Consider the following 269,258-nt stretch of genomic DNA (forward strand, 5'->3'; position numbering starts at 1 on the left):
AGCTCTTCCTTCTCCCCCATTTTGCTGGTGTAACATGATATTTGCATCCAAAACATAAGGTGATGTTGAAATCAGAGAGGAAAATGTGTGATTGTGATTCTGCTTTTCAGTACAATTTTAGATAAACTAAAAATTTTCAGATGTATATATCTGTGTTGAATTGTAGCTATTGACCTAATGTGCATGTGTGGTTTAAGTCAAATGACATTTAAAATATGTCAGTTGATTCAGTGTAAAGCTAATGTTCCCTATGTCTTGTTAATTGAAATAATGTATTCAGCCCAAATAGAACAGTTATAAAATTTTATGTGCTGTTGTGTATCTAACTAAGCATAGATTCATTAAATAAATCAATATGTTATGTAGTCAGAGAATTAAAATACTTAAAAATTTATATGAGGAAGCTGCTAATGCGAGGACTGCAAATTATGCCAATCAATAACTTGCAAATTATATCGTAATTAATTACACATCTCTGCTTGTGGTTAGGAAGCTGTTTCTGTGTATACTAAAGGAACATGTTGAAAACGAGCTCTAAAAAAAAAGAAAACGTGAGACACATTCCACTGACCTATTACATAAATCCCTTCATTCACATTCTGAGTAGAAGTCTACAATTAATAAGCAGCTCTGGCATCTTCTTTGCAAAATGTCATGGTCTAAATGTTACAAAAGAAAGAGCTGTTTAGCTCCTTGAAATATGTAAATCCATTGGCTGATGTTAGTACCTGAGAATTTATATCCTGAAACAAAGTACCACATCTTGAAAATATAAACAGGTTTTTTGCTTTAAAAGATCTGTCCAAATATTGAAAAAATATTATTGCTAACAGCGGAAAGGTCTGGCACCAGGTCCAAATCCTGACAGGAAGGAGGTTGAAAAAAAAAGAAACCACTTGGTTTCTATGGTAACAATGCTAGTAGAAATAGTTGTGTGAGCATACCGAACGTGCATAAAAGCCTTCCCAAGGGAGGTCAGGCGATTTGAAGAAAGAAGGGGGGGGGGGGGGTGGGAAATGGCAGCCACTGCAGAAAGCAACAGACATTTTATGCTGAATAAGTGTTTCACATTTGTGATGTGATCAATAACAAAATGCTGTTGCTAAGAGAATATTAGAAAATGTTTAATATCTATCCATTTGTACTCTGAGCATGCATCTGTGTGTGCTTGTTACTATGTCAGACAGACGACATATGCAAATTTGCTTCTGCACACATGTACGTGGAAATCAGTGTGTGAATAAATAATACATCATCCTACACAATGGAAATATAATCTGAGACTCTAAAAGACTTAAATACATGCATTATCATATATAATGCATCACATATGGACAACTTCACTATATCAGATATATTAAATACATCTGTGCACATTTAAACTATAAAATGTAATGTCTGTCTAAAATATCTGACACAATGATTGCTCTTGAGAAAATTAGCATACAAAGCAACTCATAAGGAGCAGCAAGAAGCACCCAGCATTATTTGGGTCCAGGTATTTAATTTTGGCGATTCAATAATTTTAATAATATTTTGTTTTTTTAGTGATGACCAGGAAGAAGTGCAAACTCTGCCATTGAGCCTGCTTAGAAAACAGGTGAACACAGTACATTGTTTTGAGTTAAAAATGGTCACCAGCCTTTTATTTACATCTGCTTCAAGCTCTCCACTTATTGTTGGTTGCTATAAACTCACTCCATGGGGGATGGATGGGCGCAGAGTGAAAATTTGACAGAAGCTCCCATGCAGAAGATGAGCTGTTGTTGGAAGTGAAATCCTGCATCCATAAAGCCAGGGAAAGGGGGAGAATTCTCAGTTACACTTGAAAGCTTCATTGTTGCAACGACGAAGGAAAATATTTTTGGCAATGACTGATTTGGAAAAATGTGTGTTGTTTCCATGGATTTTTTGGCTTGACACAATGCACCAAAATTTCCAAAGCTTGCTAGGTTACTTTCTGTGGTATGTAAGAGAGGATTTTCACTCAGAAAACATGGCTACTGAAAGCAGGAAGATTTATACCATTCCTGCATGTTTAAAATTCAAGAGCATCAGCACATTTTCTGGGACCAACATTGCAGGTATGGCAGTAGCACATAAGGCTTTTTCTTTTCACTCCCTTCCCATCCCTTCCCTTGTGACTACACCTCACCCCACCAAAACCAGCCACCAAAGGCGTCCCAGCAGCAGAAAGCAGGTTCTCCTGCACCATCCACAAGGCCATCACCATCTTCTTCCCTGCGTGCAGAAACTGCTGCTCTTCTCTGGCAGGGTACAGGGTGTGGCATGGGCACACAGCCAGCAAGGGCCTTGCCCCAGGGACCTCCCCAGCACGCTTGGGAGAATGACAAAAGATTAATTTCAGACACAGGCTGCCAACATGGGCTCAGCCAGACTGATGCTGGGTAGAGGCAAGGCACTGCTCTGTCAGGGAGTGGTGTTTGTAGAAGGTGATTGTGCACTGGAGAAATGTAACACCACCAGCTTTTCAGCTCATTTGGAAAACCACTACACTGGCTGTACTGGCCCTTTTGAAAACCAGAGGCAGCACCACTATCCGTTTCAAAGTAAAAGTACATTTTAAGGAAGGTATTTTTCATCTCCTTTGAATGAGGATTTTGCTGCTCACATTAGAGATACAGAGAAATTTAATCTTACAATGATCATTCTTCACCCAGCTTGCTAAACTTCCCCTGCTAGCCAAAAGCACCTTGTTAGTCATTAATTTTCCTTAATTTAAACTCAGGTTCATATTTCCCTGAAATGTACAATGGCTCTCTGCAGTTCTCAAAGCTGATATTTGTATCTGTCCTTGGAATATCACACCACGCAAGCATCTAGCTAGCAAATTTCATTGTTATTGCCAGAGCTGAGGATGTGGGAACACCAAAAAAAACCACAAACGAACAAAAACCAAAGCCCACAAATCAAACAAACTATAAATATTAGAAAATCAAAGTATGACCCAGTAAAAATGGGGCAGAGCCTTTCAGTGGGTTCAGTGAGGACCTTACTGCTGGGTTCTCCAACGCTGGTGATCTAAAAGTATGAAGCTCTAGTAATTCTCTGAATAATCCAGAAATGTCACAAAATCAGTAGCCCAAAGGGGTTGAACTCAAGGGTGTCTGTGCTCATTTTATTCCTGTTCTCAACTACTAGTCTCCCTGTTTTGAGAACAGACAGGATTAAAATATGTCCCCTGACCTTCTCACACAACCTCCAGTTTTTTACAGAAGTCCTAGAGGGCCTGACTCCATTTGCTACAGTCTTCAGGATTTGGGTATCTTGGTATCTTAATACATGGACCACTTGCCATTTGGACAGTCAAGGTCCAACCATTCTTTTTCTTGTGCCTTGCAATGACTTAGACCTCAGCTGCTTAATCTTATCCCACACTCACAAACACATATCCTGCCCCTCCCTGCACTGCTGAGCAAATTTCTCTTTTGTCTTCTGCTGTATGAGTGCTTTCATGTGCAGAGATCCATGAATCTTTACACGAAAACTCCTGTCCTCATTCTGCATGGCAACTTGTCCTCTTGCTTGAATTTGCTATGCAATATAGCAATAACTCTGCTTTCCTACTCAGAAAGCTCTCTGAGGGACATGCCTCACATCTGGCTGAAGGTATTCAATGGTACAATTGTACCAATTTATTCTACTCATGGTATGTCCCTACCAACATCCCCACTTGTCAGTATTGTTTCATCTCTTCATGATAACCTTAGCAGGAATTCTCAGCTTAGAGGCAGCATGGAGGTAACACTAATGTGCTTTTGTACTGATGAATTGAAATTAATTATTTTAGTATAAATTATGACATGTTAGGACAAGGACTACACAGCAATCAAAGAAGTGACAGCTGTATGAAGTCCAGATATACAAGGAATTCTTAATTCAACTTCTTATCCAGGGTTTATATGGTGGAGGTTGATTTATCCATGGCATATCTAGCTTAAAGCTGGTTCAGAAATTACTACATTGTTCCAGCAAATTCTGTGATTGTGGATTAAACACACCCTAAATCAATGAATAAAGGTTTTTAATGGAGCATGTCTTTCAACATCTGCATAAATTTTAAAGGGGAAACAGCTGTCTGGATTAGTTATATTTGGGTAGGTCGGTGGATGGTTGGTTGGTTGGTTGGTTGGTTGGTTGGTTGGTTGGTTGGTTGGTTGGTTGGTTGGTTGTATCAGCCTTAAAACCATGACTTTAAATTTCATTCAGTGTTGTACAAACTTTCATTAAACAAGTTGTCTTATCAGAATCAGTGAGGCAACATTTGTCTTTGTTAGAAGAAAATGTCAAATTAAGTTTTAAAAACACATAAACACACAAAAGCAGCAGTAGGACATGGTATGACGTGTTTTATATATGTTTTGATATGGAGTTTTATGGGTTTTGGGGGTATGGATTTGCCTTATTTCTCTGAAGATTTGTTTTATTTCTCTGGTGATCTGTTCTTCTTCATCGGCTGCAATTTGCTAGACAGACACTTTTGTCTTTGCTCCCTTGTAGGCGTTCACAAAATTTTCTGTTGTGGTGCCTTTATAGTCTTAAAGGCCCATCCCACCACTTTAGAAAATTTAGCACATTACTGCTGTGCCCCCATACATGTTCACCTGACTGTTCCTCAAGCAAAGCTGGCCACCCACACACTCCACCTGGTGAGCATGCTCTTCATCTCATCAGAGTGGCTGCAGTTATGGGAAAGCTCAAAGGCAGGTGTAAGGAAATAGTGGCTGCGCAAAAAAGAGTTTGATTCAGATGAACTGAAATACTTACAGGTTTAGTACATTAGACAGCGTTTCTTGTCAGACTCAAACATCATCTAAAAACTTGTCCCCAGCTACTGAATAATCATGTTTATAGGTATATGGTATCCTAGGAAGTAAATATACTGGCCAGGTGGATTTTATAGAACCCATACCAAGAGTTTGGTGTCACTTCCTTCCAAAGCTTCCCTGCTCACTGGCAATTCTGCAGCAAGGTAAGCCTGGGATGGGTGACATGAACAGGATAAAAGATACAAAGGGGCTCTTTCACCCAGGGTTTTCCTCAGTTTATTTCTTCATGGCTTCCAGGGGACAAAGAGGAAGTTCCTCAAAGTCTGGGGTCTTTTCTAGGGTCAGAAAAAGGGGAGGAGAAACTTTGGTTTCTTGCCAATAAGATTGCAGAAGGTCAGTCCATAGGTTTTATAGGGGTTACAGGGACATACCATTCTTAAAGCATCTTGGGTATTGGGTTACAACAGTTTGAGTCTATGGCACATGGTCAGAGGAATTACTTATACCAGCTGACTGATTATAGTTGGGACTGATTAGTCTTTTAAACCGGTGTGAAGGAAAATTTTCACTGCATCATCATTATAGTTATTTACATTATAAAGAAGAGTGTGATAGTCAAAATGGGGGGAAAAAATGGTAAAAGATCCAGATCCAAAAACTTACTTTGCTATATGCAATTAATAAGAACATAAAACCATGAGTGTTTCAGATACACTTGGGTCAATCTGTACTTTTATGAGGGTTGAACCTTGGAATAAAAATATTCAAGCCCCTGCAATGGTGCAGCATATTCACACATTAGTTGTTAGCCTGTGTGGTGATGGCAGTGTCAATACTGCATCATTATCTCGGATACTATGGTACAACACTGTCTATCTGGTGTCACAAAAACAATGTCCCAGAGGTTTTCTTGTCCTTTCTTAGTGGTTAGTCTCCTCAAAAAGTCATGCGAAACATGTAAGCATGCATTCCCCTAGAGCTCAGACCACAAGCCAAAAAATGTATAGAAATCATAAGAACTCAATATCTTAATTTCATCCTGAGCAATTCACTGAATAATTACTCATTCAATTATGCCAAACTTCTTCAAAATACTAATGTAAGAAGCATTACATCTTATCTGTGTGAGCTGAAATTGAATAAACTTCCAAACAGCAAGTCAAAATGGAAAATGAAATAAAGTGAATTCACAAAATTGCCATCTAACTTCAGAAAGAGCTTCCCTTTCCTTCTTTCTTCCTTTCTTTCTATCTTTTCTTTTCTTTCTTTCTTTCTTTCTTTCTTTCTTTCTTTCTTTCTTTCTTTCTTTCTTTCTTTCTTTCTTTCTTTCTTTCTTTCTTTCTTTCTTTCTTTCTTTCTTTCTTTCTTTCTTTCTTTCTTTCTTTCTTTCTTTCTTTCTTTCTTTCTTTCTTTCTTTCTTTCTTTCTTTCTTTCTTTCCTACAGCTGACTTCAGAGTTACTGTAGATTATATGAATTCAGGCACAGTATGAGGTTTTTATGGCTTTGCCAAGAAAAAAAGTTGTTTTCTCTGGGACATTTTCTGATACTTTTACTTAGAATAGTAATTTTATTTTCAGGTAAGCAGACTGAATTCAACACACCTGAATAGATGACTTTGCTTCTTGGCATTGGAAATGAGATATTCATTCCCAGAAAACTATATTCATTTCATTTTTATCAGTTTTCAGACTACTGCTTCACCAAAGTCTTAGGAAATCATTCATGAAAATTAAAATGCTCTCTATAGTGATGCATGCAAAGCTTTTGCCTGGCTCAAGCCAAGGGGTCAGGATTCAGTTCTTTGTATAAGCCTAAAGAAAATCACAGTGGCTTTGAAGCAACAAGGTTTCTGTAGTGAAAATTACATGGTGATTTTCTTACATGCCGTCTCCCATGGTGCTTAAGGGAATAAAAGGTTTTCTTTGCCCATGATCATTAGAAATTGTAAATCTTAAATCATAAAAACAATGACTAACAAATACAGTTTTGCACTAGCCGAGGAATGCAGAAAATAGCATCTCATTAGCTGTAAATCTTGGCAGAAAAGGGAAATGGAGCCTAAGAGTCCTAACAACAGCTTCTGTGCAGTGGCCATTAGATCATACTGAAAAGCACAACAGGTCTAAAATTTAGTTGTATGCATGCCCATATAAACATTTTGGTATTATACAGTCATTTCAGCAATCCAAACTCTGTGGTTATAGGCTTATGCCAGCCTTTAAAAGATTAGAGGTGGTATTTTAGACTAATGAATTCCATTTACTTTTATTTTTGAGAACTTTATTAATGTACTTTAAAAGGTGTTATTTTCCTATTCAGCTTTTCACTGCTTCCATGTTTGGCATGTTTTTGGTATGATAGTGCTAAGTAGGCAGAGCAAACATTTTGTTATGTGAGTAAAACCAAGTTTAAGACTGGCCTGTACCTCAGCCTAGACACCTGCAAGTGCACAAAAGCAGCCTTGTCTGAGTCATTAGGTTGACTGACTCCTGCAAAGTGATGTGGCATGGAGGGACCTTGTGCTTTTCCCAGGGCCACATCAAAGAAACATGAGCACAGCAGGCAAACACCTACCCTTCCATGAAACTCACCCCATGTGATGGGAATCATGCAATGCACAGCTCTGATTCAATCTCATGAGCTCCAGAGAGATGCAGGTACCATGATGCTACCATGTTCTGTGCCTCTGGTGAGCACACACATCAATCCTGAGTATTCATCCATCAAGGCTGGATGATTCTTTTCAGGCTGCAAGACATGTGAACATCTGAGCACCTAAAGAAAGCTGTCTGAACCTAGCCCTAAAAGTCAAATCCTCTGGTGAAAAAACTAGGTTTTGTCCTTACTTCTGTGTTTCTTGAAACTGAATATATGAGAAAATTAAAACCAGATAGGCCAAAAATACTAGGGACACTTATTTTAATAAAATGGAGAAAGCTGAAAATAACAAGCATGGAACCCACAGCATGAGGTAGCTACTGTTCGTTTTGTGTAAAAATACTCTGTCGCTTAAAGCTCCAAATAGTTCTCACCAAGAACTTTCCTGTTCTTTGCTTATGTGGCACTGAGATCTCCTTTAGCTGCTGAAGATGTGCTAAATAGCAGTCAGGGTCTTCTTTATTAAGTGATCTGGGCAAGAAAAAGGGGATTTCTTTCCTATGTATAATGAAAATGTAAAGAAGTAGGACTTAGAGAAAACCACCAGAACACAAGATGGTAAGTCCTCTCCAACCCATGTGTTAGAGGTCTGCATTTGCCGTACACCTTCATCTTAACCCATGGAATAACTTCAACTGCTCTCATTTGGGGTGTTAACATTCTGCTTTTTTTCCTGTCTGGTTGCTTTCATGTTTGCCTGTTTGAAAAGACCTGCTGGTAGAATCTACTGGAAAATGAGCAGGCAAATAAGAGGGAACAAAATAAGGAAACAAAGCCATCTGGGTCACATTTCCCAGAGTAAATCTTAGTAAATTCTGACTAAGTCTACCACACCACACAGCTTTACATCAGATTGGAAACTAGCCCAAGTTTTTAAATTTTTGTACAGATTCTTCCTTATATATCTTTCTCACAAAACAGCTCTGAATAATCTTCTAATTCCTTGTTACTGTTACCACATATGCCAGCTTCCCTTCCAAAATGATTAAAGATATTTCCTTTTCTAAGGGATACCAAAGCAGGGTCATGAACCTTAGCATCTATTCATCAAGATCACACAAATATACACGGTATGGCATACAATATAATTGTTAATTATTTCTTTCTGCCAAGAAATTAAAGTAGTCAAGTGTATTTGCTAAAAGAAAAATATAATCTACTCTATAATTAGCTTCTTAAGTAGCATGTTTCAATAAGCATGCCCCAGCAAGATGCTTTGCCATCAACATAAAACAATTTAAAACATTTGGAAAAAAGCATATTGAGAAAGAGAATGCAAGAAAGATAATTAAAACCAATTGTGAATGTGGTAGATGTGATTCTAAAGGGGCAATAACCTAGACAGGAATGGATTCAGTTTAATGAGAAAAATCAAACACATCTGCTGTCTTTAAAACAAATTATTGATAAGAGCAATAACCAAGGTTTGGACTAGGTCATATATTTTATTAAAAACCCGTATGGCATGATGATCCACCATGAAAAATAGTGGTGGTGGTTTATTGCTTTGGTTTGTAGACAGGAAGAATTGCATTTAATTGGACATTTTCCATCGTGTTCAAGACAAGAAAGTGTTTCTAAAAATTTCCTTTTAGACATTATTTTGGCATTATGATATTTGATAAAAGAAAAAGCAACAGCTTAGTAGAGCTGAAGTACTGTAATTTAATAACATGTGCTACTTGTTGTTTGTTTTAGGATAGGCTATTCTTACCACCTGTTAAACATCAGCATACCTCATACTGGACGTTTGGAAAATGTGTCTGATTGTCCAATGTCAGGTCTAAACTCGAAGCAGTATAAGATGTGCTACTGTTCTGGGGCAATGTGGCAGCAAATGCACTGATTAGATTATAAATAAGTCATTTTCTTCTTCTTTCATTGGTACCACTGGGATCTGCTCGAGACAGACAAGAAAATCCACGTTCCCACACTGTGTGATGAGGAATGTGCAAGCTGCATGGGTATTAATGAGCATGCATCTGTCCTTCACAGAGAAACTTCATGGTACTCTGGGGATGAAACCAAGCAAAGTTTACAGATCAGCAACTTGTCAACCCCGACCTCCAGATGAAATTAAATGCAGATAAAACAAATAGAATGTTTTAAGGAAATGGAAATACCAAGTGCTGGAATTTCCTGGCTATACACAGCTGGATTTATTTCAAGCTCTGTGGACATGGAAAAAAGTATGAGCTCATAGTCCCCGTATGGGAAATGTGATGTTGGTAAGGGAAAAAAACGGAGTTATAGTGTCTGTTCTATGGCAACTGCATGATTTCCCATGCCAAAGACAAGGAAATAGTCCCAACAAGAATAGCTGGTCAGTCACAGCTCTGAGGAGAACACGAGCAAGAGTATGAACCAAGTAAGCAATATGGATGAGGCTTTCAGGGACTGCTGAGAGGTAGGGAAGAAATAAAGCTGTGTGGAAGCAAGCTGTGCTATGATCCTTGCCCTGGCTATGTATAGTTTTCTAATAAAGAAGTGGGCTATGTGACTTACTGATTTTAGTGTACAGTGAGGAGTCAGTTTGAATTACAAAAGGATGAAATACTAGGACAGGAAAATATCATGGCTGCAGCAAGGCAATGTCAGAGAAGGGACTGCTCTAAGTGGTAAGTCTGAAGGGACTAAATTCCTGTTATCTCACATTCACACCCAAAATTAGTTAATGCTTTTGCTCTAACCTCTGTGTGTGCGGTTCCTCTATCTGTAAAATAAATTGTCCTCCCACAGGATGTGCCTAACACAGCCTCTTAGATCTGAGCTGCAGTGTGGTTTTGAAGAGGATCTGCCAGTCATTCCCACTTACCATACTTTGGTTTGCATCCCTGCATTCTTCTGCACACTCAGGTCAGTTTTCTTTGGGTGAGATTAAACTGGAAGGTTGCTTTGCTGCCTCTACCTAATGTCCCCCAGCTGCTCACAGGTATTGAAAATATGCTGAAAAGATGTAGCAAATCCCCCACAGTGTGAGTATTAGATCATCAGCTCTCTCTCTGCCACATAGACTCACTAAAACAGACACAGATTTCTACAAAAATGATGCTGCAAAGAAATGAGTTACAGCAGTAGTGAGCAAGAGAAAACTATGGGAGGAAATAAACCATTTTTCCTTCAGAGCAAGGTTTGCGTGGTGCAGAGCAAACGTATCACATGCCAGACATGAGAAGGAAAATAAGTAATGCATATCTGTTCCTTAAATGGGCAACTTACACTCTCTGTGCACTGACTGAGGTGGGTGTCTTGGAGAGAAATCACATGCATTCGTGTAACTAAAGACTATCTGGAGGCATACACTCACGAGGTCAAATTAAAGTTGCACAGACCACCTTAATTCTGGCATTTCTAAGTCTCAAGTGTTTGACTTTACAACCTTAATAATGTTCTTTTAACATAGTTTTTGTATGTGTAATAAATTATATTCCCTTCTCACTTTCAGTGCTCCTCTCACCAGTAATGCTGCTGGACTCTGCTTCTCCATTATGAAAACAAATATTGGAAATTATTGCTGTTGTTATTGAAACCAGATGTACTGCTCTCAATAGCATTTATTTGTATAGTGTCAGTCTCTGGAACTTTCAATTTCAGGGTAGTTATTGAACAAAAATGAGCAATATAACTGCTAGTGAAATGTAAGTGCTTGAAAGGAATAGAAGATGTCTCTTTCCAGGAAAGTTTAGAATTTTCATTTCATACACAAACATTCCCACAAATGACTGTGCAAAAATGACCCAGTCACGTACTTGTATCAGTATAGATTAATGAAAAAGTAAGAGAGAGTCAAGATTAAAGAGTCTGGACCATAATATGTGAAGTATTAAATCTGCCCTGAAGAACATCCTTCTGCCTCATGGCGGGGAAAAAAAGTGATGTTCATGGTAAGCACAAAAGGATAAATGTAAAGCAGAGACCTTATTATTGCTTCAATTTATTTCAGATCTCAGGTGTAAGGCACCTTGAAGGACAGAATTTCTCCCCATCTACTGCCAAGGGATATACAGGCTTCAGATTAAGAGGTCTAATTTTCAAACGTCGAGCGGTAGGTGAGAAATATTCCATCTTGTCTGTTCTATGCTGTCACTGTTCATCCTGATCTCACGAGCAATTGAATACAGTGCTTGGGGGAGGAAAAGGAAAAAAATAGGGAGTAACCGTTAGCAAAGCCTTAAAATAATATTACAGCTTCATATATAAGTAATCAAATGTTAGGAACTTGCACAACTAAACAGAATGGATTCAATTACAGTAATTTCATGATTATTAACCGCACCATTTTGACTAAAGTTTTGGTCCAAACCCGGAAGTGCAGCTTATAATCAGATGTGGCTTATATATGGACAAAGAACGAAAAGTTGCTGTTTTAGTTTGGAGGACAGATGTCTGCTGAGAAAGGCAGGAACTTCTCTTTGAAATGGAGAATGTAAACCCCCTCCCTCCAAATTATTATAATTTTGAAATCAAGGGGCTTTCAGGCAAAGATATGGGAATTAGGAATAACAGTTCTTTACTAGGGAAATGAAAATAGAAATACAGTACTACAAAGAAACAAACTCCAAACCCTGACAAAGTCAGAGTACAACCTGACACCCCATCAGGCAGGGTGTTGGTAGCAGTCCCATTAAATGGTGGCTGCATCCTCCTGCAGTGACAGATGTGGCTCAGTTGGAGCAGTGCTCCTGTAGAAGGTGCAGTTTCCCTCCAGAGGTCCAGTGGTGATGTGAAGAAATCCAGTTTTCCTCTGGAGTCCAGTGGAGAAAGGGGCTTCCTTAGTGTCCCAAAACCTCTGTTTTTATCTTGGTAAGAAATGCTGGGCTCTTCCCCCTGGCTGGAGCAACTTCCGATGGGATGCAGTAATTTTATCAGTCACACAGTGGGACTCAATGGGCCATTAGCAGAAAATGACTCACTGGAGGAAGGATGGGTTGTGAAAAGATAAAGAACAATGCCCTACTTGGTTTCAATGGATGGCCCATTAGCAGAATATCTCCCATGGAGATAAGGATCACTGCCCCCACCCTCAACAGATGGTGATAGAACAGATACCTTTTATCACACTCTGTATTGTAACCCAAGACAGTTGCCAATACCCGGACGTGCAGCTTATAATCAGGTGTGGTTTATAATTGTGAAATTACTGTGATTACTTTTTAAAGGTATTTTAGTATGAACTTCCAGTTCATGATCATCTTTCCTACAGGATTCCTACCCGAGTTAATGGACATAGTGTATCATGTTCTGTGAGTCATCAGGGCTGTGTTGCTAATTAAGCTGTGTTATAAGGTAAATCCACAGCTGTAACTGCAGCCAGGAAATGCCTGTGCCCTGGGTGTGCAACACAAAAATCTAAAAGCTCCGTAAATTAGTCCATGGGCTTCTCAGATTGGATGACTTGTCTTGTAGTGTTTAACTCAGATGATGCATCCACAAGCCTGGATATCAGTATGTTTTTGTCTCAGAGAGCTGTCAAGAAAATCCATACATTAGCAGTTGTCTCCCCCTTATGTACTGTAGTAAGAATGGTGCAGTAAAACCAGTTGAAAGATTAAACACTCACGTAAGACGTGTGGAAAGGTAGATGCAGAGTAACATAATACTGTGCTTTGCATGAAGAAAAAAAAAAAACCTGTTTACTGAGACACTTCCCTTCCCTAGGTTTTTTTCAGTGTAATTCCCTGTACAAGTCTCAGGCTTATGCATCGTACTCATATGCTAAGAATCTGTTGGTTTAAATAAATAATATATAAGGGAAAGCTAAACAAAGCATTATATGTACAGATAAGCATCTTTTCAGTTGGTATATGTCAGCCATTACTACTAAATTAGTCCCAACTTCATTATTCTTGAAACCTTAAATTCCTGAATACCTTCTATTCATTTTTACAGACTCTGCTGTTTCTGGCCAATCAGTCTAATCATCTAATTCTTGCCTTAGTTTATCAGCCTTCCATCTCATTCAGGAGAGCAAGGGCAACCTATTGACTGACTGATTTCATTTCCATCCTCCTGACATTTTGTGAAGCAAAGAACAGACTCCCCCCCTCAGAAACCAATTTGGAATTTAAACAAGACTTCAGAGAGAGACAAGTTCAAAACAGCACGGACTTTTACTGGCAAGTTAATCCCTCAATACTTCTGACAACTGTAGAGAGGAGGCAACGTCTGAGACAGGGAACAGTGACCAGTTATTTTTTGAAGAAAAGTGCAATCCATTTAAAAAGCATTTTACTGTAACCTAAAATGTCCATCTGTGGAAAGGTTTGAAGGTAGATGGGGGAAAAAAAGATTTTTGAGTGCAGCTGTAAGGAAAGTATGGCCTGTTAATTTATAAAGTTTTTTGTTTCATTATGGTTAATCAGGCTTATTCTGCATATATAATGTATGTTCTAAAATCAAAGTATGGGGGAAACTTTTTAATTTAATAAAAGTTATTTTTGTAAATTTTTTTGTTAATATTGTGAAAGGATAGTATTTTTACTGCAATATGCAACCATGCCAATGGAAAATAGTGAGAAGAAAAAATATATTGTCTGGCACTGGTTGCCATAGTAACAAGCTGAAGTTCAAGGAGAAGTGGAGAATCTGAATTCTGTGGCAAGGTAATGAATTTAGCATCTACAGGAGCAGAAATGGATTTTCTGTCACAGCCTGTAAATCAACCATAGGAAACCAACATGCAGGAGAAATTTTGGAATGCTTTCTATCTGCTTCAAATGTATGAAAAGTGTATCAAAATTAATTCTCGGGGCTTTGTCTTCCAGGGCCTTGCCTTTCTTTCTGTTCAGACCAATAGACTTAAAAATAAGCTGATATTTGTTATTAAGGCAAAGGCAAAAGCCTTGCAATTTTCTCAGTAAGCCTCCTGAAGTCAGCAAACACTTTCTCCAAGAGAGCTGCTTTAACACACTCACTTTCCACAATGCACCCAAGTCCCAAAGGCCAACCATGAGTCCAATCATACAAGCCAGTTTTTGAGATACTTTTCAAGATGTTTTATTATACAAATTCATGATGCGGGTGAATAAAGGGAGTGAACATGAAAATACTTGAGATATGCAGCTCATCATCGAGGAACATTGGTCTGCCCTGAAAAACCCAGCAAACAGGAGCTGCCTTGGACATCTGTCACACCATGGAAAGGGAGAGATGGGCTTTGGACTCTGAGCTGGTGTCTCACGACCACTGCCTGCAGAAAGGCTGCACATGGATTCAGGTTGCCTGAAGAAGTCTCAGAAGGGATTTGGGGGAATGATGTCTATGCCTCAGTTAAACGCCTAATCTGTTTTCATGATTTCTCAGCCTCTTTCTAATGGCTTGTTGATCTCCAGGATGACCTTGTCTTTGGCCACAATAATTATGCCTCAGCAATCCAGACAGGATCAGGAAGAAATGCATAGGGAAAAAAGGTCTCACAACAGTGGGACCCAGATAACCTTCTTCATGCTCTCTGTGCCTTTAAAAACATGAAAAATAAATGGCTTCTCTTTCTACCTCCTGTCTTGGTGCAGATGAAACACACCCTGGGGAAAGGGAGGAAAAAATTCTCTTAAGTAAAAAGAATTATAACAACGCACTACAGTTAATTATCCATAATGGGCTCCATTCCCAGTAAATCACACCCATGTAACTCAGATGCAATTCTTCCAAAGTCGATGAAGATAAAGCAGTGTGAAATCACTGTGAGCAGAGAATACAGTTTAAAAAAAAAGAAGAAAAGAAAAGAAAACCCCATTCTATAAAAAATAAAGTAGAGGAAGATATTAGACAAAGGAAAAAGTTATATTTTATTTATATGCCTTCTGCTTAAGACAAAGGAATGCACAGTATAGAGAACCTGTTATTGTAGAGGGTGCATATGGAAGATCAGTTGTCTCTAGATATTCTCTTTGACTACCAGTCATGCAACTGAATCCTAACTAAACATGAAATAACAGCTTAGAAGTTAAAATACTTTACAGAATTTTGTGTAACTTGCTGATTTTGACTATTTCTTGTATAAAAACCTCCTTTGCTTCCACAGAAAAATCAGAACCCTGGGTAGCATGAATTCCCCTGGATGTGCATTTTTAATTTTCTTGGAACAAAATAAAAATTTTAAACGTAATTGAAACTCATAAATTCAAATATCTAATATCAGAACTATTTTAAAGATTGGTTATTAATACTTTTTCCACTTAGTCATCAAATTCCAGAGGATAGGCTCATCTTTGGTCATTTATTAGAAAGCAAACAGTATTTTTTTCTAACTGCCCCATGTTTTGTTCTGTTTCTCCAGATTCCAGTTCCACTACAATTGCAAGAAGTTAAACACTGGTTCAATGTAAGTGGGCCTCCCAAGGCATGTCAAATCAATCAGTGAAAGTCTTGAACTTATGTTTAAATATTGGAGTCATGAGATCAACTGTAAATGGTTTCAAGACTTCTGGTGATCTGTGGCCATTTGGAAAAGAAGAGAGGAAACACAAAAATACACATTTCAAAAGCACTTCTGTGCTGGTTTGGACATCTGTAGAATTAAAGACGTGCTAAATCCCATAGCCACACTTATACTTTTTTGCTCTTCTGGGAGAAATCTCTCAAAAACTTCAGCCCCCTTGTCCTTTTATAAATATATCTGGTTTTAGGCTGTAATGATGTCCCACATTTCTGCAGATTTTTTTTCTGAAATTCTAAGTATGAAGAGAGTAGGAAATCATTATTTCAATTACTATGCCTGCTGTGAGTATTAGGCTCTGACTAACAAATAGTGCATGACTTTCATTCACATAAACTTCTCTTGGAGTAGAAAATAATAAATCAATACACATAGAGGCCCTTTTGATCGTAATTGAAGCAATAAAGTATAAATTACCGATTACATCTGTTCAATCTTTCTTACTGTCTTCTCACCCAGGTGTTCCATGAACCACTGTAATAACCTATTTGTATTAGGGTGAAAAATAATCAGGTCCTTTTTTTCTTTTTCCTGAGTGATTTTTCTGCAAGAGCCATCCTTGATTCCAAGAACGGTGTGACTGTACAGATTGTCATAGATCCACTGCTGGAGCAGCCAAAAGGATGGGAGCATGTGCAATATTGTCAGCAAACCCACTGTCATATCCACTGTCATGTCAAATCACAGCCTCAGGCAAAAGGGTGAAAGATCTGATTGGGGATCCAGCTCTCATCATGGATGAGATTTCCAAGAAGTGTGGAGCACACTACATGACTTCCTCCAGTACCTCTGTGAATAAAACCCACTGTATTCCTTTCATATATGTAATCACAAAAAAAGAAAGTATGATCAGCTATTTCAGGATTTTTCCCCCTCTTTTAAAATTATGTACATTCTGGTCAGTCTTACCAGATGATTTTCTCACTTTTTCTTTTTTTCTTCAGTCATCAAAAATCTTTGTTTATAGTATCAAAAATACATATGAACCCTTCTCTGAAAAATCTCTCTTTGACTATCTCTGTGGCAGTTTCCACAGCTCATTAATTTTTCTGTGGAAATATATTTATGAGAAGAAGCTATTCTCCCTCCTCCTAAGTTCTCATCAGAGAGCAGGGGAGAAGAGACACTGGAAGGACTCATTGCATGAATAATTGGCCTCTATTTATAGTCTGCAGAAATATGACCTGCATGTTTGTGCTGTCCTCATTCACCTGAGAAATCTTCCTTTGTGCTAATAATTCCATTGAAGTAATTACTGTTTGAGGAGCCAAAGTGTGTTATGTAGCCAATTCCCTTCACAAGCCATAATGCACAGCTGCAAAGCTCCAGGAGGCCACTGAAAGGCATCCTGAAACTTCATGGTAGTGGCAGGAGGGAAAGGGAGGACACCTGGCCCTTCTGGCATTCACCTAGAACTGCATGGTTATGTGCAGAGAGTGGGAAAGGAGAGGAGAGACACAGTTACAGTCAGTCTGGTTATTCTTCCATTTAATCTTTAATTGCCTCGAAGGGATTTTTGTGATTTGGTAATTTTTTAGCTGTTGGAGATGACAGGGTAGCCAGGAGTTATTAGTTCTCCGAATTCTGTAATGGACGCTACACTGCAATTCTGCTTACCTTGATCCTTCCCAGAGTTCATTCCTGTCCCTTCCCTTTGAAAGGAGACTTCTCTGCAAAAGGACCCGTTTATCTAACTTTCCATAAAGGCTGTTCTCATTATCCAAACTAGTTCAAAGCAGAGGTAGGTCAGCTGCCCACACTGAGATGTGCTGCAGGAATCAGCATTGCTGAAGACCTGAAAGCTATTTGTGTATCTTCCTGGCATTCCTAGAACTTTATCGCAGTTCTAATCCCTTCTAAAAGAGTCTGTCCACTCCAAGGATTACACAGAGCCAGGATAACCAGAGCAAGATAGCAGAGCAAGCCACACACCTGCAGAGCTCATCACCAGCACTCCCAACACATCACTAGGTAGGACTGCTTTACAGCTGCTCCTTACTCTCTCAAGGACTGTCTGGGAGCATGGCATCCAAGCACAGGCAGGGTCCCTGCTGAAACATCCGCAGGTTCAGTGCTTCCCATACATGCTGATGAAGATGATCCAAGAGCTGTGGTTCAGGTTGTAGAAGACCAGTGATCACGAGGGACAGTCACAGACCTTGCAACTGAAGAGTAAGGGAGGAAAAATCTCTCCAGCAGCACAAAGCTAATCATGCAGCTTCAGTTCTGGCATCCCCTAACATTTAAGTGTGTGACCTTTAAGCATAACCATCCTTTTATCTAGTTCATGAACACTAGAAGAAAATGGTTGCAAATAATACAGCAAAGAGATGTTCAAGCATCTCCTGTCACAGGAGATCTTATCTTACAATAAACTTTATCTTTCTAATTCCTGAAGTATTGACAACCACATGTAATTCAGTAAGGAAACAGATCTCTGATGAGGTTCTGTCTGTAGCACAGACTTTTTGGGGCAAACACTTGTAGAAAGGCCATTTGACACACTATACCCAAGAGTATCAACAAACATCAGTCCAGAGACCTCTGTTAAGAAAGCAGCATTGACAGAGTCTCTTACAAAGCCGGAGGAAGCCATGTAGTGAACAGATTGTTTACATTGAATGATTTAACATTTATCTCACTGGAGAAATGAGACAGTATCCAGGATGCTTCAATCTCTACTTGACATGAAAGGCGAGAGGTATAAGTCTAAATCTACTGGTGTTAATCTGGAGGGCTTTTGCTTGCTTACTGCTTTAGAGACTAATGGAGTACAGCTGTAACTGCATTCTAGGGAGCCCTGGGCAGAGATCAGAGAGCAGCTAAAGTCCCACCAGTACAAATGTTGTGTGCAGTCAGTGGAAATTCAGTCAAATACTTGTAATTGCTAAAGTAATTAAAGCTCATTACTGAAAGTAAACATAACTGCCAAAGTTAGTGCTCCTGAAGGAATAAGTGGCATTCCTCATTTATTCACACTGGAACCAGAGGAGATCATTAGGACACAGATAGACTCTGGGCTGACAGGGGAGGAGTACTTTAATGAGGAAATAGTTAAAACAGATGTTAATACGTTTATATATGTAAATTGTGAAAATTTTAAAAAATAATGGAAGTGGAATGCAAGGAGGGGAGGGGAGGGGAGGGGAGGGGAGGGGAGGGGAGGGGAGGGGAGGGGAGGGGAGGGGAGGGGAGGGGAGAGGAGAGGAGAGGAGAGGAGAGGAGAGGAGAGGAGAGGAGAGGAGAGGAGAGGAGAGGAGAGGAGAGGAGAGGAGAGGAGAGGAGAGGAGAGGAGAGGAGAGGAGAGGAGAGGAGAGGAGAGGAGAGGAGAGGAGAGGTCTGTCTTTCATGGCAGCAGAAATGAATAGATATTGTAAAGAAACATAAACAGCCTCACTGGACTTCCCACTCACGCTACGCATCTAACATACTAACGTGGAGAGCGGGAAAAAAGTTTGATGAATCTATAAGGCACTGAGCAGCAGGGAGCTGGGCTGCCAATTTCAAAAATGTGAATTGATACAATCCAAAATCACAGCTTCCAAAGTTGGAAGCTCAAAGTAGTTAATCTCAAAATCTTTTTGCTGTTAAGCAACAACTTCTAGCTCTTTGGGTATCCCCACAGCTACCAAGTGAGAAAAGGGAGCACTAGATGGGATTCTTTTCTGTGTGCCATTTCATTTGGGAAACTGTGCTTCCATGAAAGCAAAATAAAATAGTTTTTCCAGTTCGGCATCTGCTCTGGATCAAGAAGCAAAATTTAACCAATGTGTTTTACAGGGAAACCAGTACATGTACAGTATATGTACATCTATATATAGCCCCATATAGGTACACATATAAGGTTTGTCTAAATGTATGTGATCAAACTAAATACATAGAAAAGCCTTGGTGGATACACATACACCTCCACCTGTATCTATCTCTACAGTTATACCTATGCATGCTGATATACACATCTACAATTTATGTTACATGCATAGATGCCTGTGTGCGAAGGACTGTGAATAGTCACACATAAAATGTGAGGTACACTTGTAAGTTCCTGTTGTGGTCACTGGAGTTAGGATAGTGCCTGAACACAGCTGTCCACACTGATCTGAGATATCCTCTGCTCTCCAAGGGAGCCACACAGGTCTGGCAGGTGCGACACAGGTCTGGTAGATTCATGGCTTTGTGAATTGATCATTCTGGAGGTCATGGACAATGATTTTGACAAGTTTCAAATTGCATTGCATGCGTATGTTTAGACAGTAAAAGCAGCTCCCAGACAATGCCTTCCAAAGCTGCTCAGCTCACCCAGAATGAGCATCATTTGTTCGCCTAAAGAGCTCTCAAGCCTCCATTGACTGTCCTGACTAAATTCCCATTGACTGGCAAGGAAGCTTAGGCAGCCAGCACACACATTGACACCTGTATGAAAACAGCGACGTTTAGCAGTCCTAACCTCACACAGAACCCCAGCTGTTGCTGCAGATATATGAATTCTCTCATAAATTTAACTTGGAAAAAGTTGTAGTTGTTTACCCAGCTCACGGCATTGAAAGCACATAGTGGAGTGCAGACCATTTCAGCTTTGCATAAACTTCCTGCTGCGGCTGTAAGTGGAAAAAGAATTTTAGGTATTTTTACATGTTTTTCAGTGATTGACCAGTTGTATACCTTGACTGATTTATGTTTACCTATTGCAACATGCAGGCAAAAGGCAATCATCTTGTCACAGCTAAATTTATCCTGCTATTGCCCTGTTCTGGATTACCATTTCTTTCACACCTGAGTACTTCTACTATGCCTCAGAGAAAAGAACCATTTTCATTTCTGTGAGAAAATGAAGTGCTTCTCAACACTTAGTTTATGGCAGTCTATAACATTGTTGACATTTTTGTATTGAATATTTTATTGTATTTAAATTCCTTCTCAGCCTCCGAAAGCTCTCTTTAAAAACAAGGAAAATTCATCTGAAATTGGTCCATTCAGACTATTTATCAAATTTACCCCTTAGGATTGTTTGTGCTTTATGCTTTAACACAGTTCAGAGATGTGCTGTCCCTACATAACCTGGAAATGCAGGGCCCACTTTGGCAGTGGTTCCAGCAGGAAGCAATCCCCAATGCACCAGGGACTGGACTGACCACAGTGGCTGCATAACACACCTCTATTGGGAGGCAGGAATTCCTATTGCTGCAATCTCCCTGTTGTAGCCCTGCAATAGCTCACACTGCCAGGTTCAGGGAATAAGAATTTTAATTTCTGTGCACAGTCATTTTCTCACTTTCATGTAAAAAGATTTCCATCACTACTTTATCCAAAAAACAAACTTCAAAAATCACAAATTCTCCATGTGACTAAGATGAATCTGATTTCATGATTCAGTAATGTACATTTTGCACTTACTAGAAGACTTTGCCAAACATTTTCACAGGCTCAAGTTTACCTGTTAGATATTTCTTTTGCACTGCCCTAAGAACAAAGTGGTTTGTCAGTTCTCATATTGATCCTGCCTTGTATCTGTTGATGCTTTGAAAATACATTTTTAAGGACCTAGACTCAATTAAGAATTAATCATTTTTCAGGGGAAATAAAAGGAGCTCTAACATACTATATTCTGCAAGGTAACATACTGAGGAGAAATGCTTGTTGACAGCTTTGCAAGGCTAATGTCAGCACCAGTCACACATGGAAGCCTGCCCAAATTTTCCACCAGCAGACGAGTCATGATGTCGGTGGCACCTGTGGATCAGCAGCACATGCAGCAACACACAAGCCATTAATTTAGCAAAACAGGATGTTTTTGTTTACAGTTTGTCAGCTCTATAATTTGGCATCACAGAGGTGAGAACTAGGGCTGAGAGAATCTGAGTGAGGAAACTATCTACCCACACCAGCTCTCTAAAATGCCTGCTCTTAGGTGAGAGCGATCTTTCGGAGGGAACGATAACAGGTTAGTAGTCCTTGTTTCCCAGTCACTCTTAGCTGCAGGCTGAATTCCTTTGTATTCTGGTGGCTGCAAACCCAAAGAAATCTTCCACTGTAAAAGCAGACTGGAAACAGAGATCTTGCTTGAAATACTGGATCACCTCAATGGCTGAGCAACAAAGAAAATATTAAATAAGTGCATGAATAATGCATTATCCCTTTCTTGGCTGCTATTTCATCTTTTTTATAATTGCTATATAAAATAAAAACCAAAACACACAAGTTATTGCTCTTCTTTCCTTGGATAAGAGAATCATAGAATCATAGAATGGATTGGGCTGGAAGGAACCATAAAGATGACCTAGTTCCCACCACTCTGCCATGGGCAGGGACATCTTCTGCTAGACCAGGTTGCTCAGAGCCCCATCCAACCTGACCTTGAACACCTTCAAGGATACGGCATCCACAGCTTCTCTGTGAAACCTTTACAAGTGCCTCACAACCCTCAGAACAAAGAATTTTTTTCCTACTATCTAAACTAAACCTACTCATTTTCAAATTGAAGCCATTCCCCCTTGCAAGTGACCACCAAAGCACAAGGGGAAAGTGATTAAAAGCCATTTAATCAGTTCTTTCAGTATTTTTTCTAACTGCACAGTTCCTCAGAAAACCACAATTTTTCAAATGAATCATGCTGAATTTAGATATTCTCCAAGAAGAGCAGCAGATGTGAAGGAGGGTGACATAATCTTGTTTTACTACTCAGCCAAGGCCTCAGTGCAAGTGCTGCAGCCAAGGACTGATTGAAACCCAGGTTAACAAACGGCTTTGGGACTGCAAACTATCTAACACAACATATGCTGTACTCACAAATCCTGTAAAAACACTTCATGTATGAAAACAGTGTCTGCCCCCTGCCTGCCAGTCCAGCTATCTGGTCATTTTTCATTTATAATGAAGGATGGCTTTATGAGCCAGTGCATTCAGGTCATTATTCAGAGCACAGATTTTAAAGCATTCAGGTTTCTACACTCAAGAAACTGGCCTTGTTTTAGGAGGAAAACAAAGGAAAGGGACTGGAAAGGGTCTCACTCTTTATTTGGTCCTTGTCTTTAAGTCTGACAGGACTTGTAAGAACCTCTTTGGTAAGGTGGCAGGTGATGAAGTGAAAGCATGGATGTTGCCCGTGCCAAACCTGGGGTTCTCCTTTTCCTCTGGTGAGTTGCAGAACATCAACTTGCTTCTCTTTCACTGCTTCATTTCTTTTCTCTGCACCCACTGAGAAACTTTAAAATATAAAGATCACACCTAATTATTTTTAAATTATTCTTTCTCTTTCAATCTTTCAAGAAAAAGTTATGAAAGCTATTTTTTAAGGTTTGGATTCTATTTCTAGCAATATAATCATTCTGTGTAAAGATTGTCATACCCAAACTATGAAAGAGTTGTAAAGGATCATATCTCACTGACTTCAGTGGAAGTTCAGATACCAAATAGCTCCAAAGGTTTGGGGCTTTTTCTCTGCACTCCCTTTATATTTATCTGCCTCTGCCATAAAGTTGCTCTGGAAATAGAAAAAACAGCACAAAATCTTGGAGCACTTTCAAGAGGTGGACAGGATAGGCATACAAGAGAATGCACCACATCCTCAAATCACAGAGCCTCAGCCCTGTCCCTGACCCATCTGCACATCCCTCCTTACAATCTTGTTCCCAAGCATCTCCTCTGGGAACCATACTCCTGCTGGCTGACTTAGTTTGCAGCTGCAGAAACTCGGCCCTGGGAAGGGGTTTTGGTGAGTTACCAGCTGCTGGGCTTTCCTGTTGTTAATTCTCAGGGTAGCCAAGAGTCTGTCAACAATGACCTGAGTTGAATAGTCCATAAATGTTATCTGTCCTCCATAGCAATGTTCTTCTCCAACCTGGAATACCCAGGGAAGAGCAGATAGGATGGAGCAGTAGGAAGGCTGCTCAAGGAAACCTAGTGGATGAAATAGAATCAGTTCCAGGGTAGGTTTGTAAAACTTAGATGGTCGAGTTCCATTCCACATTCCGTGCATGTAAGTCTGTGCCTCACACAGAGCGCAATCCTGAGGCTTCCCTCTGGATCAGTACAGTGGATGTGATCCCTGGCCCACTGCACTTTGAACCTGGGGCTCACAGAGCCAGGGGGTCACTGATTTTTAGAGCTACTAAGGATGACCCATCTCACATGTCTCCCCATCAGAGAACATTTTCCACTTTCACCCACTTCCATTCTCATATGCTCCTTCTGTCTCCCAAACCATATCCTGCCAGCGCAGTGAGAGGCACAGGAAAAGGTCTTTGAGTGATCTGCCTGGGAATCAGATTTTTATATATATGTTATTTTTTTCACAGAAGCAGTGTAAAACAAGGATAGAAAGTGCACAGGACTTCTCGTTGCTTGCTGCAACACACTTCAGATATTTTTAGGTGGAACACAGGCCTCAGTCTCCCTGGTTGCTCCATTTGATTAAAAGGTAGAAATAAAAATCTCGTCTGAGAAAAGCAATTTGGCATAAAAATCTCAGAAATCAGAAAGAGAAGAAAATGCACCAGAACACTTGTTTTGTTTTTGTCCATTGACTTTATTGATTACAATACGAGTATCTGATTCTAACACAGAGATTTTTATCCATGAAGTTAAAGCATTTCTATGCTTTAACATCTATGAAAATAGAGCCCTACAGAAGATTTCTCTCTTTTTTTTTTTTTTTTCTTTTTTTTTTGTGATAGATCGCTTAAAACCTAGTTAATTCGATCCTAAGGCCCTGCTCTCTGGGACTCACTCTAACAGAAGTACATTTCACCCCCATGTCCATGAAGTGAAAAGATTGCCTAGCAAATCCGTGCTCATTTCTCTACAAGGCTTGATTCACTCTGCCCCAAGCTGTCAGGCTCTGCAGTTGCCTCTCATCGTCTAACCAGGCAGGATGTGCTCAGTTATGCATTTGGAGCATTTTATCTGAATTTTTCTGCATTGAAAACAGACTTTCTCATGATCTGAGGGGCGGAGTGACCCTGAAAGAGTTGGATGATCTTCTTTATTTATATAGAAATGTAGTAAGCTGCTTACCAGATGGGCTTGTTTGCAAGCTTGCCCACTTCTGACATGAATCAATTCATTTACATGGAGATTTTCTGGAAACCAGCAAGCCCCCAAAAAAGAAAACCAATGTGATACCAGTACTGCCACCTCGTGTAGGCTCTGACCATTGCAGTTGTTTTTTCTACAGAAGCTTTACATTTTAGTAGCACTAAATGAGTGACACAAAAATTATTAATGAAGCAGATCCTTTAAATGGCTGCACATGACACAGAGGATACTATTACCTGTTACCCTTCCAGATCCCATCCTTTCAAGTCAACATCTGCACCAACAAAAGCACTCTTGGATCCAATTTGTAAGTGGAGTTCCATATCATGCAGTGTAACTTGAATGGTTAATCATAATTCCTTGTTGGAAGTGATGAAATAAAAGGAAACACAGTAGTAAATTGGGAAAGACAATGTGCTTGGAATGATTTGTTCCACCTGAGGAGAATGACCGAGGCAAAAGGAGTAAAAAGCTAAAGCAACAGGAAATATCACCAGGCAAATGATTGGCAAGTTAAAAACAACCAAAATATCTTAGAAAAGAGCACTGTCAGCAGGCCTTGCTTCCGTGAGTTCATGGTTATCCCCACCCTGGGTGTAAGTGGGGTGGGCGAAGAGGCAGGGAGAGGGTGGGGATATTTCAGACCCTTACATTGATGTGGAGTGTTTGTCCTTGGTCACACACTGACACAGCCCTCTTGTCTCCCTCGGCAGCTCTCTGGAATGTAATCCTCTGTTTTGGACATATGACACCAAAAATAAAGCAAGAATAACCAATTCAAGAACTAGGGAATATCAGACCATGTGAGTAGGATTGGTGAAAAGAGTAACCAAGGAACAGGAGAGCAGAGAATCACTCTGCCGAAGGATGTTCAAAGTTTACAGGTGCTCAAGGGCAGACTGGACGAATATGGCAAGAGAAATCCCCAGAAGTGACCAGGGTCACATGAAATAAGCAGGGCATATCTAACTGAGCAAAGCAAGTTATTCCACATTCTCCCTGTCACCCAGCCAAAAACCCTGACCCCAGAATTGAATTAAAGAGAGCTCCCAGAAATCCTAGAAGAAACTGGAAAGCAGAATGAAACTAGTAGGTGCTCAAAAAAATTAATATTAATTTAAATTTCATTTGACTTAACAGAGACATGCTTTGTTCATGGGATAACCTTTCCCATGAAAATCAGTATAACCATAGTATTAGAAGGACTGTTCTTTTTCACTGTGCTGACAAATGCTATGTTTGAATAGGAATTGTGATTGACTTTTTTTATTTCTTTTAGAGTGTACAGTTTACCACAATTTCACAGAGCCTGGTTAGGGTCAGGCTTTCTGAAACTTTATGAGAATTGTACCCGGAACCATCTCATTGTCCTTCTGCCCAGGAAAATTCCATGCAGATAACAGCCCTTGTCCACCTTTCCAACCACCAGTCACACCAGAGTGACAGAGTTTGGGCAGAAATTGACTTTGACTGCAGCTACACATGTAATGCAATTCTCCTGCTGGCTATAAGAATGACAACACAGAAAGAAAGAGAGAGGATCCATGACACCTGCAGTCATACCAATGCTCAGACACTCAACAATTACCATTCTGCATGTCCTTGGATAACTGCAAAAAACCTCAGGAAAGCTCTCCCTTATCACAGATTCAGCTTTCAAACCTGCTTTTTATCTTGTCATTGTGGAATGAATTCTTTTTGCTTTCACATAGGGCCTTTTTTTTTTCCCCCTTACTGCATCTAGCACAATAATAATCCCCATCACTTCAGCTTTTATTGACTCATGTTTCTATATCACAGTGAAGAATTTAATTTAAGCAAAGTTGTCACATTTTGTTTGTCAGTGTAGCACATGGGGACGAGGTTAACTGCCCGAAAAACCTTAAAGCAGGTATTTTCAAAAATTTTGGTTTACTATACTTTTCTGTGGAAAGTAGCAGAAATATTATATCAGATAATTTATGGAAAATAGAATCTTGAATAGACATAAAACCAGAGATACTTATAAAATATCATATGGCTTTTATTGCAGTCCTTAATTATGTTTTTCTACCTTATCCATGCCCCTGTCATTTCTCTTTGAGAATAAAAGAAAAAACTCTTCTGGAAAATATGAAAAATCACTCTCCAAGCACAAGCAAGTGTACTTGGCAATACTTGAAAGTACTGTCCAGGAATACACGTTTGAATGACTCTTCAAAATTAGAGAATTACAGAAATTGACATATTTATTGCAAATTCTTGTTTGTTGAGTGCTATTTGACACATAGAATTATAGTTCACATCATTTTGTTCAGCTTCATTAATGTGTCCTGTATACACCTTTGAGCTTTGAGATTCACATAACATGGCTGCATCAGTGGGTAGTGTTTTAAGGAAATGAGATTAGCCTGATTCTAAGTCCCAGAATAAATGACTTCAGCTTCAAGACATCAGATGAGATAACATCTGAGACAAAATGCATCACACTAAAATATTTGGCAAGCTTTTTTACTGTAGGACACAAAGCAGAGGAATATAGTAATGTAATCCAAAAAATCTCTGAACATCTCTTCTTTAAAAATTGAATTAGAGTCTCATTTTCCCATTTATCATTAGGCTGTATCTCTTTCTGATCCTATAAATCAGATGTAGAGTGAGACACATTTTCAGATGTCTCTAGCACAAATATGTTATTCTGTGGAAATTGCAGAAATACTTTTCTCTTTATTACAGTCTCCCTTTAGATATAACCTTACACCATGTGGAGTAACTTTTGTTTAAATTAGATGTGCAGGGAAATAGAAACACTGCAAGCATCCGCAGTGTAGCAACTAAATCTGATTGGACCATTATGATCAAAATGAGAAAGGCATTCTCTACAGATCTCCATAATGTAAATCAAAACGATATTTAGGGGCATGGCTTAAAGTGAGAGCTTCACAAAGCCAGTGCAGACTGAATATAATATATAGGAACACTCTCATGCTTTGTTGTTTCATCCGAAGAGCTAAGGTCACTGAGAGAAGAGGTAAAATTCAATCATTATAGTACCATATTGCATTATTCTTTCATCTCTCTGTCTCCAGTTCTCGGACACCTTTTGTGCCTCCTGATGCAATTTAAAAGCCTGTTAACACAAACAATTGCTGCAGCTTTATCAGGGGGGTGGTGTGTGCCTGTGGACCCGTTGCTGCACCTGTATTATAATCAGCAAGCCAAGGGGCTGTGTCTAAAGCCCGTCCCCTGAGAAAGGAGCCTAAATGTGGCTCCATAGCCCAGATCTTCCAGCAGGAGCAACTGGAGCTCTGTGCCTGTGCAGCCAGGGCTGGAGAACACCCTAAATTCCCTTGCTCCTGCCCAGTGTATGGTGTTCTAAAGGGAGTCATTCAGATTGAAGTTACTTTCCCAGACTTATTTTATAACCAATGGAGAGCAGGCGCCATTAAAGGCTGTCTCACCTCGCCCTAAAGTGGAGGCCTGTAGTAGGTGTCATCAAAAGCTCTTCAGAGGTTGATAATCTGACTACAGGAGAAGATGAAGTCATTGCCTCTAACTTCTAAGAGATGAGGGGATGAGAAAAACTTTCTTTCCCCTGCTTAACTGCCCCCCCAGCACCTGCTTCTTATGAACAGAAAATTATCTACAAAGCAAAATTGTCTGCAAAATAAACTAGCAATAATTACAAACCTGCTAGAACCACAGAGTCATATAGCTTTCATCAAGTTTTACTGATTTTTCTCTAGCTAAGCTTGGTGGTATATGCCTGACTGAGGTAGGGAACTCCATCATTTGCTTAAAAATTATCACAGTATTTATCTGTCAATCTGCCTTTCGGTTCCCTTTGGAACCCTTATGTGCTGTAAAATCCTGTACAATGGATGGAAATAAAAACTCCCAATTCCAATCCTACAAGACGTCCCAGTAGCTGTGATTGGTTCTCAAAGTATTGTAGCCACACCCATGTGGTTCTACACCAAATTGGCTTTCTCCATGGAAAACCAGGGTTTGTTATAAGAGTCATAGTGGTAGTCAGAAACAATGACTTTATATTTTGGATTAAAATAATATATCTTTGTCTTGGGCTGGATGGTTGCACAATTGGTTCATGTTAGGTCTTGTATGAGTATGTTGTGCTTTTGTTATAATATGTAGATTTGTCCATTGAAAGATGTTTCCTTAGGAAAAAACACCACAAATCAGGAATTGAGGCCAAGCATTGTCATATTTAAAGTCTTGCATCTCTATATATACATTCTTCTCTGGGAACACAGACATGAAAATAATGAAATTGTGAAGAAGGGAAGAGAAGAATTTTTGCACCTCATAGGAAACAATTTTAGGGTTCAGTCATCCCACTCTGCTTAAGCATGTGCTTCAGTTTTTAACAGTTATGCAAATGATGCAGAACTAAATGCAAATTAATGGCAGGAGAACCAGATTAATGTTACTACAAGAGGGCAGAGAGGAGAGGACAGGGAAGCAGTGCATGACTGCAGGTTGAAGGCGCTGCTGTGGTAGCCAGCTGCCAAAAGTGGCAGGGGTAAAGCAAAGTGGTGACATGCTGCTTCTGGCCCATCAAACCACCAAGAAAAAGCATGCCTGTGTAACACGAGTGCAAAATCTAATGCTATAGACATGTTGTTAAAGTGTTATTGACTATCATGGCAACTGTTAAATCCACATAATCTGAAAAGGGGAATGAAAACTCTATTTTGTGTCCTATGAAGACAGCTAGTGACAACTACATAACTCTCCTTATTCAGCCCTTTTCCAGGCTGCACTGGATTTGTTGCTGTGACTAAGCAAATGCAGGGCCAGTGGCAAATAAATATAATCAAATGGTGGAGTCTTGAAAAATCAGCATCACAAGCTGACATTTGGAGTTAGATCCTGTGTTTATATGTGACAGCCTTGTGACAGTAATGTCTATAGTTTAACACAAAGGATTCAGCGTAGACCTCCCTAGGCATTTAAGCATCTAAATCCTCCTATCATTCAAAATCCCAGATTCAACCCTCTATTTATCTGCTGTAGCAAACACAACACCATCCTGTATGGACATATTATGGGAGAGCGAAAGCTCAGACTCTCTTTGCATAACATGGAACAGTTTATGAGAACACAGGATTTAAAAAATACTAGAGAAAGGCTTCAAGAGGTTATTTGGCTCACAGAGCAAATCTATTTGGCTTCTGGACGATATATTTCACAGACTTGTCAGTCTGTCCACAAGATTTGAAAACACAGCCGTTGGTTTTGTAAGCTGCTTCTGGCATTTGCACAAATATTGTAGCAGCTTTTCAAAAAGTTAGGCATCACGTAGTCAAAAGAACAGTTTCTAAATGAACTTATCTGCTCTTACTAAATCTGCTTTGCTGAAATAATCATAGTTATTCCAGGAATGGTAGCAACATACTGGTCTACTGAAGCAGGTCTTTCTGTTTGAGACTTAGGTCAGAGATAGCATATGCTGCATTTTCATCCGCAAAAGACTGCCACAAAAATGGCACCATGAAATTGTGGAAGATGTATTAATATTACTACTTGGTATAGGTAAGATAGTAATACAGAGATTGTAAGTCATGATAGTAGGGCATAATCAAACCTTACAGGGTTGCCCAAGGCCTTGGCATACAAGTTTTAAATTCATCATTACATCCCACAGAACATCCTACATGGTGTTGGTGCATCTAACAGATGTTAAGCTATTAAAGAGTTGACATGCTTAGTTACATGGCACAATATTCATAATTATTGCTTGCTCTGTCAGTGAAATACAAGGGAGAGGAAATGACAAATTCAAATTCAAATATCACCAGACATGCATTATACATGTCTGGGAAGGAGATGGAGCGAATTCCCCTTCAGGCAGGGATGCTGCTCAGGTTCTGTTATTCAGATTGTGTTGTCTCTTAATCTTAGCAGCACAATCCTTCTGTGTCAGATTAAAATATTTTTAACTTCTTTTGACTCTTTACCCTCCTCTTCACCTTTGTTTCCATCTGTTATTGAACAAGCATGTCTGACCTACAATTGCCCTGGAGATGACAAGAGGGAGAAACACAGCAGACTGAAGAGACTTTCCTGGTGGGAATGGGGCTGTGCCAGCCTGTAGACCATCACACATGGTTCTGGCACTGGCTCTGACTGACAGGAATTACACAGTCACAGTTACAAAGGTGTTAAAAAGGCACTGTTTTGGTCTCTAAACCCATAGGCTAAAAAAACCCAAAAACTCTTAGCCACCAATATTCCAAAGACAAAGTATACTTGCTCCAGTGCATTTTGAGAAATACTGAGAGAGCTAAGCTTCCAAAAGACAGGTTAGAATCATAAATGATGCAACATATGACAGTGCTGCAGTCACTCCCCACACTAAGAATATGTATTATCTCAAAATTATTTCACAGAGACTGTGAGCAAAATTCAAATTCAGTTCCACACATTGTTTGACTATCTAATGCCAACAAGAATGTGTTGATGGTACAAGATTAGAGACGTAAATAACTTTGCAGATTCAATTTTTGATCTTGTTCTCTAACTTTCCTTTTCCTTTGTACATTTTGATTTAGGATATCATGTATGTATTTCCTCTTGTTTTTTCTTTGGTGCAAGAGAGTGTGTGTGGGTATCCAAATATCTGGAAAATTTTTCTATGCTACTGTTCCTTGTAATAGCTATCTTAGTACATGATTTAGCTGTGGATTCTTCTCTGTCTTCAAGTTTCCTCAGCCACCAGTTTGAAATGCTTTCAAAAATACAAAAAACAGTTTTCCTAGCACAGTCTCATGCCTTCTGAAAGATCAAAGGTTATTTAACATAGTAGATTTGCATCTAAATTACTTACTTTACAAATTCATCTTTATGGCCTTCACAGTATTTTGATCATTGTCTAAATATGACAGATGAAAATTTGCTTTTGTTCTCACTACAGAATCAGAGTGAAAAAATGTCCTTGGAAGAGATAAAATTCCACAAGCACTTAGACTGCTTTCCTAAAATGACTAAAAATGCATGTATGGGCATCCTGTGGTTATAAACTAGCAATAATACATTAGTTACTTTTTGCAGTAAGTCTAAATACACACTATATTTATATCCATGCAATCTAACAAAATGTCTGTTCCTTGTCTGGATATCCATGCTGAAGAAATAATGAAGGGCTTTTACACAGCCTAAAGCATGCTGAATCTAATTACTTTTTTCCTGGAAGGAAAATATCTTGATTTTGCCATGAACAAGTGTCTTCCATACCTGCTCTGAAAAAAGGGCCTATACACTGCACAGTTTAAAAGTAATTTCTCACCTTGAATTGCAGTGACATTTTTAGAAAACTGGTAGAAGTTCATCTTGTGCTTTTCTCCAGAGTTCAGCAGCTCCCTGTTTTTTACCAAGTTCATCTCAGAACCCGCAGTCATTTTTTTACCCCATCTTAGCAGAAGCTGTGGCTCTTAGGTCCTGAACACCTTTCTCTGAACTTCCTGATGAAAGCACATATCTACACAGTTTGGGGCAGAATAATGCCATTGCTTGCATTGTAGAATACAGATATAGAATATAGATTGTTATTGCATGAAGCCATCCTGTCTTCTCAAATGTTTTATTTCTGTTTTTCAGGATGTAGAGAGCTCTCAGTTGTCTTAAAGTGGCAACAGGTAGAATCAGGTACTTCTAGTAGATATTTGTGAAGGAGTATTAGGTTAAGCAGCAGGATGAGAGGGTTCAGAGGATTGCAGGGGATTTCTGTGTGTGCCAGCACACACAAGCAGAAATGGCTCCATGTACATGCAGCAGTTCTCTCTCACTCATCTGTGCACATCAAACTGCAATGCTGTGCAAAGAGGCTGGCACAAGAGAAGACAGAACTCATGAGTATCTTGGCTGAAAGAAAATTAAAATTGCCCTAGACCTCCACAGCTGTGAGTAGGATGGTGATACTTATGCGTGTTTACTTTGTCTGTAAACACTTTTTGAGTTAGAGAGAGTTGATGGCAGCTCAGTCAAGAAATGAAGTACGTACTATTTAAAAAGGAAAATAAATTTGCAAGAAATGTTGAGTTAGTGGATGTTAGTGGTACCCACATAAATTACCTTTTCATAGTGGCAATGGGAATAAGATTGAATGAGTTTTGGATTAATATCTCTGTGTATTAATTGCCAAATGTTTCAGGCTACTAGTTTCCTAGCCAATTTTTTTTTTTTTTGGTTGAGAGAGTACATACTACATTTTTTTTAGTGTAGTATTGATGACTAAGATGGTCTGGAAACATCATTTTTTATATTTATATATATTTGTAAAGTTAAAAAGAAACACTGATGCTTCTTTGATGCTTCTTTTGGCATATTTGTTTCATTTAATGGTTCGAGTACTACTCAGAAATAGTTTAATTATGTGATCTCATATTATGTTTGAATTACCTTCCCTCTGATGATTAATCAAGCTCAATGATGAAAAACAAAGCCCAGTCCTATTCATATCTCTTGTTATCAAGGAAAAAGAGAGAGAATAGTGACAAATGAAATATCAATTATGAGTGAGCGACTTATATTTGTCATCAATAAAGCTGAATGCACGACTCCACATGATCCTGTGAGTTTTTGCCTATGATTCTATCCCCATGAATCTTTATTGCCATTGATGTTAAATAGGAATTCACAACCAGATTCACAGATCCTGATTTAACAGAGACAGTAAATACGTCAGGTAATTGGATAAAGTCTCTCATGTGGTCCATGGCTGGAAAGTAGGGGTTTATATCATATGGTAAGCAGCAAGGCTGAATGTTCAAAATCAGATATTTTCAACAAACAGATAAACTAGTGCCAAAGATTAGAACCCTCCTTCATTTTATACAGGTTTCCATGGCACATGAAATTCAGTACCCTAAATGATAGGAGAGAGTAAGGGTTACTTCACAACTAAATAGTTGCTATAATCCATTTACAAAAAAACACTTAAATGCCAGTGTAATTTTTCAAACACAACTGATTTTCATGCTCTTATTTTCATGTAGCATAAAGAACTAAGATTTTATATAAAACATTTCTCTTTCTTCAAATCCCAAAAAATCTTCAGTGAAAAGAAGCAGTACAAAAAGGGAAATTACTACTCTTTTTCTGGAAACATTCAATCCCACCTTTTGTAGATGCAGGTACAGTACTGTTACAAGATGTTGTCCTCACTTCATTTTGTCTTCTGAAGTCCTATTCCTGAACCTGCTTTCCAAACTTAAAGATGTCACACATTTTAGTAATTTTAAGAGTGGTAATTTCTTAGTAATTTTAAGAGTGGTTGGAGTTAAATGAGGATTATAAAAGGTGCACTGATTTTATAAAAGTATTGTCGTATGTGTTTCTGGATAAATTAAATACTTCAGATTGAAGTTAGATTGAATATTACTGAAATACTAAAAGCATGTGTAAGGTTTATTTTAAGAAATATAAATTAGTAATAGAATAGGCCAAAATTGCAAAGCTTAAAAATGTTAATAAAAGGAAGAGTGGTACCCACACTGGAAGGACTGAAAAGCCACTGAATTCAGATTCTTCCCAGTTCATGAATCATTCAGAGATTGTTTCTAACTGAGGCACATGGACACACTAGGGTTGCTCACTGAGTAGCTTGAGTGGTTGTTTGTCAGACAGCAGCACAGCAGGAGTGGTGGTGCTTATTTGGTCATGGGGAATGCTCTGTGTTCCTCAGCTGGAAAATTGATGTAGTAATGGGAGAGAGGAATGGCAAAGAAACTCATAAATTTTGCCACTGCGCTTCAGTGGATCAAATGGGGACCACCTTTAGGGTTCATTGCTGCTGGACTTGAACATCCATCATTCATCCTGTTCTGATCTCCCTAAATTATCTGACATAGGAAAATTTGAACAGGGAGAAAATAATTTCTCATGCTGGATTCCACAAATGTAATGCACTGCAGCCTAGTAATGAAAAATAGATATAAATGTCACTCACATCCTAGGAAAACTTTGTCAGTAAAATTGGTGGAACATTTTGGCTAATGAGAGAGTTATGACACAGGCTCACAGTAGCTTGAAGGAGAGGTCAGAGGCACACAATGAACTGAGGACCACAGGGTCCTCCCCTGTCCAATGCAAGGGGCTGGATCCGAGTAGTACCTTGATCCTTTCAATCCCATCATCTGTGATTTGCCATTGAAAAGACTTCCTTGCAGAGAGCTGACAGAAGTCCAGCTTTGTATGCAGGGTGAGCTGCAGGGAAGGAATCATTATTGTTCTGTCATTGTCTAAGAAGCCTCTGTGTGCCAGTAGATATTTATAATCTGGTATGCTTTTTAATAAGTGTGTTATCTCCCAGAGAACAGCATGTTTGATATAATTCTAGTGGGCTATACAAAACACAGGTTTCATGTGAATGATGGAGCTTCCAGGGGAGGTACGTGACAAGCTGCATTTGTGAGGCTCTGTCTGCTCAGAACACACTAGAAAAAACAACCAAGCTGCCACCTTGATTGGATCTCTTCCTGCTAACAAACTAAACAAATAAAAATGAGAACATCAAATAAAGATTTCTGGATGCCATGAATTGAGAGAGGACCAGTGTGCCTGTACATGAACATGGGTGTTTGCAGTAGGAAAATCAAGGCAGTTTAGCAAAGGCAGCAAGTCTTGCCTTATACAAATTTAATTTGGTCAGACTCACATAACACATAGAGCTATCACTTTGCAGTAATTTTCTTACAGCAGAAGATTCCTTTTGGCTTTGCACATGCTACATTCTCTTGAGGTGTAAAATACCATACAAAGCACAGGATAAAATTTTCTGAACGTTTCTAACAAAATTGAAGGAATTATAAACCTCATAAAGAGGAAATTCTTCTCATTTTCTTTCTTATCCCTTCCCCCAAATCCCTGGCTTTTCATGGCACAATATACATGTAAGACTTTTGTTTGAAAAACCATATTTATTCTTCCTTCAATAAACAAATATGAGATCATGCTGTGTTGGTGGAAACATGATAATTAGCTTTGCTGTAATATGAGAGCCTAAGGTGATGCAGTGGTAGATTAGGGCACACAAACTACATCCCTAAGCATTTTTCAGCAATCAGATGAGGAAAAGACGAGATTTACAATTTACAATTTACAATTGGAATAGCTACAGAAATAAAATATCTCCTCATAGCTTTCTAGTTGCAACTAGATCTCTGTGTTTTTTACTGTATAGTGATGCTAGATTTCCTTGTTCATCTTGCTGAAACAAGTGGGTCATTGATGCTGCATTTGTAGTGTACTCTTGAAGTGTTTATGTTTCAGTTAAAGCCCATAAGCACTTTCAGATAAAGAGGGATAGACACAGCAATGAGCATCAGCTGAATATTTGAGCTGCATGTCAAAGAAACAGAATTAAATCAGTATCACTTTTCTTGCAGGTCAGCATAAGAACCAAAGACAAATACAGCACTGAATTGAAAGGTATAGTTCAGAATAGCTGGATGATAAAAAATTGAAATACAGAAATCAGCATGATGAGACATTTCTCCATTTAGCTTTGTTGGCAGAATGAAATATCTACCCTGATATACTTTATTGGCTTCTGAAAAGCTGGTTTATAAAAGCACACAAAAGTGAAGAAGTATTGGCTGATATTCTCTTTAAAGGTCTTGTAAGAGTCCCATTAAGATATAATTTAACATCAAAGAGACTTTTCAAAGGGGACATAAAGTCCAATTTTGCCCAACAAAACTAATGGTATCATACTATAATCCAGCCATTGGGACTGTAAATTACATAGGTCTGTGATGATAATTTTGTTATAAAATATCAATATTACCTAGCAATCTTACATGGACATGAACAACATTACCTTGAGTGAATACTAAGCTTCATGATACCTTTCCATCTAGTGCCCAGGTAACAGCAGAGATAACAGTCTGTGCAGCTTTGAAGGAGATGCAGAAACTCTTGGCTAATGCAGAACAGTTAAGTACTTCAGAGCACATTCTCAGGACATATTACTCAGCTTCTAAGAGCAAGTCTTGACTCTTCAGTGGAGCAAAAAGGCTTTGCACAGTGACACTCAAGTAAAATAGGAGCCAGCTGAGATAAAACCAGAGGTATAGTCGCCACTATTCACTGGCTTCCTAAAATGAAATATTTTGCTCGACTTACCCATTCTTCTGTGGAAGCATTTCCTCCTTAAGAATGAATAGCAACAATTTTCTGTTCGCACTATGGAGGTTTCACTGGCTGAGTGTAGGGTGAAAACCAACTAAGCTTGGCCTATTCCTTATTGTCTAAGGAATAGGTATGGTTTTACATCAGTGGTCTTCAAAGTGCTGTTTCTATGCTCTTCAGAACAGTAATATTACAGGTTCATGAAAAGCAAATTAAAAAAAACCAGTCTTGCTCTGAATGGAATCTGTTTGGTCAGCATTTCTGGTAAAAATGATCTTAAAATAAATGCAAATAAAAGAAAAAAAATATTAAATTCATAACTTTGTTTGGTTTTTTATATCGGTTTGCATCATTGCATTGCATTACTATTCCAGAGCTATCTAAAGGCATGCCAATGCACTGGCAATTTCAGCTATGCCTCCCTGTATTTCTTTACAAGATTTGGGCAACAGGACCTGTCTGACCAACCATCCAATAGGAGCCAACTTTCTCAAGTGGGGTATCTCTGCTGTGGCCTGTGGGAGGAGAGGGGTGATGGGGGGCAGCAGGCAGATCTTTTTCCTCTGGGATGGGGATACACATGGTGGAGCACAGAATGAGGAGGAGAGCTCTGAAGCCACCTGCAACCTCTACCATGTCTGCACACTGTGGCAGAAAGGGGCAAGAAATGCACTCCTTCTATTCCCAGCCACCATCACACAGGGTGACAGGGAAACTGGCATCCAGCTCCTATTCCTGCTGACTTCCCCCTGCCAGGAGCTAGAGCACATACACTCATTGAACACATTACCACCATCTGCTCAGGGACGGGAATGTGACATGTTGTTCAAACAATCTCCTTTGATGAGGAAATTTTTGTTTACTTGCTTTCTTCATTTTTAATAGGCTTCTTGCTGGGGAGGACTGGAAGAGATTGGAAATACTCACCATTTCTGATATCACAAACCTGCAGGAACCAAAGTTGGCATTTGAGAAACAGATCAAGAAAACACCAAGACAGTACAACTTTACAAGACAACATCTTTATAGCCCTTTCTCCACATGCACTATTCTCTCCAACCAAATCCTGTTCATTGCTCCCCTAGCAGTTTTTGTCTGAGACATCTCAAGAATGACGTAGAGTTAGAGTTCAGAAAGCCACAACACCCAGAGCTCCAATGACTCTACTGCTACAAAAGGCATGCCAAGGGGAACACAGGACTGCCACATTTTGGGTCTATCCACACCTTTCTGCTTGACACCAGTCTCAGTCCAAGGCTGGACTCCTGCTCCATCTGGGATTATGGTTACGCCTAGGGTTAGGGTTCAGAAAACCTAGACAGCTGGAAGATGTGCTCAAACACTTTTTCCTTCCCTGAACAGAATGTACCCTGGGCATCAGTTTGGAGGGGGAAGGAGCTGACAAATGAGGCAGAAATAGCTCACCTCTTCTTCCATGTCCAACAAAGAAGAAATCTTTCTTCTTGTGCAGCAGAGATCCTTTCCTGATTTGGGTGATTGAAGGACAGCCCGTTTTCCATAAGGAAAGGGGAAAAGGCTGGACACTGTACATCTACACTTGTATAGATTGTGAACTTTGCTAATGCAGTTCCTACTTTGCTGCCAATCTCTGCAGCAATCTATGCGGGCCTGAAGAAGAGATCACAGACACAAAACATATTTTCCAACTTCAATGGTAGAAGGTAAATATATTTACACCCAATAGATGTCTACATATATAAAAAACATCAACAGCAAAACTTTGGCCTGTAGGAAGGAAAGAGCTATAGCACCAGTATAGGAAATGGGTGGCCATGGCTTGTATCCAAACAGCCAGTGTCATTTTCCTCAGCTTGTACTTCAGTTGAACTGTGTTTGGGCTGGGCCTTGTCAGGAGCTGAGGAAAATAGGGACAAAGTTTATCCATTTCAAAACATGAAAAATAAGAGGTGGCTAAAATATGTATTTTGAATTGGTTCAATTCCTATTAAACACCTTTTATATACATAAATCTTGTTTAAAGTCATGTAAACTTGGAAAGAAGCAATTTTGTTATAGAAAATAAGTATAACATAAAAGAGAAGTTTCATCTGCCTTTTCTGTTTCAACTTTTTGCCTAAACCATTTCCTTGTATTCCTCATCTTACATTACTAAAATCTAAACAGGGATGAGAGAGCTAGTGCTAGAGCTTGGAGGACACAAGGGCAAACACAGCCCACTCCACAGAGGTTTACCCAGCCTGGCTGCTCCTGGCCTCAGACCAGGCTCAGCTGTGCAGGGCAGTTAAAGCAACTGTGCCTTCACAGCCTTTGCAGGCTCCATCCTGAGGGACTGGCCCCTCATCTTTACTTGGACAGAAGGCTCACATCTCATTTGTTTCTTTCCCCTATCATAGCTACTCCAGGACAGGACATGTATCCCAGGCAGACCTCTTAACAGAAAAAACACTAAAAGAGCATTTTCCCATCTCTATCGGAAATAGCCCACCTCTCCTCCATCTCCTCCCCACCCCTTCCCCATCCACTCAGTTGCTCCCACCTCCCTCCCATTTAATTTCCAAGTGGAAAAGTGCTGGTCACTGTCTTTTCCAAGGGGGATCACACAACATCCCTTTGGCAATGGCACCGACGAGTGTGAAGCAAAGTCATATTAGGAACAAGGTATATGGAGCCTAAATTCTTCTTAGGTAATTTGGAGCTGGAAATGATGAGGCAAGCCTGTTTGAAGTTTGCTGCCAGCTGAACCAGAAGCCAGTGCTCCCCGGAGCCTTGCTCAGGAACTGGTGTCTGAAGGACAGGAGGTAGAAGGAGAGAGATGGCAAGGGCTTTGGAAAAGATTACAGCATGCACAGGAACTGATTTTCAGCCCAAGAGTAGCCTTAACTGGTGCCAAAGGAAGAAGTAAAGAAAGGGATTTGTACTGACACAAAGAGGAAGTAGATGACAAAATAATATTCTGAGTTCCAACCCCAAGGAAAGCATTTAATGAAAAGAACAAAAATATATGTTGAGAGGCCAAAAGGCCTGGAAGCCAAACTGGGAAAGCTGAATGGATCTATCGTGTCCAAATCCTCAGTAATCCCAGAGACTTTTGTAATCTTACTTACAAAAACAGGAGACACTAGTAACTTACACAAGACCTCTATGAACATAAATGAATAAAACACAATTGGCTCTATACAATGACAAGCACAGAGCAGGAATTCAGATTAGTACAAAATGTTAGGTTAGAAATAGCTATGTGAATACTGCAAAAAAGGTGCATACAGAAAAAGATGGTATCCAGGATTCAGTACCACATAGCACCCTGTATTATCCAGTAAAAATTAAAAAGTTAAGTGAGTCTGGGCTTGGTCACAGAAGGACCCTCAGGTGAAGTAAACTAGGCCTGGAGACTTGACATCAAAAAGGGTGCTATTTTTATGTGCCTTTCCTTTAGGGTACCATCACAGCAGTGTGCAGAGAATGTATTGATCTACAGGAAAAGTATTTTGGTAAATGCTTTCTTCCAGTCTCTGTAGCCAGCAGAAGTCATTGGCACATATTTTCTCAAATGATCTTCAGGAAAAGACTTCTCTTCAATGGCAGTGTATGCCTTTGGTCAATAACTACACTTATTTGTAAAATCAGGTAATTCCCCCTAACAAAATTTTAATATCAGCCAGCTACTGAGAGTTCATAACTGTAAATGCAGCATTACCCACGATGACTGTAGCCATGACAAAAGCGATCACATATACCAGAAAAATCCTTCTGCTGCAAGAAAGGCTAAGGTATGGAGATATTTCCTATGAAACATCACAGCTTTCTGCGATTGATTATCTGTGTTTCATGGCCAAGGCTTCTGCTTCCATTGCGCAGAAACATAAGAGGCAAAACTTTGAAAGAATAGTGGAAATAAATTTGCAGTTGGACTTGATGAGCTTAAAAGTCATTTCCAACTTAAATATTTCTGTGATTCTACAACTGATTCTATGACTAGCTTTTCTTTTTGTTTGTCTTCTGGGAGGCAGAGGAACTGAAAATGTTGATTTCTACTCCTAAACATGCACTCCAGACACATGATGAGGCTAATCTCTGAGGTCTTACTGAGACAGATGAAGTCAGCTTCAAGGTGGCAGATTTTGAACTGGAAAAGCTCAGTCAACTTTACAAGTCCATTAATATTTGGGTTTTCTTCTTTTTTCAGAGTTGGGGAAAACGCTGAGTTTTCCTCTCTGTATGGGATGCTTTCATGGTACATCTATGATCAGTATAAAATGGCTAGTCAAGTTCAGTACAGAAGACAGACCACACTCTCTCACTACCCCAAAAAAGATGTTTGTCCTTTTAAGTCTGTTCAGCTTCTTCATCTTGGCCCCACTTCCATTCATGGACTTTAACACCAGGCTGCTATTGGAGGTCATGCTGCTGTAGGAAACGTGACACTCGGTGATAAAAAATCCAGGAATGCAAGGTGTTTCTTGGTAGAAAGTCCTGCTTCTTTTGTCCCTTTTGCCACTGCTCGAACTGCAGTCCTGAGGCATCTCCTCTAAAAGAGACCAGTGGATGAGTTATAGAAGAAATCTGTGCTAATACATCACCAAAGTTTCTGTGCAACATTTACCTATTTTTTTTTTTTTTTGAGAATTCCAGTATCCTGCTCACAATTTTCTGTAAATGTACTGGTAAGTGGTATTAATCTATATGATCTTCTGAGGCAGGGAATTTAGCATCAGATACGCACTGACACAGTTCAGAAGCCACCTCAAGTGAATAAGGATTTTTTCCTTTTTCAACACCTTTTCACGACCAGTCACAGTTACCTTATATCTCTTTGCCCTTATTCATGCCTAATGCAATACAGTTTCATAAATTCCTTGCAACAGGAACAATTTGACCTTCGTAAGTATTATTGCAAATATAGATTGAAAATTAATTTATTATCCTGAAGTAGTACAAATGTATGATTGGAAGCAGGATGAGCTGTAATATCTTCTGAATAAAATATTGTAACCCTCTGTGTAGTCCATGTTTGTCAATTTACATTTGCTCTGCTGGCACTAGATTTTATTAAGGTAAATTAGCAGCAAGATGGGGATTCATACTTCAGAATTTTGTGCTATTCTCCCATGTGAAATGAGAATATAAGTGTATCATTGAGGTGCTTATTCCCACTACTGCTTTCTGCAGTTTCACTGATTTCCCACCCAGCTGAGAAAACATTTTGCTGTGAGACATCTGGCTATGGAATGCTCAGAGTTCTGAAAAGGCTGGTGCATCCTCTGAAGTAGACAGCTTTGAAGAAATGTAATGTAGTTTGAAACAATTTCAATAGACTGAAAAATATATTAAACAAAAGCTCACCAACATCATGTTGTCATGGGCTTCTCTGGATTTGTTGTCCTGGTACATGCTGACGTAACTGAGACAGTGAATATATTATGGGCATAAAAGTACAACCCCAGCAGAAATGTTGTGAGGGAATGCACACTGGAGCAAAGGAGGATTTGTAAAAATTGAGAGAAGTGGAAAATCAAAAGTAAAGAGAATCTGTTTTTCTCTCATGAATCACTCTCAGGGATGAGACCTACCCAGCTCTACTGCAGTTACCCCTTCCAGCTCTGTGCATAGTTAGTTTGGACAGACTCAAAGAGAATACTCGTATTTCCTTGAATTAAAAATTGTTATTCTGGTTGTTATTCAGAAAAAAATGAAAGTTTTCTACCATCATTCTGACAGAGCTACCATCAATAGAAGGGACCAACCATTGTAGCAACTGATCATGCAGAAGCATTTGTGGGGCAGTGGAATGATGATACAAACAAACCCCAAAGTTAACAAAAAATCCACAAAACTTTCTTGTGAGACCTTATGAAAGAATAGGTAATGAAGAAAAGGGGTTGAAAAGCAGGAGTCTCCTGGAAAAGGGCACCAATATAAATTACACCACTGGGAAAGAAAGATATGAAACATTGCAAGGAATTACCTTTGTTAAATGAGGTTAATGTATCTTAAACATCACAGCAAAGTATGCAGGCAGGGGAAGTCAGATTACTAAGGAGAAGTTTAAAAGTGCAACATGTTGTGCCAAGAGTAGGAGGTAGGGACATAGATAATGTTTCACTAATGGCAGAATTTATAAATATGTTTATAGAAAAGAGACAATGAAAAAATTGATCCACGAGACGACTGAGATGAAAAGTACTGAGATATTGCTCAAAGAAAGTGTGAAAGTCATATCTAAAATCAGAAAGATTTTTTTTCAAATTGACAAGTCTTGACACACTGTCATCATAAATAATTTTAAAGAGTAGCTTTGTTGAATCACCAAGTCATTAGCAGCTATATTTTAAAAGATATGGAAAAAGGTGAAAAGTCTGAAGAGGGCAGATGTGGCATTTACTTTCAAGGAAGGAAAAAAAAAAGGCATAGGGAACCACAGACATCTACTTCATTTCATTTTCAAGAAAATACTGGAACATCTAAATGAGTAAATGATTACAAGCTTATAAATGGAATCAAAGTGATGAGTAATAATACATATGGATTTTTGGGAGCAAATTCTGTCAAGCCAATATCAGTATTTTCTCTGACAGGGCAGCAGATCTGGCAAATAAAGGAGAAACAATAGATATTATGTATCTTGACATTAGATATGATTTTGACTATTTTATACATTATTTCCCTAATCAGACTAGGGAAGTATACCTGAAAAACTACAATCTGACAGTACTTCCATGCATTGAAAACAAAAAAATACATTTAGCAGCATTTCATCTATAAGAGTGGTCAAAGAGAGATCCCTAAAAAAGAATGGTTAACCAAAAAAACCAACCAAACAAACAAACAAACAAAAACAAAATAAAACAAAAAAACCCAATTTTGTTTCAAGGAGTGTCTAGGCAGAGGGTGATCTCTTTATACTTTTCTTTGTGAATTGTTTGGTTGCTTTTCTGAACCAGCACACTTTTTTCTGCCATCCAAAATGTGCTGTGGCAAGAAATACTAGGAACTCTACTTCATGCTACATTACGATGTCTAGTGGTTTTGAATCTGATTTTTGCTATTTAATTTGATTTTCATTAGTTGTTACTCTGGAAAAGAGAAAATAAGTCTGTATTTCCCCTTTCTATTGTACTTGTGATATGACAGACCTCAACTCTATGCCCCTCTTAGATACTTTCATGCTGTCATAGGTTTCCTAATAGGATTAGTTGATTCTCATTGAGAAGCCACTTTAGATCACCTTTGCTCAAACTTTTGCAGTTGCATATTGCAAAAAGTAAGATGTTGCCTGAAAATAATTTGAAATGGACTGTCCACTTATTGATGATGTTAGTGATGAAGTAAAACAAGACAAAATACAAGATTAGGACAAGATTTGGACAAGATTAGGAACTTGCTGAGAATTATTAGGGACTGCACAAGTAAACAACTAAGGAGGCAAAACTAGGAAAACTGGACTTGGTAATACTAATAAGCACAATCCAGGTTAGCTGGAAAGAAATTCCTCCCTTCAAATATTGAACAGAGTAAATTCCTGTGTCTATTTTTGTGGCAGGCAGGACAAGAGGTAATGCCATTGCCTAAGAGCAAGGAGGAGCCCAGGGACACTAAGAAAACCTTGTGGGTTGCAAGGCAGATGAAGCACTGGTGGCTGAAGTGGCTGAGGCACTCCATGGAGAAGGACCATAAAAAGAGCTAGACAGATATCTGTGGGAATGATAACACCTGAACTAGTGATGGAAAAAAATAAGCCTCTACAACTTCCTCCCATCTCTGGATTTTTCTGAATCCCGGAAAAGCAGTGAACTTTGAGAACACCTAGTTCTTGGAAGTTCTTTTATTTAAAACATTGTTAGATTACCTTTACATAAAATTTGTCTGTTTCATTTATTTGTTAAGGGTTTGTTTTTACCCCAGCAAAGATCACTGAAAAATTCGCTGACCTAAATGGACACTTCCTATATTTTGGATAGCAAAGTCAAATATAATCTTTTAAGATAAGTACTATTGCTTAACTTAACATTTTCTTTCTTAAATCTTTAATTATACCTTGCTCAGTACTATTTATGTGACTGTGTGACTTGCAATTTCTACACATGACAATTGGGACTGATCCAACTCCTGACAGCACGACTTGAAAAGACATCAGTCTTTGGGGAGAAGGCTAAAAAGCTCATTCTCAGATTTCCAGCACATATTTCCAGCTCATATCTGCCTCTATTAATGCAAAATTGTTTTTATTGTTTATCTGCCAAAGAGATAAACAGTTTAGAGATGTTTAGTAAATCTGTTCATATTTTTATCTCAACTTCCTCTCCTAAATTTGATTTTCCCTGAGGAAATCTGGTACAGGATATGCTTATGATTGCTTTTCACTTTTCAGACTGCTCAGCAAATGGATGGAGTTTTTTCCTCTTCTACAGGATTTCCCACATGATGTATAATTAACTAACAAAATATTTCAAGAAACTGAAAAGAAATCAAAATTTTTTTACTCTGAAATTCAGCAGTTTCTAAGAACCAAGGATAAAAAACACAACCCAGTTTAACATTTCTTTTTTTAGCACTTACATATCCTTGACTGGAGAAAATTACAGCTTCATCCAGAAAATAAACCATATTCGTGGTTATATAATGTTTTAAACATCCAGAATGAAGTAGTATTAAAAGGAAGAACTGGGGGAGGGCACAAAGGGTTAATGGCCTTTCCTGGGAAAAGCACTGCTTTGGGCTTTTCCCACAGCGTTTGCCAGCAATGACAAATCTGGAAGAAGGGGCCTTGTTGCAGGATGAAAGTGGAGAATGTAGAGCAGAAGGCAGGAGAGGCATCGGAAAGGAGTCAGAGATTTTTCTGGTTTAAGGGGCTGCATGAAAGGCAGTGGGACTGTAAGCAGAGCTGCTGGTGTGTCTCACAGCCTTATCTGGGGTGTGCAGTAACAACAGCACCGAGCAGCAGTGATGTGCCCTGTCACACCTGCCACATTCAACCACTGATAGCAAATCTCTGCTTTTAAGCCCTTTATCTGGTTCAGCATTTGCTTCCAAGGATTTCTAAAACTAGCCACGGTCCCTCTGGGCATATTTTTATCTTCTGAAAAGCTGGTAGTGGGGCAGACATTTAACCTCCCTCTTGGGTTTATCATCCTGACAGGCATGTGTCAGTCAGGCATCTGACTCTGCACCAACCACCACTGCGGCAGCAGCTGCTGCTGCTTCCCTGGATGTGCTCCTTCAAAGGGTTTGCTGTGCCTTCCTCCCCGGGGCCTTGTGCAGCAGGGCACTCGAGGTCAGCACACTGCCTACTGTCCTTTTTTTGTTTGTTTGTTTTATTTCTTTTTGTTTGCTTGTTTTTCAGTTGGGAAGGAATGCCTCCACCTCCCTCTCAGCTGATTTGCCTCTATCGATGCAAACCCTCCCTACACCTGCCCCAAACTGCAGACTGGTCCAGTGTGTGATGTCTGTGCTGATAAATCCTTCACGAGATTTTCCATACCACCATGCCCATTTTGCTTTGTGAGACAGGCTTAGCCTGCTCCGTGCCTAAGGCAGGCTTTTGAGGACGTATATGTGTAGGGCTTTCACCTAGGAGCGAGGAAGATGAAGGAGGAATTATCTGCCTACTATTGAATCACACCACAATATTGTGAAACTCACCCATTGCACAGCATCCATTCAAAGCAGGATCAATTTTCATCAGCTATTCACTGAACTTCATAAATGTTTGAGCAGTCAAACAGTCCTTAAAGGGGGGGATGAAGCCTATAAAACTAATACCCAGACTTTAAAACCAGCTTGCTATAGAGTGTTTTTCCAAGCACTAAAGGAAAAAAGGTCAGTCTCTCTGAACTAGAAGATTATATTTCTGCTTTTCATGGTTAAATTTGAAATTAATAGCTCCAAATAAACATCTGAACTTCATCTGTGTTTGAGCTGAAAAAAAATAATGTGTGTTCATTTAGGCGATAAAGAAGAGTACAGTAATTTCACGAATACAAGCCGCAGCAATTTGACAAAAATTTTGGTGGAAACCCGGAAGTGCGGCTAATAGTCGGGGGCGGCTAATCTGTGAATAATTTTCTGACATTTACAACCCCAGAAGTGCCAGCCAGGGTGCCGAGCCAAGCACCTGCCAGTAAAAGCTGGCATTCCATGATTGTTACAGTGTTACTGTGTTGCCCTGGCTCCCTGCAGGCAGCACGGGGGGCGGGGAGAGAGGCGGGAGAGCTCTCTTCTTCCCTCCTCTGCCGCAACCCAGGGGAGGACGGGTGGGGGGGCGCGCCGCCATTGCCGCGGTCCGGGGAGCTGACGAGAGCCCCGCGCAGCCATTGCCACGGCCCGGGGAGGAGGCGGGGTGCTTTGTCCGCGCCCGCCGCCGGCGCCACAGGCGCGGGAAAGCTCCGTCCCCGCCCGCCGCCGCTGCCGTAGGAGCGGGGGAAGCTCCGTCCCTGCCTGCCACCGCGGGGCAGCGCCGACCCGGGGTGACCGAGCCCAGTGGCAGCGGCGGCCGGCCCCGAGCGGCAGCACCGGGCTGGGCCACCTGGCCCCGTCAGCGGCCCCTAGCGGGCCGAGCCTGCACAGCCTTAGCTCAGCCAGTAAACCCCACCCTCCCGCGGTTCTGTTACTAATTGCACGCGGGTCCTCGCTGCGAACGACAGAGTGGCTTATATTCGGGTGCGGCTTATCTATGGACAAAAACCGAAATATTTGCCAACACCCAGAGATGCGGCTTATACTCAGTGCGGCTTGTATTCGTGAATTTACTGTAAATTGTGCTCTTGCTAAGGGTTACAGGTTTGGATTAATGTCTGAATTTGAAATTATTAGCTTTTGCACTGCAAATAATCTCTTTTGAAAACAATTAAGGGGTCTTTTTCTTTTGATTCTTTCAAATCACTTTAGTTCTGGTGAAAGCTGCTTGATTGACAGCCCTGGAAACCAACACTGAGCTCATAAGCAGTCTGTGCAGAGCAGTGTAACACGCATAGCAACAGCATGAGTTTTCACAAATCCCTGGTGCATCACAAAATGGACCTCAAACATCTGGCTCCATGGGACACAGATGCACTGCCCAGGCAGATGTTGGCTTTTTGGGCCTGAAGAGAGTGATGCCCTTCAAGCAAATCACATTTTGGAGGATTTCTGTGACAAGTCACATGAAAATACTGCTGAGAAATTTGTCCCCACAGGGAACAGAGAGGAAAAAGAAGTAAACACAGTCCTGAAGAATCTTTCACAAGCTCTCCAAATTCCAGTTATTCAAACTAGTGACAACTTTCAGCTCTGTCCACCCACCAGTATTTCCTGTTTGTCAGAAGAGTGGAGGGAAGGGTAAGATAGGCAAAGTTCATTTCCCATTTTCAACACTAGTGAATAAATTATCCTGCAGCTTTTATTATTGTCATATGTGTGTGCTGTATAACTAAAAGGTAGATTAATCTCTTCTGAATAAATTTAATCTACAATGTTGCACTGCATCAACATACTAGTAGGAGTGGGTGGTCAAGAAGTTGCACTAAAAGGTATTATGCATAATTGCCAAACCTTTCTGATGAAATTTACAGTGTCCCAGAGCAGCATTGTGCTGACAAAAACAGAACAGGAAGGAGATTCTTTACACGTCCAAATTTCTATTGCTGTCCCAAAGGTGTAGTCACCTGCACTAGGGCTAATGCCAGTGAATTAATCCGTGGGAACTCTAAGCTGGTCTTTATGTCCACGAGGAGCCTTGCAAGTAATGTCAGCCACTGCTGTAGAAAAGAGCATGTGAAGTAGTCAAAAGGTCTGAAAGTGACCCTCTCTTGCCATGAGAGCAGTCACAACATGCTCACTCTATCAAAAACCCCCTGGTCTATATCAGAAGAGCTTTTTACAGTGAAGTCCAAACTCTTTAAATGTTAGAACTTGAAACACTGCTCAGTGGGCAGGCAAACTCACCCTACCCAACACAACTTTTAAGGTCAGAGGAAAAGCTAGGCCAGAGCCAGGCTCTGTATTTTCTTATCTCCTCCGAATATCCAGAGATGATGTTATGATGTGAACAGCTCTTGTAATGCCCTAAGCCCCTTACTTCAAGCCTATGAGGATGTGATTATAATGGCAATGAAACAAAGTCTATATCTTTCAAGATTTTGTTTGTGTATATATATGTGTGTGCACGTGTGTGTACAGACATGTATATATATATATATGTATATGCAAACGCACAAACACGTATATTTTGTTGCTGGTAAAACTACATATACCATTTTGTTTTCATATTAATTCACGTTTAAAAACAATAAATGGGAAGAAAATTTCAGTATGGGATTATTAGTTTAAAGTGTTTTGTTTGAATCAATCTTTTCAAGTACCTTTTTTATCCAATTTAATCATCAAGTTCATGCCAAAGGGAGATACATTTTGGGAAGCTTGAGTTCCAAGGTTTTCCATTTATGTTTTTTCCATTTATATTAACAAAATATATATTACATTTTTTTCTGGACTACCCTTGATAACCAAAGCACGTTCTTCAAAAAGATCTGTACTCTGGCCCCTGTTATACTAATGCTTATAAGAAATTGCAAGTCAGGAATAGCAAGATTCTTGGGTAAGAAGTGTGGAGACTGATGAAATTCTGACCTAATTAAGTCAGTGCCAATGCTTTCATTAACTTCAACAGAATTAGGATTTCATCCATGACATTTCTCTCATTTCCAATGCATCAGTCCATGCTTTTATTGTTGACTCCCTTCTCATGTCACTCACTGCATTGTTTTTCTGCTTTTTACCTAGACATGGGTTGTGTGCCAACAGTGTTTTTAGAGTCTTGCTTGAATACTGGAGACACCAGAGCAGATGAAATTACAGGATGCGTGTTTGACTTGAAAGCAGTCCACGATAAGAAACCTTTATTTGTTCCTGAACAGCACCCAACATTAAGGTTGTCAGACCTCATCAGGGCTTGGTTACCACATAAGAAATCATTTAGAAAAGTTGGTTTGAATAGATGAGTACAACAACACATAATGCACCTCACTTTCCTACGAGCAGTAGCAATGGGCAGTGCATTTAAAGAGCAGGGACTTAATCAAAGCAAGTTTATACCACATACTTACTGGGAATTCCTCATTCTTGAGGAAAAATTGCAATTCCCCAGTCCAAATCACAAATGCACATGGATGTACAATGCATGATGCATTGAGTTTCATTTTATCCAAATGACCTACAAATTAGACTCTTTGCAGCATAGTATCCAACTTGTTACACAAATGGCCTGAATGTTTTTCAGTTATGTGTCTGACATCACTAGACCTTTCCTCCATTAAAAATTTTCTTTGATGTAATTAGTCAATTTAATAGTCAGAACCAACAAGCAAAAGGAACTAACAGTTCTAGATCAGACAATGCTTAATGCTTTCCTTGCTTCTTCTTGTAACACCTTGCAACTGTCAGTCTTGTTTTTCACTAGGAGACTACTTAATAGATTTGTTTTCTTCTGCAATATTAAGCCTCAGTGTAAAAAAACTTGCCATTACTTATGACTTCCACTCAACACCTCAGCTGGCTGCCAGCACAGCTTGAGTGTCAGGCTGTGGATTCCTGTGGGGACAGATGGGAGAGCAAGAGATCACAAAGTATGATTTCAGACATCATCGCTTGTTCCTTTTAAAGCAAACTAGATCAATAGGGTCAGCCTTCATTTCAGACTCAGCCACCTGAGGCCTGAGGAGTTCTGCAGTAAGGAGGGTATACTTACAGCTCTGCAAGAAGACAGCTTCACATCTGTTGAACTTTGCTGAGGTTCAGTAGAGACAAGCTCAATTAGGAGCAGTATCAGGTCATTCTACTTTGATCAAGAGCAAATCTTAACAGAAATACTTCACTGGTTTCAATGGAAAAACTTGTTCCAGTGAGGTGAAAAGGATTTGGCCCCGGAATTGCAAAACAGACTTAGATTGACGGCCACTCTTGTATTTTCTTTCTGCCTTAATGAAAGCTAAACGATACTTTAATGAGATCACGACACAGCAGGTCCAGGGGGACTGGCATGTAGACAGTCAGCACAGTTTATTCATAAGGTTACTTGCCTTCAGGTATCTAAATAACCACCACACTGTGCAAACAGCAGTGAGTGTTGTATGCATTTCCATACAAGATATTCTCAATTTTCAAAATCCAGGAGGGAAAACAACACTTTGGCCAAAAGCTATCCATCCTATGTCCACTTTGATGCAAAAGGAGTAGTGTAGTAACCTAATCTGAATGTTATTTTTCTGGGGCCAGAGTATAATGGAGTAGGCAAACCTAGGCTATTACATGGGAAGGTCAGGCATTTTTAGTGAAAAACAAAGAAAGCAGAGGTCTCACTGCGGCCAGGGAAGACTGTGAAAACTTGGAGTGACTTGAGCAGAACATAAAAAGCAGCTGGATTCACTACTCATGCACTGATACAGAGCATTTTGCTAAGGATCTCATTTCGAGTGTCACCTAACAGGTAATGTACCTAAAAATCAGAGTGTCAGAAACAACGTCTTTAGAAGCCATCTGCCTCAGCATATTGATAATGCAGTGTAAAAACCTGTGCTACTGCAAATTAACTGTTTCTTACTGAGCTTGTCATTTCTATGTGCTGTTCCTCACATACTGCCATGGAAAAGAGGGTTTTCTATCTCAGTTTCACATACCAGCCTTAAATGTGTCGTGAAAGCAAACCTCCTTCCCTGATGAGCTTCCAGGGTTCACTTTCTCACTCGTACAAGTGAATTGGAAAAGTAAAATCTGTGAATCAGCAGAAAGAACAAGATCTAAAAGATCAGTAACTAACTAGATTTGAAGCCCAAGATCGGTACAGCAAGCTGGTTTGTAGTTAACCACTACAATCTCATTTTCCCTCTATCAATCTATGCCTGTGCAAGTTCTCATGAGTTCTCTCTATCTGAAAAGATAAATATTTTCTATAATGAGAGTGACGAACCTCGGGTCATGGAAATGTCTTTAATTCCCTCTGACATCTACCTTTAAGTATTAATTTCTTTCATCTTTGTGTCTGGGTCACAGAATGGGTCAGGTTGGAAGGGACCACCAGAAGATGATCAGATTTGTTCCAACAGGGTCATCCCAGAGCACAAAACACAGGATTGTGTCCAGGCAAGTCTTGAGTATCTCCAATGAGGAAGACTCCAAACCATTTCTGAACAACCTGTTCCAAAAGTCACCTGCACAATAAAGAAATTCTTCCTTGTATACAGGTGGAACTATTTTCTTTAGGTCTTCCATGACATATCAGTAGTAATGCTGAAAACATCTTCTGTCTTTCCAGCCCTTAAAAAATATCAAGTTCACCACAACAGCTTACTTTCAATACCTCACAAAGAAAGCTCTTTCTCTGCCCACTCATTTTCCCATAATCTACTATTTCCTTTCCACTATGCAACCAGCTTCAAACATGTAATTTACCTCCATACAGTTCTTTTTCCTTTCTGACATGACTGTGTGAAATATTTTGCTTATACCTACAATAATACTTCAATTTCTACTAAACCTTTTTCAGCCCTTCCAGTCTAAAACAGGAATTGCTTTCTCATTTTAGCAGATTTTTTTCATCAAAGAAAAATTTTGGAATTAAAAATGAACTGTTTAAAAACCATTGCAAGACAGTAGGAAAAAAAATCTCATATTCCCTGTGGGAAAAGTGTTTAAAAAGAGAGATAGGGTGAAGCAAGCACTGCTTTTTTTCTTTTCCTTTCTTTTTTGTTTTTATGATGGGAAAAAAATTTTTAAATACCTGTGTCCTCAGAAAAAAGAAATAAATTTTCTGAAACTAGCTTGGATACTCCAATAAAGGTACTCTTTCATTGTGTGGATTTAAAGACTTGATAATAGTTTATATCTTTTTTAATAAAAGCAAAAGAATCTGCCAAACTACAGCCATCCCCAACACTCCATTTATAATTGCTGCGGTGAGCAATAGGGTGACAGTCCCCATATTCTGCAAGTGCTACTTATCTTCTCACAGCCATCAGTGGGAGAGGTCACACAACTGCACACACCTTTCTACTCACCTGTATATTTTGCTTTTCCATCCTCTAGTACCAAAGCTCTTTCTGAGAAGATGGTGCCTATTTCCCATGCATTTGAACAATGTTTAATGCCTCCAATAAATAACAGTTCATTGCATTTCATCAAATGATAGCTTAACATGAAATTTTCTGCCCTATGTATTTGACTCTAACCCAACAAATATTTCTGTCTTTGCAAAGACTAATTTTGTCCAAATCCCATGCCCCGTGAGGCAGGCACAGGCAAATGAGGAACCTTGTCTCACATTTCATCCCTTCTCTCTCCTATTCTTACCACATTGAAATAATGATGCAATTTTCCCTGCTGGATAACCTTTCAAATTTGTAACTCTCTTACAAATGGAGGGCAAAGGTTCAGAGAAAAACCCTCTGTAGCTTTACAGAGTCAGAAATTATACTGGTGGGGTTCAGGAAATGCTGTGCACTCTCACAATGAGTAGAGATGTCTGTGGACCAGCTCAGGGTCACAAACTTAGGTCTTAGTTTCAGTACAGAGTTCACCAACCTCTTGAAACTGAGAACATGGTTTCTGGAAGTACGGGTGCTCTATCAGCCTCACAGTTCCTTTGTCCCACTACCCAAAATTCACAGTTCAATTTCCCCATCTTCTGCGAGGAAAACAGTGACCAAAAAAAAAAAAAGGCGGCTGCTACTTTTTATTGGTTATTGCATCTCATTATTATACTCTGTACCAGCCAACACTCAGGTAAGTTCATGGATTTGCAGAATCATTGGCTAATTTACTAGGTTCAGAGTCTTAAGAAAAAGTAGTAAAATTTCCATTGATTATTCAAACATAGTCTTTCTGAAAAAGGACAAAAATTACTTGCAAGGAATTTCTATCAATAGATGGGGCCAGAAATAGGCTACATACTTCTGATTGTCCTCAGTTCACAATGGAAACCTAGTCCTGGTGAAACCATATCCTTACAAGCCTGCAGTACTGTTTTCAATTGAACAAGTTTTAATACACTGAGTTAGATTATGAGATTGACACATGCTGAATGGTAGAAACATTTTTATATGACCACAGCTACACACAGCTGCAGTGTGGTCAGGGATGGGCAGTGGTTTGCTCTTCTATGCTAATCAGTGCCCACTGAGTATCAGTGGCACGAAGTGAAAATATCTTGGGTTTGGTTATGCACTCACTGTTAGCAGAGATACTGCAAAATTACCCACCTACTCATATTTAAGATTCTGTGTTATGAGCATGATGTACACATAACAAAGTTTAAGTCTTGTTCAAAAATGCCAAACCCTTTTAGCCACCTTATTTCTGTCTGTGTACTTTACTTTGATTACATTTGCTCTGACATATATCAGCTAATCATTGTGCCTGTACCTGAATGAAATATAAAATTAAAATAGCATTCAATGATTTCTACAGGTATCACATTGAAAAATACTGTATATTTGGTTTTAGCTAATATTTCAGAGAATTCTGTATCTATCTAATTTTTTAGCACTGATATCACTGCAATATCAATATATATTAAAAAAAGAGCACTCTAAAATTACAGAGTTTGCAGCCACAATTGACAAGGCATATCTTTCAGAGACAGACTGTATCTCTATTTAAAATATACTCATAACTGTCATGATGTATGCTAGTAAATCAAGTTCACAAAGGTGTGTGCTGAGATTTGAAATGCTTCCATGAATAAATTTATATTGTCTGCCTGCACAGTCTGGCTGCCTTAAAAAAAATGAACAAAAAAAACCACCACCAACTTCAGTGAGCTGAACAAATATGATATATTCTTAGGATTAATTTGCTGAAGAGATAAAGGCTTTGCCCTGTGCCTTGCTGTACTGAAACAAGTGGGTACATCCCACACATTCATGAGCAGTGAATGAATGTGTGGAGCTGCCTACTGAGAAGAAAAGCCTGGAAAGTTTTCTTTACATGTGATGCCATTGTTCCCCAGACCAATCCAGACAGAATGGGAGGTCTGGCAAAAAATAATTCATGGAGATTTCAAGATGTGGACTTCTGCTTTGTTGCCATGTAAAGTCATGTGCAATTGAAGTGTTTAGCCTAGTGTGTAAACTTTCACTAAGGTCAGAAGTTTCTGCACAGCACGTTTTGAGTTTGGCCAGAATATGCTTTTTGTTTCTTTCCATTTAGTTAATTCTCATTAATAAGTTATGAGAGGCAGCTATGACTGCCTCTAGGATCATGTATGTTGAGAGAAATGCTGCTTAGTAGACTATCACTGCAACTGGATCCCAAGTGCAAATTTCCCAATAACATGTGATTTTGCTAAAACCAAAGCTGGAAGGGATTGATTTAGTCATGCAAGCCGAGAAAACGCTCCTCTAAGGACTGAGGCGAGTTAGAGCATGGAGCAGGCTGCCGGGGGCAGTGAAAGAGTGGCTGCTTATTCCTGCCAGTGCCAGAGCCCCAGGGAGCTGGCTTGGTCTGTCCCTGGCCAGTGCTCCTCCACAAGAAATAAAGCAGAGTGAAAAGCAGAAAACCCCTTACTTAGCCTCAGCAGGAGCAGCCTCCCTGCCTCCTCCCCACCGCCTCTCGCCAAGCTTTGAAGAAACCTGGAGCCACGGTTGTGATGTGACAATGGCCATGACAGCAGCTGGGCATTTGGATCCATTAAGGTCCAAGGAAGCCCTAATGCCACAAATAATAAAGCTCTGTAGTCACTCCTGACTGCCACGTCAACTCAGCCCAGCTTTCCTCTGGGAATACATAATCTGCAGCAGTTCTCATCGGCAGGCTGCCAGCCTCCTCCTCAGGAAAAGTCCAGTGTCTTTGAGGTTTTGTATCCTGTCAGGCACTGAGGTTGGTTACTTTTGTAGCAGCAGGGTGACCCCAGTCAGCATGGCTTGGTTAATTAAAGGAGTTTGCAGAAGGACTATCCAGCATCTGACTTTTAACAGAGCTGGGTTTTTTCTGCAACAGTGAGAGAGGTCATTTTCAGTACAGTTCTGTAAATTCGGACAGTAATGCCCTGTCTGCAGCTAAATAGGCTCACTGTAGTCATAAGCAGTGGTATAAGATGTAGGAATTAGTTTTGTATTTTCTTACATTAATTAAACTTCATGAGTTAGGTACTCTGAAGGACAGATGTAGTCCTGGCTGCCACTGCCAGAGCTCTTGGGATTGTATACAGGGATCCACATTTCCAGTATGGGCTTAAACATGAAGCTGCATAACCTCAGTTTCCAGACATGAGCATACACAAGAGGCACTTGAGCTACATGAGAAATACCTCCCTTTGTATTTTTTAGCCAAAACACCCTGAGACACTAGTCACCTAGGGAAATGGCATATCCTGGACCTTCTGGTGGATTGCTGGGCAAATGCCCAAGGAGTGAGGACAGTGTAAACAATTGGCTTAGACAAATAAGCATTAAGGAAAATCTCTTAATGAGGCATTATCATTCACTTTAAACTCCAGAATGGTAAAGCACTTAGAAACTCAGCATCACAGCTCAGCAATGTCCACACTGAATCATGTCTGACAACTTTTATTTCTCTTTTCACATAGCTTTTCCATACAGATCTCCTTTTTTCCACTGTATTTGTTGCCTTGAATGGTTTATTTTGTGCCCAATACCTGACACTATAGAGTAGAAAACTCTGACACTATAGAGTAGAAATCTCTGCTTCATTATCTTGCTGTGCTCTCTAGTTCAAAGCAAAATATATTTATCTCTAGGTTTTTGGAAACATCACATTTAATAAATAAGCTCATTTTCCCAAAGTCACATAAGTCACATTTTCCCTATGATCATAGAAGCATAAAACTTGCTTTCGATGATCATTCATGCTCATAAAATTCAGTCACAAAATGCTTGAAAGCAGCAAATACTAAATGAGTGGAGAAGAAGGCCCTACATACTCTCATTTACTTGCAAACAAATATTGGCAGATATGCTTTGTGTTACAACTTCCATGATGGTAGGAATATAAATTACTAGAATTGAACACATTTTAATTGAATTTCCTTATGACCATAAGTATGCCTTCGATATTATACTTTCATGAACGTGTGAAATGAGAGTTTGTGTGAGCACAAATTTCTTCTGCATGTCTTGCAAAGCTGAAAAAAAGTATTAACAAGTATGGTAATCATAGAATGGATTGGGTTGGAAGGGACCTTAAAGATCACCTAGTTCCAACCCCCTGCTATTGGCAGGGACACTTTCCACTAGACCAGGTTGCTCAGAACCCCATCCAGCCTGGCCTTGAACAGTGGCGGGGGTGGGGCATCCACAGCTTCCCTGGGCAATTTGTTCCAGTGCCTCGCCCACCTCACAATAAATAATTTCTCCCTAATATCCTGCATAAATCTATCCTGTTTCAGTTTAAAGCATCACCCCTTGTCCTATCACCACATGCCCTCACAAAGAATCTCTCTCCAGCTCTCTTGTATGCTCCCTGTAGGTACCAAAAGGCGCTGCAAGAGGCTTCTCTTGTCCAGGTGGAACAGCCCCAGCTCTCCCAGTATGTCTTCATAGGAGAGGTGCTCCAGCCCTCTGAGCATCTTTGTGGCCTCCTCTGGACTCACTGTAGCAGGTCTATGTTCTTCTAAGGTTGAGGACCCCAGATCTGGACACAGCACTCCTGATGTGGTGTCATGAGGGCAGAGCAGAGGGGGAGCACCACGTCCCTCGTGCTGCTGGCCACGCTCCTCTTGATGCAGCCCAGGATATGGTTTGTTTTCTGGGCTGCAAATGCATATTGCAGGGCCACCTCAAGTTTAATGAACTTAAACAAAAATTTTCAGCTTTTACCTTTACTGACCATTTTAACTACTTAGTCTCCTTACGTCTCCTTACTTAACGTCTTAGCTTTCCCAAGACATTAGGCTGTAGTCAAATTCTCATTCATTAAACTGGAAACCTTTAGGCTCCTGAACCTTGGTTTGGGGATTTTAATAGTGCAATACTTGACTGCAAGATACACTGTTAATTCTTAAATGTGTATGTCAGAAATCTACTGCTGCTCTGTACTTGTTAATTCAGTTCCTACTGAGAAAACAAGAACTCTGCCTCTCTGGAAAATCGCTGCAAGGAATAATCAATTACTTTGCTTATAAAATAGTATCACTTAATGATTCCTCTCTGGCTTGGCTTGATCTTATTTCCTTTTCTGTATTCACATCTAACTGCCTTCACACATTAAATATACTTATTAAAAAGAAGGCTACAGATTTCCTTTATCACTCATTTGCATTAACTGCACATTAATAGATAAAGAGGAAAATATCCCCCACTCTGTGTGCATCTGAGGCAACAACCAATTGTGAGCAGCCTCTGGGCTCAGTGACCTAGAAACCAGCAATAAGACTCATAAAAATCAGATGTTGAAGAACAGCATCAGGGACAGCTTCAGAAAGAGAATGATAAAACATTTGACAAGTCCATAAGATGTGTTTCTAAAATAATAATAATAAAATTAGCTTTTAAAAAACCTTAAAAACAAAGAAAACACCTCAAAAATATTTTCCAGCTCTATATTTCTCTCTTTTTTTGTTTCTTTGAACATTCTCAGAGACCTCATCCTGTGCACAACAACACACTGAATGTCCCCATTTTTATTACAGAATTAGGCATTTTTCTTTCCTTAACACAACAGGGAAGGGTGGCTGTTAAGGCACAAAATCCATGAAAAAAATCAAGATTGTGGAACTACACAGAAAACACAGAGTCATTTTGATTTAAGACATCATAAGTGGTTCACAAGGCAGCTTTCAGTCAGTGAGAGACTCAAGTATGGAAATAAGCATACTCCCATTAAAATCCCTGGAAAACAGAGAAAGAAAGTGACTTTAATATGAGCAACTGGATTTTAGCTTTCACATAAAATCCTGCTGCTCTTAACTGGTTTCATCCTCTGAGCCGGGTCGATCAGAGACACGGTGTCCATAGCACATGATCTATAGCAGCCAAACAGTAATGAATGTCAACTAAAGTGAAAGAGAAAAATTATACAGCTTCGGTCCATAATTCAGAATTAGGCATTTCTACAAGTCTGCAGGAGACCTGAAGAGAGTGATTTGGAGTGTGGGATGGTTATAACTCTGACAAAGACTTACTTCTAAGCTTGTGGCATTTTTGCAGGTGGAAGGTGTTCTATGATTCCAAGATTTTACACAATTTTAGGTGACAGGCAAAGAGAGAATGAGGTAAAGGCATTATGTCAATACATAGTATGGGTACTTACTGATAATGGATTATCCCTTTACTTTAAATTGCTTACACCTATTGTGCACAGATCATTGTTACTACTGTCAAAATCTAAAAAATAATAAGTGGTAGACAGGACAGAGAAATGATGTGGTAATGACAACAGCATTACTTACCAAGGAAAAAAGACACACATTATAATGTTTTAGATGTTCCACACGGGATGGTGGTGATGATGTTCATTACCAGAAACCCCAGGCACAACTCAAGATCCTGCTGCACTGAGCGCTGCACAAGCACAGAATATGGTGAATTAAGACATTATCACACAGGAGGTGAAACATAGCAAAGCCAGTTTTGCATCAGATCTTAGGTGTGCGGGTTTCTTTTTACATCTGTGAATGCAAAAAAAAAACCCAAAAAAAAAAAAATTAAAAAGCAGGCAAGAAATATCCAAGGATTTAGTGCTTCCAGTTTTAACAGCTTAACAAGCCAATTAGGTAGGAGCAAACCTCAGGATTCTGGCACTTTCTCAGTGTGATTTGCATTTCTCACCAGCGTGTGCTGCCCTCAGCCTGAAAGAACTGAGTGCACTAGACCATTTTTAAAATGCCTTCTTTCCTGCCTGTTTTCCTGTGTGCTTTGTTTCTCTCCTACCCCAGAACAAGCTCTGCACCACAGGAGGTAAGCAGATAAAGGCTAAGTAAGGCAAGGTACCGGATAAAGGCTCCAGCTGTCCCAGGAGATTTGTTTTCTTCCTGACATACCATCTTCATTTCAAGGAAGGTCTCAAGAACAGAAACACAGCAAGTACATTTCACCATTCTCTGCCATTTTTTATGATTCACACTTTCATCTACTTAATAGTTCAATTTTCTTTTTTTGGAATTTTTTCATGTAGACATTACTGTCTCTCAATAGGATCAAGTAGGAAGGCATCCCACAAGTTGAGCTTATGTCACCTTGCCTTGGCTACCTCAAATTTAAAAAAAATCAATGCAAACAAGAGGAGATAGGTGTCCAGTCAACCTTCTCTTCCTTATTGAAATTTTTGAATAGCACTTTTTCTATGACCTGGCCTGTCTGAGACCAGGTTCCATGCTGGTGGCTGAGAAGGATCATGGAAAAGATCTTGTCTGGCTTTCCTACCCAGACCAGACAAGGAATAGGCCTCTGGAAAGAAACTCAACTCTGCTGATGTCTTGTCTTTGTAACTGGTAGTGACATGGGTGAAAGAGGGGAAAGCAGGAGGGAGAACTGGAATGAAGGGTGTCTTCACTTTTGCAAATCCTGGCTTCTGTAACATCACATACAGAAGTGTGTTGCATTTCATGGGTGGGTTTTTCATGTGTTAGTTCTGTGTTGACCAAAATCAGCAACTTTTCTGTTTTCAGAAGCAGACTGTTTCAGGTTTTTTAGCTTGTTTTGCAGACAAAAGAATCAAAACCATTTGAAAGGAGGTCAATAGGAGTTAAGTACATAATCCGTTTAGGATTTAGCAAATCCTACCCAGACCTTTTTGCATTTCTAGGCACCTAACTACCACTGTAAACTGGACACTGTATAAATTCCTGAATTTTCAATGTCTAAGAGAATGAAACCACTGACTTGTCCAAGTTTGTTTTAACACTCTTGCCACTGCTGATTGGTGGGCCCTTAGGCGGACGAGTCAAGAAGACAGAAAGGTTGAAGAGACCAGGTTGTTTTTAATGAAGAAACTGAAGTACCTGTCTCATTCTGCACATGTGGGATAGCACTGGTGACAGAGCATCAAAACATAAATGAAAGATGGATTTTGTAAGACATATTTGAGAAATAGGATGTTTTTATCAGTTTTACTAATCTCACAGTGTCCTCAAGCAGTTTTTATAAGATATTGGACTTACTTGATATATTTGAAGAAAATGAACATCTGGTCAAAACAACAGCAGTTTGCTACATAAGAATCACTAAGGCACACTGCTCACAGCTGGTAAATACAGATGGCACTTTTGTTATAGCTATGACAGCATAACAATAAGTTCTGACAGTAGCTCAAAGTTATGACAGCACATCCAGACAAGCATTTAATCACATTATAGGACATACAGGATGACAAAATTAGCAATTCCAGGCCAAAAGGAAAACATTTCCACATTTTCTAAAAAATTAAAAGCACTTGTGCCAAGAACTTAGTTATTACAGAGAGATTATTCTTGTGAAACAGCAGCCCTGCCCAAGAGCACTGAGGAAATCACACCCCCTGAACTAACACCATGCTGCTGCAGAGGGCTGTTGGATCTGCTCTTGAAGCCACTGGCAGCTCTTTCATTCGGGTGAAAAAAGGTTGGCTCTGGATAACCATAGCCCAGAATTCAAGGAGTAGGAGGAAAGCACCCATCTCACCATAATCCAGGTGAGTAGGCAGGTGTACATACAGCCCTTTCTTTTCTCTTGTAGATTCATGCATACACTGAGTTGCCCCAAGCTGCTCCAAAATGAGAGAAGGGGCCTTTCCAGTAGGTAGAGGTGAAACAGAGGAGCAAAAGAGCTGTGGTTGCTCCTCTCCTGCCAGTCCTCCTGTTCAAGCTTGACAGATATCTTCAAACCTCCCACAAAGGCTCATGCTTTATCACAGCACAACAAACAAAACCTCTGTAAAGGTTTCTTAGGACGGAGACTGAGCAGAACCACTGGTCCAAGGCTTGGGTGGGTGAGACACAACAGCAAGGTGAAGGCACACCCATCCAAGATCCTAGCCTGACTGCAGCCCTTGTCTCTGAGGAGAAGCTGCAGTTTATAACATACAAGCAAAATGAGTAATTTGGTACTTTTAGATGAAGGTTACAAAATTATTATGTGCAACTCTTTTTCTTGAGTGAGATTAAAATGCGTAGATGTTGCTGGCGCTCCCATGCCCGCACAGTGGAACACCAGCCAGAAGATGAAAATATGGATAAAATTATTATTTCCCCTGTACACTGAAATTACCTTGAAGAGTGATTTCTATTTTATTTCAACATTCCTCCCTCAAAAAAATAAATCAGTGTTGTGTTTTTTTAAACTGCTTTTAACCTTGTATAGTTAATGTACGCATAAAAAATTTGCTCTGCTTGCATACTGATAGAGGCATATAACTCAACATACATGTGACATTTTTGAATGATGAAAGCCCACACAGCTGAGGTGGGTCAGACAGGAATCACAATAAATTGGAGCAGCACCTCCATGGTATTTGACTAACTACTACATTGCTACCTTTAGCAATATATCTTTCTTTGCAATATTGTACCCAGAAAAATAATACCAACTTTTAACTGGTCCCATAATACTTTATAATTTCTCTGGTCACACAGAAAAATTAGGACAAATCCAATGTGAGCAAGTGTCTTATCTGGCTCAGTTTATTCTTTTTTGCATGGTAACTGAATATAACTCTGTGACACCTTCCCTGTTATTGCTGTCATCCATCCTTTATTACTGCTCTGAAGTGAAAACAGGAGCCACGGGGGAGTGTGTACAAATGACTGCTGCATGCCAGGGAAAACATCTGCATCTCTTAGCAATGCCAGGGGCTCAGGGTTTGCTGTGGTCCCATGAGCTTCACCATTTTTCAATTAAGAGAACCAGATCATCTCTTTGATCATGTTTGCATTGGGTTTCCATGTAAAGGTTTTGGAGGAGGAGAGCAGAAGAGTGGAATCTGCAAGAAGCTGCTGGAAACATCCCTTGTGTCCAGCAGAGTCACTGCCAGTTGACTCCAAGACTGATCTGCTGCTGGCCAAGGCAGATCCTATCAGTGACTGTGGTAGAGCTTCTGGGATAACAGATTTAAAGAGCAGGAAATTAAACCCTGCACAATATCAGCAGCTGTCAGAAGAGAGGAGTGGGAATATGTGAGAGAAAAAACACTGAAAACACAAAGGTCAGTGGAGAAGGAAAGGAAGGATGTGCTCCATGTGCCAGAGCAGACATTCCCCTGAAGCCTCTGGAGGACCGCATACCAGAGCAGGTGGATGTACCCAAAGGATGCTGGAAAGAGGAGCCCGTGCTGAAGCAGGTTTGCTGGCAGGACTTGGGACTCTGCAGGGGACCCATGCTGGAGTAGCGTGTTCCTGTGGGAGGGATCCACACCGGAGCTGTTTGTTTAGATCTGTAGCCTGTGGGAAGGACACAGGTTAGAGAAGTTCATGGAAGACTGTCTCCCATGGGAGAGACCCCACAGTGAAGCAGAAGAGTGTGAGTAGTCCTCCACCTGAAGAGGAAAGAGCAGCAGAGACAGCATGTGATAAACAGACCACACTCCCCATTCCCATACCCCTTCACTACTGGAGGGAAGAAGGTAGAGAAATTAGGACTAAAATTAGGCTCGTGAAGAAGGGAGGGGTGGAATAAAGTGTTTTTAAGGTATGGATTTATTCCTTGTTACCCTATTCTTGATTGGATTGGCAATAAATTCATAAAATTCAGGAAGGGGAGTGAATAGAGCAGCTTGGTGGGCATCTGGTGTCCATCTAAGCAACCTAGCAGGACAAGACACTCCTAACTTTTTCTGTTTCTAAAGCCCTTCTCAGAGATTTGTGTTGATCTGCTGATAACCAGGGTCTGTTGGCCTAGAGGTTCAAATTTCTACAGCATCTACACAGCAATTTGACTTCAAGATGCAGCTAGTTATATTTTCATTAAATAATGAAAATATTTCATTAAATAGTAAAATAGTTGGCAGATGCTTATGCTTTGGATATGCCATTCCTTGCACAAAAACATTTTCTAAATGTATAAAGAAAATTCACACTCAAATGCTGGTGACATTCCTTCTTTTCCACATACACTGCATTTACAGCCTAATCAAATTACTATTTTCAGGCCATGCTTTTACAACAGCTGGTCTTTCAGAAATAAGATCACTGAAATAAAAAAAGAATTACAACTCACATGCAACACAAGGAGAGATCCTGGTAGAGTGAAAGCAGTTTATCTTCAAAGATAAACAAAGAGAGAAGAGACATAAACACTGCTTTTGCTACCAACAACTAATCAGATAATCTTTCTAGTAACAATCTTTGAAAGGAAATACACTAAGTTTGCCAGAAATCAAGGGCAAGCACAGCAGCTAAATTATCTATCCACCCACGTCTTTGCATAAAATTTCTACTTGAAGGTATTAATCATTCATGTCATTGTTAACTTCTCTATGGCATGTTTGCTTTTTCCCTATCAATATATGCATAAATCTATCTAATTAATGCTAATATAAATGTTTACTATGGGAAGGCAGCAATTGTCTGCACTGAATTTCTAATTCAGCTAAACCAAGTTCCAGACATCTTTGAAAAAGAAAAAAAAAAAAAAATCAAACATTTTAGTCCCCAAAATTTTAGAAATATTTTGAGCAAACCCGTTGTGGGATCTTGAGTATTACAATCATGGGGCTACCTAAGAGTTGTTTGACATCCTTGCAAAACTTTATTCATTTTCAGATGGATATCAGGAAATAAATCTGGTCAACAATATAAAAACTTGTAAATGTTTAATGAATTCTTTTAAGACTGAAATAGTATGAATAGAAGAGGTCCTCTCTGGGAGCCGAGTTCCACATATACTACTCCTTTGAAAATAGCAATAAAAACATATTCCATTTACTTAGATCAGTAATACTTAGACATTTTGGTTTTTATATAATATTAAAATTTTAGACCACTTAATGGCATAGGAACCCCTACTCAGACTCTAGAAGTATGATGGAGGATTTGTGTCTTTTTATGATTTTTGTCTGAAACTGTAACTTATAGGTAAGCTGCTTTGGCTTGAGGCTATACACAGATATTGCTACCTGCTAACTATTAGTTGCTTTCCTTCTGCATCCTACCATAAAGATCCTGCTTCCCTTATAAGCTTGCACTATGACATTAATCCAAAAAGCAGTTTACTGTCTGTAATAAAAAATCTATTATTAAAATTTTACTGAAAGTTTAAAAATCTCATAAGAAACATTTGCAACTTATCTGAAAAAAAATAATTGAACTGCTGGCTTGATGGAAAGGAAAATATTTCAGTTTACTCATTAAGAAGATATTCAACAAAAGTATAGAAGTGTTAATTTTTAAGTGAGTGTGCTCAGCATTTAGAGTGTATTTCAAGGCTGCAATGAGGCTAATAATATTTTCTGATATATTTAATTTGATTATAGATTTAAGAGGCAATAACTATATAGTTCACATTATCTCAGCAAAACTGTTCTTTTCAGCTAGAGAAGAAAGTAATTAAGTTCAGAGTTATTCAGTATAACAATATTGAATAAACATTTTTCCCCATGTAAGAGGACAGATGATTAATTATTTCCTACAATGGACATTATGATCACTTTGAAACATCTCTGATTTTATCTGAGACATATATATTGCCTGGGAAAGCACATATATTAGTTGCAAGCCTCATTAGCTCTTTTCCCTGTTTTCATAAAACCTATTAGCTCCAAGTTCTTCCATTGTTCCTCTAATGCTAGCTGGAAAGAAAAGGTACTTTCCCTCCCCCTCTTCCCCACGTATATGTAGAGGATTTATGCTGTGTCTGGATGTAGGATCCTCCATGGATCACAGCAGAGATGGGCTATCCCCCCTATCCAGCTCTGCTCTGAAATCACCACAGCACTCAGCTGCAACATTACCTGAGTTTGGTTAATCCTCCACAATTTTGGTGTTCTCAATAGTTACATGGCCCAAATACACAGCTTGGGCTCGGTCTGTTGTCAAAAGCAAGGGTAAGGATGCAAGAGGGCAAATTCGAGCTCTGGGTGTCAAAGTTTCTTTAGGCAATTGAGCAAGACTCTTGAGATGCCTGTAAAGGACCCTGACTGACACAGGGTGGAGACGATTGTTTTGGGCTCCTAAAGCTTCCAGCAGCATTTAATCAGGCTGCCCTTCACTCCCTGCCAGCTGCCAGCTACCTAATAGGGCCAGTGGAGCAGCCAGGTGGTGCACATGTAAACAGTGTTAACCTAATTCTATGTAAAGTAGCACAGCATTTATGCATTTCTCTAACTTGCTCTCTGGTGGGGCTACATGCTACTCTCCAAATGAGTACAAATGAAAGGAAATAAGGCAATGTCTTTGTGTTTTATAATCTTGAACCACAGCACTACACCACTTGGAAAAATAATTGTATTCTGATGCTTGTAGGTCATACCAGCCCTGCTAGATTATCATGTGTGGCCACCCTGCTGCTCTCTCATCTAACCAAAGCTTCTCACTCTACCAAAGCCAGGCTGCTGGGGCAGAGAATCTGCTGTGGAGCCCCTCCTATTCTGCTGACATCTCAGGGGTTGTTAACCAGCTCCTGTCCTGCCTGGAGACTTCAAAATATATATGTGTAGGCCAATATTCAAAGACAGACCTATATATGGGTTTCTATAAGTGAACAATTCTACACCAGATGGTAACTGGTATATTTCCAAGGAAGGGGAGTGCAGCCCAGGCAGTAATCTTGAAAGACATTCTCTCTGATGCTGTATCAAAACCTGCAAGCTGGAGAGGGATCCAGACTAAGATGCACACCTTGACCACAGGATGACCACAGGAACAGGAATAATCCAAGCAGAGATCAATCTTTTTTCCCTCATTTGCTATCTCCCTAAACTGCTACCATAGCAGGATCTTGACCACCTGGATTGGAAAGAAACTGTGGCATAACCCAGCCATACTCCCAGCTCAGAGCACCAGGACAGCAGGGTGAGCTGAGGAGGCTGGAACCTAGATTGCAGTCTAGGTGCAATCTCCCGGCCACCTCTCAATCACCAGAAAATTACTGTCAGTATCTCAGATAAAGGAGTCACCAGTCCTGTCCTCAAAATGAAAGTCAGTGAGGGCAGTAACTTGCATTTTTGGGAGCACTGACAGCAAAGCCAAGTGTCTGTTTTAACTACATTGAAGAGAATGTGACAAATTTTCCAGCCCTTCAACTGCTTAACTCAGGAATGTGTTTTTCTGAACGGGCAGCTCTTGTTCTTGTTTTCAAGTAACATTTTGAATGAAAATCTGTGAATCACACACTGCAAAAAATCATGTCGTTCCTGGTTCTACATTTATAAATGAAAATGTAGTTCTAAGAGCTAATGGTCATCCTGAGGAGAAACAGACTGCAGATTTTTAAAGGTAAAATAATGTTTTAAAGGTTTTGATTTTCCTTTCCTCTCCACCTTCTGAGGTAACCCAGACAGCTACATATGGTTCAAGCAGATTATACATTTCATCAGGACAGGTGACAGAAATGAAAAACACACCTAGACACTTCAGAGTCACAGGAAAAATGAAATCAAAGTCTTTCAATAAATTTTACTTCTAGAGGACACCTCTATTAAAATGTAGAAGTGAAGCCATGAAATACTGAGGAAAAGGCAATGAAATGTGGAAGTTGTCATAAATCAAGAGACATAAAAATCTTGAAAATACATGGTAAGAACAGAGTTCAAACCTTATTAATGCTTCTATTATGATTTACTGCAGTCTAATTTATAAAATGTACAACTCCAAACATTTTGCTGTGAAGCCTTTGAAGGCTGGGCTGGTAAATAGGATTCTCTGTAGCTATAAGATTCTCTAAGCTATATACAAAATAATTTTCATAATAACAAATATAATCTTACAAATATTTAGTCAAACCCAGGTATAGGTGTAAAGATAACACACAACACACTATGAATTCCTTTGGCTGAACATATGGAAACAAAAAATATTTGAAAGTAATTGTTATTATTTTGATTCATTCAGAGCAAGTCTTCCTTTTTAGTACTCCAGTGAATGATAAATATCTGATGATAAAAAACAATGTTTCAGAAACACTTTTTATTTTGTCCAGATTCTAAGACATTACCACAAAGGACAAAAAAATAAACCCAAATAGACCGTATTTGTAGAGCTCACGTTCACAATTACCTCATCAATTTCTTCTCTGCAGGTTGCCACTAAGACTGGTTGCATGGGTATCACCCCTGCAAGACTTGTACCTGACTGACAGTAAAGCACAGAGAAACTCCAGGGGCTAAAAGAGCCTGTGGGAGCTCTACCACTCTTCTTGTCAGGTGCATGTGCTCTCCCACCAGCAATCTCATGTGACAATTAGACAGATTGATAACAGGCACTATTACCAGAATGACAGCCAACCTCTCCTTTTATAACTACCTTCCATTTGCTTTTTGCACTTCATCTTTCCTTATATGATTTGCCTGATAAAAACATGGGGGGGTCATTGTTCTGAATTAGCAATTCTGCTATAAATTACAGATTTTATCATTTGTGATATTTTGACTACCTGAACCTCCCTAAAAAAAAAAAACAACTAAGATCTCCCATCTCCTGGTAACACATGCTTGTGAAATGCCAGTGTTTTCAGTATTTGATCACTTTTGTGAGTGGGATTGTCTTGATAAGCCCTGGAATTCATCAGTTGCTGAGGTTGTCGGTAAACGTCTTTCAGGATCATTATTTCTATTTCATCTGAAATTCTGTGGTAATGAGGCTTTAAACACTGGCAGCAGGGAGGTGGAATATCGTAATTTGTAATTTAGAAACTGTGTAAAATGGGACAAGTTGTAGAGTACTTAAGGAGATATTCTCATTGCAGTGCACAGGGCCAAAGCACACGGAAATGCAGAACGCCTGGGGCTGAAAATGCAGCATCTGCATAATGCAGCTGCTCTCAATTGAAAGTGAAATGGTGCCAGAAAGACTTGAAAGTAGAAGACAGCAACATCCTCACTGGTGGCACCACTCTGTGCTGCCATGGTGCCAGATTGTCCTGTCATCAGGGCAAAGCCACAAGTCTACAGAGACCCCAAGGAGCACATGGTGTTGGCCAGTGAGTTGGGCTGTCAAATCCCTCAGCTCCACACTCAGTTCACTGCACTCCTCTCCTGAAGGTGTTTAGTGAGGACGGTCTACAAATCTGAAGGGATTTTAGTTGCATCACAATGGCCAGTTTCAACAACAATAAAACCTGAGCCCATTACAAACCCACAGTTGCCAAAGTGTGAAATCATTTGTTGTCTGTTTTCATGTTCAACAGCTTGCCAGCTGAGATGGTCAAAACAGTCATTGTTTGTTTGACATCAAATTATTAAGGGGGGAAATATCATCAAAAAGTTCTGGTTTTGATAAAAATGTCAAGACTGAAAAATGACAATTAATATTAGAAATGTGATTAGTCAAAACCAGAGTTTCCAGTCCTAGCTGGTAGTGATTGTATGCATGCAGGATAAATTATTGCATCATCTTCAATTACAATTTTAAAAAAATAAACTGAAAATTTTCTAATTAGCCTTAAATATATTCCACAGATGTCCATTTAGGAATAGCTGTATTGATGAGGTTCCCTGGACTCCTTGATTCAAGACAGATTAAATACATTTGCAAAGTGTTTTTGTAACCTGAAATGCATTTTTCTGTTGTGCTTTTTTCTTTGTCTATTGTGAATATTAGAGAAAAATTACAGTAAATTCACGAATACAAGCCGCACTGATTATAAGCCGCATCTCTGGGTGTTGGCAAACATTTCGGTTTTTGTCCATAGATAAGCCGCACCCGAATATAAGCCGCTTTGTCGTTCGCAGCGAGGACCCGCGTGCAATTAGTAACAGAACCGCAGGAGGGCGGGGTTTACTGGCTGAGCTAAGGCTGTGCAGGCTCGACCCGCTAGGGGCCGCTGACGGGGCCAGGTGGGCCAGCCCGGTGCTGCAGCTCGGGGCCGGCCGCCGCTGCCACTGGGCTCGGTCACCCCGGGTTGGCGCTGCCCTGCGGTGGCAGGCAGGGACGGAGCTTCCCCTGCTCCTACGGCAGCGGCGGCGGGCGGGGACGGAGCTTTCCCGCGCCCGTGGCGCCGGCGGCAGGCAGGGACGGAGTTTCCCCGCTCCTGCCGCGGCGGCGGCGGGCGGGGACAAAGCACCCCGTCGGCTCCCCGAGCCACGGCAATGGCTGCGCGGGGCTCCCGTCGGCTCCCCGGGCCACAGCAATGGCTTGCGCGGAGCTCCTGTCGGCTCCCCGAGCCGCATCAATGGCGGCGCGCGCTTCCCCCCCCCTCCTTGGGCCGCAGCAATGGCAGCGCGGGGCTCCTGTCGGCTCCCCGAGCCGCAGCAATGGCGGCGCGGGCTTCTCCCCCCCTCCCCGGGCCGCAGCAGGGGCGGCCCGGGTCTCCCCCCCCTCCCCGGGCCGCAGCAATGGCGGCGCGGGCTTCCCCCCCCTCCCCGGGCCGCAGCAATGGCGGCGCGGGCTTCCCCCCCCCCTCCCCGGGCCGTGGTAGGGGCGGCCCGGGTCCCCCCTCTCCTCCCCGAGCTGCAGCAATGGCGGCGCCGGGCCCCCCCCCCGTCTCTCCCCTGGGCTGTGGCAGAGGAGGAAAGAGAGCTCTCCCGCCTCTCTCCCCGCCCCCCGTGCTGCCTGCAGGGAGCCAGGCTCCACCCGCGGTGCAACAGAGTAGCGATTTGTAACAATCGCAAAATGCCGACTTTGCAGCTGCTCGGCTCAGCACTCTGGCAGGCACTTCTGAGGTTGTATTAGCCGCTCCTGATTATTAGCCGCATTTCCGGTTTAGGAGCAAAATCTTAGTCAAATTGGTGCGGCTTGTATTCGTGAAATTACTGTACATGTGAAATCTTCACCTAAGACTATTGCAGTTAAGGAAATGTTGAATTGTGGGATGGTTTAGTTTGGACTTGCTTTATTGTGTCACTGTTTAAAACACCATGCACCTTACTATTCATTAGTATTCATGCATTGTTATCTCTTAAGGCTCATGAATATTTCAAAAATACTCTCTGAATGCCTGTTATGAACTAATTTGATTGTGGGAGAAACATCTGTTCAGTTTTGAATGTCCTTGCTAAAGAAAGATACAGTCAAGATTGAAAAACTCCAAACACACACTACTATAAGAGTGATTTAAGTTGCAATTACTTTGTCAAAAAAAAAAAAAAAAAAAAAAAGGTCAAATCTGATCTATAAACAGGTGGATAGTTGACACCCCTCTTCTCCTCTGAGTGGATCCTAAAAACTCTGCCAAAGGCAAAAACAGGAAAAAACATGAAATAAAAAAGACATGGTGCTTGAAAATAATTCAGTGTCAGAAGGATTGGTATTGAATTGGGGGCTCAAACCTGATAATTCAGATCTCTTTTGGTGCAAAATTACCCCCCTCCCCTATTAAAGAATGGATTCTTTAAATCTATTCATTTTCTATGCAGTAGGACCAAGCAAGTCTTCCTTGGAGAGGTAACATAAGCAGGCTAGGAGATCTACTATTCTGGCTTAACAGAAATCAACAGAGGTGGGAGCTTTACTTTCCCTGTTTATTTGCTTGTCTCCAGAATGACTATTCGTTACAATAATTAACCAGTGCCAGAGTCTAGGGTTAGTATCTACCATTAGTAGACAAATAGCAACCAGTAGCAGCATGTTCCAGGAAAATCAGGGACATTTCATATACTCTTCGGCTCAGTTTGGAAGGAAAAATCACAGTTTTCTGTGAGGGTTGCAATGGAAAAATGAGATTCTGAAAGAATTTATCTGGCCTGGAGGTCTCAGAGGAACACACTCAAAGAAAACAGAATCAGAAGAGAAGTGGGGCAGGAAAAAAAATGTAGCACTCAGCTAAGTGGGAGAAAAATTTGCATTTTTCTACTATTCCTTAACTGCATTGCAAGGTTTCAGGCTCTCAGGAATTCAGTATCTCTCACTATAAGACACCCTGTTTTGTGTCACTATCAGTGCAGGTCTTTTCTTCTGGTTACCCTGTTTCCAAAGGAGCCTAAGAAGGCAACCTGTTTTACTGGCAAAGGAAGTACAGCTCATTTCAAAGCTTGTAGATGTAGAGTCAAGGTTATTAAACTGTGTCAGACAAAATCCAACCTTGTTGAAATTCTAACTGGGATAACCTTGTGACTTTGCAGAGATCTCTCACTAATACTATTTTGTTTCTTCAGCATGAGAACTAGCGGTCATCATCTGTTCTGGAAAATTCACAAGGGTGGTGACTGTTGTTGATACGAGGACTACTGAAAGTTAGATGTTTTCTTTTATAGCTGATTTTCTTCTGAGAGAAGCTGTAGAAAGATTACTGTCAAAATTTGCCCTTAGTTTCTAAAAAAAGATGATGGTCTCTGAAGTGCTAATGCTATACATTATAAAATCTTAAGCTAACTCTATAAAGAGAATTTGGAACATGCATTAGCTGCAGTATCTTTGTTTCCCAAATCAGCTACTCTGACTGATGAGCTGCTTCACCAGTTCACAGATGTGCAAGTGTCCCCACAGTGCTTTTGACATTTCTGAGCATCCAAGCCTCTTCTTGAGGAAAGGCATCTAGGCAAAAAGAAAAGAAAAAAAAAATTTAGTCTTTTTGCTCATTAATCTTTTGGCCTTTCAGAGATGAAAGTCAGAGCCTGTCACTAAGTGGATGGTCATGACATGGACATTTGTGTCTCAGCAGCACCTGGAAAAGCACAGGGGAAGCCTTTGATGCACGCATCTCATTCTGGAGCAATTCCTCACCTAATTCCCAATCACTGCTCCCTGCAGAGATCTATCTGAAAACAGACTTTTCTCCTATTTAGTCACTCCTGAAAGCAATAATATGTTTTAAGAAGCAGATTCAATATTAATCTTCTTGTCTTCAATTGAAAGATCCTAAAGCAATCTTCTTGTCTTGTAATAGAGAGAACCAAAATATTTTTTACAGCTTCTTGCCCAAAATTATTCAAGACAGAGGGCAAGTAATCCATGCTGAATAAGAGAACAAACATAAAATGTTCTATTACAGGATGGTTCCACAGACAAGTTTTTACATAAGGATCGTGCCTTTGCTTGAAAAAAAAAAGATTCTTTCAAGAAGATTAATAAGACACTTGGAATGATTTTTTTTTTTTTCTTACATAGATTCTGTCAGCATCTCAGCTTATTGAAAAGAAAGACCATTTTTTTCATAGATTTGTTAATTAGATTTTTTCCATATTTTAGAATTTTCCTTTTTTGGTAATTAGAACTGCCATATTAACAAAATGTCTGTCTTTTATTTGTAGGGAAAGAATATTCAATCAAAAAAAGATGACAAGATCATTCTTCATTGGAATTCCAGATCATGCAAGGATGATGTTACCTGCAACTTGCCCAGGTGCAAAATTTGTAATAAACAGGAGACACAACCTCAGAAATTCTAGCATTTCTGTCATGACCCATTTCAAATACGTCATTCGGAAAACGTACATGGCTTATTTGCTGAGGTACTTTGGAAAGTAGCACTAGGATAGTAACTTAGAAGACTCAGGAAATCCCCTGGAATTTGAATGCTGGGATCATGTTTGGGCATTGCCTAACGCTAGTTTTCCAATTGTAACTTCAGATATTGCATATATCTAATAATGATTCGAGCAGTTTTGAATGAGACATTGGAAAATACCATAACTGGACAGGAGTACAGTTCAGGATTTGGGATCTCTTTGGGTTCAAAGCATCACAAAACGTCTGAATTAGAAGGGCCCTCTGGAAGCCATCTGGTCCAACCACCCTGCTCAAGCAGGGCCACCCAGAGCTGGTTACCAAGGACTGTGTCCAGACAGCTTTTAAACATCTCCAGGGTTGGACACTTCTCAACTTGTACCAGTGCTCAGCCACCCTCCCACTGAAAAATTGTTTCCTGATGTTCTGAGGGAATCTCCCATGTTTCAATTTGTGCCCATTGCCAGGCCCATTGCCTCTGAAAAAAAAGCTGTCTCCATCCTCTTTGTACCCTTCTTTTAGGTATTTATATATATTGGAAAGGTTTCTGAGTCCTCTCCAGGCTGAACAGTCCCAGCTCTCTCAGTCTCTTCTGACAGGAAAGATGATCCAACTCCTTCATCATCTTAGCCATACTCCAGTGGGCTCTCCATAAGAGATCTATAATTAAACATTTTGGTTAAAAACAATGTTTTCCACTTAAAACTCTCTATTTTGCAGACTTTCTTCCTTTTCCCAGTCATTCATAACAGAGCAGTCCTGCGTTAGCACTCAAGAAAATCCTGTTTCCTCCCTTTTCCCTCCATCTTCCTTTTTGTCCTATTTCAGATGGTCCCTTGCAGCAGATCAAATTGATGAAACACATCATGACTTGGTAAGGAAGTTTTCATTTAATGCCATCATGATTTCTGTGCCAGATATTAGTTCAAATGTCACAATGCACCAAGAACAAGCCCTCTAACATTCACCCAAAAACAAAACTATGAGGGTAAATGGAAAAAAATTAATTTGACTCGCAAATTGCCTAGGTTTTGAAGCAGAGAAGCAATTAAGAACATGAATCATGTTGTGGAAGATAAAAACATGGGTGAAAACAGAAATATCCTGGGACTGGCTTCTGCTGAAAGCTGCAATCTGTCTGTACGTAGGAGGCCTTCAGAGTCTCCTGCCAGTGATAAAACTGCTTAGATCTGGGGGCAGATTTTTTGTTGATTCAGCAGTCTTAATCCACCGAGCAAAAGTGATGCCTCAGAGTGCACTGGCTCACAGAAGCCAGGGAGAGGGGGTGCCATCCAGTGTAATCTCACCATCTCTGGACCATTACTGCTGGGAACAGGAGTGTGCAGCGGAGATAATTGATGTCATGCACTGCCATCTGCTGTGTCTCTTCTCACACTACCACAAACCCAAGCCTGGAAGATATGAGCTTGGAACAAAACTATCACTGCACATCATTCTCATTGGCTTCAGGAAGGGCCTTCATAAGGGTATAGAGAACAGATAAAATGTACAAATGGATACACAAGGCATAAAAGTCCCAAATTTTACACAGCAAAGGAGACTGTCCATATTCGTTCTCTTTTTGAAAACAGGGATTTGATGTGTACTAGCATATTAACGAGTGAAAGCATATATAAACTAGAACAATCTTCAGTGTCATAAGATGCTTTAAGAATATTTGGATGTGTTGCTTTTATCTTATCTGAAAATTTATGTTAACCCCTCAGAAAACCTGTCAAATATATGCGCATATCTTCCAGCTCAGAATCTCCCCAGGACAGTAGCTACACTCTATTTATAGATAAAAAGCTAGTTGATAATCTGAGGGAGCAGCTGGCCTTTTGAAGTGCTAAGAGCAGACCACAAAGTGTTACATGGGAATTACAGAGTGAGAAAAGACATAGACTCAGCACAGTGCAGGACTTGGTGAAGGAAACGGGAGTTTTGTCATGGAAACCTTGGGAATATTTGCACCCCTACCACACTCCTGCCAACTTCAGTAGGACAAGTCATGGCATCACATTCTTCTCTCTGTAAAACAGGTATAATCCAGTGGTACCTTACAATGTAGCTCTCCCTTCTACAAAAAAAAAAAAAGGCATAACATCTGTTAAAACCTATTCCCGCTTTCCATACAGGTCCTGTAACCTCTCCATAGAGATTACCATGGATCTATCCAATAACGTGTTTTGTAGTCCCACCTATTTTAACCTTCTTAACAGTATTTTTCTCTAACTGAACATTGTAATGATATGGAAAGAAAAAAGCAGAAGAATTCCTATTGAAACAGCAAAATTTCCTTACCTACACCACCAACTCTGCCTGGTTCTAGCAGACTTCAATCTTATTTTTGCATCACAGCAGTGAAGGTTAAGTGATGAAAGTTGATTCAGCGTGAGCTAAGAATGAATGATAATTTTAAAGCTATCTTACTTTCATTATTCTTTCAAATATTTTTTCATTATGTCTTGGTACCTCAATGCCTGAAATCTTCTATAGTCTAAAATTATTTGCCATTTTTACCAGGGTTTATACAGGTGGGTTTGTTTCTTCAAACCCCAATGACTCTGTGTGGACAATAACAGCTCCTATGATGATGGTGCTTTTTTCTGTTTGTGGGACATGGCATTATCACACTTAACCTATAAACATATGGACTACAAGAAACTGCTATCCAAGGGTGTAGAATGGTCTGGCAAACAATACCTGGGGAGTTATGTGCAGCTTTTATCAGGATGGAGCTATGTGTCATGTATAGTCCCACAAGGTATACCCGGAGTCCATTGTAACACAGTGCTGTCGTGATTGCTCTGGGATTTTCACACTTGCAGATATGGAAACATACTGAAAGGCTGATACAGAACGCAAAACTATCATGATAAATCAGAGGCACAGTCCAACAGAAATATAATATTCAAAGAAGACAAGCAGAATTTACTGTAGTTGGGTAAGGACTGTCAGCTGCACAGGTGCTGGATGGCAGATGACTAATCAGTTCTGAAAAAAGGAGCTGGCAGTTACTATGGATCACAAGCCGAACATGAGTCAATAACATCATACCACTGCAAAAAAAAAAAAAAAAAAAAAGAGAAATATCACACTGAGGTGAAAAAATAGAAAATTAGTCTGCAGAACTGACAGGATCATCTCTTTATCCTACAGAGCTCTGGCCAAATTTCAACTGGGGTATTGCACTGTGTGCTGCTCATAAAGAAAACTTCCAACTTCTGGGGCAAGAGTCCTCTGGAAACTGATGATTGCATAAGGTCTGAAACATAATCTGTGAAGAAGAAAAGAAGACATTTGACCTGTTCATCCATAGCAGAAAAGAGTCAAAAGGAACATGAGAACACTACAACAGGTTCCCAGCAAAACTATGAAATTGCCATCTTTGAGGATTTGCAACACCTGACTGAATGAGGTGTGACTCATCCTGCAGTCCCAGCAACATGAAAATCCTGTAGGACTGCAGCACTTCTCCTGTGAACACATGATGAAAAAGTAAGGTGTATGCAGCCCGGAGAAGAGAAGTTTGTAAGACCTCATAGCAACCTTCCACTACTTTAAGGGAGCCTCCAAGAGAACCAGAAAGGAACACTTTATCAGCAACTGTGGTGATAAGACAAGGAGCAATGAGTTCATACTGAAATAGGGGAAATTCAAGTTAGGTATACAGAAAAAATTCTTTGCAGTGAGGACACTAAACACTGGAACAGGTTGCCCAGAGAAGTTGTGGATGCCCCATCACCTGGAAGTGTTCAAGGCCAGGTTGGATGGAGCTCTGAGCAACTGGGGCCCCATCTCATAGCAGGGGAGTTGCAACTTGATCATATTATATTGCTTCCAGCCCAAACCATTCTATGATTCTATGGCGTTGGGAGGAGTTTTCAGGTTGGAAATGTTTTGTTTTGTTTGATTTTGCAGGGTAGAGGTCTGTTTGGATTTTGACTGCTAAAAAAAGCCTCTGGTGGCAAGAGCAACTCCCTTGCCACACAGAGGTATTTGCAATAGAGATTTATACCAAATTGCACAGAGTGAAATCTATGCAAACTCTAGCAGCAGACACCCCCTAGAGAGGAGTTTTATTGAAAGTGCTGACTGCAATGCACATTAAATACTCCCTTGTTTCAACCTCAGTTAGTAACCATTAGCAGTAATGGAACTTCTGCCCTAGTAGGACATAACTCTAGAAAGAATTCAGCACACTGGATTTTTCATTCCTTTCCCTTCCCACCTCCCTCCCAAGGTAAAATCTCTATTTTGTCTTGTTTACTGCTGATCACAATCTTTATCTTTAAAAAAATCTGTTTTTTATAGTTAGGGTATTCAGTTCTATTGTTTGTGCTACATTCCTTGTTGTTAAAAGTCTCTTTAAGAGCTCAGTGGTTGGCATGAATGGGTTTTTTTGTTATTTTTTTAAGATCATTGCAAAAATATTTCTTTGAGGGCTGGGGAATGAGCATATGCAAAAAATTAAACTTTAGAAAAATATCCAAGAGCAGTGGTCACCCAGTGCTGGCATAATGCCAGCCTTGACACTATCTCTAACTCACTGGCAAGCTGTTTGTATGGATATTTCTGATATAATTTCCTTACATCCATTACAAATTTCCTTTTTATAAGGTGTAAGGTTCTATACTACAGCCATGGGAGCTATATTAAAGGATCTTATTATAGGACAGAAACAACAAGATAGCTAGAAAGCTGGAATGGAAGCTAAATATTTATAGGAAATCCAAAGGGATTCCACAGAGATTGCCTTTCAGTGGTTTCATGTGTTATGTGTATTAAAAAAACCATCTGCTTCCCAATAAGCATACCAAATAATATAACAGAATTTGGTTAAATAAGAATACCCCCAAACATAGGGGCAAATTACTCTGTATAAAGATTCCTCTTGTTTTCAACAAGTCAGCATCAAATATCATCCTGGCACTCAGGATCAAACTCTCTTGTTTGTGCCTAGATTTGTCTCTCTTACTGGGGACAGATACAGTACACACTCACCACAGAGTTGCTATATGGGGATGGAAGGAGAAAGGCAACAAAACAGGAATTTGTTTTTTTCCAAATGGGATGAAGATATGAATTTTCCTAGGTCAAGTATACAAAGATCTAAGAAAGACACTAAGCTCCTGCTCTAACTGTTGAATTCGGTGCCTAGAGGTGGCAAGAATAAATGAAACCAACAGGTTTATCTACAGTATAGGGAATAGCCCTTAAGGAGGGTGGAGGATCATGCCTCAGTTAATGCAGCCTCTTCCAAAAGCTCTCACCTAGATTTTAATGGAACATGAAGGAAGCAGATTAAGACTGGGTAAATTCATGACAGAGAAAATGAGAAACACTTACTACCTTCTATACACCCATAAAAAATACAGCCAGACATTGCTCTAGATTCAAAGCAAAGTGCAAAGCAAAGTGTTTCCCTCTGGGCTGTCAGCATCCTTCTTCAACTGTCCAGTTGTTCCATATCTGAATAAGAAAACCTCCATTTATTTATGTAGTCACACTGACACCAGGGCTTTCTACAAAATCTCTCCTCACATTGCCTCTGCACTCCACCTGGTTCCACTTAAGCTCATTAGTGAGGAATGATACCCCACAGGGTGGTTCCCAGCACTGCTGGTCCTTTCCTCAGAGCAGGGCCATCTGCTCTCCTGCCATGTCAGGCTGTTGCATGAGGTTGTGGTGCTGGACTCTGACAATGGGCAGGAACTACGGCCCACAGTTTTGCCACTGGCCTGATTTCAGACATCCTCAGCATGGACACAGTAGCCTGGCTGTTTACCTCTCTGAGGTAAAAAAGTTGCTTGCAACTTACCTAAACTTATTTGGTGATGTTGAACTAATGAAACAAACCCTGGCTAGCCTACTTTTCAACACTGTTCATCTCTCTGTACTCTGTAAATGCTGTGATGTTTACTGCAAAGAAGCTAAAATTATGGAGACACCATGAGAGAAAATGAAAGGAAAATATCAAAGTATGCATTAAAAAAAAAATCCACTTGACATGTTTGTAAATAGACTTTCAAAATTTTTCAAACTTTTTGTTGCTGAAATTATGGTTGTTGATTATTATCAGCCAGCACATGTTTATCATAAGCAATAAGATCAGAACAAAATAAGGCAGTTCTTAGAAAAGAAAATTAAATGTGACCGCAAAATACACTGAGAGGCTGATCCTCTCTCCAGAGAGTGGTTTCTAAGAGTAAGGGTAATAACTTGCAACTGATTTTCCTTGTATGTGCTCATCACCAGAGGGAAACAGTTATCTGATGGTTGGTCTGCAATGGAAGAAGACAAAGGCAGGCCACAGATAAGGGGCACAGCTGGACAGGCACCACCCTTGCTCAGGTCAAGGCATTAGCCTGTGTGTGTGGGTCAACAAAGTGCAAGACCAGGCACAGGCACAAGTTTAACCCAACTCAGGCAAGGACCAGCTTAAACACAGCTTCCAAAGCAAGGTGGGGGAAGCTGCAAACAAGACTTGTCTTGAATGAAGCTGGACCATATCCCTGCAGCTGCCAGGCAGGATGCACACCATGAGAAACTGATGCAGCTGCTGAAACCTCTGCTGTCATGGCACACAGGGGTAGATTTTAGGGTGGAGCATTGTGTATTGTTGGCATTGATGAAGTACCATAAGACACAGCCCACAGGCTTCCTGGTGACCAAACATTCTCAACTCAAAGATATTTTGCATATGTCTGAGCTAGCATTAGTTCTTTTTCCTAGTTTCTCATGCTGCAGCAAGAAATTCAAGCGTTCTAAGATACTGCAAGGAAGACTGCTCTAGTGCTTTGACAGCTGTGAAATATATCATGCTGTTTTCACAAATGGCTTGTCTCAGCCTTTGCTCAGATTTCCCAACTAAATTTTGCAAACTCATGGGTCTTCAATAAGTTTCAAATTACATAAGAGCTTATCTCTAAGGAGCAGATGAGCCCTTTGATATCAGTGAGTTTATTACCTGATGCAGGATTTATTGAGTGCTTCCACTAGAGTTCTCCACCCCTCCTCACTCTCAATGCATTTAGATACCTTTTAATATATAAAAACTGGAATGTATTACATATGAAGCATTCGGCTGCTCCATCCTAGAGAAAAATTTGTACTTTTCCAGGAATCCTTCTGTCTGTTCTTCATCTCCATCAAAAGCAAACAAACTTTCATAGTGACTGCTGCCCACCAGGAATCAAGCAGTTGCCTCCTTTTCATATATAAACAACAGTCAACTTTAATCACCTTTTAATCTGTCAGTAGCCCTTCAATAAGAAAACTACCCATTTATACTTCATTAATCATGTTTCAGCAGATCCTGTCCTGCTAGTTCTGTGACTAGAAACAGACTTTCTTGGGGGTTTTGGTTTGGGGAGTTTTCTTAAGGCCACAAAAAGGGAAAAGACATGAGTAGGTGTATGAAAATGTGAGTGTGTGAGTGAGTTCCATAGGAGTTTGCCAGCTGGAGGAGAGGCACTAAACTGCATTGCATTACATCACTGAGCAGATATTAGAAAGCACCCCAGCCATTTTTCTTAACCCTGCACTACATCTCTTCAGACTGCACTGGACTTCACACTTTCAGAAAACCTCAAGACACAGAAACAGAACAAGAAAATAGAAAATCTTTTAAAACAAGTTTTAGAAAACTGACAGACTGCTTATTCTCATGACTGTCCTGTTCACGCTTCTACTTTGCTTTTAGGGCCTTAACATTTTGGGAAAAAGGAGTCCCTACAAGCAATTTTAGTTGCTTCAAAAGAAAGACATTCTATGAGATAGCTAAGTTAAAACTCTGACTTAAAAGACTAGGTGAAATTTTTCTACTAGCTTCTGATCCATCTCGGGTTTTGTACATTCATACCTAAAAAAAGCCTGATCTAATTAACAATTATTGTAATCAGTGCAAAGCTCCCATGACTGTCACAAGCATGAGTAATAACAAACCAGAAGGATCAGAAAGTGACACAGAAGATTAATTAAGAAAAGCAAATCTGCTGAAAATTTATTAAACAAACAAACAAAAGCTAAAAAAAAAATCTGTGCTTTTCTTCTATCTTTTGATGTTCCACAGCTTCCACAAGAGCAAAAGGAAGGCTTACATGTAAGTACTGTTTTAGGCGACTTTTGAATTTTTGGAAATACACTAAGTGCTCCTCATGCTTTTAGCTTGGTTTTGTCAGTCACTGATGAGTCTTTCCTGAATTGCCACTTTTGTTTTGCTCTTGAAGCAAATGCCACAGAGCTCGGTGATCCTGTCTTTCTCTGTCTTTGCCTAGATGGAGCAGCAGCAGGCTGGGTAAACTGCAACAACCTCCCTGTTGTTTTTTAAGCTGCTGAGAGGTACCACTTTGGTGCCTGCACCTCATTAACCTAGAATCAACAGAGGAGAAAAATCTCATAGAAGAGAGTGATGTATTTCACTGGCATGTCTGATAAAGTTCCAGCACAGGATGGAGGCAGACTCAAGAGGTCATTTCCACAGGCTGGTGGGAGGCAGCTCTGCTCCCTCTGAGCACAGAGCATATAAACATCAGTGACAGAGATGGTCAATAAGACTCACACCCCGAAAAATACCTGGGTGCCTGCTGAGAGAAACTCACCTGAACCAATTTACATGCTGGCCTCAGGATGAGATGACTCACTGCAGTTCAACACGATAAATCCCACTTTGTTCACCTGAAAACCTGCACTAGTTCTCTTGCAGTACCCTGTGAGCTGGTGGATTATCCCAAGAACCCTTGAACCACCCTAGCCAGAGCATCACTGTTTGACATGCAAATAGAACTTGACACATCACAAACACCTTCCCCTTTCTCTCACTGCCACACGGAATCTAAGCTTGACAAAGGAATATCAGAAGTGGAGTGATCTCTAACCATACCATCCCTGGCTAACAAAGGCATCCACCTCCCCTCTCCCTACGAGCGAAGCCCTTCAAAACAATGGCTCACTCACAGCCAGCTCAATAGGCACTTTTTTAAGGTGAAGGAGTCATCAAAATCTCGTATTTCCAGAGGTCATCTCTCTCTGCTAGCTGCCCAAAGGGTCCAGTTCAGAAGGAGAATCATCATTCTGGTGACTTCCTTGCAGGTAGCTTTGACAGCCCATCTCAGTGCAGTTTCCCTGCCAGCCCCAAAAGCTGGGGAGATGAAGGATGGCAGCACTGGCAGGCTCAGGCTGCACAGGAGAAGCTCACTTTCAGGCATGCATGGCCTCATGCTTGGATGCCCTTGCAGCAGCATATCAATCTCTCAGCCCCAGTGTCACAAACCCCCTGCTTTTTTAATCTAAATGTTCACATCCTCACTCCCAAGAGTAAGAAACTGCTTATGCCTGGGAATCAGCAATTAAAATCACAGGCCATTTCTCATCTGGTGATTAATGCTGTCCCCAGCAAGATTCCTTCTTTTCCTCAAGCCTCTTACCCAGCCACCAGCCCAGCAGGCACCACTAGCCCCTCCTTTTCCCCCAGAGAGGCAGGATCAGACCTCAAGGCGCTGCTGCCCCAGCCTCCCACCCCCAGCTCAGCCCTGGCATCCCCTATCCCTGCTCAGGCAGCCCAGCCCTGCCTCCTTCCTAGTGCTGGTGACAGTGAAGAGGTACACCCCAAACATCCTGCTGGAACCCAGGTCTATCCATATGCTGTGCTAGTGGCCTGAATCATTATCTAGCCCTGCTAGTGCTTGCTACCTATTTTCAGGCATCATTTAACATTAATTACTATTCTCTTATTTCATTAACCAGCAATAAAACACTTTGATAGAAGTCACTTCACAACATGTCTCCATTTAAGTTCACCACTGGTACTTCTGAGATGAACAGCTCAGAGTTTGCAGCAATGGGCCAGCTGAGAGCTATAGATCCACAGATAGTCACATATTAATTTTGCATTATGGGAAATGGAGAAAAAGCTCTAACATTCGCTACAACTACATCTAAGAAAAAATGTAAACTGATGGAAAGCCGAAGGAAACACAGATGGGTTCTGTTTAATATGATGCCATTTTGCAATTTAAGAAGGTCTTGTGCTGTGCTGTCTGACATGCTTCGCTTGGAAATGAAAACTTCTGGATTCCTCTCATTTCTTCTCCGTTAAGCTAATGGCAGCAAATATTTGAAGCAATTGCTCCCCCTAAGCTTCACTCACTATTAAGTTACAGACAATTTACAATGCAGGTCAGAGCCATGGAAGGCTGCTTCCATGTAGATGTTCGATCTGGCACCCTTCTGAAGCTAATGAATCAACAAAATTTTGTAAAATTTATTTTATTAATTTATATTTATTTTTTGCCCCTGCAGACACTTTTCAAAGCGGCTAAACCCATGCTAAAGGCATTCTGAGCTGTGTGCAAAAGGACAGAACAAACCTTCTAACAGATATTTGAAATATCTATTAGATATTTTGGAAGTGGTAGAAATACAAGATCATTTGCCATGTTTGGAGATCTATATTCCTATGCTCTGTGCAAACTGTACACATTATTTCTCCTGATCTTAGGTAGGATGCATAAGGCAGGTTAAAATCCTAATGAGGTTTTAGTTGTCCATATCCATGAAATCATAGCTACACTTAGGTACTGCACAACCATTAAGATATTGAAACTGCCTTCTCAAAACAAACCCTACTCAACAGCTTCCCTTAATTTGTTTTCATGGAGGGTACATGCTTGGCTCTCTTGGTTTTGTGCTTGAGCCCCAGAAGATTTTCAGTGCTGGTGACTCCTCTTCTGTTTCCTGGGATCCAGCCTGCAGAGCAGTTCCAGAGTGTGAGCAGTGACTTCAGCCATGCCCACATCACACAGCAGCTACTGTGGGCCATCATTTCCCCCGAGCACTCCTGCGGACACAGTACTGACGCATGTCAGGCAAAACTCTAATGACTCTTTCGCAGAAAGGATTTTGATTAACAACTCTGTCTCTTCATGGTTTTTTTTTCACACAGCTAGCTATATACCAGGTGTCTCATTGCCAGCCAGCCACCTGCACAACAGGTTAACACTGACATTGATTGTCCAGATTTTCCAATAGCTGCAGCAGCTATGTACTGAGTCGGCAGAGCTGACTCTCAGTAAGAGGTCACTTTCTAACAAATTTTATTAAGACTCTAAGAAGACCTCTCTGAAGGGCAACAATCACGTTTGTGAATTTCTGTAAGATTTGCAGGAAAATGGTGATGTTGGTATATGCAGACATTTATAAAAGGTCATCAAGAATTTCCATTAGGGAGGAAGTAATTTGATTATAAAAGTTTGAGGGCATTTCATCAGAGGCAAATAAAGAGGGAATATTTAATATCAGATTTAAATAATATGAGACCATTTTGCACTGCATGGGTGACATTTGACTGCACTCCTAAAGCACTGTTGTGGGCAGCTCACCTGAGAAGAATGCCCATAAACCATAATTCACTGAAAAAAAAACCTCTACACTGTTAAAAGAAAGGAAAGGAATTTCCCCCAGAAAGAGAATTATATGAGTAGGTCTTCACAATGAGGAAAAATAGCCCAACAAGGAGCAAACAATATTGTAAAAATTGGCACATTTGGAAAATATTTGAGGCAGAGTAGGGAAGGGTTACAATGGATTACATATGATAAATCAGAACAGACTGAATGATCTGGTCCTTCACTAAATAAAAAAAAAAGATGGCAGCAGATGGCTTTTGCAAGGGCAATTCATTTAGTAGCTTATTTTATTCTTCGATCTTTCTGCTTCTATCTTCATTAAGAAAGTAAACTGGGCTCAGGTGGCTGGCACAATTAACATCAGTGATAAAGTGGTAACAGTTCAGGCTGGAACAAAGACGAGATGGAGATTACTTACCTATGATACACAAACACTTAATCCCACTTCCACCATCTCTAACAAACTCAGGGACCTGAATGAACAAATCTTTACACCTTTTGAAATTCATGGTGAAAAAGAGAAGTACCAGAACAATGCAAAAGCCCATTATAGTACCCACATTGGAGAATGGAGAACTGAACACAAAAAAGATATTGTAGAATGAGCTACCTAAGAGTCATGGAAGGATAAATACCAGAAAATATAAACAAGATTTTTGAGGCAATAGAAAGATAATGATCAAGCTGATATAAATTCTTTCAAGACCAAACTGAAAAATAACAGAGCATGAATTCTCAGTATGAAACTGGCAAAATAATGGATCTCATTCTTGTGAGAAGAGAGCAGTAAATACTGTAGTAATGCTACTCATTGAAACCACAAGATTTCATTTCCCATCATGAAATCATGAATCAAAATCTCAAAATCAGGGAATGAAGTGAAATGAGCAGACTGGACATGATATATGCTGAAATGAAATGCAAAATAAAACAAATAAAATAAAATTGAAAATGGAGTGCATACAATTAATTGCAATGGGATGATATAAGGTGCAGTGAAATGGACTGAAACTTGCTGAAATTATATTCATTGAAATCACAAGATTTCATGTCCTTTCATTAAATGAATATTAGTTAAAGGAGAAGAAATCTCAAAATCAGGTAACAAAGTGAAACCAACATAGGGAAGAGGAATTATAATGAAATGGAATGCAATCAAAAGTAAAAGAAAATTCTGAACTGGAGTGAAAACTATTAAACTAAATGGAATTCCCTCTTCAAGTCACATACAGACTGCTCAGCTTTTGTCAGCCTTGGTTGGCTTTGGATTGAAAAACTGAATGAACAGGGTATCAAATCTTGTCACCAGTCTTCATTTTCCCTAAGAGAGATGCATGAGAGTCAAAAAGACACCAAACACAGTGGATGGAGCTTGTAAGTATCAGACGTCCATGTTTTATTCCTAGTTCAATCTTGATTGTGTGAAGACAAGAAATAAAACTTGGAGAAAGAAAATAGCAAATTCTGAAGCACATTAGTGATTTCCACAGATTTAATTAGTGTTAATAAGTTAATTATAAATGCATTAGAGTGAAATTATGCCATTTGCATTAGTAATTATGTAATGTTAGTTTTATGACTGATGTAAAACAGTCAGAGAACCAACTCAAAGTTTTCCATGTGGAAGGGCAATTGCAAAAAAGTTTTGCACTGTAGTTACAGGTTATCTCTATTAGCTATATGATCATTTACCCTGAAGTGCTAGCACTCCAGAATGGTGGAAGGGATTATTTTGCTAAATTCAAATTCCAATTAGACACTGAGTGGTTTTATTCCCTTTCCATCCCTTTTCACAACAATCTTATTTCTTGGTCCTTCCTACAGCTGGAACATGTCTGTATGCCAGCAGTGGGAGCTTGGCTTTATAAATTATCCTCTCCAAGCCCACTGTCTTCCCAAAGCATCCTGGTACCTCTGACAACAGACATGACAGCCAAGGAAAAGACCATCTTTCATTCCACCATAGAAAATAAATTAAACATGCTGTTAATTTTTGGTTTACAGGTATTTTATTAAGCAACCATATTTGTAGAGCACTGTGTCCTTTCTTCAGAGTTTGAGGAGGGGGACATAACCTAATCCAGCATATAGGGCAATGCAGACAGAGCCTTTGCTCTGAACTAGAGTGGGAGAAGCACACAAATAAGAGAGCTTATTTTCAGCAGGTTTTCCAGTCTGCAAAGACTAACAATGTCTCTAATGGCTCTTCTCTAATTGCTCTTTCCAGCATGTTGTTGGACCCATTGCTGTATCTCCTAATCTCTTACATGACTGTTAAGAGTCATATCCATTTCTAGAAAATGGTTTCCACCAAGTCCCCCACATAAAGAGATTTATTTTCCTATTAACACTACATTAACATTAACATATCTATCTAGCCAAAAGAGAAGGATACATGTCAGACCTTATACATGAGCTGGAGTGCAGCCCCATAGCCTTGAACCAAGGAAAAGGGGTGGTGACAGTGAGGCCTCAGCTGAGCATTGTTCTGCTTTGTCTCTCCCCTCATTCATTCCTTTTGTGAAACCAATAAAATGCTTTAACCTGTCTTTCAAATTGCTTTTTCACACAGCTGAGAGGATGCTGTGGAAGCATTGCTAATGATATGGTTTGTCTGAAAGGGCCTGAACAGATGATATATCACTTGGGGTAGACTCAGATGAGCTAATATCAAAGACTATTCATTAAATTGCAGTGGGAGAGAGAAATGTATTAACCCTTTAACACACTCCAGTAAACCTTCCTCTACAAGATTTTTGTTTAAAAACAGGGAAGCAGATGTAAGGGTGAGAGAGCAGGTGGTAGGGCAGGAATTTGGGACTAAATGGGATACAAGCAAAAAAAGCTCTGGAGGATTAATTCTGGGAAAGAACTACTGAAAGCTAGTTGTAATAAGGAGAGCACCACTAAGTAGAAAAAGGCACAAATTGAGAGTTAATAAAAATATTAAGAATAGTCATGCTACAAAAATCTCACATGACAAAGAAAGAGAGAAAAAATTGTTTTTTCTAACTTAACCATCATCACATGCATCTTCCCCTTGTCCAGAGCTCCACCTCTCCTCTTTCAAGGAGAATCTGTAGGGAGAGATTCAGTAACACAGACAAAAAGATCAGCTCAGCAGGAAAAAAAATGGTATGTCATTATTCACTTGGTTGGGTTACTCACTAGATCAGAAAACAAAAGAGAAAATAATTTTTTAAAAAAACCATGTAACAAATGAAACAAATAAAAAATCCATAAATATTTTGTAGTTGTCAATTGAAATTCTTCACAGTTACAGAAGCAATTTAGGGTTTAAAGAAGCTGCAGTGCAAAGGAATTCTTGACAGGTCCATATCTGGGAGTTTTAAATAAAAATTCAAACCTCAATAGCATAGAAATTAAAACATGCCAGATGTTACAGGGATTTAACATAGTTCAACAAGGGTAAAGTTACAAGTTTATTAACTGCAGCAGCTGGTGTTGAAGGATTTGCAATTTTTTAATGTAACATAGAGTTAGTGCTTGTAAGCACTCAAGAGATGTGAAAAAATGTTGTGTAAGACCAAGGAAAGTCATTAAAAAAATGGAAGAATGTGAAGTGTAAGTGGGGGTGTAATAAATTAAACGAACAGCAGAGGTCCTTGTTAAACAGCCTGCAGCCATACAAAGATGAAGAGATGCAATAAAGGATCATCTATTTAGTTTGCCAGCAAGGATTTTTACGAGTTTTTCTGAACTACAAAATCTTTTCAAATTATGCCACTTGTAATTAAATCCATCTCATTTGAACTGAATAGAATTTGGGCCCTGTAGAGCTGTCCCCAGCTCACACATCTCCATAGCAGAGGTCCTGCAGTGAGTCTGAGCTGGAACTTGGCAACACTGGGGAAGGACTGCTCTCCAGACAAGCTCGTGAGCCCATCTTGAAACCTATTAAGAGAACATTTACATGCATTATTAACTCATATTTAAGCAATTTTATTAATTAACAGGATGGATATAAAATTACATCTTTAGATTTTACAACTATGTTTATCTAAAATAACACCAAAGTGCTTCATGACACTGATTAGTTTCTTTATTTTTTCCTTGAGTACTTGAGAAAAAGGGTATGTGGAGTGGTTTTGTTACAGAGAAGGCGGAGTTTTTCAATTAATAGCTTTTAGGAACAGCAGGCCTTGCTGAGGCATTCTACTGTGCAGATGGTGGCATTCAAAATGTAATTTAAGTTAAATGTAAAGGCAAAAAAGAAGAGCATGGGTTTGTTGACACTACATAAAATAGATTGTATTCCATCTGTCTGCATTGCATGTACATGCAGATAGATCATTTTTTCATGGAGAATTATATCTAGATATATACATTCCTGGCATAAAAGCATGTAAGAGTAGCAAAGTACAGCAAATACAAGAAAATAACTTAGTAGAAGTGTATGACAAAACTATGTCAGTAGGCTGGAAGCCCAGACTGCTACCAGCCTAAGCTTCAAGTTCTGCAGCTTGCATTTCACTTTATGGCATTCCCAGACCATCACCATTTGAGGTTCAAATTTTACACACTTTAGGATTTATCCCTCCCAGCCTTTACCAGCCCAAGAAAAGAAACAAATAATACTCAGTTCTGGTAAATTCTGGCAACATTTTCTTCAAAATCTGGAAGTTTAGAGCACACATGTCATAGATGGCAGTGACAGTACAGCTTGTCTGTTAGAAATTGTTTTTCCTACCCAGTAAAAATCTGACCAAATTCAGTCAATTTACAGACCCTTCAAAGGTACAGTTTAAGTACTTCTGTATTTAGTTCAATAGAAGCCTTGTTTACCTTTGCAACTGAAGAATCTGAAAACCATAGAGTGAGGCATAAAACTGCACTATTGAGCTGCTCTAGGGTTGGTCCAGAAACCTCACCTGAGGCAGATTTCTATATGTTTTCATTGATCCTCCTGCTGGGTAGAGCAGAAGAAACTCCATGATGCAGAGAGAGATTGGTACTATCCATGTCTGACCAGCCACTCAGAATCACAGGCATTTCCATCTCAGCCTCTGTAGCTGTTTCACATTTACAGAGCTGGTTCATCTAGCCAAGCTGTTACACAAACACAATTACTAACTCTGAAAAACCCAGATTCTTGAGTAATGAGTGTTACAGAAAGCCCTGGAGAAATAAAATGTTTAATAAACCTACAGCATGCATTTCAGTGGTGTAGGATTGCAGGCAGTGACTTTTATTATGGTGGTGCTCTTGAAAGACTGAGTAGGTGCAGAGCTGCATTGTGCTGAGTTCTGTGGGTGAGATCTCCCCTCCCAGCTAGAGGTATCTGTATGTCAATTTATAAATTGCTCATCATCCTGATTCCCTAAGACAGCACTGTCCCAGTCCATTCGGACAAATTTATGCTGACTTAGGAAATTATGCAGACCCAGTCCTGGAAAGTACAGTTTCACATATGAAGTTGCCCATCCGTGTTTTCAGGCACAAGTTCTATGATGAAGCACTTCTGAATCACAGACAATGATTAAACCAAAATTTGCAGCATCTTTTAATAGCCAAATAAGCTCAGGAAACCACTTTTAGCAAAGTTGTTTTTGTGTACCAGAATACGAAATAGTTACAAATTAGTTAAGCTTTCTTTTTGTTTCGTATCACTGTAGACAGAGAAGAGGCATGTTAAGAGTTGGAGTGACATTACACAGCTTTTAGAAAAAGTGTCAGTGACATTCTCAACAACCCCATTTACCATGCCTAAGTCTGCAGAGTCGTTTACATTCACCCACAGTGTGTGCTTTCCAGCACAGGAGTTAAAATGAACTGTCTCTCTGAAGCACCAGTCTCATTGATTACCCAGTCAAATGAGGTTTGATTCAGCACATCTCCAGTATAACTGCATCTCTAGTAAGCAAAAATATGCAATGATACTCCATTTTCCCACTCAGTTTGCATATGCTAAGCACTGCCATTTTTTTTCCAGTCACTTTTATTTTCTGTTTCCAAAAATTCTGTAACTCTGCTTTTATTATAAAACCTCACTTAGAAGATTTCTCAAGTTTCAGAGTCCTCCCCTGACAATATGCAAACCCAGAATTACCACGTGGGTGCATTGCCAGTGAGTTTAGCCAGCAACACTTCAAACAGGATGCAGAGCAAATACCTGAAAACAATCTCCTGTCTATCAGTGTTTTAGATAACCCAACAATCCAGTGATTTTCCAGTGAGAAGCTAAAGACCAATGAGTGAAGTGATGACCTTTACTCCGCATGCCATGCCTCTGGCAGTGACTTACCACCTCTATACCCCATGCCAAAGCATGCTCTGCCAACTAATCACACAGTGATTTATGGTTGCTACACTTAAATCTTGGAAATCTGCCGCATATGTAAGGAAATTACGAAGGAAATTACAAACAGCTTCCCATATACATTAGTGTCTATTGTCCCAAGTTGCTTGGGATTCTTGAGTTTAGAAAAAAATGAAAAGTTCCCATTTTTTTCCATACACAAAAGTTTTGCAGAAAAATTTCACTTGCAAGAAATAGCTTTTCTTTTGGATTTCAATATTATGTAGCAGAGGTAGATCGTTTCTACACGATACCGTTTTCTGTATCCTTATTTATTCCTGAATGTTAAACATCACTCTAGCACCTCCCTCTCTTAATGTGGTGTTACTTTTCCTGTTTCCAGGGTGACTGCTGGAGTTTTCCCGCAGCTGGACCAAGCGGAGGTGATGCATGCACCCTTCCGGGAATTGAATTCCATCCTCCAAAACACTCACTGCTCTTTGTTCCATATGCATGGCACCCTCCAGCCAGGGCTCTCGCCTGTGACTCTAAAACTGCTTCACAAATCAAGGCACGAAGGTCTTCTTCATTCAAAAGACTATATTTGTTGCCAAGGAGGATCCCACACAAAGGCAGAGAATTCAACTTGGCTTGTTTTGGTATTGTTTTTTCTTTTTTACCCAGGTTGTACTGCCACAGACATCAACAGCAAGAGCTGGATCTGAATCTGAATTTCTCCCCACTGTGTCATTTTTGCCCTTAAAAAATAATTGTCAGATGCATGATTTCAACAAGAACAGAATTTGATTGTGCCAGAGGAATGATGGGAGACTATAATGTCGAACTAAATCCCAGATAGTTAGGGAGGGAAGCTTTATTTTATCAAATGGCACCTCACTCTTTCAAGCAACTATGCATTTATTGGCATGGCTGCTTTTTCTGAACTTAATTAAATCAACAAGATCCCATATAAGCTTGCACAGCTGTATTGCCTTCCTGCAGTTTCAAATATTTTTATAATCTTGGGTGGAGCGTGGGATACCAGGTGCTTCTGCAACTAACTCTGAAAACAGATGATTTTTTTTTAAAGTATATACTCCCAAAGTGGAAATAAACATTTCTGCATTCCCATGACTAAAGAATCCTCTTTTATTTTTTACCAAGCAGCAATTAGAATAAAGACTATCAACAAAATAAAGCAAAACAAAATACACTGTAGGGTAGGATACGGAATTTTTAATGTTTCCTGGAAATAAAGAAGATAACATTTCTTCCTTTCTTTTCCCTGTGTGAATAAAAAGAATGCTGAAAATAAAAAAAAATTTATCATAGAGCAGCTTCTCCCTCATTGTTAAGAAGTGACACAGGCCTTGTAAAGCAGGTAAATATACTATCATTTTAAAGTAGATCACTCTTTGAAGTACTCGGTATTTTGGGAAGGGAGAGGAGAAGAAACACTTGAAAGATTGGGGAAATGCAAAATTATTTTCAAGCTGTTTAAACTGAAAAGTTAATCACATATACCCAGATGGGTTGTAAAACCAGATAATGCAGTGTTAAAGCACTTCTAAAACTTTTTTTCACTTCTTGTGATTTTCTCGGCAATCTAACATTAAATATTAATGAGTAGCCAAAAATGAATGAAAATAACTGCCAGGTCCCAAATACCTTTCTGCACAGTGTGCAATAAAATGGGATTACTGCAATGATTGAAGAGCAGATGAAACCTTCGGTAACCACAACAAACCTCTGTTGTGAGTTAGCAACTGTTTGCTACAGGTTTGATTCCCCCCTCAGCCAGGTCCCATAGAGCAACATGCAGACCTTGTGCCTAAGAATGCCCCTTCTGAGCAATTTTTAGCAACTCAAATATGCCTAAAAAAGCTGCTCCTGCATCATTCAGGACAGTATCATGCTGGGACAGCAGCAGAGTCCTTCATAATTTCTTTTCATATTATTCTTATTACTCATCTTTGACATTTTCTGTCTCAATGTCAAGCAAGATCTCTCCTTGCAGGAACACTCACCATTGCAATCAGCAGCTGGCTGCAGGTGAAAAATGGGGCATTTCCTGCCCATGGGGGAGCAGACTGTTCCTGCAGGTTAGATTTGCTGGTCAGCAAGCCTGTGCTGGCTCCATGGCTTTGCTCTCACACGATGCAGAAAGCCAGACCATTGGTACAAGTCATGGCTGTGCACCCCCAGGCCAGCCTAAGAGGGTTTTATAGTCTCATTTGAAGAAGCCACCAGTCACTGGTGATTCCAAGTTCTGCAGTTGCCATCAGCCCTCAGCCTTCCTCCATCCCCAATACCCACAGAAAAATTAGTACTAAAGCCCTGCCAAACCCAAATCCTCTCAGACTGCTGCCATCAAAGCCAAACAGTGGAAACTGCTGAGGGAGGCAACACTTTACATGTTGTTATGCCAAAATTCAAGTGTGTAATAACTAGAATCAGGAATGTAGTCTCCATTTTCTGCCACTTTCTAGAATTGGGCATCTCAGAAGGACAATCCCAAGCACCTACCTACCTCTGGCTGGAGAGAATGCCTACCCAAGGACTGCAGTTTGCACTCTACTGTCTCATTGTCAGTGAACAAAGAGACAGAGAGGGGAAGGAGAAGATATCATCACATAAAAACCAGACAGCATATTTCCTTTTCCCCAAAGTTATACAGTGCCAGGGATTTCTCCATTCAGCTTCATGCCTCCTCTCTTTTCTTCTGTATAATAATGCAGAGCATCAGATGTACAGCTCAGCTCTGGAATGCCGTGCACAGAAAATACCACACGTCAGAAGGGCCACAGCATGGATATAGGACCTTACCACTTGTGCTGTACTTCACTTCTGCCTCCCTCAGTGTGAGCAGAAGATTACATCTCCTGCAAGAAAGAAGATATGGTGTAATGGCTATTTGTATTAACAGCTAAAAAAACAAACTTGTGAGACTTTGCTTTGGCTCATATCAGTTTTTCCTCAATGTGTTCCCTTGTTACAGAGAAGGTCAGCTGCTGTCACTAAGAAATTAACTATACCACATTTTCAGCTCCAGGTTGTGGTCTAAGAGTAACCACTGTAATTACTTTGGCTGTAATACCTCCTATTCTTCAGTTCTGCCATTCTAGAGATATGGCTGGCACATCTTTCTGTGCCTTTTCTGGAAAGTAATGTCCACAAATAGTTTTATATCCAGAAAATTGAAACTATTTAATTTTATCACAGTATAGATTTACTTAAGCTTGCTTCACCCATTCACTTTTTATCTTTTATTGGTTTGGGGGTTTTTTTAATTTTAAATTTAAAAATGGTTATTTCCCATAACTCCTTCAGCACCACAGCAGACCATGATGGAATATTTCCTAGTTGTCAGAGGGTATGAATTATAAGACACAGGATTATTACAGTAATTTCACGACCATAAGGCGCACCTCCAGGAGTCGGCAAATTTCACAACTTTGTACGTTATATAAGGCGCACCGGACTATAAGGTGTATTTTTTTTGCAGCGAGGATCCGTCCCCAGCTCCACCCACATGGCTGACGGCCATGGCCCTGCCTGCCCCTATTGGCTGTGGCCCCACTGGCCACAGCACCACGGCCCCACCTGTCCCTATCGGCTATGGCCCCGCCAGCCCCGGCACCACGGCCCCACGGGACCGCGCTCGGCTTGGGGGTGGCGCCATGCTGGGCTCGGGCCGCCGCACACAACAAAGTGACGAAGTACTAACGCCTCCCTGCCCACGCTGCTCTCGGTGCCTGGGGCCACCCGGGGCCACCCCCTGCCTTTCTACCAGTGCTGCTCCCAGTGCCTGGGGCCACCCCTCGCCTCCCTGCCAGCGCTGCTCCTGGTGCTTGGGGCCGCCCAGGGCTGCCCTCTGCCTCCCTGCCAGTGCTGCTCCCATCACTACTCAGCGCTCCTGCAGTGCCGCCTCCCCCTAGCAGCTCTCACTTCCAGGTCGGCAAATGTCGCAACTTTGTCCATTATATAAGGCGCACCGGACTATAAGGCGCACTTCCGGCTTTGGGCCAAAATTTTAGTCATAAGGGTGCGCCTTGTATTCGTGAAATTACTGTAAATTTTCACCTGCCTATGTATTTAGGTTCCTCCTTCACTAGTATTAACTCCCACTACTACACTTTTGCCAGGTCCTCTGGACAGCAATGGAACAGTAATACCTTTCTTTAACCACAGGAAAGCAAGACTTGGCGAAGAAAAAGGCAGTGGTTCAAACATCACCAGGAGGTTTATATCAGCTCTAAACCAGAGGTAAAACAGCTGACAGAACAAGAAGTGTTTGCTTTAGAAATCTACTTGGATCTGTCCCGGATCTGTTCGCTTGTAGTTCTTTGTTAAGACTGCTGGACAGCTGGCATCAGTATTTGACTCTTTCCTCAATATTTAAAAATATATGTATAAAAGTCAGAGGTGATGCTTTCAGAGATGTTTCTAAATCCATTCAATTTGTATTTACCAGCCTGGGACATCTTGCAAACAGGTATCCTTGTACAAAACACAATTTAGTTGTATATGGGAACTGTTAGCTGTGAACAACTTGGTGTGACTGAAAAGCAGCTGGTTTTCATTACCAAGATAAGCCTGATAAACACTCCTGTTAAACCTCGCACATGTGATCTCTACAGGTCACAGTAGTTACCAGTGGTCTTTTTCATTTACAGAAATAATATTTGTACTGGTCTACCCATAATGCAATGGGTAGGCTGGGAAATTAAATCCTTAGGAAAAAACAACTGAGCTGCTGCTCTCAAAACTGAATCTTTTGTGTGTTTTAGAACTTAAGAAAAAAATATAATGCTAATTTGTAATGAATAGCAGTCTCACTTTAATTAGAAGGTGTTATCTCAGGGATGGGACATGAAGATGCACAGGCTACATTGAAACACTTTAAGACAGCAAAGTCAAACGTGAGTCACCTGAATTTGGCACATTTTTGCACATCAATTAGGACACTACTTCTAATTACAGAAATGGATAACAAGCTTGTCGGTGCTCATCCAGTACACTAGAGGATGGTGTTCATTTAATGAGCATCCCACTGATAATTTGTTTTCTTCTCATTATTCACTATCTGGGCCACAGACTCATGTACAGCATGCTGTTCAGTTGTTCGTTTTCCCGATGGGTTTTTCCACAGGCTTGGCACAGCATCTGAGTGATTCATAAGCCTCATGTTACATGTTGAGAGAACGTGGCTGTGTTTTACAAACAGGAATCTGAAACACAGAGATATTCACAGGAAAAGTGCCCACTGATTTTGCAACACTTGTGATTGGAAAGTAGTTGCATAAATTCTTAATGAGGAAATACCCTAAGAATCAGGAGGCATCAAATGTCCCTGGCTGGTGGCAGCAGTCCTTTGAAACAGGGCACTGGGGATGCAAAAAATTGAGACAAGTTCAAAATTTGACCAGAAAAACAAGGAAAAAAAAATCCATTGAGGATTATATAATATAAAGATGACAACACTTGTTCAGAAGACTGTTCAGCACTAATTTTTGGAGTCAAGAAAAATCATAGAGAAGTATTAATATGTGACACTCTTGTTCCTGTATGCTTTCCAGCAAGCCTGCTTTTGGCCATAGCCAGAGACAGGATGCAGGGGGAGATGGATTATTGGTCCTGGTCTGGCGCAGTCATTCCTATCTCTCCTCTTAAACAAAACCTGGCTGAACAGCAGTTCTGAATTTGGCCTAAGACTCCACATGGCTCCATAGAGCTTTATCAACTATTAGGAGGTTTTTAGCATACCCAGTAGCAGGATGTTTGGCAGAAGGTGGATGGTGTATTTTAAGAGATCACTGGAATTCAAAGAGGCAACCAAATATTTATGATTGATAAGGTCTTGGCCCAAATGATGCAGGTGATTAACAGACTCTGGCTTTCAGAGCTCAGTTTCCTCAGTGACACTTTTGCTCTTGAAAATGTTGGCCTTTAGCTTCCTACAAAGTCCCATAAAAATGCACTAGCTTTTGATCACATAACTGGACAGTGAAACAGGAAAAGGTACACATTAAGTCATTGAACTTTTCATGCAACCTGACACATCTATTCAGTACTACTAATAACATAAAATTAATGGAGTTAACATATGTAGCTTCTTTTAGGTAGGCCATGTTTATCTCAGATTTTTCCTGTCAGAAGTCACTAGATTTTTTTATTATTATTATTATATTTTATTTCTTTCCTGGTATGCAGCAAGGATTTGACATCTAACTATCATCATGAATCACACAAAGAACTGAGAATACATCAGCACATACTGGCAGAGTGATCTGTTGCCATTTTCTTGGACTGTCAGTGTGTCACCTTGCGTCTAGGGAAAGATGATTTTGATGCTGTATCTCTTGTTTTTCTCTAAAGCATATTTGCTTAGGAAAAGTATTATTGCCTTTCTTTGTCATATATACATTCTTAGAGCCTTTGAAAAACAAGAACATCAGCAAAATTTTCTACACGTAGTTCTCCACTCCCTGCAGATCTGTAAGTACAATGCAATAAAAGTCTGACCTGAAGGGATTTTCTAATGAGTCAATGCTGTTTCTTTCATTGCTGAGAAACATCACTGTCAAAAACAAGTTGATGGAAGGATTTGCTTTGAAAAAAGTTAGTCAGAAAAGGTTTATAAGACTCAGAATGTGATTTTAGGTCTGAGAAGTCTCCACCCCAAAAAAAAACTGTCCTGGGAGTGAGGAAAGGGCAGTAAGGAGTAACATGAGTAACCCTTAGCCTGGATATGACCTTGAATGTGACTACTGCCTGTGAACCCTTGTCTCCATACAGCAGCTCCATATGGTAGAAATCATTAAATAAGCATGAGGCTGAGGAGGCAAACAAACTTTGCAGCTTTCTGGTCCCAACTTGTAGAACCCATAGCGAGTCCTAGTTTCATATCACAAAGGGAAAGCTAGAACAAGGTCCTAAACTTGGCATCTAGATGTTCCACATGAGTGTCCTAACCAACAAATTGTTGTTTCTTTGGGTTGACCTGGGTAAGGCAGAGTGGTTTTGTGGAAAGGGGCTTGGGAAGAGTTTATTTCTTCTAATTTTTGAAAACCTCTGAACTGTATCTGTATCAATTTTCCTCTAAAAGGCAAAAGTTCAGAACCACAGTAAGTCCTGCAAGATGAGAGAAGTATTTCCCTTCTGCCAAATTTCCCCTTTTCTCCTGGGGTCCAGAAGGACATGGCAGCTCCATGCAGGTTTATACCTACAGAAACATCTTGCCTGGAGTTCTAATGCATAGGTACACACACTCCTTCCAGATCAGATTTTAAAATAATACATAACCCAGCCCAGTGTCTTGCACACGATTTCCACCTGAAAGGAGAGATTGAGACATGCCTTTCTCCACCAGTAGGAAGTCTTACCTTCTCATGTTGCAGCCAGCAAGTGTTTCACATAAGGGCCTTTGGGACAAAGGCAAGAAGCCAGGTCTCTTCAGCTGGGAACACCATTCCCAAGGACTCATCTGAACCAGTAAAGCACATGGACCCTCTGTAGCATGATCATTCCTTTTCTCAAATTGTTATCATGGTTCATGGCCCAATTTTGGCTTTTCTTGACATGGTTTGGAGAATAGCACAATATACAGACTTATTTCAGCTGGGGAGGTTTTTTGTTTGTTTGTTGGGTTTTTGGGTTTTTGGGGTTTTTTTGTTTGATAGAGACCTGTGTGATTTGGGGTGGGGACAACAGTTTACCTACAGGGCTCTAAACTCTCTGCACCATCTGATAATTAAGGCATTCTCCTGCAAAATGAGACTTTCAGATATGAATCCCATCAGGCACAGGAAAGATTTAAGCTTGGCTCTTCTGTAAAGATAAATTCTCTTAGCAGGGAGCCTGGGCACATACAGACAGTGGCTTCATGTCAAATGTCCTGCAGGCACAACATTTGCGTTGGATTGTGCCATGATGAGCCTGAATGCAAAGGGATTTGACAAGGACTCCTTCCCAGAGCAGGCAGCATGGGATTAGTGCACACAGAGCTGGCACAAAGACAAGTCTAAGTCCAAGCACACAAATCCCCAGGGACCCATCTGTACCAGTAAAGCAAACAGGGTATGGGCCCTGCCTCTGGAGCTGGATCACTCATTCTCATCATTAATATAACTATATTACTACAGTGGTTACTGGTCCAATATAAATATGTTAAAACCACACTTTTACTGTCCAGGACAGTGAATATTTATTGCTGCTAGAGCCCAGTTCTGTACATTATGACCAGACACTGTCAGGCAACCGTTTAATTTTCTGCATTAGAAACCAGAATGGATTCCTAAAATGGAGTATGTTGCAGTTCTGCTTATGAGTGCTGTAGTCTTTCTTCCTCAGCTTATTCTGGCACTTGAACATGGACTGAATATCCCATTACTTCTGAAATATAACATTAATAAACCCTGAAGAGCCAAACTGAGGGCATAATTCCTCCACCTTCAAAGCTTTCATGCACATGTTGGAGAAAAGCTTTCTTTGTGTTGGTACAATAATCCACTTCACAATTACCAGCAGCACAGTAGGTTTGCCTAATTGAAGAGATGATGTCAGTGGAATAGTTTCCTGCTGTAAAATATTGTAAACAGAACTGTGTAGAGAAAATAGTAATTTTGACTTTTTTTGCAGAGTAACATTTTATTTGAGTAACTGTCGTTGCACTAAAGCATCAGCATAAAGAAACAAAGGGCAGATGATGCTTGTTTCTTTTGCAAATTAACAATTAACAATTTACTGAAATGATGAATCACTAAAAAAAAGTGCAATCAAATTATGCCTCATGTTGTCTCTATCTCTCATATGTTTCACCTGGAGCAATAAAAATTCAGCAAAATAAGACCTTGATCCTGCAGAGCTTAAATATATATCCTCATCTTATTTCTTTATTTTCAATAGTGTTATTGAAATCAATAGTCATTAATCTGAGTCCAGGCAAAAGCTTTTTCAGGGTTGAGAAAAAAGTATTATTCACAGTAGCTAGCAGTACCAGTCTGATTCTGAAACAAAAAAATGTCATCATTTTTATAAAGCTCCAGTAAATTGCCTCCCTGACATTTTTGGAAGTTATTTTGACAATCTTCTCCTTAATTTCTGAGTTATGTCAAGCTTGTGGAAATACACCGTAATGCCAACACTTTATGAAATTTTGTCTTCCTGTGAAAGGTTCATGTAATCCTGTTTTTACATGTTACTCACTGCATTTCAAAAATAAATCAAGTTAATTCTGCACCACAAAGGTGTGGATGTAAGCATCTAAGGTGACTTAAGTGTTGGCAAGTGTTTAAAAAACACATTTATTTATTGTTCACTAATTTTTCTTATGCCATCTGTTTCCCCATCTATCCATTTCTCTTTCTTTGTCCAACAACCTCAGATGCAGGTTCTCTGGGCCAAGGAGCTACAGATACTTGCCTCACTGGGAAAACACCACTTAATGGTACACAAGCTTAAATTTAAAAGGTGATCTCTGTCCCTCTTAGAATTGTACCCCACCAGCGGCAGAGACTTCTGCTTTTTGCAAAATAAATGCATGCAAAGCAGCAGAGGACAGGAACTTACCTCTGAATGGGTGATGCTCTGAATGAAGAGGGCATTGCTGTTCAGAAGAGAGGAGGACTAGCTGTCACCAGATACCTCCTGCCAAGAGGAGTGGTGGAAGGAAATATTGACTTAAACGTAATTCTTTCTTGCTGTTCTGCACCTATAATAGCCACTACACTACTAAGACTGTACTGACAGTCATATTTAAATTTCCTGAAATAAAAGACCAGGTCAAACAGAGAAGAAGGGATAGCAGTTATTCCAGTCAATGTAAAATCTGTGGTAATGTAGCCCAAAATGCAGACAGCCTTCATTGCTGCAAAGACTGACTCATGCTCACCTTTTTGTATACCAGAACCCCAAGCTGCTTTCCAGACAATATAGTCTCCAGTCCCATCTCCTTGCAGCTCCCTGAGGAGCTCAGTATTGCTTGGTGTGACAGAGGTTTGAGTGACAGATTTCAGGAGCAGGGTCAAGCTGAAAGGTTGTGTTTCCCTTCTCCTTGCGCCATAAAAAATATCACAGGAGAAGCCAGAAAAATGTCTTATTCTGTAGATCACACTAGTTTACGGGGAAAGGTGGAAGTCCATGGGAAGAACTGGTAAAAACACTTCCTAGCTGAGGAAAGAGCTTAGAGATCATCAGACCCATGCAGGAGGGACCTGTTTCCCAGAATCCAGAGTTGTTGGCAGTGGCATCTGACCACATTCACATGAAGAAGCAGACACTTTCCAGTGCTAATGCCTCCAGCACGTTTTAGAAGCTGAAGATTGCAATAAACTATTTTGTAGCACAGTGTGCACATGTGACTGTCTGGTTTAAGGGAACAATATCAAGCAAAACAAGAACAGACTAAGTTATTCTCAATATACTACTAGCAAGATGAGCTTTTTTTATTTTTCTTTTTTTTGCAATACCTTGGAACATAGAAAACAGTCATCACCTTGTAGAGGACTTATAACTTACCCTGGTACTTCCTTTGGGGGCTCAAGTTGCCACCTGGCCACTTGTGCAAGCTTGGGAATAGACAGGAGAATCCAGTGTGTGGGCCTGTGGAATTGCTGCTTGCATGTGTACTAAACATGCTAAACACAAGAGGGAAATAAGACCGAGAAACTGATAACTTTTACCAAGTTATCAGTTCTGTCAGGGAAGGACCCCACTATCCCCAAGGTAAGAGCTGTACAGCTTTCCCAGCCTAAGGCATAATTCATTTAAATCTGCTTATACTTGCAAATAATCAAAGAAATGTTACTGCACTGAAAAGGAAAAAGACACAACTGATGTAACTCATTTGAAGCCACACAAAACCAGAAAGGACAAAAACAGAACCAGTACAACCTCATGCTCTAACAACATCACCATCTTTCATCTCAAATCCTTTCACTTCTCTTCCACCAAGTTTCTTCTTCTCTGTTTCCTCACTTTTGTTTCGCATGCAAAATGGTTGTATATGCAGATAGAAAAGTCAAGGAGATGATGCTTTTTTGGTTTTGGTTGTTGTTTTTTTTTTCTTACTAACATTCTTTGATCTCTTTCTCCAGAAATAATGAAACTAAAAATCTCCTCTCATATCTGCTTCCAAACCTTGACAAGGTGAACTCAGACTGCAACTTGTAATGTTCACAGATTAATGCAGATCCTATTTCCATTCCTCTTTTCCTGTCTAAAATCAATCTCTTTATAGCTTTTCACTTCTGCGCAACTTGAATTATCATGACTAATAATTACTGTACATTTTAGAGTCAAAAGGCACACGAAATGCTTCACAATGTTCATTTCATTGCAGGTTTGATATTGATTGATCCATTGACCACTTGTTTTCCTCAACAGAATGCTAATACCTAAAGTCCTCAAAGCTCCTTTCTAGACTTCATAACAAAAGAAATAATGAAGGGGGGAAGTCTGAAGAGCAAACAAGTCAGCTATAGTATCTCTTAGAGCTTTTCTCTCTAAGTCTTGAATTCCCCTTGCAGATCAATAGACTAGAAATGCTGACCAATTATGACAATAACACCAGTAACACCAGTTCAGAATCAACTGCTTCCAGCTGCTTCAGAATGCTCACATACAGAATAAGGGCTGTTCCTCAGCAGTATCATTGTACTTCAGCTTAGTTTGTACTTTCCAGAGAGTTTTCCAAGTAATAAATAAATTGCTAAAAAACAATGTCCTGAATTTCTTTTCAAGTACTAAATAGAGACTTTCTGAGACACTCAAGAATGGAATCTTGATTTCCACATCTGTGCATACACACCCCTCAATGTCAGAGACCAGGATTTCAAACATCTGACTGCCACACAGCCAGGACTGAGCCCTTGGTGCTGTGGCTGAACTCCTCTCAGGCTATCTGGTGTGGTGGCAGGGCCAGCTTGTGAGACAACACTCAGCAGTAATGAGGGGAAGGTGATCATTCACAGAGGTATGATTGTCACAGGGCACAGCAGGGTGTTTCAGGGACTGCTGCTCAGTGCTGTGACCCAAGCAGCAGCAGCATCCTTGGCCTGTCAGTCACCCTGACTGTTGACTCTGAAATGATCTTTGCAGCACAATCACCTCACATGAGCACACGAACCTACCAACAGCTACCTGCAAGCACACCTGCAAGACCAGTGCAATCTTTGAATACTATCATATATTTCTTGGTGGTCAAAACACAAGCCAAATCACAAAGTGGAAACTTTCAAATAGGAAAGTATTTGCCCTTTGACTAGGAGTACAGCACATCCACAAAAGGAATGTACCCTTTGCCTGTCCGGGTGTGATCTCTGCCCATCCCCTTCGTGGCCCTTCCCCACGCCCTGCAGAGGCAGGCAGCCCCTCCTCTGGGAGCAGAAAGGCATCTCAGTGCTGAAGCCTCCCTGTTGAGTGAAGCTAGTGAAGTCTCTGTGCACATGATCTCTGGGGTCTGAACACCTGCCAAATGAGCAAGCACCTTACTACTAACGCAGAAAGAGAAGGGAAGAGCCTACATAAAGTCTCCTCACCTAAAAAAGGAAGACATACATTTGGTGTGAGAATAGCTTTGTCACTGCCTTTGGGGGAACAAGGGAACGTGCAGATGCTCAGAGTCCATTCTCATGCATTTCTCTAATTGAGAAAGTGTTACAGAGGCAGCAGTGTGCTGGTTAAGAAAGTGATTCAGCCTCCAGATATTTCACGGCCAGGCAGGAAGTAGTCTTTAGCCAAGGAAACTGAAGGGAGAGCACTTTATACAGATTTCAGTTGTGACAGGAGTTTTTTCTGAAGGTGATGCTGTGCTGTTTCTGTCTCCAAATAAAACTCTTCTCATTTTGCTCTTCTTGCTTCAGACCATTTGAAAAGAGGATCTTGTTAAGGATATTGGGAGATATTTGCCAAAGAGAGACAAGAAAGAGGCAAACCACACTCGGTACCTAAAAGTCGATTGGAATTGCATCTTCTTTGAGATCAAAAATATTTACATTGCCTACAATGCAATCACTTACAGATTATTTTAATGTACTGGTATATCTGTGAATCTATGTCTTTCCCATGATTCAGGGCGTGTGATGGAATTATTTTTCCTTGAGAGATGTAGGAAAGTTGTTACTGCTGCTCATTACTGCTGAAAAGTACTCCAGCTCCAGTGACTGCAGTGAAGTCCCATATTCCAGGATCCCACTGATCATTTGATGATGGCCTTTGAGGAAGAGACCTTCACTAAAAGGTGCAAAACTCCAGTTTCCTAGCATACCTACTTTCTCTGAATTCATCAGGATCCAGAGAGAAGTAGCAGGAAAAAGCTAGCAATGAAGCTGTCACTGCGCTTGAAAACACATTCCAATTCCAAGCCATGACATGATCCCTCTTAAAAAACTTTGGCAATTGCTTCAAAGGTCATCATACAAGGATAATTTTGGCCTTGAAAGAGCTATTGTGCTTAAAGACATGTGAAGTCTCTTTCTTGACCAAATTAAACCCATCGCTTTTGTACGTGTTGACATTTTCCTCTTCTTCTTCTTCTTCTTCTTCTTCTTCTTCTTCTTCTTCTTCTTCTTCTTCTTCTTCTTCTTCTTCTTCTTCTTCTTCTTCTTCCTCCTCCTCATTTCTGCTTCTTCTTTTTGTAAAAGAATTAAGTTGCAATACTACTGAAAGGAGATAAATGCATTTGGCGGGGGAGGGGGGAGGGCGGGCGAGGGGAAGGGGGTGCGGTGGAAAAGACGTAATCCCAGTTCTCCACGATTCTGTACAAGAAAAACAGCTGCCAAACACTGGGCTTTTAAAAACAGCAGTGTTGTGTATTGGCACAGTCTCTGGAGTGGATTAATACAGGGCAAACACCAACAATACACTGCTAAGTACAGCCAGTGTTTAAAACCATCTTTTTCTTTTCTTTCTGTTGTTTTTCTTTTTAATAGAATCAATCACATTTGCTGAGGCTCAGTTGTGCTCTGGCTTTCAGTCTTGACAGCCAAACTGCTCTGAAACTTCCTCTTTTATTCCACGTTGAAGCTTTGACCTTTGAGAATTTTTCCCAGATTGAGTGCTGAGAAACATTACTCATATTCAAATTGACATAGTTGTGCTGAAAAGATTTTTTTTCCTCTGCCCAAACAATCAATGCTGTGTCAGACTAATAGCCTGACCTTGACAATGTTCTATCAGAGAAAGGGATCAGCTGCAATATCTGAGCTGTCTCTTTCAGACAGTAGATATTGTCTGCTGTCTTGTAATCTCTTTACATGTTTTTTAATCTTTCCATGATTTTTTCAAATAAATATAAGAATACAGGAATGCAAATTCTAGGCTTAATCATCTGTATTGTGTTGTATCCCAGCAAATCATCTGGTAAAGTCTTTCACTCATACAGATAATTCTTTTAGCAGACAAAGAGTAACATTCATTAAACTAGATATATAGATATACTAGATATATATATAACATTCATTAAATAGATTTAGTAAGATATATTAAGGTCACATGAGTGCTTCCCAAAGAATTCTTTTCCTCTTAAACATCAATTGTTTTCTTGGACTACTTGTAGCAATGATCAGCATGTTATATATTTAATGTGTCCTAGTTTGAGTGTAGAAGTTTATCCACTTTTTTTCTTTAATCCACGTTTTGTTTCTGTATTTGTGAGCCCCTTTTATACAGATATTTGTCTATTCAACTATGTGGCCTCTGTAAATGCAGAGAGAGTAAATTCTGGTCTTCTGCATTATGTTGTCAGAAAAAAATCTTTGCAGTCAAATCCCCGTTCCAGTAAATCAAAAAATTCCTAAGGATTCCAGAAGGGTCAACACATCACCTTCCCTGTTCATTTGTCAGAGCTATTAAATGACCCACATGACATGATCAAAAGATCGCAGTCTTGTTATATTTTCAAACATTTTGCTTACATTTCCTTGTTGACGTGTGGTTATCCATTAAGTCAGTTCAGCTATTTGGTTTGCATTTTATTTCATCAAAGTGTGTCTTAATGAGACCAAACAAATTCTGCGTCTGGGAAAAAGGCAAGAAAGCTATTTCAGTAAAGAAATTGATAAATCCTGTCCAACATTTTCGAATGATCTCTTCGTTTAGAAGGCAGGGATCAGGTAAGATTTAGGATAATCTGCTCCTGAAATATAACTTTTTTCCCTAGACTGTTCATTCAAGTTGCACTAGCAGTGGTGCTTGGTGATCTCTTAGCAACCAAGTTCAGGGAGTCACACGGACTAAAAGCAATTAGCTGTGCTTTGCAGGGTTACTTTTATTTCCTCTCAGCTCCCTGAACTGGCTCACTACAGCATCAGGAAAAGGCCAATGCTAGCACATGGACTTAGATCAGCATAAATTATCAGCGAGCTTGAAAATAAGGCTTGAAGGCAGATAGGTAGAAGAGTGAGAGCAGCACAGTAAGAAAGTGACTAAGCTGATGTTTGATGACTGCATTCAGTGTAATTCTGCTTACCACATTCATCACGTTGAACAGTTCTATTAGACTAAAGCACCATTAAATTGTCAGCAGAGCTGTGTAAATATATAGCAAGTTTGTTCAGAAACTACTCATGAAAAGACTTGCCAGAGCAACTTCCTTTTGTTTTCAATAGTTTTGGGGCTTTTATTATCCCATACCATTCTATAAAAGAGGAACAGTTTTATAAATCATTTTTTAAGAGTCTTTAAGGAAACCTATAGAAAGGTTCTTCTTTTCTTTCATGACACAATTTTCTGTTCCTGATAGCACTATTAAAGCTGCATGTCAAATTTGTAATGAAAGTTTAAAACCCAGTTGCTTGTATTTTGCTTGCATTTTCTTTGCTGTCAAGTGAAATAACTTTAGATTGTCACAAGCAATCCAGGTTGGCCTAAATTCACCATTAACCAACAACAGGTGGGCAACAAGACAAGAGGTTCCAGAGCTGAACTTTCAGTGCTAATGCACATTCCAAAAACTGTGAAATCTAGCCTAAAGCATGTAGCCTCAAAATGTAACCCCAAACATTGGACATCTCATGCCAGATAATGGCAGTCAAAACTTCGAATCTTTATTTGAACTTTCTGCTCTTAAAATCTTTATTAGAACTTTTCTGGTTTTGCTGCATCAAAGAAAGCTAACTAAGGGAGTATCTTAGCACAGAATAACATCCTCAGAGGAAAGCAGTTACATGGTGATCCAGGAGAGGGTGTAAACCACTGACATAATAAGAAGGTAAAAGAATAAACAAGGAAAGGATATCTGGTGTAATGAACAACGTTAAAATCAGCTGCTCTAAGAGAGAACTCAGGCTGAAGTGTTTCATGGAAACTGGCAAACAAGCAAAACTGGCAAAGACTTTTGGATATCATGATTTGATCCACAGGAAAACCTGCTGTGTCCCAGCAACCACTGAGAAATCACTGTATGAAGCCCACAGCAATTATTTTTGCCTTTATGCAAATGCAATCAAAAAGGGAAGTTTCCTTTGTCAAATTTGATGGCCTGTATGAACAATCCAGTCTTTCATGCAAAACATAGAACTTGCATGAAAACACAGAATCTACTTCCAAAGTAGCCAAGTGTGATGTTGGCTGCTATGGATACAATAAATGCAGCCACTGAAGCAGCCATGAATATTCCTGTCACACCAGTAAAATTTAAGAAACCACTGTATGGTCTGGTTCAAGCACTTGCAAACCCTGTAAAGATCTGGAGCTAGAGAGATTATGAGAGATTGTCACAGAAATAGAAAGCAACCTAAAGCTCTACCTGTGCTATTAACTTAAAAACAAAGAGAGAACAGGAAATGAAGCTTAATGACAGTTTTTTGCACCTGCAAGTAAGAAAAAAAACTAAAGGATAATGAAGAAAAATTTTTTGGCAGCTAAAAGTATTTTCTCAGCTATGGAAACTAATGATAGTCACTAAAGAAGGTGCTGGCTTCCGTGAAACCCATAATGGGAATGGCATCAAAGTACTAGTGGCTTTACTGTTGTCTTCATACCAGGAATTTTAACAAATAAATTTGATTAGTCATAAGCAGAAATAGATGTTGTTTTGTATTCTGTAACTTTGTCAGGAGCTATTAGAATGATACTGGCTACACAAGCTTCATTTGAACTTCCCATCAGTTATGAGGATAGTGGCTGCTGATGTTATGGAGACACAGAATGTGTGATGGAATAACCCAGTAGACTCTGAATCAGGAGGACTAGGACACATCTACTGGTGTTGCTTTTAAAATCAATATAGAAACTGAAAATTCTGGGTACACCTCGTGGTGTAGAATTGAATCACAGGTGAACTCACTTGATTCTGCATGGGTGAGTCTTCTGCTCCTGTCTGCTTCCACACTACAGATGGCAGCTTGACTGGATTGCTGCACTCACACAGCACATGGCAAAGAGTTCTGTGGGGAGCAGAAGGGGAGCATTGAAACAGGAATGCAAGTGGCATCCATCCACACTCATCATAGGTTAAAGGCTGTTATTCCAGCTGGCCTGAGAGCCTGCAGTTACAGACTGGTTTACAGTACAGAATCAGTACAGGATGACCCATTTATTAGGGTTGTTAAACACTTGCAGATCAGAAATCAGGTCTTGTCACATCCTTCACCATAATTATGAAGAGCAGTTTCTCAAAAAGAAATTGTCAGCCCAGGAGAATCACTTGAACTCAGTGCAAAGCTTAAAGAAATACAAAGAAATATTTTCAAAGGTATCTAAACTGCCTACTGTTTCTCAAAATGTCAGGTATCTAACTGTGAGACATTCCCAGCAGGCCTAAACTTCTAATGCACAATTGAGGAGACATCAAAAGGCAGTTTTGCCCAAAAACAATAGCTTGTACCTTCACCAGTGTGTACCAGACTTGCCTTAAAACTCAAAGCATCACATTTGTGAACATCCTGGTTTAAGTTAATAACTTTCTTCTACTTAGAAAAAGCCACTGAGTAAAGCATCTGATTCTGTGAAAGACAAATGGCTTTTCCTGTTACAGGTAAAGTCTGCCTAAGACACCAGAGGAGAATCAGCTGTCCCTGGTCATGCACACAGCCTGTGCACCTAAGGGCAGCTCCCTCACAGCAATGATCTGCTCAGATATTTACACAGTGTCTGTACACTCACATACACATTCAGAGCTCCCATAGCTTAATAAAAGTGGACAAAGCAACATGGATTTCCTCACAGCTATGAAAGTAAGTGTCTAAAACTGAAGGGACTTGCTTAATGTTGGAGCTGCCTGACTGCATAACTAATAGCTTGGCAATTAGGGAGCTACCAGGATTCATTTGTACGTGTGAATAAGCAACTAAATCAGCCAATTTTCAACATGCATGCACACTGCTCTGTCTGTTGGCTCCATCGTGGCTGGCTGCTGTCATAGCAAAGCACTCTGTGCCAGCTGAAAGGTGCTGGTGTCTCCCAAACTCTTTTTCATTCTGCTTTACCAGAAAACACAGCGTGGTTGACTTCTGTTATGGTACCAAGTTAAGCCACTATGGACAGAGCATGACCCACACATTTGAAAGAAACTTTCTGTGGTGCTGGGTCTGTCTCAAAACAGCCAACATCCCAAAGCTGCTGCTCTTTTTCCTCAGATCTGGACAGATCTGGGTAGCACTTATGCAATTCATTAGCCATCAAAACTTGCTGTAGAGCCAGTTAGCAGCTGAAATGATGTAGCTGTTGCTGTCAGCATTTCCTGGCAGTGGGACGGGACAGCTGCTCAGCCAGCTCTGTTGCTAACAGACAAGTTGGGTGAGCTGGTATTGTGCCTCCTGTCAAAGGGAATTGTTTTGTTATTCTATCCAATCCATCAGTTGGCCAGAGTGAAAATAACAATAAAATACAAAAAAAAAGTTATTGAAAAATCTGAAAAGCAGTGTTTGCTGTACATGAAAATAACTTTCATCACCCTTGCTTTTAAGAGAAAATATGAAATTCCTGCAAAATTGTGTGAGAACTTTTTGGGTGTTTTATTCTAGGTCTTTGTTTCAAAGAAATACTTTCAGTTTATTATGCAAATTAAAACTGGTTTTGATTGCAGTGAAATCAGCAGTACAGTTATGTTCACTTGTAGTTGGGACTTTAATGTCAGAGCCAAATGGGAAGTATAATAAACACTACAATTTAAAAGAAAATCTAATTAACTGCCTTAGTTCATTGCCTTTCTCATGTAGAGAGTTTCTATTATTCTGATGCCTTTTGATTAAGCCCTTTCAGAAAACCTCAGAGAGCTCCAGCTGTCCATCATAATCGATGAGCTCAGCTAATTGCGTCATACTAGCCAGTGCCCTTCATCAGATAGTCAAGACTTTCATGAGCATTCATTTAGTGCCTGCAGACTTGACATTAACAAATTAAGCTGTCAGGAGTACAGGTGGCAGAGTGCAATCAAAATTTATTCCTCCTCTTTGCTTACTGGGCATTCAGGGGAAGTAATTTTAGCATCCAAAACCAATAATCTAAGACAAAGCATCTTCACAGGTCTCTTCACTTATACAAAAAAAAAATCAGAACTAAATAAACCAAGCATTTGAAAATATCCCCATCAGATTATACTGACAGGTAATAGGTGTGATACAACAATCAAGACATGTAAGTCTGGATCTGCCTTGATGAATTGTTTGTGTCAGAGGGAAACATTTCCCATCACAGTAGAAAAGTTTTTGACTGCATTTTAGGCTTGCTGTGCAAGGCAACTAAGGCTGGTTTTCAAGCACAGAGCAATTTTAAAACTGGCAATGCTTTAAAAGGGAATGATTGAGCACACAGAGCTGGCTGGTGTTGGAATGCCTTCCTATGGGACGTGCTGGCTTGGAAAAGAATGTTCTTGCAAGTCCACTATCTCTCTGCTACATCTAGCACAAAGGGACATGTCGAGGGAAAGTCAGAGTTTTGAGGAGGCTTTATAACCCACCAAACTCACCAGAAAACTAGCTACACCAAGAGCTTTGCTGCCCTAGCTGATCTCAGTATTGCTTCAGTTCTCTGGTAGATCACACTTCTGCTATCAGCTGCACGACATACATACTCCTTTTTGCCACCAGCATATCCTTGGAATGCAGAGGAAAACTTGAAGGGATCTGAGACAATTTCTTCTTTGTGATGACCCAGGAGGATGCATGGGAAGTATTTTGGCAGTGAGCTGGAATATGTACTTCTGTGTGACTTCATATCCAAGGCTAAGTTAAGCACTGTTGGATTTGGGAGAGTTTTTAGCCAGTTTTCCAGGATCTGGGCTTATGGGTGGGGTCTTTTTTTTAAGTTTTGGAGAGCTGTTTTATGGGCACTTCTGCAGGGGTTGTAAAGTTCAGTGTGGATTTTTATGCAACTCGTTTTCTTTTGCCAATGTTCCATTATTATGATCAAACAACTGATGAGGAAGGGTGGGGAAGCTTCCCAGGAGGGAGAATGAATTTTTTTTTAAAAAGTAGCGATATGCAGCTTGAATTAGACAAACAATTTGGGAGAGAAAGGGAAATGTCTAAAGACTCCAGACAGAGAGGAAAGAGGCCAGTTTAGGTCAAGGCATAATGCATAGGGAATTGCTGCACTGTGGAGGAGTGCACTAAGTATGTCAGTTAATCAGAGCATGAGTACCACAAGTAGAGAATATTTGCTTAGAAATAAAGTATGAGGGGGTTTTTTGCTTTAATCCTCTTTGGTCTTGTTGTTGCTAGAGTAAACCCTTCCTGTGTTCAAGGTCTCAGTGAAGGAGACAAGATACAGTCAACAGGAGGAACCATTCAACTAAGAGCAGCCTCACAAAGGAACTGCTGTAGATTTGGAGACTTTCCAACAAATTTTCAGAGGCAGTAAGGACACGAGGGGCATGAAGAATTAACAAGTTAAAAAGCACCTTTCTGGAGATTTGGAGAAGATTTACAAGAAGAGCAAAAGCAAAAAAAAATATAAGGAAATCTGAGTTTGGGACAGGTTTTCAGTTTAAGAGAAGGATTTATCTCAGTGGGATCATTGTTACTCAGGACCACCTATCCTCTTCTGTATGTTTCAATGTGTTGCTTCTATCTATAAAACATGTAACCAACTCAAATAAACTACAAGTTACGCTAAAATGCCATCTCTTTCTCCATCAATGTATCTACTGATACTGATGATCCTGATCCTGAGCACTGTTATTATCTACGAGCAAAACATATTTATCCTATTCCTCCTAATCAAATTCCCTCCAGACTCGTACAGACCTACAAGCATATTTGATAAAATTAGGGACAATTCTATTGTTAAAATAACTTTAAAAAAAAAAAAAAACACAAAAAAAATCGCCCTCTCACATAACACTTTGGTTTGCTCTACCAATGGTATCACAGGTTACTGGCTATAACAGGCTGAATTGATTTGTCTTGGTTAATTTTATCTTAACAGACAAGCAGACATGCCCAGAATTTATATGAAAGACCATCTGGAAAGACTAGGTTCTGGATGTGCAAACCAAGGTGTCAGAGCAAAACACTGGGTCACAAGAAACTGAATGATTGCGATATTACAATGAGTGTCCTGCCACTGTAAGTTGGCATGAGAACTGCAACAGGAAATTAAAAGATTCAACTGTTTATCCCCAAAAGACAAGAAGCACAGCTTCCATCCCTGCAAATGCCACCTTCATCTCACCAGCCCCACCTCTTCTAGTTCACTTTTTAACATCTGAGAGTCTTTGCTATTTATGCAACACTATGTATGATGGTGGTTTCTTTTCTCATGCACCATTCTACAACTGAAGTTAGGCTAACGCCTCTTACTCACCTCTAAGCAATTTACTAGAAAAGCTGTCTCAGAAGCATACAGAATACTAGAATCCATAAGGAATTAAGTAGATATTATCATTAATGGCATAGCACATCTATAGTTCAGGCCATTCAACAGGAATAATGATACAGCAAGAGTACCAGGAGGTTCAGATAAGACTGTTAAAAATGACCAGAAGTACTGAAAGACTTTCATATTGAAAAACTGTGAAAATGTTATTATTACTAATTGCTTACCTCTGGGGAAAGAACACTGGATTGGGAAAACACTATTCTAAATCTGACTGATTTCTAGCAACCAGTGTAGGTTGGATTTTTCAGGTTATCCAGTATTATATATGTTGTGGTTCATTCCTGATCTTGCAAGGTCCATACAGTTTCCAAGGACAAGGCTTTTAGTAAGAGATAGAGGCAGCTCTTTCCCTGTTACCCTCTGGAGGCGGAAACCTTCAAACACCTTTCTTGGTAAACAAGGTTGCCTTTAATACTGTAGTACCAAGGAATTTATTATTACATTTCCATCAGATTTGCAAGGTTTTGGCATGCTTAATTGAAGAGTTTTACACTGCAGAAATTGGGCAGTTGCAAGTGTCATGGTGCAGAAACACTATGAGGTTGGTTGTAAGCAACATGGAACAAGCCAGATCCCAGTGTTGCCAGTAATAATATGAGGGATGAGAGCTGTTGGCATTAAAATGTCTTCATGTGGGAAAATAATTAGTTGATAATTAATCCTTAAATACTATGGCAAAGAAACAAAGACCATGCTTACATCTCCCTGCACCAGGTGTACAATTTGAAGTCTGACAGTATGACACCCCTGAACCCACAGCATAAAGTCTACCTTCTACCTGCAAACTGAGATTTCTCCTAGTATGATCCAAAATCCAAAAGACATGAAGTAGGTTTTAAAAAATGATGTTTTGCTCGCATAGCTACAATTCTGTTAGCATGTCTCTCTGGCACAAATTGTGATAGAGAAATTCTTGGTTGATACCCCTCAATTGTCACAGGTTTCTGACTGTAGATAATTCATCTGATGATGCATGGATGATGCCAACATCTTCTAAACTTTACAAAGGTACTTTGAACACTGTTTCCAAAATATTTTTGATGGCAAATTCAGTCAACTGTCAACATTTCCATTGGACCACCATGCAACATTATCAAATATTCAACTGGCAACATTTGGCACTAGAGCTCAACAGGCTGCTTGCAGATGTTCCACTGGGAGCTGACAAACCACCAGTGGCCCACACACAACAACTTGAGATTGGTTAATTTGGAATATATTATTTTAATAAGCCTGCCGCTGGATTCTTCCTATTGTCTTTCACCAGTCCTACTGTCTATCACAGTGAATCAAAACCAAATGTTAAAGACTGGGGAAAGAACTCATAAAAAGAAGATGATACAGTGGAAACAGGAGGAGAAACTCCTGTTTCTGTACCCTGCCATATTGAAGAAGTCCTGTTCCAAATCTCAGGCTGCTTACATATCACAGCTGCATCATCTCTGCCAAAGATAAAGGAAGTGGAAGTCTGCCACAGCATAAATTTATATTTAAAGGTTTATGTTTCATAAGCACTCTATGCATCCTTTTTAATGTTTTTCAATTTTACACAAATCTGCACTTTTTGGAAAGGAATACAGTCTTTTAAAGTATTTAAAATTAAATGCAGAAAACTGCTTCTGTAAGCAGTTGGTTTTTAGCAAGCTATTCTGCTATATAGCCATATTTAGGGAAATATATTTTCTGCTCAAAAGACTTTGGTCATATTTTTTCTTGTGTGGGACTAATATATTTTGGAAGACAGATCTTTTGAGCTATGTTCTTTTTTTTAACTATTTCTTTAGAATAAATTATTCATTACTTAGTAATTCTACCATTTGAAGTTATCTGTAATTTCTTTATTATGTAAAATCACAACACAATTTTTTTTCAAATTTTTAATGCCTTAGGCCAGTCTGAGATTTTAAAAGACATTAAGCAGACATCTTCCTCCTTTATGACTTTGATCCAGAGAATAATTATAATATTTCCTCTCTCAAACTGTAAATTAGCATGGTAAACTCTTTTACAGGGATATGAATATCTTTGTTCTGATTTTACATAAAGAACTATGACGGATAACAGGGTTTTTTTCTTACTTTTTTTTCTCTTCTTTTTTTTTACTTGATAACTTTTTCCCATTTCAAGAATATATTTTCTCTCTTCTATAAATGTATTTCAGGCATTATGCATTAGTATTAACCTACTAGGTGAGACACCATCATATTCTAAGGTTCATTTGGTTACTTGCTATGTATGTGCAAAAATCACTGGACTTTACTTGAAGAGCTTGTAATCTTAGCATCCTTAATGTCATTTCTGATGGTATTTCTTGCTCTGGTGAAGCAGATGAATACTTGAGTGAAGACCATCAAAGGAATGTTCAGGGTACAGATGGTCTGCACTGAGCACGACCTGTGATGATGCTTCTTCCTGACCAGGTGGCCTCTACCAAACACCCACAACAGTGCCACCCAAGTAAATTCTTACTCATAAACTCTTGGTTCATTCTTCCTCCTCTTCCAGGAAGAGCTCCATCCATTCAATTTGCTCTCTCACATAAACAGCAACTCCCCCACCTCACCTTGCGGGCCTGCCTTCCATTAAAATACACCGACAGCCATGACAGCACTGCAGTCATGCCAGCTATCCCACCATGGATATGGAGTCATAGCCCTGAGAGTGCTCGCAGACCTCTAATTCCTTGTGTTTATTCCCCATGCCGTGTGCCTTGCTGCACAGAGGGGAATTTCAGGGAGGTAATGGAGCATGCCAGTTTCCCAGGAGGAGTGCAAGAGGCATACACACCCTTCAAGGGGTTGGCTTTCTGGTTCTCAGCTCTAGAGGCAGCTAAGGAACATTTGCCATGGCTGTGGTTGGCCTGCTATTCCCACCTGGATGTGATGCTGTGAGCACTGCCACTTTGGACCCCAACTCCCAGGTCTTTCAGTTTAAAGCCTGCCTTATCAAGCTTGCCAGCCTGCTGCCAAATTCCTGGGAGCAGATGTAGAAGACTGGTTGGTGGTTGGTTTTTCAAAAAACAAAAACATCCAAAAAATTTTCTCACACATATTATGGTAATTTGCTGCACAATTCACTGGGTAGTTAAAAATGTCCACTGCCACCATGGGAATTGCAATTCTATCACTTACTGCCAAGGTGTTTTGTTCTCTTTCTTAGCCCTGCTTTAATGTTATCTTTACACCTCAAGATTGTCCCTGTACCAGGAGGCCTAATGAGATGCTCGAGTCCTTGCCTGGAGCCTACGTGGTCTTCTGCCTCCTGCTTCAGACCTGTTACAGGCCGTTTCCAGGACTGCCAATACCAGAAACAATTAGAAAAGTCCTGGCAACCGTGGCATCTCATCCTCAGGCTCTGGGAGGGCTGTGTGCTTGCCACCATATCAGATCCAGCTAAGAGAGAGCTGCTTCTATTCCTCTCAAGATTGAATTACCCTCAACCGCCATTTATATCTTTTACTTCCTCCTCCTAACCTTGGTGCTGAACCCCATACCCTTGTGTCACACAGCATTTTCTTTTCTGCTGGAGGAATACTTTGTCCCAAAAGCTTGAGTGGCCTTGCCTGCTCAGCTGCACCATTTGTGAATCAGTCTTTCTTCACAGTGAACTTCCTTATGCCCCTCTGTACAGCATTTGTGGGCCCCAAACTGTGTCTACAGGTGTATAGAAGTTAATAGATCATCAAAAGTCTTAATTTTAGGCTTAAATCTCTACTGGCTGCTTCCTTGGTTGATAATACCTTCAACCAGAAAGGAAAGGGTGAAGGGAGGGAAAAAGAAGGAATCCTCTCTCAAAATGAAGCCTAATAAGCCAATTTCTGCGAAGCTTTAGGAAAGAAGCTTAACTGGCCAATGGTGCTTCCTGCATTCAGGACCTCTGATGAACAGGGTGCTGACCCCTTGTCTAGAGCAGTGCACATTAGTATAATTATACCCTGACTTCATCCCAAAACCTAGCAAGGATTACTGTCTTGTCTTTTTGAGATCGTAGTCACAAAATGAAGTGAGTTGTGGGCAACATATTCAGCTCACTTTCATATACACACTGCAAGCCTTGTTACCAGAGCCTCACAAAGCATCTCTTGAAAAAGGAATACAAGATGCTCTTTGTAAATAAAAGTTCACGAGTCTGAGGAATGAAGTAATTTTCCAAAATCGCAGTGAACTATATACTTTTTCATGAGCCAACGAGAAGCTGAGAGGTGGACTTGAGGGAAAGGAACTGAATGAAGCATGTCAGAGAAACCACTTAGCCCTATTAGCCCATGGCACAGCCAGGCGTTCTCCCTCCTCCTCTTCCTTCTCCTCCCGCCCACAGCCTCCCCTCCCCTGTGACATAAGGAATGGCTAGTCTAGCGGGTTTTTTTTTTAATAAATTTGGCACCTTTCTGACTTATGCTGAATAAACTGGAGATGTTAAAAAAATAAACAGTCAGGAGAGGCCATTATTTGTTTGTAGCAGTCAAAAGAAATAGTGGGGGGTTGGCATGGAGAAGGAGGAAAGGGTGACCTCACTTTCTGAACAGTAAAGTTTGAGTGGGAGGGTCTCCACACGAAAGGTAAAAAAGGGAATGATGTGAACATGTGAAGGAAGCCAGAGCACTGAATGGAGCGTCAGTCTGTATCCTGACAGGGGGAGATAAGGTGGCTGGAGAGCTAGCGGTGCTTTCCTGGAATACAATCTCTGTTTGACACTCTCTGCTTAAGCACTGCCCATCTGTATGTTATTGTGCTGGAGCCTCTGGGGAAAAAGAGGAGCCACAGGCACGGAGAGAGAGCGAGGGAGGCAGCAAAAACGTTTTTCTTCCCTTCTTTTCCTTTTTTTTTTTTTCTTTTTTTTTTTCTTCCCCCCCCCCCCCCCGCCCTTTTAAATCGGGATCCGGTTAGACTGCCTTGAAGTGCCACATCTGGAAACTGAATGCTGAAAGAAAGTTAAAATAACTGAGGCACCACCAAGCCAAGGGGGGCTGATTGCAGAAGAGGGTAAACAATTACTGAGACGCTGGAAGACCACTGCTGGATGTAAGGGGAGGAAATGGCTTTGATCTCCGCCTGGCCCCTTGTTTCTCCTGTATTATTCTTTCTGAGATGCTTCTCCTCCAGCACAGCTTCGAGTGAGGGGAGCGTTTTTCAGTTTGACATTGAAGGTAGCTCAGCGGTCAGCACGCAAGAAGCCACTGTTATCAGAGGGCAGCAGGCAGTAGCTACTGGAAGTTGGGTGCCTTTTGCTGAGGTACAGTAATTCCCTTCTCTCTCTAGTGTCTGCAATTTTCTGTTTTCACCTGTCTGTGTCAAAGCTCCCATCTGGTTAATGTTAGCTTACTCATTTGAGACTTAAAGTGATACAGGAGGATTTGGGGGTGGGGGAGAGTTGGTCTGAGACATTGCATTTCGGGACTGGAGAGATGCAGCTCAGACTTCAAAATGTACACATGCCCTGCCTGCTGTGAGCGGACAGCTGCTGTACTTTGCTGTGAAGCTGGCTTAGCATGTCTCTGACTTTCCTGCCAACATAACTAAACAGGCCTGTCCAAACAGAGCTATTTTACAAGAGTTAATTGTCACAACACTTTTCTGCTTGCCTTGTAATTCCTGCGATTGTAATTCACTGAAATTTCCCTAAAGACTGACTTTTGATGGTAAATTCTGTCCTGTAGAAGTTTGTGCTTTTGCCACTGAATGCCATCCGCCTCCAAAATTTGAGTTTGTTTTCACAGTGAAAGCAGGGGATGATAAATCAAATGCATCTAGGAAACTTCCTGTAGAGAACACACCTGCAGAGATTTTTAAGTTCCTAAAATTATGTGGTTGGGATTAGTGACAAATGAAATTAGAGAGATCTGAGAAGCAATTTTAATATGGAAAATTTTCCCGCAACCCCTGTTATTTTGGGATTGATTTATACCCTTCATTTTAGCAACACTGTCTCAGGAATGGGCTACTCAAAAATACAGCTGGAGGAAATAATAAATTACTCCTGCATATGCAGGGAGTGGGGTAAGGTTGGAAGTGGAACAGTGGACACAACACTGTAATATCTCATGCGTGGTAGATGCAAAGCAGGAGGCTAATTGAGTTCCATAAGGTCATGGGAAGGGAAAGAGTAGTTCTTCTAGCATAACATCCAAAAATGAGGTAAGATTAGCACAGCTGTGTCACTGTGACACTATCAAGATCACAATCTCCAATACCACACGGCTGATTTTCCACCTATCCTCCACTTGCCAGAATTAACAGCCATGGAAATGTGCATAAAGCCTTCAGACAGCCAGGGTTGCTGCAGAGCTGGGGAGAGCTCATTCCCCTGCTCCAAGCAGCTGGACAGCCTCAGGAAACGCCTGCCCACCACGCCAGAGAGTCCACATGAAACATGACCTGTGTGAGAAAACTGAAGGTTAAACCCCGCTTTGCTCGGCATAAGGATTCTCAGGAGCCATCCCAGTTTTTGGACAGGCTTCATGACGTGGGATGTACAGATTTTGTCCTCTGGCCTTGGATCAGCCCCAGGAAGCTGCATTGCCACCTGTTGCTTACAGCATGGAAAGTCCCTCAATGAAATGCCTGACTTAAGAGCTGGATGGGTTTTGTAGCTGCTTTTAATGGGATAATGAGCATAAGCGATTATTGGTCTTTCTTGATATGATAGTATAGTACGGTTTTCCCAAAGACACAGTTCACATTTCTTCATGTAAATATATTAGATTTTACCTTGGGAAAGCACTGTGAAGTATATTGGACGCTGCAGGGGAATGACACTTTGGGTCCCTTCAACAATTTCAATCCTTCCTAAATTTTTGCTCAGGCCAACACAATCGATTCAGTAACTGGTGTTTTCTCTTGTAGTTTACTTCAGCCCACACAATGGCAGCACTTAGACTCTGGATCCCATGTAACAACTGGATGACTGCCTGGTATCATCATGCCAAGGCCCTTGGCTGCAGAATGCTATGGTTCCATGAGGAAGAGGCGGGGACTTCAAGACCCCTTACTAACTGCATGTTTCAGGGCCCACCTCCATACCAATTTCCAAGGAGGCTCATTAGGATGCTTTTTTGGGATAGGACAGATGGCTCTGTAACAGTGAGAACCTGCTTTCTCATTGATCCATGTGTGTGGTTGGTAACAGGATTTGAGGAACAGGCTTTAAGCTTGAAGGTTGATGTAGGGGCCGAGGAGTGATAGTTTGGTAGTCTCTCATCTGAGGAAGGAACATTGCTTTTGGTCCTCAAAGAGCTTCTCCCTCCCTCCCTCCCACAGCTGACCTCCCCTTCCTCAGCCTCAGGACCAGGGTTATCCCAGAAGGTTTGAATTAGCCTCTTTTGAAGCGCGGGTGCTTAACCCACAGCTCACAGTGAACCGCAGAGTAAACTCCCTTACACAGCGCGGTTTGATTCAGCTCCTTCGTCTAAATATTGACTCAGGCCTACAGCTCCCCCGAGCAGACAGAGGCTGTTAGTCATGTCAAATAGTGCCAAATTGTACAAAGGGGGCAGTTTCATATGGCAGAGTTACAAAGCTGCAGATTGTGGTCTGTGGTGACAGTCAGCTGCAACATGAAACACGCCGGTGGGAGTTTCCAATATGTAACTGGTGGGATGCTCTTAAATCCTGGTAAGAGGTTGATACTATAAACCTATAGAAGAACAGGAGATCTTAATAACGTAGATACACATTAGTGAATATTTCTCAGCCTTTCAATCCTCTTCCTTTACCATGTGTGGCAACCCTAAGCTGGGAGGAAATGGGAGAGATGGTTTTAAAATTCAGAATTAATGTGGAGCTTTGGGTTTTTTGTCTTTTTTTGGGGGGGGGTTGAATGAAAACCTCTTAAGAGAAGAGAACTAACTACATTCTTAATGCTACCCTATACCCATGCACAGAGGGTACCATGGATATGAGCTGGACTTCAGGCAATGCCAACTACCTTGGTGCCCTCATTCTTAATCATTATGTGATCCAGAACACCTAAATTAGGCACATAAATTGTTCCTAGATGTTTCAATCAGAATCATGGACTGTCTTCAGGCAAAAACCCAAATTCCCCATACAATAGTGGAGACAGTCAATTTTTTAAGCCTCTAATTCCTAGCAGTGTTCCCTGGAAATGCTCAAAGGAGTCTCTTCCTCTTTAAGGACTTTGTTGGATGCTTGCTTCAGGACAGCTTTATAAATCAGCTAAAGTAGATGTTTAAAATAACCTTACTAGATTCCATACAATGAAATGCTGTGTTTCCCACATAAGGAACATTGTTAGTGACCACCATGAAACAAGATATCTGTCTCTTGTTTAAAAAAAAAATGCTTATAAATTGATTAAAATTATTCGGAATAGTATTGTAAGAAGGATTACAGTGTTAGGAATTTGAAGATAGCTGAGAGAGTCTGCAATCCAATTTGTCAACTCAGAAGGAGATTAACAAAAAAATTGAACTTATTGTGTAAGTACCCACACAGGTTTAAAAAAAAAAGCTTGTTAGTGTAATAAATTAAGGTCTTGGCATATGCAACAATTGGAAACTGAAGGTGACTATGCTGAAACTGCAAGTTAGTAAAAAATGTTATTTTTCAAAAATGATTAAGCATTAGTGACTTTATTCAGTTGATGAAAAACACTCTTAAGTGCTGAGATTATTTGTTTGCTATTTAGGAAAATAGGGAGAAGTTACAGAGCAAAATCCCAATGTGTATGGGGACACAGAGAGGAAAAGAGTGCAGACCATTGGACCAGTTCATCAGTGCAATCCAACAGCAGTTGGTGGCGTGAAGTCAGAGATCAGTTTTTCCAAACAAGGATAGGTTAAAATATTTTATAAGAAGATTCATAAGAGACGGAAGCAAAAAGCAGGCAGATATCAAATGAAAGCAGACAAGCAAGTAGCAAACATCAGAGATTTTTGTTTTAGTTGGCCACTCACTAACTTGGACACAACAGAGGAAAGGTAATGGTGAGACACTTCCAGGTTTGGTGAGGCACAGAGGTAAAATTGAAAACCAGAAGAAAGTTCTGAGAAGTTACATCCCACTGTCGAACACATGCATCTAAACTAAAAGGTCATACATTACCATTCGGGTCTGAAGCCTGCCACTGTTAAAATTTGTGTTTGTGAATTCCACTGATATAATGGTTTTAATTATATAGGTGTAGATTTTGTTCCCTATTAGGAACAAAGTTCCTTACAGAGTCTGAGGTGAGAATAAAAAGTGGTACAAGACTTTAGAGAGTATCACAAATGGTTTTCTGTGATCCACAGTTTGTTGTCACTCTTCTTAATGTAAAATGAATGTAAGGTGACATCCAGTAAAATATTAATTTCATTCTGACATAAATGACTACAAGAGGCCAGAGACCAGTATAGGAAATTAGTGTGGGAAGGATTAGGGGAAGAAGGGAAGACAGACATTCTGTGGAGACATCTGCCAAGCCAAAAAAAGATAATCTCAAATGTCCTCCATGGAAAGAAGAAGTGAAGTAAATAGTGGGAAAGGAAGTAAACTGAAGCCGGAAGACTAAGGAGAGGAAAAAATTCGAGCAAGAATGAGATAATCAAGAGTCTTAAGAGTAAAGAAAAAATTGAAGTTGGGACAGGGCAGGAAGCCAATTCCCAGAGTGAAGGAAGGCATGATATTGTTGGACAGATGGAAGAGGAAAACTGTTTCCAGCATCAGTGTTTTTGGCTCAGGGGATAGGCAGATAGGCAAAAGTCCTTTAAAGGAAACAATTATCATAGTCAAGTCAAAATTAGCCATTTACTATAAGAGAAAGTAAGAGACAGAAGTTATCTGATGGAGCTTGTGTGTTAACATAGCATGTTTGACAATCATTTTTTCTCACCTGACTTTTACCAGCAGCTGCTGATAAAAGTCAAGAAGTAGTATTTGAGATGCTTGCTTTCTGGTTTCCTAAAATGATAAGCAATGATTAGTATGGGATTTGTGACAAACTCACCTCTCTAAAATGGTTCACATTAAATACATAAAATGACAGCAATCATAAGTCCCAGCCACTTATTAACAAAGACTCAAACTACCACCAAATCATCGTCACTCCTTTTCCCCAAAAAGGTTGGAACAGAAAATCTTGCAGTCTGTTGAGAGAAACCACAATTTGATCCTTACTTGTAGCATTAATCTGTTCAAAACAAACTAGTACTATAAGAAGCAGCAGAAGACCTAATCCTGAGGTGTGAGCCAAAAAGGGTTTTAGCTTGACAGGAACCTTTAAGTTCTTGTAAGCTAATGTGAACTGCATCTACTTTTTAAAAGCAGATCTTTAAATTAATTCACTTCAAACCCTTGAGGTTATGTTAGGTTAACTCCTATAATGTGCAATTTGGATTTCTAGCTGCTTTTTTTTTCTGATACAACAAGGTTATGTTCTGAGAAACATCTATTAGAGGGGAGGAAGTTTTACTGCAGATGTTTGTGATTCCAACTTAAGTTTCTCATCAAAACTTTAATGAAAATCAGCTGTTTGGAGTAACGCCACCAGTCCCCAAACCTTTTGAATCATAGGAAGCTGCAGCAAATGGAAGCACAAGACAGAGCAGATACATAGTTGGAAATTTTCTCCATTTCATGAAGATGTATAAAACACCCACCAGAAAACAAAGTTTAAACTCCACTGCAGTGTATTCTCACACATTTTTGAGCAACTACTAGCAAAGAGCCCCAAAGCTTATTCTGGGCTGTGAAAACCAATAAAAGGCATTTTATGCCACTCTTATTCACAACATGGGAAACAAGGAAGGAATAAAAAGTCTGGTTTTTCCAGGGGGCATGAGAAGAAATAAAAGAATTGCTTTCTGAAGGAAAACTTAGCCTGATTTAAACTGATAACAATTAGAGCTTCTAGTGTTCCAGAGCTGTGCAAAAGAGGTGTAGTTTCTGAGTAACATATAAGCAGCCTCTGATGATTTACAACTTGCTTCTGGACTTAGATTTCAATCACCAAAATATAGAACCTTTGGGTTTTATATTTTAATTGGTCCTCTTGAATGTTTGGATCTGATCCCAGTCCATTTTCACACACCACCATGAGCTGGGGATGTTTGGGTTATGCATCCTAATGCAAGATTCAACAATTGCTGAATAGCATTATACACAAAGCTGTTAGAGCTCCAAAGTTTTTGAAATCTAATTCTTCGTCATTAAAATCTCTCAAAGAGATTTTTCTAACTGTCATTCAGAATATATAAAGTGTGTATTTGACAATGAAAACAGATTGACTAAAATATGGTAAATATGATATGGCTTTGACTGGCTTTGTTTGTATTTTGCAATTCTTTATATAGTTATTCTCTTGAAATAAATATTTTGCAAATACTAGAATTCCTTTTTTATCCTCTTTTGACAAACTAGTGAGAAACAGTGCTAAGCCCACAGCATTCAAGATTCAAAGAATTAGAGAGGGCTGTGAAAAATATTTTAGAGATTACTATTCCAACTTTACAAGACTGTAAGAACAATTAAAATGTAATTGTTTAGATCATGACATATGGAAGCCAGGGAGTATGAGAGGAACTGGCACACCTTAATTAATTTGATACATAATTAATTTGAAACATAATTTAATAGTTGCAAAAAAACCCACCAACTGTACCTGAATGAGCAACTTTCAATATGTTCTGTAAAAATAGACTTTTTAACTAAAACTATAAGACTCAGAACCATTGTTTGACTCTGCCTACCCAACAAAATGAATAAAAACTAGCTCATTCAATCTTTGACCATTGCTGCCAGTGGAAAATTAGCTACATAGAACCAGCACCTAAACCAGATATTTTCTGAGCTGTGGAGTACCCTGTTACCACCCTACAATGCATCCTTTTATTTTCTTATGAAAGACCTTCTAAGTGGCAGGAGGTTAGCAGACTTTTTTGCCAAGGCTAAGGCAAGGCCAGTATGTCCTAGGGTTTCCTACTGTGGCTTTCCACCTCTGAGCCTGGATGGTAGCCCATTGACAGCCACAGAGAGCCTGCCATTCATTACTCCCTTGTGCTGTGCTCCCCACTCCTGGCTCCAGGGACCTTCCTCAAAAGTAAGCATTTGTCCAGATCCAGTATCCGAGAAAATAAAATAATTTTAAAAAAGGCTGGCAGGACAAACTATAACATAACCTTCCCTACCCTGGCTATTAGAATCCTTCATGCCCCAGAAAGGCTAACACAGCCTGGCCCATTGAGGGTTGGCAAGGTCTCCAGAGCACCAGTATCTGCCACAGATCCATTCAGGGGGATGTGGGCAGGTATTGGAGGCCTGGACACAGTGTAAGGTCAGGGGGAATTTGTGTATCCTGTTCAGCCTTTTGCAAGTTTGTGGTTTTCTCTGTCTCTCTACTTCCAGTCAATGGCAAGGATAGTCTGCAGAGACTCAACAAGGTCTCTAAGGCACCAGCTAATTACTTTTAAGTTAGCTGGAATTAGGGCATTTGGTGATGGATTTCTGTGTGGGATAAGAAAAGAAATCATTGGGTTTTTCTCTTGATGCATTGATTCTTTCCTCTCTTTGAGACAACAGAAAATTTATCTCTTCATTATCAGACTATGCCTATGATGAAAGAAGCCCAGAGGCATTGAGAGATCAAGGCAGGCTATCCCTTCTCCCCAGCTCCAGCTTTTCCTCTCTCCTCTCAGAGCACAGCCTCTGCCCAGCTTCATCCTGAATGTAAGGAATGCAGTACAAGGTTAACCATGCTGAACTGTCTTACTCCCTTCCCACACATTTGCAAAGTTCTAGGATGATCCAGGGGGAAATCCCTATTTCTGAGAACTGCCCAGAAACATGGGATCTTCCCATCAGCCATCCTGTCTGTCTTGTCAATAGCTGGGTGGCAGAGACGGATGAAAGCTCTTTCTCTTCATCTTTCAAGATTTTCACATTGGCTTGGGTTTCTTTCTAAAAGGCTTTTAATTGATGCTATGGTTATTGGTCAAGCAGATCACTGTTTTTCTCTGCTGTGATTCCAACATTTCAAAGAGCTGCAAAATCAAACCAGGAAATACTAGAAATTTGGAAGGGGGGAAATTGGAGCTTGAGATTTAACCTCTCAGTATTAACAGCATCCTGCAAGCACAGTAGTACTTGCTTTAAAGCCCACTTTTATTTTTCATCCCTTTAAAATTTTTGTATCTATCTGTAAATCTCTCAGAGAGTACTTAAGTTTGTCAACTGATTATGTCTCACTTAGCTGAGAATCTCAGTGACTCAGAATGCACATTTCATGTAAGTGGGGACTGGGTGGAGAGTGGTTAATGAGGAAACAATGTAGATTTATCCTTTTCCTGTAAATTGAATAAACTTGGCATTTTTTTGAAAGAGGAAAATCGACTAGCTACTCTTTCAAGTGCAATTTTTCTATTTCCAACAGTGAGCATATGTAAGAGTAAGTTTTTCCCTCAGTGGCAGCACTAATAAGTAAATTAGAGACTGGTACTAATCTCTGATACTTAGCCAGCTTCCAGACAGCCAAAACGCTGTAGCCCTCCCCCTTTTTCGAGAAGAATGCCTTTTAAGCAGAGGCTTTGTCTTTCCCACTGTATATGGAAAAAATGACTGTGCAGTTCTATGGAGAATGCCTAGCTGAGATATGTTTATGTTGGATCCAACCCCATCTCTGTTGCTGAATGGCAGTTTGTTTTCCACTTAACTGGGGAAGGGATAACAGTCTGGAAACTTTTTCAACATAGGAATTTTTTTTTAAAATTAGTACAATTACTTAGTCAAGGTAATAGGTAATGTTGTTCTGCATAAAGCCATCTGGCTTTCAGCAATGTCTTGTTTTTGGGAGTCCCCATCAGTCTGTCACTGCTGCAGTGGAGGCAGGAACACAAGCCCACCCAAGGAATCAGAACACAGAGTGACAGTGGGCTGGGGAGGAGGTTCCTTGTCATTTTTTTCTGCACACCATGCTCTGCTTTGCTTATTGGTTGGAGGTTACCCGTGTGCAATTAGCCATATTCACTGTCTCTCCAACTGCCAGCTCTACCATGCCATGGGGAAAAGTAGAAGTAACATTTGTTCTGAGGCTTCCTGCCAGCTGGATTTTATCTAGAATTGTAGCAACAAGTTTAACTCTTGCTAGTTTTAGTTTTAGCAATCTCTGATCTTTGCACCTAACAGATTCATAACTTGTCCTTTATTATCATAAAAAAGAAACTTCTCTTTTGGAAGCTGATGAGTTGATAATTCATCAGGTAATACACAAACAATCCAAATTGTCATTGATAATTCAGCAAGTGAAGTTTTCAAGTTAAAAAGTTATTAAGTTAGTGTCTTGTCCTGTGTCCCTTAAGGCAATCTCAGCTTTTCCAGTAAATTCGGAGGAGAGCTCAACCCCTCTGTATATATAAACGATGGAGAACTTCTAGTGTTTACTCACTGCTTAACACAGCAACAGTTGGAAAACCAGACTAAATTAAATCTTCAGCTATACTCTTTAGCAGCTGCAGACTGGCCAGACGTGGTGTGCCTGGCTCCAGATCAGCCCCGTGCTCTCAGGTGGGACCATCACTGGGGATGCAGGCATAAAGGAGCAATACTGAGATCCATGCACAGGGGCTGACAGCACACTAGTAACAGAAAATAGCACTTCATTTGTTTCCTCACTTATTAAACAATTCATTTACTGAAAAATAATATAGGTTCACAACTAATGTGACTGCTTTATTTATTGTTGTTTTGGTGTTTGAAGATTCAAATTACTCAGATTCACAAAAATACACTGCTGCAGATTTAATGAGCATTTCATATCACTTATCCAGAACACTCCATTATTTCATTAATTTGCCCAGATTTATGGCAAATGCACTCACTGAGGTTTCTTTATCAAACCTATCTCATGTTATAATTTCATTTAAAAAATAAGAATATGCAAAAATATTGGTGGGCTCTACTGAATGACAATTTAAGCAGGAAAGAATTTGCTTCTACATTTGCAATTTAAATAACAAAACAGAAACCTTGTTAGTGTGTAATGATTACTTTAGTTTGCAGTCTCATTAAATGCAATTAGAATTGAGATACCTGTCAAGATAAGTGGATAAAAAAAGATTACCAGTATTGTGCCCAAATCTCTTCACCAATTTCTAATTTCTTAGTTACTTTCTAATTTACAACATCAGTTGGAACACTGGAAATAATAAATATTTCACAGTTAACAATGTCAGAAATTTAGAAGAACAATATAGGGATTTAATGTAGTACACCAGGGTGCTTATTGTAAAACTGTAATGAACATTGATTTGGAGACTAAGCTAAAGAATGTGTTCCTCTCAGGAATGTTTACAGTTTTAAAAATAAATTTGGAATTGCAAATGGCTAATTTGCATGAGGTTTCTCCCTTTGAAATGGTAAATACTATTGAGTGGCTTTTTGCATGCAGACAGTTCCCTAACAGCTGTAGTGTCCTATTAAACAGGGTAATTAACTGTCTAGCTGTGATGTCACACACTGAATTCATTTCTTCAGTAATAATAGTTAGAATGTGACCTTTCTTGTTCAGAAGAATTTGATACTGTATACCAGAGGTAATGAAGGCTTATAGAAATTATAAATAGAGCTTTGGAGGCCTAGGGGAAGCTGGTAAGTAAGCTTGTTTGTTTTTCATTCTCTAGTTTGCAAGGCTTCAAAGCTCAGATAAATTTAGCAAAAAATCAACAGAGAATAAATAAAATTGCAGAGCAGATGTCCACTTTTGCCTGCACGTTTTGAAGTACCTCATGGTGAAGAGAAGAATTTCTGTCTGTCTCTATGATTACTTTGATGGTAGAACTTGTCTGGCCAACAGGTCAGTTATTAACTTCTGAGGGCCTCATTCTCCAGAGGAAGACAAAGATCCTTCTGAAATGTCACTCCATAGGGATTTATATGTTCAAGTACAAAGACAATCTTGAATTTATTACTCACAGTCTGGGAATTTAAAGTCCATTTATTTCTTCAAATGATAACTTAGAGTGAAGCATGACAGCTCTGTGAAAGGGCACCACTAGGGCATTTTATTTTTAAAATTAGTTATAGTTTACCCCAGTGGTTGGAAAAACTCACAGAAATCTCCTCCTCAGCCAAGACCTGGTCTAGGAAGATGCATGGAGTAAATTAAGAGAAAATAATAGAACAGATAAAAGGGAAGTTCCAGCAGAATTAATGTTCTTTGTACCTTGAGTAAGAGTTCCCATCCTTAATTTGTTTTTTCAGGAAGAGAAAAATGCTTTCAGCATTGTATCTAACAAAAAAAAAAATGCCACAGATGATATTTTAAAAGAACAACTTCTATATCAAATAGATTTTTCCATATTCATGTTTCCTTCCTTGTATGAAAAAAAAACAAAGTTAGTTTGAAGCTTTCATGTGAAGTTTTATCACTGAACAGTAATTCTTTCTCTCCATACCCTTTGACTAATCCTTTTCGTATATCTGGTATGCTTTGGCAGTAAATCATAGCAGGTCACTCATAAATGTCACCCTCAAATACAAGAGTGAGGTCTAACCCTAAGAAAGAATGATGAGGAAAATGGGGAAGGCAGCACAATGCTGAGCAGTGCTGGGTACATATCAAAATGTCTTCAAACTATGGGTGTTTAGCTTAAAGCCAAAAGCATTCTTTCAGCACTGCAATAAGAAAAGTCTTGGGTCCAGAAACAGCTTTATGCTTACTGCAGGCATCTGGAACAAGCAAAGCACAACTACCAGGAATGTCTGACCACATGAGGATATTCAGTATTCCTGGTGGTTCTGACTAGCTCTCTTAAAAGACATAAAGTGGTTGAGGAGTGTCACTGCTGGGTACATTGGGTACATCTGGGACACTGGGATTACTTTGTGTGCTCTGCCATGGGTCACACTGGGCACATCTGGATACAGCCCCAGACAATCAGCTCTAGGCAGCCCTTCTTGGACCAGTCAACCTCCAGAGGTCCCTTCCAGCCTCAGCTGTTTTGTGATTCTGAGTGGCTGTGGTCATTATTCCATTTTACTGATTGAGAAACTTCATGAAAGAGTAATGTTCATTGTCACACAAGACTTGAGCAGAAGGATGTATTTTCTTGAGTCCCAGTATTCTTACGAACATAATTAGAGAGAGGGCAGCTCATGCACAGAATCAAGGTGATGAGTTTCTTTGATAATCAGTGAGAAGGAATATTTTTTGTTATGCTAATTTCAAAAAGTATAATGAAGCTATTGTTGTGGAGGTGTTTGTAGATTAGAGGTGAAGCATATGTAATAAAGTGGGTGAGTGGCTGGGACCCAGAGCAGGGATAGGCAGGGGTAGCAAAGATAGAAAAAGAGGAGTAGGAGGACAAATGGAAAGCAGAACAGCGAAGACACAAGCATGAATAGAGAACAAAGCAACAACAGAATGGCTGTGGGAGCCTATGGGGGCAGGTGGGGATCCAGACCCCTCAGTGTAGTGTTCAGTTGCTCCATTAATAGATGCAGCCCGGGAGAAGCACTGAGGCCTCCCCCAAGAAGGGCCAATGAACAATCCTCTCATCTGGTTGGCATTTACTGTAAGACTGTTTAAATGACATTCAAGCCTCGTTGCCAACAAGAGAGACATATAATATAGACAAGACTAAAAGGTAACCTATAAATAAAAGCTAGGGTGAGCTATAAATACTGACTGAGAAGCCATGGATTTGATCAATGCCTCACGACATACAAACAGACTTAGCAGAACATACTCTCTGCAGCAAACCCTTCATTGCACACTGTGCTTTTGAGGAAATTGCAACTGCACAAATATCTATCCATAGGAGTGTTCTTTCTCCTTTGGCAAATTCAAGTCCATATACATTTTGGGAAAACAAGGTCTAGAAGAAATTATTAAACAGATGTGATTACCAACTTCATAGTGTTGTAAAAATGTGGCAGCAGTATGAATGACAGTCAGTACAATATCAGAGCTGTCATCAAGTACTTGTATATAAAGAGGCCAAGGACACCTTCTAGAAATACCTTTTCTCTTGTGTCTCAAAAAAACCAGACCAAAACAAAGCAGAAAAAATTTAATTAGATAAATTCTACCCCGAGTCATACACTTCAGGATCCCTCAGATCATAGAGTCATAGAATGTTAAGAGTTGGAAGGGGACTTAAAGATCTTGTAATCCCAAGCCCCCTGCCATGGTTGGTGTTGTTGGAGGAGCAATAAAAATCAATGTGTTTCAATACAATTATTTGTTATCTCAACCATTTCAGCTGTTGAGAGACAAAGACCACCCTCTCAAGCTCCTTCCTTACCGGGTATTATGTGAAAAAATGCAATTTTGCTTTGCATTTTTTGATTTCACTTTGATTATGATCTTCTGAACAGTCTAGTGTTTGTGTGTCGAACTGATGATGATAAAAACTGTGAAGAAGAGCAATGCCAAATAATATTCAAAACAGAAAATAATATTACAAGCACTGTTTTCTGCTATTATCTCTGGTGGGCTACTCTTTTGGAAAGCAGGAATCAGAAACCGTACAGAGGCATCTGACAACATCTGGTGCTGGGTTCAGTGATTTTTTTCTCTGATTTAAGAAAAGTGGCAAGTCAGCCTTTCATGGTTACCTAGGCTAAATTAGAAAGACAGATTACCTGCTGATGCACACTGCTCAGATATCATACATGTACCTGTAAAATATGCAATGTCTCCTGGAAACACAATAAAACAGCATAGTTCTAACTTTAAATGCATCCCAAAATTTTCTTAGCAGTATTTCTGTGTATTGGCTATAGCCAATATTTTGTCCCAAAGCATTTTCAAGCAGGAACTGGTGAGCTGGCACCACTGAGATCCTCATCCAAAAATGTGGAAAATTCTAGGTGTGAAGAGCACCAGAGTACATTAATTTAATAAACATCTTATCAGTCCGGTAAACTGAATCCCTGATGGACTCAGAGCAGCTGCCTACACATTCAGAAATGGGAAAAACGAGTGAAAATTCTCCTGTATGCTGGCCCTATGAAATAAGTGCAGTCCATTTGTTTTCCAGTGAATATGTAAGTCCATCCACTCCTCTGGGACCAGGGCAAAAAACTAGCATGTCTCAGCCAGGAGCAAGGCCTTGCAGATCAAATATAGGTCTATCCATTTCCCCCACTTAACCCTTGTCCGTCCCCTTGTACCCACACGCTTCTGAAACCCCATGCAGCGAAAAGATATCCTAAAAACTACACATACTGAATTCTCAACCCAAAATTTAACCTCCAGCAGTAAAGCACCTTTGCTGTGATCAATAAAAGTGCATGTTGGCTGTGTAAGATGGCAAAGACCCCAGAAGAGCCCAGGGCTCCTAAGTGTGCTGCACACCAGTAGAGGGGCTGACACTGAGCTGGAGTTGCAGACAGTGCTTGCTGTTCATCTGCTGGATTTTCTATTTTGGCAACAAATGGAGAGGGGTTTCTCCTGCAGGTCACCAAAGGCAGGAGGGTCAGGAGAGTGGGATGCAGTATTATCACAGCTCTTTTTGTTTGCATAAAGTTTCCCAGCAGACTGAAGAAGAACTAAATCTTTGTGTCTGTGCTTATGAAGAACACGTCTTTGACCTGAGGAATTTGAAATGTCTGTTAGTTTGCTCCTAGGGAGCAAGAAGTGGTAAAAATGACCATCAGTCTACAACCGGAAGACTGGATTTTAAAAATCCATGTTTAAATGCATTGGAAGTCAATTATGTCCCAAGCTGAAAAGCAGATGTAAAAGTCACATTGCTGTCCCCAGTACCTTTTGATGAATGAAATACCAGAAGTATATTTGTTTATCTATCCGAGGTAAAGAAGACAGTTTTGTGGTTAATGATTTCCAAGCATGATAAACCATAGATTTTGTGCCTGCCCAGAGTGCTTTTAAGACAGGATGTCCATGGATTCAAAGACTTTGTTTATTTACATCCCAATTTGGCAAAGCAGTATTTTTAGTGTGCCTTTTGGAAGTAACCAGAAGGTGTCCTTAGAACGGGGTCATTCTTCTTTCTAGGCTAGCTCTTTCCTGCACGTAGGGAGAGAATTGGTTGGGCCTGTCAGACATCAATATTTCCTTAATATCCATCCACCTTCTCTACCTAAACATACTGACTTGTGGAACAGACTCTAAGGCGACTTCGCACTTCTCCAAGAGCACAGGGCAGAGCAGTTTGGCCAGATCTGTGGCACAGCTGTTGCAGCCTGGACACTTCTACAAGGCACAGCACATCTGACATGTGCAATGGGTTTCCTCTCACGGAGTCTGTGTACAGACCTGGTACCTACATATGAGCCACCCTCCATGTCCCTCTATGCGGTCAGGAGAGAGCAGCAGGCACAGCTGACCTAATTCAGATGCATTTCCGTACACAAGAAATCAAACCATGCAGCGGGTGTCCAGCTGGCTTCTGGCCACATGGCATCCCATGTGGAAGCCTCCATGTGGATGACTCCCAGCTTGCTGTGGTTTGGTGTTGCTGCACAGGCACGCAGCTGCCAAGGGCAGCCTGCCCTCAGAGCAGCACAGCCACAGCTGTGTCAGCTCTGCGCTGCACCTGGGACACTGAGCTGCTCGGGGCTTCAGCCTGGGACTGCCTTCAGGGCTCACACAGACACGCTGGGCGAGACCTGCTCAACGCTGAGTGTTTGGCAAGATTTCCCTGAGCTCTTGGCTGGGGATTGAAAGTGAAGTCCCTATTATAGCTGATCAAAGCCAGTAATCTCTTTGCAAAAAATCCTACCTGTTCTGAGGAAGCCAGAGAAACTGAAATAACATCAAATGTACAGTAGAGGACTGCTTTCTCAGGCTTGCTTCTGGCTTGTTTCTCTAACGTTCTTATTTCTAATAAACAATTACATAAATGAAAGGACTGGGAGATATTCAAGCAGGAAAACATCTTTATTTTTAGGAAGGGCAATAGGCTATTTATCTCAAGTTGGCCTAAGCAAACAATCTTCAAAAAGCACTCAGAACTAGAGCTGCCAATTTCAAATACTGCTTATAAAGGCAAATAAACAAAAGCAAGCATGCTTGGGTTTGGTTTGGGAATGTCCTCAAGAAGCAGAGAGCTGATGTTTCCATGGTAATGCCATGCACTTCCAGCAGACTGGTCTCTTCTTTAGACACAAAGACTTTAAAATGGATGGAGGTGATTTAGAGTATTCACACATCTCTGTATGGTAAAAGATGTAGAGTTTCAGATTCTTGATATAACTTTGAGTCCCAAACCTCTATTTGTCTAAACTGTCCCTTCCAGATGGACAAACATTACACATTGACGTGAAGCTGCCAAGAAGGGACGTTGTTCCACTCAATTTGTCTGATTGTTTGCATCAATGTATTGAAAATATGGACTTAAACTACCCATGTGCCCTACTTTTACAGATATCTATGGCTGATATAATGTCTGTTATATCAGAGGAGCAACATTTTTCTTTTTTTTCCCTGTGTTCTGAAGCAAAGTTTCATAATGTTCAAGTAGAGTTTGTTTTCTTTTCTTCTTCTTTTTCTTTCATTCCATAGGACACAATGGGGACTTCTAAGGGTCTTACAGTTCCAAAATTGCTAATCAATCTATGTCAGATGATAAATATTATTATGCAAATAATTCACAATATGTGTCACAGCTTGCCGTAAAAGTTTTGAGATATAACCTCTCAGGCCAGATTTCACACTCCTCAAACGATAACTTCCTTAGGTTCATGCCTTTTGAAAATATTTTTACCACCTTCACAGAAGATATCAGACTGCAGAAAAATGAAAACTGGAATGCACAAATATATTTTCAAAATTAAGCAAATGAAATTTCATCAAGATAAAGCAAACAAACTGTGGTATGTCAGCTTTACCAGAGATAGCTATGTATGTACTTGGCCAAAAGCAGATGACAGGTAATGAATTAATTATATCCTCTTCCAGTGAAGGCTAGAAGAACATGATCAGGAACAGTTCCTAAGTCTTGAATAGCATATCATAAATGATGCTAGAGTCATTTATCTAACCTCTTGGCATATGAAGAAGTAACATGTGAAGGCTGCCAGAAACTAAGAAAAATGTGGATTTTTTTTCTTCCTGCCATCAAAAATCACTCTTCTACACAATATACAGTGTTTGCAATACAGGATAGAACTTCTTTGTATTTTTGCAGATAGATCTGGAATATTATGTTAATTAAGTTAATTCTCATTTCATCACAAGCCTGTGAGTTCATTAGGCTCAGCTGTGCCCAGATTGTGTTCACTTTTACTACCCTGAACAGACCTTTCTTTCTAGTAGTGAGAATCTACTAAGTAATGCCATAATGTTTGACCTTTCCCTTGTGCCTGAACATCCATGTAGCTCCCTGAGGATCCTTCTCAGACCCGGAAGGAAGCACACCTTTGGACTCTCAGTCTAGCAGCAAAGACCATAACACTGCTGGGAGCTACAAACAAGGCGCTGCTGGCACTAAACTTAGCAGTGACTTGGCAGATGATGTGCCATGACTACTACTTTGGGTGCTGTTCCTCAGATTCAGCTCCCCTCGTGCACCAGCTGTTTCCTCTTTTACAATGGTCCCAGAAGATGACAGCACCATCTTTTTCTTCTGGGTTTGTTTTGCACCAGATGTGATGGGATTCCTGGTCCAAGACTGAAAATAGTATAATGGATGTAACGCAGGCTGAAATGTCCTAATGCAGACCATTTAACCCTGAACACATATGCTTTTCTGTACCTCAGCAGTTGAGAGGAAACTCTGGAAATAACAACCATTGGTGCAGATCCAAGGAAGCCTTTTATCATTGAAGAGAGCATTTATGTGTTTATATATTTACAAGTCACAAGTTCCAGTACTAACTAAAGAGATGTGCCATGTTTTCTTATCACTAGATGGGAGAGTCAATGGCTACATCTGAAGTTCTGAATAAAGCAGTTTTGGGACCTCCTAGTCAAACACGATAACACAGCCTGTGTCCATTTGCTGGAACATCCCCCATGTTTGCCCAGAGAAAGGTAGTCCTATAAAAACTGCTTTTTGGGAGCACTTCCTAACAGATGCCATGCCCTGATCTGGGCCTGGTGATTGGGAGGAAAATCACAGTCTGTCAACCAGTCTGTGAAACAGTCTGTGAAACCACACCTTGCCTTTCTTCAGCTGGCCAGCGCAGATGTGAACACACAGAACACCCTGTGTGTGTTGCCAGCACAGCACTCTTCTTTTGGGAAAGCAAACCAGAAGAGGCAGGTTCCCAGCAAATACCCAGCCCAGCACCACTCCTGTGAGCTGGCAGCAAGGAAGGAATGGAGGACCTGGTTCTGCCCTCAGTTTGCAGGTGCAGATCGGGTACACCTGCAATGAAATTGGTGGAACTGCTTGAATATAATATGGGAGTAAATTCATGCTCTGTCTATGTGAATTGTCTTCCATCTTCTGTCCCATCTTGCACCCAGACCAGTAGAAAGGACTGAAGAAGCAGAAAATTACTACAGACTCCCCAGTGCTTTCAGCATGCAGCTGGTTCTTGTTTTTAAGTGATGTAATCATTAAATCCAGATGCAGGGCGGGAGAGGGGGAATAAATGCCCCATGGGTGCAGAGATTTTCAGGAGATCAGCAGGGCCAACATTTGATTGGACTTTTCAACTTGAACTGGAACAAAACTTTGTCCCTCGGGGGAAAAAATATCTAATAGTTGTGAAGACATAATTGTTAATGCAGACCTAACATTTTGGCCTTCTAATTGTCTTCACCGTTCAGAAACAGAAAGTGCACGGAAATGTTCCTCACTCAATTGCCTACATAACGATTTTGCAGGGAAGGTATTTCATTTTGTTTCAGTCCTGTTTCTGCTTTGTGTGCAATCATTTTGTTCTCCCAGCACATTCAGCAATTTGAATCCCTCAATTAGCTCCACACTCTGACAACTTCTTTTTATAAATATTATGTTGGGTCAAGCTCTGGAACAACCAACCAATCACTCCATTACCACTAGTAGGGCAAGGAGCAACAAAAATATATCAGAATAATTGAGAAAACTGCCTGAGAAAACTTCAGAGCCCAAAGGAAACAATCTGGATCCCATTTTCCCTTCATTCCCTTGCCTCTTATAACATTGATTTTCAATACCTCGTTTCTGGTTTAGATTGATGCAACTCATGGTTTAAATACTGTTTTAAAATAGTGACCTTCCAAGTTTTTTGTGATTAATTGAATAACATGGGGGGAGAAAGGATATGAAAAAAATACCCAGATGACTTGCCCTCATCTCATTTTGAAGAGGGGCTCTGACAATGAAAATAGAGGGACCCAGACTGGAGGCAGATGTGTTGAGGAGCTGAGAATTGTGTCTGCTAATAATAGGAGGTAAACTGGTTCCCAGTGGACCTTAGGCAAGTCTGTGCTCTTAGTCTTGCCCTTATGCTCAAACCAATGATGTAGCACTGACCTGCACTAACTTAACTGACTGCACTAACTAACTTACTGCTGGGCATGTGGACTAGATGGAAGCTCACTCATGGATGCAGTGCAGGTATGCCACCAGCTGAAGTATGGATGAGATTATTGTTGTGGCTGGCTCAAGGATTTTCATAGACACCTTTACAAGCATTCCTACATTTCCACTGTCCATATTCACTATCACAGGTAAAAAATTGTTCTTCTTAGACCTGCAGAACCAAGAAAGTTTTTGGACAGACACTAGAGGAACACAGCTAGGACCACCCACCAGCTCTGAGGCATCAGAGAATAGAACAAGCTTTAGATCTGTATGGGTGGAAAGAAATATTGCAAAGGCAGACATTGGGACAAGAATCTGTTTTCAATTTAGAAACTAACTGTCTCCCTTCCACAGTGTGTGGTGTAATCATTCAGCTGCAATCTTTAGTCTGGCGGGAGCCAGTCCTACCACTGTGCAAAGACTAAACAACTGAAAGAAACAAGCAGTACAAATAGACAGTATTTCTGCTGTCCCAAAGAGTCTGTGGCCTGAAGTCTTTGCCTCCTAGGAGCTATTATCAAAGAAAGTATTTCCAAAACAAACCAGATAAAATTCTGTGCACAAGAATGGTAAAAGCAATTGAGTTTTCCATTTATGTTCATCTCAACTTCCCAGAGCTCTCTGGGATAAGATCGGACTAATGATTCATTCCTAAACCTCATTTTCAAAGCCTGTTGTTAGTCATCTCCTAAGATACATTGGTTTATAAGCAGGATGCTTGTCTGGCTGGAAAGAAGGACCTACCCACACTTGGGAATGGAAGCTTACACTCGGGGTTGCTGGCTCCTGCTCCCCAGTGCTCCACAGCTGTAACTACAGCACCAGGCAGACACTCCAGTGCAGGTCCCAGGAGTGACATGGCCACAGCACAGTGCCAGGGCTGGCTAGTCCCAGCAGGGACATTTGGCATAACTGCTCCCTTTCTGAGCGTAGGGGAGGTATCACTGTGTGGGTCTGCATTTGGTACTGTATACCTGCTGTTCTGCCATAGCTTACACTGGGCATGCTATGGGCAACAGGTGCTGAGCTATTTTTCTGCACAATGCTCAAAAGTACCTCATCCTTGATTTCAGGGCAACACAGGAAAATAAGGAATAGGAAGATACAAAGGAAAACTAGTCCTGATTTAACTAGCACAATACAATAAGAAGCCTCTTAGCTCATACAAATGCAAGAAGGCGCACACCCTTCTGAGTTACTTGAACTTTACACTTTTTCCACTTTATTCCAGGATAGGTGACCTCAGGAGTCACAGAATACAAAAAGTTCTGTACAGAGAGCCACAAAAATATTTCAGGAAAGTCTAGCATACCTTAAGCTCTGACAGCCACCTCAGGGATGCTGTTTGTAAGTGACAGAGGAACCATCACTGTTGGCAAATCACTGGTGTGGAAAACAATTTTTGGAGGCTAAATGGCATGCCAGTGTCTTCATATCAGCTCTGCAACAATACTGCAAGACTTAGACAAGAGTGAGATATTTTAGGATCCAAAAATTCATGTAATACATGTGACACAGAGAAACTGGACAGGGTGAGCAGGGAGACAGAGGGTACCTGAATAAACAGAGATCAGTCCTGAGGTCAGCCTGTGTACATCTCTCCGGCTTTGCATAGTGAGGAAAAAGTTTCTCAGTGAAGAACAAGAATGTATATGTAACACAACAAAAACTATTCTCTTTAATTTTCTTTTATTTTTCAGTCTTAATAGCTTTGTGTTTCTGACTCCTTATATAATTGCTTTAATTACTATTCAAAATAAGGTTATCCAGATAATTACAATTTCTCTTTCATTTTGGCAAGCTATCAAAATTACTTATATATAACAGGCAAAACCACATATTTATTCAAAAGGGCATTGATCTTTTTAGGTATGTTTCCCATATGTTATTAATCCAAATTTCATCGAAGTTTTGATGTAAAGCAAATTTTCTAAAGCTCTTTACTTTCCTTTTCCTTTTTTTTTTCCTTTTCTTTTTTCTTTTTCAGTAAAAGCTATTCCTTTCGTATAAATGCACCTTCTTTACCGAATAAGGATTATGATTTCTGGTTAACATCCTCTAGCACAACATGCAGCAAGAACCTGCCAGGTCCACACCCATAGCTTGTCAGGGACAGGACGCAGGCAGGAATGCTGACAGCTTTAACACTCAAAAAGTCAAAAAGGCAAAAAGGCAAAAAACCAAGCACCAGGACAGAGAGTGAAAGAACAGACTCAAGTTCAGCAGTGCATGTGTGGTCTGCTATGGCGGGGTGGTACAGTGTGTTCTGGGGAGCCCTGATGGCTCTAGTCTTGCTTTCCTCTCCTCTCACCAAACCTCAGTCTCCAGCTACATATGCATAGGAAATAATTTTTTTCTCATTGCAGGGATGCCAAGAAGGATTTTATCGTACCAGCTCAGGAAAATGCTCCCCTTGCAACTGTAATGGCAATGCAAACAGATGCCTTGATGGATCTGGAATCTGTGTGGTAAGGAATTACTCTGCTCTCTGATTGTCTGACTTTCAACACCAATGCTCAGGTTCAATATACTGCAAAATCAGTGTCTGTACCACAGGAGTTTTTTGTTGAAGAAGGATCATAATTAGGGCCAAGATCAATGCATTAATGAATTATCCTGTCCAAAATTAATTCTCATTTAAATTATCTCTGCAGATTCAAAACACTTCCCTCATGCAAAATTTATGAGAGTTAGCATGTAGAAAATTTTTAGTCCATCAGAAATATGGAAAGAGTTTTGTATACCTCTGGAGAAAAAATGTATAAATTCAAACACATTTCTTTCTCCCCTTTGTGAATACAGTGCTGTGCATAGTATAAACAATTTACAGTGCTGAGTGACCCCTGTGAGTGTATGGTACATGTGTTACCCATAGAAATTCAGCTGCATGGCAGTCTCCTGCTGTGAAGGAACAACATGAGAAGGTTGAAACAATACACCAGGGGAAGAGTGTGGAATTCCAAGGTACTGTTACAATTTCCCGTATGTTCAATCTAACTCACAATCACCTCATACAGAAAGCTGTGTGTTAGTAATAGTAGTCAAACATTTGTAGCTCCAGAGCAAAAAGCAGCCCAGTAAAACTAATCCTAACTACTAGCAGGCAATCAGGGCACTAATACACTAAAAAAAAGACGGAAGTTAATACTGTATTTAAACCACATAGCAAGAGCTAGGCACTAGTATACTCTTTGCAGGGTTGTAAAGCAGGAGTAGAGCCCAGAACCCCTTGCTCTGCCATGTGTTATTTTTGACAAGTCATAAACCTTTGCCCTCAGTTTATCTCTTCATAAAATGGACTCATAATATTCACATACTTTGCATTGTTGCAACCACTATCAAGTTATCAGTTATACAAATACATCAAGTCAAGTTCCATGGCATATTTCCTACCATTTTTATTTCTGTGGGAAGAAGACAGTGCAGCTGTTCAGCACAGGAAAAATTACTCTGGCTTGGCCACTGTAATGTGCTTAGAATTGGCTGGTTTCTGCAGAACACATATTGGCTTAGTTTTTAATATTAAAGTTTCAAAAGTGGTTTTAGACCACCAGGCATTCCCAGCTATTCTCTTCCACATGCAAAAGGATTTTGGCTCATGGGATCATTGTTCCCTTAGTGTCAAGTGACAACAATGCCAAGGAGAAACTTCTGGTGGAAGACTTGGGAACAAGATAGAGAGCTTGTCAAACGTCTGGTCACTAGAGAGCTTCTGGAGCAGAATATATGAGTTAGGAAGTGATTATAGCCTCAATTTACAAACACAACAGAAAACCTGTTTCCTATCTTCTACAAAAATATGGCTGAAGTCAAGGGTTCAAAAAAAACCCAAAAAAAAAACAAAACCAGATAATTTACAGTATCAGGAAGAAATGATCTGAAAGTAAATGTGCATTCCTGACTGGTGTTTCTTCTCTTGGAACCAGTTAGATAGTAAGGAATAAAACTAAAAGCTAAACCCTAGTTTATTGTTTGAGTTCAAATTGCCCTTTGATAACTTATCTGCAGGATTTTAAAAGTCATTAAGCTAAGGTCATTTACTTCTGTATAAAAAAGAAACAGTGAAAAGGTTTAAGTAAAATAAAAAAGCTAGAGGAAAAGTGCAGAATGAAAAGGAGGTTTAAAGGTTTTACAGTGTAAAACAGAGTCAGAGCTGCCCATGGGGACTGCAGTAACAGGACCTCCCTGAAGATTCAGAAATTTCTGGGGAAGTTTGGAACATTAATGAAATTGGTAAACAGCAAAACGTGACTGAGAAAGCCTGGGAGAAGAAAAGCTTAGAGAAAGAATATGTAGCTTGAATTACAGCAGGAAGAAGCACGTTAGATAAATTATTCCAATTATTCCAATTTAGGTAAAGGTGACTTGATGGTTGGTAATGTGACTTGTATTAGAATCAGTGGACACAGCAGCCTTCCCTAAGAGCTGGAAAAGGACATGTACCATCTGGCTAAAGCCTGCTGGGGCAGAAATGAGTCAATACCTGTATAGCTGGGAGTTCCTGTGAAGAGATAGGACCATGTAGTATAGAGTGTTCACCATTCTCTCTATTCTCAAATTTTGGGCAACCTACTCCAATAATTCTTGCAGTGGAAACCACCACACCTGATAGGTAGACAAGATTTTCTGCATTCAGTTTGCTTTTAATGAGCTGTTAAAAATTAAATCTGTATTTATCTCACATTATTATTTCCATGATTATGAACTTGCTATCTCCTTGCTTCCAAGATGCAAAGTTTTATCAATTATGGACCATCCATCATAAACTACATTTCACCTTAACCTTGAACCATAGATACAAAACATCTTTAGCAGCAGATCATTAGAAGAACTGATCTTCCCCAAAGTTAAAGTCTTCTATATCTGCTTGTTTATCAGCATAATGGAATGATCCAAACATTTAAAAAAAAAAACATCACTTTTTAAATTAACTCTGCTAACAATGCTGGAAGCAATAATAATATGAATGTAGCAATAGCCTGTGTTCAGTTGGTAGATATTTTTTAATAGTCTAAGTAATAACTAAGCTGTAAGAACTGAATAAATGGGCAAGACAGTAGGAAAAGAAAGAAGTACTCTACTTCCCACTGGATGAAAAGAAGGGGTCAGGCCCCATATGATGCTCTGAGGCCATCATATTATGTAAATCTCTCAAATCAATTTGACAAATGTAGTTCTCACAGCACACAAATTAATGAAATTTTCATTGGCCTGTGCCCTGAATTCAAAACCAAATAAAATTAAACCTTTTTAATGATGCCTTAAGGTAGAGTGCTCATATCTTTAATTTCTGCTGACATATATATCTTGAGGTTCCGCTTCAAAATTTCTCTCAGCTTATTCATAGAGTGCAAATCAAATCCACAAGTCATAAAAAGCTTATTGAATGACACAATCAATGAATCAACAATCTCCTTAGGTAGAAGAAACAAAGACAGAAGAAATTATTACAGACAGAGCCTTTCTTGCATAGATGTCCACTTAAAACTGGTACAGAAATTAGTCACGTGATCCTGTGTCTAAAACTGAAGAGACACAGAGTCCATTTTGTTAGGATAGAAAATCACCCAAGTGTTAGAAGAAGAATAGCCAGCACAGCCTAAGCTCTACTAATGATTTATTAGAAGAGAGATGTCAAATAATGTTTCATTTCAAAGACACTATCTGGTGATGCATGTAAGGCCAGTAGGGGAAGAAGCACCAATTCATTGTGCTGATCTTGGACTTCGGATTTTTAACATAATTTTCTCAATCCTGGCTACAAGAAGAAAACGAAGTAAGTCTCTTTTCAGGCTCTAGCTTTTGATTTTGGAAACATGCATATATGCGATGTTAACTGGATGAAACTGCAAGAGCTCCAAGTGGTCATCTGTAGATGCAGGAATGTTCAATTCCCCTGCATGAAGCCCATCATGTTTTGCTGCTAGTAGGATAGGAAGATATGAAGGGAAAGTTTTACCTCCTTCACCATCCCCCAGTTTTACCTCCTTCACCATCACCCCATCAGCAACCTACAGCTGACCTATTTCTTTAGAGCACATCCACTGAGGGTTTAATATTTGAAAATTCAGGCGTGGCAATGACTCATGATCGGAGGAGTTGTGGTTGTCACCTCTGAAAAGAGTGGCATATGGAAGTGAAACAGCTTTTCTAAAGCAATGAACTGTCACACTTGCATAGGATTGTGCAAGTAGTACAATTCACAGGGCTTTGCCATACTTTAAAATTTGATTGCACAGTCTAAGGAAGCAAGTTGCTTGAGGTGACTCCAGTATATTATGGCAATGACTTCAAATGAACACAATAATGTGGATTGAAAGGTTGAAAGTTCTTTAAAAATACCAAGCTGTTTATCCAGGCAAAATTGTTGTTAAAGTGAGATATTAGTGTCTTACATGAGGTGCCAACTATTAATGGAGATTAGATCTTCCTTGATACATGAAAATACAGAACAGAACAAATAACTCTGGAGAAAGCATTATAGCAGAAGGTGAAGGTAAATTTCTTGTCTCCCTAAAAATCTCTAAGTGGTTGGCTATGATTTCAGTTCCATATATTTGATCAGTCTTTATATAAGGCATCCAAATACTCATAAGGAAACAAATAAATAAATAGTCGCAACCATTTTGGAACAAGAAGGACCAAATGATCCTAACAGTGGAGAGGATAAATTCACTGGTATCCTTTCCAGCCTTTTATGGAATTTTTTACAATAGAGTGTATTGTCGTGTAAGTGATTTGTGTTTAAGCGTTTGGGTTTACAGCTGAGTGGAAAGGTTGGAACAGATTTAGCAGTTCTGCCCAAGAGGATAATATGTTCCACATGGTTGCCAAGGCTGGTCTGGAGAATTGCCAGTGGATCTACAACCATCCATCAAGCATGAGCAAAAAGCAGTAGGGAGCTAGCAAAACTCCCCGGCTCGTTAGGTACTTCTGCCTTCACGAAGAGCCTTGCTGCTTACAGCTCACTGCTTCTTTCTGTAAAGATGGGCTGCAGATATCTACACAGCATTGGTGACATATGTTTGGAAATCTAACCAGAACACAGTATTACAATGCAGTAACTGTCAAAAACATTAGTCAACACATTTTCGCAGGTATAGATACTTCCCTCCCTCTTAGTTATGTTTAAACTTAGTATTTGTTATCCTACCCAGTTTACTATTGAAAACATGCAACAGTGACCCAAAATGTGTGAGTATTTTGTTTCCACTCCTGCACAGCCAGTGTAAGAGGCGTGAAGGAAATTGGGCCAGGACTGTGAGGAGGGGCTGCTGCTGCTCTCCCACCTGCTCAGCCACATTTGTCACAGTTAGCTGCCACAAGTAATGGGTTGAGAAAGTAGTGGGCCAGGTGCATTTGGCAAGGCATCAGCTTCCACTTCACCAATACAGGACAAGGTCTACAAATCAAAATTTTGACATAGATGGGGTATTTTGACCCAAACCACATAATTTTGTAGCTATTCTCTCTCTCTCTTTTTATTTTTTTTTTAACTTAGACTGGTGTCTTTACTTTAGTAAAAAAAAGCACAATACTTTATGTTTACTTTAAGTGCCTCATCTCCTTCTTCCATACGAAATTCTGAAAACTAATGCTGCATCTCACCCACAATGGCTGGAGAGAGAAAGCTTGAAACCCTAAACCTTGTAGATGGAAAAGATAAAACATGTACAACTCTTGGCTTTCAAGTCATGATGATACACTCTGGTTTTAATTATTATTTTTTTTGGATAGCAACAAATTCTGGTGTGCTGGCATGGGCAGTCTATGCAGTTCTGTAACCTCAGATATGAGGAGAAGTCTAAATCTACCTCCAAATACAGACTGCATGGCCATGTAAACCACCTACATCTCTTTACCCAGGTAATTTATTCATTCTTCTGCAATCTTCTGCATTGACAGTTGTTAAGAGACTATCTCTCAGGAGGACAAGTAATGAGCGATAAAAAAGGTAAACAAACTGACAATTCTGGATACTTTGCAACAATAACTGTTTTCATCTCCAAAGTAATGAGATTTCACAGACAATATTTAAGACCTCGTTATTTTAGGGTTTTTTATTTGTGGTTTGTGGGGGAGGAGGGTGTTGCTGTACTAACTTCACAAGAGGCAGGGCTGAGTATTAACTTTAGATTGCCCCTGGAGTGTCTCCATCCAGCACTAGGTGTCTAACAGGTGCTCTGCACCACTCTGTGGCAGGTCCTGTCTTTCTTCAACTTCAGAGTGTACACAGAAAACCAATCCGCTACCTATTTCCTATGGAGGAGGTTCAGACTGCCTAAATTGCACTTCATTATCTCTCAGATGAAGTAATTTCCTTAAAACTGCATAAATGGCAGATTTAATGAAGCTGGTGCCTTTGCAGACCATCAGAATGAACTTTTTTCTTGCAAGTTCAGGTTCCAAAATGAAGCTGGGGCAGATCCATGTCTCGTTTTTTCAGTTATATTAATTTACACAAACATGCTTGTCATGTGCTGAGACACTTGTCCTAGTATTATTGCCTGAAGAGAATCAACAAACTTTTCATTATTATTTCTGCACAAAGGTATCTACTGGGAAGAACTGCATACATGAAGTGCTCTGTGTTCTCAGAACAGTAGTTCCAGCTTTAATTTCCAATCAAATGGATCTAGTAGCTCAGTAACACCACAGACCCACTCATAGCACCATTTCATGTTCTTTTCATGTGTGCACAAATAGTTACAGTAAGAGCCAGATTAAAATGCTCACACTGATTTTTGGCACTCTGAGAGTGTCAGAGAAGACCAGTAGGACCAGCCAGGATATTTTCTTACAAAGGCAAACACAGTCCAGCCATTCCATCATCAGACAAGCTGCTGGTGTACTGATGGAGGAATGATTACATGCAGTAGGCTCATGCAGAAGGCTTTAGAAGCCAGGGTAATTATGGTCACCCACTCAAAATGATCCAGGGAGAAGAGAAACATTTTGCTCAAACTCCCACGAGAGTGTCACTCAATGCTGAGAATCACCCATGAGCTGCAGGGAGGGTGTTCTCCCTGCCTTCAGATAGGTCTCTTGGGCTTAATGCACTCTGCAGTTTAGTTGGAGATGCAAAATAATGGAACATAAAATATAAGGAAACCTTTTCTATCATGTAAAAATATGGCTCACAGAAGTTGTGTCTTGCTAAATAAGATCAAGTTGTTCTTACATAATCACTAACCAGAGAAAAACTGCAAAAGTGCACTCAGATAATGGGGTATCTGGGGTAAGAGAGCCCTTTTTTATTTCCTTTAAGTTTAAATGAAAAAGTGCAGATTTGAGGAGTAACATTTGCCATCCTGCTCTGTTCATTGTAATTGTATTTGAGGTTTGGAAACCAGTAGTAGATTTACTCTGTTAATACCCTTGTGTTGTTTGGAGAGCTGAGGCCAAACAAGATGAAGTGAATTGATCAGAGTAGAGGTTACAAACAAACATACCTGAGGCCTCTGCCAGCGCTTCAGACACAGGATGGCTCAAGCACCTCAAGTGCTCAGTGCCCACTCCCTCCTGTCTCTCTGGTGGTACATTAACATAATTTTTTCATTGGGTATGATAAATGTAAAATATTTTTAAAACTGTATTAGCCTTCCATTAGCCTCCTGGCTCTCACCACATGCCCTGTTATTAGTGTACTTCTTTCCTCCTCCTCCCCTTCCTCCTGTTCAAACTTCCTTCTAGTAGTCTTTCATTTTAGAGGCTCTTAATTAAAATAACCTTCTTATTTTCTATATACTAAATATTTTATTCCTTCCAGCAAATATGACTAAGGAAAACCACCTTTAGTTCTAAAACTACTAATGGATAATCTATTTAAAGATCCATGGAAAAAAAAATTGACTTTTTCTTCTTTTTCTCATCACATTCTACTTGCTGTAGTGTCTCTGGCCAAATGACAGCCTTATACATAATATAATTTCTGGGCAATGGGTTCTTTGTGACTGTAAAGTATGCAGTAAGCAAGACCAGCAAAGTCTTTTAGAATCAAAAAGGATCTGAGCCTATAAATATTTGGGGATCCTTTATGGAATTCAAGCAAGAAATATTGGGTTTTTTAAAAACATCAGATGTGTTTTCACAAGCAAAACCAAAAACATCAATGTTGCCAAGACAAAATTCTGCCACTAAATCAAAGTCACAGCACTTGGATACAAAACTAATTTAGGAATGCCTGTGCAAGTGAAGCATGACTATTTATTTTCATTAAATGTCTTCCCTAATCACATTCCTCTCTTCTCATACTCTTTCCTTCAAAGAACACACCATGTTTGGAGATGAAAGTGAGTTTCAAATCTGCAGGGGCTGCTGCAGGTGAGCAGTAGGTTAGCTGAGCTCACCCACCCACCCAACCTCAGCACTATTGAAGACCTTCCAGCCACAGACACCAAGGTGCCCCTTGTCCCAGGCTGGAGAGCTCCTGCCCATTTGGAGCACTCCTGAAATCCCACAGACCTTTCCTATCAGTTCCTAGCTCCTGGGCCAGGTAGCACAAGAGGTCGCATGCAGGACCTGATTGAATGTCTCTGCAGCCCATGTATGATCTCCAACAGAGGCAGTGAGAGGTTCTAGGCTAGGAGAGAACCTAGGCTGACCCATTTCTGAAGTCTCTGCTTTGTAATCCACGATCAGCCACAGCTGCTGTATTAGAGTATGTCACATACCGTCTGAGTCCTTGGAATATCCATTTATAAATCTTTTGCCCATTAATTCATCCAAGGAATCCCTTTTAGTCTCTGCAAGTACTCTTGCCTCCTGGCAACAAGTAGCAGAAATCCATGTTCTGTTAAGGGAAGTACCTTTTCAAGTCCATGCCCCTCAGTTCCTGTATTGGAAAATTTGGGTGAACTCTTGTACTTCATTCAGCTTATTTACAAACTTTTGAATTATACATAACCCAAATACTCCCTCCTGCCTTTCTGTCCCAGCTGAGCAGAACTACATTTTGTGTCTCTGTGAGACATTGGTGAATACTGAACAAAACTCATATCAGCACCAAGGCTTCGGTGATTTGAATAGTGACTCTTCACACTCTGAAAAATTACTGTTATATCCTACCCTTGATTTCCTACCCATTATCAGCTTTCAGTTTGCGAAAGAAACTTTTTCCAAGTATCCTGTCAACTTAGTTGTTTTTTGTGGAAATCTAGATAGCTTACATCATCTGGTTCCCCTTTGTATCCTTGCTTATTTGCACCATTGTGCAGCAGATAGTGAAGCAGGACTTCTGAATCAGTTGTTGATTATTCATAAGAGGTCTTCTTTTTTATTATAGACACTTTATAGACACTGTCATCTTCCCAGGGATGGAAATCACATGTGTAAGTCTTCAGTTTACACTATCTGTGGAATTAGCTCAGAAGAGGAAAGAATCAAAGAAGCTATAGCCCAAACCTACAGCAAATATTCACTGATAGAGTAGTTCTCCACATATATCTGCCATGGATCTACTTCCTTGCTGTCTCAAACCTGGCATAGCTGCTCACATCCATGGAAAGAGCTGTAACTGGAGAGTTCTGATTCAGGAACACTGCAAAACTCCTTGCACAATTGCAAGAGTGGAATTTGCATCCTTCCTACTCTTCTACAGTAGCTTGATGAGACAGCTCCTAATGCTCTTTTCCAGTCATCAAGTCCCAGAAGCAGTCTTGCTGAAACCGTGTCTCTTGGCTCAAGTTTGTTCACAGTATTTACCAGAAGATATCTTTTTTTATATAGTTTTGAAGTCATTAAAAGGGATTTTTCTCTTCTGGAACATGCAGTTCAAAACAGGGCTGGCAGCTAACCTGAACAACTCTGATACTTCTGCTGCAGCATCTGCCAGCGTTATATGTCTGTTTTGTCCTGTACTGAACTTGCCAACCCTTGCTGCTGGTCATTATAATCATTTATAGTATTTTTATTTGCAGCTGTGTCAGCTTGTTTGCCTTAACCTGTCAACACCTTGAAAGGTCAAGGTCTGGCATCAGCCACTTTTCTGCTTGGCCATGTCTTCAGCTAAGTGATCTCTTTCCGAATTAGGCAGCACCTCCATTTAACTTCCACCATTGTGTCTCTTTCCACTGCAGGACTGCCAGAGAAACACAACAGGGCAGCACTGTGAGCAGTGTCCGGATGGCTTCATTGGTGATGTTGTCAGGGGAGCGCCCACGTTCTGCCAGCCCTGCCCCTGCCCCCTGCCAGAACTTGCCAAGTATGTAAAGAGTCTTTGCCTCTCTCTGATTTGGGTTGGCTTCAGCCCTTTCCAAGGTGGGGTCAGCATTCCTTCCTGAATGCAGGAGACAAAGGCTGCTGCCCTTGGCAAACACAGGGGAAAATAAGAGGGTTACCAGCTGCTCATGTTTATAACCACAGAAAACAGCATTTCATTTAGAAGGTGCAAAAATATCTCTAAATTCTCATACCAATTCTTATGAAGAGGGAGGAGAATGAGCAAGTTCAAGTTCACCCTTTTATGTAGAAGAGATTGTTCAGTTCTCTGGTTGCTTTTTAAAATCCCTTAAAGACCAATTCTCAAGAAAGGTGGCATCAGAGATATATGTGGCTGGGAGAGACAGAAAGGAAAAAAAAAAAAAAAAAGACAGACAGAAAGTTCAATCCACAGTTCAATCCATGTCACCTGAGGAGTAAAACCAGACACAAGAAAGAAAGCATGACTTTGCAGTCCCCTGAATCTACAGCAGCTGGACCTGGTTAGCACACTAACACTTCAAAGGAAAGTGCTGGAGCACCCTGTGACAGGTACAGTTCCCCTTCAGCTGATGCCCAGCTACTTTTGGTTAAGAAACTCTGAAGCCTGACAGAAACCAAGACCAAGTCAGAGAACTCCAGATGTTGTGTGCTTTGTGCCTTCAGAAAAAAAAAAAATTATAAATACAAAAAGGAAAAAAAAAAAAAACCCAAAACTACAAGCCACAACCAGCCATTAGAAACAATTAGTGGCATGTGAGTAATGCAGCTGAAAGAAATTATCAACTTCCTCTTACTCAGATTCATGCTCTGGGAGAGAGGTATCTATGTGAATCCCACCACAGGGAAATGCTAGTAAATAGTTGCCAACAGGCTGATGCTGTTTTTCAGGCAGCTAGCTATTTATCTCGTGTTGTTTCCCATTCTGCTTTCAGCAGGAGTTCATAGTGAAGGGAATTTTGTCTTTACTGTATTTGTTTGCTGTTACTATAGGATTACTCACACAACCTTAAGGTGGGATGAGCTGCATTTTGCTCAGCTTCTTAGGCCTCAAACTGGCAAAGGAACAAAATCACTCCAGCCAAATTCCCACAGATCCCTTCTTGGCTTTTGCAGTGAGCTGCAGACATGTGAGAAGAGCCATGGGGTGAAGAATAGCTATTGTTGAAAAAAAAACTCCAGCTTTGCCTGGATTACAAAGAAGATCCTCCAGAGACAGTGGAAGAACCCGGCTTTGCTCACATGTAGAAAGGCTTAGGAGTGAGCAAGCTCAGAGATTATGCAAACTATTTCTTCCAGTTTTGTTAGCAGCTGTAATGCCTGAAAAATTAGAAATACAACAGTCAACAATGGTTCTTTTTTCTTGGTAAAAGTGGTTTTTGTAACCTTTTGGGCACAGAGCAGCCAGTGTGGTGTAAGAAGCTGTTCTCTGAGCCACAGCCTGAGCTGCACATGCCTGAGGCACTACCACACGAGCCTCGGGTTCTACCAAGCAAGGCCAGGCAGGCAGGGTTTGGTGTGTTCCCTACAGCTGGATTTGACACAGCATGACTGGGTCTGCATTCACCCAGACCCTGCCTCATCCTGCAGCCCAAAGGCTCTGCAGAGGTGCTCCCTGAGAGCAGGGAGTCAGGCTACAGCTTTTCTCTGCTAGTGCTGTGGGAGATGGAAGCAGAGGCCAAGGAGCATTCCCAGTTTCAGCATGCTTCTTAGCTAGGGACATTACACCTCTCCTATTCCACACCACTAGGGAGAAGGAAACCCCAAACCCAAAACTCAGCAGCATGGGATTGGGAAGGGAGAATAAATGTTGCAAGAAACCTGAATGCAGATGCTCGGTATTAGCAGCAATACATGGCTTGGACTTGATGAGCCTCAGGGGTCCCTTCATCTCAGAATATTCTATGTTCTACAACGTTGTCTCCCTTTGAAACTAAAATCCACTTCTCTTCCTTGGTTTTCCCTCAGAAAAGGTAATGATTTCAGGAACTTTCCATCCCAAGTTGCCTCAAACCCTTATTTAAATAATGGGCAGAAATTGCCTGTTCAGCTGCTTGCATGAGAGAAACCTGACCACAGAAATAGTCTACAGCTGGGGCTGGAACAGGCAAAAAACAACTGAGCAACATCAAGCTTTACTAAAGGTTAACTAAATTCAAAGAAAAAATATTCCTTACTAGTTGTTTTTTTCAATTTTCCTTCATTAATCCTACTACATATAAAGAGTAAAGCAAAATAATAACTCTACCAGAAGCAGAGAAGAATTAAATGGCTTAAAAAAAGAACATCCAAAGGATGTTGTTTTGTACCCTGTTTTACTTTGGAAATAGAATACTGAATCTGTAAACTGACAGACTCACCAGATTGATATTTTTTCCAGGAATTCAGCAATGTCTCTAGATTTTCTGACCAGACTATCTTCATATATCTTCTACCCTGGGAACTTTTGGAGTAATTTTTGGACATTACACATGAAGTGTAATGTCATCTCTTTGGAACAAAAAAAGGGGGATGGAGGTTGCTCCACAGCCCAGCAGATGTTACTTCTTTTCAAACCCAAGGGAATTATAAAGCCTTTTTTCCCCCTGCAAGTTCACCAAAAGTATTAAACTTGAGGAAGATTTCAGTCTTACTGCATAACAGACCCACAATGTGGTTTTTGCAACTACGTGAAGGAATTAGACTTTGTTAAAGAAGAGGAAGCCTGCCAAACTATTATGACTTTCTCAACATGTTCTTGCAAAAGCCACACAGCAGTTAATTTGTAAATTCTGTGAGAATAATCTCATTTTATGTTCTCTCTGGTTATGTCAAATGTTTTGAGACAGCAGAGATCTGGACAGATTTTTTGTCTCTGGTTGTCCAACCAGTTGAGAAATGCTGTCAGGAACTGAAATTATGCAGGAATTCTCGTCACCTTTCAATGCTGTTTTTTCCTGGAACAAGCAGTGCATGGATCACGCACTATCCCATTGCTCTGAGTCTTTTGTCCTGTGTGAAATGTATGCAACCCAGCCACAGCTGCCCATGACTGAGGGAGCTGTGTTTCAGCAACCATGGGCCTGCAGCTGGAAACTGCTGCCACTCACTACTCTGCATTCTAGTGCTGGCAGGAATTTAGTCACACGTGTTGCAAACTAACTAGAAACATCTTAGGACTGAATCTCTTTTCCCTGTAAATGTATTTAAGCCATGTCCATCACCGTGTTTGAAATGCTTATAAAATTTGCACTTTCCACATCTGGCTACTGCTGTTTCTTGGGTCTCATATTTTTTTTAAACATTTGTTAAATCCTGAAAACATAAGAAAACAAAGGAATCCATGTTTTAGAATCACAGCAGTAGAAATTACAACCCATTACTGCAGCCAGTATCCCTACTCAGCATGTTGGTCTCAGAAGAGCTCACAGACTCTTTCCAGCTTACTTGGAAGCCTCAGTTTCTGTAAACCCAGTTATTCTGAATGAGGACAGCATTACTTAGGTCAGTTTTCACCACTAGGAACTTCCAGATTGGAATTTGAGAAAAACTGTAGGATTTTCATAGGAAACTGCCAAACCCATTCCAAAATCTCAGTTCTTGAAGTGCTCACTGTAGTGTCTTCCACAAACAATATTTTATTCCTTGGGATAATAGAAGGAAGCAATTAGGTTCACATGATATACACATTGTATGTCAAGGCTCTTAAGTCCCTTATCTAAAGTGTGTGTATCAAAACCTGCAGATGTGTATGATCTGCACTGCAAGACAACAACTTTCATACATGTACATCTGTATTTATATAGCTCCATAGTTCTATACACTAGTTAGTGCTTCCTAAATTAATTTAAAGTCTAAAGAAGGGTTATAATGTTAATTATGTGAAGAACTTAACACCCATTCAGAATTGAACAACCAAGAACCAGAGTTCACACTGACAAACTTCCATACTATAACAAAGAAACATTCCCAAGTGTTTGTCATTGCCTGGTATTCTAACTATTCATGCTATTGAAATTCCAGCTTCGCAGTCTCCTGTTACAGAAAAAGTGGAAGTGTGCGTTGTGTCTGCAAGGAAAACTATGCAGGACCCAACTGTGAAAGGTAAGAAACTCATAGGATCACTTGCTGATCAGCAATAGAGAAGTCCAGAATTTTTTCAGGGAATCTTCTCATATTGGGGAGAAGTCTTATGTGCCTGTTTTCACTGGGTAGAATTGTGTCTGTTAAATGATCCCATTCAGTTCCTACAAAAAGCGCAAAAATTTGCTGTGGAGAAGTGTCAGCATATTTGATCTCGTAATATGTGTACCTTCATGTTGTGATCTTCCTAAAGGAATGCAATGTATTTAGAAATACAAGTTACAAATCAGAAATGGCAGCTGAAGTGAAAAATATTCACCACAATGATGCCTCTTGCAATTTACCACTCTAAAATATATAGCAGGTTTCTACCGAATAACTTTTACAAAAGCAAAGGAGAAAATCTACTGCCAAGTCAAATTCTTAAAGCTGATGCAGCTTTTTTCAGTTTTATTTTAAATGCACTTCACAGGCATACTACAGTGAAGTCAAGCTAACAATTGTAGGTCAGTGTTGCTTTTGAACTTTCCCTTATGTCCACAAATAATTTCCAGTAAATAGTCCCTAAATAAAAAAGGACACAAATAAATTGAACTATATAGCAGAAATATAACTTCATGTGCTGTAAGAGGCTCTCTTACTTGTTATGAACACACATGGATTATGTTTAAATGAATGTCAGGGGCCTGATTATAATTCAGAAATTGTCCCTGAGCAGCCAATAAATTATAACAGCTCTAACACAAAGACTGAGGGATATAGGATGGCTCAGACAATGGCTTCCTGAACATCTCCTTTTGTTTTGCCTTGAAGACCCAGAAGTATTTAAGTCTTTAGTCAACTGTCAATAACTGGCAAGCCTGGAATTCAAATGATACTTAATGTAACTGTCAGAGAAGGGCGTAAAGGGATGCTTAAGATGCAAAGATAAATCAAAATGAAAAAGGTAAGATGAACAATGAATAAAGGCTTTTCTTCTTACAGATGATGCAAAAAAATCAGTCCATTATCTCTGCATCACTAAAATGATGACAGCAACAGTGAAAGCAGATGGCACAAAAATAAAAAAACCCACCCTTGTTTACAGGCCCATGGCTGTATTCTTTTGTTCTTTCAAAATGTCAGGTTTATACACAAAGGATAATGCAGACAATTAAAAGGTCATTGAGGTATCTTAATGGTTATTAAAATGTCAACCCAGACTACGAGCGATACAAATCCTATGAAATGGGTCGCAGTAGCATAGAAACAGCAGAAAATAGCTTTGTTTTCTAATGGCCACTACCCAGCCTGACACCGTGCATCTGTCTCCAGGAAGGCAGAGCTGTGTAGAAAAAGCTACAGAAAGAGGTCAGCCTGTCCTGGTCACCACGTTAAGACCTTGGCTAATTGCTGGGGTAAGGTGCAAGCAGTGACAAACAGGACTTGCCTTCTGGTAGGCTCCTGCTTCTGCTCCCATTTGTATCAGAAATGTCGAAAAGTGTTTCAAAGCTGGATTGATGCATTGCTTGCACCTGCCCACTTGCTAAAGAGCAAGTCTCTACCTGGCACACACTGCTGCTGCTGGGTGTTGCCAGAAAAAGGGCATGTGAATTCACAGAGGACCTTGCTAGGAACTGAGAAAACCAGCTTCCCAAATTGAAATTTAGGAAATAATCATTTTTCTCCCGGACTTCAGTAGTAAGGCATCAGGATGGTAACTGATGACATGCACGTTTTGTCAATGCACAAATGTTAAAAAGAAGAACTGAACAAATTCCGTTTTACTGTCCAAAGCAAATAGATGAAAAATGTTCTTTTGGCATTGCCAGAGAAGAGGAAGTTAATTTTTTACTCACTGATAATTACAGGAAGAAACTATGGCTGCAAAATTAAACAAAGACAACCTTGCAGGTTTATTATAGGAGAGAAAATATTCTTTTTGAGGAAAAAAAAAGTCATTTATTGATACAATCTAGGAAAAGACATTTACTGCAGGCCTCTTGACTTTTTCAGGCCATAAATTGCAGAGATGGAGCAGTCTGTTTCCAGTCAGTGGCCTCTGCTCTTCTCACATTCCACCCACAATTCAAAAGAGATTAAATGCTTCAGCGCGAGTTTTCTTTTATGAGATGTACTGAGTGGCAAAGGGAAGGGGAGAGTGAAGGTAACACATTTATTTTCAGCTCTGAAAGTTTCATATTGCTTTAAATGGCTGCTCTAGATGAAAAGTTATGGCTAGTAAATGTGAGTCATAGAAGAGTGCAGGAACTTTAAAGGTAATCTGTTTCTAACACCCTGCCATGGGCAGGGATGCCTTCCACTAGATCAGGTTGCTCAGAGCTCCACCCAACCTGACCTTGAACACTTCCAGGGATAGGAAACTGTTCATCCACAGCTTCTCTGGTGCAACTTGTTCTGGTGCCTCAGGTGGTCATAAAAAAGCAGCACCTGTAAAATATATCTGTGGGGATGTGAGGAAATGTCCTCTACATTCCTGGCAAGTGAACTAAACAGTTTATTTCAGAAAAGAAGTGGTGGAAATGGCCTTGTCCTGATGAGAGGGCAGACATTGCAGGCTGGTGGGGACAGCACACCGTGGTTGGTAGATGTGGGCAGCAATGAGCAAAAGGTTGCTCTGACCCCAGCCCTACTCAGTGGCCTCTGTGAACCCGGTGGCCACATTAGACAGATGATAATTTGGAAAATACCTGACCACAGGAAAACAAAAAACTGAGATCTTAGAAAATCATAGCAAGACTTCTGACATGACTGGCTAGTAGCTTGACCCAAAACTGCCCACCCTAACTCCCACTGGAATGGGGAATAATTCAACCAAATCATAATCATAAATGACACTCTGCACTCAGTGTTGCATTCACAGCTCTTCAGGGGGTGCACAGAACTCCCAGCCACACTTTAATTCTTTACATCTGGGTCACCCAAATGATAAAATCTGCACCAAAGTTTCTGGCAGTGCTGCAAAGAGACAGAAAGAGCCTTTGTCACTGACAAAAGCAGCATTTGAGACAGCCAAGTGGTTTATATTAAGATACTTAAAATTTTATGTGTTTCTACTGAGGATTCAGGACTGGAATGTGAACAAAGCAGTGTTGAGGAAGTTACTCTCTTTATAAATTTAAAAAAAAAATCAGAAAATATAGGAACAGATCAAATCTTGAAGCTTTTATCAGCTCTCCCACATTTTCATGGTTCAGACATGGCAGAACCTGAATTCAACTGTGTTCAGATTTTGGAAGACAATAGACCTTGGTTTAGCTACCCGACCAGAATCTGGGAAAATTAATCTGAACTGCCTGAAGTGCTTACTCTCCCTTCTTACCAACAGCAGACAGAAAAACCAGCATCTTAAACAGGACTTCGGTTGGGAGACAAGGACAACATAGTGATAAAACAGAATGAACTAGAATATATATTCCTTACCTAAATCATTGAGGCAACTATTCAATCCTACAATTCCTTCAGCCGTTAACAGTGTGGATTGCCCCTGTTCTTCCAGATGATCCCTCCAGTCCATCAGACACTGCTCCATGCTTTTCCACAAGCCAGCTCCCCCAGAGAATCCCTTGCTCACGGATTCACTCTCAATAATGCACCATGCCCACCCCAGTACTAGCTCTCCTTGTGTCAATGGTTGCTTTGCAAAAGCTTGCCTTGCTGGTAGGCTTAAGCACATTCCCTGATACCAGCAGAAACATTTTTAACTGAGATGTTTTCTTTCCAATTAACCAAATCTATTACTACCTCTTTGCTTAGGGCCACTGATCATCCAGGAATGGTACACATTGCTGGTGTGTCTATACTCTGAAAAAACACCGTAATCTCAACATGTCTCTCATTTTAAGATGTAGAAATTTCTCAGTTGAAATGCTTCCCAAACATGATAAGACATGAGAAGAAATTTGGACCTATTTCAGGCCTTCGCTGGGGTGCCTGGTACCCACCTCCCTCTCTCCCTCTGCAAACCAAGAGAGGAATCCTCCCTTCCTGGTGACTGCTTTCAGCCTTTTACCCTGATCCAACAGGATAACATCAAACACATCTGAAAAACGGAGTCTGGTTCAGGGCCTATTCTGTTTTGCAAAAAAACAGAAACCACCCCAATACCTCGCCACAGAAATATTTCTATAAACCTTTCCTGATCAGTACTTTTTATGTAAATTTATAATAGAAATAAGGTCTGAACTGCCTCTGGGTTTCAGCATCCTGAAATGCAGACTCTTACCACAGTTTCCTATATAACACAATATAGTTAGTGAGATAAAGAGCTGAAAGAGACCAAAACAAACGCTGTAGAGCTGCCTTGCTGCCAAAGTAATTCTGTCACAGATTTCAAAACAATAGGGAGCAAATCACTTCACCACTAAAGACACACACAGAAAAATAAATTAATGCAGACTGGTATGTATGAGATACCAGGGGTGTCCAGGAAGGGGAAAATACATAACAGTACAGATTGAGATTAGAGCACAAAATAGCCTCTGTAGGAGTAAAGCTCCTAATTAACTCTCTGTCCATTAGAAACTGCAGATAGTAATCAACTCCTGGTAACATAGATAAGGTCAGAGAGAAAAAGGTGTCGCAGGTAGGAATGTCACTCACTGTTCGTCATTGCCAGTGTTGCTCTTCCTTTCAGGTGTGCCCCTGGTTACTATGGGAACCCTTTGCTAATTGGAAGCACTTGTAAAAAATGTGACTGCAATGGCAACTCAGACCCAAATCTGATTTTTGAAGACTGTGATGAAGTGACTGGCCAGTGCCGCAACTGCCTGCACCACACCAGCGGGTTCAAGTGCGAACGATGCGCTCCGGGCTACTACGGGGACGCCAGATTCGCCAAGAACTGCACAGGTATGGTCTGCAGTTTGGCACAGCAGAGCTGAGCAACAGGTGCACAGCGTGGTCTGTGGATGATCTCCCAGAAATCAGCGATGCCTGAACCAGTTGTCAGATACCTGTGGCTCTAGGAGGCAGGTGATGGGATAATTCGAATGCCTGTTCGGTTGAATCATTGATGCACCAGAGAAATATCTCTTTCCATCTCCCATGAGCAAGTCTCAGATCCCAGACTCTAACATCTCTAGTGCCTGGGCAGGTTTAATGGAGGCATTGTTGTGTTCTCCTGAATCTCGTTTTAAATAAGGTTTTCTGAGACTTCTTTGGGCAAAGTCCTCACCATTGTGCTTGTCCACACCATGACCACTCAGGCTGATGGTGCTTATAGACTTGAAAGTATTTTTTATGGCAACAGGATCATCCTTCCTGTCCTGACCCACTCACGTTCTGCTATTTTCCACAATGGTAATATATTCTGCATTTCCTGTGAGTCTGTGTACTCCTGCTGGTTGCTGTTTTTTCACATGAAAGGTAACTATACCTTCAAGGTCCGGTAAAGTGCTACCCAGAGTGCTTCAACAGAACATACCTGCACAGAGGGGTTGCAAAGTTTTGTCTCCTCTAATATTGTCCTAATTTAGTCTAAGTTCAATCCAAACAGGGCTTTGACCTCATATCTTTTACATTTGCTTTGGCTCTGGAAGAGAAGTTTACATCCTCTTTCAAAGCACTTAGGAACAGACTGCTAAAAGCAAAATGCAAGTGCTCAGAGCAAGAACCTTGGGGCTCCCTCCAAAACTATTTGACAGGGGTCCCTCAAGGATCAGAACACAAAGGAGGGAGGCAGATTATTCCTACCTCAGCCTGACTCAAAGGTAAGACGGTGGAAGCACACACTCAACTTGGACCTCAGAAGTGCTCCAGAGCCTCCAGGTACAAAGCTACAGACCTCAGGGACTTAGCAATGTCTGGATCCTTCTTGAAACTCACTGTGTACTTGGACTTGGTTTTTTTACTTCCTTATTATAAAGTGTTTTGAGACATACAGGATGGAGGCTGTGAGGATGCTAGATAATCAAATGCCCTTTGTGCTTTTATCTTCACTTGTAGGGGACCACATGTGATGGCATAATGCCTCTACTGGTCCTTCCTGGTTTTATATTCCAATAACAGCTAGAATTTGAGTGCCTATCTCCAGGATGTAACTCACATTGTGAAGTCACGTGGATGAATTTCATTCATGCTGAACAGGAAGAGATTGTGCTCATGCACAATGACCCCAAAAGCCAAAGCCATGTATCCCAACCAGCTAAAAAGACATCAGCTGTGGGGAATAGCATGCCCCAAAACTCACTCCCTGCCTGGATTTAGGTAGCCGAGATGTTCATGAAATTCAGCATGTCTGGGATTTTGAGGTGGCAAAAGAAAATCTTGTTTATAAAATTCACTGCCTAATTCACTTCACCTGAGATGTCTTAATTGCAGTTGTCCAGGAAGGTGTGATAGGATCCAATCTGTAGGTCCTGAATTCCATGAGGCAGGAGGAACACACCCAGCACTTCAGCTCTGCAAAGCTCAGCAATCATGCCCTGCCTATGGCCAAAAGCTTCAAGCACCTGAGAGGAACTTTTCCAGAAGTCTTCAAGTTCCAGAGTTACAGGGCATTCTAAGTGTTTGAGCAGGTCATGCAATGAGTGATTTGGGAAGGCATCTCTGAATATACAGTTTCAAAACTCAAATCAAACTTTCATCATCTCTGTACAGTTTTTTTGTTTGCACCCTTGAGGAGGTACACAGGAGTTCTCTGTACAGGCTGTTCACACAGACTTTAAATCAGTGTGGTAATTCTCTGAGTTAGCAGATTTCCTTGCAGTCTTTCATCTTTGCTAAAAATAAAAAACACTTGGGTGTTTGAATATGTTGTGAGAGGTACAGCTTCTCTCTTTTCAGAAGTTAATTTAATCTTGAAGTTCACTCTAGCAAATCCTGATTTTGCAGTATTATGTACCAGAGAATTACACACCTCTCATTTCATCTTCATTTCTGCTAAGCACCACAAGTTCACAGTACTGTGCAGACTGCAGTATATATCAATCCATCCATGATATTCAAACTATTTATGTAGTTCACAGGGAAAGCTTTGTTTGCCTTTGTGGGACAATTAGGAGCTATTGCTCAGAATTGATTCTGAAATAAGTAAAATATCTTTTTTAAACTAAAAATACAGAAACAAAACTATTGTAAAAATCAAGACAGTCTGCATACATGGTTTCCATAGAGCATCTCAAAGGTTATATTAAAAAAAAAGGCAAGAGAACTGAAGAAATAGGTCTATCAATCTAAAATCATCTTTCTTTTTTTCTTTCAAGTGGAAGACAAAACCTGGGTAGCTGTGAACAATAGTTTTCAGCTGCTTTTAATTTTATTTTTTTTTAACCACATATCCTTTAGCCATAATTCAAAGCTCTCCACAAATGGCCCTCAGAAATAAAGGTGCATTTAGAAGCTTTCCCCTCCCAGCAAAATATGGTATCACTGAAAGTCTTAATTCTCTACTAAAAATGTGGTACCTCTTAAATCAGTAGTTGAAAAATGGTCCTGACTGCTTTTGGAATTAATTTGCTCTAAGATTTTGTGTAGCAGATTCACAGGTATTCATTTAAATGAGAAGACACAATTTTATTTTCTTGACCACAAATCTCATCGAAATTTTAACCTTTTAACTTTCTTGCTATCTGGCAATAGCCTAGTCCCCATGATATAGGTAAAGACAAATCTCTACTTTCAACTAATACTTTTCTTCCACTTCTTAAAAAAAGAAATAACAAATTATAAGTAATCATAGGTCCAAAAACTGGGAGGCACAGATTGGAATAAGGTCAAAATGCTGACTGTATCAGAGAGCCCATAACCAATTTCTGTTCTTACATTAGTTAAAAATTATTAGTTCTACTCTACTAAAAACAGTGTTAGTTCTACTGATACTGGTCCACTTACACAAAATAACTCTGACATTAGTGCATGATGTTGTCTTTGAAGTTGTTTTACGTATTTTCTTGACAAATCCTTGAATATGCAATGGGAAATGTAAATACAAGGGCAATTCATAGATAACAATTAATGGGATTGATTAACTGCAATAAAAAGGCAGCAAAATATTTTGGTTTATGAGGTTCTGCTGAAACCATGAATCACAAGACCAAAATAAATTCCAGATAGATTACTGCCATTCTTATGTTCTGCTTGAGATTTTGTTATTGTATCAAAGTGTTCCAAGAATATTTTAATCTTTAAAATAATATATTTTAAAAGGCCAATTAAACCTTGAAAGAGATTTAGAGATGTTAGATTAAAAACTGGACTTTTTAAAAAGCCACTTGTGCTGGCAATAAAAATGTTGATTTCTCAAGTTTGAAAAAATATAAAACGTCATTTATTCTTCATTGTAAGTGGTAGGAGATATTTACTTTTTGATATGTTCAAGCTAACATGAGCTAACTGGAGTCCACTATCAATCCCTGATAGCTGAAGCCTTTTTACTGACAGCCTGACAGAGTGCTGATAAATTCCACAGGGCTGTGGAGAGATTTGTAAGTAATGATTAACTTCAGTTGCCCTGCGTTTCTTAATACATCTCTTAAATGTCACCCTCTCTAGACATTGATGTACAATGGCCCTTCTGGGCAACTCTGGCCTCGCTGACTCTACTGTGACCAACATTTGAAAAAGTCATTTCAGCAGAAGTGTTCTCATTCTGTTTTCAACTTCATATTTCATTTGTTCAAATTTGACCAGTGCAAGAAACGTCTTTTCCAAGTACTGAAAGGAAAATCAGCCTACAAAGTTCTTGATATTGATTTGAATATCCACACACAATCCTAAATATAATAATTTCACTGGTCTTGGGAGGGGGACTTGTACATTTCGAAGATTCTTCTTTCACAAGTCTTTTCTTTTTCCCCCAGCATGTAACTGTGGAGGGAGAATGTGTGACAGCCAGACTGGAGAATGTCTCGCAGACAGTCCTGAAGTTTCCACTGACACAGACTGCCCGACCATCAGTAAGAGCCTTATCATAAAATCACCAATAATTAATATTGTTCTTATATTTAGAAGCTTACAAATACTAACTTAAGAGCTTGGTATGCCAGGGGGCTCAGGATTTTGATGGTGGTCCCACAGGGCACTTAAGTGTGTGAACATACACAGTGTCCTACTTTTTGAGTACTTCAGCATGTTCTCACACACTTGTCTGAGTACAAGCATATTTCCAACTCTGTGATACAGACTGCACATTCAGGTCTAAACTGCAGAGCAGTAGGGAAGTATCACCAAAGCCACTTCTGTAGACCTTGAGATATACAGCCTGAAAAATAATATCCTGACCCTAAAAACTCTCCTCACAACTTTACCTGTGACATCTTGCATATAATTTATGGTTTTCTAGTTGTGGTTTAACCCCATCACCAACACAGCCACTCATTCACTCCAGCAGGAACAGGTAGAGAATCAGAAGGGAAAAAGCCAGAAAACTTGCGCACACACAAGCCACACACACTTTTGCAAACAAATCAAAACAATTAATTCATTCACTGCTTCCCTTTCAGCCATCTTCAGGAAAGCAGGAGCCCACCATGTATAATATTTCCTTGGGAAGACAAATGCCATCACTCCAAATGTCCTCCCCTTCCACCTTCTTCCCCCCACTGTATTTACTGAGTATTGTCGGGAATATCCCTTTGATCAGCTGGGGTCACCTGTCCTGGCTGTGTCTCCTCCCAGCTTCCAGCACACCCCTAGTCTCATTCCCAACCAGCATGGCAGTACAAAAACCAGAAAGGGTCTTGGCTCTGTGTAAGCCCTGCCTAGGAACAGCAAAAACATCTCTACATTATCAAACCTGTGCTCAGCATAAACCAAAAACATGGCCCCACAATAGCCACTGAAATTAACTGTGCAGAAAATTACTCCAGTCAAAGCCAGTACATCTAATATAGATTGCTGCTGTTGACAGCTTGGCAAATATCCACCAGTCAGTTCCTTTCCCACTATCTCCCATACACTAATGATAGGAAGCCTGAGCAGTTTCCAGGAGTACTGTGCTGTAGCTGTTGGTAACCACGGATATTTTTTAAACATTGGTGTATTTATACCTGTATATAATGCACGTATGGGTTCCTGAACCAACTCCCAAAAAGAGGTCATGTGCCTGAAGAGCAACCAGAAGGAAAACATTCTGGACCTGCTAAAATATCAAGCAAAAGTGTCTGAAGGAGTCTGTGTTTCACATTCACCTAAATCTCTTTTACTTAGTGTTGGCACCAGTGTCACTACTAACAAGGTGGCATTGCAATCATTCAGCAGGAACAAGGATATAGTTCTGCACAAGCACTTTCCAAGCACATTGTAACTGTGTTTTTAGAAGTTGCCCTTGTAACTAAGTAGGTGGCCAAGGGCCCATGTGCTGGTCATGCTTATTTCTCATACCTCTAAATTTCAAATAGAAAGTTTGACGTTCTGACAAAATGTAGTTGGTTTTTTTTTGACCTTCATCTGTTGTCCTTCAGGCCACAAACATGTAGAGCCTAGGGAATAGCCAGGAAATACCTCTCCCTCTCTCCCAACTGATTACAGAATCCCTGTGTCAGCCTCTTTGAGCGGTCCCATCTGGTGCTGCTCAGCTGCAAATGTCATAACTGTACTGTTGGACCTTGGAAGTGGGAGGATGAATGTGAAAGAAAAATGGGTAACCGCTGGGAAGCATCAGTGACAAAGAGAGTGAATATCATGGGTCAAGAGCACTATTACATTAATTTAAGATATTTGCTGTTAACTGACATAAACACTAAAAAATTACGCTGTCTTATTTTCTTATCAGGCTGCGATAAATGTATTTGGGATTTGACAGATGACATCAGATTGTCGGTTCTGACTATCGATGAGAGCAAATCCACTTTACTGAGCATTTCTACAGGTGTTGCAGCTCAAAGGCATTTGAATGACCTGAACCTCACTACCACTCATCTCCAGGTACAAATATGGATGATATTTAGGTTTATCATGTAGTTTGAATCTTTGAATTTCCATTCCATTCCATTCCTGTGAATTTCAATCCCTGCCCTCACTAGAGAAGGAGTTTGTTTTCAGTTGCACTAACTCTTTTTTTTCCCACATACAGGAGGCAATGTCCAAAAAAAAGAATCATGCTGTGCTTTGGACCATCCAGGTTGATGATGCTGCCGATGAAATGAATGATCTCATCAGAGAAGCAGAAACACTTGATGAACAGGTTTGTTTACAGCCTTCTGCCAAAGCTCTGAAGGTTTGCACTTTGTCATATTCACCCGTTGGCATAAGAGGTAAGTGTAGAATAGTCCCAGCTGGAAGGAACCTAAAATGATCATCTGGTCCAACTGTCTGAGCAATACAGCAAAAGTTAAAGCATTTTATAAGGGTGCTGTTCAAAATGCCTCTTAAATCCTGACAGACATGGGGCATCAACCATCTCTGGATTTTACAAACCTGTTCTAGTGTTTGACCTCTCTTCATAAAAAAACATTTCTCAACATCTAGTCTGACACTCAAGGTTCACCAAACAAGAGGGGGTGTGCCCTGACAGCTAGAAGAATCTTCTATTTCCATTTCTATTTCTATTTCTATTTCTATTTCTATTTCTATTTCTATTTCTATTTCTATTTCTATTTCTATTTCTATTTCTATTTCTATTTCTATTTCCATTTTATAATTTTCTACTTTAAATCTGTATTAAAAGCATAAGTGAATTATCCATTCTTCTTCACAGAAAAGGAAGGAGGTAAGAAGTGTGTTGACAGTGGTTGGAGGTTTGTTACCAGTCCCAAAAATCTTCCCCTCAGGATCCGAGTTCCCACCTACCCCCTACACAACGTGTTTGAGCTGGAAAAAAACACATTGCCTTTCTCATTCCTATTTTGATTTCTAATTAAGTGACGTAACCAACACTAAACTAATGTAGATTGACTTTGGGAGCATTTGTACTATATCTATTTTACACATATGCTCTCTTAAAATTAAATTAATCCTGATTAGACATTTCAAAATATATTTCAAAACTGCCAGTTTAAAAGGTTTTTCATGTATCCACTGAGATGGGAGCTTGATCAGCACTCAAGATATTTTTAATACAAATATAATCATAAATGTTGCATCCACATCCAGCTGCCAGGCTATAAAATTGAGGTTATCAGCTCTCATCTCCCACATCACTTTCATTGCATCCTATAAGAACATGGCTATGATATACGTTAAGACAAGAAATAAGGTTCAAAATTGCTTATCCTATATTCTAAAAAGATAACAGTAATCATCTTTCTGATGCTACAATATACATATTAGTAAAATACATCACTCTATGTTATTATCAGACAGCCACAGTTGCCATAGAACTAGATTATACTTCATGCTTATTGCAAAGTGCCAGACCTTATATTCACTTTAACAATTCCTTCACAAGACAAACTAAAATTATACCTTAAACTAAAACTCAAATATAGGAGCAAGTAGGGGGCAAAAAAAGCAACAAAAAAAGGAAAGAAAAGGGAAAAAAAAAAAGGAAAGCGGAAGACAAAATTTAGGTTTGTGTGTTTTTAATCAACACTTACTTAGCAGAAAGGGCATGTAAGATTTATACAGACTATGCCTATGCTAAATCAACTCACACTCATAGCTCTGTACCTATGAATGTCTGTCAGAGCTCACACTCCTCAGTGTCCCTCTCTGTAGCTGGTGGGCAGACTGATTAAGGCATTAGGTTTCCTATGAATATTTAGTGACTTTTGATAATAACATTTCATTTGCAGTACTATCTGGGAATTTCTTTCCTCATTCCTCAATTTTACTGTCCCTGAAAAAATAAATTCAGCGTTTCCTCTGGTCTTTTCACGCTGGTTACTTCTAATGCTAGTTCCACATCAACACTTGTGGTTGCTTGTAAGGCAGGGAAATAATGACCCCAGAGTCTGACAGTGAAAGACCGCAATAGTAACTGAATATACTGAGCTCTGTGCTATTTCAGGGTACATTTATGGAAAATGGGTGCTAGGGCCTTGAGTGGGTTTTGCAGAGACATGCAGCATTTTCTATTCAGAGCATTTTATGTGCATATCCCCACATCTCAGGGGTTGCTGCAGATTCTGATCTAAACCACAAAGGCAGGGTGAATGGACCAACTGTAGGCAAATCTTCCTACTAAATATAACTCCTGTAACTACCTGTAACTCCCAAAGTCTGCAAGGGATGAGTTTTGAGTAAAACAGCAGATAGCTTGATCCTGAATATTCGGAAGATGGGAACAAGAAACATTTCTACTAAGCCTCACTTGTTTTATCAGTCTTGTAACCCTTAAAATTTGTTGTTTTATTATTATTCCCATCCCTTTCAGTAGTGCTGCCCACCCTGACCCTGCCTTCAAACGCCACCTGGGGCCTCCACAAAACCTAAGCAAAAAACACAATGCAGAGTGCAACCCCCAACACAATGTAGTGCAGGACCATGTCTGTGCTCTTCAGAGTATTTTCAATCCTTGAGCTTTTTCTTATTTTTAACAATTTGCAGAGCTGGGGATCTCACTTGAGGGAGACACAGATCTAAAAAGAGCTGGGATCTTGGCACCTTTTTCTTCATTCTATTTGTTTACTCAGGAAATGCCATACTAGTAAAATGAGCCAGCCTCACTGAATGCCAAGGAGACTCAGCAGATAGTTTTACAACTGTACATAATTTATGAACATTTCATTGCAGCAAATGATGGATAAATAGGGGATAGGTTTTAATCTCCCACTCTGCAATTCTGAAAACACTGACGAGACAGGTCTTCACTTTGAACACCTTTAAAAACTTTATATGGATTTCTTTATAAAGGACTTCTACCTGCTCACCAGGAGAAAGCAAAATGTGTGTTTATAGAGCTCATCCTCACATCTGAAAAGAAATCTAATGTTTACCTCTCATGGTTTATTCATAGGGAACTGAAGCATCCAGCAAAGGCCGATTGGTACAGAAGGAAACCACGGAGATCAACAACCGTGCTTCTCAGCTTGTGCAGCAGCTGAATAACATCAGAGATAACATTGAAGGTAAATAGATTCATTCCTGGTTCATCTCAGTGTCAAGGATGTATTAATGGAATCTTCATGTAATAATGGATCATCAAGAATTTTTACTGTCCTATATATCAAAGGAAAATCTTTTGATATGTAGGACAGTATGTAATTTATGGCAACAGTGAACATCTTCTCAAGCACAACTGCACTTAAAAAAGATTTCCTAGTCAGAGATAATCATCTTCATCTGGAATATCTATGACATACCATTATCATCCTGAAATATAAAAATGAGATTAAATCAATTGCAGCCTCTTCTTTAGTAACTGCATAAAGCAATGAAACCCCAAATCAATGTACTCAAAAACACCCCTGTCCCCTGTACATCCATTACAGGAAAGCCTCCATTCTGCTGCAGAACACACTGGTTTCCCCCAGTCTTTAGCAAAGCCAGAAGTATGCAAAAGCTGTCCATGGCACCAGAATAGAAATACTGACTGGTAGTTGAGGTTAAACAGCCATTTTCTAATGGAAATATCTGATTAACAGACCTGAGTAGTTCTGTCTTGGCAGTTATTACAAGCCATCTGGCAACTTGTGTAAGGAAGAGGGGTTGCATCCTTGGTTATCCTTACCTCCACGGGTGCTCCATTGCTTTCTCTCAGGAAACATGGTTAATATATCCCATCACACAAAAGAGGCAGACTAAGACCATGTAGTATTTTATATTTGTACTGTCCTTTTACACCTCTGATGCTAAAAAAGTTGATTGTCAGGCCATCTATTACATTTTATTTCTACAATTATTGAGTAAAAGTGTCAGCATGAGCCTCACTGTACATCACTAACAATCATGGCTGATGTCTGTGGATCATCCTTTTGTATCATTAATTGGTTTGGAGCAGGACAGGAACCACATAAGGCAGGTATGCATCTAATTTGGCACACCAATAGCAAAATCATGTCAAGGTGTTATAGAAGAAACAATGTCCATGGCTGTGAATAAAATGAAAACAGTTGGAAACAAGTAGGTGAAAATTATTTCCACCATGCTCAAAACTGTTCTTCTACAGAGGCATCACCCCTGTGCACACACACTTGTCCACAAGGGTGATGGAAAAAGGAAAAAGAAAGGAAAAAGGAATCCATGGGACCCTGGTGATCATCAGTTACTGCTCAGTATGAACCTTTAAAGCTTCACTAATGAGCTTAGAGCCCAGCAAGAGCAGGCATACAGACACTCTGCCAGAGAACCAGTGGTGCTACAATTAAACACCTACTTTTTATAAAAATTTTCAGAAGAATAGTGCTGGTTTTGCCAGCTTTGGTTATCCACAAAGCTAGTGACAAGCACTTGCCAAAGGCACACGCATCTCAGAGCATAAAAGAAGAGGTGATTGGTATTCAAGGCCAGGGAGTGAGAAGTGAGTAAACTTTGTAATTATTACACTGGGAATGGGCAAACAAAATTTCAGCTGCAGGGATAACAACGTTTTTTGAACTGAGACCAAAACCTTGAAATAGTATCTATCTCCAAACCAGCCAGGCAGTATCAGGCCAGAAGCCATATGTTACCTCCTTAGGGTGCCTCAAACTTCTGCAGATGGAAAATGAGGTTACTTCTGTCTCCTTAGCTATTATTTTATAAACAGCAGCACTTAAAAACCATGATCCAAGATGAAGGTCCCAGCCTGCTTCATGCCACAGAACCCAAAATAAAATTATTATCCCAGTCTATAAGAAATGTCAAGCCAAATAATGCACACAACCTACATCTCCTACATCTGCTTAATCCCATCCTCTTCTGATGAGATCTCCACATATGGCAAGTTTATTTAAAGGTTTAATTTTTAGACTGCATTAAACATAATAATTATCTACTATGGAGTTGAAGATAATTGAAACTTTCTTTTGCCATCAGTACTATCACAATTCACAAAAGTAAAAGTAGTCCATGGTATTTACTTCTCTGTAGTCGTACTGAATCGACCATCTGTTCCCTTTTCCCCCTAGAAATCAGCAGCAAGTCAAAATACTATGCAATTCAACAAGAGCTGAGCCCTGAAGAAATTGCCCAGAAGCAGAGCACGGCTGAGGAGATGCTGAAGGAGATCAAACGTCGTAAGCCTTTCACTAATCAGAGGCAGCTTGCAGATGAGGAGCAAAATGCAGCAGAGGAATGTGAGTTTTAAGTCAGTTTTCCTTTCAGCCACGTGCTGGTGTTCAGCTGGCAGATACCGGGCAGCGCTGGGTGTACTGCAGAGCCCATGGGGAGGCACTTGGCAAGCACCAGCTGGTGTGCTGGAGATGCTGCTGCTCCCAAATTCCTGCTCCAAGTCCCTGCTGGTGCTTGATGCTCCTCACAGCATAATGGGGAGGAATAGGTCTGTGTGTGCCTGTGCACTGCAGCACTTCAACAATAGCTGCTCAGGAAGGTTCATGGCAGGGCTGGAATTGCTCATGTGAATGTCTTCCCTCCTGCCAGCTCTGCTATGGGAACAGAGAAAGCAGCAGAGAGAGAAAAGCTGCTGGCATGAGAAAGAGAGGCAGCCTAATTCTCACAGCGTACTGAACATGAGTCAGAACATGAGGCATAAGGATTGTTTTCTCCAGAACAGGCTGCTAGGTTTAACAATGAAAAACAGAAGAAGAGCAGGGAAACACAGACCTAGTTTCTTTTAATAAAATATATTTCAGAGGGGGAATTAATAGGATTAAAATTAAATAGTAAAATGAGAGGTATTTTTCATTCTAAGAAGAGGAGGGAAAATTAAAATCTGGTTATATGATCCCTCAAGTGAACTTTACAAAATGTGTTTTACTGCCACCTGAGAACAGCAACAGAAATTGCTGTATAGGTAAGTTTTCTCAGAAATCCAAGCTTTGGATTTATTGGCCTCTTATTTTTGTCCCAGTGCTACAGCAAATTGAAGAATTTCACGAGAAGTACAATGACACCAGGTCCCTGGTGATGGATGTGCTGGAGCAGCTTGGCGAGCAGGATGTGAAGCTGTCAGACCTGGAGGCGGCATTAGGCGAGGCGCTTGACTATGTCACACAAACAGAGGATACAAACAGGGAAAACACAGCCAGGCTCCAAAGGCAGGAGGTACTGTGCACTACATTTATCATGAGTGTTGGCTTCATCTCTGCCACTGCTTAAAACAGCAGATTGCACGCAATTTAGATTCAGGAATCATCACATCAAAAAAATAATCTCTTGGACCACAACAGCAGGATGAGTTTGACCATTCAGTTCTAAGAAACAACTTGTGGAATTGCAAGGTACTATTATCTATTTGTAGAGTGACAATAAATGAGAAGTTTGGGCATGTCATACCTCGTCAGACCAAGGAAGAGATGGATACTTATGCCTAGACTAGAAAGGCATGTTACAGTAAAACCCAAGCAGCTTGAAATTTCATGTGGCACATCTGCTATAAATATTGTGGTGGGATTATTTCATCCAATTATGTCCTGATTTATAATGTGGGAGGGCCTCATGTTCACAAAACTAATTCCATTCTAAGAAAACAATTACTTATAAAGACTCTGCACTGTATTTGTGCCCTGGGCTGAGTGCATTCATACTGTCTGATCCAAACTTCCTCTGAACCACTTTAAACAAAATGCATCCCCACTTTTTCAGGAAGAGTAGACAGTTGTCCTTGAATCTTCAAGCCCAAAATCCATTCAGGTACCTTGAAATTGGGTTTCCTACCCGCTAGGTGAACTTGCTATAAGGTTACAACACTTTTCCCCTGTGTCCTGTTCAAATGAACAGTTTCAGGGTTTTGAGCAAAGTAACCACTCTGGAAGAGAGCTCAGAGGTGACCAGACCCCTGTAGCCTGTAAGTGAAGCACCTTTGCAGGTTCAAATCCACATGGATGATGAAAAAACAATGTTCATGTCTCATACCCCAGAAAAGTACCCAAACCATCAGCCAAACAAAAGAAAGTATTTTTTTTTCTCTTCAGAGTTCTGTGACTCTTTCCCTGTTTCCATAAATTTCTTTTAAGGAATGCAAAACCAGAATATCCCACCTAAAACTTCTCATTTATATTTTCAGCAAGGAAAAAATTACAAAGAGAACAATTTGAGGGTATTTGAAGCAAACTCTTCATTTTAATGGCTGAAATTTTTTGGATTCTGGAGGAGAAGGCCTTAGCAAGCAATATTGTGATTTGAAGAACGATCTTGCAAATTCAGGCCAACCTGTGGCATCAGTGGCTGAGTTTTGAGTTCTTGAAATTTGCAGTGCTAGAAGTTCATGCTGATAGAGAAGGTCTAAGAATTCAATAGAGAAATCAGGCGTGCTCCTCTGGTGAATCCTTTCACAAGAGCTGGAGATCCTTAAGGACAAAGCCTCTTCTGTTGTCCCATTGTTTCATAATTACAGTGCCAAGCTGCAGCTTGTCTCACAGTTATGAAGCAAAGCCTGGAGTGTGGAGTTGTGTTTGTTCACTGGTTTTAACCATTTGGATCTCTATTATTCCTCACAATGGAGGCAGATGCTGTACAAAAGAGACTGTTCACATTGGCTTTAGTACCGACAAGAGAGAGAGATCTCTGTACTGTAGATTTTTTAAAAGCCTCTAGAAAAAAAAGTTTCCAGATGGCTATGAAAAATCCATGATTAATTTGTCTCTGCTGTGCACTGACTAATGTTTAATTCCAATAGTTTCTTATGCTGTAATATAAAATGAAATTAATTTTTTTTTATCAATCATCCAACATTTTTTCACAAAAGAAAAATAATTCACATCATAATATGTAGCAATTAGAGATGACTAGGAAAATCAGATTTCAGGAATGTCCAAAATCTATTTAGTTCACCACTACCTTTTTGAATTAACTTTAGCACATTTAACAAATATGGTAACATTGTATTTTATCAAAGCACAAATGGTATCGGATATGATTTAGGTTTTTGTGCTTTCATTTTAGAAACAACATGAGAAGATAAAAGCGCAAATGGATGAAGTGAACAGCACTCTGCTCAGTGCCACAACTATTTTGGAAGGACCACAAAGGGTCAACTCTGAGTTAAGTGAAATAATAAAGGTAGGTGCCTCAGTGGTTTGTTTAAATAATAACACTCTGATTTTTTGAAGTCATGTGTTTAGATCACTACTGGGAAAACTCTCCTTTATACGGCTTCAGTGAAATACTCGTTAATATTCCCTGAAAAAGTAGAAGGTTTGTTTGGATAAAAAGCTCAGTAATTGCAATTTACTGCCTAAAAATATTCTATTTTAAAGACACCTTACTGTAGGCAAAACTTAATGAAAGATTTTGCTGTAGAGTTCTCAATTATTTCATTACAAGCAGCTCCCAAAAGATGTTCTGGTAAAATATACTAAATTCCTTTCCTAGTGCCTATGAGTGGATATGGAAGAACACTAAAAATCCCACATATCAGCATTAAAACCAGGCACTCTGACAAATATACATAACCAGATTGTTGTATAAAAATCCTTTCCTGAAACTGTAGACTGCTATCCAATGTTTTGAATCAGACAAGGTGCTGAAGGAAATTTAAGAAATTTAAGCGGTTTGGCTTTTCTCTAAAAAGATGAAGAAAATGAAACTGGGAATTTGCTAACTAAAATATTTACCAAAGCTGCTTTCTTTCTTCGTTACTGATTTTAAAATTGTGAAACAATCAAAAAAAATTGCCCACTTCTTGACATAAAAGTGTGTATCAAATGTCATTAATTTTTCTTTGAAAAAATAATTTGAGAGAATAGGAAGACAGCTTACTTTGTAACCATCCCTGTGTTCAAGCAGTATGTTGGGGTTTTTCTCTGGTGTTTTGTGCAAAACTAATTGCTGCAGTTTATCGTCTTGGGTTCCTCATGGAGGAACCATGCCTTCAGGCAAGGAAGTACCAGGCAGACATCAAACATTTTCCACCCTCATCAGCAACAAGTATTTTCACATTTCACATTTCACCCTCTCTCCATTTCATGCCTTTTCATGTATTTTGAAACACATTTATAAATCACATCTTGTCACATTTATAATCTTCAAAGACATGGGCAGGCTTGAGTACTGGAGAGAAGGTGAATGCAGGTCCATTTGGTCTTTCCACAAGTATTTCATAAAAGGAATAAACATGGCTAAAGCGAAGGGATACTACTTCTCCTTGCCTATACATACATAGGTAGTATTTTGGTGGACTGATTTACAAATTAGACTAATCCAAGATGTCTTAGCATGAGGAATTTCTCTCTGTAAGGAGGCAGAAAGGGGAGAGCACTCTAAAAGGCTTGTCATTGGCACAATTCTAGAGCAAATATGCAAGACATATAGTAAGTCTTTCACCATCTTTATTTTTTATTTTATGCATTTCTCTCCAATGCCTTCTTAAGTGATTTCTGGAATTTTTGTTGATTTTCATCTTCCTGCATTAGTCTCCATACTGGCATTCACCACTAAATATTTCCTCTTTTTCTCTTAAAAGTGTAAAATAAAACAGCTATAACAGACATAAATGAACATGATAATATATGGGGGAAATTAAACATAATAATCAATATAAGACATTATTTTTGCAATCTTCATCTTCTTTCCTTCCTTCCCTGTTTTTCTCAGAATGCATCAGGTTTCTACGCAGAAATAGATGGAGCAAAAAAGGAGCTGCAAGAAAAACTAGCCAACCTGTCCCTGTTTGATGATGATTTGGTAGAAAAGGCTATGAATCATGCACTCAACCTAAGAAGACTTGCTGATGAGCTGGACGGGTAAAATTTAACTTCAGCAGACTCTGTTCACACAAGTGCCACCTACTGAACAGATGAAAAGACAAGCAGAAACACAGTGACAAGAAATAAGCACTAAACCGATCAGTGTTAAGTCATGTATAGAAGGACTTGCCATGGTCCACAGGGAGCAGCTGAAGTTGAGCTAAGCAAAATCTATGAAAACTTTAAAAGAATAAATATATATCTTGCATGGCATTCTCTCTAGTCCAATTGGGCATGCTCTCCTCCTCCTATAGCCAAAGAATAGGAAAGGTAGATTAGTGAAAGGTAAAAAAATACAGAGAATATTAAATGGGGTTTGCAAAAACCACTCATGTCAGTAAGTTCATTCACATTAAATTATTAACGTTACAGGGCACAAAATGAGCTTTGAGATAATTTTATGCCAAGAATAGTTTTACAAATAGAGTAGTTCTGATGCTCAGTAGGTTGTCTCCCAATGAAACTGGCTCACAATAACATCAAAAACTTACTGTAAGTCTTTCTATTTTGCTGGAAGATACTAAATGCATCAACATTGCACCAATTTACTAAAAAATCACTTCTAGATAAAATTAATGATTTTATTTGCAGCTGGGGCTATCCATGGAAAAAACACTGCTGTAAATGAATTCTTAAATAAAATATGTCACCAAATTCTGCCTTAAGTAATATCATGGTGTTATGCTTTTGGAAGATAAGCTTAAAACTACTCTTCAAGTATATTATCTATACACCAGTTGTTGTTCAATGTTTGTGTGCCCTAGACAGGAGATTAAAATAGAGAAAAAAAATAACAGATGGTTTTCTTTTATGCAATTGTATAAAGCTGACATCCAAAACTGTTCTATAATACCACACAAACTACAGAAACATAAAAACCAAACAATATGTTCAGTCTGAGGTCAGCTAACTGGAGGTAGCAGCCGAACTTGAAAGAAAATACCCCATAGGGCTAGCCTTCCTCCCTTAGCAAAATAATTTTAAAATTATTTCCAAGTCCAACACATTAGGAATTTCGCAAAAAGCAAACAAAAGTAATTACAAAATATCCAGATGGAAATATGCTGACTTTACTTTATGTTGAGAAGATTGTCCTGCAGTGAAACTTTAATCCTTTAAAACATTTAGCCTGTCTTTCAAATATCTTGGCTTTATAGGTTTGCTTTGTTAGCCTGTTAGGCTTTTAGTTGATAGAGTTTATTGTTTTGCCTTGAGGGAATTTAGCAGAAAATTCTTGCAATAATGCTGAACTGGGAAACTTAATAATCCCTCTGTGTGCAAACACTTTGCAGTGAATGCACATATGTGCTAATATATCTACATTTAGACTCTATTTCTAACATATTCTTTGAGATTTGCTTATCACCAGAACGTTAAAAAATACTATATTAAAATTGTTAACAGATGAATGTTGAGCCCTGAACCGTCTTCTGTTTGGAATCTCCCCTGAACTCCAGTTGCCACCTAATACGCAGATCAAAACCATGCCATCGAAGGTTTCTTTCAGTTTTTAAGTCTAACTTCCTGCAAATTTTCATGACTAGAAGTAGTTCTTCATCTGATTCTCCTGCTTTTCCCACTTACATTTGAAAAACATAAACAGGACATTGACACAGCTATCCTGGTCACTGGCACACACAGGTCTTTCCATTCATGAATAGGAATTATTCCTATGGAAGGATTACTGATAGACCTGTTATTCGGTTAATTTATGGAATATCTAATCTAGATTTAAAAAAGGTAAAAGCTGAGTAGTCATTTGTTGCTGCTCCAATAAATGTGAAGGGCAAAATTCTCAGAGTTAAATGGCAGGGGAAAGTCTTCTACCCACACAGTTTTCACCTGCTTCAGATTGGTGAAAGACATTGAAGCAAAATTAGGCCAAGTACATTCATGTGTGATTATATACTCAGGAACTACTCTGATTCAGTTTGCTTTCTTTCATCTTTTACTCTCCTTCTAACAGGAATTTGTATGGTGTTGATTCAAATGGTTTGGTACAAAGGGCAATCAATGCTTCAAACGTGTATGAAAACATTGCTGGTTATATCGAAGAAGCCGATAAAGCTGCATTGTTGGCATTGAACACAACAAACCGAGTCACAGACGTGAGTAATTTTCATAATATCAGCTTTTACTTTATAATGCTTCAGGGACTTCAGGCACCTAAGTGTAAAGAAAAAACAAATTTGGCTTAACTGGCAGCATTGAACTTCTCACTGCACATTTTTTTCCTTTGTTATTTCCTGAATTAAATCCCACGTAGTTAATTATTCTTCCAGTCCAAAGGCCCCTGGTATTTGAAAAGACACCGTTTCCCATAGGATGATGCTGCTCTGCGTTGTCATTCACACTGAGATATTTTTGTGAAATTACAGACAACTTCCTACTCCTGAGCTGGTATTTAGTGCTTGAGTCCTCCTACTTCACTCAGTGCCATGTGGCAGGAAATGTGGCCAAGACATCACGTGTCTCATAGAAAATCAGGCTGAAATGGGTCAAAGCCCACTCTTACACTCAGTGGAAGGAGTAGGATGCTAATTTTGTCTCTGGCCTTACTGTTCAAAAATATTTTACATGTCTTTTCCATATGCCTATAGTTACCAATCTGTATGCATGCTATTTACCAGCAATTTATTAGTGGGATAGCAAGAGGATTTGGGTAGATTAAAGGGGTCTGAGCCCCAGAGGGCTGAGGGACTTCAAGTTCAGCCCTCTGTTTCCAGCATACTGCCACAGACTGCAAGGCAACTCCCCATGAAGTGAAAGCATTCATCACCTGAGATGACAGTAGAAATGAACAGTCACAGTGCCTAAATAACATGCAACATTTAGTCACATTGACTAAACTGGAGCTGATAAATTAAGAGGATTTTCTCCATATTTGTTACACTAGTAGTAGGGTTGTTTGGAAAATCATAGATCTCTTTAAGCTTTCTTAAAACAGAAAATTTTGCTTTTCAGACCTTTTTCCAATCCAGCTGCCAATCTTAAATGTTAACAAAGCAAATGAAACTGCAGTGACTGTGCAGTTGCATTTATATGCAGGTAAAATAGTGTCCACAATTAAGCACAATGAAGTGGAATATTTGGTAAGAATTATTCTGACTCTCTTTTTTGGAACATGCTTGTAGGCTGCAGTTGGAATTGATACTCAGGTCATTTACCATAAAGGTAAAAGTGAAGAACTTCTCATCCGAGCCATGCAGCTACAACGGACAGCACATGACAGTAAATATATATCCTTTCTACTTTCCCAATCAGCTTATAGCCATGCACATTAAAATAAATTTCAGAAGCACATCACTAATCGGCTATTGATTGAATTTACCACACAAAATACTTGAAATGGCCATGGGCACAGTTTGAGCAGGTCATGTTTTGTCACCCTACCAGATACTGATAGTTTACTTTATTCATTAAAAGTCCATTTCAGATACAACTGCTGTTTTAATATGTGACCCACAAGCCATTGTTCACTGGTAAATATACTCAATTAAGTAGTTCAATTAAAATCAAATCACAGCAGCTAAAACATTCAGAAAGCTGGATTTCACCAGTGGAGAGCAATAATAAATGTTAAAGTAGCTTGACACACCTTAAATGAAAGTAAGATCTAGAATTATAGAATCACCTTTTAAATTTTTCAGAACATTTTGAGTTCCTTAAAGCTATTCCTGTGCACTAGTTGCAGTTATTCTCAACACTTCTGGTAAAGCAGAGAGAGAGTACTGACTGAAACACAGCTCTCCAGATTTTTGGAAGACACCCTGTGGCAAGCAGGGGTGCTGCAGGGCTGTTTTTATCTTTAGATTATGTAAAGAGTGCAAGTATGACCTAAATTAAAAGAGGCCATGGTCTGTGTATTAAATGCCTGATGACATACCTCCCCAGGACTGAATTTACCTTTTCAGATGGTGCTTTGGCCACCCCTCAGCTGTACCTGCCCTTTTCTGCCCACAGGCAGCAGTTACACCATTGCAGACACCAGCTGGCAAGTCAATGGCACTTTTGCCAGAATGAATGCCCTGCGGAGCCAGCTGATGAGAGCCATCGCAAAAATGCAATCAGCAGAGACAGGTTGGAAGAGGAACTTCCTCTTTATGATGCTTTTTCTTCATGACTTTAAGAGTATATTTTCATCTTTGAATATGGATTTGAAGTTGTTAGTAAGAGTTCAACACTGTGGACACTTAAAAAGAGTTTGACTGAAACTACCAGACCTAGATATCAAATATCCAGTTTTAACATTTTCATAATGAAATTAAATGTTTTGTCATTGAAATTATTAACATTCTTCTTGAGCCTGGTCTTGGCTGTGATAGAGTTAATTTTCTACACAGCAGTTAGCATGGATTTGTGTTGAACAGAGAGTTGATAATACAGAGATGCTTTTGTTGCTACTGAGCAGGGCTTACACAGAGCCAAGGCCTTTCTGCTTTCCATACTGACACACTGGTGAGGAGACTGGGGATGCATGAGAAGCTAAGAAGCAGCACAGCCAGGACAGCTGACTCCAGCTGACCAAAACAATATTCCATTCCATATGACATCATGCTCAGTGTATATAAACTAGAGGGAAGAAGAGAAAAGGGAAGGGGAAGACAGAGAGTGGGAGGGATGGGGGAGGGACAGGACACACAACACACACCAATATTTGAAAGAGCTCATTTCCTATCATTCCCTGTTTGCTCTGTAGAGGAGGCCAGAGAGCGTTTGGAGCAAGCTCAGCTGAGGACTGCAGAGGCTGTAAGTGATACCACGACAGTGACACAGGCTACCACCCCCATGGATGAGAACGTGAGGTTGTGGTCCCAAAACCTGCAAGACTTCCAGCACAATTCAGAGGCATATGACAGTGCTGTACATTCAGCTGGGGATGCAGGTATGGTGACCTGAAATTTGCCATTCCTCAGTGTTAAAAAATCAGGGAGTTGTCACAATAACATGTTGCATGAATTGTTTACATTGCATATTCATAGCATGTAATCATCTAACATTTTCTCTCCATGAAAATTTTTGAAAGTTAGCAGTTGTCCAGGTCTTCACTATATTTTAAGAACACTCAGGGACTTCCAAAAATTATTTGAAGACTTAAGTGCTGAAGACTCACTGACTTCTAATTCATTTTTTTCAGGGTACCAAGGTCACACTGAATGGTAAACAGCTTGTTTAAACACTTCTCACTATTATAGTTGGTGATTTAGGATTTTTTGTTTGTTTGTTTTTTACCACTGAGAGGCATTTGAAAACAGAGCCCTTTTGTCCTCAGGAGTGCAAACATGGAGAAGAAATGGTCCCTCACTTGATGAGCTTGTAGTCTAAACAAAGGGATCAAAGAGGATAAAGGAGGAAATAAAATATTTAAGCAGGGTGATTTCTGGAGAAGCTTGTAAACATCATATTAATTCCACTTTTATTATTGGAAACACTGGAAACATTGGAAAACTTATGAAAAATTTAAGGCAAATAAAGAGACAAAAAGAAAAGCTAAGGCAGACTAAAAAAACTGAAATGAAGATGATAGGCAAGAGCAGAAAAAGATGTGAAGATGAAGCTGAAATGAAGTGATTGTAGAAAGAAGGAAAAGAACAATTGGGGAAGAAAATAATCAATCTAGAAATGAAAATATTTTGAATAAAAACCTGATTACAGCACCACTATTTATTGCTACATGTATTCTTGACTCTTCCCAGGAGGCTCACTTATCCTAGGATATTTATGGCTGGGGAGGTTGGAAATCCAGAACACATAATTTCCTTCACAAGTTTGAGGATTCCATCACCTGCAGACTTGTTCAGTGATGTCTTGCCTCCCAAAAGTGTCCCAGAGAAAGTCCATAATTTCATTGACTCTGTCTCCAGAAAGTCTGAATCTCAAACCTACTGCCCTAAATCCCTTCTCCTTCTGTCAGGAAGTTTGCAGCTCAAGTGTCATTTTTCTGCAAATGGTGCTATGAACACCAAACCCAACATTGTTTCTAGTGTTCCAAAGTCACAGTCTTCCCTCTCAGCTGGGGAATCCCAAGAGTTATGTTATTTTCAGAATTCCATGATCAATAAGACCCTTATGCCTAGTATTCTTGGTTAAGTGAGTCCTCCCAAGAACTGGTATAGAAGTGGTTCCCTTCACAAGAAGAAATTCAGTGCTATTCAATATCCCAATTTCTGGCTCCAGAACTGGAGGAAACTCAGATTTCTCTGAGCTTTTCACCTCTGGGAATGGGTAAGTTCACTGCTAGTCACTGCACAGAGCTGCATAAGATTGTAGTTAATATAACAGCACTTTTATTGGATTGCATTGCTTTAAAACGTTTTTGATCACCACAGAACACAGTTTAGACTATGGGCTCTAATTACCATGTAAAATACAGTAATTTCATGACCATAAGGCGCACCGGACTATAAGGCGCACTTTTCTTTGCGGCGAGGATCCGTCCCCAGCTCCCTCCGCGTGGTTGCTGGCCGAGGCCCCGCCTCAACCTGGCAGCCATGGGCCCCCGGGCTTGCCTGTACCCGGCGAGGCCGGGATATGCCCACCGCTGCTCAGCCCCGCCTCCCCAGGGCCGGGGCATGCCCAGCGCTCCTCGGTCCCACCTCCCTGGGGCCAGGGCATGCCTGCCAGGGCGTCACGTGCCCCCGGGCCCGCCTGTACCAGGCAGGATGGGCGCCATGCGCCCCCGGGCCCCCTGCATCCGGCAACCACGGCCCCGCCTCCACCTGGCAACCGTGGCCCTGCTGGCTCCCCCCACGGCTCGCGGCTCACACTTCCAGGTTGGCAAATTTCCTAACTTTTGCCCATATATAAGGCGCACCGGACTATAAGGCGCACTTCCGGGTTTGGGTGAAAATTTTAGTCAAAAGGGTGCGCCTTATAGTCGTGAAATTACTGTAATGCAAATGTGGATATGATTAGCCTCCCAGGAGGGAATGGTATGATGAAAAACATCTAAGAGAAACAGTGTGCTGTAGCTTACACATGAAGGTTTCTGGGTTTAGTCACCTTTACACTTGATTTACATTTAACATTTTCCTTTGACAGCTTAGTAGGTAGAGCAGCAACACAGACTGCATTTGCCTCTTCTTGCTCAAAATGCCAGCAGACATTCAGGATTCAAAAAACTCTGCTCATACTAGCTCTTGTACCTGAGGAAATATTTCCAGCAGCATTTGACATGCTCTGTAAGAGTGAACAAAGTTAAAATGACCCAGCTGTCCCTTGGTTATGTTCCCAAAAAGGAACAAGAACAGCTCCTGTGTGATGTGCCTGGAAAAAATGTCTTCTCTGTGATGATGGGTTTGCAGGTAGTCACCTTGAAAATGCTTGTTTATATCCAAGCTCCTGGAGCACCTGCTGATCACAAACTAACAGTTGGAGAGATGCTAATATGCAACCTACAGCAAAGTGTGCTCTAGTACATTTGTGGAGGAAGCTTCTCCATGGCATTTTTGTTCTGAAGGCATTTTATTTGTTTGTTTAAAGGTATGGTGAGGTGTTTTTTTCCAGAAACATCAGGTGGAAGTAGCTGAGAAGAGAGATCAGTGCTACACAGGAGGCTGGCACAGGCAGTGCTCCAGACAGATATGACTGTGATTCACAGCCCAGGAAGACAGATGTAGACATGCCAGGCATGGTAGAGCCTTCCCAGATCAGCCCGGGAGAGGCTGATCTGACAGGAGGAATGTCCATCAAAATCCAAAGGAAAGTCACAACAAATGTTCAGACAGGTGCCTGGGCACACCAAAACACCTGATCTTCATGCCAATAACATTACCAGAGCAACTGAAGCCTCCAAGCTGGCATATCTGCACTGGTCTTGAATAAAGCTTGCATTTGGTGCTTGGAAGGATGAGAGCATGTCTTGGCTGTGCAGTTTGTCTGAGAATAGTACATACTGCCATTGTGCAGGGAGCTGGTGGGCTTCAGCAGAGAGGGTGGCAGATAGGAAGGGAAGGAAGTGTTTGGGAAGGAAAATGTGAAAAAGGAAAGTGTCTGGAAGGTTACAGTCAGAGTATTTCCTCCTTGACAATTTCCCTTCTATTCTTTTTTATATTTCATCACTGGGTAGGGCTAGTTTTCTTTTCCACTCTCATCTTCATCCCAAAGACAAAAATCAAAATCTCTGTTCTTGTGTTTTGAAGAAAGCCATTATAAAGACCAAGAGGAAGAGATTTATATTGAGACTTCACAATAGTTCTAGTAGTTATAGATGTTCGTTTTGTGTTTTCATGTTATAGTAGCATTTCAAGTTTGATACATCAAATTTCAAACACAAAAGCCAAGTTGAATCTGAATCAAACACAATTCCAATTCAATTGCAGATATTTTTGTTTGGTTATTTTTTTTAAATGGCTGCAATTTGCTAAATCATTTTCTGAGACTGTGTATTTTTGCCTTAAAAATGGGAAAAGGTAAAGAAAACTTCCTATAAGTTGATTTGGGTTTTGTTGGAGTTTTTTAAGTAGAAGATTTAACACATTCTGGCATCACCATTTTATCCAAAATTCACTGTAATTCTTTGAAGATTCATTAAAATAATGATATTTTAATGCACAGTAAGCTTTGTATAGAACAGCTGACTACTAACTCCCACTATATAAGGCTTTTCAGGGCTAAATGGGAAAAACTGGACGGTCAAAAGTTTATATGGCCCACTCCTAGACTCAAACTGGAAAGTAAAACACAAATGAAAACAGCCAGGCAGAGACAGGACAGGACTGGCAAATACAGATATTTCACTCTGTCCAAATACAAGCAGACTTGTAGGATTCCATGGAGTCTTCTCATACTTGGGTTGATATGAGTGAGGCTGAGGCTTATTCAATGCAGACTGGAAGCATATAAAAGTGATTGGAGTCTTCTCCTCTCCTGTGTTTTATGCAGTCTCCTATATCTGATGATTACCCCTTTACCTGCCTCTCTTCATTCAGGAATGTTCATGGTTGATTGTGTTGGGTCTCTCAGCTATGTGGTCAAGTGCAAGGTATGCCTGCCCATAGCAGGGGGGTCGGAACCAGGTCTTCTTAAAGTCCCTTCCAACACAGGCCCTCCTCTGAGTCTCAGACAAAGGTAAAAATAGGACAGGAAGAACACAAGAGCAAGTGGATGTAAGTTGGCAACCCCTAAAATATAACTTTAAACCCTACAAATCTGGTCTTAACCTTTACAGTGAATCTATGTCATTAACATTAACTCTGAATGCTGGATCTTTCTTGTATGCACGTAGCTTGCAGCTAAAATCACATTTCATTATACTCAGCTACTTCTACCTAAATTTAATTAAAGATGAAAAATGATGTGATGTGTAAATATCCTTCAAAGGGCAGCATGTCATTAGAATCTGATGTGATGAAATTGGATTATAATTAAGGGTAGTTATTTTTCCTTCTTGATAATTTTTCTGCTTGTCTTCCTGGGAAAGGACTTCTCTCACTTTGCACATGACAGAGCCCCTGCATTTCCCTTTGATAATGATGATACTTGCACATGTACCACCAGTACATGTCTGTCACAGCAGTGAAAGACCAAAAGTCCAGGGCTGTAATTCATGACTCTTGGCAGATGCAGGTAGGAAAGCTAATTTGGGTTACCAATCACAAGGTCTGGGGCAGGTACTAAGCACAGTTTAGGTGCACATGCATCATCATCATCATCATCATCATCATCATCATCATCATCTGAGGCCTTCTATTGTTGTACACCACAGTCCTGCCACCACAGCAAGAAACTGGCAGTGTTTCTGTCGTGGGAGTGGACTGTGAGCCACACATCTCCTGTGCAGCCACTGCTGCTATCTGGGTGATGACCTCTGGGAGACACACATAGCTGATAGCTGAGGAAAACAGCCTATACATCTCCCCTACAGTGAATTTGAGGAGCTCATGAACCATAACTCATAGGTGCAGTTCCCAGGTCAGCCACAGATACCCAGTGAGATGCTGAACAAATCCTTCTGCTCCAGTTGCCATAGCTGTAAAATTAGGCTTTAACATTCATTTGTCTTGAAGGAAGATTAAAAGGTTAAAACTATTAATGTTTACAGAGTTCCTTGAGGAAAGTATTACAGAAGTAACACACCATAGTATTACCTGAGTCCTAAGACAACATAGTGTCCTTTGTGCAAGCTAATTTCCAAAAACTTTAGCAATACTAAATTCTTAGAAATCACTAACACCCTTTCTGAAATCACTGCATCTCACACATTATAGTTACAACTTGGTCAGAAAGCAGAAGGAGATGCGTGAGCTAACCTAAGAGGATAGGGTAGAATATTCTTGATGAAAAATCAGTCTTTCAAAGAGGAAAGATAAAAAAAGCTGTATCTTCTTTTCTAACTGCAGTGAAGAAATTTTCAGAAGTTTTCCCTCAACTCCTGGACAAACTGCGCAGAGTAGAACAGAAGGCACCAGCAAACAACATTTCTTCCAGCATTCAGCGCATCAGAGAGTTAATTGCTCAAACCAGGAGTGTAGCAAGCAAGGTAAACTTCTGGATTTTTGGGACTATTGGTCCCAAAGCCATTAGCACTAGTGTAGTGCTGATAATCACATCATATTATAACCTCCATTTTCTTGGGCTATGCGAGAAGCCCAAACCTGGACATTGTCACCTCCCCAAAACTGGATGAAAAAAGCACATTGGTTGTCACTAAAATCTTCACAGTTACTATTTGCAAGCATTTAACATTATTATCATAGTATTAATGGTAGGCTATTGTTACTGCAATAGCAACTTCACAATAAAGATTTGGGCACAATGCATAAGATGGCCAGAACAACAATACCTAATAACCTACAATTTGTAGGCAAATTACCTACAAAGCTAATTACCGTGAGTAATAATTACAGCAATTTAATGAAGGCTTTTCTGAGATGACAGCATTTGTGTGGTTTTTTTTTCTTTCTTTCTTTTGAATTAATTTTCTGCAGGGTAAGAGAATCCTTGGCTCACACATATTTAATAGAGGAAAAACCACTTTCATTACCATACATAAATAATGAGGGTTTTTTCTCCAACAAGAAAACCAAGGTCAAGTATATTTGAATTGATTCAGAGAGATAAAAAATTCTGTACGTTATTGTATGTTCACAGTGCTGGAATATAACTTGGAAAAATCAGTTTGACTGTTCTTTAAAATGTGTTTTGTGATTCAGGTATACTGTGCTCAAACTTGAAAACATTACTTCAGTTGAAAGAATTTTGAACTAAAATGAACAGTTTTACAATTTTATTAGCATCTCATAAATATCACTGTAGATTCAATAATGTAACAGGATCACTCATGAACACGAAATAGTCATACTACTCCCAAAGCAAAAAAAAAAAAAAATATGGGCAGAAGTTTTATGGCTGTGTAAGAATTTAATTATGTGCCATAATACATAATAATGATTCAACTATGCAGACATCTATCTCCCACCAAAATGTAATTTACTTTATGAATATGCTTAAGCAGAGTTCATTAGGATCTTCAATTAAATTTAAAATAACTTCCTCCATATTCTTTACAGTGTCTTCCAGAAAAGATTGTTGCAAACATACAATTTCCCATGCCAAAATATAAATGCCAATTCCACTCTCGCAGCACTCTTGCTGCTGGCTCAGCATTGTTACACACTTACCTTAAGTAATGACCCCAGGCAACAGCATGTGTCTCACTTTGCACATTTGCAACTTCAGGTCCAAGTTTCCATGATGTTTGAAGGACAATCAGCTGTTGAAGTCAATCCAAAGATCAACGTGGAAGAACTGAAATCTTTCACTTCCATGAGCTTGTACATAAAGCTTCCCAAAGACAACCCACAACTGGCAGCCTCTCCGGACAGATTCATTTTATACCTTGGAAACAAAAATGTAAGAGAATAACCCAGTTAACTTTTATGCATATATTTTAAAAAATTTAAATTGGTTTCAAATTTATTTGCCTTCAGTTTTTCCTCCCACTGTTTTTTCATGTTTCAAAATTAGAGGTCTACTCTATGACCATCATTGATTTTGTGATAAGCAAAGAGCAAGGGTTTGTGAGACCCCTATCCTTGAGACTTGTCACCCAAACAATGAAGGATTCTCTATAAAAAGCAAATTAGACTGCCTGGCAGTGTACTGCTTAGATTGTCACTGCTGTGAGCCCCACTTGCTATCTCCCCTGCCAATACCAGGGTGCTCTGAAGCAGTTAATGTCACCTGCCTGACTTCTGTGAGATATGCTTTAATCAGTTTTTGCTGCTGACAGTGTCAGTTCCGAATCTCTGAGGTCACAGGCCCACAAGATAAGCAGGCTTCTTTATCTGTGGCTTGTGCTGCTGTTGTACACACCGTACACTCTTGATCGCTACTTTGAAATACCTGTTCTTTAAAATGTGGTTCTGAAAAGAAAAAAATCACAACTCACAAGCCAGGTATCATTCTGGCAATCTATTACTTGGGAAGGTAAAGAGGCAGGCTTTCATTTTTAAGCTTTCCTAAAAAGAATGTGTACTGAATATAAATCAAGTGAAATGCCTCTTGGCAGAATATTTAATTGCAGTATAATACTTAGGCTTCAGACTATTTCCGCACATGGCGCTGCACACTAAATAATGACGAACAGCTTCCCATTGATCATGACTAATTCATGGTCAGCAGAGATCTCATGACCTTGAACTCACCTCAGTTGAAATGGATATGAAGTAAAATATCAGAGACTTTTTTTCTGAGCAGGTTTGTGTGGTGAAAGCAACCAATTAAAGAATTAAGGTTTTGTTTCTATTTAGATAGCTTTCAGTAATATTTAAAGGTGTCATTCAGTTTATCAAAGATTACCTTTTACTTATGTCCTGCACTAAATCTCTTTCAATGTTGTATCTCTAACGTCCCTCTCCATTGGTGTTTTAGGCAAAGCATTACATTGGTCTTGCAATTAAAAATGACAACCTTGTGTACATTTATAATCTGGGGGGCCAAGATGTGGAGATACCTCTGGATGCCAAGCCAGTCAGCACCTGGCCTTCTTACTTCAGCATCATCAAAATTGAGAGGTACGGTGATAACATGTATTTCCCCAAAATCAAACAGTTAATAGGAGAAATCAAGCAGAAAAGGCTGTGTCAGGATTGCCCATCAGGAATTTTCAGTGCCTGGTTCTACTCCCACTGAAATAAATGGAAATTCTTCCTGCTTTTGAAGAACCAAGACCCAAGAGGCCACAGAGAAGAAAGGATAGTATACGTGGTCCCTCCCTTTTTTACCTCCTGATTACGAGTCTTCTCTAAGGAAATGAAACCCTTCCTGGAGTTGGAGGCTTGTTTGTTCTTTTATAAGTTTGGCCAACATGAAATTCTCTTCTCCTATAATTCTTTTCTGTAGGATCGGAAGACACGGTAAAATGTTTTTAACTGTGCCCAGTCTTAGCAGCACAGCTGAAGAAAAATTCATCAAAAAGGGAGAGGTTCTTGGTCCTGGCACCCTTCTTAATTTGGAACCTGAAAGTGCTGTTTTCTATGTTGGTGGAGTGCCTCCAGGCTTCAAGGTTGGTCAGATACATATTCTCTATTCAGAAATAGTGCAAACTAATCTTGCTGGACTTCATTTAAACACAGAAATGGTACATAAAATAAAACTCCTTATTTAGTCATTTATCATCTTAGGACTCCATCTTTTAGCCATGGTGAAAAAGTTTTATCTAACATTTTATGTCATACAAGTAAGATGATCAGATTTCTGTGAGCTGCTGTTCAGGTTTCCTGAAAAGTACTAAAAGGAAATCTGTTAAATATCATGCATAAACAAAGACCTATTAGTCCAATTTAACATGCAGACCACCACTATTTTTCAATGCTAATGAGTTCTTGGTACTTAGAATTTCTCTTTTACAACTGTCACAAAAATGAAAAGTAATGTATTGTTAATGGATCTTGTGGGAAAGTAACAATATAGTCATTTGTTTGAGTTTAAATTATCACTGGTTTAAATCCAGACTTATAACAGCATTAAAAGTTGCCTGTGCAAAATATGTCTGAGGTCTGTGTGAGACAGTAGCTTCAGTCCAGTTCCTAATAGTGCTCCTAACAGTCAGCATGAATTAGCACCTCACTTACCTGCTTGTGTGAACATACCAGTTCCTCTTTTGGGATTTAAAAAGTGCTGCGAATTATCTTGGCTGTGAAAATTGCATGGCTGAAAAAAACACACCCAGAAAGACTTTAGAGAATCCTAAATTTCTTAAGCGAATTGTAGCAGACGCTGAAAAGATCCAAATATCGATCCACAAGCAGCTCTCCTAAAAAAGAGTAACTCAATACACTTACGCATTCCTGAACTTGATATTGTTATGACTACTAGATATATGCCATGGCAGGAATTTTGGATTACTGAGCACTGGGTGCAAACTGCCTGGGAATAGGAATGAAGACTAACAGTTTCATACACACACGCACATACAAAAAGTCATCCACCAAATGAACCCTCCAGGTCTGTTCCAGAGCAGAGGAAAAAGAAAAGGGAAGAGTGAAGGAAAGTGGAAAGGGAGATAGGAAGAAAAGGATTCATGGTATATTTGATGGGCATATGGGTCACTTTCCCCTTAGAAAAGGACACCTCACCTTTTTATTTGTTAAAAGCTTCTTGCTTCCCTGTTACATACTTTGCAAATATGAAATGCACCACTCAACCACTAGAATTCCCATGCTTAACACAGTTTCAAAGAATAGAAGAAACAAAGGAAAAAAAGGAAACATGATCTTTTACCAAATGAATCTGTGCTGCAGATAGGAATACAATTTTCTTTTACAGCTACTTATATTCTGTATTGCTCTATTACCCTTACTATTGTATAATAAAAAATGGAAATAATGAGAAGATGAAGAAAAGCTACTCACTGTGATCAAACTCTGAAGTACATGAAGCGTTATTATTATCACACCTGTTCCACAAGGCAAAATATTTTAATATAAAAAGAATGGTCTAAGTCTGTTAGCTTTATTCTTCTGTATTTTTCCCCCTCACCAGTGTGGCTGTTTAAATTCCATTTGCAGTGACCTTTTTTAAAAGAAAAAGTTTCTACCTCCTGCTAGCTGTTCGAAATAATACCTACTGAGGATTACCCACTGGCACAGATTTTGAATCCCAGTCTCCTGGGTTTAAAGAGCTCTCTCATTTCTCTCTCTATAATTATGGTATGGAGTTATTTTTCTGGCTGTGAAGGATGTCTATGCATTAGATATGAAATATCTACTGAGTTATTCAAATACATTGAGTAAGCCCTGTTATTAGCCAAATCTTAGACTTTTCCCTGTTTCCAAGCATGCTCCCATCAAAAGTGCAAAAGAAGTTTTTGTTTGCAGATGCCTTACCTGGCCAAATTCTCTCACTGTGGGACCATTTATGTGCTCCCTTTTTACTTTCAGCCCAAAGGCCGTATCATAGTAAGGACTGTGAAGACTATTCACAGCAGTATCAACCTTTTCTTTTGAAAATACAAATTGCACAGGGACAAAACTGATGTCAGACACAAATGCTCTCACAACACTCAACTAAAGAGCACGACCTTTCTCCTTTTAACTCTTCCTCGTCCTCTGCACAGCTCCCTCCCAGCCTAAACCTCCCTGGCTTCATCGGCTGCCTGGAACTGGCTACCCTGAACGATGATGTGATCAGCCTGTACAACTTCAAGCACATCTATAACATCGACACCACCACATCGCCACCTTGTGCCAGGTAGGGGACAGTCCCAGCCTCACTCTGCGGCTCCCTCTGTTGCAAGTGCCGGTCCGGATGGCTCATTCCTGCTTTAGATTAAAAAAGTGAAGGCGGGATTGAGTTGTCCCAGAAGGAACTTGGTTGCTTTTAGCTTCTAATTGCATTGACAAATTTAATTTATATATATACACATTTATATGTATACACTTTTATATTTATATTTATATTTATATTTATATTTATATTTATATTTATATTTATATTTATATTTGGAAGTTGGGTTCCTTATGAGTCCCTTTTCACATGAGAAATTCTATTATTTTTCTGCTGTCTCCTCTAGCTGTCTCACAATCTTGTTCATGCCTTCATAAAGGAAACTGCTGCATTAGCTGTGGTTTGTTCCAGGCTCCCTCCTTGCCCCACGGCTTGTTTAGGACAGGGATGCTCCTGACTCAAATCATGTTGCTCCAAGTGATAAATACAGCCACAGCCAGTCAGGTCTAGTGGGCCTGATAACCTTGAGTGTAGTCCTACCCCCAGCTAGGAAAGCTTATACAGAACTTTCTTTCTGCCATATACTTAAAGCCACAACAGATATTTATTGGAAAAGCCATTCACAAACTGGGAACTGCAGCTCCTAAAGTGGAAGCGAACATCCACTGCAGCCTTCATTTAGCACAGACACAGCAGGAATTTTGCTCACACAGCAGCCAGCAACAGTGGAACCTCTCCCTGGAAAGAACAGGACAGCAGTTTGCAGCATGCACTGGGAAGAGATGCAGCAAGTGTTGGGAGAGAGAAAATTTCCACACCATTCCCACAGGAAACACTAGTTGCTGCTCTCCAGAACAGAGCATACCAGAGTCCATGCTCAGCTAAACTTCTTGGAGAATTCAGATTTTTGCACAAACTGGGAAAGCTCTTAGTAAAAATATCTGTGTATCCTTATAAAGAAGAAGTGCTGTGGGTCTATCATTTTACAAGGACAAGCAAAGAATTTTCCTGTGCTCTACACATAGCACAGGTTAAAAACATGATGTAATGATGAAAGAGTTAGATGTACCTTCAAAGCTACATACTATTTCTCAGGAAAAAAAATTCCCAGGAAAAGATTTGAAATGAAGTCCTCAGTCTCCCCATTTGCAGGCAGAAGCAGAAGTTCAGAACAATTGTTTCAATAAAGTATGTAAAGGCATTTAAATTCCCCTAAATTAAAATGGGTGCTTACCAACTCATCCTTCTCTGCTTGTTTTTCTATAGAGATAAGTTGGCTTTCACTCAGAGCCGGGCTGTGAGCTATTTCTTTGATGGCTCTGGCTATGCCTTGGCCAGAAACATTGAGAGAAGGGGAAAATTCAGCCAGGTGACTCGATTTGATATCGAAGTTCGAACGCCTACAGACAGTGGATTGATCCTGCTGATGATTAATGGGGTGAGTACCAAGTCCTGCTGGTTCTCTTTGTCCATTAGCACCACAAGCTCCTCAGTCCCTAAAACACCTTGGAAAATCCAAAATGTTTATGTCCTCACATTTAACTCCTGGGAAGAGGAAATACTTTGTGCTTGTCTGGTGCATGTATATATTAGGAGGGAACTGGAACATGCTCTGCAAAGGCTTCAGGAAGCCAAGGCCCTGAGCTGGACTCTGCTTTTATCCAGAGACAGTCAGGACTTCAAACGGGTCATATCCCTGTCATAATACTTTGAGAGGGACTTCAGTTAAGCCCAGCTGTTGCACCTTTATTTAAATGTGAATGCTTAATCAAAGCTATAGGAAATTTCTGTGAAGTAACTCCCAAAAAGAAGCCACTTTGTGGTAGCTGCCACTTTATAAATGTGCCTCAGGGTGTACTACAGTTAAATATTTAAGTTACTGAAAATAAAAAGCAGTTGAAATAAAAAGGCTCGATCCAAATGTCAGGAGCATTTCTGAAGTGTGAGAGTGATGCAATCTCTGTAAGAGTTTGAAGACATGAAAATATCCTCTGAAGACAAACGAGAATTTTTTTTTTTTTTTGGTCGATAGATATTTCCACATCAAGCTCACAAGTTCTATGTGGATTACAACCTAGAAACAGGAAACATTTTACTATGCAGATGCAGTCCACAGACAGATGCCTGTGTAGACACCTACATGTAACACTGTTTTAAGCATTTAGAAGGAAAAAAATATCCAGTCTTATTAGAGGAGCTACTCTCCAGTGTTTGCCTTTAGAGTAACTTCCAGAGGGGCATTGTGGGAAGCAATTTGCAGCGTAGCATGCTACCACTAACCTTCATTCTTAGGAGGTTTTGACTAAGCACCTGCTGTTAAAAGTTTAAGAGTCTTTATTGTAGAGCACATATTTATCTTCCAAGCAAAAGCACCTAGAGGTTTCTTGGAGACGTACACACTTTATGTTTGTCAGTGGAAACTGCAATCAAGTTGGATATCAGCTGTGGGAGACCATGCCTGCTCACAAGCACTTTTAGAAAGTCTGTGTAAGCTGGTCCATTATTCAATTCTGCAAAGACAGCTCATGAATATTCTGAATGAAATCCTTGTTTCATTTTCAAGTTTATGCTGTTCAGAACGAACCCAAGCTGCAGTTTCATTTAAAATTCCTAGATTGAAACCTACTCTTACTTCTTGAAGTAGTGACTTCTGAAGATGGGCTCATTTATGTCAAAGACAGCAGTTCTTGGCCTGCAGTAGTGTTTTGAGAATTATTGTTCCCATGCTTCCATTAGGCATGAACACCAGGAGAGAAGACAAAACATTAACATTGAAAGCATTAACCCAGATGCACATTTGCTGTAAACTTTTCTTTCTGTTTCTTTATGTTCAGTTGTGGAACAAGACTAATTCTAGGGCACAGATCTTCACTTCAAGCACTTCCTAAAGATATTCTAAAGTACAGATCCTGTTTATAAAATTTAGGTTACCCAGCCACAGAACAGAAACCAAATCATAAAGTAGGAACAGTCAGGAATTCTAGAAACCAAATACATAATAAATACTCTCTAGCTACTGCTGTCATTTCAGTAAATACATCAGTGCTGATCAGGATTGTGAAAAGACAAAATCCTGAGTGATTACAGACCTTGTGACAGAAGCTGCTAATGCAGATGCAGCCATTTTAGCACAACATCTTTTTTACCAGTACAATATTTTTCATTTAGTGCTACCAAATACTATTTCTATTAGGAAACAGCTCACCAAGTCTTCCAAAAAGTGCCACTTATAAAACAATTATGTGTGCATGTGCGTATATACACATAAATTATAAATATAAAAGTATAGAAACTGTGTTACAATTTTGCAAATGAAAGTTTATTCCTAGCATGCTTTTCCCATGTCAGTCTCATAACTCTGTTTATTAACTTTGTTTAACTGCTGCCACATGGTCTTTTTCTGACTGCTGTTCTGTTTTACGCAGAGCATGTTCTTCAGCCTGGAGATGCACAATGGTTTCTTGTACCTCCGCTATGACTTTGGTTTCAGCAGCGGCCCCGTGCTTCTCGAGGACTCCATGAAGAAGGCTAGGATTAATGATGCTAAATTTCATGAGGTACAGATGTGGTTACTATCACAGCCATTTGACCAACCATCCCAGAAGCTCCAAGCAGAAATAATTGCTCCAATGCCCATGAAAGGCACAAAAGGATGAGGGTGCAGGTGGGGATATGGTAGAACAGGCAGGAGAATAGAGTGCATGCAAGACCCACCACTGCCAAGCAGAGGAAAGGGAAGACTGTCCCTGCCTCCACATAAATCAGTGCTTGTAGACTTGTGTGTATTACCAGCCAAGGACAGGACCATTCACATGGGAGAAAGTTTTATTAATTCCATATGAAATTGTATCAACAACAATTCTCTATATCAAATATAAAACTTTCCTCAAGTAAAACCATGTCATTATGCTAACTTGACTACCTTAGTTGTTATGCATTGCATTACAAGAATTATGGCATTTTCCATTTCATTTGAAAAGATGGTTGGGTTGGTAGCAACCTTTTATATATGCACAGTATTTTAGGGACATTGGCAGATGTAAAATATCTACTTGTATTTACTTTCAGGGAATTTGCTGTAATCCAATACAACCGTGATAGCAGTAAAGCCTCCTCATAGTGTGTTGTTTCTCCTGCCTTTTACTTGATCTCAATTCAAAGTCTGATTTGTGACCAAAACTACAGCTATAGATCTGTTCCTGTTTAAGCACAGAACAATTAAACTTTTATGCTTTGATAATAAGTTTTTTTATAGTACGCCCTAATTTTTGGATAAATCAAGAAAGCATTCTGAAGTTTACAGAGCTTATCTGTTTGCCACAGTGCAGAATTTGATATGAGTACTATCATTTTCTTTATTCTTAATTGAAATATCCTGAGGATTCAGACATCAGAAAAATAGTGACATCAAAAAAAACTTCTTACTAGTCAGTTTCTCCCAATTTACAAACAAATTCTCTGTTAAATGTGAGGAACTTTTCAAACAAAAGGTATAAAGATGCTGTCAATTCTGCAAGATCACCATAACAGCTTACAAAAGATGACATTTTTAAGCATATGCTTTTCTTTTCAGATTTCAATTATATATCACAATTCCAAGAAGATGATCTTGGTAGTAGACAGAAGACATATAAAAAGTGTGGATAATGAAAGAACAGCAATGCCATTCACAGATATTTATATTGGAGGAGCACCTGCTGAGATCTTGCACTCCAGGTTGGTTTATAAATGGGATTCAATCAGTATTTTCAATTAGTCACCATATGTAAGTTAAGTTGTATGGCCTGTCCTTAAGGGGTAACAATAAAGCAATTTCTTTGTCATTAACCTTATATAAAACTATCCTTCAGACACTCTTCTAAGTATCTAAGTGTCAGAGCTCTTAAGTACTGAAGACTAGGTTTAATCCAGCACAGTTGAATTCTACTCAAAACTTACTCAAGTTTTAGTGAGGGTAACAGAAACAAAAAGGCATTTTCAAAGAACATATTAACATATAAAATTGGTATTGCTCCTTGCTCTGCAAAAAGTGACCAAGACCCTCTACCAATCTCCTTTTCAAATCTGAAGATGATCTTTTTCCCACTAAGCATTTCAGTTCTGATTCATCTCAGGTTCTCTTTGAATCTAAGTCAGCTGGCTCTGTGGAGGCGTGGGAAGAAAAGAAAAGGTCTTATTTTCCCATTGTACCATTTGACAGAAGCTCAGTTCAATCTCAGTAGACTGTGTAACTCTCATTTCCTGCCCTAGGAATCTGCCAGACCCCAGGGTCATGCTCTGAGAGCAGACTGGCTACTTGGAGAAGAGTAGGCTCTTCTGATAGGCAGTATTCATTCCCAGGGTGAGACAACAAGGCCAGAATTTTCAGAAGGGCTCCAGCTGCTGTTTCAAGTGTCACAACTGCTAATAGGAATACCCTCCATGCTAAAAAAAAAAAAAAAAAAAAAAAAAAAAAAAAAAAAAAAGCAGCACTTAGTGGTGAATTTTGTTCTTTGTTTTGTTGTCAGAAGAAAGTGTTGACCTGAAAAATAACATCTGAGATACAAAACACTTAATCTTTAGTCTTTTAAGATAGTGACAGACTTCATGTAAAGAAAATTTATGCCTTTCAATCCCACATAATTCTTTGAACCTGCAAGGAAAGTGGTGGGCAAGGGAGAAACAGAGTATAACTTACCTGTCCTTTCAAATAATTCTTTACAAAGGGCTTTCATAAGGGACTATTAAGAAAGCTAGCAGAGTGGAGAGAGAAAAGGCTGCAGTGGATTAGAAAGTAGAAAGAGAAAATAGGACATAGTAATTTTTCAATTTTCACAGTATAAAAAGTCTGCAGCACATGCTCAAAGGATCTCTCTCAGGGTTGGTATTAAATATATTGGTATTAAATATATTAATGATCTAGAAAGAAAGTACAGAAGCATGGTGAAAATTACTTTTGCTAATCAAGCCTAAAGAACAGTGAAAAAGCCCAGAAGGACCTAGAAATCTAGGCAACTGAGCAGCTCAATGGCAGATGAGACTTGTTCACAAATACAGGATAGAAGATAAATCACATGAATTATGCCTGCAGTTTTCCGAGCAGATTGTGGTTATTCTGAAAAACACCTGGAAGGTACTGTCAAAGCAGGGAAAATAACATCTCAATTAACAAACTGTATCAGAAAAAAAAGACCACAGGTGTTGTAAAAATATTATCAGTTATAATGTTAAAAAACATATACAGAAATTATTTAAGCAGAGCTTGTCTCTGATATTGTACTCAGCTATGACAAGAGTAGACAGCAAAAAGTACGGGCCAAATATGACGATGAATAGAACCAAATGTGGTTCTATTTTCATCAGGAGCATAAGTTAGTATCCTACTGACGATTTACTACTCTCTCTCTACTGCTACTACTATCTACTACTGATATGATATGATATGATATGATATGATATGATATGATATGATATTATATGATATGATATGATATGATGATTCCTCTTTGCAGACAGACTCGCATTTAACTGACTTCGCAGGGCAGCAGCAACATGGGGAAACTAGTTCTAGTCTTAGAGTAGTCTAATATTATTCTAAAGCAGAAAGCTAAGGGTAGGCAGGAGCACTGGGAACTTAGTTCTTAACTGAGTTAAGAAATCAACTCAGAGGCCTTTCTTTAAGTGAAAGCCTTTCTTCTATAGCCTGTTTCTAGAAAATGTTGTGGCACTTAACAGAAAGGCATATTTGTCACATCCAGCCAGCCTCATGGTCAATCAGAGTAAAGATTATCATGGCAAATTGATACCCCACACTTTGGTCCAAATGCCAGTAAGGATGACAGGAGCCTTCCTGTTGATTTTGCCTTCCTGCTGATTTCACTGAGGAGTAAATTCAGCCCCTACAGCACTCCTCCCACTGTATTTCAGCATGTACATGTACATCTGCACTACTTCACCTGATGGTCTTTTTCTACAACTGAAAAAAATTGGGCATTTCCAGCTGTTGATTATTCTGCCATGTTCCCAACCTCTGCCTTACAATCAGATAACTCATAGACAACGAGTGCAGGTAGCAGAGGTCAACAGTATCATGTCACATAAGGTGAAAAGGATCCCACTGCTAAGGTACATCTTGCTTAAGGGACAGACTGTTTCCAGGCAGCCAGGTGGAAACTCTGGATTTCACATCTTCTCCTTCAGTGTATTTGTTCCCTAGTTATCTCCCGCACTGGTACGCAGTAGCTCCCCTGTAATTTCCTTGCCCTTGTCACAGACTCACTGTGATTTTGCACAAATTACTTCTTCGTGCACCTTGAGAATTGTGAGGATAAATTCAATTATAATCACCCTGTGCTGTAATGTTGTGGTATCTTGGTAAGGTGTTGAGTTGAAAAACTGAGAGTAATGAATAGGAGCAGTTGGGATACACTGCTGTGCTGTCTACCTCAAATCTGACATAAAAAGGAAGCCCACCCACTGCTCTCATTTAAAATCACGTAAACCCACACATCAGCAAGTAGAACTTACTCTTACTTCCCTGACCTCTGTTCGTATATTTTTTAAGAAGTAGAGACCCATGTGCTTGCAAAGGTAAGAATGGAGGTTGTTAGTAAAAGGAAGACCTAAATCAGAACTTCTCTTCAAAGCTAAAAATTTGAGATTAAAATACATTTCTTTTTACTGTAAGTAGTTATAAAAACGTAATATTTACTATAATTGGTGCATCCTGACTTTTCAAAAAAAAAATGTGGCTCATTAGTTGTCTTACTAAGATTTAGGCACTAGTGAGGCAAATTACTGAAGTTCTTCCAGGCCTTTTAGAACATCTTGGCAACAAAATCCTGCTCAGAAAGGCAAGGGCCATCTAACTGCAGCTTGTTTGGCATTGTTGTCCAACAGCATTAGTTCACATCTGGCAGGAAGCATTGGCTTTAAAGGCTGCATGAAGGGTTTCCAGTTCCAAAAGAAGGATTTCAACTTGTTGGAAGAACCAGGAACATTGGGAATCAGCTATGGGTGCCCAGAGGATTCACTGGTAAGAATAACATCATTTGTGACATAACAGCAAATTTTGACCATGCTGGGAGCTTGAGTTTTACTCCAAACAATGGAAAGACAGTCTTCCACCAAGGAAATGACCATGCACTCATTGACAGGCAGAGGTGGGGGGTTTGTGTGCATCTGTTAAGCCTGCTGACATAATACCCCATTTTCACTCTGAACTATAGCACAAGGCATTTCACTTAAATTTTTTCTCATATGTGAAATTGCAGTGTGAACGCTCAATCTGAAATGAATTATGTGCTGTACTCTGAATGGAAATATTCCAATGTAATTCATTTTTTCTTAAAGATAGGAGGAGAATCACCCTTACATGCCTCCGAATACAGATGTGTGAAATGGAAAAGGCAGCAAAATATTCACCCTTCAAATGAGTTCTCCCTTCAAGCCTGATCAGCTCTTCCTCTGTGACACACACACAAACTGCACCAGCATTAGCTCTGAGAAAATTGCCATTTAGCTTCTAGTCCTTTCTATCATTCATCATTTGTCCATTACAATGCAAGGCTGGCAAATCCAGACAGTGTTTGGGGGTCTTCATCCTGTGGCCATGTCTATCAAAAGCCATGCTGCAAACCTGTGAAGAGGAAGAATTGCTTATAGAACTCATCACACAACCTCACCCTCTGTCAGCATGGAAGCTAAATGCAATTTGTCCTACATTGGACCTAGTTTTGTTTGTAAGACTCAGAGGGTTATAGACCACCATGTCCAACATCCTCTACCCTACCCCAGTACTCAGCACAGCACACAAAGTAATGTATCACATGTTGGAACTGTGACTCTGAGAGGCATGAGCCCCTCTGCTTCTACTTTTCATGCTCTTTAACATCAGCAGACTTAAGATGGGGCCAAGATCCCATGAAGCTGGGAATAATTTGACTTAGTCTAAAATTGCTACACTTTCTCAAGATTTTCCCATGATGTGAGCTAAAGTCTATATAAATTAGGGTAAGATACGCAGGAAAATTTGATTTTTAGAACTGAACTGGCTGCCACTGTTAAAAAAATTAGGAAATAGGAAAAAATAGGAAACTGGAATGTTTTCTGAGCTGTACTTGTTATTTTGTTTGATTTAATACACAGATGTCCCGCAATGCATACTTCAATGGCGAGAGCTTCATTGCATCAAGCCAAAAAGTGTCCCTCTTTAATGAATTCGAAGGAGGCTTTAATTTCCGGACACTGCAGCCCAGTGGGCTGTTGTTTTACTATTCTGAAGGAGTAAGTATCTATTTTTTTACTGTTTATTTTACCTTTTCATTTTTTCCCAGGAGAATACCAGGGGAATAATGCAATTTCTCACTTTATGGTTTAATGATAGGGAAAGCAGTCTGAAATATAGAAGCATCCACTGGTGACCACATTTCTACACTTTGCATTTGATCTACAGATGAAAACTAGTAATGCTTCGACATTATTTTGATGCTGAGAAGAGAAGTGGATCATATGCCTGGAATTAACATGCATCTATTTGTGCTTGTTGAAGTCCTTAGTGCAGAAATGCACCGAGCATCTTGCTGTGCTCAGCAGCACTGCAATCCCTATTTGGACCTGCAGGTGCTACCAAAGTACAAATAATATTAAGGACCCGACATTTGCCATCCAGACAATCACCTAGAAGCAAAGTTTTTTGAATTATAGTGGCATGGCATTTTGAGCATCGCTGAGCTGACAGAAATCAGTCAGAAGGCTGCCTATATTCCCAGATGGCACTCAGACCTCCATGTGTGACTGGGGAAAGCTGCACTTGAGAATGGCTCCTTGCAGCTATGGGAAGCCAGGCTGCTCTAAATACCCTCTCAGAAGTGTGACAAGGGTAGAAATATGGACTTGCACTCACAAAATGTTGTGTGAGACAAAGCCATCCCAAGATCCTGCAGGCTCAGACTGACATCTGCAGAGAGCATGAGCTCAGATGACAGAACATTTGCAACCACCCCCAATTGGTCTGTTCTGCTGTGCTTGCAGAATGTCATCAGTAGTGCAGCAGAGAAGGCTGCGTGACACCGATAACCACTTCTAAACTTCCACGTGTTGCAGCCTGGCGTATTACCTTAAATTGAAATCAGTAACCGTGTCAGTTCCCCGCATCGTTTGCATAAATGAGGCCTCGCACACCACTTCGGGTTTTTGACTCAACACCTCTAATCCAACGAGGGGCCAAGTGCCCTACTTAAACAGAAGTTCAGCTATTTAACACTTGGCAGAATGAGACAGAATGATTCCTACCAGCGCACAGTGGCAGTGCTTGCTCTGATGGAACAGAGTATTCCTGCTAGTGGCACAGTGATCCCATCTGCCTGACCCAGATAGCACATCTTACCTCTCAGATAATTTTGAGTGATTGAACAGGTCGGATCAGAGGGAATTAGAAAAAGAAAAAAATGTCTTGGTCTTATGACAGTGGGAATCTTGCAGTAACAGCTGCTCAATACAATATCAGGGTACAAGAAACACAAATGAAATGTAAACATCATACATTTGTGCTACATGGAAGGAGCTCATGTGGCAGGTACATGAGACATAAAATCAGCAGCAGAATTCCCAGAATTCAGGCTTTAAAAATGGCAAGAATATAAATTCTAACGATAACATATCTTGGTTTGCTTCTCAGAGTGTATCTTTTTGCAAATTAAGCACAAATGTGGAAAACAGCCAGAAGAAAAATAAATACAACAGGAAAATTCACAGAACTGTTAATTTTTCTGGGTAATACTTGCTTATGAAGATGCTTTTGTCTGTATTTCAGTCAGATGTATTATCCATCTCTATGGAGAGAGGTGCTGTGGTTTTAAATGCAAGTGGAACCAAAATTCAGTCACCAGACCGAATTTACAATGATGGAAAAACCCATTTCATCATTACTTCTGTCACCCCAGAAAGGTAAAGCTGTCCAGCATCCTTTATTCCCTACCTTTAGAACACAATTATTTCTTGTAAAGCACATTATCATTTAACATTCACTTTTAGAGTGACACTTCAGTGTGGTTTTTTTAAGTGATGGATTTTCAAATGTGATTGAAAACTGGCTAGCTTGTGCCTAAACTCAAGATGATGGGAATTTTTATTAAAATGAAAATTACAGCTTCTCTGAAGAATTAGTCTTTTTTTGTTCTCAGGTAAGAGAACAGTTTAATATCATTTAAGGCTAGCATGAGATTAATTTTTTAACAGGATTGATTCTTCTAATTTGTTAAACAATTCCCATTTTACCCTAAAGTAATTGAGGCATCTTCACATAAAGCATTCATCTGGGATACACACTGTGAAACATGTTAAAAATATTTTTAGCACTGGCAGCCACAAATGTGACTAAATACAGCAGTAGGGAATAAGTCTCTGTGCTCCTTGAAAGACTTGAAAGCTTTGGTTTATTGGTGTTTTACTATGGTTCATAGGGTTAAATTTGTTTTAGAAGGTCACATATCAAAGCAACCTTCTTTAAGAATCTTGCCTATGAAATACAAGCATTCTTACTTTCCTAATGGAAATGAAGGTTTGTACCTATGACTTCTGACATCTAGGAATCACAGTTTGAAAAGCTGAAGGTGTGAAAAGGTACCTAGGAATAACCCCATGGATTGTCATGTTTTCCTGAGTTTGCAAAACAAAATCAATGTCTGATGCTTTAGTATGCTCAGTTTCTTATTAAAGCCAAACAATCATTCCTGACTTCTGCAACAATTAGTGGGTTGCAAAATCAGATTAGGTAAAAAGCATTGTATTGTACCAAACACCAATGCACTGTGATGAAAGAGAAGGAAAAAGGGAAAGGGGCATAAACAATTAGCATGTGCTTGGATCTTGTTTTATGGAGCCAAATGATGTCTCCATCCCTTCATCAGCAATCCCCCAGTTTATCGCTCTTCACTCTCAATTTTGGACTTCACAATTAACTGCAGGATTAAATATTAAATCCATGGGCCTCTGTACACAACTTTGCCAATGCACTGCTACTTGTTGCACAGGTGAAAGCAAAAGGTCCTCTCATGCCTTTGAGCAATACCACTGAGTGATGTGTGCACTTTCTGGAGTGTTTTGGGTGCACGAAATGAGTTGTCTAACCACTGGCACTGAAGTTTCCAAAGCTAAAGCAAAAGGGATGCTTTGCCTTTGCAGGTATGAGCTGACTATTGATGACAAGAAACAGAGCAAGAAGAACCTAGTAAAGGACAGAGCAGGGAGGAGACCAGACAGCATCAATAAGTTTTATTTTGGTGGCTCTCCCCTCAGAACACAGCAAGCCAACTTCACTGGCTGCATAAGCAACGCCTACTTCACTAGGTGAGTAACATCCTCCCAAACACATTAACAGGCAGTCACTACCCTGCCTGACAGCTTGAATAGTAGCTCATGAGAAGTGATTTATTGCCACGATAAAAATTCCTGTCTCATTTTGTGAGGCTAGACAGCATGTGTGAATAAGATTCTTACCTTATTTGCCATGGAATCTGTTGGCTCAGATCTGCTAGGTTAAAATATTGTTAAGATGGGAATAACTTGATGAAATAAGATTCCAGCACTGCACCTGCTAATGCTGCTGGTGCAATGAATAATTTGTGTAGCTGTAATTTACATTTATATTATGCAGCTTTCAGGTCTGCCTTTGAAACCAAATTACATTAGGCATCTCACAGAAGGTGGGGAAGTTAGGACTTTGGTCATGCAAAAATGGCCAGAGTATGTTGATCTTAATTGCTTTATGTAATGTTCTTATATAGATTTTTAAAGTTGAATTTGATGCTGCAGACTGACACTCTCTGTTTATGCTAGCATGTAAAAAACAGGCAGATGTAGTATAGGCTGTCCTCATTACCCATACATTGACTGGTCAATCTGTACTTTTATCCATGATCCAAGAATGAATGTAATCTAAACTATAAATGTACAGTTCTGAGACTTTTATGAAGACAATTCTAACTCTTGGGGGAAAAAGCTTTTCTTGTCATCTCTTTTTTGAAACACAGGTTGGATCAAGAGGTTGAAGTGGAAGATTTCCAGAAGTACACTGAGAAAGTTCAGGCATCTTTGTATGGATGCCCTGTTGAATCTCCTCCCGTTGCTCTTCTCCATAAGAAGGGAAAAAACTCATCAAAACCCAAAGGAAATCGTAATAAAAAGGTCTGATACAAATTGTTCCAGTATCACTCTGGAGTTTGCCAAAATTCTCCAAATTATGGATCTCAAATGCATTAATGTCACAATGCTACATATATGAAGGAAAGAATACTGTTCCTTTATATATTCCATGCAAATTATTGTCCTGATGGGATCTATCTGGCCTACACTTGCATCATTTTCTTTTGCTAGAACTCTAAAAGAAAATACCTGGCTTCTTCAAAACAGTACTTCAGAAACAAGCTTTTTGAATTCTTCTGTATTCTACAGGCAAAAAGCTTGTTCTGTTCTCATTTACTTCTGTATAGCTCTCTACTGGCTACAATTAGCACACATTAATAAAAATGGGGAAAAAACCTTCCTCCAACATGCAGAATTTTTAGTCCAAGCATATCCTCTTATGTCTATAATATAACTGATATCACCAAAAGCAAAAAGTAAAATATTTAATTATGAAAAACTGAAAAAAAAACTTCATTTTAATTAAGTTAACTACACAAGTATTTTGTTTATCCCTTGTTCGGTCCTAAATCAGCATTTCTAGTAGATCTGTTCAAGGAAAATTTGACTTGGAAACAATCCTGGTGTTTAGGTAGGGAAACAATATATTACTAGTTCATATAAAAATGATATTGTTATTTTATTATGTCCAACCTTAGCTAAAAATTCTGGTTCTCTTTCTATGAAGGTGGGAAGAGATAAAGACAAGATTTCACAGCCTTCATCTGTCCTCAAAAAAATGTATCAAGTGGACTTGCAAAGAGAGCCTCAGTGCCACTTGCCCACAAATCCCAAGGCAACTGAACATGCCTACCAATTTGGAGGAACAGCAAACAGCCGGCAAGAATTTGCTCACTTACCAAAGGATTTCAGTCAAAGGTAAAGTGACTTTAAAAATGAAAATGAGGAGAAAGATGCATTTCAATTTTTTAAAAAGGGACACATTTCTGCTGTTACCCTGGCTTTTTTCCCTCTATATCTTAGGCTAAATTTTTTGTAGAGCATGTTGTTAGGCAACATTAAAAGGTGCTTCTGTTGAGTAAGAACAACAGTTACATCCCTCTTGTGGAATCGTCATCTGCATTGCATATTAACAAAATGTGTCTCCTTCACTATTTGTGTGAAGCTTTTGAGGATGTTACTTCTATATAAGCAACGCACAATAATCAGTCTCTTTACACAAGAAGCAAAAGCGTTAAAGCAGAAAGGAAGCAGTAACATGGTGAGTGGACCTTGTCACTAGTTTAATGGTTAGGAATCTTCACAGTGCAGTAGGATATAAAGCTATGTAAACCTTGTCCAATTCAATCCATAATAGAAATCTAAATAATAATGAGTCCAGATGCTGCTGACATTTAATATTCATACTCCCACAGAATATGTCATGCAATATTCAAAATCCAGCAAGGATTTTGGTTTAATACTTTCCATTAAAGACTATAAATTCAACAACACAGCACTTCCTGGAAGCATACCAGACCACTAACTCAGAAAAAAGAGTGTTCTTTCCTGATTTAAATTTAAAAATCATTATGTTCATTTTAATTCAATAGGGTTTTACTTAGGGCAGTTTTGACCCATATGAAGGAAAACCCACACTCTAATATCTTCATCCCACATTCATGCCTACAACAGATCTTTATTTTCCAAATGTTATTAAATCTTCATTACTGGAATGTTAATTTTTAAAAAACAATTAGTTGGGTCATTTTAAAACAACTGATATTGGCAATGGACTGAGTGTCTGTGGAAATGCACGCACACATGACATTGTGAATTTATAGATGTTTGAGACAATATGAAGAATGGAAACTAGGTTAGACATGGCATCAGAAGAAGGAAGAATCAGTTCTGGCACTGTCCTACACCAATACAGCTTTGCCATGTTTTAGACCGAAGTAATAATAGCAATCACTTAAGAAATTTTCACTGTGACAATGTGAAACCAACAATGGTATAACTTCCTATGTTGTCTTGGACATCACAAGGAATTACAAGAAAAGGGAAGCTTTGATCAAGTCTGGAATAACATTAAACATCAGGCCTCCATGCCATCACACGGAAAAATTCCTCCACATTGCTGTTTGACAAGAAAAAAAAATGTAGTGTCAGATTTTTGTGGTCTGCATTATTCACTCCAGAGGTTTTAATTTTTGAAAAAAAGTTCTTTGCCAGGCAGTTTCTTTTCCAACTTTGACTTGTGCTCAAAAAACCATCACAGAATGTTTCTCAGAAACACCACTTCCATAATGATGAATATTTCTTTAGATAAAAGGGAAATCTCAGTCTTCCTCTGCCTGACGTTTGATCTAAATCAAACATATCTGCGTTAATGTTAATACTGTGTTTTTATGTGCCAGAGCTCAGTTCTCTATCAGTCTGAAAACTCACTCGTCCCATGGAATGATTTTCTACATTTCGGATCAAAAAGAGACCAACTTCATGGCCCTTTTCGTTGCTCATGGACGACTCATTTTCATGTTTAATGCTGGTCACCAGAAAATAAGGATTAAGAGCCAAGAGAAATACAACGATGGTCTGTGGCACAATGTAAGTAAAAGAAAGCAATCATTATGATGGCACGTGCTGTTCAATCTGCAGTAAAAACATGCTCATATGACAGCTCAGGGAGTTTTCGTTCATGTATTCATAAACACACCTATATGTTGAGAAACTTTATCAATATTATTAGATCTTCCACGCAGCATTTTATTAAGTCATTAACTAGAGACAGGAAAGTGAGTCAGTTATAAAAATTCAGCAATTCCCAACACTAACAGCTGAACAGAAATGAAGGAAACAAGCAGAGCAGTAAGGCAATTAAGAGTTAAATGAGCTATGAAAGAAAGGACTAGAATAATTTTGTTCAGCAAATGTCTTTGAAGTGCCTAAGAAAGGAGTACAGCTGTCTTAGGCTACCTCTGTAGACTATGAAAATAAAAAGACAATTTTAGGAGTCAAGGTGAATTTCCCTCTCTAGGTATCTCTCTCTCCTCATTAACTATAGAGGAAGTCTACAGTTACTAAACTACTGATATGGGGATTTAAGTATTTAAAGTAGGTTGTATAAATCCGTACCATAAAACTAATGAAGACTGAAAATGCTAACAGTGATAGGTAGATCTCGGTAGACCTTGTGACACCTTAGTTACCTCTGTCTTGTACACCAAAATGTAAGAAAGGCAGCAGTTTTACTATCTAAAAAGAGGGTTGTCCAAAGAATACTGGCAGTTAGCAAAACAGGTTTGTAGAGTATCGCTCACACACTTTTCTTCTCAAATATCTCATCTTCTCCCACTGCACATCAGTGATCACTTAACAGATGAAAGTTGTCTTCTACATTTTTTTCTCCCCTTCCTAGGTGATATTTATTAGAGACAAAAATATTGGTCGTTTGATAATTGATGGTCTTCGAGTACTAGAAGAATCTTTTGATGGGAATGCGAATACTTGGCAAGTCACTGAACCACTCTATATTGGAGGTGTAGCTCCTGGAAAGGCTGTGAAAAACATCCAGGTAAAGCAGACGTCTATGTACAGACCCTATACCTCTATGTAATGTTAATATAAAAGCTGGCTGTAGGGATGAGCTCAGACAAAAGCTTATTAAGATCTTGACCCTCATCCTGCAGAGGAGCAGGCAGCTCAGTTCATGTATAGAGCAAAGGTCCCACAGAACTGGGCTAGTGGTAGCTGGGTCCATGAGGAACAGAAAAATCCTAGTGCCATCCAAAATTAGATGAGACAAGTAACATTAGGCAAGATCAATTTCACCCTGAGGTCTGAGATACAGAATGAGTTTTGGAGACATTTTGATGTTCTTGTAGTAGGTCTGTTTTAAGACAATACCTCAAGGTCAGGATTCTGTTCTACAGATTGGTAGTGAAGTATAGTGAAGAAAGGAGTATTAAACCAAAAATGAACATAACAGTCTCTTTCAAGATAATCTTTAGTGTTATGTGCCTAACAAGATTCATAAATACACTACTCTGAAAAAGTAGACCCCTGTCTTGCCTTGAGGCTATGAGGTATATGTATAGCACTACCTTGCCCTAGTTGTGCTTTGCTTCTCACAGTTCTGTAAGGACTGTTTGAGAAAAACACAAGCTGGAATTGCCTTGAAGTCATCAAAAAGAAATGAGAGGCTATGAGAATCATTTTTCCTGCTTCCCTTCCCTGGAAATTGTTTTATAGTTCAAACCTGATATGCCAGACAATCACATCCTTACAGCTTATAAACAAGTGAAAATAAGGACAGAAGAATCTATTTCCTTCCTCAAGCAGTTTATTTACTAATCAAAGCCTTTTTTACCCCTCAGATTAACTCCGTCTACAGCTTTAGTGGTTGTCTCAGCAACTTACAGCTCAATGGAAGATCACTTCCTTCAGCTTCACAGACATTTAGTGTAACACCTTGCTTTGAAGGCCCATCAGAAGCAGGAACATACTTCTCATCAGAAGGAGGATATGTGGTCCTTGGTAATATACTCCTGAACAAATGTATCCCAAGATAGGACTGTAATATTCACTGTGCTTCAGAATGGCATTTCTCACTAAAGGATGTGGTAATTTCTGAGGCTGTGAGCTGTAAGGATTATTAGAAACAGACCACTATGTGGTAAGCAGATAATATTGACAGGTCAAATGTCACCATGAAGCTTAACAAGTTGTTACATAAACACATCTGTATGTATGTATTTCAAATAATAAGAATAATTTTAATAAGAGAATAATTTTAATAAGGGAACAGACCATAACATGTTAAAAATTATCATAGAAGTCGACATAGCCAAGACCAAGTACACCATCAAATGGTCATCCCTTATTTTTTTAGTCAATAAAACAACATGCAATTAAAAAATCCTGCAGAAATCGTTTCTGCACGTCTTGATACAGAACAGCATGCCAGAACCCTTATTTTCTGTCATTTAGGCCTGCTTGTTCAGGAAGAGTTTTATGAGGGTGTTTTGGTCACATAGGCTCTGATCTGAACAAGAAAGGAAACTGCACAACAACTGGCAGCACCAAGAATCAGACAAGTGTTTCTAATTTGCACCCTGGCCTGTCACCAGTTTGAAAAACGGAGTTTCTTCTACTGAATCATCAAAGCTCAAGGGAACTCCCACTCACTCAATAATGACTGCTGAGTGTCTAGGAAATTGCACAATAAGAAACTGCCAAAAAATACAGATCATTAACTTTCTGCTGTCCATTTCATTGCTAAGAAATATTTTTAAACAAAATACATTTTTTAAATAATGAGAAAAGTAAATAAACCTTTATTAATACTCCAAGCAAACACAATTGAGACAAAAGTTGAAATGGATCATTGACAGCACAACATGCTATCTCATGTTCCAGTTGTTTTAAGGACAAATAAAATCCACCCTGAGCTTGATGTTCTTTGATTTTAAATAAATGTCCAATTTCTCCTCACTAACTCAGTACAAAAATAATGTTATTCTTTTTACTTCACAGATGAATCCTTCAGTTTAGGCCTGAAATTTGAAGTTGTTTTCGAAATACGTCCCCGAAGCAGCTCAGGAATCCTACTCCATGGCCACAGCGTGAATGGAGAGTACCTGAATATGCACATGAGAAATGGACAGGTATAAAGAAGGATCTCCTTTATCTCCTCCACTGCCTTCCTTGACTGGTTTCTCTTCCACCTACTTGGGCTTTGCTACATGCAGATTTTGTCTTACAAATTTGACAATAACAGATTCTTATTTCTCCCATAAATATAGCAACAACTTAGATATTTGGTTTGGCTAGTCTCTTTTAAAATGCTAAAAATAACATCTGAGACAAGATCAGATCACTTTACAAACACAAGCCATAAATATTTTTTGTTATCAGCTGAAAAGTAGCAAAAGCACTGACTCTTTGGCACTGCTCTTTCACCCACACATTAAAAATGCATCACAGTTACAAGTAAGGTAACCATCAATAAATTTTTATTTCTTACTTCTTAAAAGATAAGTCTGAGTTACACTCAGTCTCTTCTTTCTGTATCAGATATATGTGTGATGGAAAGAGTGAGGGAAAGAAAATTCTGATTGTCTGTTGGCCAGGTTTCTACAAGCTCTGGATTTCAAATGAAGGAGAGAGGTTTGAAATTAACTTACCAGATAGTTGGTGCTATTGCTTTTTTTTTATTGTGTTCATTGATAAAATCTGTATCTCTTCATGCTACACACTACACATATACAGTAATAAATTTCAGTCTTAAGTGAACAACACAAGGAAGGATTTAAAGCACAGGAAATTTTGGCAGTTTTTTGGTCTTTCCTGCAGAGGAGAAACTCAGGGCACAGTCAAGAGAGGCTGGCTGTGCCTCAGAAATGCAACACCTGAGGAAACACTCTCACCTCTTCTACAAGAGCAGGCAGCTACAGCAGAGTGACTGAGTAAACAGTTTCGCATCATGATTCATCCTGTCCTAAAGCAGGTGTCTAACTAGGTGACTAAATGAGCTGTTATTCAGAGAATTTATTTTTCTATGTTGGCTCTAGAGAGAACAGGTGCTTCATTTAGGCACCTAACTTTTGACACCCAATAGGTAAGATTAAGCCCATTCTTACCCCTGTATCTAGTCCTTGGTGAACGAACAGAGAAATTCTTGAGTACATTGTGCTGATGTATATCATGCCACACTTTAAAACTGAGTCTGTATAGAACTGATCCAGTAAAGCACTTCTTGTGTGAAGTTCTAACCAAAGCTCTGCATGTCCAATAATTTGTCTGGTTTTCCCAGCTGTACCAACTGGTCTAACAAAAGGTGCTGCCTCCCTTCTGCTTCACACCTCACTTCCTATATAATGCAATTCAGAAACAAAATTCACCCTGGAAAAGCAGCTTGTCACTGCAGCATTCAGTACCTTCTTAGGAAGGATCTGTGGGTTTTTTAGCATTAACTATCTGCTCTCTTTGAATTCATTATAAAATACCCGTTTTGTGAAAACTGTTTTGCTGGACAAATAAGATCAGCAACTATAATTCATTTTTTAAATGTAAGCATCTCTATCAGTGTAGCTTGTCTGGGTGATTTATTAAGGAGTCACATTTCATGATTCTTTATTTGCTTTAATCTATACATTTTGTCCAAGGGTGGATAAAACAGAACATGAGGATCTTTTTTTATTGTGTTGGTTGGTGCCTGTCTGGGAAAAACAAATTAATATATCTTTGTTACAACTGTATCAAAACAGAGATCCTCTAAAATTAAAAATAAGTTGTTTTCTCGCAAGAGGCTATTTACAAGGACATGTAGTGACAGGACAGGGGGGAATGGCTTCAAACTGACAATATGTTTATATTAGATATCAGGAAGAAATTCTTTATTGTGACGGTGGTGAGGCACTGGAACAGAACACTGGTTACCCAGAAAAGCTGTGGATGCCCCATCCCATTAAATGTTGAAGGCCAATTTTGATGTGACTGAGCAACCTGATCTTATGAAAAGTGTTCCTGTCCACAGCAAGGGGGTTGGAACAAGATGATTCTTAAGGTCCCTTCCAATCCAAAACATTCTATGATTCTGTGATTTTCAGTCAACGTAGTGTCAGCATAATCAGGGACAACTTCAACATTCAAAAAGCCTGAGTGGGTGGACTCAGATTGATTGACTCTGGCAATCTCACCAGGAATCTCATGTCCCACAGCAGGGGCACAACACTGTTTTGCTGCTGCTGGAACATTTCCATGCAAAAAGATATTAATCCATTAACCAAAACAGAGGTGCAAAATTCAGAATTATGTTCACTTTCTAGCTCTGCCACAGACTAAGTGGTAAGCTTGAACAAGTAACTTCAAAGTAATTCTTAATTTTGTTATCTATTCATTTCTCATATCTTTTCTGCTTGTTTATACTTGGGTTTTTCATTACTGTTTTCCTTATTAAGTGGCTAGAAATATGCCAAAAACATCATCTGATGCCTCTAAACACTAATTTACCACACAGGAAATTATGGAGTAGAGGTACAGTAAATGAGTGAAATTAGCTCTTATTTTTAAATCTTTTCTTGAACTCTTCCTTGAGATAATTAGGAATGTCTCAGAACTATTGGATCTGAACAATTTAAAAAAATCCAAACTAAATTTGGATTTAAAAGGTACGTTATTTTGAAGAATTTGATTAAGTCATGTTTTCCTTTCTCTTGGATACTTGACATGTTTTGAGTGGGAAACACAACATTATTAAAACAGAAGGGAAAAGGAGTGGGTTTACAGTGATGATTACATTATTTTCCTTCAGGTTACTGTGAAACTGAATAATGGAATCAGGGATTTTTCAACTTCAGTGACACTGAAACAGAGTCTCTGCGATGGCAGGTGGCATCGAATTGCAGGTCAGTAAAAGGTGATCATCCCCTAATTAAGGTAAAAAACCCCATCTCTTGGTCCCCAGATATCCATCTCCATGGGTCAGAGCACTGGCAGTGCACAAGTGTTTTCAGTTCTTCTTTTTCACTTGCCAAGACCCAAGTTTGTGTGAAAGACACAGTCTTATTTATCCCTCAGACACAGAATTGTAGAGTTTCCTGGGAGGACAAGCAGAGGTTCCTACAAAGACAGGAAGAGCAAAGAAAGATGGAAGCTCCTTGTACAAAGAACAGAAAGCAGCCTATCTGAAATGCTGGCAACCTGTCCTAATTCACACACCAGATTATATTCTTCCTTTCCCAGTTAGAGATTAACTAAATTGATAGAATGCAGTAGGTACTCTTAAATAAGAAGACAGATGTGGAAAACCTTTTGCTCACAATAGAGAGATGTCTACAGCCAGGATTTTGCCTTTGTGCCAGACAGTCATCCTTCTTTCCTGGTTTTGAAAGTCAAAAAGTTCTTCTAAGCCCTGGGTACTTTGAACTGCCTCATCTTCCTGACTTAGGATGCCTTCCACTATCAATGCAGAAGCAATCTGAGTCTGCACCCTTTCCACAAGAATTCTGGTTCCCTTCTGAAGGAAATCCAGGCACACAAGCAAAGGAGAATCCTCACTGCATTCTAATACATCCCTGGTTGGAAGCAATTGGGCAAAGTTTTTTTAAGCCAGAAGACATTGTATGCTCATAACTTGGAGCCCTAAACTCTGCCACCAGTGATCAGGAGCCCCACTCAAAACCACTCTTGCTCCCACTGTATCTTCCATCCACCCTGCTCTGTGCCAGAATGTACCCACAAACCATCACTGATGGCTCAGACCCAATGTAGCAAACGCTAAATCAGCTACTCACACCAAACAGGTAACTACTGTCTGTCATAGAAAACTCATGTGCTATTTCTTGTTGGTCTCTATTCCTTCTCATTTCAGTTATTAGAGATGCAAACGTGGTGCAGCTGGATGTAGACTCTGAAGTCAACCATGTGGTAGGGCCACTGAATCCAAGGGCAATTGACCACAGGGAGCCAGTGTTTATTGGAGGCGTACCAGGTAAGTTTCTGGTATCTTTGTGGTACATTGTTCTTAGACTTCAATCCTGTTTCCAGAAAAAGCATAAAGACTAAGTTTTCATCTCAAAAAAAGAACAAAATATGTGAGCAACCTGGTAAAATTCAAAGGCTCGAGCTGATCAGAAATGTTCTGCCTCAAGTTCTCAAAGAAAAAGATGTGCTGCTTCATTGAAATTAAAACATTCACAGCTGCTGGAGGGTAAGGTATGGATTCAGAAGAGAAGTCAGCCAACTACAAACAGAATTTCTTTTTTTTCTATTTTACCTTCCCATGTGGGTTTACTGTTTTTTTAAGAAGTGATTTATTTATGGGATTGGAAACTCGCTGTCACTGTAACTGGAGTCCCAGGGTTTAGTTGCTGGTAGGCTTCTTTCCTCTTCTTGAAGCAATGACATCTTTGAACACAAGACAAAACATGGAGTTTCTTTTATTGACTAGGGGTTTCTATTAGACAGATTTCTGCTCCTGTGTATTTGTGACTCACAGACCATCTGTGTAGCATGGGCCAAGATTACTACATTTTCTTCCCTTATTCAACAGACAGAGCTACTCTGTTGGGGTTCATATACAAACTGTAATCAACATTACGTGATTCAATTTTTAAGTCAACTCCAATACATTTCTCATTGAAAACATGCAGCATTATTTCTCTGAGCCTTGCATGTCAATCATTAACAGTTCTAACTACAAAATTCATTATAATGCTTATCTTGCATTAGTGGCTTGAGTGCATCGTGTTCACATGCATCCCACACTACCAGGAGGTAAAATGAGCCTAAAGGGAATAATAAAATCTATGCACAGATGCTTGCTCACTCTTTAAATCCAAACTGGAATTTTATTAGGACAGAACACTTCCCAGAGAGGTAATATAAAGGGGTAATTGCAAATGCTGTTCTGCTTCATAATAGAGCCTTCTATTCCTACATTAATTATAGAATACTAAAGCAATGCCAAACATTGGCTCTATAATGCTATTATCAGCTTGGCACAGGAAACTCTTACACAGAACTTCACAACAACAAACAAGATATAATACTAAATAATACCATGCAGATACAGCAAACCGGATGCAAACTAACAAATCAGACACAGATGACAATACATGTAATGTTAAATTACAAAAACAGACCCTGGAACTCATCTACTCTGTTACTTAAAAGAACATGTAGTTGTCATAAAATGTAAAATTGTGTCTCTATTGATAGTATGGAGAGTTTTACATAACTGTAGATAACTAACCATACTTTAATGGCCTCTAAGACACTGGCAGTAGGCCAAATGCTTTAAAAGAAGATTCAGAAGACCTGCACATAGTAGGAAAGTTAAAAGATCCTGCCACTAAACTGATTATTTTGCCCATTGTGAGGTTCAATTTTTTTTTATTTATTTATTTAATTTTTTTAATCTCCCTCTTCCAGAGTCTCTGCTAACATCAAGCCTGACTACACGCAATTCCTTCATTGGCTGCATTCGTAACTTCATGATTGATGAAAAGCCAGTGAGTTTTAGTAAAGCAGCTTTGGTTAGTGGTGCTGTAAGCATTAATACCTGTCCAGCAGCCTGATAGTGCACTGCATCGATTCTGAAAAGTTCCTTAGACCACAGAAAGAAAAATAGAACAAAAGAAACCGTGTCCAGCAAGACAAGAATGAAAATATCACAGCTACATCTACAGAAAGCAGGAAGGGGAGGTCACTTCTAACATTTACATGCAAACAAAAATCACTGAAGAATAAAAGCTGTTGCTTCTGCACTTCTCTTAATATACCACAAGAGTGAGCTTTACCATTTCTTATAGTGTATGTGTGGCCAATCTGTTACCTGAAAATATGAGATTATAAAATAAATTAAAATTACATTAAATGCATTACTTTCAAAATAGATCCTCTACATAATTTCATTTCATATCTTAGTCACCTTTGTTACATAGAAAAAGATCTGATAATTCACATTAAAGAATAAAGCTAGATAATAGATTTACATCACAAATGTTCAATGATCCTACTGCATATTTTTAATTTTCCATTCAACTCATTTATATATTCCTCAAATAAAATGGGGGGAAGAGAGTATACTAATTATGTAACCTTACAAACCATGGAAATTAAAATTTTTATTCCACTTCTAGATTTCATGCATATGTTCTAGCACAATATGAAGAGAGGATGTATATCTTTTAAGACAGATGCTTTATATATATGCTCATTGACCTAAACTAGATAATTTTAGAGTAATGCTTGCTTTAGAGACAATTCCAAATTCCAAGTTTTTTCTCTGAATTTTTAAATGCACTCACATACAAACACAGCACTAAATTCACAGTCTCATTGTGATCTCGTTTGCACTAGTGTTACACGAGTAAACATGAAGCATAGAAAGCACAATCACAGTCACACTTTCATGTGACTCCCTTACCATACAAAACCATCACTTCCCCATGAGACTCCTGCAGAACTCCAGTTTACAGCAGTAATCCTCAAACAAGGAACATGTTCCTTTGGAAGATATGCTGCAGCAGAGGAACCAAGAGTGAAACGAGAAGATGTAAACAGAAGGCAAAGGGCTGAAATCTGAGTCATGTTATAACCATAGAAGGTAGATGGAAGTTAATGGTAGGCTTCAACTCACAGTAGGCTTGCACACAAAATAGACACAAGTCATTTGCAAAACAGTCCCTTCAGTCATCACCTACAAGGAATCAAAGCCATTTAGATTTCTTTTCTTTAAAGAATAAAGTAATGTTATAGAAAGTTTTATGGTCACTGAGCAAATCATTGTTGGAACCAAGCCAAAACATGACCAGCTGCAAAGCAGGAAACCATTAAGTGCGAAAATAAAGGGCGACACCCTAGAGACTAAAAATTAATAAGAATTCATCTGGAAAACACAGAAATAAAAATTGGAATCCAAACACCTTGAAAGCATGGACAAATGGAAGAACCACTAGAATAAGACACATCTCTAAGAGCTAATCAGCAGTTTCCCTGCTCTTCTCAGAAGGGTGAAAAAAGGGTTTTGACACACTGCAGCAGACTTGGCTTACTCCGGATAAAGAATTGCAACCTCTGGATACACAGGAATTCTCCAGCAGCTGGAACCCCATCATGGACTCTCCACTTGTCTCTCGAGTCCAGTGTTGGGTGGTGAGTGACCACAGTGTGGCTGCAGTAGCCACTGCCTCTCATTTCACCAGCCTTGTCAGCTCTGCTCATACTTTCAGCCCCATTCCTGTTCCACTTGCCTTCTGAACACATTCCCCTTTCTCTTCCCTGAAGCTCTCAGGTAATATGCTCCAAGGACTGATTCCCTTTCCCACTCTAAGTTTATAGATGTCCCCTTCACAGAGGAGTGATATATAGACCCTTCTTTTCATCGCTCCAAAGCCCACTGTTCATACCTGAGAAGCAAGCAGTAAGAGTATCCCTCTGGAGTCTCTCTGGATCAGGCGTGGATCCCTAAACCCAGTTGCCTTCAAATGCCATCTTTGTCTCAGGCACCAAAACCAATATGCTTGCTCAGCTTTTTCCTGCTCCCAGCTACTACCCAGAAATGGAACAGAAAATTTATGGCTTTTGCGTTGGGAATTTTTTTTTTAGTGGCGTTGAGGGTGAATGTCCTCAGATCAGTGAGCTGGGTTCCCAGTGGTTACAGAGGCTATGGATGGTGTCAGAGCAGTACAGCTGAGAGCAAGGGTAAAAAAAGGAAGTCTTTTTCCTCCCAGTGCCAGTGAACTGTTAGATTGGCTCAAAAAAAGCTCATGACACCACAACCTGAGCTAAGCTTCCTCATGCCCTGGTCTCTAGGACCTTATTGCTGGAGAGAAAAGAACAGCAGATTCCCTGCTTAGATAGGCTGGTTACAAGGATTACTGAAATTCTTTTTGAGTTGCCTGCAGCTGTTTAGCAGAGATAGCCAGGAATAGCAAATGCTTGTGCCCTGTAAGAGCATCAGAGTTTAGTGAATGCTGGTATTAAGTGGACATTGTATGTTAACTGGTGCACACATACTCAGAATGCTTTTCTGTCTCACAACTACTTCCAACTGAAGCACATTTTCTCATATCCACATCCAAGCTCTGTGAATAAACAATATTTCTCTTAGCTATATTTGCTGCAATATGATTTGGTTTCATTCTGTGGATCGACATTTAAGAATGACTTTTCTGATTTAATCAGTCCTTTGCATACTTTATATATGGAAAACTAAAAATACACTAAAGCAATATGTGAATAAAAACCAATTAAAATTCATAAACTGCTACTATTCACTTTATTTCTCTTTACTATATCACCAGCTAATCAAACACAGCACTATTTTGGAGGATATCTTCTTCAATTTTCTCTCCTAGGCTTCAGAGAGGTGGGTTTTCCCTCTGCAGAACAGGGTGTCCAAAGAAAACATTATAAAACAGAGGATACTTGCAGACTCAGGAGAGAACAGATGCAAATTTGCAAATAATGCAAATAATGCAAATTTCCCTGCCCCCAACACCTACATAGACCTCAAAATTACCATTTCATATGCACCAAAGAAAGCCAATATGTGATGCATTATATTGCACATACCTCTGCAGTCATTTCAAGGTTGCTGGTGTTTAAGAGAAGTCAACTGCCTAAGCAAAAATCTCCCCAGAATTCAATTTGTCTTCTGTATCTATCTTAAAAATTATAGCTTCAAAGTACAAAACCCTTCATCTACAAAGATTTGGGAAAAAACCTTCAAATTCTGAGCTACAATGTCAGGTTGTCCATTTCCATTTTTAACAGAATATAACTATCTAAATTCTGCAGAAAGCCTAAAAAAAAAATGAGCACTGACCCTAAGAAGATTATAACTTATCTCTGCCACATTCAGGGTTTTAATGTGTTGTTATAGCCATTATCTAAATCAGGGCTGCAACTATGCTGTTATTGTATCCCAAAATATTCTGAAATTGGACATTTGCATGACTATGTAAGAAAGAAACCAATTTCATGATCAAATGCTCAGGAAATTGCTTCAAAATAGAGGAATTAAATGAGATCTCAGCCCCCTCTATCTCTCACATCTCAAGATGTGTAAAGAACACCCTTCTCCTCAAGAATCCAGAGTATGGATTCTGACCAGTCTGACCAGAAAAATGAAAGATGAAGTGTTACAAGTCTGACAGTAATTTCCCAAAATACAATTCTAAATTAAAAAAAAAAAAATTAAAAAAAAATAGGGAAAAAAAAATGCAAACAAACATACCTTCATATGTGAACTAAGACCTGATATAAATCAGAGGATAACATTAGTTCAAATTCCATTGTATTCTCCCTACAGCAGCACGCAGCCTAAATAGTCAAATTACTGTTATTAAAAAGATGCTGAAAGCATAGCACACATATTTAGCTTGTGATGTACTTTTGGCTCTTGTTACAGCTTGGGATTTAAAGGTTATTCACAGGTTCACTGTGGTCCATGGCAATTCATTTCCACTAAATAACATAGTAAGTTATTTATACAATTATTTGAGTTCCAAAGCTGCAGAACACCATTCCTGTACAACACATCAGCAACATGTTGCAGAGAAATTAAGGGTAAAAAACACATATTACCACAAGTCTGTTGATTAAATTATTAACATAGACAAAAGTGTCTCCAAGGGGACCTGTATCAATTCATGCATTTTATACTATATTAAACAGAAAGCCAAGTGTGCGATTCTTTCTTTCACAGAGTTGAGCTGACTGTTTCATTAAACATCTGAGTATATGCATCAAACCAAACTGCCTAGTATACATCAACTTCCTGCCCTTGGACCTCCTTTGGCAGCTAAAAAATACCCCAACATGAACATGAATCTCAGTTGCATCTCCCATTCAGAGTGTTTCCCAGCTCAGAGAATAATGACTTTACATTTGCCTTCACAGACCAGTTAAAGAACACTGGAAGCCAAAGCTCAGAGTGTCATGTTGCAACATCATGTTCAATAGAGTGAATCTCACTAAGCTGAATCTGCATGGGACATAAAAGACAAAAACTACAACTAACTTATAAAACAAGTAGAAAGTGGAGCTAATTACACAAGAAGAAAGGAAGTCAGATACAGTAATATTAAAATATTCTGTAGAATTTTAATTAAGCATTAGAATGCTTATAAGCAATGTTGTACTGCTTTTAACCTTAATTAAGGGTGAGAAGATACATGAAGAGAAGACTTTAAGGACATGAACAGTAGGCAAGAAGTATAGAAGCAGTTTTACATCTAATAGCAAGAACAGAGCATAGCCTGCAAGTTTGGACCGCTTAAAAAAAAAACAGGGAGCAAAATTGAGTTATAGGTTACATCTAGTCGGTCCAGAGAGAAGTGACTACCTACTTTCTTGGTTAATATTCACATAGTTTTGCACTGGTGATTAGTTTATAGAAAAGACATGCTTGAAGCACTATTATTCTATTCGTGCTAAACACACCTACAACACTAAAGCCATTGATCTTTTTCACACATTTCATACATGACACTTTGGTAAGCTTGGGCCACTCAGTACTTTTTCTTAAGAGCAATATCATTTCAATTAAGTTTTACAAAATTAGTCTGTGTATCTATTTCTTGTATATAATGCATTCTTGTACTCTACAATATTTTATTTGCTGCAATACAGACTTAATCTTTCCAGGAAAGTTTTTTTTAAATAGTCATTTGCTATAACTTTATTTTTCTATAGATCTACAACTAAGCTCTACAGGATACAACTTCATGTCTAGGAACAAATAAAGGATTAAAAATTTTATTTAACAATTTATTTTTTTACAAGTAATCTATTTGGAAAAAGAGCATTTTGTTGGAAGGTTTTAGCCATAAAACCTAATGGACTGGGTTGCATGGAAGTGCTTTTTTTCCTCCCGCAGGAAGCAGAAATGCCATCTGTGTCAAAGCTTTCCACAAGCTTTGCATGTCCTGCATTCTTTACTGTTTTAGTGCCGGACTTGGCAGTGCTGGATTAACAGTTGGACTTGATGGTTTTAAAGGTCTTTGTCTGAACAATTCCGTGATTTTGCAGCTGAGCTGTGCTGCGGACCAGTCTTGCCACGCTAAGACAAAGCATCTCTACACTCCTCATTTTTTCACCGTGCACAATTATATGCACAATATGAAACTGAGCTTAATGTGCAAGCCTGGTGGGAGGGCACACTACAGCATTTCCAAATGGCCATTTTTTCATTTAATTTTCAGTTTGTATTTTCATACCGTTTCACACATTGCACACCGTCTCCCTGAATTATGAATTTGGGGAAAATAAAGCGCTTCTTTGTCGCAGCATTTTTAGTCATAAAGGTTAATGAACTGTAGTGTATGGAAATACTTCTATTCTCCCGTACTGAGACTTTACTTCAGGTCTTTGTCAGGTCTCCTGTATCTGGGCCTCAGCCGACACCCGGGAACCGCTCTCAGCTCCCACTGTCTCACCGAGAGTCTGAAAACCTCACCACTCCCCCGCGCCGTCCCCCCCGCTCCCTAATGGCACGCCCCACTCGCGGCGGGCAGGCGGCGAGCGCCCGCAGCCTAGGCAACGGTTGGGACGTTCCACCGCAGGAACTGAGGGGGCGCGGCTTCCGGGCGCCGACTTCGAACCGGGACCGCGCTGCCGGTTCTGCCATGACGCAGTCCGTGGTGGTGCAGGGTAAGGGGGTCGTGGCGCCCACACCTCCCGCCGCCCTCCACCCGTGCCTCAGCCGTGTCTCTCCCCTTTGCAGTGGGACAGTGCGGGAACCAGGTGGGATGCCGTTTCTGGGACCTGGCGCTGCGGGAACACGCCGCCGTCAACAAGGTAAGGGCGGCGCTGCCCCGCCGGCCCGGGGCCAGCCGCCCTCGCTGCCTTCCGCCGCCGTGTTTGTTTGGTTAAACTAAGGGCGCCTCACTGCGAGCACAACCACCCCCAGCTTCGTGTGCCGTTTTACTGATCATGAAAACAAAACCTAAGGTTAAGTGTAAGAGACCCTTAAATCAGACGGTGGGCAGTCACCAGCCGTGTGAAGTTTAACGGGGATTGGCGCATCCTGCACCTGCGATGGGATAGCTCTGGATGCACGGACAGACTGGGGAATGAAGCTGGAAAGCAGCGCCATGGAAAGGGACCTGGGGGTCCTGGTTGATGGCAAGTGGAACATGAGTCAGCAGTGCCCTGGCAGCCAGGAGGGCCAGTGCTGCTCTGGGGTGCACCAGGCACAGCATCACAGCTGAGCAAGGGAGGGGATTGTCCTGCTCTACTCTGCACTGGGGCAGCCTCACCTCGAGTGCTGGGGGCAGTTTTAGTGCCATAGTATAAAAAAACACGTTAAGCTGTTAGGCAGTGTCCAAAGAAAGGCCATGAGGATGGTGAAGGGTCTTGAGGTGAAGCCATATGGGGAGCAGTTGAGGTCACTTGGTCTGTTCAGCCTGGAGGAGTCTGAGGGTCTCATTGCATATTCTCATGAGGGGAAGAGGAGGGACAGACACTGATCTCTTCTCTTGTCATGACCAGTCACAGGACCCGAAGGAATGGCCTGAAGTTGTGTCAGGGAACATTTAAGTTATGTATTAGAAAAAAGTTCTTCACTCAAAGGGTGGTTAGGCGCTTGAGCAGACTCCCCAGCACCAAGCCTATCAGAGTCAAGACGCACTTGGACAACACTCTCAGGCACATAGTGTGACTCTTGGGGTGTCCTTTGAAGGGTTAAGAGTTGGACTCTGTGTTCCTTCACGGTCCCTTCCAACTCAGAATGTTCTGTGATTACTAATTCTGGTCAGCTTTCTGCAGCATTTCCACCCTGAAAAGCTCGGTGTGTCTCCCTACAGCCAGGCGTTGGCAGGCCTGAGGCAGTTAACATGGTGAGGGCTGTTGTTAGTGCTGGTACTTTGCCACTGGCAGTAGAGCAAAAGAGGACACCCCAAAACCCACCATTGTATTCCACATTAGCTCATGCTATGATTTGCTGTACAATTTTACTGACCAAAATGAGGAGGGAGTAGGATTATGCTGAGTACCCTGAACAAAAACACACTTTTCTTGCTGTGAAACTCCATGGACATTGGTATCACAGGCATGGAACTCATGATGAACTGAGAGTTGTATCAGTGATCAGCTGAGTCAGCTGAAGAGCAGCTCTTAAATTTCATAATTGCATTGGGATCTTCAGTAAACTGCTACAGTTGCTTAAAAATTAATTTCCTAGTTACATTCTCCTCTTAGTTTTTAATAGCAAGCTGATGTTTCAATGAAATGTTCTTTTTAGACCTGACTAGAACTAGATGGATTCAATAGAGATGTTCACTTGGTTTCAAGTGGCAAAGTTTGACAGGTGTCCTTCAGAGGTCCCTTCCAACTTGAATTATTCCATGAAAAATTACTGAGAATTTCTGACATTACACATCATTTTGTGTTGTTTCCTTTTAGAAAGGAATGTATGATGAAGCCTTAAGCAGTTTCTTTAGGAACGTAGATACAAGGTAAGTTTTTATCAAGCAATTCATGAGTTTATATGGTAGATCAGCACATATAGTATCTTCTTTTAACCCAAGTTATAGTTTTCTTTAAGTCATATTTAGCTTGTGCTAGAAAAATATTTTGCTTTTTTATATTCTCCTTAAAACCTTATCTTTGCATTTCCATTTTATCTATATATACTTCAGTAGTTAACTATGTTGAAAGTGTGTGGGTTTATTTTCCTTCAGTTTTGTACCAAATGTGGACAGTTAGTATCTGATAGCTTTTGCCACTGCAGATAACAATCAGATTGTGTGCCCTCTGAATACCAACTGAGTAGCATTTCTTGAAGAGTTGTAAGAGAAATTGCATATAAGATAGTCAGAAAAAAACTGAGTATTTTTTAAGTCTTAATTATCTGACATTCTGTTACCCAGAGTAGTGTCTATAATTGTTTTTTATAAGTTAACCAATGCATGCCTTAAAACCATTCAGTTATCTCGTATCTATCTGGTTACAAAAATCCTTGTAGTTTGGAAGAGGAAGATGTGCACTTGGGATAGCCTCTTGTATTTTAATTAATAAAAAACATTCTACCAACCTCTGTTTCTTTTCATTATATGAAAAGGTTGCAGTACAACAATGGGATTTTAACTAGAACAGCACTGAAATCCAAATTGCTTTGCCTCAATCTTACCTCTCTGAAAGAACAATGCAAATGTATTGAAGTTTATTATTGTCATTTCATATAGGTATTTATGAGAATACTTTTCTTTAAATCAAGAAAATTTGATCATAAAAAATGTCTGTTTCTGTACATGCTAGATGAAACCACCAAATTTGTAATTGATGGGTTGGCTTCAATAGAAACATCTGTCTTCTCTCTGAGCAACCTGGTCTAGGTGTCCCTGCCAATGGCAGGGTGGTTGGAACTGGATGATCTTTAAGGTTCCTTCCAACCCAAGCCATCCCATGGTCCTAAGAATGTTGGGAATTTTTTTCAGCAATTGAATTCAAGTGATTGAAGGTATGATCTGGCATGAAAGACACAAAACCAAGAGTAGGAAAAAAAAATGTTGTCTTGGATTTGGTTTTATTTCCTCTTTGAATTTTGTTAGTCCCTGAAGAGAAAGTCTGTAGGTGGCTTTACTGGTGCTGTAGTGTACTCTTGCAGGTGTTGTGTAGGCTAGAGGAATCACGTGAGTATGGGAGGCTGCTGTGAGCTGCTCACCTAATGAGAAGTGTCTAGAGACCGTCTTTGAGTGAGAAGCTGGAAAATTCTTAAGTAATGCAGTGCAGCCCTGTACTCTTTTCCCCTTGTTCCTGTTGGGACTCAGTAGGCTCAGAGCATAGGTGATGTAGTGAATTTTAGCTGATTTTGTCAATATAATGGTGGTTGAATGTAGAATAGTCTAAGACATACTTTAAATTTAGGATTGGCCAGCTCCCAGATTAGGCAATAATGGAAGAGAAAATAAGATCAGTCTTTTTTACTTATTTTTACTTATTTAAGTATCCCTGCCTTTTTTTCCCCGCTTGTGCTGAATGTAGTTTGACTAGACCATAGTATCTCATCATTTGAGTGGAAGTAAATGTGGTTGTAACATATTTTATAGCCTACTACACTGGCTCAGTACAGCCAGTCCTGGGAAAGAAGGAAGATTTAGCTGTGTCAGCCCAGCAGGATTTCTGAATTGGTAAATCATAATAAGCAGAGTAAGTCAAGCACTGCACTGTTCTGGTGCAGTTGCAGAGCTTTCACACCTCGAGCACAAGAACAGTGTTGTACTACCCCCACTGAAAAGCTCATGGGGAGCTTTTTTCCATTGTTTGATGTGGATACACATCATGTGGTGATAAAAGGTAATCCTTTCCAGGTTTGGCAATGCTTGTAGAATGTTGCAAAGCAGAGGCTGTATCTGGGAGTAAACTTTTATACTTACCTTTCAGCTTCTTGAAGTAATGTTTAGGATAATTCTGATCGAGATCATGTCCTGTAATTGTATTACTTTCAGGAGTTATAAGGTCTTAGCTGCATGTTTGGGGTGTTTCTGTTTGTTTGCATTGTCATAGTCCTCCAAACACAAAATATAAGAGATAAAATTTTATCATAGTATGTATTTGATGATACAAATCTGATCTTAGATTTTCCTGTTACTATTTTTTTTTCAGAAGTGGTGATAATGGTCCTGATATTTACAAAGGAAAAATCTGCTCTTTAAAAGCACGAGTAAGGCAATCTATGAAGGTTACACTTTTTCCATTGAATATTTATGTCCAGCTGTGTAGGAATTCTCATGAAGTTCTTAAGATTGCATACAGGTTTAAATACTGCTTTGAATAGTAAAATTTCTAATATTAACTTTTATTAATGCAGTAATACAGTTTGCTGCCAGTCTTGTTGAGTAATTATATTGGAATTTTAATAAAATTTTTGCAGATACTATTAACTAAGGATTGGGTTTCTTTGAGCCACTTTAATTAAGAATCAAGGAAACTTGAAACATAAAAATGTTTTAATTTTTTTATTCCTAAGTAGTGAGGCAAAACGTTATAGAATTTTAACAAAATTTTATCATCTGAAATGCAGTCCTATCAAACAACTTATAGCAAATCAGCTAAGGTGTATCTAGTTGCTCTCCTAGTTAACAACTGGGGCGGGGGGGTGGAAGTTTCTCTGGAGCAGAGTAGAAACTTAATTCCTTTTGTATTGTAAATAATTTCATATTTCTTTGTGTGATCATTTCAAGGGTGGTTTGCTTACTGACTGAATTTAAATTCTTTCCATTCTCAAAGGCACTGTTGATTGACATGGAGGAGGGTGTGGTAAATGAAATTCTACAGGGACCATTGAGGGACGTGTTTGATAGCAAGCAGCTTATCACAGATGTTTCTGGTTCAGGAAACAACTGGTGAGAACCTCTTTAGAACACATTTCTTAGCAGCTAATTAGATGGCATTTGAAAGGGGAAATGATAACCAACCGTTGCTTTCTGTGTCATTCTGCACCTGGAGAGCTGCAGCATTTTACCAGCAGACTTGGAGTCACTGTTGCCTGGAGGAGGGCTTTGAAAAGGCTCTTACAGAAGAATAATTCTGCTGATATATCATTTTGTCTCTTTTTTTTTTTCTCCTTCTTTTTTGATTTTCTTTACAAAAGAACATGCTTTTTATTTTTGTTTCTTTGGCATTCAGCTGCTTTCATTGCTTAGTTGAAGCCGTAATCTAGTTTGAGACTGTGCAGCTACTGTGGAAATGAGATATATGAACAAATGTGCTTTTGATTTCTAAGCACCACAGAGTCTGGCTTTTGCATATAAACTACATTACCAAAAGAGAAATTCAGAAAAAGATTGATTAACATAATGAATTCCAAATTTTTACAGAGACCTTAAGGTGCTCTAATAATATTCAGTGCACTACAGACTGGAAAGCAAATCACCCACAAATGTACCAAAAGAGAGTGCAATATGGGGAGTAAAACAACCATTTGCCAACTTTACCATCTAGCAGACAAGTTTGTTGAAAATTAGCTGTTTGGGGATTCTTTGTTACTAGTAGCAACTGACTTGCGAAGTATTCACTCAGAAGATGATCTGTACACTTATTGCATAGGGATATCTTTATTGTTGAGGACTATGTAGCTTTCATTTCACTATTACAATTGGATCATCCAGTGGGGGAGTTTATTTCCTTTTCAGTACAGAATAAGTGCATACTCCAAAGTTGTGAACTTAGAGCTGTTTGCATCCTCCGAGTTAAAACCATGTCCTAACTCCCATATGATCATATGTAATCAGAACTTAGAAACTCTTCCAGATGAGGTATTGCATCCAGCTTTGGACTCTGAACTCTAAAATGTCACATAGAAGGAGTTAAAATTAAACACTTAAAGTTTGATGTTTGTGAGGGGAGTTTTAAAGTACTTTTCATATCCTTAGGGCTGTAGGTCATAAGATATACGGCTGTCAGTACCGGGAAAACATAGTGGAAAAGCTGAGAAAAACTGCTGAACATTGTGACAGTCTACAGTGTTTCTTTATAATTCATTCAATGGGAGGTGGTAAGTAATCTTTTTATGAGGAGTATGACTGCAGTAGCCACAGATGAAAAAAAAGAAAATAAATGGATCTTGAAAAGAAAATAATCTTGAAAAGTACCATTTAGAATGCAGATTTTAAAAAAATAACATAATTCAATAAAGTGGACCTGTAATTATTTATCAGTTGTTTTATTAGCGCATTGAGGAGCTCTAATGTGCTACCCGGAACAAAAATGCAGCTAAAATTCTAAAGATGAGGCAGTGAGTAGATCAAGACAGGTACCAAAGACAAACACTGAGGTATTATTGATCAGAAAGAGTCAGTGACCTCTGAACACTGACAGCATTGTCATAATCAAGTTGGTTTTAATTGTGGAGAAGGAGTTTTCTAAAAGGCTTTGAAGGAGACTTCTAATGTTGCTTAACTTTAGAAAAATATTTTTCTGTTTTACTTCCACATAATTCTCTTGAATACAATCTAGTTCCTTTGTTAATAAACCAAAAGAAAGGATCCTTTGCATGACAATTTTGTCATTATTGCATTGCCATTAAGCCTTCCTACCCTAGAAACCTGAGAGTAGTATGTATTATAACTGGTTATGATGTGGAAAAAGATCCAGAATATAGCTCTAAATATGAACAAGGATTTTGTCAAGGGCCTTTTTTGTGGCTATTTGCTTAATTTCAGAGACCCTGCAGGTACTGTTTCTGTTATTGTGAAAACTGCTGTCTTGTTCATAAATTAAATTGTCTGCCACTTAGAATGTAGCTGAATATTCAGAAAAAGACCACAGTTCAGTTCTCTGTTTTGAACCCAGGGCTGTGTCCTTAGTGTTAATGAGGAAAAAAGCCTGTGTGCTGGGAGGAAGGGGCAGTTCTGTTTTTTACTGAAGAATGAGAAAATTTCATTAAAAAACCCTAAAAGGAGAATAGTATTGTTTGGGGCAGTTCAATACTTTTAGGCAAATGTTATGTTTCATAATTCAAATTAAAGAATTGAAAATAAGAAGTAGAAATACTAGGTCAGAAAAATGTTTGTTACGTAAGACTTTATGGTTTGCAGAAATTTTTGAGAATGTATACTTCATCCTGACTGATATACTGTGGGAAATAATTTTTTTACTTAGTTATTTTCCTGTCTGGGAAAAACCTTCCCACCTTAATTACATTTGAGTAGCCTCTACTGTCACCCAAATGCTTCAGAAAATATTCATTAACATTTATAATTGAAAAGTTGTATGTCTCCTACATGAGTCTTAGAGCCCAAGATAATGTGGGGAACCTGTCTTCTCTCATTCTGTCTTCATTCACGATTAGGGACAGGATCTGGTCTTGGAACTTTTGTACTAAATTTGCTTGAGGAGGAATTCCCAGAAGTATATAGATTTGTTACTTCAGTTTATCCCTCTGGTGAAGATGATGTTATTACTTCTCCATATAACAGTGTCTTGGCTATGAAGGAACTTAATGAACATGCAGACTGTGTACTACCAATAGAGAATGAAGTAAGAAATAATATTCTATTTCTGTAATTTTTTATTAGACAGTGGAAATGTCTCTTCCTCTACAGTACTGATTTGCTTACCAAATCTCCAAAAGCATAATTTCCCTTTTTAAAGTAATAATTGAACTTCTAAGTCACTTGAAAGCTTTTGAAATGAACATGGAAATGAAATGAAAGTTGCTCTACTCCTTCAAAGTAAGAGTGAATTTTTTCATGTCTATTTCAAGGGAAACAGTGAAAAGCTTGCCTTTACTGAGATAGTGTCTTCTATTCTTTTAGCAATCAGTTTGTGCACAGCATTAGTACCTTGCACAGGGTCCTGCAAGGGCCTCTCACCTCTCCAGATTCCAACAAACTTAACTGTGTTGATTAGTGGTATGGGAATCATGGATATACCTGACCTTGCAAAGTGCTAGACTCATTTGAATCTAGCTTCGGTGACTGTCTTGCTGTTTGCTTATGAAAAAAAGCAAGAGAAGGTGAAATTTAGTTAGGACTGTATTTTTTACTTCACAGGTGTTATCTTCTAAAACTACATTTTAAATTTTCATAAGGATTTTGAGTAGTTGAATAAAATTTGAATCTCTGAGTCAAGCTGTGTATATATTTGTGATATGTAAGGTACAAACATAAAGCAACACTTCAGACAACTGGAATTACTCAAAAGGTGGACTTAGATGTGTCAAGGGTATAATCTTTAAGCTAACAGTACAATGTCTGAGCTTTCAAGATTATTAGAAAGGAAAAAGTGTGTTACTGAATTTCAGAGTTCTGTACTCAAGACTGCTGTGCTTTTTTTTCCTCTCTCTTGAAGTCTCTGTTTGAGATAGTTAATAAAATTCATCAGATGATCAATTCTGGGAAGTTAGGATCAACTGTGAAGCAAAACAGCTTGGTAACATCAAGTGCAGGCAGTGCAAAAACCCAAGTGAAGCCATTTGACGCAATGAATAACATCGTAGCCAACTTGCTGCTGAACCTGACAAGGTAAAGTTACACACTATTCCTCTGTAGCAAAGTAGGATTGCTGGAGGTGATGTGTGCTGTAAATATGCAGGCCTGCATCAACTTCAGTAATATTAATTGGCTTCCATTCAATATGAGTCTTCTCTTTTTAAGAATTGGTTACTAAGTGCTAAAGTATTTAGAAGTATTCAGACTGTAGTGGTGTTGCTTTAGCCGTTATAGTCTTAAAACTGAAGTAAGTTTATAGGCAGAAAGATACTGTCTTCCACTAGTGCCTAATGGAGCCCCATGGAGGTTTGCCTTTCTAGGCCAGTTGCATTATTTTATAAATTTTGTCAGATCATTTTTGCTCATAAACTGTCTATTGCTGCAAGAAATATACTTCTGGAGTATTGACCTGTTTTTCTTTTAAACAGTTTTTCAGGAGTGCTAGGTCACATATGTTTTATTATAGCCTGTTTAGTAAAAGTGGTATTACAGTCATTTCACGATTATAAGCCGCACCATTTTGACTAAAATTTTGGTCCAAACCCGGCAGTGCGTCTTATAATCAGGTGCGGCTTATATATGGACAAAGAACAAAAAGTTGCTGTTTTAGTTTGGAGGACAGGTGTCTGCTGAGAAAGGCAGGAACTTCTCTTTGAAATGGAGAATGTAAACCCCCTCTCTCCAAATTATTATAATTTTGAAATCAAGGGGCTTTCAGGCAAAAATATGGAAATTAGGAATAACAGTTCTTTTCTAGGGAAATCAAAATAGAAATACAGTACTACAAAGAAACAAACTCCAAACCCTGACAAAGTCAGAGTACAATCTGACATCCCACCAGGCAGGGTGTTGGTAGCAGTCCCATTAAATGGTGGCTGCATCCTCCTGCAGTGACAGATGTGATTCAGTTGGAGCAGTGCTCCTGCAGAAGGTGCAGTTTCCCTCCAGAGGTCCAGTGGTGACATGGAGAAATCCAGTTTTCCTCTGGAGTCCAGTGGAGAAAGGGGCTCCCCTAGTGTCCCAAAACCTCTGTTTTTATCTTGGTAAGAAATACTGGGCTCTTCCCCCTGGCTGGAGCAACTTCCAATGGGATGCAGTAATTTTATCAGTCACACAGTGGGACTCAATGGGCCATTAGCAGACAATGACTCCCTGGAAGAAGGATGGGTTGTGAAAAGATAAAGAACAATGCCTTACCTGGTTTCAATGGATGGCCCATTAGCAGAATATCTGCCATTGAGATAAGGATCACTGTCCCCACCCTCAACAGATGGTGATAGAACAGATACCTTTTATCACACTCTGTATTGTAACATGCGGCTTGTAATCAGGTGCGGCTTATATATGGACAAAAAACCAAAAAGTTGCTGAAACCCAGAAGTGCGGCTTATAATCGTGAAATTACTGTAATTAAGTGGTAATAACCAGCTGGTATTAATTAACCAGTATTAAGTGGTATTAAACATTATTAATGATAATAAATCAGTGCTAAAGACTACAATTGGGAAACAAGGAATCATTCTTGGTAACTTATTATGCTTTAATGGGAAGTATAAGTAAATAAGACAGCATTGTTACTGCCAGATGTGAAAGTTTTGTGATTATACTTGAACACTTGCTTGAATGCTGTATTGTTTTACAGTTTTATTCCACAGAACAGCTGAAAAATAGATTTCATGGAAGTTTACCTTATAGAAGTGGTTTACTTATTTTGTAGCAGTTTCATAACAGTTTGCTAATTTTTCAGCTCTGCTAGATTTGAAGGTTCCCTAAACATGGATCTTAATGAAATCAGCATGAATTTGGTTCCATTTCCTCGACTTCATTATTTGGTTTCAAGCTTGACTCCTCTGTATACACTGGCAGATGTTAATGTTCCTTCTAGAAGGTAAGAAAAAATATTATTGGAGTTTCAAATCTAAAGCTTAATTTTTGATTTGTCCATAGTTTTCATTTAAAAGTTCCATTCTGTAGCAAAACTCAGGGTGGAAGTTCTAAAACTTGTATGTCTGCCACATTTTCAAATTCATCCTGCTGATTTATGGAACATCTGTTATCCCTTTCCTCTGTAATTGTTGAGCCAGTAAACTTGACATCCTCTTCATCTCTGCTGGAGGTGTTTCTATTGGGAAAATGTATTACTTAGAACCCACAACACAAGTTCTTTTGAGTAACAGTTTGCACTTGACTGACAAAATACTCTAAAGACATACAAGGGATTAACTAGGCTCATCGGGGAAATAATGGCATCTTACTTCAGTCTGGAGACGCGGTGAGCCTATTTAACATCTTATTGTAATGATGAGCTGACGTGTCCAATTTTGTGAGATACAAAATTTTTCTGACACAGCAGAAAAATTACCAGTTAATATAGATTTTACTGGGTTTGGTGGATTATGTTTAATCAGCAAGATGCCCTGATAGTGGTAGAGACACCTAAGGATAAGTGATGGAAGTATGCAAAGTGGAGAAGAGGGCAGGACCATGGTTATTTTCCAATAGCAAGTTGGGACAGTCAGAGCTGTTGAAAACATACCTTGAGGAGACAGTACACGGCTGGGGGAGCGTAGCAGACTATGAGGAGATGGTCAGTCAAAGATGCTTCAGAATGAGGCAGGAACAGTAATATTTTTGTCTCCTTTATTTTTTTGTCATAGGCAGATTGTAGCAGAGGTGATTAAGAAAAAATAAGTAGAGATTATAAATATACAGCATACACAAATGGAAAGAATTACTTAGATGTTGTGGATCCACAGAACATGATCTTTGGTATCCCACAGTACAGTGAAACTTCGTTGAGGAAGTGAAGAGGAAAGAATATAATCTGCAGTGTCATCTTTTAAAGCAGTCATGTGTGATAAAATTAGACTAAGTAGACTAGACAAGTATGTATAGCCTGTCTTTTCCCAAATCATTAATCAAAATTAATACAGTTCTATGACTCATTGATCCTTTTAAATAATGAAGTGTAACAGGCAGATAATCAGTTCTGTAAGGGTCAGCAGTACTTTGATATTCCTTGTCAGATCCGTCTCTGTGAGATTGTCCAAAGTGCCACATAACCAGAACCCCAAGTAATTAAGTCCTTTTACATAATTTTAAGACTTCGTAACCATTGGCCTCGAATTGCCTTCTCTGACTCAACAGTGGCTTGTAACTTGAGGGTGAGGGAAAAAAGGATCCAGAGTGTTTTTAAAAACTTCTAATGCCAACATATGTACGTATAAAGGTTTGAATCTCTCCTGTTGTAGTCCTGGGTTATATATACCTTTATCCAGAATTTTATTCTGAAGAACTTTTGTATACTACTTCAGTAAGAGAAGATAACTTCTTTTTTCACTCAGGTTGGATCAGATGTTCTCAGATGCCTTTAGCAGAGATCATCAACTAATTCAAGCAGATCCAAAGCACAGCCTCTACCTGGCTTGTGCACTTCTTGTTCGAGGAAATGTGCAGGTTTCAGACCTTCGCAGAAATATTGAAAGGTTTGTAATACCACACAGAGTAGTCATGAGATTTGTACAGAAACTGACAGTTATCCAGAGCATTCAAACTTTTCATTTGAACAGTTTCATTTGAACAGTTTCAATACCAAATCAGTTTACTCCAACCTCCTTCCCTTAATGTTAGAAGGGAAGAAAACATAATTAACTTACGTAATGAGTGAAAATAAGTCATATTATTTTGGATTTCCAAATAAAGGGAAGTGCTATTCCTCTCTTTCTCCAAATTGCAAAAAAGCAAAGCCCAGCCTTCTAGGGGTTTCCCAGCAGCAAAGGATGTTGGAGTAATGAGTTCTGTAGTAGGAGTTTGTTTCTGCTGAGCAGAAGGTCCTTCTCTTTCCATGGTTACTTTCATGTTGGTAGGGAATCATCTTTATTTTAACAACTCCGTGTTGTTAGCACCCATTTTCTATCTTGAACACTATTGAGCTACATAGATGCAACAGGAAAGGCAGGTAGAATTTATGGGCAGACAGGAATGCATGGGAAAAATTTCTGGGAATCTAAAGCATTTTACTTATTTCAGAACTACAGGTAGACTGATTGCCCCCACATAGTATTAGTCTGCCTCTTTACTAAATCTCAGAGTGCTTGGAGTCCCTTTTATGGAAACAGGTACTTGTAACTTCACTTTTCAAATCCCAATGCATAAAATTAACTAAATACAATTGATGTTTGCAATTTAAGTTTAACATAGAGACACAGTGGTTTAATCTGAATTCTAAAATAGCTTATTCAAAGTGATAGTTATAACTGTCCTCCTTAATCCTGAGTGCTTAGATGTTAACCTTTTCAGATCCTTAGTTGAAACTGTTAGTAGTTAGCCTTTGTGCTCTTTATATTCCTTAGATAATTAAATTTTTGTATCACAGGTTGAAGCCTTCTCTGCAGTTTGTCTCCTGGAATCAAGAGGGCTGGAAAACTGGTTTGTGTTCAGTACCTCCTGTGGGCCATTCCCATTCGCTTCTGGCTTTAGCAAACAACACCTGTGTAAAACCAACTTTCATTGAACTCAAAGACAGATTTATGAAGCTCTACAAGAAAAAGGTCCAACTCTTATCATTATTATATATATAATATATTATAACTAGTCATTAGCATCTTGCATTATTGAAATGCAGATCTTAGTGTCATGAAGGACTGTTTATAATTAAGAGCCCAAGGGTTTTATTTGTGTGACCTGGTGGCTCAAAGTGCCATCCAACCTGCCCAAGAACACTTCCAGGCATGGAGCATCCACAGGTTCTCTAGGCAACCTGTTCCAGTGCACAATAAAGAATTTCTTCCTAGTATCTAATCTAAACCTTGGAGTCCCCCAAGCTTTGTCTCGCTTTGCTTCTCAGCAGGACAGGAGAAAAGTACAGTGAGAAATTTGTGGGTCGAGATAAAGACAGGGAGAACACACACCAGTTATTGTCATGGGCTAAACAGACTTGGCATTTGGAAAATTAATTTAATTTATTGCCAATAATAGTGGAGTAGGATGGCAAGAAATAAAAACAAAACTGAAAATACTTTCACCCCCACTCCACTGCCTTCTTCCCAGCCTCAGAATTCCACTTCTGTTCCTTCTTTGCTGATCTGAGTGTCTGCAGGTCTGTTTCTCTCACATTTTCTTGAGTCTTCTCTCTCACAGCTGTTGTGCAGCATTTTTACCCCTCGATAAATACATTGTCAGAGAGGCATTACCAGCATCACTCATGGGCTCAACTGTGGCCAGTACTCCATACTCCCTCCCCACTCCCTCCATACTCCACACATCAGTGGTCCATACTGGAGCTGGCTGGGATGGTTCTGTTCAGCGTGGGGGCAGCTCCTGTTACCTTCTCACAAAAGCCACCCCTGCAGCCCTGCACTCTCCCTGCTACCAAAATCCTGCCGTGTAAACCCAATCCACAGCTGGTTAGGTGCACCCAAGAAGACAATATGAAAAGATGGGTGTTTAAGACACCCAGTAATATTGACTGTGATTCACTAGGGGATATTTACCAAAGTTGCCAGGTGTTTAAACAAGGGATGTCATGATAGAAGTCTTTAAGTGCTATTTCAACAGTGCTTACACTCCCCTCTTCACTACAGGCTAAATGGTATTTACTGAGCCAAAGCAATCAAATACCAAGAAAAGTATAACACTGCATTTGTTTTATTCTCTTAGGCTCACCTTCACCATTATCTGCAAATAGATGGGATGGAGCAAAGCTGTTTTTCAGAAGCTGTATCCTCTTTGTCTGACCTAATAGAAGAGTACAATGAACTGGATGCTACTAAAGGTGGACCTAGAGTAGATCCTTCAAGACTGAAGATAGCTGTTTAAAGAAGGAAGAACTGGTTTTAAAATAACAACAAAAAAACACTTCCCTAAGCATCCAGCCACTTCAGTTAACCAGAATGACTTGCAGCATGCCTGACTATTTTAATTCCAGAGTGGGACCAGCACAACAACTTCCTTACCTCAAGAGTAGTGAGCCATGTCTGTAAGAAAGATTTGAAGGCTCCTTATTGTGGCTGGTATCAGTAAGGACAGTAATCCTAACTGTGGAGTAAATTGACACACCATATGCTGTGAAGAAAAGGAGGAGAGTTTATATATAGCAGCCAAAAATGTAATTCTTTTCTCAGTTTTTCAACTTACAATAAACTAAAGGCAGGTCTTGCTTCAAAGAAGGATCACTGTTGCTAGATTTAGTTTTTAACAAGCAACTCTGAAGAGAAGAAAAGCCCATGTAGTCTTTTCAAAGATAAAAGCAAGTCTCTAATGAAACTTTCTTACACTTTGCAGTAGACATTTCAGAATGCTCTAGGCTATGTTCCTCATTTTAGTATTTCTGCTTCTATTTTGTACTTAGCTATATTTAGAGCATTCTCAGTTAATACCAAAATTTACAATAACAGAAAATTAAAAAAAAAATTTGTTTCAAGTATTATACTTGGAATATTAATTAATATTTTAATGGTTCATATTAATGAATACTGAGTTGCACTTGATAATGAGGTAATACATAATACCTCTGAGCGAATCATGCACTTATGATGAAATTATAATGACCATTTGAAGAAAAACACTTATAACCTTGAAAGAATGCAAGTAAAATAGATATTTTAATATTTATAGTTATCAGGGTAAACAGCTTTTTATATTACAGTAAGAACTTTTACAAAATGGAATGTATAGCTATTTGCAGTTGCTTGCAAGTAAACTGTTACAGATCAGAATGGATTGATACAATGATTTCTTGAAATCTGAAGTCCTTCTAGCACAGCTGGAGTGGATATGTAAGTAAGCACTATTTTGAATTTGTAAGCCCAGAAGTATTCAATAAAGTTTTGTGATAACATTTGTTGACAGAATTTTTTAAGAAAAAATTTTTAAAATAGCAGATTCCTTAAGTCTTGTATCTATTACCTGCAGTTGCCCACTTATTTTTTCCTTTGCACATCCAGTGTTTATATCCACAACACTAGAGAAAGACCATCTGTTGCAAAAAGCAGTCTGAGTTTAAAGTTGATGATTTCTGTTTCAAAACAGCATTGATGTGTTTTACTATTGCAGATGTATAGCAGAAAAGGTTAATTTAAGAATGAAGAATGGTTGTTGAAGTATTACAGGGCAATTTTTTTCCCTAATAGATTAGAGCTTTGTGGGTAAAATCTTGTTACAGCAGAGTATGAAGCTCTCTTGCTGTGCCTTTCTTGGTAACCAGTTCTTCTTTGAGCACTGCTGGTGTCTTGAGAAGGATGTAAAAACAGTTAAATGTAAAAAGATGCCCTCTGGCATTTTACAGATGCTGTAATAAATGAGTGAATATTCAAGTGTGTAGTTTCATTATAAACACTGCTGTGGCAGGGGGTTGTGCTGACTCTTCAGGGTCTGAATGTGCTGTTGCCCTCCGTGTGTTATAGTCAATGGTATAATTTGTCATAGGAGTTTGAGTTGGGAAAATATATCTCCTGGAGCACTGCAAACCCTCTGACACACACATGATGTTATCCACATCATCTTCCACCTGAAGTAACCTTCGTTGGGACACTCAAACTGTACGGTGATCATTTTGGACTTATTAGGAATGCAGCACCTCTTATCCAAGCATACTCCACAGAAAGTTAGTTTGTATCTTTGAGTAGTTGAGCATCCGGAAAAAACTAGCTTCTCTGCTGTTGGAAGCTGGAAAGTTGGTTGACATGTCTTTCCCTTTGGAATCTTTAATAATAAAACAAAGAAAACCCTGAACATTAAAAGCAGAATCATGTAAGAAAAAGTTGCAACATTTACTTAGAATTATCTTGAAAGTTACTTAATCTGAAAACTGCCTGATTTTGTCAGTCAACAAATAGAAAATATTTTTTGAGTGACGGCATCAGGACAGCATTAGCAGCACTTCTATTTCAGGCCATTATATTCATTTGTTTGAAATTGCGCATCTGTAGTTTGCTATCGAAACATGAACATTGATGGTAGAAAACATAGAGGAGTTATTTTAAAACCCGTAAAAAAGAAAGAAGTAAATGTTTTATAAGTACTTGCTAACACATCCATTTTTCCATTACTTCCAATATTTTAATTTTCTATTAGGAATTAATTTTATGCTAGAAAATACCTTTATTTTCTTCAGCATATTGGTCAGACAAGGCTGGATGAAGCATAATCTCTTTTCTTTTTTCATTTCACATTTTCTGTTGTCATTGGTCACTCTGCTGGATATGCCTATGCCACAGGTCCTGGAACAGGGTGTCCAGGGAGTTGCCTGTATGATGCACTTTTTCTTCAAAACTAGTGGTAAGCTTCTGTAAGCTAAGAAAGCAATATTTTATTTATGCAGCCCCAAAAGGGTGAATTGAAAATACAAGGATAAGAATTTGATTTCTGTTCACAAAGGTACTTCTGTAGATAAACCTAAAAATGAGACATAAATAACATTTATACAAAATTCAGCTGAGCTTCAGTTAAACTTTGCTGATACTGGATACTCAAATCTTAGAAAGAAGTATGAAATTGCGGGTATTATATGGCCTTCAAGTTTCATGTGATGGAAATGTGTGAAAAGAGTTAATGGGGCAAATTTTATGAAGGGTACAGATTTTCTTTTACTTTAGGTCAAGCATAGTTTGTAAAGGCTGTTGAGAACATTAATATTTGTGTCTTTATAGATATTGATAAGACTTTAGTCTTTGTATTGAGGAATAAAATTATCCAATTACTTTTAGATACCGTTAAAAAACCTGAGGGCTGCATTAGGCGGAGTATACTTAGAAACAAAATTGCAATGGAAAAGTTGTACAAAAAAATTGTGTGTACTCTGTGCATTTATGTAAGAGCACAGGCAGAATTACCTGGAATTACCAGAACTGCTGTCTACTTTCCAAGTAGACAGCAATTTAAAGATCTCATTGAAGCAAGCAGTTTAAAAGCCTGACACAGATCTGCAACAAATAAAAGGAAGTTAAATGGTTGTTTATACTTGATACATTTTTTAAAGTATGACCTAGTTACATCTCTGTGTAACTGAATTAGGTAAATCAAATTGAAATAGAAAGCCAGAAAACAAAGCAAGAGGAGTAAAATAAAACTTAGAACTATACAGTCTAACAGAAAAGGGACTTTTCAAAATACATATTAGCCCATTGAGCCATCCATGGAATTCATGGACAAGTTGACAAGATACTTCTAAGATACTTCTGCTGAACTGGGAAATGGGAAGGGGAAGACTTTACTTGGAAAAAAAAAATTCAAGGTGTTTTTTGTCAGAAGATTCCCAAAGAACAGCATCCTACAGCATGTAAAGTCCCCACAAGGACAGGGTGTTGGGTCCCTGAACCAAGCCCAGTAGAAAGTGTGCTTTGCCAGCTGGGTGTCTGTTCTCAAGGCTATGCTGTGCAGCTGATCCATATTCCAGAATAAATGATGTCCTGTTGCAGTCATTGAAGCGGTTACTGAAGGCTGGATTTCAGCTTTTGGATCCACGGAAGGACTACAAAGTAAATGGCTTAATGCTGTTCTCCAGATATCTGAAGTACATTAATTGGGTTTATGGTGAGATATATTTCAGAGGCTCACATGGTTTGGTTGCCATTGTTTTCAATGCATTGTGGTCTTTCTTCAGTCAGATTACCACTGTTCTCTAGAAGTTAAATCTCTCTTCACTTGAAGTCAGTTGCTTTATTGAGTATGTATTTATACATGTAGTGTATTTGTGTTAAAAGGCTTTTATACTAGAGATAGGTATTGTATCATAATTTTGAAGTAAAGATGAACTTTTTGTTTTTTGCTTTGGCTTATTTGCATGACCACTGCTTACATGTGAAAAGTCGTCCACACTGGACTTCAGATTTTGTAAGCACATCTATTTACCTGCAGATGGATTGATGTGCATCTACTCAGCAGCCTTCGATAAAGTTTTTGCGATAAGCATTGCAATCCTTTTTGTTTTATTTTATTGATCTTTTGATTTATTGATGGTGATTCAATCTGCCACCAAATAAATGGCTCTGCTTTCTGGTACCTGCATTAGCTGTAACAAAGATGACTTTCACCATGCAAAGTTGCACATGCACGGGGAAGGAGATGGCACAAGGGTAGCAGCTGTGGCCCAGGAAGGGCTGGCATAACTGCTTCTGGCAATGGTGCTTCCTTAGAGTGAAAAAGAGAACTAATGTTAGCAACAGAGTAAGAATGGAGTTAAAGAGTCAATCCATTGACCCTGGCAGAATTGCATGGACAAGCTTATGAGTACTTTAGATCAGATTTAATAAAGTGGGGGGGAGTGTTCTTGCAGTGACCTAAAATTTGTGAACGCAGGAAAGCCACTAAGACGATTCTTATAATTTTTTGCTTTCTATTGAAAGAAGAGACCTGCATCGTGTTAATGTATGTGTGTGAAAAGCAAGACTGCCTAACACCACAAAGCAGGAAAAAGTGGGGCAGTTCCCAGGCTGCAAAATGGCTGTCCATCAGCATCCCTAATTGGGCTGATCCAATGAGTAGCAAACCTCCACAGAAAGATGGTTTGGCCAATTCCCTGGTGACAGAAGCCAAAAGCCTTTCTGCTTTTCACATTCATTAGAGAAATGAGTTTGTGACCTGAGAATAAGAGGGGTAAGTGGGACACAACAGTCACCCTGGCAAAGGCCTTGAGCAAGAATTGGGTAAGTGCCAGTGCACTGGCTGCTGGAGCCAGGGACACTAAATGCAGAAAAGCTCACTTACAGAAAAGTTTACCAGTGTAGCCAGGCTCACCTGACATCAGTCTGTAGTTGGTTGATTGAAGTTGCTTGTGCTGTCCCAGGCCACAGATGGATTGTCCTGGCTTCTTTGTGCCCGGGACCCTGGCACAGGGACTTCCTGCTAATCTTGGTGTGAATACAGGGGTACATCCGATTGTACCACTGACGCACAGGCACTTGTAAAGCCGGTTAGGCTGAAAGGTCTGCCCGTTGGCATAATAAACTCCATTGAGCTCACATCCTACGGCTACCAGATCTGAAAATGGTGAACAGCAGTTACTAACATGGGAGGAGCATGTGAGTCTTGCTAAACAGACTGCTAAAATGTGGTCAGTCTTTACAACATCCACAGCTTTTTAAACCAGACATCAGCATGTCTGTCAATAACAGGCTTGTGCGCAGTGCACTGGTTTCACTAACACAGGTAAGTTAATACAGTCCCAGCTCCACTCTCAGATTCTCTGACTGAGCAGTTGGGGGACTAAATCAGGATAATGTTTTTGGCACAGAGCTGTGCAGCACCTGCAAGCAGATTTTTCCTCCAAAACCATTTACCTGATGGTTCCCACCCTGTTGGATTTCAAGAAGGGAACGTGAAAGAACAACTTACATGCACACACGCCTGTTTCATACCTAGGCTCATCTCCCGAGTAGTCGCAGTAGAGCCCTTTGTGGGGATCACAAACATCTGCTTCATTGCAGGGCTCTCCTGCCTGCTTGGCACAGACCTTACAGCAGCCACAGCCATCCTTCAGCAGGCTGACCCCAGGGGTGCAGGCTGGCACTGGCGGGCATCGGCACGGCCAGCGGCAAACCGCCTTGCGCTGGACTTCACCATTTTCTGTTGGTTTATCTCCAGGCTGCTCTGGTGGGCTGTGGAAAAACTTACACACAGTGGGCTATTTTGAGCACTGAATGCATTATGTGTAGCTGGAATAGCATAAAATTAAGTCAATATGGAAAAAACTGACAAGTTGCATGAAGATATGCAACATTTCTCATTTCACAAGATCAAAAAGTGAGAGAGGCTGTGAGGATTAGGTGAAAGGCAGAGAACCACTTTCATCATACACTGAGATGTTCCACCACTGAACCTGGCCTACTGCTTGTACAAAATACAATTCACTGGTCTTTAGTTTGCCTTTTATAGAACAAAACTGAAGTTTAAAAATTAGTGTTTTAAAGTAGATGGTGGTTTTATTGTAAGTATTCTTTCCTGGAAACCTTCTATCAAATTAATTAGCTTTTGATTCTCTATCAAATAATTAGCATTTGATTCCTCACATTGTTTTATAGCCAGCCACAGTCCCATCTGCCAGTTCTGATGACAAGACCATTTTAAAATAGGGAACCTCTTTTGAATGTTACTTTTGCTCCAAAATTTGAGTAGATGCTTGGGAAGGAGCATTATAATATTTACAAATGCTCTTGTGCTAGATGCAAAAAATTAGTCCTAATAAGGGAGGCTAGTAGCTGTACTGAGTTTATTAGGTCACTTTCTAAGAGTGCATTTATTTGCATGACTAAGCTTTCATTGAATCCAGGGCTTACGGAGCAAAGACACATCTCATTAAAGAGATTTGTATCAGCAGTAGGAAGTCAAGATCTAGAATTTACTGGTTTACGCATTCTGCCTCAGAATTCATGTCTTCTTCTTTTTTCCTTTTTTTTTTTTTTTACTTCTTTTTTTCTTTTTTTTTCTTCTTTTTTTTCTTCTTTTTTTAAGTAAAGGAAGACTGAGCTAATTCTTGATGGGCATCTTTTTCTGAAGCATGGTGGCAGATTGTTAGCACAGTGTGAAAGGATCTATTTGAGAAAGCTATAGTCTATCTGCATTTTTTAAGAACTACAACTAAAACTTTGAAGTTTAAATCTTAACATTTAATTTTTCATGCTGCTGACTTCAGCAGAAATGCAGATCATGGTATAGTTTTTCTCCATGAATGACTGGTTCTGTAGTTAAGAAGGGGCATGCACAGCATTTGGCCACTGTACAACATGGGGCCTGGGAGCCACTCTTACCACACAGCTCTGACTGCCCAAAGAGCAAAAGGGAAAGAAGAGCCAGCCCTTATCAAGTGCCGGTATCACCATCAAGCTTGCAGAAAAAAAAAACCAAAGCATCTATCCTATATTTTTTTCTGGGCATGTGAAGCCCATCCTATCAGTTTCTCTCCCTCCAAACTGCAAGGCTCTACTGGCGTAGAAATCACCTCCAGCAGAGATGCTGAGGGAAAGGGATCATTCAGCTGGGGTTCCTTGCTGCTCAATTTTCAAACTGGAAGTATCTGCAGAACTCAGTTTTTCATATGCCATAGCTCAGGAAAGCTCTTGCAGCATAATTGAGTTGGCTTAATTGAGTGCAGTGGTAAATGACCTCTTAAAAGCCTTTTTTTGTATCCCTAATTTCCATTTTTCATGGTCATTTACAACTACGCTTAAGATATCTTTATCTGCAGCTACTAACAAAGCTCCAAAGTAGTAGCTTTCAAGTTGCTTTGGCTGAATGATTTTTAAGTTAGATATTAATTTACATAAACAATTCATATAGTAAATGGATGTTAAACAATGTCATGTGGTATTCCATGCAGTATGATGAAGATAGTTTCATAAATGTGTCATTTGTTAAAGGATTTCTTCTAATCCTTTTTACCTAAATGCAGCAAAAATACAGAAACAACTTACTCAAGTATACTTTTTAAGGCAACCAAACCTTTCCTATAAACCATTATGTTAATTTTATGAATGTGTGCATTGGAATATAAAGGTTCTTCAAGGATTGTTCTGGAAACAAGACAAGCAGGTGTTCCTATACATTTAGCAATGTTTAAGAGAATATGGTTGCTTTAGGAAACAGTTCCTTGCTGCTTCTTTCTTTAGAAGCAGATTATTGTTATTATTATTATTATTACTATCATCATCATCATCCTCCTCAGGAATGTGGCCATATGCCAGCAATGTGAGGTTACGTGGCTTGAATGAGATACCATGTTTCAAAATGGGTATGTGTAGCAGGAAGTAATCTTACGTGCTTCAGCCACTATGTTTAATTTGTATTATCAATTGAAACATGCTTTAAACCTATGGACTTCTACTTAGAGAAGTTTTCTCTCCTTTTTTAAGACAAAGATGTCAGCTGAAAGGTGTGATACTAAAAAGTGCTTACAAAGTAAGAAAAACACTATCAGGCAAATAGCTGACAGTTTTAACTGTGGAATTACTGGGAACTTCAGTTTACGTGAAAAATCGTCACATATCTGTTAAGTTAGAATGAAAATGTAAAGTTTGTTTGAAGGATTTACAAGGTCAAATGTTTTTCTAATTTGTGCTTCCCCAGGTTTCTATACCAAAGTCAGTATGGCATAAATAAGCAAGTAACAAAATAGACAATGTATTATCACTAATGTTTGGTTATCTTTGTCTGGCTTTAAATATGCAGAAAGCAGAGTGAGCCGTTTGAAAATTCTGTTGACATCCATCTTGATTGTAAAGGAAAAATACACTGTACATGTAAAGTGGATTTTCAAAATCAGGTAAATAAATAATGAAATTGGCTTTTGACACAAATACCTTTAAAAAAACTATCACTTGAAATTGTCTCATAAGAGACAAAGTATAACACAGCCCAGGTGTCTTCCACATTTGTAAAACTAGCCTGAAGTCAGTCTGCTGTGTGTATATATATGTATTTGCAAGCACATGTACACATATACATATGGAATATGAGCATGGATAAGATGTTTACTTTCTTACTGCATCAGGTATTCATTTGCGCTTATATTAAAATTAAAAATTTAAAAAAATTTAAAAAGCAAGCAAGGTCAGTGACCGATGACAGCTTAAGCTTCCCTAACACTTTTTTCTTCCCACTAAGTCATATTAATGTACAGAGAGAAAAAAATTACCAAAACATGACTTCTGCAGTAAATAAGCAGCAAATTAAATTTACTCAGGAATAGGGAATGGCTCCTTATTCTTTATGAGGAATTTACTTCTCTGAAATTTAATTTGTCAAAAAGCAAACAAAAACTTTTAACCAGGACAAGGTGAGGAAGGGGAAAATCTTTTTCTTCTTTTTAATGAACTTACCTGTTGAGTATAAGGGATGATGAAGATGGTGGGAACAAGGAGCCACCGCATGTTCCTGCACACTCAGAAGTGAAACTGGGAGATAGGGAACAGGCTGAGCTGTGTCAGAGGAAGCACTGAACACAAAGCTCTCCTCTGTCTCCCTTGCCAACCCTGCTTTCCCCAGCACATGCACGAACACATACACACATTCACACTTGAAATTCTCCTCTTCATACTGAACCAGCTTCACACTGAAATTTCCAACTGGTCTTTTCTCTGCCCACTGCTAGAATACAGATTTTCACACCCTGCTCGATCCAATCCAGCTGATTCAGTCAGACATAATTGAGGTCGGGTAGGGTGACATCTGATTCTTAAAATGTTGCTGCTGGAAATGCAGTGTTATTTTTAACTTGTCTTTATATTGCAGGAATTTCTGTAATCTGAAGGGCCCCAAGTACATGTATTTTTTGTGGTGGAGAAAGCACAGTTCTTCAAAAATTTTAATGTACTATGCCTAGAAAATCATTGCATGAAAATTCACACTCAGTAGATTCTCTCTAAGGAGGGAAGGAGATGCTATAAAGTGTTAAAATGCTGCTACATATTCTGCACTCTTTCTTTCCAGGGAATCCTAATGGGGAAGCCCAAACTACAGTGAACTTTTTCCTGAAATATGCACTTTGTCTTATTACTGTGTCACAACATTTAAGCACAAGATTATTCAAATCCCCAGATCTTCACCCCCTTAATACTATCAAGGTGATGCATTTGATTTTTAGGCTAACAAGTGAGGGTCTCCAGGGTAAGACAAAAGCTCCAGCCCTGCAGCCGTGGTGTTGATGGTACCCTGGTAAATGTTCTCCCTTTTCTTTGCTCAGGCACCCCCTGAAGCCCAAGAGTTACTAGGGGAGGTTGCCAAAGACCACACTCACACAGCAGCCATGTGTGGACAGAGGCTGTAGTGGGAGTAGGGAATCAAATCCAGCCCAAGCAATTCTATTTGGCTCCCAGACTTGCAGCACCACATGCCCTCTGTGGCTACAAATGCACCCTTAACTACCCCTCCAAACGCTTGAGGGTTTAGATATAAAACACTAAAAATCTGCTTCTCTTTAGCTCAATCACTTTGTCACATAACTCACGATAAAGTCCAGGCAGTGCCTGGGTGGCACGTGAATGCAGCACATCAGTTAATTTCATTATATTACTCTGGTGTGTGGCAGTGCAGACTCAAACCATCCTTGTGTTTCCCCTTGAAAGCTTATGAACATAGCACACAGGTTTCTCAAAAGTCTCTTCCATATACTATCAAAAAATAGCTTCTTTCATACAATCAGAAGATAGATGAGACTGGAAGAGGACCCAAGGGGTCTCCAGTCCAACCCCAGCTCAAGCAGTGTTCATTCTGAGATCAGACTGGGTTACTCATGGCTCTGTCAGTTTGGATCTGGAAAACCTCCAAGGGTGGAGGCTGCTAAACCTCTCCTGGCAGCCTTTCAGAGGATAATAATGAGGAATGCCGGCTGTCTGAGGAGATTCCAGTTTCAATTTTCCCTTGCAGCCCCAAAGATACCCCTTCCACTCTCCAGCTTGTAAGAAGTGAGGAAGGCCAGAGACTAGCACATCCATTCTTCTTCTAGTACTGCAAGGGGAAGAACACAGCAGTCATTTGAAATGTGTCTATGCTCTATGTGAAATGTTCTATGTGAGCTGGCAAAGACTGGTCTGGTGTGAATAATGGTCCCCAGTCTTGGAAAACAGGAGAGAGATATTTCTGTAGGATCACCCATTGGTTTTATATGGCGCATTTTGCTTGAATCTCCTGGAGAATATGGCATCTGAGCTTTAGAGACTGAGACTTCAAAACTGTGGTTAGAGTATAATTAAGCTGATTGATAGAAAATGTTGGGTTTGGAAGGAGTGGGAGGAATGCTCCTCCCCAAGGAAGACATTCTGGTGATATAACACATTAAAATGTCATTTTAGGTGACTGGATGAATGCTCACATGTGTGCAAGTCAATTAGCACACCTCTTCAGCCTGAGAAGGGTATGCTGCTAGGAGCACCACTCCTGCTATAGCAGGACTCAGCTCTCCAAAAAACAAAGTGCTTTTGCTGCCTTCCCTAACAAATGCACTTAAATGAGGTTGTCTGGACCTTGAAGTACCTGTAGTACTGATTCCTGCCTGTACAAGTAGCCAAAGGACCACAAAGACAGTGGCACTAAGTCCCATGCATAAATAGTGCACCAGTGCTTTGACTACTGAGTACTGGAGTCTGTGTCTCTGCTAGTACTGGCTCTGATTTAAATAAATTGAGGCGATCTGTCCTTTTCATCTCCTGCAGGTCTTTAGTGATCCCCCACAATTTAAAAACTAATGTTTTTAATGCCATGTCCAGACTCAGCAATAGTTTGTCTGTATGCATCCTCCTTGCCAAATCTCCCTTGCAGATTTGATTACATAAAGCATCATTAATTTCTTGAACTAAACCTGCTCTGCTCTCTGGTGCCATTCTAATGCCACCCTGAATGGAAATATAATTTAGTTGTATATTCAGTGACCTCTGCATACCGCACACATATCTCTTTGGTGCAAAAAAATCATCTTCCTGTCTGTGAATATGCCATGTAGATTCATTGTCTTAAGAGATGGAAAAGTGTGAGTTATAAACCCATAAATTGCTATCACTGTGCATTCTAACTGGACACAAGGTCTCAGAAAAGATTCCACAGGTATTGATACTTGTTATGGGCCAGGATTTCCAACACTCCCTACTGGGTTTGGTGGAGTTTCTGGAATAAAATCCATCAAAGTCGGGGTTGGGTTTGATCATTCCTAATAACTGGGTGTTAGCTCCAGACACACACTAGAGCTGGGGGTTCACCTTTTGGCAGCAAGGTTTTTTCATTGTCCTGTTTTGTTGTTCTTTGGGCAGGAATGTTACAAAGAGACTCCTCTGTTTCTGTCAGACCTACTGTTTGTGTCTCTGATCAAAGAAATAAACAGAAGGGTTAAAAAACCCAGGAACATTACATGGTAACATATTGCCCTTGGCTCACCCTGTCTCACATGCTGTTTGCTCACTTGGGCTTTGGAAGGAAGCTGCCTTCTTTCAGTGTTTCAAAAACACTGATGTATTTCACTAGGAGGTCTGCTTGCTATTGCTGGCAACTTGGGCACCCCAAGGCATGGACATCCTGCTGGGAGTGGTAGGATTTGTTGCCAGGCAGCACCAGGTCCTGGGATTAGCCATGCTCACAGGTATGGTGAAGTTTCCAGCTGGAAGCCTGAGGCCAGGACCTCTGACCATCATTGCAGAGGAATCACCTACCCACCACCGATGCACTGTTGTGAGGCTCTTCTCTCCTCCGCTAGTCAACTGCTCAGCTTTTGTAAATTTGGGCCATTTTTGCTTCTCCTCAAATTGAGTTTCAGACAAAAGTTGCACTCAAAAGGGTTCCATACCTCTCCTCCTGGAGCACCACCAACATTCTCAACAAGGTAACTAAGGAATTTCTCCCAAGTGATGGGATATTTCCAGTGTGACAGAAATTCAGCTTGTCCTGCATACCTACTTCAGCTATAGCATGTGCAACACCGAGGTTGCTGTTGGAGGGGTAGAAATGCTTTGTACAAGGGCAGCTATACCATGTTCCCCACAATGAGCCACTGTTTCTGTTTCAGCTGTGGTCTGCTTCCAAAGTAGTTCTGAGCTATAACAGGCAACCTCATATATGAAGATATTTACATGCAGGATAAAGACTAGGTCCCATTTTCAAAACTGATTTATGCAGGTAGTATCCTCTTTTCTTCTAACAGGCCTTAAATACAGAAAAGATAGCATAAAGTACTTGTATTCCAAAGCACACATCTCTGAAATGTTCCATCTTTCTGTGACTATTGACAATGTGATACTAGAAATTCTCAGAATTTTAAAGCTGAATATTTGTCATCTAAGACAGCCTGAGTTTTCATGCTTCTGGTTAACAGATCATTGAAAAATATCTGTACACACTGAACAGGATCAGTCTGTACTCTGCCTAGCTCAGGGGGGCAGGCTCTCTGCAATCAATCCAGAAAGGCACAGGCTCCAAAAAGCAGACCAAAGTGGAGGCAGAGACAGAAATAAAAATGAAGACAAATTGGGAGCCCACTGAGCAAGGCAAAGAAGCACTGCTGCACCGAGCTAACCTATTACATGCTGGAACTGGCCGATTCTGCACACGGTGCAGCGCCTCTGCTTTTTTCAGTTTGATGCTAAATTCACTGTGGCAGAATAAATTGAGATCAGCCCAAACTGTGTTTGCAAATCAGCTTTTCTCCTCACAGCCCAGCTCTGTGGGCACCCCAATGCTGGTAGCTCCAGCCTCTCCTGCCTTTCTCCCCCACAGCTGGGCTGCTTTGCAGAGCAGGCAGACAGCTGCTCCTCAGGGAGAAGTGCCGTCAGGATAAATATTTGAGCAGAGCAGCTAATCCTGCATGTCAGGAGACATGGGAATGTCCACTGAGGCTTGTACAGTTCTCAAAGGGCTTCCATTGTTAGTTATAGGAGGAAATAGTAAAGCAGCTTCCCAAACTCCTGAACTATTTACACATGTAGCTAGTGTGCCAGCTAAAAAACATTCCTGATGGAAATGAAAATAAGGTCTTAGCCAATGTCCTGCCCAAACCTTCCTGGAGGGTAAGGCACAGGAGGGACACAAAAAAAGAGTTGTATTTTTTCCCAAGCCACCAGTAGGGGATTTTTAAAAATTTTATTTTATTCTTAGTACAAACTTTATTAGCCTTTAAAAAACAGTCCCAGATAAATACTAGTGCATTCACATTGCTATCTCCAGATTTATTTTGGCATCAAAAGACAAACTCTTCTCTTTGATCTTCAGGAAAATATTTGATGCTCTCTACAGATCCAGAGACACATGTAAATTGCAGGGCACTGGCCAGATCTGGTGCCCATTTTTCATGCCAAGTGTCTCAGGAAGTAAAACAGCTTAGAGAGGGGAAGGAAGGCTGTGCCTGATCCTCTCCTTCCTGGTGGTATCATCTCTCCTTCTTTCTCCTCATAAATGAAGAAGGTGACCACCACCACATCCCTCCTCCTGCATACAAGGAAGCTGCTCCAAGTTTCAGGGCTGAAAGGATTTACTGCTTTGTTGGATGGGTACATTAAAAATAGCAGGAACTGGGGAACTAGTGATGAAAAGTCCAAAGAGCAAACACTGGGTGGGCACAGGATGTCTGGCCAAGGTCCAGGGATCACAAAGATGGTAACAGCCCATGTTCAAATACTTGAACATGAATATTTTGTAAAGAGCGTAAGAGAGTTTCTTGTCCCAGCCCTCAGGCTATGTCTCTCAGGGTCTACAAAGCAATGAACTATCCAAGAGATAAAAAAACCCATACCTCTTTATGACAAAGGTATGGAGAATAATGTGAAATTTCTTTATTTTTCTGCTTAAGAATCTTTCCTCAGCATATTTGTATGAAAGTGCAAAACCTATGGGAAGCTCAGTTTAAACATTAACACTTGGTTTCATTTTGCTTTAGAGAAAAAGCATCAAAGTCTACAAACATTCAATCAAAACCCCACATCAACTCAAAATCTCCAGAGGAATTGCAAGCTTGCTCAGCTTGAAGGCAAATGCAGCTGAGTTGGGTTGGGTTGACCCCTCAAGAATTCAATTATCCTTCCTCTCGCATACCTACTGCAGAATTCCCTGTAAATCATCAGGGAAAAAGCAAACAAACACCTCTGTTGCACAAACTATGTCCTTTTATTTTATCCCCGTGCTTCAGTCCAAATAACGTGCTGACCATCACCACCAGGATGAAAGAGAAGAGATGGCAGGAAGGGATCAGCAGGTGACTTGCCCAAATCTCATTTGCCATGTGGACAGAAGGGGAAGGACAGAAAAAAAAAAAAAACAACAACAAAAAAAAACCAAAAAAAACCCCACCAAAAACAAAACAGGAAGGGGTTAAGGCAGAAGTTCAGAAGTCTCCCAGTGAGTGATTGCACCTGAATCAGGCATCTCCAATCCAGAAAAGCCCACAGGACAGTTCAAACAAGTGAATGATATGTCTGGGATCCAAGGATTATTGCATTTGCATTTTCCATAAAGAAATCATGACCTATTGATAGCTACAAAACTCTCCATATTTATTCTGCAAAAACTGCACCTCAGAGATGTCACCTTATGGTTTTTTGCCTCATTAAAATTCTGTCTCCCCACGTGGTGGGAGACATGGTGCTGACTCCAAGGGGGACAATGCCGTGGCAGAAAGCAAAACCAGGCAATTCTAAATGGAAGAGAAGATTTAGTGCTGCTGGAGCCAGATCATTCACAAGGTTGGTGTTCCCTCCTCACTGCTCTGGTCTCCTGCCTAGGAGACCTCAGCTATGGCTGAGGGATGCAGGGACTGCCCCTAATACCTCATCCTGCCTTTCCTGCTGGCCAGTTACCAGAGCAAGGATACCCTGGAGTATCTGGGCAGACACCCAGGAGGCTTCTGAATAAACCAGGCATGGCTCTGTACTGCGAAGCTGTTTAGGAAAAGGAAGAAAACCTTCTCAATATAATTTAAAGCAAAAAAGATATTAGGGTTTTCTTTTATATATTCTTAACAATGCATCTATCCCTCTATCCCTTGCCTTTTTAAGTCTCTTTCAGACCACCTTAAATTCACTGGAAAAATGCTCAGTCTTGCATTAGGTACAGCCCTGCCATCTGTCAGAATTTTTTTTTTTAATTAAACACTTGTTTAATATCAGGGGGGAAAGATTGCAGCAGTGGCTTGTTTTTTTATTTCAGTCAAATGCATGCTTGCTCTCCTAAATGAGTTCAGAAACTAGCAGCAACCCTGACATTTCCTGGGGAATCCAGCTCATCCGGGACCTCATCCAGACATCCCAAGGTTGGACTCCTGCCTCAGAGCCTGTCTCGCCAAAACTGTAAACCAGCTTCAGTGATGGCAATATCCTGCTTCTGTGGGCATCTTCATGCACGGAAAGGAAAAGGCTCATTTTAAGGGGAAAAGGTTGGGTTTTTTCTCATAAGACTAACAAGCCATGTATGTTTATCTGTGCTGCAGACACTCTCTGAGGGAAGACTACTAAGGTACCAAAAGACCTTTTAACCAAAGAAAGAGAGGGATGAGAAGACACAACAATGGGAACCTCAAGCCAAACAAATTCTTGTAGTTAACAGAATTAACTGTAACACATATGGATGGATGTGGCAGTTTTCTACCTCTGTTTTAGGTGAGATTCCCCTAGGCGTCCTCCAATGGGGATAGGTACATGTCAGCTAGGAACCCTTTCTGTTTCTGGAGAACCACAGGTACTTTCATGGTACAGTTCATTTCTTCAAATGGACACTTCATCTTCAGGCTGAAATTAATTGTATCTGTTAGAGTATCTCTGTACCTTTTTGTCTCTGGTGACATGTGATGAGACAAGTGTGTGTTTTCTGTCCAGGCATCTCTCTGGTACAGCTACTTGAATGAAACAAATGTTCCCAAAGCTTAGATGGCCAGGTACAGTGTACAACTTGATGCACAGACATGCTCAGATGACCCCACAGTCACTTCTGGTGTTCTGAGTTTCTGGGGCTGGCACCACAGGCAGTCAGGACCAGCTGTAATCCAGATGACTTCTCAAAGTGCTTTTGGTTCCCTGCATCATATGAGGGGCAATGAGAGGAGACGCCACTTTGGCAGTGTCCAGGGTGAAGTCACAGGAGAAATCAGCCACCAGCAACCACTGGCTTGGCAGCTCTGCCCAGCACAGCACGCTCTACCAGCTTCTTCCTTTCAATATGAAGAGGGTTTCAACAAAAAAAATTAAAAGAGACTCACTAGAGAACCCCTGAGCATGGAGGATTCATTCATTGTCACTGTTCTGATTCAAACTCTGAAGATGGTGAATATGCTAACATTACTCATTCACTCTGAACAGAAGAAATGAGCACTGTGGCTTGTTTCCATGTGCTTAAGCTACATTCAACAGAAAGGAAGCCCCAAGTGGTTTATGTTGAGAGACCCAGGTAAGGTTAGATAAACTGGCAACTGGATTTTTTTTCTTATGAAAGTATGAAAGGCAGTATTTTAGAAACAGTTTATTTGAGATGCTGTGGCAAATGTGGACAATAGCAGATGTTCCCTGAAGTATGCTGTTTGGAAGTAGGATATTTAGAACAGTTGCTCTATTCATGGTGGGGAGCTTGCATTGTTCCTCCAAGAGTCTTGTCCATTTTCACACAGTAACTCTTACTGCTGTGTCAAAATACAGGCAAATTTCCTCTCTGAAAGCCAGAGGGCAGATAAAGGAAACAACTGCAAATAATGCTGTGGGGGTTCTATACTGATGCAGAAGCAACAGGAGAAAGCTCATATCTAATCTGCGCTTGCGAGGTTTTACCACCCTCCAGAAGTTCTTCCCCACAATGGAGTCAGGCTTACTCAAAACCTTTCAGGGGACTTAGTCCTGCCCCGGCTGAAGCTGAATCCTGACAAAAACAATGGAGAACTGAGGCAAAAATGCTTCCCTGAGTCATGCATCCAATGCAAGACAAGGTCGCAGCGTGTGGGAGACAGCCCGGGGTGCACACGCATGGATGAGCGACGCTGCCGACACCCGCCTGTGCTGTGACAGCAGCGAGAAGGTGACATTAAGTGAACTGCATAACACGAGCTCCAGACCTTTGCCACAGGCAAATGCACTCCCACCGACATAGCCCAGAGGATGTAATTGCAGTGGTACAGGAGGGTAAAGCTCAGCTGTCAATTAAAATCTCGGCAGAGTCTCACTTAGCATCCTCATTGCTCATACACATGTGTGGGCAGCCTGAACTTTGCCCAGACAGAGAGGAGGCTGCAGGGGAGGGCAAACTGGACACCAGTTCAGGCAGGGTGGTCACAGCATCTAAATCAAGCAGCTTCTGCATGGATTGTAACACCTCAGCTCCATGCACAGCACACACAGTCTTCAGGCAACTTCAAAGCAAATGAACCAAACTCAACGTTTCCTCAGTGATGCTGGACCTGCTCATACTCTCCCAGACACAGTCAGGACTTAGCATAGGTCTGGCAGTAGTTAGGGCAGAGACACTGATCCAGTTTTGGGGTGAAGGTAATTTACTAGTACAGATATGAGCAGTGCTGTGCCTCCAGCCCTCAGGGCCAGGTAATGATCTCTGCTCTGTTTTATTATAGTGGAGAGACAACCTCTGGGTCTAAAATATACCTGGTTATTTTCCCATGTACCTTCTGCTAACAAGACTCAGAGTGCAGTTTCCTATTATGCATTAAATCAGAAAATTACTATCATTAAAAATCACTTTATTCAATCAGTTTTATAGTCATCTGGCAGCTGCCAGCTTTTGTCTTCAACTGCACACTGAGTCTGTGTCTATATGACTGCCAGCCCTTTGTAAGTCTCTTGAAAATACCAAGTACACCTTTATAACTTCTTGCTGGGGTCCTGCAAACAGAGTTGCCATGGCAGCATGGAAATCTGGCCCAGCAGAATATCTTTGCTTGCCTTTCCAAAGGTGACAACCATTCAGAGCATCCAATGGATACTTCTTCAAAACAAACTGGGCTAAAAGCAAACCTGGTTTGTCCATCCCTCTTAAACCATCAACCTAAAATGAGTAGTCACATAAGAAAAGGGGGCAGCCAGTGGCATGAGAGGCTTGATAGGATCAGAAGCCCATGTAAGCCTGTCGTGAAATCAGAGCAAATCCCCAGCAATGAGAAGACTGATGTGCTGCTGTTGGTGGCTGCAGCAGCCCTCAGCAGAGCAGTGCCTCAGTTCTCCCTTTGCCTTCTGTAGACATCTGTCACAGTAGCAGTTACTGCTATTGAAAATACCTGCCTTTATTCTTCTTCTTCCCATTCCTTCTGACAGGATAAATTACTGCACTCAGAAAGTAAACAGCTTTTGCAGTTCTCCTGAATACCAGTGCTGCTATAAAATGTTTAGAAAAAATGCACGCAATGCAGAAAACAACACTGAACACCAGTTGTTAGTATTTTCCTCGTGCCATAGGGGTGCCTAATATTTAACTGGTATTACAAGCTGACAGTACCTTCCCTCCAGGACCCCAGGCCTCAGTTCTTCAAAGACTTCAGGATGTGCTTTCATCTGACCAGTGCAGTTGCACAGAGGAACTGTTTGATGTGCATAAAGGTTTGTGCCTAAGTATATCTAGGGCTGGAGCTTGACCTGATGAGCACAGAAAATTGGAGATAACTACAAGGGGTAGCAGTTCAGTTCAATCTTGATTGGGCAAAATCAAACCTGAGGCACCCAGTACTGCCAAAAGCCATTTAGGACCAGTATCTTCTGACCCTTTGAGAGAGAAATTCAGGAGTTCTCAAATGCTCAGACTAGTTGAGTCCCATCAAGGCCTGAGGCATACAAGCATCCTCAGCTCCATCAAGTTGCTCACATTATGTGTCCAGCTGTACAATGATGAACACAGGGAGGCAACAGAGGGGATCCCTCTTGATTTATGCCCTGTCACTTGACCTATAATTTCAAATCTCTGAGATCCCTACATCTTTATATTCAACCTCACTCAACACACAGCTTTATTTTGAGCCAAATAGCTCCAGAACTGGGTGCAGAAGCTTCCTGTTGACCTACAGCATTTCAGACTGCAAACTGCCCAGTCTGTGTAAACAAGATTTCTTCTATGTAATCAAGTCCAATGCATATCCCCAGCCTGCCTGAATCTGCCTGAAGTTCAACCACTTGACTATCTTGCTCCTTTTAAATAATGACACTTTAAACTTCTATGAATATACCCCAGACATTTACAGTAATTTCACGACCATAAGGCGCACCGGACTATAAGGTGCACCCCCCGGGAGTCGGCAAAATTCGCAACTTTGTAGATCAGATAAGGTGCACCGGACTATAAGCCGCACTTTTTTTGCAGCGAGGCTCCGCCCCCAGCTCCATCCGCGCGGTTTCTGGCCGAGGCCCCGCCTCAACCCGGCAGCCATTGGCCCCCAGGCCCGCCTGTATCCGGCGGGGCCGGGGCATGGCCGCCACCCCTCCGTGCTGCCTCTCCGGGGCCGGGGCATGCCCGTCGCTGCTCCGTGCTGCCTACACGGGGCCGGGGGGTGCCTGTGGGGGGGCAGTTCCACCTCCACAGGGCCAGGGTGTGCCTGCCGCTGCTCTGCCCCGCCTCCACCTGGCAGCCATGGCCCTGCCGGCTCCCCCCACGGCTCGGAGCTCTCACTTCCGGGTAGGCAAATTTTTTGAACTTTGTCCATCAGATAAGGCACACCGGACTATAAGGCGCACTTCCGGGTTCCAGGGAAAATTTTAGTCAAAAGGGTGCGCCTTATAGTCGTGAAATTACTGTATTTGTAGGCTATAAGGAACTCCCACATTCATCTTTCTGGTTCAGGCTACAGGATTTATTGTATCTTCTTCTATATTTACCTTCTCCTTTTCTCCATCAGCCTTTTTATCTTCTTTTTGTACTTTGGCTCACACCCAATCTCTGATGGAGCTTCTGCTAGTGTGGGTTCCAGGGAACAGCACTGTGCAGGGTGAGGGCCTCCCTCAGCCACCAATTCTCACAAGTGGCTCCTTGTTCCTAGCATGGACCATGCACATCAGCAGCACAACAAAATGAGGGGACAACCAAACTGCAGCTTTCTCCACTGTATTTTCTCCTCTAAGAAGTGGTACCTTTCCTTATAAAGGGTGGGAGGGAAGGAAGGAAGAATAGGAACATACCTGGATCATATCTTCTTTCTCTGGGTTTTTATTACCCCTCCTTTTACTTAGGACATGTCAGTAATCTAGAAGCCCTCCATGAAATCCTGTCATTGACAGTCAGGGTCAGACCAACATGCGTTGGAAAAACCATAACAGAAAAAAAGCTTATACAGGTTTTCTACAAACTCAACAGCCATCCCCAGCCAAGATTAGCTACTATTCAGCAGCCCAAAGCAGAAGTACCCCATGGGATGGCCTGAGTGCCTCTATCCCCATCATCAACCCCTGCCACCCCCAGCATTACCTGGCCTTGGCCAGAGACAGTACTTACAAAGGAGCTGGTCACTGCTTCATGGGTTGGGGTTTTTCAGATTTACTGTAGATTAGGTAAGCCAGTCTTTCTTGAAATTGAAGGAGGAATTGTGGGGTTAATAAAAGAAAAGAAGGAGAAGCAATGAACCAGCTCAACATGGGTACCTGCATGCTGAGCAGCTACAAGAGAGGCTGTTCAGGGGTATCTCCACTGGCCATGGCCACTTGGAGATCAGGACTTTGGCTTGACTGACAGTTGCATTGTCTCCTGGTTTTCCCAGGCTCTTGTAGGCAGCTGTCTTGCTGAGGCTGATAGGAGACTAAAAGTCCTTGCTCCTGAGGGTGTCTGTTTTGTCTAAGTGTGGGTGGCAGCGCACAATGTTTCACAATCATTGTTCTCTGTTACAGAGAAGTTTGGGAGTTTGGGCTGAATTTTGCAGTGGGGAAAGACTGAATGTTTTGCAGTCCCCTTTGTGTCCTGCCAAGGTCTTATACATGGAAGAAATCCTTATTTCTGCAGAAAATAGAATATCTGGTGGGAGATAGGAGAGTGTAATTGCCCCACATTCAGCAGCAAGTCCAGCAGATCCTACATTGGGTTATTAATGCCATTTTGGAAACATCAAGCAGAGGACTGTGGAGAAGCTTATATCCTGATCAGGAAAAAAGCCCAGAAAATGTGTAAGTGGCTTTGCTGTGATATTCCTGGATGGCTACAGCTCTGAGAGGCAGCCACTGAAGATTTCTTTTTATAGCAACAACAGCTCTAGTATCACCTAATGGGGACTGAGAATTTGGGTCATAAGCTGGAGCTTTTGCAAAGAGACTTTTCCAAATGTGGCTCTGCTCTGTGCAGTGCTGCACGCTCAGCATCAGCAGGTGGAAGAGGAAAAGGCATAGCTGGGGGCCCCAGGTGAGCACTGCCCTTCCCACTCTGAAGCATTGTGTCTCAGTAGCCAAAACTCCAAGAGGGACAATTTTTCCATGACTCTACAAAGCATCACACACGGAGTATTTGCAGGGAAAGCAGTGCTTGCCTCACCTAATGAAGAAGGACAGGGTGGCTGACACGGAGCTCCTGTGCTCCCTGCGGCAGAGGAAGCCTTGCTTGGAACACTTTATCCCTGGGGAAAAGCTGTCTGGCTGCTGCCTGAACAACTGCTGGCTCACACTGTGAATGACAGAGGTGAAAATGTGCTTTTTGCAAGGGTAGTGGTGGGAGTGTGCCAGCTCACGGGCTATCACTGCCGGGCAATGGGCTGCCCTTCCTCTGCCCACCTCCAGGCAGCTGATAGCAATGTGTTAATTTGGGTAAGAATAGAAATAAATTTAATTTAAACACAGCTGTCATGTGCCACAGAAGCTACAGAGGAGTCTCTACAGTGGCCATCACTGGGGTTTCAAAAGAAAAAGTTTTTGAGACTTAGATATTTTGTGATATAACACTCCTGGTTATCCCTTTTGGGGAAGGGTCCTCTGTCCTCCCTGTTCCCAACAGTGGCACAGAAAATGTTTGGGAATCACATCAAACAGCACAATGTTGCAGAAAAATACACAGTAAAAAAAGCCCAATTCCTTTCATCTGAAAAACTACAGTAGTTTCACGAATACAAGCCGCACGGATTATAAGCCGCACCCCCGGTGCCTCGACAATGTTGCTGTCTTTGTCAATAGATAAGCCGCACCCCGAATATTAGCCGCACTTTCGTTCGTCGCGAGAATCCGTGCGCAGCTTTCACAAATTGGCCAATTAGTAACAGGATCGCGGCATAGCGGGGTTTACTGGCTCGGGGCGGGGCCAGGCAGGCTCGGCCCGCTCATGGTTGCCGACGGGGCCGGGTGGCCCAGCTCAGCGCCACGGCTCGGCGGGGCTGGCCGGGTGGTGCTGCCGCCGCCGCCGGGCTCGCTGGCCCCCCTCTCCCGTCAGCACCGCCCCGCTGCCGCGTTCGCTCGCCCCGCCGGCAGGGCTGCCGCCGCCAGGCTCGCCGGCCGCCCCCTCCCGTCTGCACCGCCGCCGCGTTTCCTCGCCCTGACCGGCACTGCAGGCTGCTGGCCCCGATTCTGCTGGGCTTCCCCCGCTGCCAGGCAGCCCCACCCGCCGGCCTTCCTGCTTCTGCCATGCTCCCCTGCACTGCTAGCCCCAGTTCTCCCGGGCTCCCCCGCCCTGCTGGCCCGGGCTCTGCCGCCCTCCCTGCCCCGCCCTGCTGGCTCAGGCTCTGCCGCCCGCCCCCACACTGCTGGCCCCGCCTCTGCCAGGCTTTCCCACCTCAGCCGGGGCCGGCCGGGCTCCAGCTTGGCTTGGGGCTGCCGCGGGCTCTCACTTCTGTGTTGGCAGCTTTTAGAATTTTGTTAATGTATTAGCCGCCCCGGAATATTGGCCGCACTTCCGGGTTTCCACCAAAATTTTGGTCAAATTGGTGCGGCTTGTATTCGTGAAATTACTGTATCTAAATTTCACTCCAAGGCAATGCTGGGCCAAGGCATGACCTCTGATATAAATGAAGGGGCAGCAGCTGGGTTAGATACCCCAGCCCACCTTTTCATCTGGGATTGCAGGACACCAGCTCTCTGCCACAAAAGAACAATAAAACTCCACAATTTGTCTGGGAAAACTACAGATTTGGCCCCAGGGCCATGATTACTTGGAGCATCGACTGAGTATCTATAACTGTCCCCAGCACAAGGAGTGGTGCCATGTTAACACACAGGGAAAAAAGAGCTCATCCTCCCAAATGTGAACTGATATTCCTATATTAACACACTCAACAACCATGCCACAAACCTCAAAACTCACAAAGTTGTTTTGAAAAGCTCATTATTTTAAAAAATGGACATGTTTTTTTATTTTTCTGTTTACTCAGTCTCTAGACTTCTGGTCCCTGAGGTTAGCTCTGCAGCCAAAAGGCTAAAAACTTTTTCCAAAACTGAAAGCCAAGTTTGCCAAGGAATTGTTTAGTCACACAAACTGAGACTGTAAGGAAAAAACACCAAAGATCACAAGACTCCTGATAATTTTCTGGACTTGTCATCACACATGATTTGTCGTCTAAGCTTGTGGGGAACGATGGTTTCAAAATCCTCCAAAATGCTTTCTGGTTTTATGGAAACTCCTAAAGACCCAAATACTGGGTTTCCTTTTTAACTTTTTCTTTTATTTTTCCTTTTTTCTTTTGTGGTTTTGTTTTGGTTTGTTTTTTGCGGGGGGAGATGGGCAAATGTTTTTGTTTGTTTGGCAGTGGGTTCTTGTTTTGCTTTTGGGAGGGGCTTTTTTGGTATCAGGGTTTGTTTTTTTTTCACTAGTGTAGTACCTGAAGTGTTTTACACTTAATATTTCAGAATCTATGTGAGGGAGCATTCAGAAAGAAGCAATTTTCTGTCCATCCAGCTGGATTCAGCTGGGAAACTTTCACTCCTCTCTTCAGCATATTCCCTAGTTCAGATTTTCTAATAACAGAAGAGAGAAGTAAATACTAAATAGGATTTTTTTATTGAGCAACTGGACAGACAGAAATGGAAATAAATGCATAGTACATGAAAAATGAGTTTGTAATATAGGTAAAAAGTATTCTGTCAAATTTTCTAATTTGTAATCCCACACACAGTTCTGTTAACCTGCCAGTGGTTTAACAGTTACTTTAACTAATAAAAAATGGGAAGCAGCAAAACATTTTATCACTTTGTCCTTTGTCTATTTGTACTGTCAGTAGGATAGCGGAGAGGAGGACCTAGCTATCAGAATTAAACACCCTCTTTTCCAAAGTCTGATCATGTACAAATACACGGTATCAGGCACTAAAAGTGACACAACAGAAGGATTTTTACAGGTGTGGAGTTTCTGTGTCTGTCACCACAAGGCCTTTCATGCTGGGGTGTGCTGAGAGAAAGGCAAAAGACTCAATGATCCCAATGCATTTATGTGTCCTGAAATTTCTGCCTGCAACAAGTACCATTGCCCTGTAACCTCAATAAAGCCACGACCACACCAGGTCTCTCCCCTCCTGCTTCCTCCCAAACTTGGTAAATAAACTTCCTGCAGCATTTGCTAAAGTACAGACAAACACACTTTTCAGCAACATGACTGTGAAAGCTGCAGTCCCTCTTCTCCTCACCTGCATGTGTGCAAGGACACTCGATTAATGGGCCTAGCCTTAGCGCTAGAATGAAATTCTGATTTTATCATAGCACACTAGCTTGACAATCTCTCACTAAAAGAATGAAAAGCTCCACAAATATCTTCCTCCCAACCTCACATGCCACTTCCTCAAGGTTAAACAGCTCACACCGCACTCCCGTCTCCACTACTTGCATATAATTATATTTTTTCTGTATAAGTTTGTGTGTGTGTTCCTCATCTCATAGCAATTCATACACACATACTCAGGTGGCATACTCTTTTGCCAGCCTTTGGAAATTGTCTGTTTTCTGTGAGATTAAGTTCTTCCCTCCTAATTAAAAGAATTGCTCAAATTTGGCAAAATTAATTGAATATACTATTAGCTAATTTATTTTTAGTTAGACCTAAGGGAAAATCCAATTATAGATGACAAAGTTCTACAGTGGATCTCCATCTTCTCCTTTCCCCTCAAGAAACTATTTCTGATGAGCCAAATCCTGCTAACATTTGCTACCTTCAGTACACCACCAGCACTGCAGGCTGACTGGAGAGCTACATATGACCAGTCTACAAACCAGGGTAACCCCAAGGACCTGAAGTCTGGGTGTTGGAGGTGACTCTGAGTGACAGCAGCTGCCTCCACCAGCTTGCATTTTGTAGAAAACCAGGCAGTCCCCACTTCCTGTAGTGTCTGCCTCCACTCGTGCCCATATATGAATTTAAAAGAATTCCCTGACAGTTTAACCGCATATTTGCTTAGGAAAAATGTCTTTGACGGTAAACATTTCTTTGAAGACTGAAGTGCAAGGAAAGAAGGAAGGAAGGAAGGAAGGAAGGAAGGAAGGAAGGAAGGAAGGAAGGAAGGAAGGAAGGAAGGAAGGAAGGAAGGAAGGAAGGAAGGAAGGAAGGAAGGAAGGAAGGAAGGAAGGAAGGAAGGAAGGAAGGAAGGAAGCTAACCACACCAGAACACCAGAAACAGAAGATTTTTGTATGCATACATATGCACTACACTACTATGGATGTGTTGCACAGTACAGCTAAACTGTTGGTAGCTATTATACAGCTATAATAATAGTAGCTATTATTGAGGTGAACAAAGATGAGAAAGAAATAATAAAGGAAAATAAAACAGTGAAAAGAAGAAATCAGGTTGCTCTCCCAAATGCACAAAATAATTACACTGGCTGGCTGCTGTGTGCCCCTCTAGAGCCTCAAGGCTAACTCCACTGCCTCTCCAGAGGCAGAAAATGCCAGTGACTATCAGGAAGGTTGCCATTCTGCTGTGAGAAGTTTCTCTGTCCAGACTGAAAATGTTATATTTGGTAGCCTGCATGAAAACTGGATGTTGCTGCTTTTATCTGGCCATCCTGAGTACACAGTTTTCCGACCACATTTGCATTTCCTTCACTGTAGGGTAAACCAGACCCTCCTACCACTTCAGCATGACAGCAAGTGACCTCAGGACTCTACAAACCCCTCAGGGCTGGTGACAGCAGCCCAGCTCTCCCGAGGGTGGCACCGTCTGCAGTCAGTCCACCTGTAGTCAGTCCTTCTTGCTGAGACTGTGCAGTGGGAAGCCAGACCCTTGCTCCAGGGAGTGTTACCATCTGCCCTTGAACCCCTATGAGAGTAGCTCCTGACACTGCTCCTTCACGAGGCCATGCTCCTCTCAGAGAGGCAGCAGTGGTGCTGGGTCCATCACCTGGGTGCAATGTCACCTGTGGTGTCAGCAGCCAAATCACTCGTGCCAGGCAGAAAGAAGGTTTGGGGGTTGTGCTTCAGTGGAAATGGCCCTGCAAAGCAGTGTAGGGTGAGGTTTACTGCCCTTTGAAGGGTCACCTGCAGCTCTGGATCAGCATGGGCTGTTACAGGCACAGCCTTTGTCAAACAGCTCCCCACAGCCAGCTCTCAGCTGAGAGCACCAGCCACTGCCCTGAGGCCTGGAAACAAAATTCCTCAAAGACTTTAATGCTCTCAGCAACATTGCACAGCTGCTGAGTGCCTGGCTCTCGGGAGAGATGGTTTGCAGCTAAATGCTCTCCTGGGTGACTCACTGGACCTGCTGCTGAACCATTTCCTCTGACCCTACTGTGGGATTTTATCTTTGTTCACCACTGCAGTGACCTACAGATCTTGCCTGCTGGAACTTGGCTCTTCCACTGGGAAGGCTCGGGGCTGTAAGGGTTTTTGGCGGGGGTGGTTTGCAAGTCTTCAGTTGCAAACAAGGCAGATGTCTGTTCCAAGTACACATCTAAAGATATCCACCCTTCGTTTGTCCTCAGTGGATAAAAATATTCTTTGGGTGCAATTTGTCTTCTAAAAAAGAGGGGTCTAAGCAAGTCAAATTATTAATATGCAAGAAGGATCTACTCCTGCCCTTCAGCTGGAAGAGGCACATGGGTGCCCAGGGTAGCAGTGGACACCAGTAGTGTGTGGTCCCATGCAAGCAGCAGAGGTGTTCCCCAATACCCCTCCTGACTTCTAGGGAACCCCACCTTGGAACTGCACAGAGATCTGTTTTCAACACCAGCAGCATTTCCTCCTTGTGAGAAACTTCACAAAGCACAGAGAATCCTGACAGTAGAAACAAAAATGTGTATTTTTATTATAAACTCAGTGGATATAGTAACTACATACATCACCTTTTTATGCATATGTCTCTCCTGGGTGAGATGCTGTTGCTTTTCTACTACAAAGGGATGCATCTCTCACCATCTGAGCTCCCATTTTCCCTGCATGCCCAGAAGATCTCACCTAGCATGGAGAATAGCCAGACATCTGTGCTGTATGCAGGGTAACAAGTGTCCTCTGTTTTCACCCATAAGAATGATAAGGCTTTCACTGGATGTACTCAGAAAAAACAGACCTCTTGCTCTGCTATCAGATGTTCTCCCTTATGGAAAATGCAAGCCCCAGGAAATAGTTATGGCTCTACATCATTTCAGACAGGGCCTGGCCCCAGTCAGATTTTCAAAGCCCCGTTAAAAATAGATTTGCACTCCCCAATTTCATTTTCTATCCAATTTTCTCTCAGTGCTGCACCACGCCCACGCTATTTCTCCTTAAGCTGAAATGCTTCCCACCACTACTTCCTTTCAACACCCCTTGCCAGGCTTGTCATTTACTGTACATCTGCATTTTGCAAGCCGCAGCCAGTAACCAAAAGGACCTAGCCCTTCACGTTTTTCTTACCACCAGAGAGGCAGAAAGCAACATGTTAAAAGGAGGCACCAGCAGCTGACAAGGCACCTCAAAATGGGGTGGGTGTGAGGCTGAAGGAGCAGCGTGGGAATGCTCTGGTGGCTCTACAGTACTTAAGTATAGAAGACACTGGGGCAGTCTGACACATGAAGGTTATTTAGGGCTAAGAGCCTTCTTAAGGTAAATGTTCCTCTGCAGTCACCAAAGAGAGAGAACAAGGTTCATAGTCAAGTCAGCCTTGCAGTGTGGAGAAGAGCCTTAATACACAGTGTGAGCTAGATGAGCTGCAGAAATAGAGTGCAATGAAACTGCGATTTAGGAAGACAGATGTGAGATGCTTCCTATCTAAGGGAAACGTCAGTTGCTTAAAGACAGAAAGTAGGGATGTTGCTTTTGCACAGCACAGCCCAGCCTAAGACAGAATGTATCCTGAGCCATACAGGAGCACTCCATGTGCATCCCAAGCAAGAACATTGGCCACACACAAAACTAGCAGGGGCTTTTCCCAAGGTGGACTGCCACAGGTAGGTCTTGGTGTGAGCACAGCATTTATCTGTGGGGCATCCTTCTGTCACAACTGACAAAATGCTGGAGGAAATCCTGAGACAGAAATGAAAAAAAAGAAGCAATAAATAATCTGACAATTGAAGAAGGTGAAACTAAATGTGTTCAAAAGAGCTAGCAAGATAACCAAGGAAATCAGCAAGGCATAGAATATTATTTCTACAATTGCACAGACAACACCCCCATCCATTTATTGAGGACAAAATAACAAGCAGAGCACAAACAGAGAAAGCAAATATGGAATTAGATGTACTTTTGAGAAACCATGTAGAATTTCTATGATTGTTGGAAATAGATGGGATATGCTGTGCAGTCCAAGCAGGCCTGTGCTCCTGGCTGCAGCTACTGTGGGCACACCACGGTTTCATGCAGCAGCACAGCCTTGGCAGCTCGTGCAGCTGCAGGGTGCTGCCGCACCAGCTTGTGCTTACCAGGCTCCCTCCTCTTCCCACCCACAGGAACCTTGCCCCATTGCCCCTCTGATAACACTTCCCACACTTCATTCAGTGTAATTATCTTAATGAGCATTTTCAACACAGGTATAATCCTTAGAGGGATTTTCTTCCTCAGAACTATAGGCACTTAAAAATGTTACTCATCTTGCTCATAGAAGCTTTATTTTTTCCTTTGTTTATATTACAGGTAATCTCTTGAAAATCATGTACATTTATTTTGTGTGGATATCCAAAGTAATACATCAGCCAGCACAGAGAGGTGCAGAGGGACCTTCCCACACTGTGACACTTCAGTGGGTCCCCCTGTCCTCTGTTGAAGATGGACATTGCTTCCTGCAGAAATGGTGAGTTGTATTTTGAAATGCTGAGGAGAAATGGGTAACCCTTTTCCTAACTTCAGGGCTTCATTGTTTCCACAAATGGTGGAATGGTGTACTGTGGATGTTCTGAAAGATTTATTTTGTTCTTCAGGGGGAGGGCTATGCTGTGCAGTAGCCTCCTCCCAGAGCTCTCTTCTGTAGAGGCTGGGGAGCAGGAAGCCCCTTGGAACTCCCCAGTGCTCCACAGCTCCCCAAAGCCACTGGGCTTGCATGGCAGAAGCAGATGGGTTCGTTCACTGGAGCAAGAGGTCTGCAGGGAAGCATCTCACGGGCTCAGTGAGCAAGGACACAGGAGGACTAAATAGTTTATAGCTCCAGCTGCCAAATCTTATGTCTGCTCCTCTGTAGTGAGGGTCACGCTGCTCTTGTCTTTCACCAGGTTCCTTGCTGTTTAGTTTAGCCAGAACCCTCCGTGTCAGAATCCCCTGGGCACAGGTACAGGGCTCACCTGTCTCACTTGGAGGCAGGAGACACCATGGCAAGGCGTGGCAGATGCCCATCAGATTTTATCTGTCTGGCTACACCAATGCACAAAAGACCCTTCTTCTCTACAACAATAATGAGAACACTGCACACGCAGCATGGCAGCAGGAGGCGTCCCAGAATCCCAGTAGATTCCCTTCAACATCTGCTCAAAAATAGATTTTTCTTTTGCTTTTAATATTTTTTTCAGTTTGAAAGAAGAAAACAAGCAAAACCACAGGGTACAGTAAGCTACTCAGAAGGGCAATGATCTCAAGTCGTAGAAATCACCACAGTGCTGTGTTAGGACACTGGGAATTCCAAATGTTCAACAATAAAAGGACGGCTCGCATTCAAAGGTGACATTCAAAGCAATTCAAAGCATAATAAAGCACTATGTAATGAGGTGCACAGTTCATATCAAAGGTCCCCTTATTAAAGAGCTGCTGAGTGTGCTATGCAAAAGGATTTAAAATAGACATTTCTGGTTAAACAAGGTCTCGTTTCTAACATATCTTCCTTTTTGACTGTTCCTGCAGTCAGGGAGGTCATATCATAAGGCTAAATTTGTGACGACACAGCTGTTTCCATGGTAGCAAACTATTGTCATAAACACTGAGCTTTATGATTTCACAGCTGGATTAAGAAAAAAAGAGAATCAGGCTGGAAAGGGAGGAAGTTTTTTATTCCAATGAGAGTTAGGGGAATACAGAAGATTGCAGGCAAAGAAAATTGCTTTTTGCGTAAATGTTCTTTTTTAAGTTTACCCCAGTGTGAAAGTCCTTTTTAAGGGATATAATTTGGGTAACGATCCCTCTCCTATTTAAATGCTCACAAGGCTAATGAGCAAGCTTGTCTATTTTTGGAGCACTTCAGCAGTAAGGCTGGATGTTTTGCAGCAGGAAGCCAACAGAATTAAAATGTGCTTTCCTCACTTTCCTGGAAGCTCCTGAGCCCTTCCTCCATGATTTTCTGTAACTTCACCATCTAGAAAGCAATGTACAGGTGAGGTTAGGTTGTTTATGATAGTGAATAAACCTCACCAGCCACCCTTCACCTCCTTATTATTTGAATTATGGCTTCCTTTTTTCAATTATGTTGAAACATCCTTGACTACTGAATGGAAATGCCTGTCAAGGTGGACAGATTGAAATACAATTGTGTTTTTAGGGAGAGTTGTTTTCCTGACATGGTGATTTATGACCTTAAATCAAATTAGTATTGATAATTATCTGTAGCCCTTGAAGATGAAAATGCAGTCAAAGAGATTTGGTTGTGGAGACCAGAAGTGGCCTGTGATGTCAGGCCACCAGAAGGTGAAACATACCATCACACCTTGGATGACAGGTCTCATTTTGCCAGGGGTAAATCCCAGGATGGCTTTGCAGGCAGGAAAATCCATTCCTGCATCCCCAGCCTTATATCTCAGCCCCTCTATGGGCAAGAGTGAGAGATCCCTGGTGCTCATCGCTTTCCATGGGCAAGCTCCTCTCCAAGCAGCATCCAGTTCTGCCTCCAGGATGAATAAGGCTGGGGTGTCTGTAGGTCTCTTCAGGGGGAGGGGTAGAAGATTCAGTTCTCTGGCAGCCCTCAGTGGTCCCTGGAGGAATATCTGGGAGGTAACTGGCTTGTGTGAGAGAGCTCCCTTCATGCAGCTACAGTGGAACAGGGCAACCTCCATCATCACACTGTCTGGGATGAAGCAGCACCACAGGATGAAATACGCAGTATTCCTGTAGGAATGCAAGTGGCAAAACATCCTGCATTGGCCTCTATCAAAGACAGCTCAAAGCTAGAGGGAGATTATTACTGTGTGTCCTAGTGATTCCCCTGGAATTTCTACAGCAGAAACAAATTAAACGCAATTCATCTTACAAATAATTAGCACATTTCATTTCAAGAAATCCCTGCTGACTTTACCTACTAGGCACTAGATTAGTGTATCCTGCCCCAAAATGCATCTGACATTTAGCTTTCTAACAAAGAAAATTCATGTGCAGGTAATCTGCCTTGTCAAAATATAAAATAACAGCACAGGCAGTGTTACAAGCTGCAGAATTTCTTCCTGAGCCACTCAAAAATGAAAATGTTTTGGAATATGAAGGCTGGGCAGCCACAGATCAAAAGTGCTGATGTAGCCCGACTTTATTGACTATTAAAATCTCAAGGGAGTTTTTTCTTTTTCTTTGAAGGAAATCCAAAATAAACAGAAAGGTCACTTTGTAAGGCTGCTTCCTTCCCATGAGATGGAAAATGGCCTTGCTCTGCAAGCTGGAATTGCTAGGTCTGGATACTGAGAGCTGTACACTAGAGGTCACTGCTATAATAAAAGAAAGAGCTATCTAGCAGCTAAGGCACCCTATTTATTATAAGGTGACTCACAATGAAAGCAACAGCTAACTGAATTATACTGTATCAAGTGTGAAGAATCACTGAATAATACCTACTCAGCTATGGATGAAAACTGAGAGATATTGGGATTTTTTGGAGAAAGGGGATAAAGGTGCATATTAGGCCCTTTATTTTGAAACACCAGTTCACTTTTATTGGTTTCTATTGCTTTAATTGGAACTGGATAATTATGTCAGCCTGTGGGATTTCTGTCACACTGGTCCTCTTCCTTATATTTTTTTTCTCTGAAATGGGTGCTGCTGGGTTTACCAAAAAACCCAATGCTACCTTTATCTCCAACATTCAAGTTCTGCTATACTATACTAGCAGTAAATGGACACAAGGAATTTCAATATGAACCAGAGATGCAAACTAGTGGGTAATTAGCTGAGGATTACAGATGGGATGCCAGTGAAAGAGTTTCCTGTAGAGAGATTGTCACTGCTTACTGTGCACAAGTCAACTTATCCCAAAGCTTCCCAAATCTCCAAGAATGCTCAGCTCCTTGTATCTGTTTCTGTATACTCTTAATTAGTGTCTGGGGCTGTTTGTTTAATGAGGCATCCCACAATGTGGCAGTGTAGCTTCTCTCTGGCGTGGATCTTGTGGCTGAGCAGAGATGATCAGCCTCAATTTTCAGCCTGTATTTCCCAAGCTTGTGTCATAATGTTGTGGTGCTATTTAAGCCTCTCTTTTTTTCCAACCTTGCTGGATTATTAATTTCATTCACGATCAAGCCATGTAACCTGTCCACAGCCTGTTTGCTGATGATTCATGACATTTCCTGTTTTGTTTCCTTTATAGGAACCACGGTTCCTGATGATTTTGCACATCTTCATGTGGCATATCCTGTGCAGAGAACTTCTTATCACAGTAGACAACAACATATTTTGTCAGCTGTTTCTCCTTATTCAGTCTTTGTTCCAGCATTTCACATCCTTCTGTCATTATTTTATCCCATGCACTTATTTTTTACAATTTCATTCTTCTCTTGCATCAAATGGCATGTCAAGCAGGAACATGACAGCGAAAGGTATTTTTGTAGTGGGCAGCTGTGATGCGAGATCAGCTCATCTCACAGTCCTGGCCCATGCCCATGCTCACTTCTTGTAAGATCTCTCATGTTTCATCTTGGTCAGACACTAAGAGGCAAACTCATCATGGCTGCAGAAGCCACCTAAGGCCTAATCAGTTATCACTCCATCTCTATAAAATGTTCTGTCAAAACATTCTTCCTGAAACTCAGTTTATATATTTCTTTTGTAGCTATCATTTTTCTTTTGCCTGAATAATCTTCCTTTTTTCTTGCTTGTTTTCTGTAGCTAAGGAATAGTCAAAGAATTATTTCTCAGTTCATCTGACAATACTATTCAAATATCTGCAAATTATTTTTTCCCTTCTGAAATCTGATCTGCTGTTATACCTTTTAGGCTTCACATCTGCAACTGGAACTTAAGAGTCGGCTTTGTAAAAATGCTTTATACTACAGGTTCAGGTCCAGTTCAACTTTTGACTGCCTGTTATTTCTCCTATGCCTTTTTCAGCATGACCAATCCTCAGGTTTCCTACATCTTGAGAACCCATTTTCACTTTGTATACATCAGAAACTCTTTTCAACATTCATCTCATCGCTATGAGTCTCTTCCCACCCAAGAAAAAGTTATTGGAAAAAAAAATTCTTAGGGTTTATTTTGGTATAATCATTTTCATTTAAAGTATTATGTGTTATATAAAGTCTGCAGTGTGCTAGAGCAATTTTTGGGAAGAAGCAGTCTGGACCTATGAGTACTGGTAGTGTTTTACATGAGTATTAAGACTGGTTTCTACTAAAATATCTGTGGTTGTGTCCATTACCTTCCTACACTTCTTTGTAATTGAAAACACCCTTGCTGTGAAGCTGTTGAAATGCAGACAGGGTAGGGAAAACAAAACAAAACAAAACAAAACAAAACAAACCCAAAAAACCAAAAACAAACAAACAAACAAACAAACAAACAAACCAAAAAAAAGAGACCAAATCTTTTCTGGGTCCTGAACTAAACGAGCAAACTGAAATACATTGGTCATTTGGGGGAATTCCTGTGACAGCATAATTCCCCTGGTATTGCTCAATAATTGCAAAACTCTTCTAGCAAATACATAAATTTTTCCTGCCCTGCCATACATCTTCTGTGAAAGGAAGCCCCCACAGCAGCCCTGTGGGCAACCCAGGGTGTCCTTCTGTGCTGTTCCCTCAAGCACCCTCTGCCACAGTCCCTGTCCCCCAAGCCTCAGGAGCCTGAGCCCACTGGTCCTGCTGCAGCCACAGAGCCTCTTCCTCCCCTCTTT

At 40.1% G+C, this 269,258-nt stretch overlaps 3 protein-coding genes and 1 long non-coding RNA gene across 4 annotated transcripts in view; 2 read left to right on the plus strand and 2 right to left on the minus strand.

Moving 5' to 3' along the window:
- Positions 1 to 858, minus strand: part of LOC116994503 — a 2,150-nt gene extending 1,292 nt beyond the window's left edge. The window contains exon 1 of the long non-coding RNA XR_004417502.1: positions 729 to 858. This is a non-coding gene — a long non-coding RNA (uncharacterized LOC116994503). The remainder of the gene's footprint in view (positions 1 to 728) is intronic.
- A 116,699-nt stretch (positions 859 to 117,557) lies between these two features.
- Positions 117,558 to 216,692, plus strand: LAMA4 (laminin subunit alpha 4). The gene is made up of 38 exons (XM_033055343.2): positions 117,558 to 118,187; positions 139,737 to 139,838; positions 149,448 to 149,572; positions 153,571 to 153,651; positions 158,267 to 158,481; positions 162,432 to 162,527; positions 164,345 to 164,496; positions 164,645 to 164,755; positions 167,468 to 167,579; positions 169,560 to 169,727; positions 170,462 to 170,655; positions 172,495 to 172,611; positions 174,145 to 174,293; positions 176,263 to 176,404; positions 177,431 to 177,527; positions 178,260 to 178,376; positions 178,996 to 179,181; positions 184,637 to 184,776; positions 185,976 to 186,149; positions 187,170 to 187,312; positions 187,641 to 187,803; positions 189,856 to 189,989; positions 191,232 to 191,403; positions 193,391 to 193,522; positions 194,539 to 194,681; positions 197,844 to 197,979; positions 199,092 to 199,229; positions 200,758 to 200,891; positions 202,128 to 202,292; positions 202,976 to 203,129; positions 203,815 to 204,005; positions 205,487 to 205,676; positions 206,488 to 206,643; positions 207,446 to 207,605; positions 208,605 to 208,735; positions 211,384 to 211,477; positions 212,443 to 212,562; positions 214,005 to 216,692. The coding sequence occupies exons 1-38, from the start codon at positions 117,990 to 117,992 to the stop codon at positions 214,148 to 214,150; spliced, it is 5,478 nt and encodes a 1,825-aa protein (XP_032911234.1). The 5' UTR covers positions 117,558 to 117,989; the 3' UTR covers positions 214,151 to 216,692.
- A 3,465-nt stretch (positions 216,693 to 220,157) lies between these two features.
- TUBE1 (tubulin epsilon 1) lies at positions 220,158 to 235,827 on the plus strand. The gene is made up of 12 exons (XM_033056439.1): positions 220,158 to 220,232; positions 220,306 to 220,379; positions 221,985 to 222,037; positions 224,187 to 224,244; positions 224,811 to 224,926; positions 225,956 to 226,077; positions 227,374 to 227,561; positions 228,375 to 228,547; positions 230,262 to 230,402; positions 231,859 to 231,999; positions 232,890 to 233,064; positions 234,173 to 235,827. The coding sequence occupies exons 1-12, from the start codon at positions 220,208 to 220,210 to the stop codon at positions 234,329 to 234,331; spliced, it is 1,425 nt and encodes a 474-aa protein (XP_032912330.1). The 5' UTR covers positions 220,158 to 220,207; the 3' UTR covers positions 234,332 to 235,827.
- A 95-nt stretch (positions 235,828 to 235,922) lies between these two features.
- Positions 235,923 to 243,376, minus strand: CCN6 (cellular communication network factor 6). Its single transcript, XM_033056440.1, has 5 exons — positions 243,325 to 243,376; positions 239,846 to 240,119; positions 239,249 to 239,491; positions 236,613 to 236,806; positions 235,923 to 236,215 (listed from the first exon to the last, which is right to left on the minus strand). Exons 1-5 carry the CDS (start codon positions 243,373 to 243,375, stop codon positions 235,934 to 235,936), a joined length of 1,044 nt encoding a protein of 347 aa, XP_032912331.1. The 5' UTR covers position 243,376; the 3' UTR covers positions 235,923 to 235,933.
- Positions 243,377 to 269,258: the final 25,882 nt, after the last annotated feature.

Source organism: Catharus ustulatus, chromosome 3, assembly GCF_009819885.2.
Source record: "Catharus ustulatus isolate bCatUst1 chromosome 3, bCatUst1.pri.v2, whole genome shotgun sequence".
Taxonomy (NCBI): Eukaryota; Metazoa; Chordata; class Aves; order Passeriformes; family Turdidae; genus Catharus; species Catharus ustulatus.

Coding starts and splice junctions, on each gene's coding strand:
- CCN6 (XM_033056440.1), bottom strand. CDS start 243,375: ATGCGGTGGCTCCTTGTTCCCACCATCTTCATCATCCCTTATACTCAA. Junction 240,120..243,324: donor TCATCCCTTATACTCAACAG/GTAAGTTCATTA, acceptor ACTGTGTGTAAG/TTTTTCCACAGCCCACCAGA. Junction 239,492..239,845: donor TGAAACAGGCGTGTGTGCAT/GTAAGTTGTTCT, acceptor CACCATTTTCAG/ATCTGGTAGCCGTAGGATGT.
- LAMA4 (XM_033055343.2), top strand. CDS start 117,990: ATGGCTTTGATCTCCGCCTGGCCCCTTGTTTCTCCTGTATTATTCTTT. Junction 191,404..193,390: donor TCCTGCTGATGATTAATGGG/GTGAGTACCAAG, acceptor TGTTTTACGCAG/AGCATGTTCTTCAGCCTGGA. Junction 212,563..214,004: donor GTTTATTGGAGGCGTACCAG/GTAAGTTTCTGG, acceptor TCCCTCTTCCAG/AGTCTCTGCTAACATCAAGC.
- TUBE1 (XM_033056439.1), top strand. CDS start 220,208: ATGACGCAGTCCGTGGTGGTGCAGG. Junction 224,927..225,955: donor TCTGGTTCAGGAAACAACTG/GTGAGAACCTCT, acceptor TCATATCCTTAG/GGCTGTAGGTCATAAGATAT. Junction 228,548..230,261: donor TTGCTGCTGAACCTGACAAG/GTAAAGTTACAC, acceptor CTAATTTTTCAG/CTCTGCTAGATTTGAAGGTT.